Source organism: Bos indicus x Bos taurus, chromosome 19, assembly GCF_003369695.1.
Source record: "Bos indicus x Bos taurus breed Angus x Brahman F1 hybrid chromosome 19, Bos_hybrid_MaternalHap_v2.0, whole genome shotgun sequence".
NCBI lineage: Eukaryota > Metazoa > Chordata > Mammalia > Artiodactyla > Bovidae > Bos > Bos indicus x Bos taurus.
In genome coordinates this window covers 25110366-25354158 of record NC_040094.1, presented here as the reverse complement: position 1 = coordinate 25354158, position 243793 = coordinate 25110366, and the positions used below count along the sequence as shown (strand labels likewise).

The 243793-nt window shown below is 44.0% G+C and overlaps 15 protein-coding genes, 1 non-coding gene and 1 pseudogene across 18 annotated transcripts; 13 read left to right on the top strand and 4 right to left on the bottom strand.

Annotated features, from left to right (window-relative positions):
• Window positions 1-1012: 1012 nt before the first annotated feature.
• TRPV1 (transient receptor potential cation channel subfamily V member 1) lies at window positions 1013-29977 on the top strand. Its single transcript, XM_027519104.1, has 16 exons — window positions 1013-1106; window positions 7083-7402; window positions 8146-8303; window positions 8379-8531; window positions 8923-9063; window positions 9201-9499; window positions 10703-10882; window positions 12358-12516; window positions 13898-13993; window positions 15553-15623; window positions 17048-17213; window positions 17606-17672; window positions 19248-19567; window positions 20828-20955; window positions 22180-22295; window positions 28981-29977. Exons 2-16 carry the CDS (start codon window positions 7098-7100, stop codon window positions 29151-29153), a joined length of 2532 nt encoding a protein of 843 aa, XP_027374905.1. The 5' UTR covers window positions 1013-1106; window positions 7083-7097; the 3' UTR covers window positions 29154-29977.
• A 4709-nt stretch (window positions 29978-34686) lies between these two features.
• TRPV3 (transient receptor potential cation channel subfamily V member 3) lies at window positions 34687-69440 on the top strand. The gene is made up of 18 exons (XM_027518058.1): window positions 34687-34850; window positions 38594-38714; window positions 43419-43523; window positions 43649-43735; window positions 44524-44678; window positions 45466-45642; window positions 48366-48506; window positions 50819-51099; window positions 54369-54545; window positions 55472-55630; window positions 56349-56450; window positions 57479-57552; window positions 59428-59593; window positions 61486-61552; window positions 63081-63355; window positions 64555-64667; window positions 65217-65296; window positions 65533-69440. Exons 1-18 carry the CDS (start codon window positions 34832-34834, stop codon window positions 65628-65630), a joined length of 2397 nt encoding a protein of 798 aa, XP_027373859.1. The 5' UTR covers window positions 34687-34831; the 3' UTR covers window positions 65631-69440.
• Window positions 69441-73039: 3599 nt separating this feature from the next.
• On the bottom strand, window positions 73040-94317 carry ASPA (aspartoacylase). 2 transcript variants are annotated; one of them, XM_027518057.1, is made up of 7 exons: window positions 94223-94317; window positions 89764-90018; window positions 85726-85921; window positions 84251-84344; window positions 81314-81421; window positions 76630-76739; window positions 73040-73876 (listed from the first exon to the last, which is right to left on the bottom strand). In XM_027518057.1, exons 2-7 carry the CDS (start codon window positions 89997-89999, stop codon window positions 73679-73681), a joined length of 942 nt encoding a protein of 313 aa, XP_027373858.1. In that variant the 5' UTR covers window positions 90000-90018; window positions 94223-94317; the 3' UTR covers window positions 73040-73678. The 2 variants fall into 2 exon arrangements, with proteins under 2 accessions (XP_027373858.1, XP_027373857.1); XM_027518056.1 differs by lacking the exon at window positions 94223-94317 and having other exon boundaries at window positions 89764-90174.
• Window positions 94318-95826: 1509 nt separating this feature from the next.
• Window positions 95827-112640, top strand: SPATA22 (spermatogenesis associated 22). Of its 2 annotated transcripts, XM_027519409.1 has the most exons (9): window positions 95827-95940; window positions 97297-97414; window positions 98479-98607; window positions 102099-102159; window positions 102292-102387; window positions 103796-104138; window positions 105139-105271; window positions 107642-107739; window positions 112316-112640. In XM_027519409.1, the coding sequence occupies exons 2-9, from the start codon at window positions 97372-97374 to the stop codon at window positions 112505-112507; spliced, it is 1095 nt and encodes a 364-aa protein (XP_027375210.1). In that variant the 5' UTR covers window positions 95827-95940; window positions 97297-97371; the 3' UTR covers window positions 112508-112640. The 2 variants fall into 2 exon arrangements, with proteins under 2 accessions (XP_027375210.1, XP_027375211.1); XM_027519410.1 differs by lacking the exons at window positions 103796-104138; window positions 107642-107739; window positions 112316-112640 and having other exon boundaries at window positions 95874-95940; window positions 105139-105225.
• LOC113878662 lies at window positions 108623-108756 on the top strand. The gene has a single exon (XR_003507083.1). It is a non-coding gene; the product is annotated as a small nucleolar RNA SNORA43 (small nucleolar RNA).
• A 7841-nt stretch (window positions 112641-120481) lies between the features above and the next one.
• LOC113877994 (olfactory receptor-like protein DTMT) lies at window positions 120482-121490 on the top strand. The gene has a single exon (XM_027518764.1). It carries the CDS (start codon window positions 120482-120484, stop codon window positions 121424-121426), a length of 945 nt encoding a protein of 314 aa, XP_027374565.1. The 3' UTR covers window positions 121427-121490.
• An 18406-nt stretch (window positions 121491-139896) lies between these two features.
• LOC113877894 (olfactory receptor-like protein DTMT) lies at window positions 139897-141000 on the top strand. The gene has a single exon (XM_027518538.1). The coding sequence runs from the start codon at window positions 139897-139899 to the stop codon at window positions 140839-140841; it is 945 nt and encodes a 314-aa protein (XP_027374339.1). The 3' UTR covers window positions 140842-141000.
• Window positions 141001-146489: 5489 nt separating this feature from the next.
• Window positions 146490-147434, top strand: LOC113877977 (olfactory receptor-like protein DTMT). The gene has a single exon (XM_027518721.1). The coding sequence runs from the start codon at window positions 146490-146492 to the stop codon at window positions 147432-147434; it is 945 nt and encodes a 314-aa protein (XP_027374522.1).
• A 5543-nt stretch (window positions 147435-152977) lies between these two features.
• On the top strand, window positions 152978-153922 carry LOC113877984 (olfactory receptor 1E2-like). The gene has a single exon (XM_027518738.1). The coding sequence runs from the start codon at window positions 152978-152980 to the stop codon at window positions 153920-153922; it is 945 nt and encodes a 314-aa protein (XP_027374539.1).
• An 8318-nt stretch (window positions 153923-162240) lies between these two features.
• On the top strand, window positions 162241-163185 carry LOC113877862 (olfactory receptor 1E2-like). The gene has a single exon (XM_027518471.1). The coding sequence runs from the start codon at window positions 162241-162243 to the stop codon at window positions 163183-163185; it is 945 nt and encodes a 314-aa protein (XP_027374272.1).
• Window positions 163186-171329: 8144 nt separating this feature from the next.
• On the top strand, window positions 171330-172693 carry LOC113877602 (olfactory receptor 1E2-like). Its single transcript, XM_027517841.1, has one exon. It carries the CDS (start codon window positions 171387-171389, stop codon window positions 172329-172331), a length of 945 nt encoding a protein of 314 aa, XP_027373642.1. The 5' UTR covers window positions 171330-171386; the 3' UTR covers window positions 172332-172693.
• A 6182-nt stretch (window positions 172694-178875) lies between these two features.
• Window positions 178876-179820, top strand: LOC113877902 (olfactory receptor-like protein DTMT). The gene has a single exon (XM_027518547.1). It carries the CDS (start codon window positions 178876-178878, stop codon window positions 179818-179820), a length of 945 nt encoding a protein of 314 aa, XP_027374348.1.
• Window positions 179821-190832: 11012 nt separating this feature from the next.
• On the top strand, window positions 190833-191793 carry LOC113878307 (olfactory receptor-like protein DTMT). Its single transcript, XM_027519331.1, has one exon. The coding sequence runs from the start codon at window positions 190843-190845 to the stop codon at window positions 191791-191793; it is 951 nt and encodes a 316-aa protein (XP_027375132.1). The 5' UTR covers window positions 190833-190842.
• Window positions 191794-194618: 2825 nt separating this feature from the next.
• Window positions 194619-195596, bottom strand: LOC113878306 (olfactory receptor 1L6-like). Its single transcript, XM_027519330.1, has one exon. It carries the CDS (start codon window positions 195594-195596, stop codon window positions 194619-194621), a length of 978 nt encoding a protein of 325 aa, XP_027375131.1.
• Window positions 195597-210808: 15212 nt separating this feature from the next.
• On the top strand, window positions 210809-211715 carry LOC113878305 (annotated as a pseudogene).
• A 13467-nt stretch (window positions 211716-225182) lies between these two features.
• On the bottom strand, window positions 225183-226142 carry LOC113878303 (olfactory receptor 139). The gene has a single exon (XM_027519329.1). The coding sequence runs from the start codon at window positions 226128-226130 to the stop codon at window positions 225183-225185; it is 948 nt and encodes a 315-aa protein (XP_027375130.1). The 5' UTR covers window positions 226131-226142.
• A 7627-nt stretch (window positions 226143-233769) lies between these two features.
• Window positions 233770-234720, bottom strand: LOC113878390 (putative olfactory receptor 3A4). The gene has a single exon (XM_027519406.1). The coding sequence runs from the start codon at window positions 234715-234717 to the stop codon at window positions 233770-233772; it is 948 nt and encodes a 315-aa protein (XP_027375207.1). The 5' UTR covers window positions 234718-234720.
• Between the last annotated feature and the right edge of the window lie 9073 nt (window positions 234721-243793).

The following is a 243793-nucleotide window of genomic DNA, read 5'->3' as shown; positions in this document are numbered from 1 at the left end:
TCTTTACGACCCGATAGACTATAGCCCTCCAGGCTCTTCTGTCCATGGGATTCTCCAGGCAAGAATACTGGAGTGGGTTGCCATTTCCTACTCCAGGGGATCTTGCCAGCCCAGGAACTGAACCCACGTCTCCTGCGTTGGCAGGCAGATTCTTTACCACTGAGCCACCTGGGAAGCCCTAGTGAGCCTTATACAACCTTATAAGGTATGCACACTGGGAAAAACTTTGAGGTTTTCCTCAGGCAGTTTCTGGAAGGGAATTAAGCCCTATTGGACCTGATGAATTTTTTCCTGTTCCTTTAGGGTCATACTAGGAAACAGAAAATAAACCCTCATCGTTTTCTGTGTTCCGTGGTTCCGGGAGGAACTCCAGTCGAGAAAGAAAGGCTGGACCCAAAAGTGTTCCCGCTGCCGTTCCTACCTCAAATTTGGACACACGGGGAATGAGAGGTCCTTGAGAGGCAGGGACTGGCTCTGGGTCACTCAGTGTTGGTGGCAAAGGCAGCACCCAAAACCAGGAGATCCCTGATTGCCAGGTCAGGATTGTGTGATGGGTGACACGACCCTTTCCTTTCCTTCCGCATTTGGGAAATGGAGCAGTGTTAGAGCCCTGGCTTTGAGATCTCTGGTCATGCTGTTTGTCGAGCTGTTACCCCAGACCACCCTGTCTGCCAGGCTAGTAGATCTGGGAGGCCTGAGCACCTCCCTCCTTCCTTGAGAGCTGAAGTCACCAGCTCTAGCTGGTGCTGGGCTGTGTGTGGCTGAGTGCACTGTGGCCCTGGCACGGCTGGAGGAGGGGCAGCAGCTAAGTGGTTTCTGAACAAAGGGCAAAAATGATGGGAAAGGCTTTGGGGTCCTCTGGGAATCGGAGCCTCGGCAACTGCAGCTGCTGCTGTTGCTGGAAACATTTTCTTTGATTGCCAGAGCATACCCACAGCCCGTCCCTGCCAGTCAGAGCAGCCGTGGCCTGGGGAGGGGCCAAGGACCCTCACGGAGGCAGGGCAGGGGCGGCTCTTCTCGCCACACCAGCTCAGCTCTCCCTTGGAGCACAACAGCCTTCAAGCTCGCTGCACCCGCAGGGTCTGGGGTGTGCCTGCGTCCAGCTGGTGAGTCCCTTTTGTAGTGGGATGGCCAATGCAGACGTTTGCTTTCAGAAATGGCACAGTGAGCTGTCTAAAGCTGGGCTGTGCCTTTTCTAGTTGTGTGACTATGGGTCATTCAATGAGCCTCTCGGCACCTCATCTGAAAATTGGGGGTAATAACAGTGGCTTCCTCAAAGGCCGTGGCACAGTAGGGCACTTGGCTTGCCTAGTCGTGAACACTTGGTAAGTGACAATGGAGGCTGCTATTGTCTGTGCCAGGGGCATCCTGGGGCCAAGAGGCTTTGGCTGCAGCAGAGGCTGGCAGTTGGTTTGTGGCTGGAGAATTCAGTGTGTAGTCCTCTCTGAAGTGAAGGAATTCTGGGCCAGGAGGAAGGAGTCCTGGATTCTTGTCTAACCTGTTTTTGGTTGGGTTCCTCTGGCTCTTCATCCATGGGTGCAAAGTCCTCAGCCCTGCATTCCTTCTTAGGAAATGCCTAGGTAGTATGCTGGGATGAGCATGATCAGGGTTGGGCCCTGGACCGGCTCCCAAGAGCCTGCAGGGAGGCCAGATGCAGAGGGATGCTTTGGGCAGAGAGGTGACGGGGAGACCTGTATCCCAGGATGTCTCACCTAGACTGGGTAGAGAGGAAGGGAGGCTTGTCCCAGCTGGTGGGCAGTGTCCTTCCTGGCTCTGGAGTTGAGAAAGACCCTGAAGCCAAACCAGATCTTTGCTGGGAGGGTCATTTTCTCAAGACCACTCTTCAGTCCTGATTGGTGAGTTTGTGAATCTTGTGTTAAACAGAACCACCATCTCCATCAAACACCCTTAAATATGGAAATTCCCCCATCTCTGTAGCATGTTTGACTCTGACAGGTGCATGGCTCTGGGGATCCGTGCTGGGCACACCCCAGTCCTGGCAGTGCAAAGTATTTTGTCCCTGTTCACTTTCTTAAGTGTTGTGTTAGCCACTCAGTCATGTCTGACTCTTTGTGACCCCATGGACTGTAGCCTGCCAGGCTCTTCTGTCCATGGGATTCTCCAGGCAAGAATACTATAGTGGGTTGCCATTTCCTATTCAAGGGGATCTTCTTGACCCAGGGATCAAATCCATGTCTCCTGAATGGTAGGTGGATTATTTACCATCTGAGCCACCAGAGAAGCCTATTCACCCTCCTAGTCTAGAGCAATTGACCTTTTAGTTCCTGTCCTGCCCTCTGTCTAGGGAGAAGGTTGGTTTCCAGTAGGGAATCAGGTGGAGTACCTGCAGGGCAGATTCAGAGTCTGTTGACTGACTGACTGGAAGCACTGTGTGGGCTGCTTCACGCTTACTACATTTGGTTAGATATGGACCAGTCAGAGAAACAGGCAAAGGTGTATAAAAGAACATCATTGAAAGGTTTGTGGTGGCTCCTGCTAACGAGTGCTCTCGTTAAAGAGCTGTTAAAGCTGCTAGTTGGGAAGCAGGTCTATTCCTGGTTCTATAGCCAGCCTTGTCCAAGGGGAAACATTCCTGGGAGACCCAGGCCTGGCATATGGCCTGAGGCTTATTTGTATTGTTTTGAGGTTTTCAGCTTTGTAGGATGCTTGTTTTGAGGAGGAGGGTGCTACAGAATTGGGGCTGCTGAGTGGAAGAGCATTGTTCCCACCTGCCTGGCCCCAGGGCTGGGAGGACCAGGTTTGATTGGCCTCTGGGTCTTAGTGTGAGGTCTGGGGCTGAGTTAAATGTCTGAGAAAGCGTCCTGAGCCTTTGGGAAGGGTGGTAGAGTGCTGGAGAGGCTCTGGGGCCAGGGATCAAATCCAGGTTCCACATTTTCCTAACTGTGGGTACCTCGGGTGAGTCATATAATTGCTCTGTGCCTCAGTTCCCTCATCTGTAAAGCATTTACCTCTTAGAGATGTGAGAATAAAGTGAGTGAGTGCATGTGAAGGGTTAGAGCAGTGCTTTCCTTTGCAGAGCATGCACTCAAATCATCAACTGCTCTTATTCTCATTAGCCTCCTGTGCCCTTTAATTGCCAATAGGCTCCCCCATACTACGAACAGGTCTCGATGGGAAGTTGTCTCCTGGGAGCACAGATAGTGCCTTGTGTCCCTGCTTCTGAAGCTTCTCATGGCTTCCTGCCATCTGAGCGATAACGTCCACATCCTGCACCTTGGCATTCAAGGCCGACAGCCATCTGGTTCTGACCCCGCTGACTTCTTCTTCATCACTTACTCTGTGGCTCCTCACCCTCTCCCCTAGTCCCAGCCCAGCCTCGTTTCACTTCCAGGCCCAGCTCATCTGTCACCTCCTCCACAATGCTGTCTTCTGCACTCTGGGCCCTCCTGTGGTTCCCCTTGCCCCAGCCAGCCCCTGGATTCTGTCTCTGATGGGGTCTTGGTCCTTTCTGTGCCCCCAGCACTGGGCTGGCCACCCGGTAGGGTCAGTGGATGGAGGCTGACTGATGGGATGCATGCGTAGGTGTTGGTTGGAAGTGCGGTTGTGTGTGGCCGGGCATACTTCTTGCAGCAAGGTTTCTACCTGATGGATGAATCAGAGAAAGACTCAGGCCCTCCTGTACGCAGAACAACAGGCAGGAGGGGAAAGGAGCCAACAGTCAGTGCCTGTCCTGCTTGCAGGTGAGGCTGCCTTTTTTTTTTCTGCGTGAATCTGTGCATCAGATCATAGCTGATCTATCGGCACAGTCCAGCCACGTGCTCTGAGTTTTCACTGCCTGAACTTTCACTTGACCATGCAGGCTGAAGAAGCCTTCCATTCCTTCAGTGGCTGTTTTTCCAGAATCCAGCCGCTGCTGGAACATAAATTTCTCTAACTCCCTTTGGAAATGGGAGCTAGAAGGGTCTGTATCTGATCTTGCTCATTTCCCAGCACAGCTTTTTTACATAAAGAGATGGATCAGGCAAGCTTGCTGCCCAGGAGTTCACAGGGCAGGGGGGAGAGCCACAGGTAGAAATCGCTAGACTGCAGGTATGTGGTGCTTTAGGGGGTCATGAGGATGGATGAACGGAGCTGGGCCACCCTGGAGGGGGAGGGGAGCATCATCAATGCAGAGTTAGGGGCGTGAGGAAGTGGCATCAGTGGGGAGGTGGCATCTGAGAGATGACAGGGTTTGGAAAAGAGAAGGAGGAAAAAGCTTTCATGTGGAGGCACCGTGGAGGTCAAGGCCCCTAAGATGTGGGACATCACTGGGTACTAGGGAGTGACGATGCCCAGCTGGGAGGGGAAGAGTAGGAGAAGAGGTTAGGGAGTAGAAACAGTATCAACACAAGTTTACAGCCATAGATGCTGGCACCAGCTCCCACTTTAACTCCAGGGGTTCAGATGTCCAAGGCCCACCAGCCCCGAATCACTTAAAGTCTAAACGTTCAGCCCCAGTTCAGTTCAGTTCAGTCGCTCAGTCATGTCCAACTCTTTGTGACCCTATGGACTGCCGCAAGCCAGGCTTTCCTATCCATCACCATCTTCCGGAGCTCGCTCAAACTTATGTCCATCAAGTCAGTGATGCCATCCAACCATCTCATCCTCTGTCATTCCCTTCTCCTCTTGCCCTCAATCTTTCCCAGCATCAGGGTCTTTTCCAATGAGTCAGTTCTTCACATCAGGTGGCCAAAGTATTGGAGTTTCAACTTCAGCATCAGTCCTTCCAATGAATATTCAGGACTGATTTCCTTTAGAATGGACTGGTTGGATCTCCTTACTGTCCAAGGGACTCTCAAGAGTCTTCTCCAATACCACAGTTCGAAAGCATCAGTTCTTTGGTGCTCAGCTTTCTTTATAGTCCAACTCTCACATCCATGCATGACTACTGGAAAAACCATAGCTTTGACTAGACAGAGCTCTGTTGGCAAAGTAATGTCTCTGCTTTTTAATATGATGTTTAGGTTGGTCATAGCTTTTCTTTCAAGGAGCAAGCGTCTTTTAATTGCATGGCTGCAATCACCATCTGCAGTGATTTTGAAGCCCAAGAAAATAAAGTCTGTCACTGGTTTCCCCATCTATTTGCCATGAAGCGATGGGACCAGATGCCATGATCTTAGTTTTTTGAATGTTGAGTTTTAAGCCAGCTGTTTCACTCTCCTCTTTCACTTTCATCAAGATGCTCTTTAGTTTCTCTTCGCTTTCTGCCATAAGGCATCTGCGTATACGAGGTTATGATATTTCTCCTGGCAATCTTGATTCCAGCTTTTGCTTCATCCAGCCTGGCATTTCACATGATGTACTCTGCATATAAGTTAAATAAGCAGGGTGGCAATATATAGCCTTGATGTACTCCTTTCCCAGTTTGGAACCAGTTTGTTATTCCATGTCCGGTTTTAACTGTTGCTTCCTGACCTGCATACAGATTTCTCAGGAGGCAGGTAAGATAATCTGGCATTCCCATCTCTAAGAATTTTCAAGTTTGTTGTGATCTATACAGTCAAAGGGTTTGGCATAATCAATAAAGCAGAAGTAGATGTTTTTCTGGAACTCTCTTGCTTTTTCTATGATTCAACAGATGTTGGCAATTTGATCTCTGGTTCCTCTGCCTTCTCTAAATTCAGTTTGAACATCTGGAAGTTCTTGGTTCGTGTACTGTTGAAGTCTAGCTTGGAGAATTTTGAGCATTCATTACTTTGCTAGCATGTGAGATGAGTGCAATTGTGGGGCAGTTTGAAAATTCTTTGGCATTACCCTTTTTTAGGATTGGAATGAAAACTGACCATTTCCAGTCCTGTGGTCACTGCTGAGTTTCCCAAATTTGCTGGCATATTGAATGCAACACTTTAACAGCATCATCTTTTAGGATTTGAAATAGCTCAACTGGAATTCCATCACCTCCACTAGCTTTGTTCATAGTGATGCTTCCTAAGGCCCACTTGACTTTGCATTCTAGGATGTCTGGCTCTAGGTGAGTGATCACACCATCATGATTATCTGGGTTGTGAAGCTCTTTTTTGTACAGTTCTTCTGTGTATTCTTGCCACCTCTTCTTAATATCTTCTGCTTCTGTTAGGTCCATACCATTTCTGTCCTTTATTGTGCCCATCTTTGCATGAAATGTTCCCTTGGTGTCTCTAATTTTCTTGAAGAGATCTCTAGTCTTTCCCATTCTATTGTTTTCCTCTATTTCTTTGTACTGATCACTGAGGAAGGCTTTCTTATCTCTCCTTGCTATTCTTTGAAACTCTGCATTCAAATGGATATATCTTTCCTTTTCTCCTTTGCCTTTAGCTTCTCTTCTTTTCTCAGCTATGTGTAAGGACTCCTCAGACAACCATTTTGCCTTTTTGCATTTCTTTTTCTTGGGGATGGTCTTGATCCTTGCCTCCTGTACAATGTCACGAACCTCTGTCCATAGTTCAGCCCCAGGATGCTTCAAATATACTAATTTTACAAAATAACAAAAAGTGCAAAAAACTCCCTATAAACTCTACAGTTACAGCAGCCAGGTCAAACAGCAAAGGCAGGCAAGTGCCTAACTGGTGGCAGGGACACACGGCACCCGAGGGACCATGCAGTGTGGACACTGTGGAGTATGAGTGTTGGTCTCCGCCAGCCACCTTGTTCCTGGGAATGCAGACTACTTGGCTCTTTGGGGCTAAGCCATCTTCATCGCTGAGTTCCTTCCCAAATGCATAGCCAGCAATAAACTCTCCTTCCGGTTTCCCCTATTCTGATCTTGGGGGAGTCAGGGCAGTGGTTAGCACCCCCATTCTACAGATGAGGCAACTGAGGCCCAGAGAAGGTGAGTGATCCACCCATCCTGGTGGATCCAAGCTGGGGGCTCTTGCATCTCTGGAGGCTGATGGACAGGGGTCTGCTAGGTTTGCTCCCCACTGGGGCCTCTGGGGTGCGAGTTACTACACCCTGAAAGCTTTCTTTCTGGAAGGCTGGGAGCAGCAGCTGTTGGACTTCTGGGGGTTCCTGCTTCACAGCGGCCTTTGCAACAAGTACAGTGGGGGCCAGGGTCATGCAGTCCTCCAGCTGGGAACAAGCCTGATCTTGGTGGCTGCCCACAGGCTGCCTCCTGGGCCATGGAGAATCTGGCACGGATGAAGAAATGGGGGAGCTCAGAATCACGGGAATCTCAGGACCTGCCTCAAGAGGACTCCTGCCCAGATCCCCTAGATGGAGACCCTAACTACAGGCCAGCTCCAACCAAGCCCCACAGCTTCCCCACAGCCAAGAGTCGCAGCCGACTCTTTGGCAAGGGTGACTCGGAGGACACATCCCTCATGGACTGCTCTTATGAGGAAGGCCAGCTGGCATCCTGCCCAGCCATCACCATCAGCCCTGTAGTCATCATCCAGAGGTCTGGGGATGGCCCCACCTGTGTCAGGTAAGCTGCATGTGAAGCCCCCTCCTCCCTTTTCACTGGGAGCCTAACTGGCCCAGCTGGCTGAGATACTAGCCATGGTGACTCCATGTGATACTTGAGTTTATGGGCAGAAGGTCATAGAGCTGGGGAGTTGAGGGGGCCTCCAGAGGTCACCTGGTCCAGCATCTGTACTCACAGAAGCTACAGGACATGTGGCCACACGTGCTGGCATGTATGCTGATCCTAGCTGTTGGCTGATCTCTGGGTCCAGGCTTTGAAGGCACACCAGCCTCAATCATGTAGACTTCAAGTTGGAAAGCTCAAGGGCAAGATGCTTTTAAGCAGAGTACAAGACTGCTCCAGTGAGTGTTCAGAAACCTCCCACCACCTCCAAGGCAGGACAGGGGATCCCCTGGTCTGGCTGACTCCTGGGGCCCTATGAGGATGCTCTTTCCCTTAGCTGAACCCCTGTCCCCAACCCCCTCCAGGCTACCCCAGTCTCCAAGCGGGCAGAGAAGTGAGTGGCCTGGGTGTTGCAGGAAGTAGTGGCTGCAGAGATTTTCTAGCTGATGCCTACAGACAGAATGGGGGTACATGTGTCCCACTGTTCCCTGTTACAACCTGGACTGAAGGGTGGCTTTCTTATCACATTTTTCCCCCTTTCGGTTTGCCTCGGGATTTAGTTGTTCTCCCTGACCAGCTCTGAAGGTCTCAAGGCCGAGGGGAGACCAGAATATGAGACAAAGGTGTTCTCTGGTCCACAGGCAGCTGTCCCAGGACTCTGCTGCCACTGAGAACCTCAAGCTCTACGATCGCAGGAAGATCTTCGAAGCAGTTGCTCAGAATAACTGTGAGGAGCTGGAGAGCCTGCTGCTCTTCCTGCAGAAGAGCAAGAAGCATCTCATGGACAGCGAGTTCAAAGGTGGCCCCGAGGCCGTCGGGTTCCTGGGAGGCGCCTCTCCGCAGCGCCTGCTCTGACCCCTGCTTTGTCTTGCAGACCCAGAGACAGGGAAGACCTGCCTGCTGAAAGCCATGCTCAACCTTCACAACGGGCAGAACGACACCATCCCCCTGCTCCTGGAGATAGCCCGGCAGACGGACAGCCTGAAGGAGCTTGTCAACGCCAGCTACACGGACAGCTACTATAAGGGTGAGGCGGCCAGGGCCAGCACAGCTCTGCCCACATGCTCTCCTGGAGCGAGGGGGCACCCTCACACCCCGACAAGCCTCTGAGCCCCTAACTCCCTTTCCCAGCCACTGAATCAGGATCTCCTGGTCCTGGGGGTTCCCTACCTCTCCCACCTCTGGCTTGCTGCTCCTTGCTCTTGGGAAATTGTAAGTCCTTCAGCTCCCAGTCTGGTGTTCCCTGTTCGTGGGAGGCTCTACTCCTGTTCAGGGACTCCTTAAGCATCTTTAGGGGATCCTGGATTGCTCTGTTGGGGGAATCATCCCACACATTCTGTCCAGGCCCTCCCTCAGCACCTGGCCAGTCACCCCCTCAGGACTACCAGCCCCAAGCCAAGAGCATGCATCCTCCACAGGCCAGACAGCACTGCACATAGCCATCGAGAGGCGGAACATGGCGCTGGTGACCCTGCTGGTGGAGAATGGGGCCAATGTCCAGGCTGCAGCCAACGGGGACTTCTTTAAGAAAACCAAAGGGCGACCTGGCTTCTATTTTGGTAGGGAGACCATGTGGTAGACACTTAGCATCTTGGAAGTTTGGGGTGGAGACAGAGGGAGTTGGAGGCTGGGTGGTGCAAGGGCCAAGCCAGTCTCTTTCCAGGGAGGCCCACCGTGTGCCTGTGGTTGGCTGCAGGTGAGCTGCCCCTCTCCCTGGCTGCGTGTACCAACCAGCTGGGCATCGTGAAGTTCCTGCTGCAGAACTCCTGGCAGCCAGCCGACATCAGTGCCAGGGACTCAGTGGGCAACACGGTTCTGCATGCGCTGGTGGAGGTGGCCGACAACACGGCTGACAACACCAAGTTCGTGACGAGCATGTACAATGAGATTCTGATCCTGGGGGCCAAAATTCACCCTACGCTGAAGCTGGAGGAGCTCACCAACAAGAAGGGGCTGACGCCGCTGGCTCTGGCCGCCCGGAGTGGGAAGATCGGGGTAGGGAGGGGGAGTCATGCCTGAGATGAGGTGGGAGGGGGTCTGCCTGCCTTTCTGAACTTCTGGCATCAGATGAAGCTTCCACATCAGCCTGTAGGGGGTTAGAAGGGTGGGGGCGTTAAAGTAAGCCAGAGGAATTGTGAGGCGCTGAACAGAAGCCAGCAGCACACATATGGCCAGTTCTTTTCTCTTTCCTATACTATTTTTTTTTAAACTTTTTATTTTGTGTTGGAGTATAGCCAATTAGGGCTTCCCAGGTGGTGCTAGCAGTAAAGAAGCTGTCTGCCAATGCAGGAAACAAGAGACATGGGTTCGATCCTTGAGTTGGGAAGATCCCTTGGAGGAGGGCACGGCAACCCACTCCAGTATTCCTGCCTGGAGAATCCCATGGACAGGGGAACCTGGCGAGCTATAGTCCATGGGGTCAAGAAGAGTCGGACATGACTGAAGCAACTGAGCACACAAGCATGCACAGCCAATTAATAAGCAGTGATAGTTCCAGGTGAACAGTGAAGAGACTCAGCTGTGCTGAGTACATATACATGTATGCCTTATCCCCCAAACTCCCCTCCCGTCCAGGCTGCCCACATGTGGCCGTTTCTGATTTTCAACTCTGAGCATCACCAACAAACCATGGGGTGAGGGTGGGCTGAGCCAAGAGTGAAATGGAAAAAGAAACTGTTGGTGCTTTTTCATGCAAGACAGGACTTTTAGGTGATAGGGAGTCCTAATGGGGTAGGACAGGCTTCCAAGTCTGTGGATGATGTCAGGCCACGGAAGGCTGAAGATGGGGCTGGGCAGCTGGGAATTGGGGGTGGGGTGGGAGTTTCTCAGTACCAGGGGATTCTGGGAGCTGGTCCCTGCCCATACTGAGTCTCTTAGGACGAGAAACCTAGCTTTATAACTTTGGTTGTATTTCTCGAATTTTCTTTATTTCCTTTTGGCTTGAGGTTTTCTAGAGGGGACCACTGCAGTCCTTCACTGAGAACTGGGGGGCCAGGTATGATCAGGTGATAGGTCTGAGGCATTGGGCAGCTTGATCTAGAAGGCAGTTAAGAGATTGCTGAATGTGGGTGGGGACCCTCCTGGGCCTTGGGCAGGGTCTTCAATGGACTCAGAAGCAGAATTATTCTTGGAACAGAGCTAGTGGCCTGTTCAGGGCCTCAGGCTGGCCTCTAACAGGTTCTTGTGTCCCTGGGGCAGGTCTTGGCTTATATTCTCCAGAGGGAGATCCAGGAACCTGAGTGCAGGCACGTGTCCAGAAAGTTCACCGAGTGGGCTTACGGGCCTGTGCACTCCTCACTCTACGACCTGTCCTGTATCGACACCTGTGAGAAGAACTCGGTGCTGGAGGTGATCGCCTACAGTAGCAGCGAGACCCCTGTGAGTGGACTGGGGTGGGACCCAGCTTGCGGTCTCACCGCAACCCCAGCCCCCTCTCTAGCCCATGGTCTGACTCTGCCGGTCCTCCCATCACCTGCTACCTGGGGCTTGTACCCTGCCCCCTCACCACCCCATGTATTCCCACTGAATGTCTTCCTGTATCATACACTCTATACATGATAATATTACAATAAAACTTTAGCATTTCAAAAGTACATAGACAAGAATCCTCCATTTATACCACATGAAAACATGTAGCTTCATTTTGTTTATATAAATGGGATCATACTATATATAGTACAGAACAACCATTTTTTTTTCACTTAGTGGCATGTCTTATAGATAGTTTTACATCAGCACATATGGGTCTACTTTATTTTTAAAAAATGACTGCAAATACGGGGCTCCCCAGATGGCTCAGTGGTAAAGAATCTGCCTGCCAATGCAGGAGACATGGGTTCAATCCCTGGGTTGGGAAGATTCCTTGGACAAGGAAATGGCAACCCACTCTAATATTCTTTCTTGTCTGAGAAATCCATAGACTAAGGAGTCTGGTGGGCTACAGTCCATGGGGTCACAAAAAAGTTGGGTACAACTTAGCGACTGAAGAGCAACAGCATCACTGTAAGTGTTCCACGGTAGCTGGTGCTGCTGCTGTTGCAGTCAGTAGGGATGGGGGTGAATATCCATAGGAGGCCTTCCGAGTTATTTCCAGTTTTTTCCTACTACATGCTGCAGGTTGTTTGGCATGGGCTTGAGAATTTTTCTATGAAGGACATCTGGAATTGGAATTGCTAAATCAGAATGAACGTCCTCCAAAAAGATTGCATGAGTGCACTTGCCTACCATCAGTAGGTACACGTCTACCCAAGTCCTTGCCAACCTGGGTGTTACCTTTCTTTTTTTTTTTTTTTTCCAAAACTAGTTTAAGTCCATGGAGCCCAAACAGCTATTTCATTGATGTCTTAATTCTTGTTTTCTTGATTGCTGTCAGGTTGAGAATTTTTTCATAGGTTTTCAACCATTTGTATTTCTTTGGCAGAATAGCAACATTCATTATCCTTTGCCATCTTTTCTACTGGATCATTTGCCTCATCCTTTTAGTACATAGAGGCTCCTGTTATAAAATGAATTGCTCCTTTCTCTACTGCACATGTTTCAGATGTTTGATTTTCTCCTAGTCCCCTAGACTCTTACAAAATTCATTTGCATCATTTGGGTCCATCTTAGAGTCACTAGTCCAATCATACCTCTTCTTCACTGCTTCACTGCTTCACTGCACCGTAGGGGTTACACAGCTAGAGGGAGGACCATTCAAGCAGCCTGCTGGTCCAGACCTGTGACCCTCTGCTGCTGCTCAGGCCAAGGGCGTGGTCATTCAGAAAGTGGGTATGAAGAGTCCCTGGGGCTGAAGGGGGCCTGAAAGGCAGATCTTACTGGGAGGAGTGGGCCTCACCTCTCTTTGCTTCCCTTAGAATCGCCATGACATGCTCTTGGTGGAGCCGCTGAACCGCCTCCTGCAGGACAAGTGGGACAGATTTGTCAAGCGCATCTTCTACTTCAACTTCTTCGTCTACTGCTTGTATATGATCATCTTCACCACGGTCGCCTACTACAGACCTGCGGGAGGCCGGGTGCGCCTGAGGCTTGGGCCTCAAGGGGGAAGAGGGCAGGGGATGGGCGTTCCTAGAAGACCCCAAGACCCTGGACCCAGGCGGGGCCCAGGAGACATGGAAGGGTCGCCTGGAGATCTTACATTCCTGTTCTCAGTCTTCCTTCTCCTGGTTGTCCTGCACCTGCTTCGTGTTCTCAGCCCCTTCTTCGGCCTCCTGGTTCTGAGAGGCTGAGCCTGTGGTCGCTGAGGTACCTGATTGTAGGGGCGGGGGTGGGGGGGACTAGGTTGGAAAGGATGCAGGAATTAGGGGGCTGGAAGCAGCTCTCTGCTATGCTGGGTGTCTTCAGGGTCGTGGGTGGTGCAAGCCCTGAGCACATTGCCAACTCTCTCTTCTGCCCGCTTTTGTTCACTCATTCACACATGATTCATTCCCTGGACACAGACTTTGAGTACTGCAAGGCCCTGGACCATGCATCAGATCAACCTAAGATCAGATTTTTCCTGCTATCAGAAGCCATAGGCTACCTCAAGTTTCTTAACTGAGTCCTTCATTCAATATCCCAGCACTTAACTTGCTGCCTTTATTTCCAGAGTGCCTTGCTTATAAATTTGGTTGAAAAATTCAACTTCCTAGTTAGGTGGAATCTGATTTCTATACATCTATTAAGGCCATCTAACGAGTTTACTTTATTTATTTATATTTTTGGCCTTGCTGAATGCATATGAGATCTTAGTTTCCCAATCAGGGATTGGACCTTCGTTCCCTATAGTGGAAGCACAGGGTCTTAATCACTGGGCTTCCAGGGCTGACTTTAAGAGAAAAGAGAAATGTGCTAATGAAATGAGCTAGTGAGAGTTGGACACAACTGAAGTGACTTAGCAGCAGCAGCAGCAGTGAACCAGTGCTTATGAAATATGGATGGTAGGCTGAAAGGAAACCCACTCTAGAACACTGTGACTGAAACACAAGGACAACACACACATTCCTTTCATCATCTGAGGGAAACCTTGACAGTCCTGGGAGATCAGGGGTTCACCATAGGCTGTGGGAACAGCAGGAAGCACATGGCATGTGTCTGTAAGGGTGTTTCCACCTATGCCACCACTGTCCTCCCAGCCAAGCAGACCTCTAGACTAGGGCATCATCCAAGAGACAGCACAGTACATCAGGGATGCTCCTCTTACCACCTGGAGGCTTTCCTCTTACCACTTGGGAATCAGGTCCCGTCTCCTTGCAGGTGTCCCCATAGTAATGCATTGTCTTTGGGTCTCTCCTGATGGAGACTAAGCCTCTCCAGAAGGGGCTGGGTCTTAATCACAAGGCTTTGCACCTGGTAAATGTTTGTTGAATGAATGAATGAGTGAGTGAGTGGAATCATTAATCTCTTTGTCCTTTGCAGCCTCCCTTTAAGCCGAAACACACGGTAGGGGACTATTTCCGAATCACTGGAGAGATTATTTCTGTGGCAGGTGGTATCTACTTTTTTTCCCGAGGGGTAAGCATTCCTTCCCACGTTGTGAGTTTCCATTATCACCTAAACAAAAAACCAAGAGACTCATTCAGTGCTCACCACTGTTTTAAAAAACCTTTTTATATTGTATTGGGGTATATCTGATTAACAACGTGAGAGTTTCAGGTGAACAGCGAAGAGATTCAGCCATACATATACCTGTATCCATTCTCCCCCGAACTCCCCTCCCATCCAGGCTGCCGCATAACATTGAGAAGAGTTCCCTGTGCTATACAGTAGGTCCCTATTGGCTATCCATTTTAAATATAGCAGTGGCTCCCCCACTTTTTAATGCATCAACCGTGTAATGGCCCTGCTTGAGAAACTTAGGGATGCATGTGTTAAGATGAGAGCCCTCAGGCATTCACGGCTAGGGAGGGGGTACTGGTTTGCGCAGTGTGTTCCCCTGCAGGCCCAGGTCAGTCACATTTGAAGACAGGCAGTCAGGGCTGTCCACTGAATGTAATACTTAATTACAGAGGTAGAGTGCAAGTCTCTTAAGAGACGGGATCATGACTGGTAGCTGTTTAATTAATTGAAACAGTTCAGTAAAGCTCAGAAGAATGAAATATGTATATACTGGAACCATTTTATTATTTGTTTATTTTTAAAAGACCCCCCCCCTTTTTTTGGCCATGCCATGTGGCTTGTGGGATCTTAGTTCCCTGACCAGGGATCAAACCTGTGCCCCTTGCAGTGGAAGCATAAAGTCCTAACCACTGAACCACCAGGGAAGTCCCTGGAATCATTTTAACTAAAATCCCCAAATATGCATATTCCTGCGCCATTCCTCTAATTCATGTGGGACCACTGTTTCATGCACAAAAGATTCTGAATGCAGAATTTGAGATTATGATGATTTTTCCCCCTTAATCTTTTTGATCTAAGCCACACTCTGTTTTTTAGTAGCTCATCTTTAAGGAGTCTTTCCTAATCATTGGACTCTGTCTTCACAGAAATAACCGTCTTTATTTTCACACTCATGGTTTATATTACCGTAAAGTACGAAACTGGAGTAGTAAGTGCAGTGGGCAAAAAGGCCACTTTTTGCAAAGGCCACTTTCTTGGCAAACAGGATTAACCACTGGGAGGGCACAGAGCATGTGAGTGTCCTGGAGAGGAGCATTCACCATCGGCATCAGGCAAAATGTTTTCAGAGTGAAGAGCACTGGTTTATCCAATGAGCTAGTTCAGGAGGCTGGTTAAAGAACTTTTACTTCAATTCAAACTTAGAAAAAGCACAAATTAGAAAGGAGGGGGAAAAATCGCCCAATCCCATCATTCAAGCATAGCGATTGATACTATTTTGGTGGTTTTCCTTCCCATCTTTACTTCTAGATACAGTTGTAATTTCACTCTATTTAAAAAAATTCTCCTGACCGAGTCATACAACATTACCCCATTAGTCTGACCCAGGCTGCTCCACTGTCTTCATTATCTTTGCTTCGCTGCACTTCTGTGGTACATCATGGTGCTGTTTAGAAAACATTCTAGTTGCTCAGTGTTTAATCTTTCCTGAGATCTTGTTCTCTGTTTACCTGCAGATTCAGTATTTCCTGCAAAGGCGGCCGTCGCTGAAGACCTTGTTTGTGGACAGCTATAGTGAGATGCTTTTGTAAGTGATACTGACTCTTATGCCTCTGTAGCAAATGGCATCTTTTGGCCATGAGACCTGGGATGACAGCAGTCAGCTCATTCTCACTCATTCTCCCACATACACTGGGCCTGGAGCCTAGTAGGGCTTCACAAACATGTTGAATGAATGATGGAAGGCACCCAGTAAACCTTTGCTGGGGGAGTGAATACTGAGGGTCCACTCCGCCCCAGGTATGTTCCAGGTACTAGGGGATGACCAACCTGTTCCCCAGGCTCCCGCGGTCTACAGTCAGACTTAGATGTACCCTTGTTCCTTTTTCCCATCCTTTTATCCATCCATCTGGGAAGGCACCACTGAGCAGACCCTGTCATGGGATTGCCCAGATGTCCTCTAAGCCTGTCCAGGCCTCTGATGGGCAGCCCCCACCAGACTGAGGAGCAGAAAGGACACCTTCCCTGGCTCTGCTCCTGAGTTTGAGGAGGTGACCAGCAGACTCTTACCTGTGGTTTTTTGGGAGCGCACAGCCTGTTCTCCTCATGGGCCTAGGCCTTCTAGATTATCTGCTGACAGTGAGGCTATTGTTCCCAGGAACTGGGTAGGGAGGTTGTTGGAGCTAAAGCCCTGTTTTTCAGCCTGTTTACATTGTTGCCTTTAGATTCCTTTTCTTTTTTCCTAATTGCTCCTCCCATGAACTGTCTTACCACAGATACGCTGTGTATCTGTTTATGTACTATATTTATTTATTTAAAGATTTTATTTATTTACTTTCGGCTGTGCTGGGTCCTGCTACGTTCAGGCTTTCTCTAGTTACAGTGAGCAGGGGCTACTCTCTAATTGTGGTGCCCCGTGGCATCTGGGATCTAGTTCCCTGACCAGCAATTGAACCCCTGAGCCTGCACTGGCAGGTGGATTCTTAACTACTGGACCACCAGGGAGGTACCATCTTTATATCTGTGCATTGTGTGTAAAGAGAATAAGATTTTGCACATGCACCCCTCCTCCTATCCCCCAACCAGCACCCGGAACTGATTTTTGCCTCTTTGGGACAATATCGCTCCTACTGAGACTCATGGGCTAAAGGAGGTAGGATGGCCATCCCCTCTCCCACCTTCCTCTATGGCCTTTGAGGGGAGGTCCTGGCATCTTGGGGCTTCCCAGGTGGCGCTAGTGGTAAAGAACCCACCTGCCAACGCAGGAGACATAAGAGATGCGGGTTTGATCCCTGGATTGGGAAGACCCCCTGGAGGAGGGCGTGGCAACCCACTCCAGTATTCTTGCCTGGAGAATCCCCATGGACAGAAGAGCCTGCTGGGCTACAGAGCTGAATGTGTTCTCAAAGAGCTGAACACGACGGAAGGGACTTAACACGCATGCACGCCGGGCATCTGGGGTCTTGTCTGTGAGGGTGCCTGTGGACAGGGCCTGCTGTCCCTCCTCCTCAGCTTCATGCAGTCGCTGTTCATGCTGGCGACCGTGGTGTTGTACTTCTGCCACCGCAAGGAGTACGTGGCCTCCATGGTGTTCTCCCTGGCCATGGGCTGGACCAACATGCTCTACTACACCCGCGGCTTCCAGCAGATGGGCATCTACGCCGTCATGATCGAGAAGGTGGGTGCCGGTGCCCCAGGCTCCTCCGCAGAGCCTGACTACCTCCTGGGGGTGTGGGACCCAGCCCCACAAACTCCATCCCTCCTCTCTGCATCGTCTGGGAAGGTCCTGCTTTAAGACCCACTTTCCCAGAGAATTCCCCAACAATCAGGCAATCTGGCCTTGACCCAGGGTTGGGGGCGCCCTTGAAACTTGACCCCCACCCCCACCTGCCAGGCTCCCTCTCTCACCAGAAGTAAGTCCCTCATGACTCCTGAGCTGAAAACCACCGAACCACACCTAGCTGTCTGCCCTCTGATTTCACATGGGCTCAAGGAAGACCCCCAGGCTGACACAGCCTTGGCCCCTCCTGGGCCTGGAGGAAGGTCTGACAAGCCCACTCTCTCCTGCAGATGATCCTCAGAGACCTGTGTCGCTTCATGTTTGTGTACCTCGTGTTCCTGTTCGGGTTTTCCACAGGTAACGGGTATGGTCGGGGCTGGTGGGAGGCCGGGGCTCCCGCTGACCTCGGCTTCCTGAGGACTCTGCAGGGTCGCGTGGGGAGAGGCCCACTGGGGTGTGTCTGCAGGTGACAGAGCAGATGGACAAGGAGCACACTAATAGTAGGCGGAGAACCTGGAAATTGATTCATAAAAGATTTTAGGTCATTTTAGAGGTATAAAGTGCTGTTTGCTTGTGGTATAGTTGCATCTTGACTCAAAAAAAATTTTTTTAATTGATTTATTTTAATTGGAGGAGAATTACTTTACAGTATTGTGATGGTTTTTGCCATATATCAGTATGAATTAGCCATAGATGTACATGTGTCCCTGCCCTCCTGAACCTCCCTCCCCACCCTAGGCGCAAAATGTCTATACTCTTTGCCCAGATTCCCCTGGTTGTTGTACCACATTTAAAAAATCGCTTTCTCTTCCACTACATACACATACACACACCACACACACATACATAGTGTGTGCTTAGTTGCTTAGTCGTGTCTGATTCTTTGCGACCCCATGGACTGTAGCCCACCAGGCTCCTCGGTTCACGGGGATTCTTCAGGCAAGAATACTGGAGTGGGTTGCCATGGCCTCTTCCAGATAATCTTCCCAACCCAGGGATCGAACCCAGGTGTCCTGCATTGCAGGCAGATTCTTTACCATCTGAGCCACCAGGAAAGCCCAAGAACAATGAACTGGGTAGCTTATCCCTTCTCCAGGGGATCTTCCCAACCCAGGAATCAAACCGGGGTCTCCTGTGTTGCAGGCGGATACACACTACACCATACTTAAAAAAAAAAAAAAAAAAAACAGAACTGCCGATATGATCAGTCCTTTACCACTAAATACTTCAGTGTGTATTTCCTGAAAATGAGAACATTCTCTTACATAAACACAGCATAATGATCAAAATCAGGAAATTAACATCAATACTGGACTATTAGCTAATCTTCCAGCCTTCTTCAAATTTCACCAATTGTCCTAATAATGTCTTTTATAGAAAGGAAAATCCCAGATAACACATTACAATCACTTGTCAAGCCTGTTTAGTCTCCTTCAGTCTGGAGCAGTTTCCTCAATCTTTCCTTCTCTTTTGTGACCTTCACATTTTTATTGAGTAAAGGGCAGTTTTTTTAGTGTCTCTTGGTTTGGGTCTGGCTGATGTTTCCTCACAGTTAGATTCAGGTGTGCATTTTTGGTCAAAATATCAAGGAAGGAATGTGTGTTTTCCTTATATCAGGTATCCCATGATGTCTGTCTATCCCTTTCTAGTGATGCTAACTTTGTGGTTTTTTAAATCAATTCATCTATTTTTGGCTGTGCTGGGTCTTCGTTGCCGCACGCAGGCTCTCTCTAGTTGCAACGAGCAGATTATGACAAACTGATAGTTCTGAAGAAGGCAGTACCTTTTTTTCTCCCCCTTTAAATTCACACAAAAACCACATGGCCAAGCCAGAGTTCCTGCTGTGGACCCATCCTGGGGCAGTGGGTGTGCGGGTTGGGGACCCTGGGGTCTTCGGCTTCCATCCGGCCACATGTTCCCTGTGCCCTCCAGCGGTGGTGACACTGATTGAGGATGAAAAGAATGACTCTGTGTCGGTCGAGTTGTCGCAACACAGGTGGCGAGGGCACGGCTGCCGGTCGGCCGACAGCTACAACAGCCTGTACTCCACGTGTCTGGAGCTGTTCAAGTTCACCATTGGCATGGGGGACCTGGAATTCACCGAGAACTATGACTTCAAGGCTGTCTTTGTCATCCTATTGCTGGCCTATGTGATTCTCACGTACATCCTCCTGCTCAACATGCTGATCGCCCTCATGGGCGAGACGGTCAACAAAATTGCGCAGGAGAGCAAGAACATCTGGAAGCTGCAGGTGAGTTGCAGCACCAGGGGGTCAGCTGCTCTGGCTGCTGCTCAACACAGCTGGGTGCACGGGGGACTCTTTGGGGAGGGGGCAGACAGCCCAGCCAGACCGGGGGCTCAGGCAGCAGCCTCCCCTCAGTTGTCTCCCCTCTGGCTCCTCTGCCCAGGGTCACCAGCTGGTGTTCATGGACTCCATATCTACTGTGGGCTGGGCAGTCCCTGGGAGGAGGAGACAGAGGGTTTAGCCCCAAGGGGTGCCTGTCGCAGAGGATCTCGGTCTCGATTGGGCACCAGAAGCCAGACTCTGGGAGCAGCTAAGATGGGATGGGCCCTGAGAGCTGTATATATATATATATATATTTTTTTTTTTTTTTTTGACTGTGCCGGGTCTTAGTTGCTGCACACGGCATGCAGGCTGTTAGTTGCGGCATGTGGGATCTAGTTCCCTGACCAGGGATCGAACCTGGACTACCTGTATTGAGAGCGCAGAGTCTTAGCCACTGGACCACTAAGGACGTCCCCTGACAAGTGCATTTTTGAGCTTCCTAGGCCACCTCTGCCTTCCCAACTAATAATAAAAGCACCATTCTTACTAAGTAGCGCTGGCTCTACACCAGGTACTGTTCTAAGTGTCTCACTTACATGCTGTCTTTAATCCTATAACACTGCTACCAAGAGGGCACTCTCACTATTCCCGATTTTGGATGAAGGCACTGGTTTCCCAGGTGGTGCAGTGGTAAAGAATCCGTCTGCCAGTGCAGGAGATGTGGGTTCGATCCCTGGGTCGGGAAGATCTCCTGGAGTAGGAAATGGCAACCCACTCCAGCATTCTTGCCTGGAGAATCCCATGGACAGAGGAATCTGGCGGGCTACAGTCCATGCGGGTTGCAAAACGTGTCAGACATGACTTAGTGAGTAAACAACAACAGCGGCACAGAGAAGTTAGCTATCTGTCTCCAAGGCAACCAGTAAGTAGCCCAGCCAGGACTCAGCCCTGGGAAGTCTCACCCTCAGGCTCTGTTCTTAACTGCTACATTATGTTGCCCCTCCTTGAGCTCCTCGGGGAAAGGGTCTGGGGCTGGCTGTGCCTGTGCAGGTCTGAGCTCCATCCACGGAGTGTGCGCTTGCTGGGCTAAGACTGGAAGTCCATCCTGGAGGTACAGGGACAGGAGAGCCCCTGAAGACACTGATCTTGGCAGGCGGCACTGGCAGCCGGGGTGGCCCCTGGATGAGCCCTCTGCCCTCTGCTTTTCGTGTCTCCTTCCTGCAGAGAGCCATCACCATCCTAGACACGGAGAAGAGCTTCCTCAAGTGTATGAGGAAGGCCTTTCGCTCAGGCAAGCTGCTGCAGGTGGGGTACACGCCTGATGGCAAGGACGACTACAGGTGGTGTTTCAGGTAATTTCTGAGGCAGGGGTCAAAGCTTGGGGATACGGACATGGGGACCCACCCAGAGCTAGCTGTGAGGACAGAGATCGGCCTCAGGGCTCACCTGTGGGCATGGGGACCCACCCAGAACCAGCCGTAGGTACAGGGGGCCATTCTGGGGCTTAGTATGAACCTGAGGAACCACCTAGAGTCACCTGTGGGAACAGAAGCCTTTCTTAGGGTCTCTTGGGACCAGTCATGAGCATAGGGGGCTCTCCCAAGGCCAGCTATAGGTATAGGGGCTCCCCTGGGGTTGGCTGTGGGTACAGGGGACCCATCATAGATCCCAGACTGTGGGACCCAGACGTGAAATACTGGAAAACAGGGTGTCCAGAAGGGGTCACCTAGCCATCAGAGTCAGAACTAGGAATCCAGTCTTTAAAGTCCCTGGGCCCCAAGGTGTAGTCAGAGGACACATCTTCAGAGATGGTGTCCAAAAGGCAGGTCCCCTCCTCCCTGGAATTCCCTGGGAGTCCAAGTGGTTGGGACTCTGTGTTCTCACTGCCGCAGGCCCAGATTCGATCCCTAGTCAGGAAATTAAGATCCTGTAAGCTGCTTGGTCGGAGAAGGCAATGGCAACCCACTCCAGTACTCTTGCCTGGAAAATCCCATGGATGGAGGAGCCTGGTAGGCTGCAGCCCATGGGATGGCGAAGAGTCGGACACAACTGAGCGACTTCACTTTCACTTTTCACTTTCATGCATTGGAGAAGGAAATGGCAACCCACTCCAGTGTTCTTGCCTGGAGAATCCCAGGGACGGGGGAGCCAGGTGGGCTGCCGTCTATGGGGTCGCACAGAGTCGGACGCGACTGAAGCGACTTAGCAGCAGCAGAAGCAGCAAGCTGATTGGTGTGGCAGGCTTCTTGCCTACCAAGGCAGGAAACACCAGAGACCCGGGTTTGACCCCTGGGTCTGGAGGATCTCCCGGAGGAGGGTGGGGCAACCCGCTCCAGTATTCTTGCCTGGAGAATCCCCATGGACAGAGGAGCCTGGTGGGGACAGTCCATGAGGTCAAGAAGAGTCCGACATGACTGAGATGACTTAGCATGGATGCGCTTGGCAAAAGCAAACACCAAAGGCAGGCCTCTCCGGGCCCTCCTCTTACCAGCTGTGTCTCCCCGTCCTGGTCTACGGGGGCGCTGGGACTGCGGGGCTGTGGACCACCAGCTCCCTGCTGCCCCATCTCCTCGCAGGGTGGACGAGGTGAACTGGACCACCTGGAACACCAACGTGGGCATCATCAACGAAGACCCGGGCAACTGCGAGGGCATCAAGCGCACCCTGAGCTTCTCCTTGCGGTCAAGCCGAGGTGAGGTGCGAGGGGAAGCGGGGCAGGTGAAGCCTTGGGGTCCCCCACCCCCTGGAGCAGCCTCGGGGGTCAGCCACCCGCACACTCAGTCACAGGGGCTCACGCATGCCCGCACAACCCACAGCTCCATGGCCCCGTACCTGCTGGCTCTGCCAGGGTCCCTGGTCATCCGTGCCCCAGAGGAAGCTGTCAGCCCACATCCAGCCTCGGGTGGGCTGCCCTGTCTCCGCCCTCCCGGTCCTCACACCCAGCGTCTGCACTCAGCGACGTGAGGCTTACGGACGCAAACAGGGACTCTCACCTGGCTCTTCACACGCAGGCAGGCAGAGGAGGGAAGAGTGGGAGCAGAGGAGCCCTGCGGAGAACCACTACCAGAAACCAGGTCTTTAAACCGTTAATGGCAAACATTTTAAGAGTAGACTTGAAATGAAAGGTCCAGGGGAAGACATTCACCTAATAGTGAGGCACACCTAGTCTCTTATATTGAACACATGTTGAGTTATAATTACAACCCTGCATTAATTCTTTTATTTTTTTTTAAATTGTGGTAAAATATATATAACATGAAATTTGCCATGTTAACCATTTTTTTTTCAAAGCGTATGGTTTGGTGGTATTAATTATATCCACCATGTTGGGTAAGCATCACCCTTATCTATTTCCAAAACGTTTTCAAGATTCCAAACAGACATTCTGTACCATTCAACAATTAATCCCATTTCCCCCTCCTCCCAGTTCCTAGTAATCTCTGACCTACTTTTTGTCTCTAGGAGTTTTCCTATTCTGAGTACTTCATGTAAGAGGAATTACTCAACGCTTGTCCTTTTGTGTCTGACTCAATAGTGCTCCATTGTATGTATATAATGTATTTTATTTATCCATTCATCTGTTCACTGACAGTAGAATTGTTTCCATCTTTTTGACTGGTGTGAATAATGCTGTGAACGGGCTAGGGTACAAGATTCTTTTTGATTCTCTGCTTCCCAGTCTTTGGGATGGTAGTGGAATTGCGGGATATATGTTAATTTTATGTTTAACGTTTTTGAGGAACTGCCAAACTGTTTTCCAAAGCGGCTGAGTCATTTCACCTTCCCACCAGCAATGTACCAGGGTTCCACATCCTCACCTGCAACTCGTTATTTCCTGTTTTCGTTTTGATTCTAGCCATCCTAACGTGTATGAAGTAGTGTCTCACTGATTTGCATTTCCATAATGACTAATGATTTTGAACATCTTTTCAAGTACTTCAGTTCAGTCGCTTATTTGCCATTTATACATATTCCTTGGAGAAATGCCTATTCAAGCTCTTTGCCCATTAAAAAAATTTTTTTTAAATTGTTGAGTTATAGGAGTTCTTTGTATCTGCCAAATGTAATTATTTATCAGATATATAATTTTCCAATATCTTTTCTATGCTGTGAATTGCCCTTTGATGTACAAAAGCTTTTATTTTGATGAAGCCCAATTTATCTATATTTAAAAATTAACTAACTGGAGGATAATCGCTTTACAATATTGTATTAGTTTCTGCCGTACAACGATGTGAATCAGCTATCAGTATACATACCAATTTATCTATTAGTTTCTTTGGTTACTTGTTCTTTTGATGTCATGTCCAAGAAATCACTGTCAAATCCAGTCCAATGTCAGGAAGATTATTCCCTCTGGTTTGTTTTTTTCTTTTAGAGAGTTTTCTAATTTTAGCTCCTTACCATTTTTTCTATATCTTTTCTTTTTTAAAAATTAATTTTTTAATTTTAATTTTTTATTTTTAATTGGAGGATGATTGCTTTCCAATGTGGTGTTGGTTTGTGCCATACAACACCACCAATCAGCCATAAGTATACATATATTCTCTCCCTCTTGAGCCTTCTTCCTAAGTGGCTCCCTACTTAGGCTCCCTCAAGTGGGTAACTCCCTACCATTTTTAAGTTGCCTTTTTCTTGAGTCAGCATGTTCTTGGTTTCTGAAAACCTTGGGCTGTTTCCCAGAGTTCTGACTATGTTGCTTCTAAAGTTTCTGCCTTTAGAAAAATGTTTTTGTGGCAGCATGCATGTTTGGAGCTGTCTACTTTGCCATTTTGCTGATGTTGCTAATTTTGTTTTTATTGTTGCTAATTCTTAAATGAACAAAGAATGAATCAAATGTTCATAGATTTTTTTTTCTTGTTTTGGTTCATTGGGGGAAAGGCATGATTTTTCAGGCAAACTTGCCTGATAGCACGATACTGCAGGTTTTAGATTTGCTATTGCTTCATAGAGAAGCTCATTTTTTTCCATTTTACAAACTTTTAAAAAATATCTTTTATTGAGATGCAATTTGCATCCAGTAAAATGCACATATTTTATGTGTACACTTTGATAAGTTTTGACAATTCCCTGGAGAAAGAAATGGCACCCCACTCCAGTATTCTTGCCTGGGAAATCCCATGGACAGAGAAGCTTGGTGGGCTACAGTCCATGGGGTCGAAAAGAATTGGACAGGATGTGGCAATTAAGCCACCACCACACACTCAGGCAACCACCACCTCATTCAAGATGTAGACTGTTTCCATCATCCTGGAAAGGCCCTCATGCCCCTTTGTGGTCAACTCCACCCTCCTCATCCCAGGTAACTATCTAATTTCTATCTCTATTGATCAGTTTTACATAAGCTTTTGTTTACCTGAAAATGTTAATTCCCTCTTCATGTTTGAAGGATATTTTCCCAGATACAGAATTCTAGGTTAATAGGTTTTTGTTGCTTTTTAATTGTGTATCTTAATTTAATTTTTAAAAAATTATTTTTTGGCTGTGCCCCAGGGTGTATGGGATCTTAGTTCCTCAAAAAGGGATTGATCCTATACCCCCTGCGGCGGAAGCCCAGAGTCTTAACGACTGCACCTCCAGGGAAGTCCCCTTTTGTTGGTTTTAATTTCAGTACTTAAACTATGATTCTCTGCTGTCTTCTGGCCTCTGTTGTTTCTGATGAAAAATCACCTGTAATTTGCACTGCTGTTCTCCTTTCTGTAGTGTGTCTCCCCTCAACTGCTTTCAAAATATTCTCTTCATCTTTTTGGTTTTCAGCATTTTGACTAAAACGTGCTTAGGTATACTTTTCTTTGGTTTTATCTTGCTTGTGGTTTGTTGAGATTCTTGGATCTGTACATCAATATGTTTCATCAAATTTTGGAGACTATATACACTTCGCTTTATTTTCCCTATGTTCTTTGTTTTACAGGCACGTTGGGCCGTTTGATATTGTCCTGTAGGCTTCTGAGGCTTTGTTCATTTTCCCTCAAATTTGATAATTTCTACTGATCTGTCTCCAAGTTCATTGACCCTTTCCTCAGTCATCACCAAACTGCTATTAAGCCCGTTCAGTGAATGGACTATTTGGTTCTGGAATTTCTATTTGGTTCTTTAAAAAAATAGTTTCCGCTTCTCTCCTGAGATTCCTTAGCTGTTCCTTCATTAAGATTGTTTTCTTGGGACTTCCTAGGTGGTCCAGTGGTTAAAACTTCATTCTTCCAATGCAAGAGACACGGGCTTGATCCCTGGTTAGGAACTAGGATCCCAAATGTTGTGTGGTGTGGCCAAAAAAAAAAAAAAGATTGCTTTCATCTGGTTCTTTGAATGTATTTATAATAGCTGCTTTTGATTCTCCACCTACTAAATCTGCTAAATCCAACATTTGGGCCATCTTGGGGTTAGTTTCTACTGACTGGTTTTTTCTTGACTGTGAGTCACATTTCCCTGTTTCTTGTATGTCTGGTAACTTTTAATTGTATACTGGGCATTGTAATAATATGTTGTAGAGACTTTTGATTGAATTTTCATTCTAGCTGGCAGTTCAGTTACTGATGAATCACTTTGAACTTGTATATGCTTAGCTTTAGCATTTAATTATGGTAGATCTGTGGAAATGTCAAGATGTTTACCAATCCCATCAAACTTGTGGGACTCAACCTCCAGACTCTCTCCACTGTGGATCTTGTCAGCACTTGACTTTAGGTTTTTTAAGGTGGGTCTCTCTCTCTCTTTTTTTTGTTCTTGGCTGAGCTTCTGGGCAGGTAGGATCTTAGTTCCATGATCAGGAATCAAACCCATGCCCCCTGCATTGGAAGCAAGGAGTCTTAACCACTAGACCTCGGAATTAGGGTGGGTCTTGAGTAGACCTTATTCTAGTGTGTATAGAGTAAGCAGGGCATTTCTGGTATTTTAGCTTGATCCTCAGAGTAGAAAAAGGGTGTAAGGAGGCCTGTCCCCTGGTTGGACTGGATCTCCAATATCGCTCAGTACTGCTCAGATTCTGATGTTTCTGTCCCACTTTCAACCCCACAACAGCCACTCTCTGATAAGATTTTCCAAGTATACTAACTCTGAGCCAAGTACTTGAGGGGAACCCCATCCCAAAGACTTCTGGACCTCTACCCCCACAGCTCCCTTCTTCTTCTCCTGCACCCTGTCCCAGGGATTCTAGCAGCTTCGGCTGCTCAAAACTCTGCTCTCTTCTTCCTTAGCTCAGAGGCACTTCCACACTCTGCTGAGACTCCAACTCACGGCACTACAGTCTGAAAACTAGTCCCTAAAGAGTACTTCAGGGCGATCACAGGGCTCACCTTGTGAATTTCACTTCTCTCAGCAATTGCCGCTTCTCAGTCTGTGGTCTTACGCCTGAAGACATTTGCTGCATGTATTTTGTCCTGTTTTACAGCTGTTTACAGCAGGATGGCTGGCCATCAGAGCTAGAAGTGGAAATCTATTTTATTAAGAGGCTTACTTTTGGAAAACTACTTAAGGACTTCATCGGTTTTCCCAAGGGCCTCCTTCAGGCCTCTATACTTCCCCCTGCCCACCCCGAGTTTCATTAGAAGCATCCCCTGTGTCATGTCAGAGTACTTATTGATGCTCTCTTTTTCAATTGTTAACTGGTCCAAGTTCACCACAGAGCCATTCAGAGATGGCTTTGCATGTGATATGAACAGTTTTCTGACATTGCTCTTTTTGATTCCACAAAACTACGCACCTTTGGCAAGATTTGCTGTTTCACTTTGCAGTTATGTCTGCATGACATTGTTCATTGCTCATTCACTGTGCTATTAATAAAGCCATTGACCCAGTGGCAGGGATACACACACAACTCATGTTACTTGGGGTGCGGCTAGGAGATGGTTAGAGGTTCCCTGGTTTCACACATGTGATTAATTAGGAAGCATTTCCTGAAGATTTTGCTTTCCTAATCAACTTTGTAACAGTGGAAACTCCCGTAATGAGTAGTGAGATCATTTAATAATGAGGAACTCTCCCCACCCACTTAGCCCATGTGATTGTCAAGGGGTGGGGGAATGCATCAGAGAAAGGGCAGGGGAGATGGTGGTCAGTGGCTGAGCCAGGGAGAGCATGTGAGGGCGTCTCGGCATCAAGACTGAGGGAAGTGGGCCCTGGGAGCCCCACGCCTTCTTTGAGGGCCCAGGAACTGGAGCTGGGCCAAGCAGTCTCTGAGGTTGGGTTTCCCCACCAATCAGCCAGCCAGGCAGGAAGGAGATGGTGTCTCAACGAGCACTTGGCCTGTCTCCCCATGGAGCCCCCCTGCTTCTATGCCTTTCCTAAAACCTCCTCCAGCCATCTACTTGGTATCAGCCGGGGCTTGGGGAGCAGGCCAGGGTCAGCTTGTGGGCCCAGGGGAAACCCAGGACCTGGAGAATTCAGCTGGGCCCAGCTTCCCATGATCCTGATGCCTTTGAGATGTGGCCAGGACAGGACACCAGCGGAGGGGAATGAACTGTGGCCTAAGGGCAGAAGGTATGATTTAGGCTGGCTTTCTAGAGAGATCAGACCCGAGAGGGCCAGCCAGAGGCCTTGGCTGACCGGGGCTCTGGCAAGTGGGAGGAAAGCTTGTACAGCTGTCCCTCTTGGCTGTCACTTCTCTGAGGGTCACCCTGTGGCGGGGGTGGGGGGAGCGGCTGGAGATCCTAATGAGGGTGACAATGGGGTCTTCCTCAGGGCTTTCCTGGGATTTCAGGCCATGCATGAGAGCCCACGTCAAGACCCAATGTCATTATGGTCCCCTTGGCATTGTTCCCAATCCGCTGTGCACCGGTGGGGTCTGGGCTCCAGATCCTGATTCTCTGGCTGGCGTTCATCCCCCTGCAGCTGATCTGGTGTGGAGCCGCTCTCGGGGCAGCCCCAGTGCCTCTTTCCCTCCCACTTGGGCAGGGAAGAAACAGAGGCTGAGAGTAGCAAGCCCTGGACTCTCCTGGGGCCACAAGCAAGTCAGGGTGGAGTCGAGGAGGGGAATTTAGGAGCTGCCTGAGCAGATGAGGCTCCTGGAGCAGCTGAGGGAAGAGGAAACGGCCCCCATCCCTGTGTCTCGGAAGCACTGAGGTGCCTACACCCCACTTAATCTAGAGGGTGGTAATGCCAAACAACTCTTTGGTATCATTTTGCTGCCTCCAAGGCAGTATTAGGCTTCCCTAATGGCTCAGCGGTAAAGAATCCGCCTGCAATGCCGGAGATGCAGGTTCCATCCCTGGGTCGGGTAGATCCCCTGGAGAAGGAAATGGCAACCCACTCCAGTGTTTTTGCCTGGGAAGTCCCATGGACAGAGGAGCTTTGCGGGCTACACTCCCTGGGGTCGTAAAGAGTCAGATACAACCGAAGCTGTTAAACAATGAGGGCAGTAATAGTGTTTCGTCATCGTTCAGTTGCAGGGAGGAACTGGAAGAACTTTGCCCTGGTTCCCCTCTTAAGAGACGCAAGTACTCGAGAAAGGCACCCTGCCCAGCCTGAAGAAGTTCACCTGAGGCACTTCACAGGGTCCCTCAAGCCCGAAGATGCTGAGATCATCAACGATTCTGTGGCTTTAGGGGAGAAGTGAGGGATTGCACAGGGTGCTCTCCGCCCTGTGGGCCTTGGGGACCCCACTGCCCCTGGTGATGGCGTGTAGGGGCCTCTAGGAATGTCTCAGCAGCCTGGCCCCACCAGCGTTGCCTCCCAGCCTTTACTGGACCGCACGGGACAAGCTGTGGGAGGTGTTGCTGGATGCCCAGGAAGAGTCATCCAACCTTCGCTGTCCCCAGCTGCATCTCCTAAGACAAAAGGATCTCGCTTTCTGGGGTTTACTGACTTTATCAAACATGCGAATGAGAAGTCTCCACATGCACGTATGCAATGCCTCTTTGATTTTCTATTCCTAGGAGTGAAAGGCAGCGAAGCCCAGGGAAACACCTCTGAGAACAAAACGCTGCCTTTGAGATAAAATGCCGAAGCACCTGTCTGTTTCGTGCTTAGTATCTCCCCTGTCCATAGTGGTCTGGGATGGTGATGGTTGCTCAATTGGAGAAGGTGGGGGAACCTGGCCCCCTTCCCAGCTCTGCCAGAACCGGGTGTTTCTGGAGTGACTCCCTCCTTCTATGTGATGCATCATAGTTCCAAAAATATCAGCTCTGCTGCTGCTGCTAAGTCGCTTCAGTCGTGTCCGACTCTGTGTGACCCCATAGATGGCAGCCCACCAGGCTCCCCCGTCCCTGCTGTTCAAATAAAATTATGGCACCATGTCCCAAAACCATGTGGCAAGAATTTTTTTTAATAATCTTCCATCTATAACGGCCATAGTCCCTGCTTGCCTGCAGTGGTACCTATTTCCATCTCCACTCAACTTGCCATCCATCAAATAAATATAGAAATAAACATATATGTCATATCAAGTGTGAACTTCGTGTCAGTCATTGGGCCAGGGTAGCTCTTTGGTTCCATGTGGTCTGTGTGTGCATGTATGTGGAACCCTATGTGGCTAGGGGCCTCTGGTCATGCTTTAGTTGTTACCTGTGGGTGAGGGCACTCCTCCTACCGTAGTTAGCAAACTGTGGGCCGTGGACCAAATTGGGTCTGCCACCTGTTTTAGTAAACTTAAAAAAATTTTTTTTGGCCAGTGCCCTGCAGCATGTGGGAGCCTAGTTCCCTGACCGGGGATCAAACACACATCCCTTGCTTTGAAAACATGGAGTCTTAACCACTGGAGTACTGGAGAAGTTCTTAAACAAACTTTTATTAGCAAACAATGTAGCTATTCATTTATATACCATCTCTGGCCACTGTCCTGCCACCATGCAGAGCTGAGCGGTTGCAAGAGATTGAATAGCCTGCAAATAGCTGCAAAGCTGGGCCTTTCTGGAAAATTTTGAGGACCCCTATATTATGGACTAGAATTTAAGAAGGAATGATCTAGAAAAGCACTTTGTCCCAGACACCAATGGGTTTTGTTGTCTGTGGAGTGTGGAATGAGCTATCCAGTCATTAACTTGTTGGGTGTTGGTCCATAAGATGAAGGGTGACATTAGCTGAGGCCAGGCTTCAGTCCTTTTGTGACAGGTCTACCCAGAGGGAACACTGGGTCACCCTCCTCCAAATTCTGCGGCAGCACGTCCACCTCCACACACAAGTCCAGCAGAGGAGTCTGGATCTGGTTGATGAAGGGGCTGGGCGTGAAGTGAGCCTTGGCCAGACCACAGCAAAAGAGCTCAGTGGAGGAATACTGCTGACTCGAACTCGTGGAGTATTTATATAAAGTGCTCAATGTTCATTATCCTTTAAGCCTCCTAACAGCCCATGAAGATTTATTATTACTTCCATTTTATAGATGAGAAAACTGAGACTGGGACTGTTAGTAAGGTTACATAGCCAGTAAACAGCAATGCCTGGGTCTGACCCCCAGGCAAATTGGACTCCAAAGCTCAAACTTGACTGTGATGCTAGGCTGAGTGGCAGAGAACCAGCTGGGGCATGCCAGCCTATCCCCGGGTAAGAAGGGAGACGTGCGGCGTTCTGCTTCCTGGTTCGGTTTGGGAATCCTTGCTTTACTTGTAGGCCTTCCTCAGAAAACACGTAGATGTCAGATGTTTTTAAATTTCTGCAAATTGGATCAACTTTCAGACTTAGTTCTAGAGGGATATTGTGGGTGCTCTTTTGTAAAAGGAATGATTACAACCTTTTGTGTGAACCTGCATTGTTTAAAGGAGGACACAGCTGCAACCAGCCTGATCTTTTTGTGTCTGTTTCTGTCTCTTGATCTCTCTCTATTCCCATGTCCCCTGCTCTCTATCACTCAGAGGTAGCATGAATCACCGCCACCCAGAATCCCCCACGGGCAGGCTGCTCAGCTCTGCTAGCCCAGAGACAGTTGTGGCCATCAGGACGTAGACAGACCCTCCACTGACCTTCAGGTGGGTCCACTCAGGCCTGAGGCTGTTGATGGAGGTCTGCTTGGCTCCTGGTCCCCACCCCCTCCCCTCACTGCACCCAGTGGGGCATTTCCCAGAACAGGCTAAGAGGTCTGTCCCTCCCTGGCTGCACCCACCCCACAGAGATCCCCTTCTCCCTTCTCCTTCCTGGAGAAGGGGATACTTGCGAGCCCACAACCTGGGTCTGATGTCTGCAGGGCTTGGAAGATGTGGGGAAGAGACCTGCTCAAGGGGTCAGGCCTGACTCAGTGCCCTGGGGCCACTCAGTGGCTAAAGCCAGACTTGGCAGAGCATCTCTGATGCCCCCTGAGTTTAGACGTTCCCCAGGGTTGTCACCACTCCTTCAACGTGCCCGAGTCTCTTGCCTCCAAGTCTCTACTCCGTGACTCCATCTGTTTAGACTGTCGTCCAGAAACCATTAGGTGTCATTTCAGTACCATGGTCCTTTACGTCTCTGCACAGAAAAGAATTTGGCTAGAGGCAAAGTGATCGATAAGAAGTGATTTATTAGCATAGGAGGCTTCTGAGGTTTACAAATTGGCAGGCGAGAGACACCATGCCCCAAGAATTTAGTGGGCTACAGTTTAATAATCAAAGGAAAAGTAGGGAGGAAAACTTCTTTGTCTTTCTTGAGTAGACATCATGCTTCCATCATCAGCTCCTTCTCCAGGTTGAGCAAGGGAATTTTCTTGTTCCTTGTCAAGCTAGGCCCACAGATTACTGTGTTTTATGTATACAGAGAGCATGTCCTAGGAATCACGAACTTACTAAGCACACTGGGCAGGATGTGGGGCTCATGCCACCTTTGTTAATTGTCTGGGGGCACGTCTCATGCTTCTGTTGCATGGTTTTGTTGCTAAGCAAGCCTGCTTGGTTTTGTGGTTAAGCAAACCTTTCTTGAGTAATCACTCATTTACAGGGGTCTCCCATATTTTTTCTACCTACTGTCCCCCAGTGGGATTCACTATTTAATCAGCTGTGTGTGCGCAGTTGCGGTTGTGTCCAGCTCTTTGCAAACCCATGAACTGTAGTCCACCAGGCTCCTTTGTCCACGGAATTTTCCAGGCAAGAATACTGGAGGGGAATGCCATGTCCTCCTCCAGGGGATCTTCCCAACCCAGGGATTGAACCCACATCTCTCGAGTCTCCTGCATTGGCAGGCAGAGTCTTTACCACTGTGCCACCAGGGAGGTGCTTTAATCACCTACTTTGTCCTTTTACTCTGTCCCTATCACTCCCTCTTTCCAAGTCCAACCCCAAAATTCTTCACTGAATCCCTCCCCCATCCCCCATTAGAGGCGCTTCCTCCTCCTGGGTAGCCCGAGTCCTCTTTGTCCTCTAACCTGTTTGGTGGGGTTAGATTTTCTACCTGAGCCTGGATCCCTTGTGGCTCACAGCTCCTTGAGGGTGGAGACCACTTTCCCCAGTTCTGAACCCTACATTGAGCCCTGGCTTCCTGCCTGACCTCCCAGTGTGGGCTCCCATGATGTGTTGGATTAAATGGAATTGAATGCAGACCAGCCCCTACTCCACACACAGCAGAGGGGGGCTCCCCTTTCTCCATGCTGGGCATACTGCTTGCCTTTGGGAGGGAGACAGGGGCCATTTTAGCCAGTCTGGCCTTTGAGAAAATGTGCTAACACACACGGGAAAATGCAAATACTCAAGTTGGGCAACAGCTCCACCCTTAGGCTCAGAGGCAGTCAGGGAGGAGCAAGCTGGAAGGGGTGGGGGCTGAGTCAGGAGGGGCAATTACTGGAGTAATAGAGGACAGACTATGTTTGATCTAAGATGGGGCTTTAATGGGGTTTCAGGGAGTGATGAAGCTGGGATGTGTGCTTGGGTCGTGTGCGCGCGTGTGCGTGTACGCATGTGCTCAGTTGTGCTGACTCCTTGTAACCCCTTAGACTGTAGCTCACCAGGTCCTCTGTCCTTGGAATTTTCCAGGCAAGAATACTGGAGTTAATTGCCATTTCCTACTCTGGGGGAATTTCCTGACCCAGGAATCAAACCCGTGTCTTTTGTGTGTCCTGCATTAGTAGGCAGATTCTTGACCACTGGATCACCTGGGAAGCTTTGGGGCCCCCTCTTCACCCACACCTGAAGCTTGTCAGCCACGGATCCAGCTTTTCTGCCCCTTACTGGCCACAGGTCCTGCTGTCCATGGTCAGAAGCTTGGCCTGCCTCCTGCCTCGGCCCAGGCCTGGCAGGTTGTGTTGATGAGAGACGGAGGGCCCTGTCCCCATGGCACCCGAGGAAGTCCCTGCCACATGGCTCACCGGCGCTGTCCCTGTCAGCAGAGACTTCCTGCTCCATCCCAGTCCTGTCTTGCCTGCGGGAACAGGTGTGTAATTCCTGAGTGATGCAGAGACCGTCAGGGCTGCCCCAGCCCTGCTCCACCCTCCTCACAGCTGTGGCCTGGGCGAGGAGGGAGGGCTCAGAGTCTCCCCTGATGCTCCGGCCTTGGAAGCAGGTGGCCTGGCAGTTGAATGCAGGATAAAACAATAACAATTCATAGCTGTCATTGTTTATAGAGTTCTTTCTGTGCTCTGGTCCTTGTTCTAGCCCTTTCTACGTATTGTTGCATGTAAGCTGTGTGGTACCTCTGCAAGGTGGGTTTATTATGCACATTTCACAATGAAGAAATGGAGTTTCATGAGAAATGACTTGCCCAAGGTCATAGTGTCTAGGGGTGAAGCTGTCTGACACCCAGGTCTGTGGTGCATAATTTCTGCTGGGAAGCATTGAATGGAGACTTCTGTCTCCAAGGGGACTTGATCCCAGGTTTTGAAGAATGGAAACCAAGCCTTGGAGATGGCCACTATGGGGTCAGTGGGCCAACCCTTGGTGGTGGCCTTGCCTCCCAGTGTTGGCCCTGAGCACTCAGTTCATTTGGCCTTCCTACCAGCAGGATCTCTGACTTCTCACAGCATCCTTGGGAAGTAAATGTGATGAGGGTCATGATGTGAGGCATCAAATACCAGAGAAGAGTTGGACCAGACCCTTAGTCTTGGTACCTGCCATCTCCCCGTCTTCTCCTGGGTTGGGGTGAGGCTGCCCTGTGGGCGTGGGTGACTCAGGCAGCACACGTGGGCGGTGGGCTGGAGCTGGAGCTGTGGCTGGTGGGCGTGGCCTGCCTGGCACCAAGGGCAGGTGACCCAGCCAGTTCTGCCTCTGACACTTCATTCCAGCCATCCCTCTGACTACGATGAGAGCCTCTCGCCGCCTTGGCTGTAGTCCCGCCGGGGGGCCCTGGGCCCCGGACATGCGGTGATCTGAGAGGAAGGCAGCCACTGCCACACCTGGACTTCACCAGATGAGTCTTTGCCGCACAGGTATCGAGTGTTCTTCAAGGTCCCAGGGGGCCCAGAGCGAGGACCTCAGGGGTCCCTCTGGGCCTTGCCTGCCCTTTGCTGATTGGTCTCAGCTGGGACTGGGAGAAAGCTTGGGCCCCCAGCAGGGGAGGCAAAGTTGGATGTGAGCTCTTGGCCACTGGGAGTGTGTGAGAGCACAGGCTCTGATGGAAGTGGGCACCTTCCACCGAGGTTTGGGGGTCTCAGGGAGGGCGGACACTCATAGCTGCCCAGGGCAGAGGTGACGCTCCTGACGCCTCTAGCAGGCCCTGGGGACATGAACTCCAGGGCAGCAGTGTGATGGGGGCTCAGGATGGGATGAGAAGGCCCCAGAGCCTGAGAGGGATGGGGCCCAGGTGTCTCACAGGGGCTGAGCCAGCAAGCCCTGGATGGGGGTGGGCCTTGTGGCCCCAGGCCAGCACCATCTCCCAGGAAAGGCCATTCCAGTCAGTGCCGGGGCTTGGGAGGCACTTCCCAGGGGAGGAAGCCGAATCCCTGAGAGAGGGAGGGCCAGGCCTGTGAGAGAGTCCAGCAGGTGAGAACACAGGTTTACGAGGTGACTCAGGCAGCTAATTATAGCTGCTGCAGTCTCTCCAGCCACAGTTCTCCTGACCCTCTCCTGCTCAGGCAGGGACTGCCCTATACTCACTGGCCAGGGCAGAGAAGATGGAGCAGCCAAAGGTCATAGGTGAGAGATATAAAAGATCCTTTAGCCCATTTCTCTGAAGGGAAAACTGAGTCTCAGGGAGGGATAAGGGACTTGCCCTCCATTCCTCTCTTCCAGTGTTGGCCCAGCCCAGCCTTTAACCCCATCTGTCTACAGGCCGCTTTGGGCTGATGGAGGTGGTATGACTGGGGATATGGCCAGGGACCTGGTGCTGATGGGTCTTTCTTAATGGAATGCCTGAGGCCCCCCCTCGGAGCTCCCTGCCTCAGGGTGCCTGCACTCCAGGGCTGATGCTCCCTGCCCCCACCCCCTTCTCTTCCCCTCTTCCAGGGCTGCTCATGTTTAGTTGGTGGTGGGGTGGGGCGGGGGGGAGTGGAGTTGGTAATGAGGCTCTCTCATTTCTAAACCTCACTACAGTCTCAACCAGGTTACTGCTGTGATGCACAGCACTTTCAGATAATAACTAGAATTATGACTGAACGCTTTACCAAGACACATCAGAATTCCATATAATCTAGAATATCTGCATCAGCAGTAACCTGGTTGCTTTAAACGTGCCTTCTTAAGTCTTTTTGTCACTTTAGATAGCTATGGTTTCACTCTGATGCCTCTGCAAAAATGCCTCCCCTTCAAGAAGAGTTATAAAAGGGACTTTTGGAGCAGTGCAAATAATTTTAATGGGAAACCTGATGGCTTCATAAAGCTGTTAACAGAAAGAATGAGGTATAGAGGACTAAGTGAACTGGTAGATGTGATTATAATCTTATGGTTTCTATCTTTAAAAATACTGGTTTAAATCTGTTTTCCAGGGCTAAGGAAAATCTTCCCCTGAAACTGGTTAATCGCTGTTTCAATTTGTTTTCAAATTTGTCTGTGCTTTGTGCCTCTGTGTCTGCTCTATGTCTTTGTCAGTGTCGCTAGATCCATTACTTACATCTTGTCTAATTTATAGGATTGTGGTCTCTTACAATACCCAGTCTGTAACCAGGCCTCCAACAAAATGTATATGGCTAAAAATACAACATAAAATCATTGTAATAGTGTAATTCTACATATCAGGCTTCATTGGTGGCTCAGATGGTAAAGAATCTGCCTACAATGCAGGAAACCTGGGTTCCATCCCTGGGTTGGGAAGATCCCCTGGAGAAGGGAATGGCAACCCATTCCAGTATTCTTTTTTTTTTTTAAACTTTACATAATTGTATTAGTTTTGCCAAATATCAAAATGAATCCGCCACAGGTATACATGTGTTCCCCATCCTGAACCCTCCTCCCTCCTCCCTCCCCATACCATCCCTCTGGGTCGTTCCAGTGCACTAGTCCCAAGCATCCATTCCAGTATTCTTGCCTGGAGAATTCCATGAGCAGAGGAGCCTGGTGGGCTACAGTTCATGGGGTTGCAAAGAGTCGGATATGACTGAGCGACTAACACTAATACACACAGTCAGAACACAGCACAATCCAGACACCTCCTCCAGAGAGCTCTCCTATGTGGGTCAGGATCACCAATGGCCTCCCTCCACCCAGCTGGGCTCTTCTTATAGAAATCACCCCCTCTGGCCTCTCCGTGTCTCCAAGGGTGGCTCAAGCTAACTGCAGAGTCAGCTCCTATCCACACAACCCTTTCCCCTGTCCGCCCCTTCCTCTAGGGCCAGCCCACCATCCCAGCTGGCTGGCCCCGGCGGCAGCCTCCTCCTGGCCTCTGGTCTCCTCCATCTCCCTCCTATCCACACAGCCCTTTCCCCTGTCCGCCCCTTCCTCTAGGGCCAGCCCACCATCCCAGCTGGCTGGCCCCGGCGGCAGCCTCCTCCTGGCCTCTGGTCTCCTCCATCTCCCTCCTATCCACACAGCCCTTTCCCCTGTCCGCCCCTTCCTCTAGGGCCAGCCCACCACCCCAGCTTGCTGGCCCCGGCGGCAGCCTCCTCCTGGCCTCTGGTCTCCTCCCTCTCCCTCGTGCTGTCTCCTATAGGACCCAGATCCCTCTCATGTCCCCCCTGCCCTCAGGCTCAGCCAACTCCTGCTGCTGTTCCAGGCCCAACATGCTCTTGAGCCTCTTACTGCCCAGGGATCCAGTCACACCAGCTCCTTGTTCCTTGCTGAACTTTCTTGACCCCTGGTCTTTGCTCAGGCTATCCCCTCTGCCTGGACAGGCCTCCCCATCCACACAGAAACCTCTAAGTTCCTTTCAGTTTTCTTGGAAGACGTAGCAGTTCCTCTTTCCTGTACTCCCTCCAGCCCAACATAGGGTCCAGCCCATATGAGCATCAGTGAGACAGGTCTGTGCTGAGCGGGGTGAGGCTCAGCTGCTCCCTCCAATGGGCAGATAGCCACTAGGCTGGTTACACTCAGCTTTGGGGAGGGGAGAAAGATGACCTGTGTGTTAGCAGGAGAGCACCGGGGGTGTGAGAAATTAAAAAACCAGAGAGAGCTGGGCTGTATTACTAGGAGCATAGTGTCTAGAACAAAGGAGGTGACAGTCCTGCTCTGTCAAGGAGCATTCTGAACACAGATCCTGAGACACTTAAAAAGCAGAGTTAATTCTCAGGAATCTACCTGGAGATGGGTGGGGCTGGGGCAGATGACTGGAGAGAAGTCAAGGGCATGGTGGTCTCTACCTGGAAGCGCTGATGGGCTCTCCTAGGACTCCCAGGAGCAGGGGTGCTGAAGCAGGGATCAAGAGAAACTGCAGGGACCATCTATACACAGTTGTGTTAGTCACTCAGTCGTGTCTGACTGTTTGTGACCCCATGGACTGTAGCCCACCAGGCTCCTCCGTCTATGGGATTTCCCAGGCAAGAATACTAGATTGGGTTGCCATGCCCTTCTCCAGGGCACCTTCCTGACCCAGGGATCGAACCCAGGTCTCCTGCACTGCAGGCAGACTCTTTACCATCTGAGCCACCAGGGATGTCAACCTTATGCAGGGTTGGCAGCCTGGAAAGATAGAAGGAGAATTCCATCCTAGGGAGTATGAGCAGGGGCCACATGGTCTGAAAACCCCCCTGAAGCTCCTCCGTGTCCCCTCAACCTGAGCATCTGCACTGCAATTGTGTTCCAGCCATGAAAGCCCACCCCAAGGAGATGGTGCCCCTCACGGGCAGAAGAGCCACCATCCCCTTTGTGAACCCTGCCATCATGCAGGAGAAGAGGCCATCTGAGATCACCCCCACCAAAAAGAGGTAGGGCCAGTAGATGTGGGCCTGGGTGCTGCGGTGAGAGGCATGGGAGGGGCCTGGCGCCCACTTTCAGGGAGCACTTGCTGGGGGTGGACCTGAGACGCCATTCTTATCTCACCTTGGGTGGCCCGGTGCCCAGCCAGGTATAAGTGGGGATGTATGTGTGTGGAGCGGGGAGCCCTGCATACTCTGGGGCTGAGCTGGAGAGGTCAGTACGACTGGAGGGACTGGGGCACTGAGGCAGAAACATTCAGAAAGGTTTCTGGGGAGGCAGGGAGTTGCTGGAAGTCATCTTGAGACAAGGCGCTGAAAAGTGGGTGGAAATTCCAGGTTAGCAGGGGCTCCCTCCTGGGTACACTTTCCATGTCCCCTGGGGGGATTTCATAGCCACTGGGTGCCCAGCCAGGTAATTCAAGCTCTCCAACTCCACCTGTGTAAGGGGGGCACCAGTCCATAGAGTGATGGTTAATTGCAGTTGTGCCAACAAGGTGCTTGGCACCAAACTTGTTGGCCCCGATGGTGTTTTATTGCCTTGAACTTTGTCTTTCTTGTTGTTATTGTCATTGTCACTCCCCAGGGCCCCTGGGAATGGGGCAGGGCCGGGACAGTTATGACCACTCCCAGGTGAGGACGCGGGGGAGGTGGGAGCAGAGAAAGTACTTCTCTGGGGTCACAGCTGGCCCTGGAGCTGACCCCATTGCAGTCCCCCTGCCCCCTCAGCTGATTTGGTGCCCTTCAGCCTGAGTAGTGGCTCTAGTAAAGAATCTGCTTGCAATGGGGGAGACCTGGGTTTGATCCCGGGGTTAGGAAGATCCCCTGGAGGAGGGCATGGCAACCCACTCCAGTATTTTTGCCTGGAGAATCCCATGGGCAGAGGAGCCTGGTGGGTTACAGTCCATGGGGTTGCAGAGTCAGACACGACTGAGTGACTGACTCTCTCACTTTCAACCTGAGCGCCCTCCCTCACCCCAGCTGTGCTTCCCTTGGCCCCGGGTGGGCCCTGGTCTAGCTTGGCCCGTTTGCCCCGCCTCCTTTACTCCGTCCCAGGCCTGTTTTAGGCCGAGGTGAGCTTGGTGCTTTCCCTTCTGTTGGTTCGAGTGATAATTGCTGAGGTCTTTCGAGCACCAGGCCCAGGGCTGGGCCCAGGCTGGGGAGATTGGGACACGAGAGAAAGAACACCCACCTCTGCTCACAGTCTGGATGGTGAGGGGGCCCCCAGGGAGAATTCGGGGAGTGGCCTGGAGAGAGGGTGGTCTGGGCCTGAGGAGGGGAGGGTTGTTCTGATTCTGTGGGTACTTTGTAGAAGAGCTGGTATTACTGTGGATGATGGCAGGTAGACAGGAAGGGAAAGAGCATTCCAGGCAGGGCTTGGGGCAGGAACCAGTGAGGAGTCCCATGTGGCTAAAATGTTGGGTGGGTGGGGGAGATGAACCCCTCTGAGGCTGGGTCTTGGCTGTCAGTTGAGATTGGATATCTTGGGGGAAGTGGGGAGCTATGGAGGGCTTTTGTGTGAGAGGGAGGGCATGGCGAGGTTTGCATTGTGGAAATGATACTCTTGGAGAAGGAAATGGCAACCCACTCCAGTATTCTTGCCTAGAGAATCCTGTGGACGGAGGAGCCTGGTGGGCTGCTGTCCGTAGGGTCACACAGAGTCGGACACAACTGAAGCGATTTAGCATGCATGCATGCGTTAGAGAAGGAAATGGCAACCCACTTCAGTATTCTTGCCTGGAGAATCCCAGGGAGAGAGGAGCCTGGTGGGCTGCCATCTATGGGGTCGCACAGAGTCAGACGTGACTGAAGCAACTTAGCAGCAGCAGCAATGATACTCTGGGTGATCTGTGTGGATGATGGATCAGAGGGGAGTCTGTTGTGATTGTTGCCCCAGTGATAGGTGGTTAGCCTGGTGGTGAGGCATGGAGAAGCAGGCAGGGATCAAAGAGGTATTAGCATCATGGAGTCTGAAGTATCGACTATAGGAGGGGAGGGCAAAGGAGGACGGAGAGACATTTTCAGTTCTGATGGGGGGATCCGGATGGATGACAGGGCTGTCTCTGACATCAGCACTTCAGAGGAGCAGGAGCAAGGTCAGGAGGAAAGAGCCAAGTTCAGGTGTGAAATGCTGGCTGAGAGGTACTAGAGGCACACACAGGTGGAAGCTCCAATCTGGAGCATAAGAGAGAAGACTGGGTGGACATGGAGATCAGACAGGTGTCAGAGGCCTGTGGGGGAAGCCTGTTTCTGGAGAGGCTTGCCTGAGTAGGAGCAGAGATACCTGCGTGGTTTTTTTTTTTCCTCATGGCAAGTGGGATCTTAGTACCCCCATCAGGGATCAAACACCCATTCCCTGCATTAAGCATAGTCTTAACCCCTGGTCCTCCAGGCCAGTCCTAGAGCAGCGATAACTTTGAAGCTTCCTGCCTCCCGTCCCCCTTCCCTCCCCTCTCACTTTCCCAGGGGAGGTTTGGACCTCAGAAGGACTGAGGACAGCGTTCTAGGAAAATCCCAGGTTCTTCGTGCAGTCAGGCTGCCCTTCTGGGCCCAGCCTGGCTCATGAACTTAGTTCCAGGCTCAGCTCTGCCCATGACCCCTGCCCAGCCAAGGGCCTGGGGTGAGGTGTGACCTTGGTCTTCCAAATAGGTGATCCCTTCTCCTTCCCAAGGCTTTTTGAGGGCCCTCACGTGCCTACTTCTCCCCAGACCCCAAAGATTTAGGCATCTCCCTCAGAACTGAGTATAGGACTCAGGTTTACAAAGAAAAAGAAAATTAAATATTATACATAAATAAAGATGGCAGCTCTGACTGCTAAGGAAATATGTACTAACAGTTAAATTGGAGGCACCAAAAACTCCAGATTTGAGAGAAATTTTTGGACCTGGAGCTTTTCCTGAAGCATCATGCCCCTCTCTGTGAGAGGCTGCTGGGGTTCCTGTCCCCTGGGCCTTGCCTTACCCAGGGACACAGGCACAGGACAAAGGCTATAGAGGGCCCTGAAGCTCAGAGCCCTTGGGCTCTCCATGGGACAAAGTAACAGAGAGTCCTCCCCAGCCCAGGGGTTGCCTAGGGATCGTTCTCTGCCTTCAGAGGAATAGAAATGCAGGAGAAATGATGCAGGGCTGTCTGCCTGCCTGTGTTAACGGCATGTGGGTGGTGGCTCCTTTTGGGCTGGGTCAAAGATAGGAGTAAACAAAGAGCAGCTGCTGCGGGTCAGGAGCCAGGATGTCACCTGGCCAAGACCTTGACGTCTGCTCATGCTGGTGGGTGAGATACGGCATGTGCAGCGGCAGGCAGGGCAGGTGTGGGACAGGCCGTCCCAGGAGTTAGCTCCTGACCCACAACTGGGTCCTTTGCAGCTCAACTCTCGTTACCCTCCTTCCCGACACTGAAGACCTTTCTCAGTCACAGCCTTCAGCTTCCTGTTGAGGGAAGCAACCTCCCACAGTTTACAGTTTAGGGTTATGTTGGTTTGTTTCCTTATTGGTCTCTCCATCTGTCCACCTGTTTACCAGCCAAGTATTCATTCCTCATCCATCCATCCATCCATCCATCCATTCATCCTTCCAAACTATCCATCATCTACCTACCTATTCAACCATCCACTCATCTGTCCAACCAGTCATTTTTTTTTTCAACTCATTTATCTTTCACCTATCCATCCTTACACTCATCCATTGTTAGGTCTTCTGAGTATCACGATCAGGGTTGTGTTCTAGAGACTTAGGATGCTGCAACTGTAGTTCCCGCCACTGAAGAACTTACAGATGAAAGACAGTGTGTTGTTGTCTAGAGCAAGGAAAGCAATGGCTTCCCTGTGCTATAACCTGGTCTCTTCTTACCAGCCCACTGCGACAGGAGCTTTGCAAGGGGAGGCATTTTTGTCTACTTGTTCACCACAGTGTTCCCCAGCTCCTAAAATAGTGCTTGGCAGATTGTATGTGTAAATGTTTGTTAGTAAATGCACTACTGAGCCCAGAGAGGTAGGGTGGGATGGAGGAAGGGCAGGGGTTGGACCAACTGGGGAAAGAGCTGCTGGTGTGAGAGTCGTCCGGCTCTGCCTGGAGACAGTCAGCACATCTCAGCCAGGATGTTTTGGGGCTGAGCTGCTAGCAGATGTGTCTTCAGTCGCTGGGTCAGAGCTGCCGTAGTGGCATGGGGACAACTTTGGGATGATAGTTCTGGGGGACTGCAGGGGTGCAGAGGAAGGTGATCGATCGCACAGGGTGATCGCTGATGCCCATTTCAGCTGGACGGTCCATAAGGAGACAGCTCTGGAGCAGCGTTGCTCCTGAGTCCAGGCCTTAGGGAGCATCTAGCCCAGTATCTCTAGGGGAGGACACTTGACCCAGAGAAAGTGAGTGACTACCTGGGGCCACACAATAGGAGAGGCAGAGGAAGCCTAGAAGCCTGGCCTTAGGCTCTCAACTAGGGGTTTGCTCCTCTCTTTTGGAAGAATGATTTGATTTTAGGTCAAGTCGGAGGGGCTTTTGATGGGCAGGAGACAGGAAGGTGGGGCCCAATGTATGAGTGAGCCCTGCCCTCACCTCGCTTATGCCTCATTTCTGGACTAGCTCTGGGCCTTCCAGGCTTGTCTGGGCCTAACCGGGAGTGAGCACTCAGCGAGGTGGGCACCCTTGCAGCGGGGCTGCAGGACACACAGGTGAACAAGCCCTGCCCAGCTCTAATGGGCTTGTTTGGGTGTCCCTCCAGTGCACACTTCTTCCTGGAGATAGAAGGGTTTGAGCCCAACCCCACGGTTGCCAAGACCTCTCCCCCCATCTTCTCTAAGCCCATGGACTCCAACATCCGGCAATGGTGAGTACTCCAGCCCTTGGCCTCAGAGGGTAGGCAGGGACTTGCCCTGGGCCACACAGCCGGGCCTGGCTGTGGCATGCTACCATTGTCCATTTAAAAACTTGTCCCTCCCCACTCCTCTCCAGTGTCTCTGGCAACTGTGATGACATGGATTCCCCACAATCTCCTCAGGATGATGTGACAGAGACCCCGTCCAATCCCAACAGTCCCAGGTGAGCCGGGGCCTCCCCTCCTCCCACTGTGCCCCCAGGCAGTGCTAGAGGGGCCAGGCACCAGGACCCTGCAGAAGAGAGAAAGAGGCCGCTACTGCTGGGCCCAATGTCTGGGCCCAATGTCTGGGCCCAATGTCTGGGCCCATGGCAGTGGCCTGTAGGTCATTTTTGGGGGGAAGGGAAGGAGTATTACATTTTATAAAAGTAATATCCATTCATCATAAAACACCGGAATAACAGCACGCAATAGAATGAGAACTTAATGCAATGCCATATACTTAAACTAAAAATACATGCATGCAACCATCAAACATCAGTGTGTGTTTTACAAGAACACACACACAGAGAAGGATTATGCAGCAGTGTGTTACTACAGCTGCCTATTTCGAGTGTGGGGGTGGGGAGAGAGATATTTGAATATATTAAAAATATTCAAACAACACAAAATATGAAGGTGCAGTTTCTCTTCCTGTGATCTCGTGCTTTCGAGGTCTTCACGATGAACGGTTAGGTACGAATCTTTCCTGATCATTACAATGTGGAACCAGAGATATAGTTTGCTAAAACGTGATTGCCTTTGGATTAGAAGCGGAGCAGCACACGAATCCCCCCACCCCCTCCCCCAGCACTAAGGGAGGGGACGTCAGGCATTGTGAAGGGCAGATGTAAATACTGGTGCAGCGCCCTGTGGGCAGAGCCTGTGGGCACAGTGGCTCTGTTGGAGGAAGGTGAGACCCTGGGGAGGGGCGATGCACACGTTGTGAGCTGGAAACATTTTCTGGCCTCAGTGCAAACCTGGCCAAGGAAGAGCAAAGGCGCAAAAAGAAGCGGCTGAAGAAACGCATCTTTACGGCGGTGTCGGAGGGCTGCGTGGAGGAGCTGCTGGAGCTGCTGGGGGAGCTGCAGGAGCTTTGCAAGCGGCGCCACAGCCTGGACGTGCCTGGTCAGTGCCCGCCCGTGGCCCAGGGCTTAGGGCTGGGGCTCCTGCTCAGCCCCTGCCGTCCACCTCCCTCTCTCCCCCACCACTTGCCCTGACTTCCAGCCTTAAATGCTGGGCTGGCGACTTCGAACCTAATTCTGAGGGCAGTGGGGAGCCACGGAAGGGCTTAGACAGGTTGTGATCATGGTCTGGCTACTCGGCGGAGGATGGGGGTAAATCTGGAGAAGGCCGCTGTTCAGGCAGAGCTGGAACCCCAGCAGCAGGCCTGGGAGACAGAGAACAGCTCTTCGTGGACTCCAAGACCTGAGGAGTGAATCCAGGGTGGTGCCACTTGGACTTGGGAGACTTGGTGGCTGATGGGGCCTGAGCCATCTTGAGGACCAGGGAAGTAGCGAGTTAAAGGCAGGTGGCTAGCTCCATGTGTAAGCAACCAGGGTGAGGGGTGGTGGGCTTGAGATTTCTGAGGTGGACAATGGGAAGTCAGGCAGTGGGTGGGACTGCCCCCTGCCAGGGAGATGGTACAGAAGGCCATGAGCAAAAGGTCTCTGATAAGACTTTGGGTAACTCACCTGGGAGGAAGGGCCAGCCAGGGTGCTGGAGGAGGAAGAACTGGACAGGAAAGAGGGAGGGGAGGAGCTTGGGGCAGGGAGCTTGGCGGAGGGACTGGGCAGGGTCTTGCGGTCTGGGGCTGCAGCCCCCACAATCCAGTCTCCCCTCCTCCGGGCTGGGCGGTCCCAGGGCAGCCGGGGCCCCACTGTACTGTGGCTCCATCCTGCCCTCCTGCCTGCAGACTTCCTCATGCACAAGCTGACAGCCTTGGACACGGGGAAGACCTGCCTGATGAAGGCCTTGTTAAACATCAACCCCAACACCAAGGAGATCGTGCGGATCCTTCTCGCCTTTGCTGAGGAAAATGACATCCTAGACAGGTTCATCAATGCCGAGTACACGGAGGAGGCCTATGAAGGTACTTGCCTGTGGGGGGCAGGGGAGCGGGAATCATGCCACACACAAGCAGTGCTGTCTCTGAAGCCCAAAGCACTTAACATGGTGCCCAGCACCTTCCTTCATTCTACAAACAATCTGAAGCACTGACCATGTGCCAGGCAGTGCTTTTGGCCCCAGAACACAGGATTGAATAAGACCAGATTGAAGCTTCTTGGCTCTAAATAAGGTAATTTCAAAACTGATGGAAATCTCTATGAAAAGGAAAGTTTAAAAAAAAAAAAAAAAACCAGAAAAGATAATGTCATCAAGAGTGATTGGGCATGGGCAACTTTAGTGTGGGTGGTCAGAGGGCACCCGAAGCTGGCATGATAAGGCTCCAGGACAAGGCAAGAGCGAAAGCCCAAGACAGGACTGAACTTGACACAGCTGAGTGATGGCAAGAAGGCTGGAGATGAGGTTAGAGAACTGGGCAGGGCTAGCACATGGCAACTGGTAGTATTGTCATCATCATTATTTTTTTCAAAAAAATATGTCATAGGCACCATGTCTAAAATATAAGACACTCCATTTAAAAAAATATTTATTTTTATTGTTCCTGGTCTTAGTTGCAGCACATGGGAAATTTAGTTGTGGCATGTGAGATCTTTAGTTGTGGTCTATGTGGGATCTAGTTCCCCCACCAAGGATTGAACCCAGGCCCCCCTGCACTGGGAGCATGAAGTCTTAGCCACTGGACTACTGGGGAAGTCAAATCACCATTAGCATTATTACAGCCCCATGTGGGTCTTGGTTTTATGGCTTCTGTCTGAGGTGGGCTGGAGAGGGGGCAGTGAGACCAAACGTGGGATGTTTCCTGCTCAGGAAATCCATTGTGGATTATCAGTAAGGTGTGTCTTTGATTTTTTGGAGTCAATAAACATCCTGTTAGGATCTTATGATATGCTTGTGACACAAATGACTGGCCCAAGAATAACTTGATGTCATTTTGCTGATATGTCATGAGTGCTAAACATGTCAGCTTTTTGCAGGTGGGAATCTTGCTTGGGAATTTATTTTTCTCATGGGATAAAGTAAGTTTATTTATGTGTATCTATTTATGTATATATATATTATTACTATTATTGGTTTTGGCCAGTCTGGTGGGTGAAAAGTGTTAAATCATTAAGTTCAAAATTTCCTCTTCCTGATTACCACTGATTCCAAATATCTTTCATTTTCTGTATTGGCTGTGTGTGTTTTCTTCCCTGTGAGGTGCTTGTTAATAATCTTTTCTCAGTTTTCTTTTAGGCTTCTTGTCTTTTTATTGATTTGTAGCAGCTCTTAATCCATTATGGACTCTTAAAAACACATTGCCTCTTTTATTCATCTCAAATATTTCCTGCAGTCTATCACTTGTTTCAGTTTCTTTAAGATGTCTTTTGAAACACAGAAATGTGTTTAATTTTTATGCAAGCAAGTGTGTTTAATTTTTATGTAAGCAAATATATTGTTTTTTTTCTTTATGGTTTCTGCATTTTGGATTTTGCTTAAGGTTTTCCCTGCAAAAAGTCGCAATATTGTAAATTGTCTTCCAATTAAAATAAATAAATTAAAAGTTTAGTTTACAAACAATTTACTGGTTTTTTAAAACTCTTAGTTTTTTAATCCACCAGGCTTAATTTTTATGTATGGCATGATTACAGCTCTTTGGAAAATGCTATTTCTGGTAGAAAGTTCTGAGACCTCCCTACCCCCCAGGCTTCCAGTCCCCTCTGTCTGGAGGTTCTCTAGGCTCCACCAACAAGGTCAATGTCCCCCTGCTCCCTCCCTGCTTCTTCTCCCCTGTTCTCTTTCTTAGTCATCAGGGCACTGTGCACCCAGCACCCAGGCTAGAGGCACGCCTCCTCCAAACCCCACAGACCATCCTGAGGACTCTTCCTCCTAAGGATCTTTGGGTGCACTGGATGGACAGCTCTTCACATGTCTGGGCTCCTTTTTACACATCTTCCAATTTTGCAGCCAGAGTGATCTGAAACACATATGTACAAACCCCCAAACTTCGGTCATGTCACTTCTCTGCTTCAGTGCCTTTATGCCTTCCTGTAGCCTTTAAGATAAAGTTCTGATCTCTTTTTTTTAAAAAAAAATATGTAATATTTACCTATTTGACTGCCCCAGGTCTTAGTTGTAGCATTTGGGATCTAGTCCCTTGACCAGGGGTTAAACCCAGGCCCCCTGCACTGGTAGCATGGAGTCAGCCACCAGACCACTGGTGAAGTCCCTGAAGTTCTAACCTCTTATCCTGAGTTAGGAGGCTTTGAGTTGGCCCCATCCAGCCTGGCTACACTTTCATGATCCCAGCTGAGAGGCCACTTCTGGGAAGCACCCCAGTCCTCCAGGTTGTGTTAAGAGCACCTCTGGGTACCACAGCCCCTGTACTTCCCCCATCGTAGCACTAAATTCTCAGGGAGACTGTGAGCTTCCAGAGGACCAGAATTAAAACTGTAGCCCTGTCCCGTTGTGTTCCCGTTGGAGCACAGAACAGATGCTCCAAGGATAATCCTTGCTTCCAGGCAAGACAGAATGAAGCAAAGAATGAAGTTGGGACTCTTGGTAGCTGGGCGACGCCGACCAGACAGGCAGCTAGTATTTCTCAATGATCCATGGAGGGTACAGAGGCTAGAGAAAGGAACGGCCACAGAGCGCGTGGTACCCCGGGTCCCAGCAGCTGAGCGCCCCTCACCCACCCCGACCGGTCCACAGGGCAGACGGCGCTCAACATCGCCATAGAGCGGCGGCAAGGAGATATCACCGCGGCGCTCATCGCGGCTGGGGCGGACGTCAACGCCCACGCCAAGGGGGTCTTCTTCAACCCCAAGTACCAGCACGAAGGCTTCTACTTCGGTGGGTGCGCCCCCGCCCGGGTTGGGGTCCAGGGTCTTGGGTCCGGGATCCGGGGTTCGGGATGGGGCAGAGGGCGGGGCGGGGCTCCTTCCCTGAGAAAGGCGCTAGCAGACTGAGCGCTGGAGACCCCACTGCCAGCCTCTGCCTGCTGGGTTGTGTGGGAGAACCCTGGAGGACAGAGCTGTGACCAGGGAGGCGGCAGGGGCTGATGTATCCGAATGGGACCACCAGGCTGGACCAGAGAGGAAGCAGCGGAGTAGTGGGGAAGATGGGGGAGCCTGCATTCCAGAAGTGTCCCCTGGGGGTCTTAGAGGGGACATAGGCATTCACCTGAGCAGCCCTCTGCAGGGAACCAGGACCCGGAGGGAGGGCAAGAAGAGAACCCAGTTTAAACCCTAGTTGATGGGAGAGGAGACAGGTTCTGAGAAAGGAAATGACTTGTCCCTGTGTAGCAAGGAGCTAATGTAGGCGTTCAGGCTGCCAGCTCTTGCCTCTGTTCCCTATATCTAGTGCCTCTCAGGACTGCAACAGGGAGGAAAAAGTGAGAAGATGAAAATTCCCTGGCTAACACTCTAGGGAGTCCAAAAACAATTGGGGTTAGGCTGTGTTGCGTTAAGTCCTTCAGTCGTGTCCAACCCTCTGTGACCCATGGACCATAGCCCGCCAGGCTCCTCTGTCCATGGAATTCTCTAGGCAAAAATACTGGAGTGAGTAGCCATTCCCTTCTCCAAGGGATCTTCCCAACCCAGGGATGGAACCTGGGTCTCCAGCATTGCAGGCAGATTCTCTACCATCTGAGCCATCAGGGAAGCCTTATCCCAGATGAAAAATAAAAATTTTAATATATGTAATTTAGATGCAATGAAGTTACTCATTTTAATGTAGAGTTCTGTTCATTTCCACAAATGCATACAGTTATGTAACCACCACTATGATCAGGACAGGGAACAAAGAGCTTCATCCCACCAAAAAATTTCCAAGTACAACTTTGTAGTTAACGCCTCTTCCTAGAAGGCCCTGATTGATGGCCATGGATCCGTTTTCTCTTCTGGGTGTTTTTTGTTATTATTACTGTTTTTAACCTGCAGGACTAGTTAGCCTACAGGACTAGATGGGTCTGGGCAGCCTCTGGTCTGACCTGGCTGGGAAACCTTCGTCCGGTGGGGTGAGGAGAGGGGACAGGATGGAGACTGGCAGGGAAACAGCATAAGACTCGATGTCCAGCCCTGATTCTGTCCCCCCCTTTGATGTGTGACCATCTGTAAGTCACTTGCCTTCTCTTTTCTCAGTAAATATTTGTCATTTACTATATACACCAGGCATTGTTCTAGGTATTTGAAATATATCTGTGAACAGAACCAAGATCTCTACCCTCATGAAACTTCCATTCTAGATGGAAGAGAGCCCATCAATAATAAACATGATAACTAAGAATGTTATGTAATAGGTTAGAAAATAATAAGTGCTGTTGAAAAAAAAGTAAAGCAAGGGGAGGGCTTCCCAGGTGGCTCAGTGGTAAAGAATCCACCTGCCAATGCAGGAGATGCAGGTTCAATCCCTGGAGAAGATCCCCTGGAGGAGGACATGGCAACCCATTCCAGTATTCTTGCCTGGAGAATCCTATGGACAGAGGAGCCTGGCGGGCTACAGTCCATGCTGTCTAGAAGAGTCGGACATGACTGAGCACGGCATAGCAAAGCAAAGCAAGGGAAGGCGATCAGGAGTTCTGGGGCAGGAAGGCAGTGGGTTTCAATTTTAACAGGGCAGTTAGGGTGATTCTTTGAACAGGTGATGTTTGAGCAAAGACTCAGAGGTAGTGAGGGAGGAAGTGATGCAGCAGAAGGAACAGCACACCTGGCAGAGGGAACAGAATGTGCAAAGGCCCTGAAGTAGAAAAACACCTGTGTGTGCTGGGGAGGGGGCGGGGAAAGGAAGAAGCCTTTGTGGCTGGAGGGGAGTGAGTAAGGAGGGAGTGGAGGAGATGATGTCAGAAGGTGTAGAGCCTTGTAAGCTGTTGTTGGAACCTGAACTTTAGCTCTGGGTGAGGCAAGCCTTTTGTGTTAACAGGATCAGTCTGGCTGCTGTGCTGAGGATAGGATTGGAGGGCCAGGGTGGTAGCAGGGAGACCCATTAGGAGGTTGAAGCAATGATCCAACTTCAGTCTCCCACTCCCACTGAGATGGTCAGGAGAAGGCCCAGTCCTAGACCTTGGCGATCACCGTGATCGAAGGTCTGGATCTGAGATCTTGACTAAGATCCAAGTCAAGATCTGGCCCAGGAGAGAACCGAGCCCCTGTGCCCCGCTCCCCTAGGCGAGACACCCCTGGCCCTGGCAGCCTGTACCAACCAGCCCGAGATTGTGCAGATGCTGATGGAGAACGAGCAGACGGACATCACCTCGCAGGACTCACGGGGAAACAACATCCTCCATGCCCTGGTGACCGTGGCCGAGGACTTCAAGACGCAGAACGACTTCGTCAAGCGCATGTACGACATGATCCTGCTGAGGAGCCGCACCTGGGAGCTGGAGACCACACGCAACAATGACGGCCTCACGCCCCTGCAGCTGGCCGCCAAGATGGGCAAGGCCGAGGTGGGTGAGGTGGGGGCAGGCGGGAGGGCACCAGGCACAGCCCCCCGGGGGCCCTTCTGTGGCTAAGCACACAGAGCCTTGCTTGGCCAGGCAGCTCGTGGGCCCACCCTCAGGACTTCAGGCCCTGACACTCTGGGTTTCTGTCTCCTGTCCTGGGACCCTGTTGCCTGGGCCAGGGTGGAGGAGCCTTAGGGCTGCAGTGATGTAAGCTCTGTGGCCGAGGATTCCTGTGTGGCAAGGTACTCAGCGGAGGCTGAGTGTCTGACCCTCAGAGCCTTCAGTCTCTTGTGAGGACAGGAGGCCCAGAATGTCTGCTCTGGATATAGAGCCAATGTGCTGCTTCTCCCCAACTCTGGGGAGATCCCAGGCTGTCTGTCAGGTTGAAACATGGAGCCAAGTCCCCAGTGGAGGATGCGGTGGCTGGTGGCCATTTGCGCCCTTGAGATGTGGGCCAAGAAACTCAGGTTAACTGGGAGCCTTGGTGAAGACTCAGCTGGGGAGGGCTTTCATCTCTCCAAGTGGCTGGAGCCGTGGCTTGGTCTGATTTCAAGGGCAGGACTCAGGTTGGGGCTGGGGTCATAGCAGAGCCTCTTCTGCCTTCATATCTTGAGCCCTGGGAGGGGACCAAGGCTCTGAGGAGGCTGCAAGGGGGTGCTGCTTGGGGGTGGGAGTGAGGTGGGGGAGAAGCTGTTGAGCAGCCCTGGTGGCACAGCTGTGCCAGCCTCAGGGCCGCTGCTGAGGGAGGCGCTGCCCTGAGGGCCTTGGGTCCCGTCCCAGTGCTCAGGGCTGGTGCCCACAAGGGACCTTTTCATTCTCTGCGGGAGCAGGGGGGAGGAAGAACAGCTTGGATAAAGGAGCAATTGTGTGTGTGCCTGCCTCCCCGGTCTCCTGCCCACCCCAAGGACACAGCTTCCTGGGGGCTTTGAGGAGGGTCACATTGTGGTTGCCAAGTTGGAACTTTCTCCAAGGACCGCTGTGGCATATGAGGTCCCTGGGGAGCCCAAGATGAAGCTTCCTGCATGCAGTCTGGCTCCATGACCCCCTGGTTCCCTGAAGGAAAATATGCCCTCCCCGTACCCCAACCACGCCTTGTCAGTCTTGGGGAATCCCCCGCACCCTTCCCACTTCCCTTCTCTCCTTCACTCACTGTTCTTTGGACGTCTTTCTGGATGCTGCTCAAGTTGGTCACTGCTGGGAATAGAGATGCCTAGGACATGCTTAGGACACAGTCCCTGTCCTTGGATTCTTCTAGGCTGGGGTGCAGGAAGGGGAGATGTGCCCTGGCCCCAGAAGCTCCCTGCCTGGTCTGTAGAGATGTGAGAGATGTGGGATGACATGGGAATCCCATTAGGTCACGTGAGATCAGGGCCCTGACATTGTCTTCCCCATCAGGACTCTCTTCCTGGGCCTTGGGTTGGTGCCCCAGGAAGTCCTGCCACATCTTACGGTTCCCAGGGCTCATTTTGGGGAACTAGTAAACTCTCCATCTTGCCTGGACTTTGGGACCATCCAGGAAGCTTTACAACATGCAGATGACTGGGTGTCCCCACCCTTAGAGATCTGGATTGAATTAGTCAGTGGTGTGGGAATTTTAAATTGACCTAGTAACTCTAACATTCAGCAGAGAGCGAGGCTAGCTGACCTAGGTTTCACGAATCTCTCTGAAAAAGCCTGGTGGTTTCTTGTGTGTTAGTTGCTCAGTCATATCTGACTCTGCAACCCTGTGGACTGTAGCCCACCAGGCTCTCTGTCCATGGAATTCTCCAGGCAAGAATACTGGAGTGGGTAGCCATACCCTTCTTTGGGTATACCCTTTAGCCATACCCTTTTCCCGATCCAGGGATCGAATCTCCTGGATTGCAGGCAGATTCTTTTACTGTCACACCACTTCCACTGGTGGCTCAGAGGTTAAAGCGTCTGCCTCCAATGTGGGAGACCTGGGTTCGATCCCTGGGTTAGATCCCTGGGTCGGGAAGATTCCCTGGAGAAGGAAATGGCAACCCACTCCAGTATTCTTGCCTGGAGAATCCCATGGTCGGAGGAGCCAGGTAGGCTACAGTCCATGGGGTTGCAAAGAGTCGGACATGACTGAGCGACTTCACTTTCACTTTCTTTTACTGTCTGAGCCACCAGGGAAGCCCTGGTGCTTCTTAATTTTTCAAAAAAATTTAATATTTTAATCTTCTTTTGACTGTGCCATGTGGTATGTGGGATCTTAGTTCCCTGACCAGGGATCAAACTGTCATGAGAGTGCACGTTCCTTGGTTCTTTGTCTTGTCACAACAAAAATTTGGAGTGATGGACATTATAGCCCCCTTGGCATGTCACAGCTCTTGGGTCTTGGATAGACTGTGTTATAGCTCTCAGGTCTCGAAAGGACCATGTTATAGCTTTTGTTAGACAAATCAGTGCTACAGCTCAGTGTTACAGCTCTATTTTATTTAGAAGATAGCAGGAAAATCCGTCTCTGAGGCACGAGGGCACGTCGATCCAAAGATGCGAGGAGAAGAGCGCCCCAGCGCACGGGAGAGAGAGAGAGCTAGCTTTGGTTCCTCTTTTTATATGTTTATCTCTCCCTGGGCCTGTTGTATGTAAATTGGGCCAGCCAAGAGTGTTGTTTGTTTTACCTGAGGTCCTCACTCCGGTCCTCGGACCTTCTTTTGTTCTGTTTTCACGGGCTTTTCCCTTCTTTGTCTTTTAGCCACCGCCATTTTGGACTCCTTTTTCCTATTCTACCTGCCTAGCAAAACCCATGCCCCTGTGTTGGAAGCTCAGAGTCTTAAACACTAGATTGCCCAGGAATTCCCAAGGCTGGTGTCTTGCACCAGTCCCTGACTGGCCAGGGCAGTGAGCCTCAATTGGCAGGGTCTTGACTGAGAGTGGGATGTGAAAGCTGGAGAAACTTCTAACTCAAGCTCAGGTCAAACAGAAATTACTTCTCAAAATGGTCAGTTCCTAGATTCTTCCCTGAACAGACTCCCCAGCCGGTGGAAGGATCTGTGAGCTGATTGTGCAACTCTCTAAAGTGTGCAAAGGGCCTTCACCCCTTTGTCTCTGGTATTCACAGTCTCTGGTGCAATGCACAGGTCAGCAAGCTTTGTACTCATTCCACAGATAAAGCGGGGCCCAGGGGTCACAGTAACAGGCGCTCGGCCAGGCTCTCGTGGGAGACTCTTCCCAGGCCCTGTCTGTTGTGGGGGTGGAGGGCCAAGCTGTGCTGGCCCGAGCCCTGTCCACTGGCTGACAGTTGTTCCTCTTCCTGTCCCCAGATCCTGAAGTACATTCTCAGCCGTGAGATCAAGGACAAGCGGCTTCGGAGCCTGTCCAGGAAGTTCACCGACTGGGCGTACGGGCCTGTGTCATCCTCGCTGTACGACCTCACCAACGTGGACACCACGACCGACAACTCCGTGCTGGAGATCATCGTCTACAACACCAACATTGACGTGGGTCTCCCAGCTGGGCTGGGGGGAGACAGGAGGCGGCAGGCTGGGCCTTAGGCCAGGGGCCCTGGGAGACCCCGTTCTACTTGCTGGATGTGTCTGCCACCCCTGTTCCTTAGCCTCAGTGGGTGGGGCAGGTGCTGGGGACACCTGTTCCCAGCTGACCCTGTGGAAGGGTCTCCTGGCCCCATAATCCTGGATGGGGTGGGGGTGGGGGTGTAGATCTTCTCCATCTTGTTTCCCCCCAACTCCTCTTATTGGTTCCTTATGGCTGAGCTTAGAATCCCCTCATCCCCAAACCCGGCCTCAAATGGGGGTCAGGGAGTGTACCGTTGGAGCAGTCAGGGAGGTCTTTCTGGAGGAGGCAAGGCAGGGAGGTCAGTGAAGCTGAAGAAGAAAAGAAAGGATCAGCTCAGGGGGAAGTTTTTGGCTCTTGGGGGAACAGAGGCAACACATCTTTTATATTTTACCAGGACTCGTGCCTCCCAGAGCATGCCTTGCTTGGGGTCTCCCTGGCCTCTCACAGCAGCCTGACTGGTAGGGCAGGGATTGAAATCAGTTTTTATGGAAGAGGACAGTGAGGCCCAGAAAGGGTCAAGGGTTTTCCAAGGGTCACACAGTGAAGGGGGGCCCAGGCGGGGCCAGAACCCCAGTCGTGGCCCTGGCCCCACTTCTGGCCCTCACTCCCCACTGTGCATCTGATCCTCTTGCCAAAAGCACCAGGCTCCTGTGGTGTTTGGCTATGCCTGGTTGCACTGGGGCCTCAGGAGCTGGAAATTACCCTCCCAACACTTCCAGCCAAACCAGTTCATTGGCCCCTTCTGCCGGGGGCACTGCTGACTCAGAGTTCCCTTTGAAATGAGGGCCCTTTGAAAATGGTCCCTCCCTCCCTCTCATCTCCATGGTGACCGGTGCTGTTCTATCCCCAGAACCGGCACGAGATGTTGACCCTGGAGCCCCTGCACACGCTGCTGCATATGAAGTGGAAGAAGTTCGCCAAGTACATGTTCTTCCTGTCCTTCTGCTTCTATTTCTTCTACAACATCACCCTGACCCTCGTCTCTTACTACCGCCCCCGCGAGGAGGAGGTACGTTGGGCCCCTTGAAGTGGGGGATGAGGTGGTTAGAGCTGCAGGAGATGGGATCCACCCCACGTGCATATGGGGAAACTGAGGCCCAGAGAAGCCAAGAGATTTGCGTGGGGTCCCCTGATTGTCACGCTTTACAGTGTCTTGGACATGGAATACGTCTCTAGCCCTGAGTGGAGCTCAACCCCAGGTGCTTAGTCCCAGGCGGACCCCTGCGGAGGAGCGCTCAGGGAATTAGGAGCCCCAGGCCTGGCCCAGGCTCCAGGTCTCAATCTGGAGCCGATTGGGTGTTTCGGCTGTGGGAGGAAACGCGAGGAGGTGGAGGTCACTTGGAGAAGCTTTCCCACCAATCTGGGACTCAGTTTCCTGTCCAGTCACATGAGGCACAGAGTCTTGGCTTTGACTGTGTGGTGGGGCTCTGTGAGTGTCTGGATACAGATGGGACAGACAAATGCCAAGAGGTATGAGGAAGTTGTTAGCATGGATTGAATCATGCTTCTCACCGTAGAATCCTGGGTTCCTACCGCAGGTGGGGTAGGCAGGGGCTGGGGGCTGCCCTTCCTGCACTGGCTCTTACAGAGAACGGGCTTCATGCTGGCCTCTGGTCCAGCTCGAGGGCCCGGCATGCGTATGTGCACGGTCGCCCCAGGGTGGATGCTACCCCTGCCTTCCTCACTCCGCACCCCGCACCTATCCATTCCTCTCCCTTCCTCCGTAGGCCCTGCCACACCCCTTGGCCCTCACGCACAAGATGGGGTGGCTGCAGCTCTTAGGAAGGATGTTTGTGCTCATCTGGGCCATGTTCATTTCTGTGAAAGAGGTGAGTGGGTCACTGAACCCTCCTGGTCTGGCCTGCGAGGCAGGCGGGGGGCAGCAAGCTCTGTCTGCTACTGCTGCTGGGGGACTGTGGGACCCGTTTCCTGTTTAATTTTAGATTTACATAAATAAGCAGGCTTATCCTACCTACTTCATGTATCCATCCCTCCATCCATCTGTCCATCTCTCTGCCATTTATCTACACTCCCAGCCACTCAGTGTCCCTCCCGTCTTCCCCTCCCCTCCATCCATCCACCCAATCACCTGCCATCTCTCATCCACCCAACTGCTCATCCATCCATTCAGACACCCACTTATTGTCCTTCAGTCCTTCATCCAACTGTCTTTCCATCTGTTTGTCAGTTGATCCATTCATCCATCCAGGTGATGAATCAGCAGGTGTATTCTGAACACCTTCAACCTGTGGGGCCCTGGGGGGAGCTAATAGGGATGAGGGAGTCTGCCCTCTTTGAGGTCATAGTCTGGTAGGAATTTGAGATGGACACAGATATCAAGACTGTAAGATAGACTGTGAAAAGGGCCTGATGTTGGGGTCAGACCCATGTTCAGAAGACAGGTGACTTTTATTTGGGGATGGGGGAGGTTAGGAAGGCTGGAAGGTAGAGATGTTACCAGCTGTGGTAGGGTGGGGTTGGCATGAGGACTCTGGGGAGAAGGCATTACAGGGCAGATGTGGGGAGCAGTGTACAAAGGCTCAGAGGCTGGGAGGCCAGGCCATATTTGGGGAATGGCAGGCAACTGTGTGGCCCTGCTGCTTTGTGGGTTCTGGAGTGATGATGGGGATGACAGTAAGAGACGCAAGAAGACTGGGGGGAGCATCCACTCTTACCCTGAGGTTGTCTCTGTCCCCCGGGCACCAGTCCCTTTCCATATCCCTCACTTGGGCTCTGACTGGGCCTTCACACATTCCCCTGGTTCCTGAGTCTCAGTCCTGGGGAGACGCCCCCTTCCCCAGGTCTTCCAGTGAGGGGCACGAAGAGGGGGCAGCTTTTCTTTCCTTTCTGGCCGCAGGGCATCGCGATCTTCCTGCTGAGACCGTCAGATCTGCAGTCCATTCTCTCTGATGCCTGGTTTCACTTTGTCTTGTAAGTAGGTCTGTCGCCTTGGTTACCACCTCACAGTCAGGGCCGAAGTCCTGTATGAGGACTGCTATGTCCCTCTGCAATGGCCACCCTACTCTGTCACCCTGTCCCAGTCCTTACGCCAAGGCATGTGGCCAGGGACCTCCTCCTCCCTTCTGTTGAGAGAGGCACAGAGGGGAGGGCCAGAAAACACTGGGACAGTGCCCACCCTCTGGTCACAGGGAGAGCTGACTACACCCTGCCCCAGAGCCCTGGGGGGCAGGCAGCATAGAGAAAGCATGTTTATGTTTTATTGAAGGGACATTCCAAGCCAGTTCCTCCCAGCTGCTGTCTTGGACGCTGGCAGATCAGGGCTGGAAGGGACTTGAGAGATCACCGTGTCTGATCTCATGAAACTGAGGCACAGAGGAGGGAAGTGAATCACTGAGTCACGTGGAGCTTCGGGCATGTCGAAGCCAGCCCAGTGTCCCAGTCATCCTCACCCCAAGCTAGTCTGGGGTCAACTACTGTAGGCCTCAGTCAGAAAGCCCAGCTCAGCAGCTTCTCTGAATGAGGTCATGTGCAGCCGATGTCAGAGGATTACGTAACCCTGTCTCTAAACAACAGAAGGCTGATTCAGCATCATGGCTGCATGAAAAGGAACAGGATCTGCGGCTTGGGGTGAAGCACGTTGGGCTCCAGGGTTCTGTGGACCCCACCAAAGTCCCTTTTCTGAGCCTTTGGGTGGGTCTATAGCACCTTGAATACCTATTTATTAACAGCTGTCTTATTAAGTAGGCATGTGCCTTCCAGAAGTATGAACCGAGTTCTCCATCCCTGTGGGCGGGTGGGGCACCCTGACACTGCAGTGAATGAATAGGCCAGGTGCAGTCCTACCCACAGTGCAAGTCACATGTGAGCCTGACACCTTCAACAAAGTGTGACGATCCCAGAGAAAAATCCATTTGTACCGCCACTGGCTTTGGTGCGGATGAAAGGCCTTGTTCTCCTTCTCTGTTGTTTTCTTTGTGTGGAGGAAGGTGTTTAAAATGCTTCCTCACTTCAGTGCCAAATACACCGATCACCCAAATGTTTGCTTTTCACTGCACAAAATCGAGATTGACTGTGTCCCAACTTTAACTAGTTAGGTATTTCATAATCGCGGAGACTGCCTGATGCTATAAGCAAGAGAGGGTTTCTGTCCAGATGTCTGCCTAACTGATGACAATGTTTAGGAGTAGGTTTTGATCTTGTATGTTTGGTGGATATTGTACTTTAAATTTTTAAAATTGTGGTTTAATGCATGTAACATGAAAGTTAAACCATCTTAACCGTTTTTAAGTTCAGTGCTGTTAGGTACGTTTGCATTGGTGTGCAATCTCCTTTTAGCGTATCTATTACATGGCATGTCTTGTAGTTTTTTAAAAGACTTCTCAAAGTAGATTATGGGGGACTTTTGTTATGACTGACGTTTGAGTATACGTGTTGTCAGCTTTGTCATTTTGATTAAAAATGGAATCTTTCACTGCATCCTTCGTCTACTCCAGAGTGCCTCAATCTCTGTGGGAATCACAAGTCACATGGGTGATTCAAAAAACATCCAGCCTCCTGGCAACCACCCTGGGCCATCTGAACCAAAATCTACTGGGCCCTGGGGAACTCTATCTTTAAAAAGTCCTTGTCAACTGCAACCAGCCCTGACTTGCATCTGGCAATGCAGTCTGCAAAGCTGGGTTTTAGACGTGGTCCAGCATGTCTGGGGCAGCCTCGGCTGTCTCTTCGGTACCACCTACCAGGGTCATTGTTCAGGGTTTACGGGAGGTTGGAGGGTTTGGACATCTCTGCCCTGATGCCGAGGAGAAGTAAGTAAGGCCCTTGTTTCCTGTGTCTCCTGAACAGTTTTGCCCAAGCTGTGCTTGTGATACTGTCTGTCTTCTTGTACTTGTTTGCCTACAAAGAGTACCTTGCCTGCCTTGTGCTGGCCATGGCCCTGGGCTGGGCGAACATGCTCTACTACACGCGGGGGTTCCAGTCCATGGGCATGTACAGCGTCATGATCCAGAAGGTGCGTTGGGGATGCTGAGCATCAGAGATGGGCAGGGAGGGGCCCCTCAGAGAAGGCCCACTCTTCAGATGGGGAAACTGAGGTCTGGAGAGGAAAAGAGACTCACCCAAGGGACAGGCCACTGCTCTTTCTCTCAGTGTCATGGTCTTCCTTTGCCTTTGCTCATGGTCTTGGAGGAAAAATATGCATGTATAATATATATATATATATGTAGGTATGTTTATTATAGATGTTTACCATATAGAGGATGGTGTAGCATGCAAGTTACAAATAATAATAAAATATGCAATACTTTTTTGTTGTAAATTCCACATGGCTAGTTGAATCTCACCAAATAATTTGTTGATTTTGGTTTAACTCGTATCTGTTGCCAACCTATGGTTGCAATTGACATGTGAACATTGTGCCAATATAAATGTTGCCTGGAATTTTCGTTTGCTTTTTAAAAATAAATAATTAATTAAAATATTTTTTGGGGGGCTACCCTGGGTCTTTGTTGCTGTGCATGGACTTTCTCTAGTTGCAGCGAGCGGGAGCTAGTCTCTAGTTTGGTGTGAGGGTTCCTCATTGCGGTGGCTTTTCTTGTGGAGTACCAACTCTAGGGCACGCAAGCTTCAGTGGTTTCGGTATGTGGGCTCAGCAGTTGTGGCTTGTGGGCTCTAGAGTGTGGGCTCAGTAGTTCTGTCACACGGGCTTAATTGTTCCACGGCATGTGGGATCTTCCAGGATCAGGGATCCAACCTGTGTCTTCTGCATTGGCGGGTGGATTCCTATCCACTGTACCACCAGGGAAGTCCTTTCCTTTGCTTTAAGGAGGAAGATGAAAAGGAAACAATGAAGACGTGTTGAAATTGAATTTGTTTGTCAGTGATGCTGAGACACTTATTTGCTGAATTGAATAATAGTTTTCAAATACTAGAAGAATATTTCATCAATGTTTTTGTACTATTCACAATATAACAGCCACGGATAGTATATATTTTTAAAGTTTTATCTGCCTTAACATTTTTTCCATCATTGTCTTAGGTCCAGATCTAGACAATCAACAATCTTTGACTTGTAGCTTTCACCAGTTTCTATGACATAAATCACCCACCATGGCTGATTTCCAGTTACCAACATGAGTACAGAATCGGGCAAGGATGCACAGTAAAGCATCATTATATAGTGTTTTCAACATATAGCTACAATAGATGTAAATAGCCTTAAAATTCTAGGTAATTGTTAGGACTTCCCTGGCAGTCCAGTGGTTAGGACTCTGGGCTTTCACTATGGAGGACATGATTTCAATCTCTGATCCAGAAACTAAGATCCTGCAAGCCACATGGAGTGGCCAAAAAAGAAAAAAAAAAAAAAAGCCTAAATAATTGTAAAATGTAGTAAAGTCATTTGGAAGTGATGTGTTGACTACTTATTATCTTTGTTTCTAATGTAATTTATTTAATTATGTTTACACAATCCAATTCTTAGTCATGGCTTGTTTAGCAACCAGCTCAGGAAATTCACGAGAGTGTGACAGTCAGCTCTTGTGAACTGGTGTGAGCAGTCCCCAGCACACAGCCACTTCCAGAAAGTGTGAGGATTCTCGATGTGAGATTCTATGAGGAGAGGTGCTGATGTGCAGCCTGTATTAGCAAGGACAGAAACAGACTGTGTTGTATGAGGGAGGAGGGTGGAGAGGATGAATAGAAGAGTCTTTCTGGAACAGGTGGGCCCAGTGCTGAGCTGTGGAGGGAGCGTCAGGAGGATCCGGGGAGGGTCACGGAAGAGTGGCCCAAGTGAATGAGGGCATGGTTGGAGTGCAGATCCGGGAGACAGTGGGAAGCAGGAGATCAATCTATAGCGAATATGTACTCAAACCTTACCCTTGAATCATGTTTCTTTCTTTGTAGGTCATTTTGCATGATGTTCTGAAGTTCTTGTTTGTATATATCGTGTTCTTACTTGGATTTGGAGTAGGTAAATGATTTACAAATAATAGCAACTGCCACATTTGTAAAGCCCTTTATATAGACATTAGCATGACAGAGCATGCGGGAGCCTCAGCAACAATTATATCGGTCACCAGTGAAATGCTCACCGTGATCAGCATTTCCCAATGATTATCTGTGTGAAGAGCCGGCTCACTGGAAAAGACCCTGGTGCTAGGAAAGATTGAGGGCAAGAGGAGAAGTGGGTGGCAGAGGATGAGATGCTTAGATAACATCACTGACTCAATGGACATGAGTTTGAACAAACTCCAGGAGTTAGTGAAGGACAGGGAAGCCTGGCATGCTGCAGTTCATGGGGTCACAAAGAGTCAGACACAACTTAGCAACTGAGCAGCAATAACACTGATTATCTCTTTACTTCTCACAATGTATTGACCAAGGCAGGAGTCATCATCATCTCTGATCATAAGAGAACTGAGGCTTAGAGATGCCAGGATTTGACGAGGTCGCTTTTATCCGACCACACTGTGTGGTCTGCCTCCCACCTTCACATCATCATATGTGTCCCTCTCAGCTTCAGATAGGTTTGGCAGGTGTTTTTGGCTCAAACTGACAGATAGGGAAGCTAAAGTTTGCAGAAATGTGATTGACAGTCTTTGAAAAATAGGAGGAGAGTAATGTATCGAGGTAACCTCCTTTGGCCCTCCACGTCATGTTACTGTCGTGGATCACTTCAGATATATCTGTGAGAGCCTCTGGTCTGCTGGGGACCAGGGATGGGAAACCCTCTTAAAAACCTGTCTGTTTATGACAGAGGGTAAAGCACAACCTGATTTTGCTTCTAACCTCTGCCTAAAGAGATATGATTTTGTTTTCCCAAGCCAGTTCTTTTCCCCAGTTATCACAGGCATTTGAAACTAGGCAGCTGATTCCATCTGTCTGGTACCTTTTCTGGGTCACAGTTTGCTTATTCATTTGCTCCTTCACTTGCTTGTTTATTCATCCACCCATTTCCTCACTGATTAATTTGATCATCCATCCATCCATCCATTCATTAAGTAATGAGCCACTGCTGTAGTGCATTGGAAAGAAAAGCAGAAAGAGCCTCAGGCTGTGACCAGAGATCGTGCCACACAGCATTAGAAGGAGACTCAGGACCTGCCAGTCTTGGGAGAGACAACCCAGGCTACTGGAAGCTGGGAGCTCCAAGCCTGGTTGAGGAGCCAGGGACACACAGATTATAGATTATAATTTTCAACTCTGCAAACCCTTGATTGGTCAAGGGCTGAACGGTGGGGTAGCGAAGGGAGAGAAGAGTTTGGGCTTTGTTAGGCAGAAAGGTCTTTCTGCAGTCAGTCAAGGCAGAACACCAGCCTGATGAGGCTTCTGGAGAAACTGGAGGCTGGAGATGCGATTTCAATAACCAGAGAGAGGAAGACAGCAGTGTGTGTGTGCCTGTAGGTCCGCGTGTGCATGTGTGCACGTGCAGGTATGCACGAGTTCACTGAGTAACCGGACAGAAAGGCTGCAGAGAACACCCTGTTATGTCCTCACAGCTCTGGCCTCGCTGATCGAGAAGTGCCCCAAGAGCCATGAGAACTGCAGCTCCTACGGCAGCTTCAGCGACGCGGTGCTGGAACTCTTCAAGCTCACCATAGGCCTGGGTGACCTGAACATCCAGCAGAACTCCAAGTACCCCATCCTCTTCCTGTTCCTGCTCATCACCTACGTCATCCTCACCTTCGTCCTCCTCCTCAACATGCTCATAGCCCTGATGGGGGAGACGGTGGAGAATGTCTCCAAGGAGAGCGAGCGCATCTGGCGCCTACAGGTGAGCCTGGCAGAGTCCCCTCTGTGTGTGTGTGTGTGGGGGTCCTGTCATGGGGACTCAGTTCAGCACATGGAACCCGTGGATCTAGGCTGGGGCCTGGAAACCTGCATAAGCTCCCTGTGCTTGGCCAGGTTCAAGGAAGGTAGGTTCCTGGAGTAAAGGGTCCAGGGAGTGTGGCTGGACAATGGCATGTGTGAGAGGTACTCAGGCTTATGGCTGTGCTCTGCTTAGAGTCAATGGTGTGATATGTGGGTGTTGAGGGTATAGGACAATGGAGGTGACAATTCTGCTTGCCTCCAATACTCCTTATATGCTGTGGGCCTTACACACTGGGGATACTAACCCACAGAATGGCCCGGGCATGCGAGAGGCCTGGCAACCATGCCTCACAACAGACGGTGTTGAAACCGGGTTGAAGATGGTGAGAATTCCTTCTTGCAGAGCTACTTGGGAAAGAGGGAGCAGCTTTCTTCTGTGATCCCAGAGGCAGAAATGGGACATATGGGGAACAAGAGGGAGAAAAGCTTTGATCTGATACAAGGAAGTTACTAATTGTTAGGGCCTTCTTAATGGATTATCAATAATATTCAGGGGAGATTAGACAAGTTATGGTTGGGAAAATTGCTGAGGGGATTCCCAGCCTGAGATGGAATAGGACTGTGTGATGTCTGAACCTCCTTTCACCACAGGAGCTCAGAATCCTACCTTTCAGTTAGGAAACTCTGGACTCTCATAAACATAGTTTATGTGATGTTTAAAATAATTTTAACACCTTTCCCAAACTTACTGGGCTTTCTTTTCTTTCATTTTTTTAAAGTCTTTGTTGAATTTGTTACAGTATTGCTTCTGTATTATGTGGTTTTTTTTTGGCCTTGAGGCCTGTGGGATCTTAACTCCCCAGCCAGGGATCGAACCCACACCCTCTGCATTGGAAGGTGAAGTCTTAACCACTGGACCATCGGGGAAGACCCTGGGTTTTTGAATTCTGTAGGTGAGCCAGATCCTCAGGATCTGTGCATTAAGTAAGCATTCTGTGCAGGTGGAGTGGGCCGTTTGGTGGTGTGTGTGTGTGTGTGTGTGTGTGTTCCTGTGTGTGCGAGTTCTTGTTTGTGTGTGTACGTGTGTGGGCACACCCACACTCAGGCGGCGCCCCGGCGCTGGCTCCTCGGTGACACACTTAGGCTCCTTTGTGTTCCCAGAGAGCCAGGACCATCTTGGAGTTCGAGAAAATATTACCAGAATGGCTGAGGAGCAGATTCCGCATGGGGGAGCTGTGTAAAGTGGCAGAGGATGATTTCCGGCTGTGTTTGCGGTAACAGAGGGAGGGGGGCACTTTGCTGGTGCTCTGTGGGTGGGTGAAGAGACATGCGGTGTGAACGTTAGCCAAGCCGTGATGCCATTTGCTTGTCGGACCATGGCCATGGTCTGTTCCGCCTCCTCAGAAGATGGAGTTTGCTTGTTTGGGGTCGCTGGCCCTGGGACAGGCTTCCTGAGCCTCAGAAGGGAGAGCGGGGAGACTCTGCCCTTCTGGAGGTGCCTCTGTGGCTTCTCCCCGCCCAGTGCCTACCTTAGAAGAGATCTGCCAGCCTGGCACCCTTTTTCCTTCTGTCTCCCCTGTGTGGGTTCACAGGGGACCCCTTATGTCTCTCTGAGTCCCATATCCTGGGAGGAGACTGATCCTGGAGGCCTGGGAAGATGTGTACTTGGGCAGGCTTCAAGCCCCAGTAACACTGATATGGACACATGAGTCAGGGGTGTTCCCAATCCCCGTGGGGGACACCCCAAATGTGGTGCTAGTGTATTTGTTTGTATTTCATGAAGTGCGCTTGGGAAATAGTGAGAATGATTATCACACCCTCAGGATCAACGAGGTGAAGTGGACTGAATGGAAAACTCATGTCTCCTTCCTCAATGAAGATCCGGGGCCCGGCAGACGGACAGGTACCGCTGCTGTCAGGAAGCATGATGCCCACTCCTGCCTGACCATGTGACCCCGGGGGACCCTGATTTTCCCCATCTGTAAAGTGGGGGAGGAGGGTTGAACTAATCCCTTCCAGCTCTATCATTTTATAACCTGAGTTGGAAACATTTCTGAAAGTCAAGTGGTGGGCCAAGACCTACCTGGAGGCACAACTTGCAGAGTGCTGTATTTGTAAAATAGTGTTTTGTCTTTAAAGCAGATTCCAACAAAATCCAAGATTCTTCCAGAAGCAACAGCAAAACCACCCTCAATGCATTTGAGGAAATAGATGAATTTCCGGAAACTTCAGTGTAAAAGCAGGACCCAGAGCTCACGTGCGTGTGGGCCATCTGATGCTGGAGCCTGGGTGCTGGACGTGGCGCTGCATGCTTTGCAGAGCGATGGAGCCTGGCTCCACCTGCAGAGACGAGGAACGCACCCTCACGCTGAGCGGGTAGCTGAACCAAGGGGCAGTTGTCAGTTTGTCTGAGTGGGCAACACCCTGGAGTTTGTTATTTGGCAGAGCTTGTAAAAACCTATGGCCAGCAGTCCTGAGCCTGGGAGTTCCAGGAGCCCTGAATCCTGGGTGAAGCTCCTGTGTTCACCAACTGCAGGTCGACTTGGCTGGGAGAGAGGATGGCAGGGCAGGGACAGGGGCCCAAGGAGCACAGAGAGGAGTTTTTCTTCTCCCGATGTCTTGACAATGTCTTGACAGCCCCTAGCCCCAGCCCTAATATTCTACCATCTCCCCTACTGTGATTGGATCTCCTGAATTTAAGGGCCTCTTGATCCCATCCTAGAATGTACAGGGGACTGAGCTGAGCCTGGTATCCTGGGGTCAGAGAGGAATGAGCTTCTGGAATCTTCAGGGAGCAGGAAAACACCCTTGGAATAAGTGGCCTTGGTACTCAAGGCTCAGACTGTCTCCAATGGAGAGACAATTCTAGAAGCATAATTAACACAGGGTTTTTCTTTTCAGTAGAGAAAGGACATTTCCATTTTAAATGAAAATTACTTCAAATGAAGTGTGTGATTTTAAAAGCTGAGAAATAGTTTTTAGGATTTGGGGGTTGGATGTAAGTATTATATACTTGGCCTCAAGGTGGCCAGAACAAGGACAAAAAGCTTTTCTTTACATACTTAAAACTACATGAGAAATGCCAGGCAGGTCCTGTGATCTGGGTGAAAGATCTTGGCTGGTTTCCTTGTCCCAGCCCTGGCACAGTGCAGGCTTCCAAGCTGGGATAGTGGCTTCGTCTGAAACAGAAATAGCAGCTGCTCTATTTATATGGTCTTGAATCTCAGAGGTTACTCTTACACATCAGTATTTTTCATTGGAGGAATTTTACAGAATATCTGAAATGCTCTGGTATTCAATATTTTTTTTTAACTGTGAATTTTGAAGCAGAGGAGAAGGCATCTGAGGAGGAGCCAAGATATGGGGCTTATTTTTAGATTCTCATCCTCTGATTTTCTTCCCTGAAATTACTCAGTTTGGGGACAGAGATGAAGTGGAGAGAGTAGAAATGTTCCAGATGACTCAAGTGTGTTAGTCCATCAGTCATGTCCGTATCTTTGTGACCCCACAGACTGTAGCCCTCCAGGCTCCTTTGTTCATGGGATTCTCTAGGCAAGAATATTGGGGTGGGTAGCCATTCGCTTCTCCAGAGGATCTTCCTGATCCAGAGAATGAACCTGGGTCTCCTGCATTGCAGGGGGATTCTTTACCATCTGAGCCAGTAGAGAAGTCCTATTGGAACCTAAACAACCAGAAAATCCACTCTGACTCAGTTGTCTGGTGAAAGATTTGTGTGGGAATTTTTTTTTTTTAGTATAGTTGCCTTACAATGTCGTGTTAGTTTCTGCTGTGCAACAATGTGAATCAGCCATGAATATACATATATCCCCTCCCTTTTGAACCTCCTTCCTGCCCCCCACGCCCACATCCCACCCCTTTAGGTCATCTCAGTCCTGTGGGATTTTCAAGGTGAAATTGTAACGATATTAACCATGAAATTTAATTTTAAATGGCACAAAATCATTCAGCTTTTAGATAACTTGGCTGTTGGTTAGTTAATCTGACTAGAAGCAAACTAAGGAGTGTGGGCCACCCAGTCCACTCCTGGCTCATTTCTCTGCTCTGGGCTCTCTGTGCACCAGCTTACTTGTTTGGGCAGAATCTTAGCCCTTGTGTCCCTGATGGGCTGGGTCAGGGACAGATGAGTCGAGGATGCAGCCTTGCAATCTGCAGTAGCCCCTGTACTCTCAGATGACCCAGGGAACTGCCCAGTGCTCCAAGCGTAGTGGTCAGACCAGGTTCAAGTGTGAGCAGAGGAGGAAGGGGCTAGGCATGTTTCTTGCAGAAGGGAAGATTTAGGGGGATTATCACAGAGGCAGGAGGACCAGATGTGTTGCAGATGAACAGAACTAGGGCCCAAAAGCTGGAAGCTTCAGGGAAAACGATTATGGTTCAATGTAGTCCAACAACTTCTTCAGATGTTACGTTTGGTTTTTTTTTGGCCACACCCCCAAGAGCATTTGCCATCTTCACTCCCAACCAGGGATTGAACCCATACTCCCTGCATTGGAAGCGTGAAGTTTTAAACACTGGACCTCCAGGGAAGTTGTGATACTGGGGATAGTTAGGCAGAAGCTGGTTGAGCATATATGAGGGATATTGTTAAAGATCATCATCAGATGAACTTGAAGCTCCTTTTAGCCTGGAGAGTAGCATCCTGTATCTGGAATTAACTTCTTGCCTTTATCCTGAACAGATAGATGTCTTGGTTTGAAGGGCAGCAACTCGGATACATGGCTCCGTGCTCTACTCTGTGCAGCTGGGAATTCAGAATTGTTTTGGTCTGGATATGCATGGATAAAACTGTATAACTCTTCACTTCCCACTTGAACAAAAGCTGGGAGGTTAGACAGAAGTCAATAACTGGATCTTTGTCTTCGTATGCATATGGAGACCTGTCTATGGATCTGGATCGAATTTGTTGGCAGGACCATTTTCTATACTGAATCTTCCTCCTGACAGTGGTGTCCCCCAAAGGCTTTTATCCTAGACAGTCTCAACCTAGGCAGGTTTTCCAAGGAAGGTGATGAGTCAAAGAGCATTGGTTTAAAAGGACCATTTCTCTTACTTGACACCTGGAGACCAAAGCTCCAAGAGGAAAGTGGACTTGTTCAAAGTCATGCGGGAGATTGTATCAGAGCTGTTAAAGCTGGAGTGTTCTGATTCTGGACCACAGATCACAGATGTCCTCCTGTGCGATTTTATTTTTTTGGCACAGTTCTTTGGTAAATTTGAGTCTGCTTTTGTGGTTGGCATGTGTCAGGGGATTAGGTTTTTTGCTCAGATGATTCATGCTGGCGGTCTGCATTGTCCCTGTGATCCCTGTGGGTTTTTAAATTCAAGTGTGTGCATACAGATGTGCACAAAACCACACACACATACACACACACCGCACACACTAAATCCACAGGTGTATAAGGATATCTTAAGTGATTCACATTTCACTAATTTCAGGGGAAAGCATTTTCCAGGAATGGAATCTCACATGCTCAGATAATAGTTGTGGCTAGAAATTTTCCTTTAGCTAAATTCTGCCTCAGGAAGAATCTATTATTCTAGAAATTAAGTTATATATCTGTTTGGAGTAAAAAAGGTACTTACCTTCCTCCCTGGGTGGGGAATGGGAGAAGGAGTTCCAGGCTGTACTGTGAAGTCACTAAGCTCTTAGAGGGCTCCTGCCCTGGAGCCCAGTGTTACTGACCTTCTTTTCCTTCTACAAGGCCTGGTGGACTAAGTCCTTTGGCTCTGGGTAGGGGCCAGATAGATGGACCGTCATGTGGGCCTGTAAGCCATACTTGATCTCTGCATCGATTTACTTTTTTTTTTTTTTTTTACTGTGATCTTGGTCCCAAACATAAAATTGTTACCTTGTTCTCACTGAATGTGCCTCATGTTTGCGAGTTCCATTTACATCTTTGTTTTTAGTGTTGTGTGTGTGTGAAACTCTATGTGCAAGAGAGAAGTCATAAGTGGAGTAAGAACATTTTAGTGTCATTGAAGAAATGCTTTAATGATTTCTAATAAATATTTATTTTGCCTTGTTGTGATCATGTTTTATCTTTGTCTCAGGAGGGCCACTATGATGACTGAAATCTTAGGGTGTTGCTTAACATGAGTGGATAAAGGGAAGGTCACTTTTTGGACTTAAAGAATCAATTATTGGTCCCAGCTCGGCGTGCTAAGACATACCACCTTTGTACATCCCAAAGTACATCACATCCAGTACCCCATCTAAACCACTCAATAACTGGGAGGAATTTGAGTAAAAGGAGACCTAGAGATTTGAAGCGACATGCGCAAGGAGTCACAGCCTGAAAATGTTACAGGTTCGGGTCATATGACCTCAAGCAGGGGGTCCATCCATCATGCTCGCTGGCTCTCCACTTTGCATGCGTATGAACTCATGGCTCCACTTGGAGACCAGGAAGTAGAAATCCCTCCTGTTTACCTCACAAACTTTTATAAGGAGGCAATAAGGGAATGGATAGGAAAGAACTGATATTATTACTATCATTATTGCCCAATGTATATGTATATGCATTTTTTTCATTCTTTTGTGTTATTTTGAAAGAATGGTAGTTCTCAACTTGAATGCCAAGATGCTGCTGTGTCTTGAAGGGTTGTAGAACTTGCAAACAATTTGTTAATAAGCAATATGCTGCATTTGGTCCATTACGTCATCCAAACGATTCCCGGAATAACACCCTTCACTAGGCTATGTTTTCTTGACTGGCAAGGAAATGGGACTTGTACATAATCCACATGCTAGTTCAAACAGGCTTCAGGCTATAATCTAGGAATGTGCCATCCATGGGAACATTCTTGATAGAGAAAGAGTGGGCGCCCCATCATAGGATGTATTCTGAAAGTGGGATTCCTAGGTCAGGAGGATGAACAGTTTTATGACTTTTGATATTATTAAAAATTACCTTCCAAAAGATATTTTGCAATTTTTCAGCCTTTGAGATTGTACAATTCCCTATTTATAAAGTGCTTTCACTCATATTGGTTATCTTAATCCACAATTCTGTAGACAGTTTGATGAGTATTCTATTGCCATTCAATAGAACAGAGAAAATGGAGACTTGGGGAATTTGAGACTTAGAAAGATGGAATGACAGGTTGAGGTGGCAGTGCTTTTTCCTGGGCCAAGGATCCAGGTTTTCTGGGTGTGCTGGCGTGTGCTGGTCCGGCAGTGTCAATGAGCTTGTGTAACAGAGTGGGTCAGCCTAGCCCGACTCACCCTAAAACAGACTTTTCTGGCCGCACTGGGTCTTAGTTGTGGTACACGTGGATCTTTTAGATGTAGCATGTGGGATCTAGTTCCTAGATCAGGGATCAAACTGGGGTCCCCTGCATTGGGAGTGTGGAGTCTTAGCCCCTGGACCACTAGGGAAGTCCTTGAATCACACTTAAGAATAAGTGTCGGGACTTCCCTGCTGGTCCAGTGGCTGAGGACCTGCCTTCTGGTGCAGGGGATGCAGATTTGACCCCTGGTCAGGGAACTAAGATCCCACATGCCCTGGGGCAGCTGAACCTGCGCACCATAGATGGAGAGAAGCAAAGACCCCAAGGTAGTAGGGTGAATTTGAGGATGGAGAAGTCTGCGAGGCCAAATTGCTAGGAACAGGGCTGGAGAGGCAGGCAGAGGCCAGAGCACACAGAACTCCAGCTGTGGGGAAGGCTTTGAGATTTCATACTGAGGGTTAGGGGAACCATTAAAAGGTTTCACACAAAGGTATTATTGGATATGAACACTTCCTTTCCCCCTCATAGGGTTGCAGACTTAAAAGGGTGTATTGTTCCATCTGCCAACATTTGGGACATAGTAACAGGCTAGAGCGTGGAATGGAGAGATTTCCACCTGACAGTGAAGGAGATACTCGGGAAGTGACTGGGAAAGAAGGGAAGAAGGCAAAGAGAAGGCAGAGACGCTGGTGGAACATGATGACGTTTCAGTAGAGAAGGAATGTCTGAGCACACTCATTTACTCAGCTAAACTCACAGGGCACTTACCAGATTGCAGGTACTGAAAAAGACACGGGTAATATCCTTGAGATGGGACAGAAGCAGAGAGGGGCAGAGGGCTGAGTCAAGAGAGGTTTTACAGGTGAAATGAGAATTGAGTTGCATTTTGAAGAAAAAATAGGAATTCGATAAGGTGAGGTCTGGTGTGGGTGTCAAGGATGGAGGAAGAGAAGGGAAGGAAAAAAAATTCTAGGTGGAAGGGCCAAACTCTGTAAAGACACACAGGAATAGAACAACGCAAAGCCGACTGGAACAGAGAAGAGCTAAAGGCAGATGAGTCTAGAGAGGTTGTGGGGAGCGTGGGACAGATCATAAAGGGCTTTTTGTGTTAGAAATTTCAACTTGAATAATTTATTATTCTGTGCTAGGCACTGTGGTAAGTACTTGTATGCATTAGCCCACTTAATCCTCACAACAATCTCATGAAAGGGACACTATTATTATGAATATCCCTATTTTATAAATGGGAAAACCAAATCTGTAGACTGTTAGAAATAATAAAAATGAAACTGAAAGTGGCTAAAGTCACACAGCAAGCAATATGTTATAGATTAAAAAAAAATAACATCTAATTAGAAACTCTAAAGACTATAAATATTGAGTCAGAGAAAATTAGACTTGATAGAAAGAATCAATACAAAAACTGAAACCACAGTGGCCTAAACTGCACATTGTAAATTTTGGAACTAACTAAAATTTGATGGGAAAATATTTTCCCCAAAGTATATATATGGAAAAATTGACCTAGAAAAATTGAACTTGCGCATAGGACACAAAGAAACATTCACAGTGGGAGAAGGAAGCTTGGTAAAGCTTGTTCTATACAAAAGCCAATTGATAAAAAAATTTTTTTTTACTAAAGAATTTAGAAGGAAGAGAGTCTATTCCAAAGAAAATAATTTTGGTAAAGTACAAAAATAAATGCTGAACGTTTCAAAGCAGTTTAATTGTGTGCTATAGAGCACTGAATATGGAATGAAATTGGCTTAATGGGATTTGTTTTGCAAGAATGAAATTATATATATAGACATATACATGTTACAGATAATGACAATATTAGTATGATTTTGTAAATATATTTGAAACTGTAAACATGGGTTTCCTTGGGGTCCAAATCATGGGATAAAATGTTCTTTACTTGGCTGCCATGGCCTAAGAGAGAGGGGAGGAGAGGCTCTTGCAAGGATTGGAGAGGGAGGGAGGTGTAAAATTAGACCAAGGACCTTTAAGAAGGATCTTGAGAGTGGGGGATTTGGGCATTTAGGACAGGAGGGAATGTCTTAAAAGAATGCATTTGTGAACCAGAGACGGATTTGGGTCACATTTCTACTAGCGTCCACTGCCCTCAGCTCTGTCTTTACCACCTACACGGCTGGAGCCCAGAGACTTTCTTATACATTGGTCAGGAAGAAGGACAAATGAGTTCTTTCAGAGTAGAAGGGACAGCTGGGAAGGACATGCCTTCCAAGTTGGGAAAGAACATGAGCTTCTGGGGGGGCGTGTGAGAGGTCTGAAGGAGGCTCCTGGCTTCCTGGGGTCAGCGCAGAACAAGTGGGCGTACCGGAGCGCGAAGCTTTGTGATGCTTTGTGTGGGTGACTCTCAGTGGACAAAGGACCATTCAGAGTTTCTTGATTTATTCATAATGTCACCTTTACAATCAGCCCTCATTTCTCATTCACATTTCATCGTCATAAGAGCATTTTAAAATCTACAGATATCACAACTGCTGCTGATTGACTTTAATACTTTAGCATTAATTCAAACGTGAAAAAATTTAAAATAGTGAGCCTGTGCTATTAGTTTCTAGGAGTATTTCTATATTACTTAAAAGCATACAGTATTTAACTCTATGCTCAAGTTAATAGTTTTTTGTATACAGTATCTGTGCTGCGCTGTACTGAGTCGCTCAGTTGTGTCCAACCCTGCAATCCCATGGACTGTTTCAATGTTAAAATTTCAATTCTAAGGCTGTTTACTAAGAACGTTAAACTATCAAAGTATAAGGTATATAAAGCTATAGAGAAATAAGAAATGCACTTCTTTGAATAGGCTACATACATAAAGTATGATATCTGTGAAAGGCATTCATTAACACATTCATTCATTCAACAAATTTACCTGAATGTCCACTGTGTTCAAGGCACCACTAGGAGCTGTGGAAATGATGATGAGTAAGGCACACTCCTGCTCTTCAAGAGCTTATAAACTGGCAGAATTTTTCAAGGCGCTCTCTAACAAGTGAGCCACAAGTGATTTCTAATGTAGAGAGGAGCGAATACTGTTTGCATTGAGTGTTAGTTTAGTCGTCTTTGCAAAAGCTTCTTTCTTCTCATAATATGCGGCCTCATTTACAAACACTGGGTACACGGTTTGGTCTCCACCCAATGAAATAGTCTTTCCATCAAGAGTTAAAAACACAGGATCCTCAGGGTGCAAGGGTTTCCAATCTTGATCCTTTCAGGAAACAACATACATAAATTACATTTGGTTTCTCTCCTACTTTACAAATTGTATAATGGAAAAGAATATGAGAAAGGATGTATATGTGTATATCTATCTCTATATATTCATATATGTGACGGAATCATTCGCTGTACACCAGAAACTAACACAACATTGTAAATCAACTATACATAGAAGTAGTGTTAGTTGCTTAGTCGTGTCTGACTCTTTGCGACCCCATGGACTGTAGCCCCCCAGGCTCCTCTGTCCATGGGATTTTCCAGGCAAGAATACTGGAGTGGGTTGCCATTCCCTTCTCCAGAGGATCTTCCCGGCCCAGGAATCAAACCAGGTCTCCTGCATTGCAGGCAGATTCTTTACAGTATGAGCTACAGGGAAGTCCCGTCAAAAAATCAACTATACTTCAATAAAAAATAAATTAAAACATTCTTATGTCAGGCTCTAGACAACCAAAATGACAGCACTATCTTCTTTTAAAAGAGACAAGTTAGAGGTATGTGACTAAACTGAGATTGAGCAGTTTGTTTTGGCAGCAGTTTTAAGAGTTCCCCTTTTTATTTTTATAACTGCCACATGATCAGAGTCTGCTTTGGTATCAAGTTCACCTTGAATGTTGCTGAAGAGGTTTATAATATCAAAAACCAAACTACATGCACATATTCTTAAGTGCAAATTATATCTCTTGCTAGCTGAAGTTAAATTCCTCTCAGCAAAATTTAGGAAATATTCATTAAGAGTCTTCTGTATATAAGGCATTCTACTGTTGGGGATAAAAAATGAGTGACCTTGTGCCTGCATGCTAGAAGGCTCTATTCTGGTGGGGATTGGTGGGAGAAGGTGGGGATAGGCTGGGAAAAGCCTGGGAAAAGCACAAGATAGATGAATATTTCCTATACGTGTTCCCACATTATGATAACAACTGAATCATTTAAGAGGTTCACAATCTTTATCTTTCTATCCTTTAAAACACTGCCTCAGGCTCCTTCAAGTTTCCACCTGGATCTCACAAGGCACAAAGCTGGATCTGCTCCACTAGTCTGTGTTTTGGGGCAGGCTGCTTTATTAAGTCAGAGAAGGCAATGGCACCCCACTCCAGTACTCTTGCCTGGAAAATCCCATGGATGGAGGAGCCTGGTGGGCTGCAGTCCATGGGGTCGCTAAGAGTCAGACGACTGAGTGACTTCTCTTTAACTTTTCACTTTCACGCATTGGAGAAGGAAATGGCAACCCACTCCAGTGTTCTTGCCTGGAGAAACCCAGGGTCGGGGAGCCTGGTGGGCTGCAGTCTACGGGGTCGCACAGAGTCGGATACAACTGAAGTGACTTAGCAGCAGCAGCAGCAGCTTTATTAAGTTGTAAGTCCGAATGACTATCATTAGGGTCATTAAATAGCAGTCTGAACTGGATCAGTGGTTTCCTACTCTAATTACACAGGCCAATAAGATCAGATTATCCCAGAGCAGGGACAGGCGCTGTTATTTTCTAAAAGGCACTGTAGGCGATGTGCCTCCAGGGCTGACTGCACCAGGCTAGACAATCCATTGGTTCTCTTCCATTTCTGACGTCTGCTAGTGTGTGGGGAGATGGATGTTTTAGCTTTTTAGAATCTTTGCTCTTCTCTGCTTTTACCTCTGCCTCTTCCAGATTTAAACTTCTATTCTTTCCTACGAGCCTTTTCTTCCCCTTCATTACACCATTATTGATCAAACCAGACAAACAGCAGATACATACTGGGGTCTTGAGGGGTCAGGGAAAAAAGGCAGAAAACATCCCAAAGGAGGAGGCTCTGATTGGTTTGCTCTTTTACAGTAGTGATGACAGGGAGGTGGTAGCAACGTGGCCAACTGCAAAGAACCTTCGTTCTGGATCTGCCATCAATAACTACAGGACTATGGGAAGGATCTAATTTCTGAGCCTCCATTTTCTTATATTAAAGTAGATGTAATAATTCTTACCCATTGCACTTGACACAGGAATTTCATGTTCTCTGACCCCCATCCACATCTCATTATTCTGTTATAGCATCTGGTTATCTTCATTTGAAGACCACAGTTTAGACTTTAGTATATCTAGACTATAAGTTCCACATGAATATAAACCATATTCGTTGATGTACCTCCAGAGCCAGCACAGGATTTATTCCATAAATATTTACTCAGCGATGATCTGAATACCTTATCTAGACTGCAGTGTTTTTGAGAACATCTATTGAGGCACTCACATATGTAAAATGCTTAATGGGCTGTTAAATGTTAGTCGCTCAGTCATGTCCGACTCTTTGCAACCCCATGGACTATAGCCAGCCAGGGTCTGAGGTCCATGGGATTCTACAGGCAAGAAAACTGGAGGTGGTAGCCATTTCCTTCTCCAGGGCATCTTCCCGACCCAGGGACTGAACCAGGGTCTCCTGCATTGCAAGCAGATTCTTTACTGTCTGAGTCACCACGGACTATAAAGGTCTACTCAAAGCTGCGAGCATGCTCAGTTGTGTCTGACTCTTTGCAAACCCATGGACTGTATAGCCTGCCAGGCTTCCCTGTCCATGAGATTTCCATGGCAAGAATACTAGAGTGGGTTGCCATTTCCTCTTCCAGGGGATCTTCCCAACCCAGAGATTGAACCCATGTTTCCTGTGTCTCCTGCATTGGCAGGTGGATTCTCTACCACTGAGCCACCTGGGAATCCCTCCCCTGAAAGGTAGGGCATCATTATTTTGAATATTTAAAAGAAATAGTAACCATTACCTGCAGTTTAGGATGGATGATAGCAGAAATTTCTCCACTTTCATTCCTGGGATAATCAACTTTCTCCATTATTTTATAGACTTCAATAGCACAGGGAGGAAATTCTTTTCCTGTGGCAAAATAAATAAATAAATAAATATAAATGGCAACTAAAAAATAAAAAACACTCCTGATAAAAGGGAAGTTTATACTTCAAAAAAGGAACCAAAAACTGCAAACAGACAGCTATAGGGAGAACACAGTATCTTTTTTGCTTTTAAATCATTTTTCATTGTGAAATATAATACTCAGAAAGTACATAAAACACAATTTCACCCAGAAGTGGGATTGCTGGGATCATATGGGAATCCTATTTTTAATTTTTTGAGGAACCTCTATGCTGTTTTCCATAGCAGCTGCACCGACTTAGATTCCCACCAGTAGTGCATAAGGGTTCCCTTTTCTCCATATCTTCAGCATAACTTATTTCTTGTTTCTTGATAATAGCCATTCTAAAAGGAGCGAGCTGATATCTTCTTATTTTTTTTTATACTTTATATTTTAATTTAATTTTTTACTGGGGTACAGTTGCTTTTCAATGTTGTGTTTCTGCTGCACAATGAAGTGAATCAGCTCTACATATACAAACAGCCCTGGTCTCCTAGCTCCCTCTCCCATCCCGCTGCCCCATCTCGCCCATCTAGGTCACCGGGGAGCACTGAGCTGAGCTCCCTGAGCTACACCATAGGTTCCCACTAGCTATCTGTTTTACACATGGTAGTGTACACACATCAATCCTGATCTCCCATTCCATCCTACCTCCTTCCCCTCTCATTACGGTTTTGATTTTAATTTCCCTGGTGACTAATGATGTAGAACATTTTTTCATGTGTCTGTTGGCCATCTGTATGTCTTCTCTGGCAAAATGTCTATTCAGATCTTCCTCTCATTTTTAAATCAGTATTTTTTTTTTTTTTTTACTATTGAGTTGTATGAGTTCTCTATATATTTTGAATATTAGTGCATTATCAGATATATAATTTGCAAATATTTTCTCCCATTCAGTAGATTGTATTTTCACTCTGTTGATGGTTTCCTTTGCTGTGCAGAAGATTTTAGTCTGACGTAGTCTCATTTATTTTTGCCTTTGTTGCTTCTAATTTTGGTGTCAGATTCAAAAAATTGCCAAGACCTATACCTATTTCAGGAAGCTCACTGCCCATGTTTTATTTTATGTTTTATAGTTTCAGTTCTTATGTTCATGTCTTTAATCCATTTTGAGTTAATTTTTGTGTATGGTCTTTAAGATAGTGGTCATTCCATTCCTTTGCACCTAGCTGTCCAATCTCCCCAATGCCCCTTATTGAAGAGACTGCCCCTTCTCCACTGTAGATTCTTTGCTCCTTTGATGTATATTAATTGACCATATATACATAGGTTTGGAGAAGGCAATGGCACCCCACTCCAGTACTCTTGCCTGGAAAATCCCATGGACTGAGGAGCCTGGTAGGTTTGGAGAAGGCAATGGCACCCCACTCCGGTACTCTTGCCTGGAAAATCCCATGGATGGAGGAGCCTGGTAGGCTGCAGTCCATGGGGTCGCTAAGAGTCGGACACGACTGAGCGACTTTCACTTTTCACTTTGATGCATTGGAGAAGGAAATGGCAACCCATTCCAGTGTTCTTGCCTGGAGAATCCCAGGGACTGGGGAGCCTGGTGGGTTGCCGTCTATGGGGTCGCACAGAGTCGGACACGACTGAAGCGACTTAGCAGCAGCAGCACATAGGTTTATTTCTGGGCTCTCCACTCCATTCCATTGATCTGTGTGTCTGTTTTTATGCCAACACTATATGGCTTAATTATAACAGCTTTGTAATATGAAGTTGGGGGCTTCCCTGGTGGCTCAGCTGGTAAAGAATCCACCTGCAATGTGGGAGACCTGGGTTCAATCCCTGGGTTGGGATGATTCCCTGGAGAAGGGAACAGTTACCCACTCCAGTATTCTGGCCTGGAGAATTCCATGGATTGTATAGTCCAAGGGATTGCAAAGAGACAGACACGACTGAGTGACTTTCACTTTCACTTTGAAGTCAGGAAGTGTGATGCCTCCAGCTTTGCTCCTCTGTCTCAAGATTGCTTTGGCTATTTGGGGTCTTATATTGCTCCGTAAAATTTTAGTTAAGGATGTTCACAACAACACTAAACCAAAGGATGTTCTCGAATGATTCCTACCAGCACTGGGTCCACAAGTACACAGAGGTTGGACAGAGGTGGAAAGCAGAACTTAAAAAGTCAGTGCAGGGGAGAGAGAGGCTAGGAATGAGAGTCAGGCAGGACACCTGTGCTCTAATCTCCCAGCCGTGTCAACTTGAGCAACATGCTTAACTTCTCGATGCTCACTTTCTTTACCTGTCAGATGAAGATTTCACATCAATTCATCTTGGAGGGCCCCTTCCAGCTCTGACATCCTGTGATTGTGTAACTTCAGGAGGACGTTCAGCAGGTTAGATGACTTCACCATTGTGCTTCTCCTCTTAACTAAGTATGTTAAACATCTGGGCAGCTCTTGAACAGTGAGATATTGGGATATAGCCAGTCTGCCCATAGTGGAGTGAAACTTACAATGCTGCAGCAACGTTAAACAACCCAGTGCCCAGAAACTTGGAAAAGGGGTAGTTTACGTTTGTACCTGGCTACCTCTGAATAAACAGGATGAACTTTCATCCAGCATAGAGCCCACACTATGCCATGGTTGCAATCCAAAGGAAAATCTTCCTTTCCCCTTAGTGCAGAAAGTGCAGCCAGGGTGGAATTCAGATATCCTGCCATCACTTCTGTACCAGTTTGCTTCCGCTGCATAATATGTGATGCCAGAACTCTGTGGCATAAAACAACCCTCTAGTTTAGCTCATGATTCTGTGGCTTGGTTGGGCAGTCCCTCTGGTCTAGGCTGGAACGGCTGATTTCTAATTGGCTTGCTCATGCATTTGCGGTGAGCTGGCAGGTCAGCAGGAGGTGGATAATCTAAGATGGCTTTGCTGTCATATCTGGGCATTTGATGGGTCCTCAGCTGGAGCTGCAGAACTACTGACTGGGAGGTCTCAGTCTTCAGCCTCATGGTCTTGTATCATCCAGCAGGCTAGGTGAGCTGATTCACAAATGACAGTGCAAGGCTCCTTAGAGCAGCGAGACAGCAAGCCCAGATGTGCAAGTTCTTTTCTAATCTCTTCTGTGGTATAAAACATGCCACATGGCCAAGCCAGATCCAGGTGGTAGGAAAACAGACTTTATCTCTAGCTAGGACATGGAAGCAGGGAAGAGAAGAATTTGTGGCCATTTTTATAATTTACCAAATCTTCCAAGATGAAGACAGAAATATCAGATGTCATTTCTTTAAACCAGAAGGTCCACTGGGAGAAAAGAAGAAAGTGGTAGAACACGAAGGAACATGTTTTTGCTCCTTAGAATCTCAGAGCTGGAGTGACTCTCAAATGCTTAACTTCCATTGATGCTTGAATATTCTCTGTATCTTTCTGGCTAAGTGGTCATCTTGCTCCTGCTTGAACAGCCTCACAAAGTGTGGTCTGTTCCATTGTTGGTCAGCTTTGTTAATCAAAAGTTTCTGTCCTTAGATAACATTATCCCACAGATTCTATTCTGCCCTCTGAGTCACAGAAAACTTGTCTAATTCCTTTCCAGTATAACACTTCTGAAACTCTAAAATAAAATTGGCTTTAAGACTCCTTTTCTGCCAGTCTAAGTGCCTTTAATTTTATCAACCAGCACTCAAATATTGTCACATACATGAGGATACATGTGAAGGTATTCTGTAAACTGAACTTCTATGTGCATCCTTGGGATTATTTTTATTATGGTTTTCAAACTCTTCAACATTCTCAATCATCTCCTTAGCTGCTGCTGCTGCTAAGTCACTTCAGTTGGGTCTGACTCTGTGTGACTCCATAGATGGAAGCCCACCAGGCTCCCCCGTCCCTGGGATTCTCCAGGCAAGAACACTGGAGTGGGTTGCCATTTCCTTCTCCAATGCATGAAAGTGAAAAGTGAAAGTGAATTCGCTCAGTGGTGTCTGACTGTTAGTGACCCCACAGACTACAGCCTACCAGGTTCCTCTGTCCATGGGATTCTCCAGGCAAGAGTACCGGAGTGGGGTGCCATTGCCTTCTCCCCATTTCCTTAGCTAACCTCTACTATAAGATGTTTCTCCTGAAGTATGCATTCAGAATTTATTCACAGGTCTCCCCAAGTGTTTATGTAAGGCAGAAAAGAGATTATTTCCTCAATCTAATGGGATAAAATGGTTTTGTATTTTAATTTGCATTTCTAACTACTAGTGATATTGGACATCTTTTCATCTGTTTATTGGACATCTATATTTCTTGGTATTTCTTTGCTTTTTAAAATGGACATTAATAGGAAAATGAGGATTTCATTTGTGAGACTTTATTTGGTAGCTGTTCTTCTTGAATGTGTCTACACTGGTCATTGAAGAATGGCTGAGATGATTACATTTAAAAAAAAAAAACAATTAATAGCACAAACGTGGCAAATTTGACCTGGGGTCCATTGTTATTTCAGTGTTGAGTGGTTTAGTCATCATGTGCGCTCCATCTCGTCTTCCTGTCCTGATTTATTTGCACACACACAAGCTAACAGTGAAAGAAACAATTTCGGCCTCCTACTTACCTTCATTGAAATTATGTATAAAATCAAGAGCATGCTGAATCATTTTTCTCATTTGATCTAGAATATCAGCTCTCAGAACCCCCTGAGGCTGGGGACCGACTTCTATACCTAGGTACAGAAGGGGAGATAGTCACATTTCATGTGTTAGAATACAAGATGGAGCATTTTCATACATCAAGATCTAGAATCGCATCATTAAAACTGATTAAAAAGGCAGACCATGTAGCATAATGGAAAATATGTGAGACATAATATTAGGCAATAAATAAAGCAGAGCATTTACAAGGTATATGCATAGTAAATAAAGACTGGGAGAGAACATAAGAAAATCAAAGAGTTGTGCTATAGTAGTAAGGTCTTGTGGGTCTTTTTTCTCTAAATTTCCTTCAATGTTGACAAAATATTTAAAAATTATAATACAGTAAAAGGAGCAGACAACTTTATATTGACAAAATAGTAAGTGACCACAAAGAGAAACTGTCATAGACACAGCTTGTAGGAGAAAACACATCTATTTAGTAATAGAAAGCTAAACTAAACAAGCCATGGATTTAAGTCAAACGACAATCTGTGTGACCCTGGAGCAATATTCTTGCCTTTAACATAACAACCCAACCTGCCATGATAGTCAATGGTTTTAATTTTCTGTGGAAAAAACCTGTATTCATTTCTTCTCATTGCAATAAAATTAATTCCCATACCATCAGGTCTACTTCCTGTGGCTGTCAAGCATTCTTCCATAAACCTATAAAATATTTTTCTCTAAACCACTTATCTAGTCCTTTCCCTCCTGTCCAAGTCTCCCACTCTGTTATCATTACAATCATCACCTGATTCATTTATAAAACTATTTACCAATATAACATCATCCAATCCTTTCCATCTATTCATATACATTCTTTTCCACCTATCCTGTTTTCACCCACTTCTGTTATTTCCCCATTCACAAAATCTTACTGTATTCTCTTTTATCTTCATTTTTCACTTCTGTGTTTAGCTTTTCTGGCTATATGTTTGGGCATATATTTAAGAATATGGTATAAGTGTGGCTAAGGTATGCATCGATGCATAGATGTTGTAAATGTGTGAAAATGTGTTTGTGGATATGTCTGTCTGCGTTCTGTACAAGGTGTTATTGCTTTCCTACCCAAAATTCATTCCATCTACTCCTTGCTGACAGAGTCCTGATTTTGGCTGGGATTCCAACTCAGGGGTAAACACAGAACAGTTTTGCTCAATCACAGTACTCCATCAGCCCTAGTAATTAATTGAAGAATGCATATATGACTCAGTTCTGAATAACTGGCCACAATGGAAGGTCCACAGGGGAGTTCCTGGGACTCTCCTTTCTCCCACCAGATACTGCCATGTTGGCATATGATGCTTGAAATTACAGTGCACATCTTGTGCCACCTAAAGTCACGTCATTGTTGTTTAGTCGCTAAGTCATGTCCGACTCTTTTGAGACCCCAGAAAACTATGGCCTGCCAGGAGATTTCTCAGGCAAGAATACTGGAGTGGATTGCTATTTCCTTCTCCAGAGGATCTTCCTCACCCGGGGATTGAACTTGTGACTCCGACATTGGCAGGTGGATTCTTTACTGCTGAGCCACCAGGGATGCCCATCTAAAGTCATAGAAGTATTACAAAATACTGAGCTGGAGACAGTGTCTCTCTGATCTTAAGTGTCCCCTCTGCCCATGACTGGATGATATAAAAATATTCCAAATAATATAGTAAAGTAGGTATAATATTTCTAATTATTTATAATGATCTTAATATTCCCCCACACTGAAACGTTTGAAAGATTTGGCTCTATTTTCAAAGGAGTGGGATTTTTTTTTTTTTTTTTGCCACACTACATGCAGGATCTTAATTCCCCAACCAGGGATCAAACCCAGGCACCCTGTGGTAGAGGGGCAGAGTCTCAACCACTGAACCACCAGGGAAGTCCCTGGATCTATTTTTAAGAGACAGATATATCAATAGATATTCATTCTAGCTAAGAGCAACATTTCCCATAAATGTAATAAACCAAGGCCTGTAAATCTTATGCTTTATTTGGTGTCATAGATCTCTATCCTTTATTTTTAAGCACTTGGTTTGTTTCAAATAGTTACCTACACTTGGTCATTTAGCTTGCCTCAACGGACCCCTTGATTATGCACCAAAATGATCAAAAACCAAATAACCAAAATAACTTTAAATCTACTTCTAAGTTGTGTTGCTGTTGTTCAGTCTCTAAGTCGTGTCCAACTCTTTATGACCCCATGGACTGCAAGACAACAGCAATTTTAAGGATTACAGTGCGGTCTGCAAACAATGATGCTAGTACGTCACTCAGGAAGGAGAACGGGATGTAGAAAAAAGAGACTGTCGGAGAGGGTGTATGAGAATGCAAGCCTGTGTGCTGGAAGTTACCAGAAGGCAAAGACAAATCCACAGCTCAGTAACTGACAGGGCACACAAGTGAATGGATAATAAACACAGGTTATCAGAGACTCTACTTCGAAGCAGATGCTAAGAGGGATGCTGGGAGAGAATTTTCCATGGGTCTTCTGTATTTCTGCACGTCTTGCCAGCAAGATACTGACTGCCTTGGCTCCAGATTATTGTTTTAAGAGTTTTGTACAGTGGATACCCTTGGAAGATAGGGCTGGTGTCTTGCTTGAGCAAAAAGCAGGTTGCTTACTACCCATTATAAAAGACTCAAATTCCTCTAGCTCAGTGCTTCTTTCTGGAATGTAGAAAGTTGGTCAATGAAAGTGAGGAAATCTGATATAGCTAGAGACAGCCTGGGGATAGTTTGCTTATTACTTGACAATTACAAGCCATAATGATAAGCAAAGTAGCTGCAAATAGTCTTTAAATTAGTTTTCTTAGAGTTTCGTCTCAGACATATTTTGTTTAGCTGTGACAGTGGGAAATGTGACTTACCAACAGGATACTTGGCTATAGAACGAGTAGTTGCATATTTGAGAGAAGGATGCTCAATAAGGTAAACATAGCAGGGTAATGGAGCCAAAGACGTCTGAAAAGAATTTAAAACATGTTCTTATTATGTAAAGACCATATGCCTTGTTCTCTTTACTGTCAGTCAATAATGCCTTCAGTATGTTTAACTTCATCCACTAAGATTAGTAAGACAACTTTAGGAAACACATTCTAAACTCCAACTACATATAAAATTAGATTATATGTAACTTTCTGGATAAAATGTATATTAAACAATTCTCCAGAACCACGAACAAAGTATATGAATAAATTCTTCTGAATGGCTTTTGTTATTTTTGTTTTCATCACTCGTTACACTGAGTATTTAGCTTACTATGGGTTTCTTAAAGATTTCTATTTCTACCCTTGTGGGCCAGGTCTCTAGAGATGGCAAGTAACTCCCCCACTTATCTGAATAATTCAGCCTCTTGGTTTTGATGACAATGCAGCATACAAAGTATTCAGCTCTCCCTTCAATGAGCAGCAAAGATACTGCATCATGATCTCCTACCAGAACTACTATCTAGTCAATGTCACTAATTCAAGGAAACAAAAATAATAGTTAATCCTTACTGCTCAAAGCACTCAGCTAAATGCATTAAGAATTTTTTTTCTTATGTAAGGCTTATTATGGTCATATCAGGTAGCTGTTGTTATTATGCCAATTTTATAAAACAAGGAAAGCAAGGAAGTTGATTACCTTGTTCAAGGTTAGCAAGTGAGAAAATCAGGATTTGAACCCAGGTACTGGCTATATGGGTCACATACTTTTCATTAAATCATACTAGCTCATGCTAGCTCTCTGGAAGGAAGGCTATCCATTACATAGAAATAACCATACAGTTCATTATTTGTGTTTTGCTCAACAGTTATTTTCTAGCAGTTTTTCTTATTATAGGCACTGGACTGCTGATTTTTTCATCTTGTAGATTTCTGAGCCTTAAGATGATTAGCTATATGAAGTACCGAAAGATCAGATGTATGTTGGGGTATATGAACCAAACGGAGACAAAGACAGGGCTAAAGACAGTCTTTTTATCATTGGTCTTTAGTCAACATTAAATGACTATCTTTTAAGCTTCTTAAAACTGTAATTGAGCCACTTCAACCACTTCAAAATTTTGGTATTAATTTTACTGAAAAACCCATGATTACTGTCATAGTCTTAATAAAAGATCTAAAATTTTATAGACACAGTGACTCATATGCTCTATTATTTTTTCATTATATTTATTATTTTGCTCATCCCTTCTCCTTTTCTTCTGCCTGTCACTGCTGCTTCTGTTCTGGTGCTCCCCTCAGTCTCCCATTTCTCTTGGACCCTCCCTCCTCACCCTTTTCTGGTTGTTTCAACATCTATAATCAACTTAAAATTACAGGTCCTAGGCTAACTTGTAAATTAATAACATTGACATTACCTTAATATAATGAAACATCTGAATTAAAAAGTCATTCCTGGAATCTTCGAGAATAAGAGTGCACCCCATGTTAGAAGTAGTGTTGTGAAGGTCAAAAATAATGTCATAGGAATCTTCACTATCTTTTGGACCAAATAAATGATTGATTTCTTGAGCCCTTCTCACTTCATATGGCAAATCCTCTGACTTTTTTTTGCTGTTATTAGCAGAAAGAAAAAGATTAACAACACCTGGAGCTAAGATAACATACATATACAATGAGAACACAGTATATTAGAAACCTGGCACCAAACCTTTAATATGAAAAACCTCTGAGGGAAGGGGAACTTTATTTGAAAATTTTACAAATTAAAAATTACATTTCCCCCCTCTGTTTGATTCCAAGTAATGTTGCATTGTCACACTTGCAAATAATAGTTCATTTATGTGGCTGGTCACAGGAAGGACATTTCAAACACTTTATCATTTGACTTCAACTCTGAATGAAATTCGCCCATTAATTTAATCAAGAGTCCCTTAGTAGTTAAGTGCACTGGGCTATAATGAAGCTAGACCATCAAATGCACCTATTATTTTTTTACACCCTAGCTAATTCTAGTGCACAAGAATAGTCAAACTTAGGAGCTCACATCATCTTATTAGGGATTCTTAAGTGATTCTAGGACCCACTAGTGGTCCAGGGTCAAGGTTTACAGAGAAGAGTCTGGGTACACTGTGAAAATGCAAAACATTGCAGGAGTATGCATATATGCATTTTTCTAGGATGAGGGTTGATATTTTTTATTGAATTCTCAAATGAGTCTCTACCTGCTACCCCCCACCTCCAACCTCAATGGTTAGGATACATTTTTTCTTAATGTACATGATAATTTAAATTTATTTTTCTCATGAAAGCATTCAACATTTCCCTATAATTCCATTTATTTCTATTCTCTGACTATTTTTGTTAGCATCTTCAAAAGACCTACAGTTTGTACCTGAGTAATTCTTGCCTGGAATGCAATCAAGAAATTGGAGCAGCAGTTTTTCAACTATGAAGAAAAGCTGCATACTAAGGCTAGTGCAGTGGGAAGACTGGGGCTTCCCTGGTAGTTCAGCTGTTAAAGAATCCACCTGCAATGAAGGAGACCCCAGTTCGATTCCTAGGTCGGGTCCCCTGGAGAAAGGATAGGCTACCCACGCCAGTATTCTTGGGCTTCCCTGATAGCTCAGATGGTAAAGAATCTGCCTGCAATGTGGGAGACCTGGGTTTGATCTCTGGATTGGGAAGATTCTCTGGAGGAGGGCATGGCAACCCACTCCAGTATTCTTGCCTGGAGAAGCCCCATGGACAGAGGAGCCTGAAGGGCTACAGTCTGTGGGATCGCAGAGTCGGACACTGGGCGACTAGCACAGCACAGTGGGAAGACAGAAGTTTGTGGCCTTTATAATATCACTGAGCTATCCAGTCCTGCCTGGACTGCCTACCTCTGGACTTGTTATTTGTGGAAAGAAACCCTTATTTGTTTAAGTCATTGTTTTCAGATTTCTATTATAAGCAACCAGATAGTTCCTAAAGGCTACATGTGTATGTGTGTGCAGGCTAAGTTGCTTCAGACATGTTCTTTGTGACCCTATGGACTGTAGCCCTCCAGGCTCCTCTGTCCATAGGATTCTTCAAGCAAGAATACTGGAGTAGGTTGCCATGCCCTCCTCCAGGGGATCTTCCCGACCCAGGGATCAAACCTGCATCTCTTATGTCTCCTGTACTCACAGGTGAGTTCTTTACCACTGATCCCCTGGTGGCTCAGTCAGAAGAGTCTGCCTGCAATGCAGGAGACCTGGGTTCAATCCCTGGATCGGGAAGATCCCCTGGAGGAGGAAATGGCTATCCTCTCCAGTATTCTTGCCTGGAGAATTCCATGGACAGAGGAGCCTGGTGGGCTGCAGTCCATGGGGTCACAAAGAGTCGGACGTGACTGAGTGACTAACACTTTCTTTACCACGAGTGCCACCTGGGAAGCCCAAAGGCTACAAATGCACTTTAAAAGCTAATTAACGCCACAACTGCATAAGTTCCTCCCTCCTTGCCACAACTGATTTGCTTCTCCCTCTCCCCCATGTGAGTAAATGACACCACCAGCTACTCAGGTGCTCAGAGTCAAGACATGATGTCCTGAAAGGTAATAAACATCTAGTCAGTATTTGAATAATTGAAAGATTTAGTAACCCACTAGATGTAAGGAATAAAGAATGTGGAAGGTTCTAAGATGATTTCCATAAGTGATTTAGTGGGTAATGGTGACATCACTGAGATGAGGAATACAGGGAAAGTAGCACAGTTTAGGAGAAGGAGGATGGGAGAAGGTAATTGACTAATCTAGCTCATAAGTTTCCATGAACACCCTGAAAAAACACTGTCCAGCCTCTGATAAGTGTTAAATATAAGAAGTAGAAAGTGAGTTTAATTTAAAAGACTACTCTCATTGAAATGCAAGCCACTGAGTGGTCATAATAAGAAAACTCAATCTAGTTCATTTCAGAGTTATTTGGCAAGTTAACATGCCAACTAAAAGTTATTCTTCAAGAAATCTTTAGTGGTAATGTAAGAGTTAGTTAATAGGTATTATAGGTGAATAGATAAACCTTAATCGTGTTGACATAACCTCAGTCGTGAATATAAAGCATGTTTGAATTTAAAATTTATGTTAGTAAAAATATGGTTTGATATGTAAGCTATGCTGCTGCTGCTGCTAAGTCGCTTCAGTCATGTCCGACTCTGTGCGACCCCATAGACGGCAGCCCACCAGGCTCCCCGTCCCTGGGATTCTCCAGGCAAGAACACTGGAGTGGGTTGCCATTTCCTTCTCCAATGCATAAAAGTGAAGAGTGAAAGTGAAGTCACTCAGTCATGTCCAACTCTTAGCGACCCCATGGACGGCCTACCAGGCTCCTCTGTTCATGGGATTTTCCAGGCAAGAGTACTGGAGTGGGGTGCCATTGCCTTCTCTGATGTAAGCTATGACTAATGTATAATTGCCCCAGAGATTGTATTCCATAAAGTGAGGCAAATTTGTATAAATATAGTAGCCATCTTTTGATCTATGATGAGATTAAAGTAACTCTTTAAACTCAAAACAGGATTTAATAGAAAATGAGTATATAAAAGTGTTATATTAGTTGTTGCTGGGCATTACTTATATCTTAGCTTGTCGACTGTTAGCTCATTGAGAGCAGAAATCATTTTGTACATAACTTTGTATTCCCATAGTATCTGGCACAGTGCCCCATGAAGAGTAGGTGTTTAATAATATTTTTATGTAAATGAAAGAAGTGGTAAAAAGCTTAGAGGCCTAAATATCTACAGGAGTAGCTACAATGATGTAAACAAAGGCAAAAATAATAAGGACATAGAGCATTATGATTGTATATACTATATGTAATGTATCATCAGCTATAATTTAAATTCAGAAAATTCAGGTCTCAAGGACCCACTACTGAAGGTAGTACATGTACTCCTCAGATCACAGAGCAGTCTAATGTTTTCTGATGATGGTCATTTATTCACTCTTTCATTAAACAAACATTAACTGAAATATTACACTTTTCTTAACTAGAACTTCATGCGCTACCAAAATATAGTTGCAAAAAGTGTAGTAGTGAATCACCTAGAAAGCTAAAAAATATGTATCTAAGTGTAGCGGTCAAATATTAATTTAATGCAAAAGACTTATTAAATCTGTTTCTTTAAAGACATAATTTAAAAATAAAAACCTCTGTTATTTGTTGTCCCAGTCTAGATAGAATATATTTAAAAAAATCAGTTAAGAAGTATTTGATGTTTAAAAAAATTTATAAAAGAGTACATGAATGTCCAGTTTAGGTAATTAATTCATCACGTAGTATGACTAAAAGTGAAAGTGATCTTATTCACAATAGCGATTCTGTGTATGAACATGAATATCATATGTATACACATGTGCTTTCACACATACTACTTTTCACACACACACACACAAACACACATGTGCACACATACAACACAAAATATAGTCTTACCCAAGATTTTCAGGGTCAAAAACTCGATTCAGGTCACAGTCAATATATCTGGTGCACTTCTTCACTGCTCTTGGGTTGGTAATAAATGGTTTTACCTCCAGCCCTGTTCTTTGAATCTCAGTGCTGTTCTCCAGCCAGTGCTTAACTAGAAATACTCCTGTTAGTTCATTCCCATGAGTTCCTCCAAAGATAGCCACCTTTTTTATAGGGTCTTCAGCAACATGACAAGAAGTCATTTTTGTGAAGTAGGTTTATCTGATTTCGGCAATTCAGAAGAGAGGAGATCAAAGAAAACTTAATTTCTTAGGCAAAGTTTAGAAACTTAAATCTAAATGAGACTTTAACCTAAGTGCAAAGTACAGACTTCTCTTGAGTGGAGTATATTTTAATTTTCTGTTACAAGTTCTGAGCTCTGTTTATTATAGGGATACTCCCTTCTTTAGCCCTGCCCTTTACCATATTTGGGTTAAAATATGCAGAGATCAACTAGAGATGCAGCTGTTTACTTTAACTTCTAACTCCCTCAAATGGTCGGTAGACCTAAATGCAATAAGTTAGCATCTCACACTTAAGCGAAACTTCTGCTTTCTCTTTAGCCAGAATGTTTTCTAACAGTGTTTTCATGATTATTTGTGGTAGTAAAAATAGATTACACTTTTCTTATCCTCAAAAATATAAAATAAAAGACTGGCCTATAGTATGCATCTTATTATTCAATATTTATATTTCTGCTTAAAACCATTTCTTCTCTGAAATGAGTTCAGGCCCTATTTATCTTCTGAGGGCATCTGAATTTCAGCTCTATAAACAGCCAACGGCAGATCCTCAGAGAACTCCTCTGGAACCACTATCCTTTCTTTTTTTTATTTTCAGTACATTAAATTTATTCATAAAAAATCCTTAAAAATGTACACTTTTTCCTTTTTAACCTAGTAAAACACAAAACCCTCAATTGAACTGGCATTTATAATTCAAAATCAAATTAGCAGAATATTAAATACTTAAGAATCTTTTAAAAATATAAAGTTACATGCAATTTTGTAGAACTGACATAAAAGAATGGATCAAAAATGGGAGAATATTCCTTCATTCCTAAAAAGAAACTACATCCAGTAGAAGCTGTGAAGATGCTTGGGTACACACTTTCTTCAGTTGCACTACCAAAGCCTGTCTTTGTGTATCTAAGAACTTTGTGCATGTGAACGGCTTCTTACAACAGCACGATGGACTGGCTGGCGCTCCCCTCCCTCCAATTACAGTGTAGTATTATAACACTGACCTTTGGCCTCCAACCAGCATAGTACATAGTTTTTGAGTGTTGATTAAAGATACTTACTTTGATTTAGAACCTCAGGACTTTTCAGTAAGTGAGCCTCTTCAGAACCCATGACTGTAAATGTCACCTGCCTCATTTTTGGGGCATCGTCTGTGCTTTGGAAAGTACGGCCAACCCACTCAGGTGCCACAGGCCCATCTGCTGGATGAGTGGTCAAGCTGAGCAGGGTCATGGTTTCCCTTACAACATTTAAGACACTTCAACACATCAGCTATCAGTGTGTAGAACTAGTAAGGCATCAAATAAGCCACCACAAAAGTAGGAAGAGTGATAATGACAGGGAGTGAGGAGTGTGCAATCACAGTGCCTACTTGGCAAGTGCTCACTGGCAACACTGGAGTGAGTGGACAGATGCAAGCCTTGGTCAGCCTGTGCTCAGACTGGAACTTGTTACCACCATATAACTTTAGGCAAAGTTACCACCGGCTCTGCACCTCCATACACAGTGTGCAGTATAAACTATGTGGACTTCTTGTGACAAAGGACCTAGAATTCTAAATAGTGAATTAAAATACTGAACCTACTACCATATTTTATTGACTATGCCAAAGCCTTTGACTGTGTGGATCACAATAAACTGTGGAAAATTCTGAAAGAGATGGGAATACCAGACCACCTAATCTGCCTCTTGAGAAACCTGTATGCAGGTTAGGAAGCAACAGTTAGAACTGGACATGAAACAACAGACTGGTTCCAAATAGGAAAAGGAGTACGTCAAGACTGTATATTGTCACCCTGCTTATTTAACTTATATGCAGAGTACATCATGAGAAACGCTGGGCTGGAAGAAGCACAAGCTGGAATCAAGATTGCCGGGAGAAATTATCAATAACCTCAGATGTGCAGATGACACCACCCTTATGGCAGAAAGTGAAGAGGAACTAAAGAGCCTCTTGATGAAAGTGAAAGAGGAGAGTGAAAAAGTTGGCTTAAAGCTCAACATTCAGAAAACGAAGATCATGGCATCCAGTCCCATCACTTCATGGCAAGTAGATGGGGAAACAGTGGAAACAGTGTCAGAGTTTATTTTTTTGGGCTCCAAAATCACTGCAGATGGTGATTGCAGCCATGAAATTAAAAGACGCTTACTCTTTAGAAGGAAAGTTATGACCAACCTAGACAGCATATTAAAAAGCAGAGACATTACTTTGTCAACAAAGGTCCGTCTAGTCAAGGCTATGGTTTTTCCAGTGGTCACGTATGGATGTGAGAGTTGGACTATAAAGAAAGCTGAGTGCCGAAGAATTGATGCTTTTGAACTGTGGTGTTGGAGAAGACTTTTGAGAGTCCCTTGGACTGTAAGGAGATCCACCCAGTCCATCCTAAAGGAGATCAGTCCTGGGTATTCATTGGAAGGACTGATGCCAAAGCTGAAACTCCAATACTTCGGCCATCTGATGTGAAGAGCTGACTCATTTGAAAAGACCCTGATGCTGGGAAAGATTGACAGCAAGAGGAGAAGGGAATGACAGAGGATGAGATGGTTGGATGGCATCACCGACTTGATGGACATGGGTTTGGGTGGATTCTGGGAATTGGTGATGGACAGGGAGGCCTGGCGTACTGCGGTTCATGGGGTCACAAAGAGTCGGACACGACTGAGCGACTGAACTGAACTGAACTGAACTGAACTACCATATTATTAAGCTGACTCATGTAATTTTTTGGAGATTATAAATCACACTGGGTTTTTTTTATCCATTCTTTCAGAAAGCTTTCTCATGGTTAGAGACACAAGAACCAAATTAAAGATGACTGGGTCTTAAGTTACTTTGAAACAAGACTTTTTGGAAACACACTTTAATTTCTTTCTCATGAAGTTATTAGTAATTCTGTGTCAACTTTCTTAGGGATCTTCCTCACTTTTTGCCTCTATACTAAAAGACAAACAACTATTAGTAATTTTCAAGACATTGTAATGCCTGAAAATGTCTTGAGACATGCTCTATATACTAACCAGATTATATGAGTTTATACCGACACAGCCTAATTTACTGGCAGCAGAGACTCTCCACTGGAATGTGTTACTCATGAAGGGGTCTTATTAGGGGAAACTATGCAGAATACTGTACTAAGATGATTACATTCTTTTGGAGAAATGAGTCTGAGCCATATCCGATTTGATTTCATGCTCAATCACCCAGAAAGTCAAATATGTTCAAGTACTGAAAACATTATGTACTAGGGATGGGAGATCGTTCAGAAGGAGTACCACAAGAGTGATTCCTCACAACTACAGAGTAGTTTAATTTAAAAGGTTTTAGCCATCTGTTTTCTCAGTTTATTCACATATCCACTTTAGGTGATAGGAAGGGTTAGCAGTTGACATCCCCAGTGCAGTGGTAAGAGGAAAAAAAAGACTAATTTGGTTAAGTTGCTGAGTTTCTAGGAGAAAACCAGGCCTTGGATCCAAGTTTTCTGAATCCAAGTCGAGTGTTTTTCACAGAACAATAGGGTGTTCCCTGTTATTTTTGGCTTTCCCCAAAATTCTAATTTTGCTCTTTCCAAATTCACATAAACAGTGACAACAGTGCTCAGGAAACAAACAAGCTTACAAACAAAACACATGATGGAAATAGAAAATGTGAATGATTCAAAATAGTTAATAAACCAATACCTGTTTTCTTCCTTTAAGAGATTATAATCCAGAGACAGAAAAAGCATAACAATAAAATTAACATGCACACATTGAAATTACTGTTCTAATTTCAGATAAAAAACCCCTGCAGCTTTTGATTTTCTGTCCACATCCATGTACACTGAACACTTCAGTGCAGAGATGCAGAAAACAAGCATAAATGTAAACAGATGACGATCGTATTATTTAGTTACTTTGGTTTCAAGAGCAGTAACTGGTAAATTATTAACACTCGATTATGTTTTGTTTCTCTTCTGCCAATTTCTGGTTAGTTCTGTCCTTTGCCCCAGTCTCTCTGGAAATGCTGCTTCAGCTATGTACTTGTAGCTGGCACAAATGACTTGCATTTTGAGGCTTGTTTTATGGAATTTTAACAGATCAACACTCTGAAGCACATCTAACATTCATAAAGTTTCCTTTACATGTCAAAATGAATAACTTTTTTTGAGAGTTAACGAATTGTAGTAATTCTGTCCTATGCTTACCTTGTTTATTGTGTACAGAGTTTGTCTTCTGTGGAAAGCTTTATTAGAAAAAAAAGGAGAGCATTTCCTTAGAACTAGAGCAACAGAGGCTTTTCGTACTCTTATACCAAGTTAACTTCCGAAAGATTTTTAACTCCCTGTTTCCCAAAGCACTCTAAATATCTGAACCCTACAAAAACTACAAATTTTTATTAGTCTAGTTCTTTTTGAGAAATTCAGAGAACTGATAGTATACAAACTGAGACTCTTTTTAGCTGTCACTATCTCACAATAAGGTTGAATATTTATCATTTGGTCTCAATCTACCTCTAATCCTATCTCCTAATATTTTCTTTGACCTAATCTTCAAAGAAACTACTAATATATCTCATGGTCTCATACTCTTGTGAAGTGAAAGTCACTCAGTCTGGAAGTCTTTCCTGATAGCTCAATCGGTAAAGAATCCACCTGCAACGTGGGAGACCCTGTTTCGATCCCTGGGTTGGGAAGATCCCCTGGAGAAGGGAACGGCTACCCACTCCAGTATTCTGGCCTAGAGAATTCCATGGACTGTATATACAGTCCACGGGGTCTCAAAGAGTCGGACAGGACTGAGTGACTTTCACTCATACTCTTAGGACTTTACTAACAACCTTCCCTTCATCTCTGGGTGCCTCTGCACTCCTTCCCTTCATCTCCCTTAGTATCCAAATGGTCAGAAGACAGGGTAACAGCAAAACATGGTCTTTGAACCCAGACAGAAGTAGAATTATTATTCCTGGTCTCCAGTAAGTACTCAATAAATGGCAGCCACTGTTATTAAAAAGGGCTAACATTTACTGATCATTTACTGTGTGCCAGAACTGTGCATTTATTTTCTCTTTTAATATCTTCAGGGCAATTAAGTAAGTACTATCATTACTATTTTACTGAGGCAGGAAATGTAGGTTTAGAGGGGGTAACTTGTCCAAGATAAAAGGACCAGAGAGGGGCAGTCCAATAGCTGAGGGCCAGAGCCTGGGTCACTGCACCTGCCCTTTGTTCTCTGGGGTCCTGGATCTCTAAGGCATGTGCTGTTTCCCTTCCCAAGCTTGTGCAGCACTGGCCCTGCCTTCCTGAGCTGGGCTGTCTTCAAACCAGGCCTCAGCTCTCACAGCCTCCTGGCGATTCTAATGTCCCATCTGCTTGACCTTACTCTGAAACTCTGCCAGACCAAGCAAGACCCCTCTAACCCGGCTTTGAGGTCTATGGCCCTTGAGTTATTCTATTCTAGGCACACTTCAGGGAGCCACCAGCATCTCACAAACTGATATCTAGAACTTAAAAAATGACCTCGGGGTGTGGGAACGGGGTTGGGTGACCAGCCCTGGGCCCAACTTCCAGACGAAGCTGGGGTGAAGACTGGCTGAACACCACAGGCAACTAGAAAAGGCTTGTCCCTCTATGGGTGAAAATCTAAAGAGGCAGAGCCTTCCCTATGCCGTGTACCCCACAGTATGAGAACGCAAGGAGGGGCGCGTTCATGTTTCCTTGCTCGTGTTTTTCCCTCCTTGTCCACCGACGTGATGACGCCACGTTACCGCGCAACCAGCTGATAGCTTCTGCGCCTGCGCCGAAGGGGGCGTGGCGAAGTGCGCATGCGCACAGAGCGAGTTCCGAGGCTTTTTGGAGGCGGAAGGGAGGCTGCTGGTTGTTGACTGGAGGCTGGGCGACGGTTGACGGAGGCCAGGAACCTGAAGGTTTAAGTTACGCGTCGTGTTGGCAGTAAGGCCAAGCAGAGAAAGCCCTAGTTACCAAACAGACCCCCTCCCGAGTCAGGAGAGATTGTTGGAAGAGAACATGAGCCCTGACTGGAGCTTTGTGTTCTTCTCCACGAGGCGCCCGAGTAGGCCCGATGGCCTCGATCTGAGGCAGCGGTTTTTGGGGCGGGTGTGTACTTGGGTGTTTGCGCATTGAGCAAACTTTCTGCCCATCTATGTCACCACCTGCCAGAATATAATTAGGGTCCTGTTGTAAGCAGGGGTAGAGAATCCCTCAGGGTCTTCTGCCCCCGGGGCCGGTAGTCTACGGGAGGATGTGGCGCTTTTGTTTGCCTAAGTCTCAGTAACCGTAATAGTCCTTGCTGCCCCTTTTAGTTTTCAGGTGTGTTGCGTTGGTATTTCTGGGCTAGGAAAAGGTCGCTTAACTTCTATTTTGTTTCCTAGAATGGCGTCAGGAATATTCTCTAAAGGGCCTGCTATATCCAGGTTCAAGGCTAAGCTGTGGAAACAAAGCCGAGGCAGTCCCTAACCTCATGTTTCACAAATTTTATTTCTAAAAATGATAATTGATGCTATTTACCCCAGTATGATTTGCATTATTTCTCAGTAGTGTTCATGTCTCTCTGTCTCATGGGGTGGTCCTTGCGAGTGGAAGTGATCTTACTTAGGTTTAAATCTTAATTTTTCACAAAATAGGTGTGTATTAAAGTGAGATTGAAATATATGAGGCTGGACATGGAAAAAATTACAAAAGAAATCCTGTGGTAAAAGGTAAAAAACAGACCTTGTTTGACTTGGAATTACAGAAACAGAGTTGAAACTTATCATTACAATTATTCTGGATATTAAGTGAAGCCTTAGTCTTTGATATTGTATAATCCAGAGATCTCAAACTAATGACTAAAGCACATGATCTGCATGGTGTTTTAAAGTGAGACAACACATTCTCACATGGCTAGTTCAGTTGTGTATGTTTCCTCCCTGGCCTTGTAAGCATGTTTGCCAATATTGTGGTCCATTTTCCTCTATGTACATCTCATTCAGAATTGTTCTCACGTTGGGTCCTTGATTCTGAAGTAAATTACGTAGACTCTGTGAAAATTCACATATGTTTAGGAAACAAGATTATAGCCACCCTAGTTTTAACTTCAAAACTAATTTGAAAAAATGTGTCATGTTTTAAATTCTTACCTGGAAAGGGAAAGACTCTGTAGATTGTTTATCAGGTTTGAAGTCATAGCTTTAAACCATAATTTCAGTAATTACTAGGCTGAGCACTTAATTTTGTTGTTGATACAATATGAGGTATCTGACTAAAACCTTCTTTCTTTGAAGGTTTTGTCAGACAACTTCATGTTTTAAGGTTGGAGTGCTGGAGAATAAAAATTAGAGACTTTGATATTGAAAGAAATGAAGAGAAACCTAAATGAAAATTCAACTCGAAGTACAGCAGGTATTGACTGACTTTTATTTTTAAAATTTCTGTAGTTTGTATGTAGCGTATATACATTGTGTATATATATATAGCCTATATAGATACAACTTTGTGTGTGTGTGTATATATATATATATATATATATATAGTTTGTATAACATATAGATAGAACACTTTGGAAGGAACTTTTAAAAATAATGAACATATAGTCTAGCCTCTTTTTAGGTCGAAGGAAATAACTTAAGACAAAACACTTATTGGCTTAGGTGTAAGTAAAATCAGGTGTTTCTGGATTTGCTCTTGGATTTTCTCTTTCCTGGATTTGCTCTGGATTTTTTCTTGGATTTGCTCTTTAAAACCCTGTGTGATTGATTTGTTTTGTGCTTATTTGAAATATTTATGTGCCAGGGAGATTGTGTATATTACCATCACTCTAAGTCATTCTCAAGAATGATCCATAGAAAATATATATTACAGACCCCTGGAGTTCTTGGTGAAATTGCAGAGTTTTGACTTCCAAAGCAAATCTACTGAAATAAAATTTATGAGAGTGGGGTCTAGGAACTGGCATGCTAAGCATAATTACAGATAAATCTTAGTCAAACTAAAGTGAAAGAACCATGGCCTTAAAGGGTCTGCTACTATAGTCAGAGAGTGATTAGGATTTTGGAAAGCATAGGTCAAATTTTGGTTCTCCTTTACCTCTATTGTACTCAAAGGGTTCCTTCCAGTTGATATGATGATAAGCAAGCACAGGAGAGAAGTAAACAGCAAAAAGTGGGTTTGGAAAGGGTTGGGGGATGAGGAAGGAGATGCGAATTACTGCCAAATAAGAGGAATTAAGGTGATGGTAACATAGAACAAGAAGGGATTTTTTAGAGAGACAGATAAGGCTATTTTGGATCTTTAAAAGAGTATAAAAAGAAATCCAAATCTATATAAATATATCTGTAATGAATATAAAAGTAACATATAGAAATAGACAAATTCAAATAGTATACTATTATATACTAATAATTATTCTATAACTAGGTCTGATTGTTTGCCTATTGTGTACTAATTTTTTGGTACTTTGAATTTAGGCTGTTTGCCTGTACCATTATTCAATCAGAAAAAGAGGAATAGACAGCCATTAACATCCAATCCATGTACAAATGATCCAGGTATCAGTAATGCTTCTGACAATTATGATTTCCCTCCTCTACCATCAGGTAAGAAAATAAAGTGAAAATTCTCAGTAAATAAGAGGATTATAGAAAATGGCAATTTCTACTGTATTATAATGGAAACAGAAAGAAAGTGTATTTTTTTCTTCTTTCCACTATCCAGTTATAGGGATTACTTGGCTCTTTCTGAGCATTCCAGCACAACAGTTAGAGTTTCCTTGTTTACAAGGGTGACTTAGCATTTAAATGGGGTATCTTAAATCTGGAGCCTTTGTTCTAGTGAAGTAGTAACTTATACTGGAAAGAGTTTTTTTTTCCTATTACAAAACACATACAGATATTATGACTTAAACATTTGGTGGTAAAGAATGGAGAAACTCAAGTTGCTTCAGGAATAAGGATATGAATGGGAACACAGGAAAAATGGAAGAAAATAGAACTTAAGAAGGTAGAAGCCAAGGAATTTCTTGTGCTTGACCCTAGTCTTTTTTTCTCTTCTTACGTAATTTTTGCTTTGTTTCATTTGTTGACTTTTCACTGTTTCATCCAACTGGCTTCCTTTTAGTGTCCACTGGTATGTGAACTAAGTTGCCTTTTCTGGGTGTTAACATAGCCTTTTAGTTCTAGTTCTCAGAGCCCATGGTTGGCTGCCCTCTGTTTCTCTTGATTCAAATTCTAGAGACTGTGAGCCTTGCTTCAACTCATGTTTTTAAAAGGTCACTGAAATCATTTTTTTAAAATTAATTTTAATTGGAGGCTAATTACTTTACAATATTGTAGTGGTTTTTGCCATACATTGACATGAATCAGCCACGTACATGTGTTCCCCATCCTGAACCCCCCTCCCACCTCCCTCCCCATCCCATCCCTCAGGGTCATCCAGTGCACCAGCCCTGAGCACCCTGTGTCATGCATCAAACCTGGACTGGTGATCTATTTCACATATGGTAGTATACATGTTTCAATGCTATTCTCTCAAATCATCCCACCCCCACCTCCCACATAGTCCAAAAGTCTGTTATTTACATCTGTGTCTCTTTAGCTGTCTCGCATATAGGTTCATTGTTACCATCTTTCTAGATTCCATATATATGTGTTAATATACTGTGTTGGTGTTTTTCTTTCTGACTTCACTCTGTATAATAGGGTCCAGTTTCATCCACCTTATTAGAACTGATTCAAATGCATTCTTTTTGATAGCCAAGTAATATTCCATTGTGTATATGTACCACAGCTTTCTTATCCATTCATCTGCCAACGGACATCTAGGTTGCTTCCATGTCCTGGCTGTTGTAAACAGTGCTGCAATGAACATTGAGCTACACGAGTCTCTTTCATTTCTGGTTTCCTCAGTGTGTATGACCAGCAGTGGGATTGCTGGGTCATATGGCAGTTCTGTTTCCAGTTTTTTAAGGAATCTTCACACTGTTCTCCTTAGTGGTTGTACTAGTTTGCATTCCTACCAACAGTGTAAGAGGGTTCCCTTTTCTCCACACCCTCTCCAGCATTTATTGTTTGTAGACTTTTGGATAGCAGCCATTCTGACCAGCATGAGATGGTACCTCATTGTGGTTATGATTTGCATTTCTCCGATAATGAGTGATGTTGAGCATTTTTTCATGTGTTTGTTAGCCATCTGTATGTCTTCTTTGGAGAAATGTCTGTTTAGTTCTTTGGCCCATTTTTTGATTGGTCGTTTATTTTTCTGTAATTGAGCTGCAGGAGCTGCTTGTATATTTTTGAGATTAATTCTTTGTCAGTTGCTTCATTTGCTATTGTTTTCTCCCATTCTGAAGGCTGTCTTTTCACCTTGCTTATAGTTCATTGTGCAAAAGCTTTTAAGTTTAATTAGATCCCATTTTGGAGAAGGCAGTGGCACCCCACTCCAGTACTCTTGCCTGGAAAATCCCATGGACGGAGGAGCCTGGTAGGCTGCAGTCCATGGGGTGGCTAAGAGTCGGACACGACTTCACTTTCACTTTCACTTTTCACTTTCATGCATTGGAGAAGGAAATGGCAACCCACTCCAGTGTTCTTGCCTGGAGAATCCCAGGGACGGGGGAGCCTGGTGGGCTGTCATCTCTGGGGTCGCACAGAGTCGGACATGACTGAAGCGACTTAGCAGCAGCAGATCCCATTTGTTTATTTTTGCTTTTATTTCTATTACTCTGGGAGGTGGATCATAGAGGATCTTGCTGTGACTTATGTCAGAGAGTGTTTTGCCTATGTTTTCCTCTAGGAGTTTTATAGTTTCTGGTCTTACATTTAGATCTTTAATCCATTTTGAGTTTATTTTTGTGTATGGTGTTAGAGTGTTCTAGTTTCATTCTTTAATTTAACCTTATGGTTAGGCCTCTCATCTCTGAAATAATTAGCTGTGGTGGTTTGTCCTGGGAGATCTTAATGTTTACTTACTTTTTACTTCTGTTTGGAAGAAGGCATGGACAGTCAGATATTCTGAAATATACTTGGTACCTGCTGGTTATATACATTTACATTTTGCGGCAGCACATTTAAAATGCTTTAACAGGATTTTCTGCAACTAGAATTTAAAAATCCTTTAATATATATATGTCAGTACTTATTAATTTCATCCAGTGTGCAACAGTAGACCTTAGTCTAATTTTAAATCTATAGTTATTTTGTTTTCTTCCACATTTGAGGAATTGAAAGTATGAATTTCATATTATTCTCATTTTTATAGATAAAAGGTTAAAAAATTCTTGTGGATATGTGAAAGTGGGCATTTATCTGGTAATCTGCTGCTATTTAAAAAAATTCTCCTCTATTTAAAATATTTTATAAGTAGCATGAATGACAGATGATCTTGAAAAATAACCATTTGAGTTGCTCCATAGGTAAATGTACATAATCCTGAAGTACTGAACTTTTCAAGCTCTGACCAGGATTACTATCTGTCAGAGATGCAACAAAATATCTTATCATGGGTAAGAGAGAGGACTAGATCAATGTTTTTCAATTTTTCTTCTTGATCCATTAGTAGTTTAGGAAATAACCAATCTTTAAAAAAAATAAATAGAATGGAATAGAGTAAAATGGAAAATGTCAGGGTGTATATACATAATAAGTAAGAAAAAGAATAGATGGTAAATTTGCTATATTCTCTCTCAAATACACACAGGCACTCACATACACACACACACACATGCTATGTGTGTATATTTTCTGGGTTTTGATGTATTTCTTGCTGTTGGGTTGGGATTAAGAAACACTGATTACACTGAAATTTATGTTACAAAGTGTAAGATACTTTACTAGGATTGACTGTGGAAGATATACAAATTAAATACCTTGCTTGGAATACAGTGGGAAAGGGAGATATCTAAAAAAATTAGTAAGACACACTGTGACTAATTCCACAACAAAGTACTTTTAAAGAACATGTCCACATATTCAAGTTTTTTTCTCCTTCAGGCTTTCGGTTGCCTCCCCCACATACTAATTAAATATGAAACAATTATTTCCCCCAAACACTACCTAACTTACCCTTACCTGTGTTACTTATATCTTTTGAGATTGGGCCTGGGAAGCTGTGAATCCGGAGTTGCCTCCTTTAACAAAAACAGTGAACATGGGGTATGTGAAAAAAATGTGTACCAATAAATGCATGTGTCTGTTACTGATTGATGTTAGTCTTCTGTGTATATTTTATATTTCTCAATTGGGGAACAAATTATTAGTAGTTAATAAGATATATTTCCTTGAAAGGCAAATACCACATTCAGTTTCTAATTCCCTGAGAAGTCAAGATTCTCTATCTAAACCTATTCAATCAAATGCTGGGAGCAGCAAGAGTGATTGGAGGTGAGTCTACTTAAGATTTTTCTTATTCTGTTTCTTCTTCTCCATCCCATCTCCTCCTTTACTCCCTTCTCTCCTCCTCTATCTTTTCTTCCTTTCTTAAACAGAATTGACATTTAGGAAATTTCTATACTTAATAACTAACTATAGTGATACTAGCTATGTTTTATGAAAGAAGAGAACATGCCATATAAAACTTTAAAAATAGGCAAATTTGGCATTGATTATATTTCCAAAGAATACTTCATGTTATAATGAAATTTCTTTAAATATTTATCACCATGAATTTATGATTTTGTCATTAATGTCTAATTGACAATAGGTAAAGAGTCAAGACTAACTGTATCTAAATGTTGGATATATTTAGAAATTGAGAACCAAATAGAATGCTCAATCTTACCCTAGTAAGATAGTCAGCTTCAAGGTAAATAGGATGGAATTAAGAAAGAAAGATGGAGCATGAAATGCATAAGCATCTGTTAAGATGGTGAGGGCCCTTGTCAAAGGTATCCAAGTTTAATGTCTAAATAATGTGAAAAAATGAATAGATAGAAAAAGGACATGGATTGTTTTTCAGATTGGACTTTAGTATTCTTGGTTAAGTGGTAACTACTGAAATCGTTTTGGATTATTTTCCTTAACAAGGTTGGGTTGCATTGTTTGCCCTCTTGTAGTACTTGTGCTATTTTTAGGAAAATTACTCAGAAATAGATATTTGTGACTTAGGTTAGTTTTTTCCCTGTGGAACTTTTACCTAGCCTGCTCTGAAATTATACTTTTAATTTTAGCCTCATTAGCATCACGTTCTGATTGGCAGGTACAACTCACTTAAGTTAATGTAGCTAGTAAAATGCTGAAATAAATTCGTAAGACTTCTAAGCTATTAAGTAAAAGTACAAAATTTCTAATCAGACGGCAATCCACCCTGCCTATGTCTATTTTCTTTGTGATTTAAAATCACTGACAAGCCATAGTTTAACTTTTGAAAAATTTATTTTGTAGAAAATTTAAAAATAAATGTACAAAAAAGGAAGCAAACATACTCAAAATCTTACTGCACTGAAAAAAAATCTTTCTACTTACATATTCTTGTATAGTTTAAAAATAAATTCTTTGGCACTTGACTTTGAGTTGGGTTCTCTGGGTTTTGGATTGTCAGTAACTTGCTATGTGACTTTGGCAAATTACTTCCTCCTTAAGATTCTGTTTGCTCACCTGAAAAGAGAGGCTTAATATATTTTAGGGTTGCTGTGATGATGTGTTTAGAATATCTAACTGGTCAGTAGTTGCAAAGTAGTTACAAAGTAGTACAAATTACCATATAAATGCAAATTAAATAATAATTTTCTTTTAGTTAAGAAAAAGTATATAGAAACAAAACTGATACCAATTTTTAAAAATACTATTACAGCTACAGAGATGGCAACACAAATACCAGTTTAAAAACTTGGGATAAAAATGATTTTAGGCCTCAGTGCAAAAGAAGAAATCTAATGACAAATAATGGAATAAATTCAGGTCCAATTAATTTGGGAGCTCAACAGCAGAAACAATTAAGAGTATCTGAATCTACTAACTTACCTAACCAAAGAGAAAGTGAAGCACTCAGACAAACAAAGTCATCAGAAATACCTGGCTCCACAATGAGAAGTCTAGACAAAAACAGCACATTGCAGGCATTTAAGCCCAATTTTCAACAAAATCAATTTAAGAAAAAAATGTTGGATGGTTTTCAAGAAGTAAACACCCTCAAGGTAAACTTGTCAATATTACTTGCATTTTTGTATTTCAATTAAAAAATGTGAGATAAATATTTAGAAAGTTACAGAGATAAGAGCATTTGAAATCACTCCCATGTCATACATTACTGGATTAGCACAAATAGCCAGTTCTACTGGAGGAGATGATGTTTTTATCCAGTATATTTTCTTAAAGGTTGTGAATGGCTGCTCTATAAATAAATGTAATTTTGTTGTGCCCATGAGAGGATGTGAGCTCAGGGTCTTCCTATTCCACAATCTTGGCCATCCTGCTCTTAATTGATTTTTTAAAATGCCAAAACATTCCTATCTCAAGGCCTTTACACTCACTATTCCCTTATTCCTCTGTCAACAGCCTGTTTAAAATAATAATCCCTGTCTCTTGTTATCCTTTTATCCTGTTTTTTAAAAATGCACAGAATATATCAATTTCTGACATTCTATTATATCCTTATTAATCTTCTGAATCCCCTATTAGACTGTAAAATCTGTGAAGGTAGATAGGTTGTCTATCTTCAGTATTGTTTCCTCATTAGCTATGTCTGGCACATGGTAGGTGCCAATAATTGCTTTTGGAATGAATGAATAAACGTGTCTGGATTCCCTCAGTGTGAGCACGTTAGGGAGAGAAATTGTATTTGACTTACCTGTGTTTGTCACAGAATTGGCACAAGATACTTTAAAAATATTTAAAGAATCAACAAACGAATGAGTAAATGAATGCTCATGTAAAATAAGAGGTAAAAAGAAAAAATCTTCTTAAGTATCTCCAAATGTATTCTAGTTTCTTCTCCTTTATAAAGTACTAATGATGCTTTTAATTTAGGGGAGTAACTGTACTAAAATCTTCAGTAGTTCTTTTTTACATATTTTACATAGTATATTAACATATTTTGCACTTTTGCCTGTTATATGGACCTAGAATCTTTACATAGAAAGTGAATGAATATGATGAAAAAAATGACGGGTTTTTCTACTGCTGTGTTTTTTTCAGAAGGAAGCCTCATCGTATCAGTTAAAGCTTAGGGAAAAAGATAATTCTTTAAGAATTATATCTGCAGTTATTGAAAGCATGAAGTACTGGCGTGAACATGTACAGAAAACTGTACTTCTTTTTGAAATATTAGGTAGGTGTACTACTTCAAAAATACTTCAGTTATATCATTTGGACAATCATTTTGAATGATTACTAGGAATACCTAGGGGTTCTTAAAGAAAAATAAAACTTTACAAAAGGAGATGATGGTTTTTTAGGATTTTCTTCAGTTCTGGTGTCTTCATTGATTTGTGTGACTTAAGATGAACTTGGTTATTCATGCTAGTATTATTCTAATTTGTAATGTTAAAACTGGAAAGAGTCTTACAAGTAATCTAGCTCAACCCTTGAAGTAGGTGAGGAAATGAGGCAAATAATTAAAATAGACTTGACTAAAAATTACTAAGTTAGCAGCAAAAATAAATGTAGGGACCAAGTCTCCTTATTCTCAAAGTATTCTTTCTACTGTATTACCCTAAATCCAGTAGCAATTTCTGTGTAAGTTAAATTATAAATTACATATCCTAAAAGAACATTTGCGAAGAATCCTTGATTGATATGAGTAAACACCCAACAATTAACTTATCCCTACGGTTTTCTGAATTAATATTCAAAAGGGAGGAGAGTTTTATAGAATGTTTCTGGAATTTAATTTTACTTAGAATAAAGAGATAAACAACAAGTAGAGATTCAAAACATTTCTTTCCATAGTTTAAATAAAATATTCAATTTAATTTAAATTATGAAATATTTTAAGCATACAGAAAAGTACAGAGACTATAATAAATATCCACATATCTTATCTTATAGATATGTTTGAACACCCCATCTGTTTTTATTCTTCTCTAGATACAGTCACTATGGTATCTTGCCTTTCCATGCTTTTATAATTTTGCTCTGTACATCTGATTTCATAAATTTATATGTATTTATTTACTGTTTTTGTGTGTTTTAAACTGTAGAGTTTACATTTTCATCTGGCATTATGTTTTTGAGATTTAACCATCTTTCTGTCCTGTCACAGTGTTAGCTTCATTCTGAGGCTCCAGTTATGGTCTTTCCAGCAGCTTCTGACTCTTCCCTTATGATATTAAGAGGATTATCAAAGTTCTCTATACCATACATTCTTCTTTACACCACATCGTCACATTCTTTGATAGTTTCTTCTGGTTGCTCTTTTCCAGAAACTAGCAAATGACCCTTTGCATATCAACGTTTCTGACTGGGCAGCAAGACTCTCACTGTCACTCTGAACTCTGTAGCTGGGGAAGGGGATACCCAGACTGGCTTACATTAGTCTCAGGTCACTCCTGGGTCTGGAGGTGGGGACACATCTAATCCAAATCATATAGCTAAGAATGGCATAGGGGAAATTTCCTAAAGGAAAATCTGGGTATTACTAGGGGAAGTGGAGATTGACCTCAAAACAACAAGTGTTTACTATCAGTACCCAATAGATGGCTATTAAAGAAATGAATAGTGGTCTCACTTGATAGAGACTAGGAAATGGCAGCCCACTCCAGTACTCTTGCCTGGAGAATCCCATGGATGGAGGAGCCTGGTGGGCTACAGTCCATGGGGTTGCAAAGAGTCGGACATGACTGAGCGACTTCACTCACTCACTCTTAAGATTAAGCTTGAATTATCATTTGAATTTTATAAATGAAACAAATTTGAAAGAGGTTTAGGTTTTTTCAGTTTAGTAAGTTGAAGAGCTGAGACTCAATTGCATGACTTCTGATTCTAATTCAGTGTTTTTTCTTCATTAAATCATGATGTTTATGTATTATATGTGTGTATTTAATATGTGGACTTCCCTGGTGACTCAGACAGTAAAGAATCTGCCTGCAGTGCAGGAGACCTGGGTTCAATCCTTGGATCGGAAATATCCCCCGGAGAGGGAAATGGCAATCCACTCCAGTATTCTTGCCTGGAGAATTCTATGGACAGAAGAGCCTGGCAGGCTACAACACTGTATGTGTGTTATGTAGTATGTAGTAGATTAGTCTGAGGATGTATCCACTGCATCAAACACATTGACAAAACTTCAGGGATTTCCTGGTGGTCCAGTGGTTAAGACACCGTTCTTCCGCTGTATGGGCACAGGTTTGATCCCTGGTCAAGAAACTAGGATCCCGCATGCTACACAGCGTGGCCAAAAAACTAGAAATATAAAAACACACAGAAACAATAAAGGAGAAAATTTCAGATGGCCAATTATTGTCAGTTATATTTTTGTTATATAGTCAGTTCCCGACTTGGAGAGAGTCAGAAATTTTGTTTTCCTTAGAATAAAATGGTTTCAGAATATCTTTCCCTTTTAAAATGTTTTCTTATTATTGTATAAATAAAACTATGAGAGATTGGTATGGGAATGGTTAAATATCAACTTCTCTTTGTTAAATTTTATTTGTGTTTTACCAGCACTAATTTTTTCCCCCTCTATTTCAATGTTGCTTAGCTGTTCTCGACTCAGCTGTTAGACCTGGCCCATACTGTTCAAAGACTTTTCTTATGAGAGATGGGAAACATACTCTGCCATGTGTATTTTATGAAATAGTGAGTATTTGTTTTAAGTATTCTTTGCAAAGCCTATGCCAACAAAACTTAGAAATGCAGGCTATAATTTCACTGTAGTAGAAATTCTGTTAACTAGTAGTGCTTTTGACATTTTGTTTGGTTCAATTCTGATGTTAAAATTGCTTATTTGCTCAACTGATACAGAGAGCTTACTATGTTATAGGGGCTATGCTAGATGCAGGGGTGCAAAGTGGAATATAAGTGGTAAATGGCCCTTTCTCTCAGAGTTTATAATCTCAGGTGGAGAGACAGACACATAAATATTACACTTACATAATAAGTGGTATGACAGAGATGTGTGCATGGTTCTATAGAACTAGATAGGGAGGATAGGTGAGATCAGCAAAAGCTTTTTGAAGAATGTAGTAACCTATTTGACCTTAGATATATAAGGTCTAATAAATTAAGCCAAAGTGTTGGAAAGTAGGGGAAGAAGTGAGAGGAATGCATTCTAAACTGAGGGAGCAGCTCCTGTAAAGACATGAAGCACTGACAAAGCCTAGATTGTTCAGGAAACTGCAAACAGTTTACAATTACCAGGGTGTATGGTTAGTAAGTGACAGGGTAAGTTAAGGGTAGTCGTTCTGGGGGAAGACAGAAACAGTGGGCTGGGATGTAGGGAAGAGGCTTGGTAACAAAGGAGAATGGAAACCTTATACGACTTACATACTTTGTAAAAGAGTTTGGTATTAGATCTGAAATTGAGCTTAATTCTGAAATCTCACTTGGATTCCAGTTTGTACCCCACCATTCACTAGCTTTATGACCTTGAGTGAGTTGGTTACACTTCCTGTGCATCAGTTTTCTAATCAGTAAATTGAGACTAATTCCCACTTTGAAAAGTTGTTTTGACTGCCCTGCAGATGCCGGATTTGCCGGCACCACAGGTGTGGCCGCCCTGCTGCGCCTGTGCCGTTGGGGCAGAGAGGAAGCGGCTATTTCTACGCTCAGTGCTCAGAACCGTGGGCACTAAGAATGGTTTGTAGCCGCACATCAGTGGGAAAAAAAAAAAAAAAGAAAAGTTGTTTTGGATATTAGGTTATAGAATATATGAATGCATAGCATCTAACACATAGCAGATGACAAGAAATAGTAATTGAATGTTATTTTTAGAATATCTTTGATGCTCATTATTTTTCTCTAGTCTAAAAAGATTTTTGTTAAAGCATATCATATACAGAAAAGCTGTACAATTCTATCAAGTTAGCACAGAAGTGAACATAACCAAAGTTAAGAAATAGAACATTGCTTTCACCCTGTTTCCTTGTGCCTGTTCTCATTCACTACCTCTGTTTTCTTTTTTTTTTAAATTTTATTTTATTTTTAAACTTTACATAATTGTATTAGTTTTGCCAAATATCAAAATGAATCCATCACAGGTATACATGTGCTCCCCATCCTGAACCCTCCTCCCTCCTCCCTCCCCATACCATCCCTCTGGGTCATCCCAGCGCACCAGCCCCAAGCATCCAGTATCGTGCATCGAACCTGGACTGGCATCTCGTTTCATACATGATATTTTACATGTTTCAATGCCATTCTCCAAAATCTTCCCACCCTCTCCCTCTCCCACAGAGTCCATAAGACTGTTCCATACATCATTGTCTCTTTTGCTGTCTCGTACACAGGGTTATTGTTACCATCTTTCTAAATTCCATATATATGTGTTAGTATACTGTATTGGTGTTTTTCCTTCTGGCTTACTTCACTCTGTATAATAGGCTCCAGTTTTATCCACCTCATTAGAACTGATTCAAATGAATTCTTTTTAATGGCTGAGTAATACTCCATTGTGTATATGTACCATAGCTTTGTTATCCATTCATCTGCTGATGGACATCTAGGTTGCTTCCATGTCCTGGCTATTATAAACAGTGCTGCGATGAACATTGGGGTACACGTGTCTCTTTCCCTTCTGGTTTCCTCAGTGTGTATGCCCAGCAGTAGGATTGCTGGATCATAAGGCAGTTCTGTTTCCAGTTTTTTAAGGAATCTCCACACTGTTCTCCATAGTGGCTGTACTAGTTTGCATTCCCACCAACAGTGTAAGAGGGTTCCCTTTTCTCCACACCCTCTCCAACATTTATTATTTGTAGACTTTTGGATCGCAGTCATTCTGACTGGTGTGAAATGGTACCTCATAGTGGTCTTGATTTGCATTTCTCTGATAATGAGTGATGTTGAGCATCTTTTCATGTGTTTGTTAGCCATCTGTATGTCTTCTTTGGAGAAATGTCTATTTAGTTCTTTGGCCCATTTTTTGATTGGGTCATTTATTTTTCTGGAGTTGAGCTGTAGGAGTTGCTTGTATATTTTTGAGATTAGTTGTTAGTTGCTTCATTTGCTATTATTTTCTCCCATTCTGAAGGCTGCCTTTTCACCTTGCTGATAGTTTCCTTTGATGTGCAGAAGCTTTTAAGGTTAATTAGGTCCCATTTGTTTATTTTTGCTTTTATTTCCAATATTCTGGGAGGTGGGTCATAGAGGATCCTGCTGTGATGTATGTCAGAGAGTGTTTTGCCTATGTTCTCCTCTAGGAGTTTTATAGTTTCTGGTCTTATGTTTAGATCTTTAATCCATTTTGAGTTTATTTTTGTGTATGGTGTTAGAACGTGTTCTAGTTTCATTCTTTTACAAGTGGTTGACCAGATTTCCCAGCACCACTTGTTAAAGAGATTGTTTTTAATCCATTGTATATTCTTGCCTCCTTTGTCAAAGATAAGGTGTCCATATGTGCGTGGATTTATCTCTGGGCTTTCTATTTTGTTCCATTGATCTATATTTCTGTCTTTGTGCCAGTACCATACTGTCTTGATAACTGTGGCTTTGTAGTAGAGCCTGAAGTCAGGTAGGGTGATTCCTCCAGTTCCATTCTTCTTTCTCAAGATCGCTTTGGCTACTCGAGGTTTTTTGTATTTCCATACAAATTGTGAAATTATTTGTTCTAGCTCTGTGAAGAATACTGTTGGTAGCTTGATAGGGATTGCATTGAATCTATAAATTGCTTTGGGTAGTATACTCATTTTCACTCTATTGATTCTTCCAATCCATTGTTTTCTGCATTAAAGTAACAACTATTGTGACTTTTAATATCATAAGTTAATTCTGCTTGTTTTTGAACTTTCTATAAATAGTATCATATGATATGTCTGATTTTATGTCTGATCTCTTTCACTCAGTGAAATGTTGTAAGATTCAGCTATATTGTTGCATGTAGCTAAAGTTCATTTATTTATGTTTCTATGTGATACAAATATAGCACAATTTGATTTTCTATTCTACTGTTCATGGATGTCTTTTGGTGATTTCCAGTTTCTTTTGTTATTATGAGTAATACCCTGTGAACATTCTTGGTGTGCACATGCATGCCTTTCTATTGTGTATATACCTAGAAATAAAATTGCTGAATTGTAGTGCATGTATATGTTCTACATGGAGTTGTTGCCAAAGAAATTTCTAGAGGGTTATAAGAGTTTATGAACTCAATCAGCATAGGAGAGTTGTAGTTTTTCTTCATTCTTATCAACATTTAGTACTGTCAGTCTTTTTTAATTTAGCCATTCCAGTGGGTCAGTTTAGTGCTATCTCATTTCTCTCTAATTCCCTGGTGACTAATTGAGGTTCAGCACTTTTGTTGTTTACTGGCCAGTGAGATACATTCTTCTGACAAGTCTGTTCAGGCCTTTTATAATTTTTTTTCTAATAAATTATTTGTCTATTGATTTGTAGGAGTTTTTGAAAAATCTATTCTGAGTACAAGTTCTTTGTCTATTATGTGTATCGCAAATCTTCTCATACTCTGTGGTTTGACTGAGAGGTTTTGGAGCTGGCTTGTCTTTTCCTGGCTTATGAGTTCTATTAGGACATAGCTCTTTTGAATCTCCCAACCCTAAGCCTGGGGTGGGGGTGGTATGGTTCCAGAATCTCTTTTCTTTGGGGAACCTTGGACTCCATTTTTTCTCCTAGCCCTATAAACCCACAGAAGCTCTGCTCAGTTTATTAGACTCTTAAACTGCCTTGATTGTGATCAGCAGTTACCTCAGAGGGGGAAGGTATCCCCAGATATCAGGCCCATTCTGGACTTCTATCCTCCCCCTAGTTAGGGTCTCTGCAGTTCCTCACTGCCGTTGGTATCTCTCTGATGTCTGGGAGGATATTTTAAAATAATTATTCCATCCAGCTATTCTAATTGGTTTTAGTGGGAAAGTTGGTCTGAACTAGCTTGTCTGCCATCTACTGAAAGAGGAACTCTGGCAGTCTAATAGAAGTGAGTATTCATGTGCTGATATATTGGGAATTATTCAGTTGTTTAAGAAGAAGCAGCTCACTTGCTTGTAAGAAGCCCTACCCAAATGAAGGTCTTTCTTCTGTAACAGGGCATCCATTTATGCCTAGCTATTATGGTCTCATCAGCAGGGGGGCCCTAAATGACATAAGGGAAGTAACAGTATTTTGTAGTGATTTGTATTTAGTTGATCATATTATTAGTTTAAAAAAATTTAAATTCAAACGGAGTAATAATTAACTTTATCGATATTTATTTTTTGAAAAACAGGATCGTGAACTTCCCAGACTGATTAGAGGCCGAGTTCATAGATGTGTTGGAAACTACGACCAGAAAAAGAATATTTTTAAATGTGTTTCTGTCAGACCAGCATCTGCTTCTGAACAAAAAACTTTCCAAGCATTTGTTAAAATTGTAGATGCTGAAATGAGATATTATACTAGTGTAATGAATGAAGTTTAAGTAGTGATGAAGGAAGTTTAAATAGTATAAATTAAGCATTTTTCTGTTATTGTTTAAATTATCATCTCCATGGTTTTTTGGCTACTGTTTTTGTGTTTCACTTGTTGAATTAAAATATTTAAATCCTTTTAAATGTGGGAAGAATTTTTGAAAAATAATTTTACTGTTTTTACAGAAGTGGTGGATTTGCTAAAGTTAAAAAACCATTTCAGATAAAAATGCTCAAAAGAATAGGAATAGGTAGATACTAACAATATGAGAAAATAATACATTTGAGTCAGACATTCCCACTGAAGTTAAGAACAAGACCAGGTGCCCACTGTCAGTACTGTTACTGAGCATTATACTGGAGTTGCTAGACTATGCAGTTCATTTAATTCAAATATTTAGTGGGCAAATACTTTATGCCAAGCACTATTTCATGTCCTTGTTTGTAACAAAGCAGTTAACAAAGTAACAAAAGTCTCTGAATTTATGGGATTTATATTCTGGGACCCATAGAATATGGTTAGATAAAAGAGAAATAATTGGGAAATAAAAGAGAAATAATAAATGTTGCTATTGGTAGATGATACTATTGTATATATGGAAAACCTAAGAAAATCAACTAAGGAACTACTATAAAATGACATAATTTGGTAAGGCACCGGAATAGAAAACTTAATATGCAGAAATCATTAGTAGATGTTATGTATATGATCTGAACCATTATTAGAGTGTAAACTGGATAATGATACCATTTAAAAAATATCTAAGACTAACCAATACTAAGTAATAAATGTGGAAAAATATGAACAAAACTTTAGAATACCTTCTAATGAGGGACACAAAAGACTTTGACAAATGGAAAAATAACATCATTTTCTTGGATAGAAAGACAAAGATGTTGATTTTTCTAAGATTAATTTGTAACATGTAATTTCTTTCTTTCTGTATACAAAACCAAACACACACATATTAGCCAAATGAATAATAAAAGTTATGTATATAAGAAAATGAGACTAGTCAGGAATACTCTGAAAAAGAATAGTAGAAGATAGTTTTATCAAATATTATAAAGCCTTAAACATGTATTAGTTATCTATTGTTGCATAACCAATTGCCCACCAGATCAGTGGCTTTAAACAACAAGCATCTCACAGTTTCAGCAGGCCAAGATTTATGAAGTGGCTTGGTTGGGCAGCTCTGGCTTGGGTTTCTTAGGAGGATTCATTTCCAAGGTGGCTCATGCACATGATTGCCAGGTGGGTTCTTGCTGTTGGAAAGAGGATGCACCTTACCGTGGGGGCCTTCCAAAGGGCTGCTTAAGAGTCCTCATGACATGGTAGTTAGCTTCCCCTAGAGCGAGTAATCGGAGAAGGCGATGGCACCCCACTCCAGTACTCTTGCCTGGAAAATCCCATGGATGGAGGAGCCTGGTAGGCTGCAGTCCATGGGGTCTCTAAGAGTCAGACACGACTGAGCGACTTCACTTTCACTTTTCATTTTCATGCACTGGAAAACGAAGTGGCAACCCACTCCAGTGTTCTTGCCTGGAGAATCCCGGGGACGGGGAGCCTGGTGGGCTGCCGTCTCTGGGGTCGCACAGAGTCGGACACGACTGAAGCGACTTAGCAGCAGTAGCAGCAGAACGAGTAATTCAGCAGCAAGTTAACTAGGTGGCGTTATTCTTTATATGACCTAGCCTTGGAAGTCACAAAGCATCACTTTCACTACATTCTATTTGTTGGAATGGACCATTAAGTATGGAACACTTTTAGGAGGATGGAAATTAGGCTCCACCACATGAAGGAAAGAGTGTCAGAAATGGCAGACATTAAGCCTGTTTATTCATGCGGAATATGGTACTAACTCATGAATAGACAGGACAGTATAACAATTTATAAAAATAAACCCATGTGTATAGAAAACTTAGGACCTGAAATCAGTAGAGAAGAGAGACTACTCAATAAATGTTGTTGGGACCACTGGGAAGCTTCTGGAAAAAAATAGACTTAATTTTGAACTAAGATATTTTTTATGTCTTTTTATTTTGTCACCCTGGGAATCTTTGCAAAGTATGTGTTTCATGGTGGTATTCTACTGGCTTCTTTTTGTCTACAGGATAAAGCCTAAACTCCTAGCTGCTACTCCTTATGGTTTAGTTGCTAAGTCGTGCCTGCCTCTTTGCAATTCCATGGACTGTAGCCCACCAGGCTTCTCTGTCCCTGGGATTTCCTAGACTCCTAAGCTATTTGGGATATTTGCATCCTGGTCCCTGCTTTTTATGGCATCTCCATCTTTTTTCCCTGCTGAAAATGTAGGCTCCCCAGGACTACTATCCATTCTTTAAATAAGCAGTGATTAAGCTTTCATATTGGAGAAGGCAATGGCACCCCACTCCAGTACTCTTGCCTGAAAAATCCCATGGATGGAGGAGCCTGGTAGGCTGCAGTCCATGGGGTTGCTAAGAGTCAGGCACGACTGAGCGACTTCACTTTCACTTTTCACTTTCATGCATTGGAGAAGGAAATGGCAACCCATTCCAGTGTTCTTGCCTGGAGAATCCCAGGGATGGGGGAACCTGGTGGGCTGCCATCTATGGGGTCGCACAGAGTTGGACACGACTGAAGCGACTTAGCAGCAGCAAGCTTTCATATAGGAGCTTTTCTTCATTCCAATCTTCCCCAAAGTATAGTCAGGTGTGATCAGTGATTGTAATCAGTCACTACTCCTGGACCCTGAGAGCATTTGTCCTAGAGAGGTCCTGGGTAATTGCTTTCTCTTTAATGAGTTCCTCCAGGATCCAGACTCCTCTGGGATCCAGGGCCCCTTAGGCCCAAGGATGTGCAGAATGGGAGATGTGAGAAGGGAGGTTTCAGACACAGGTGATGACTACAGAGGCAGATAGTGCCCCTTAGTGAATAAAGGGGAGCAGGATCTCAGGTCAGGGTCCTGCAGTCACCCTCACACACTGGGTAAGTTGGACAGATTGTGAATGAGCTAGTCACTTAAGGTCCTTCCAACCTGAGGGTCTTGATTTCCCAGGTTATGTGATGTTCTCCAGCAGAGTTTTTCAGGTATGATAATCCTCCTGTTTACCTCTCAACTTAGCATGATTTCTCCACATTCTAGAAATGATTTGACTGCTGTTAACCAGTTTCATTAGTTTTTTTTACTAATGATAGAGTGTATAAATATTACTATGTATTATAACTCATAAGATTGGGTTATTTCAAAAGAAGACCTCTCTGCAGGTCAGGCATTTAATGCAATGGTCAGTAACCCTTGACTACCTATTGGAATTATTTAAGGAACTTTAGGTGTCCCAGATGGTATTAGTGGTAAACAACCCACCTGCCCATGTAGGAGACAAGAGACACGGGTTTGGTCCTTGGGTGGGGAAGATCCCCTGGAGAAGGGCATGGCAACCCACTCCAGGATTCTTCCCTGGAGAATCCCATTGACAGAGGAACCTGGCGGGCTACAATCCATAGGGTCGCAAAGAGTCAGACTGAAGTGACTTAGCATGATGCAAGCAAGGAGTTTTAGATAGCAAACCCCTCTCCCCAGAGGTTCTGATTTATATTTACTGGGGGAGGGTGCAGTAATCTATGCTTTTAAATACATCATGGTCCACAGACCAACAGAATTGGGAATCACTAGCCCCTTGGACTGCAAGGAGATCCAACCAGTCCATTCTGAAGGAGATCAGCCCTGGGATTTCTTTGGAAGGAATGATGCTAAAGCTGAAACTCCAGTACTTTGGCCACCTCATGCGAAGATTTGACTCATTGGAAAAGACTCTGATGCTGGGAGGGATTGGGGGCAGGAGGAGAAGGGGATGACAGAGGATGAGATGGCTGGATGGCATCACTGACTCGATGGACATGAGTCTCAGTGAACTCTGGGAGTTGGTGTTGGACAGGGAGGCCTGGCGTGCTGCGATTCATGGGGTCGCAAAGAGTCGGACACGACTGAGTGACTGATCTGATCTGAAGGTAAAATTTGTGCTCAAAATACAGAATTTTAGGCACCACAGCAAACCTGCTAAATCAAAATAAGCATTTAACAGGACCCCTGTGTAATTCATGTGTAAATTAATTTTTAGAAGCACTGCCCTTTGTGATTCTTACGGGCACCAAGGACTGAGAACCAATTCACCCGCCGAAGATGAGAGTCATTGCTTGTTAATGGAGCCACTGGTGCTCTTATCCTAGATCTCTAGCAGCATCTGCAAGTGCCAGCTCTCTGGTTTGTGATTTCTAATAAAAACTCTTGACACCAGAGATGAGCAGCACTGGTTTTCCAGGGAAGCAAAATTCTGGAAAATCAGGTGCATGAAGCCTAACTCGATGCTTTCCCCTACTGCCACACCAGCTAGCACATTAAGTCCACAAATAAAAAATTATTAATGTGGCTCAATTAAACAGCATCAGCAGGGTGAAATCCCAGCATCTGGAATTGATCTCTTTGAGGGATGGAACTTAACCATATTCCTAGCACTCCTTAGTTTTCTCAGCTCTGAGGCACAATCGTATCTGGAAAAAAATTGGAAGAAGGTCTCAGGGGTAGAAATTATCTTTATTCCTTCCTTTTCTCCCCAAATTACTTAACATATCTGTCACATTTAATTTTTTTTTCATTATCGATTTCCCTGAATCCTGTGGATATCAATAGAAGGAATACAGTGTGGGTGTAGATTCTGATTGTTCAGGCTGTCAGGGAATGGCTGTCAGGGAACTCTGCTCAGTGGTAGCCTGAATGGGAAGGGGACTTGGGGGAGAATGGATACATAGATATGTATGGATTAATCCCTTTGCTCTTCACCTAAAACTATCACAACATTGGTTGTTAATTGGTTATGTGCTGTGCTGTGCTTAGTTGCTTAGTCGTGTCCGACTTTGCAACCCCGTGGACTGTTGCCTGCCAGGCTCCTCTGCCCATGGGAATTCCCCAGGCAAGAATACTGAGGTGGGTTGCCATGCCCTCCTCCAGGGGATCTTCACAACCCAGGGATTGAACCCAGGTCTCCCACATTGCAGGCGGATTCTTTACCATCTGAGCCATCAGGGAAGCTGAATCAATCAGTTATAAAACCAAAACAAAATAAAAAGTTTAAAAGAAAAAAAGAGTAGTGTGGTTGAGATAGTCTAATACTTCCATGAGTTTGAGGTTACATCCAGGCATTCTGTAAAAAAAAAAGTAAAAAACTAGTGAGCTCTTGTTCTGAGAGGATTAAGTAGGAGTAGATACTCTAAAATAACAGGAGTTTTCTGTCTTGAAAGTTGGAGGAATGCATGTCCCATCCTGAAGTACGGCCAATAAATATTTCAAAAAATGAAACATTGGCTGCAGTCAGGCATTATTCCAGATGCCGGCACTGCTGCAGTCGTGGAGGCATATATATGGCCTTGCCTGCATGGGATTTACAATCTGGTGGGGAAAGACTGCTGCTGCTAAGTCTCTTCAGTCGTGTCTGACTCTGTGTGACCCAAAAGACGGCAGCTCACCAGGCTCCCCCGTCCCTGGGATTTTCCAGGCAAAAACACTGGAGTGGGTTGCCATTTCCTTGTCCAATGCATGAAAGTGAAAAGTGAAAGTGAAGTCGCTCAGTCGTGTCCAACTCTTAGCGACCCCATGGACTGCAGCATACCAGGCTCCTCCATCCATAGGAGTTTCCAGACAAGAGTACTGGAGTGGGGTGCCATTTTCTTCTCCGGTGGGGAAAGACAGCTGTAAACAAATAATACCCCCGGGCGTCGTGTGCTATGGAACAAGCACAGGATGCTGTGGAAACAAAGCACTCGGTTCTTACCTGGTCTAGGCTGACAGGAGGGTTTAGCTGAGTAAACGGTGTTGACTTAAAAATAGTCACAACCTAAAAATTGAATTATGTTTTGTTCGGTGGGAATTTTTAGGGCTTTAGGCCCAGGAGACAGTATCTTAAGCGACCCTGAGAGAACTGCTCCGAGGAGGCGGGGATTGGGAGAAAGAATCAGGTTATATAGAAGTTTGCAACAAAGGGCAGGTAGTCTGAGCATTAAAGCATTTTTGTAGGGCTTCTCTGGTGGCTCAATAATAAAGAATCTGCCTGCCAACACTGGAGACACAGTCTCTGTCTCTGATCCGGGAAGATCCCACATGTCGCAGAGCAACTAAGATGGTGTGCCACAACTACTGAGCCTGTGCTCTAGAGCCCGGGAGCCGAGACTACTGGGTCCACAGGCTGCGATGACTGAAGCCAGTGCTCCTAGGGTCTGTGCTCCGCAACAAGAGAAGCCACCGCAGCGAGAAACTCATGCACCACGGCTAGAAAGTAGCCCCTGTTCCCCGCAACTAGAGAAAAGCCTATGCAGCAACGAAGACTCAGCACAGCCAAAAGTAATTTTTAAATAAAAAAGTATTTTTGTGAATTAAAGTTGGACACGACTGAGCGACTTCACTTTCACTTTTCACTTTCATGCATTGGAGAAGGAAAAGGCAACCCACTCCAGTGTTCTTGCCTGGAGAATGCCAGGGATGGGGGAGCCTGGTGGGCTGCCGTCTATGGGGTCGCATTGAGTTGGACATGACTGAAGCGATGCAGCAGCAGCAGCTATCTCAAGGAATTTAGAACTATGTATGGGAAGATGCAAGAATCTGGGCTCACTGAAATCGTTCCTTTCTTATGCATCTTAGTTATCTGGATACACAGTGTCCTGTGATTTTTTCACATCTTGAGTTCTTCAGTGCTCACCATAGGGAGTAGCTGAAGCCTGATGGCTGCCAGGGCACAGGTATTGTTCTCCTTCCCGAGTGCCCTGGGGTGCTGGGATTACTAATGACTGTGACATCCTTGTTTACTGATATGGCAGGAAATATTCCATTTCCCAGGGGCATGTAATATGCCTGATGGATAAATACAGGCAAACCAGGTGACGAGGGAGCCAAGGGAGGAAGGTGCTAGGTAGGAGGACAGCAAGTGCAAAAGGATGGAGCAAGAAACTGACTTTTAAATGCAGCCTTGGTGAGAGTGGGGTGTGTGTGTCATAATGGGATGAAGATGTGGAGGCAAGGGTCAGATCATGAAGCACCTTTTGGCCTCTGAAAGAGCAGTGAGAATCCATGGAACTTATGAGGATAATGGTCAGATTTTTATCTTAGAATGCCACAGTGTAAAGAGATTGAAGGGGAGTAAGTATGGAAGCAGGGAGATAAAGAGGCTGTTAAGTAATACAGACAAGTTCTAATGTTAGCCTGGTCCAGGGTAGTGAGGGTTGGGACAGTAGTGGATGAATTAGAGAATTGAGTGGGAGAATCTTATAGCACTTGATAGAGTGGGTCCTGATAGTGACAGAAAGGAGAGACTGAAAGAAAACTCCTAGGTTTCTATCTTGGGCCTGGATTTCTTTTACTGAAGTATCATAGACCTGAAGGAGTGGGTCGGGAGAAGGGCAGAGTGGGCTCATGAATTTCATATGGGATCTGTGGATGGCTGAAGAGCCTTGTGGTATTCCATGGGGAACATGATCACTAAGCCAATGATGAAGGTGATAAAAGTCTACCCATGAGCTTTAGATGGTAATGGATGCCAAAGGAATATGTGCGTTCTTCCAGGACTGTAGATATAAAAGTATGAGAACGGTATTTAGGAAAAAACCCAAGAAAACACCAATATATGAGAATGGAGAAGAAACCAATCAAAGTGACTGAGAATGAATGGTAAGGAAACAATCAGGAGAGCCAATGTGAGCACATAGAATATAGAAGATGAGAGTGTTTTAGAAGGGAAATTAGAGTTAATATTCTTTTACATGCTAATTGATGAGGAATGAAGGAAAAGTCTTAAAAGTGGCTTGGATTTGGAGACGTAGTGTATTTTTGGTTACAAAATGTTACAGATAATGACGGTGAAATCAATCATTGACCACCAACTAACAGACATAATGTTAATTTTTATTCAGGTGTTTAATGGACACCATCATTTTCTCCTAAAGATACTGAACACAGAGCATGACAGGAAGAAATCAAACTGTTGTCTCAGAGTTCCTCCTCCTGGGCCTGCCCATTAGACCTAATCAGCAAGACCTGTTCTACACTCTGTTCCTGGCCATGTATGTTACCACTGTCCTGGGGAACCTCCTCATAATGTTCCTGATTCGACTGGACCCTCACCTCCACACACCCATGTATTTGTTTCTCAGTAACCTGTCCTTCTCTGACCTCTGCTTCTCCTCTGTCACAATGCCCAAATTGTTACAGGACATGCAGAACCATGTCCCATCCATCTCTTATGCTGGCTGCCTGACACAAATGTACTTCTTCCTGTTTTTTGCAGACCTGGAGAGTTTCCTCCTTGTGGCCATGGCCTATGACCGCTACGTGGCCATCTGCTTCCCCCTGCACTACACCACCATCATGAGCCCCAGGCTCTGTCTCTTCCTGGTGGTGCTGTCCTGGATACTGACCACGTTCCATGCCATGTTGCACACCCTGCTCATGGCCAGGCTGCATTTTTGTGAAGACAACGTGATCCCCCACTTTTTCTGTGACATGTCTGCTCTGCTGAAGCTGTCCTGCTGTGACACTCGAGTTAATGAACTGGTGATACTTATCACTGGAGGGCTCATTCTTGTGATCCCCTTTCTGCTCATCATCATGTCCTATGCTCGAATCGTGTCCTCCATCCTCAAGGTCTCTTCTGCCAAGGGCATCTGCAAAGCCTTCTCCACCTGTGGCTCCCACCTCACTGTGGTGTCCCTGTTTTATGGGACAGTTATTGGTCTCTACTTATGCCCATCAGCTAATAATTCTACTGTTAAGGAGACTGTAATGGCTATGATGTACACTGTGGTGGCCCCCATGCTGAACCCCTTCATCTACAGCCTGAGGAACAGAGACATGAAGGGAGCCCTGGGAAGAGTTTTTTACAAAAAGAAAACTCCTTTTTCTCTGTAATGGTAGAGCTGAGATTTCTACACAATTGTATTCAGTAGGTATATTGACATTAAAATTGGGATATTAACCCAGACTTATGTTTTCCCCAAAGGTCTTTTGGTTAAGTTACATAGCTAGAAATTGCCAAAGTAAAAGCTAAAGTGGAGATATGTAGCTGCGAAGGAGGAAACAGACAGAACAGGCTCTGTTTTGAAAGCAGGACTCCATCTTGGGCTAGACTGTGGACTTTGAGCTATATGCCCAGTGTCTATGAAAATGACATACCAACTGGAAAACTGGACCCCTGGAAGGAAGAGCCCCAGGGCTCCTACCTAGACCCTCTGAAGAATGCCCTAAATATCTGTGTAACTGAATAGAATCATGCATTCTATTATGCTTATTGGAGTATGACTACAGACCTATTGATAATTGTCCATTGTCAACTACCTAGACTTAAGGCATATGGATCACAGGTTAACTTTGATTGTATCTTTCTTTTCCTTTGTTCAGACTAGTTTCAGGGAATTTGAGGAGGTGGGTTTGAGCACGTACACATAGGGTATATAGGGTTTTCAGAAAAACTGGTCAGGCTCCTTGGCTAAGAGGAGACTCTGCCTTAGGCCCGCAGGTGTAATAAACTGCACTCCACTATCTGCATTGTCCTTCTGAATTTGATTTCCGGAACGCGAGGCTTCAACAGCTGGACTCAAAAAGGGGATGTCAGTGACCTGCAGGCAAGGGCTTCCTCTTCGTTTTCCCCAAGTAATTCTAAGAAGCATCATTTAAAAAGTTTTACTTGATCTTTGTCTTAAGTTACTAAACAACTATTTATGATAGGGCCCTCGAGGGGTCTTATTGATAAGATGGCTCCTTATGTCAACCTTGCAAACGAATAAAATCACAGTGATCTGCAGGACTGACCAAATTGCCCTAATGGCATCCTGTTGTCTCACTGGCGCCTATCTTCTCAAAGCTGCAAGACCACCAGATTCCAGACCTCTGGCTACGTGACCATCCTTTCAGAGAATTTTTCGTTGGTAGGGTATAAGAAGGACTCCGTCAGAAAGGGAGGACAATGGTTCTCCTTAAGAGCCAGTCACCCTCTCTTTTCCCTCTATTAAATTTCCTTTTCTTGCCTGATTGCCTGGCTCGCTCTCTTTTTCTCCTCATTTGCCTTACAATTTGTTTTTTTTTTTTTAACCCAAACCCTGCTTTAAATAATACCCTGTCCTCTCAAGTCAAAACTCAAAATTCTCACTCTGCTAAAAGAAGCTTTGCATTATTGAATACAGATTCTTCCTTACATCTTCTTCTGCAAAGGTTCACATTATTCTCTCTTAGCCTTTTCTCCTCTCATTTATTTTCACGACTCCATTGTCTTTTTGACCTGACCTGAACCTCAAGTGAACTTTCTATTTTCTTTGCTACTATAAGTTTGTCTTTACCTGAGAACTAACTCACAGCTGGTGTCCTAAAAGTTATTCCCTCAGGTATGGGGAAGGAAGCCAGAGTCTAGTTACCAGCCTCACTCTTCAAGGGTGTCTCTCTCTACTTACTTATTTGGAATTGATCAACACACCTTATGGGCTTCCCCAATGACTCAGCAGGTTCACTTACCATAAAGTCCTCTAGGTTCATCCATGGCTTCACAAATGGCAGAATTACTTTCTTGTTTTAAGTGCTGAATAATAGTCCACTGTATGTGTATACGCGTTTAAAAAGTCCATTCATCTGTTGATGGACCTTTGGGTTGATTCGAAATCTTGGCTATTGTGAATAATACTGCAACAAATATGGGAATGCAGATATCACTTTGAGGTCCTGAATTCACTTCCTTTGGATATATAGCTAACAGTATATAATGTTTCCAATTTCTCCACATCTTCTCCAACATTTGTTAGCACTTGAAAAGTTTTTTTTTTTTTTTAAGTCTCTCACTGTTTCCATTGTTTCCCCATCTATTTGCCACAAAGTGGTGGGACTGCATGCCATGATCTTAGTTTTTTGAATGTTGTTTTTTTTTTTTTTTATGTTATCTTTTTTAAAAACGAGCATCCATCTCAACCCATCTGTGGTTTTATCTCAGTATAGTTCAATCTGCATTTCCTTGGTGATTAGTGATGTTGAGCACCTTTTCATATATGCTGCAGCCATTTGCATGTCTTCTTTGGAGAAATATCTCTTCAAGTCCTTTGCCCATTTTTTAGTAGGATTATTTGTTTTTTAAATATTTGACTGTGCCAGGTCTTAGTTGCGGGTCCTTTCAGCTGTGGCACGCGAATTCAGTGGCTGCATGTGGGGGCTTGACCAGGTGTCCAACACAGACCCCCCTGCATTGGGAGCATGAAGCCTTAGCCCCTGGACCACCAGGGAAGTCCAGGATTATTCATTTTTTGATTTTGAGTTGTAGAAGAGTCTTATACATTTTGTACATTTACTCCTAGTAAAGATGATGATTTGCACACATTTTCTCCTTTCCCACATGATGCCTTTGTACTCTATTGATTGTTTTACTTCCTGTGCAGAAGCTTTAGTTTGAGATAAAATCAGAATGAATAAACCAGGGGTTATTTCCACTTAATCACATTATATGATCTTTTAATTGAATGCAGTTTGCTAATATTTTGTTGACAGTTTTGCATCTATATTTATCAGGGATGTTAGCATTCAGTTTTCTTTCTTGTAGTGTCCTTCTCTGGTCTTGAAATCAGGGTAATGCTAGCCTCGTGAAAGGAGTTTTGAAGTGCTTCACCTCTTCAGTTTTTCAGAAGGATAGGTGTTCTTCTTTATTAAGTTTTGGTGGAATTCACCAGTGAAACCATCTAGTTTTTCTTGTGTGAGTTTTCGCCAATTGTGTCTTTCAAGAAATTAGTCCTATTCACTGAGGTTATTAAATTTGTGGGCATAGAGTTATTCATAGCATTCTGTTATTATCCTTTTAATGTCCAGGGGATCTGTAATGATATTTCTCTCAATTAGTAAATCATGTCCTCTCTTTTTTTTTTCTTAGTTAGCTTGCCTAGGGGCTTACCATTTTTATTGATCTCTTTAATAAAGTCAGTTTTTATTTCATCTATTTTTCTCTTGATTTCCTATTTTCAATTTCATTGACTTCTAAGTTTTCTTATTTATTTTTTTCTGCATATGTTGAACTTAGCTTGCCCTTCTTTCTCTAGTTTTCTACGGTGAAAGCTTAGATTATTGATTTTAAATCTTCTTTTCCAACATAAGCATTCAGTGCTTTAAGCTTCTCTTAAAGTTCTGTTTTTGATGCATTGTACTTTATTTAGTTCAAAATACTTTAAAATTTATCTTGAGCTATCTTCTTTGCTGCTAAGTCGCTTTAATTGTGTCTGACTCCCTGTGACCACATGGACAGCAGCCCACCAGGCTCCTCTGTCCACGGGATTCTCCAGGCAAGAATACTGGAGTGGGTTGCCATTTCTTTCTCCATATCTTCTTTGACTCCTGTGTTATCTAGAAATGTGTGTTTAATTGCCAAATATTTGGGGATTTTCTAGCTATCTTTTGGTTGTTGATTTCTAGTTTAATTCCTCTGTAGTCCATGAACAGACATTGTGGGATACATATCCTTTAAAAAATTTTTGAAGTGTGTTTTGTGGCTTAGAATATGGTAAACCTTGGTAAATATTCCGTATGAACTTAAGAAAAATGTATAATCTGCTGTTGTTGGATGAAGTAGTCTTTAGATGCCTATTGTATCCAGCTGGTCAATGGTGGTTTTGATCAAGTTCAGCTGTATTCCTACTGATCTTATGCCTGCTGGATCTGTCCATTTCTGGAGGGATGTTGAAAGAGCGATCTTGAAGTTTCCAGTTATGAGTGGATTCATCTACTGTTCCTGGCAGCTTTTTGCCTCACACATTTTGATGCCCTTTTGTTGGGTACATACATATTAAGATTGTTATGACCCTTTACCATTATGTAATGCCTCTCTTTATCCCAGAAAACTTTCCTTGCTCAGAACCTCATGTATTTTGAAGATAATTTTTGTTGAAAGAGAAGTTTACATACAATAAAATGAACCCTTTTAAGGGTGTTGCTCAAAGAGTTTTGACAAATGTGAGCACTCAGGGGACCTCAATTCTGGTCCAAATCTAGTGTTTGTCACCCCGCCATTCCCTTCTGATCCTTAGCAATCAGTCATCCATCCTCTGGCCCAGTCATCTACTGATCTGTTTTCTATCACTATAGATTAGATTGTCTGTTTTTGAATTTCATATAAGTGAAAGTCATATAGTATATCCTCCCTTGTATTTTTTTGTGGTCTTTTGATCAGTATACTGTTTTGAGATACATCCATACAGTTGTGTTGGTAATGTATTCTTTTTGATTTCTGAGTAACTCTTACAAATAATGCTACTATGAATATTTTTGTATATGTCTTTTCTTGCATATGTGTACATATTTCTTTTGGGTTCCCTGGTAGCTCAGTTGATAAAGAATTTGCTGCAATACAGGAGACCTGGTTTGATTGGGTCAGGAAGATCCACTGGAGAAGGGAACAGCTACCCACTCCAGTATTCTGGCCTGGAGAATTCCATGGACTCTATAGTCCATGGGGTTGCAAAGAGTCAGACATGACTTTCACTTTACTTCTTTTGGGTAAATACCTATGAACAGGCAAAATGTTAGGATACTGAAAGAGGAACTCCCCAGGTTGTTGAGTGCCCAATATGCTACTGGAGATCAGTGGAGAAATAACTCCAGAAAGAATGAAGGGATGGGGCCAAAGCAAAAACAATACCCAGCTGTGGATGTGACTGGTGATAAAAGCAAGGTCTGATGCTGTAAAGAGCAATATTGCATAGGAACCTGGAATGTTAGGTCCATGAATCAAGACAAATTGGAAGTGGTCAAACTGGAGATGGCAAGAGTGAATGTTGACATTATAGGAATCAGCGAACTAAAATGGACTGGAATGGGTGAATTTAACTCCATTGACCATTATATCTACTACTGTGGGCAGGAATCCCTTAGAAGAAATGGAGGAGCCATCATGGTCAACAAGAGAGTCCAAAACGCAGTACTTGGATGCAATCTCAAAAACGACAGAATGGTCTCTGTTCATTTCCAAGGCAAACCATTCAATAGCATGGTAATCCAAGCCTATACCCCAACCAGTAACATGGAAGAAGCTGAAGTTGAACGGTTCTATGAAGACCTACAAGACCTTTTAAAACTAACACCCCAAAAAGATGTCCTTTTCCTTATAGGGGAGTGGAATACAAAAGTAGGAAGTCAAGAAACACCTGGAGTAACAGGCAAATTTGGCCTTGGAGTATGGAATGAAGCAGGGCAAAGGCTAATAGAGTTTTGCCAAGAGAACACACTGGTCATAGCAAACACCCTCTTCCAACAACACATGAGAAGACTCTACACATGGACATCACCAGATGGTCAACACCGAAATCAGATTGATTATATTCTTTGCAGCCAAAGATGGAGAAGCTCTATACAGTCAGCAAAAACAAGACCGGGAGCTGACTGTAGCTCAGATCATGAACTCCTTATTGCCAAATTCAGACTTAAATTGAAGAAAGTAGGGAAAACCACTAGACCATTCAGGTATGACCTAAATCAAGTCCTTTATGACTATACAGGGGAAGTGAGAAATAGATTTAAAGGACTAGATCTGATAGACAGAGTGCCTGATGAACTATGGACAGAGGTTCATGGCACTGTACAGGAGACAGGGATCAAGACCATCCCCAAGAAAAAGAAATGCAAAAAAGCAAAATGGCTGTTTGAGGAGGCCTTACAAATAGCTGTGAAAAGAAGAGAAGTGAAAAGCAAAGGAGAAAAGGAAAGATATAAGCATCTGAATGCAGAGTTCCAAAGAATAGCAATGAGAGATAAGAAAGCCTTCCTCAGCAATCAATGCAAAGAAATAGAGGAAAACAACAGAATGGGAAAGACTAGGGATCTCTTCAAGAAAATTAGAGACACCAAGGGAACATTTCATGCAAAGATGGGCTCGATAAAGGACAGAAATGGTATGGACCTAAAAGAAGCAGAAGATATTAAGAAGAGGTGGCAAGAATACACAGAAGAACTGTACAAAAAAGATCTTCATGATCCAGATAATCACGATGGTGTGATCACTCATCTAGAGCCAGACATCCTGGAATATGAAGTCAAGTGGGCCTTAGGAAGCATCACTATGAACAAAGCTAGTGGAGGTGATGGAATTCCAGTTGAGCTATTTCAAATCCTGAAAGATGATGCTGTGAAAGTGCTGCACTCAATATGCCAGCAAATTTGGAAAACTCAGCAGTGGCCACAGGACTGGAAAAGGTCAGTATTCATTCCAATCTCAAAGAAAGGCAATGCCAAAGAATGCTCAGACTACCGCACAATTGCACTCACACGCTAGTAAAGTAATGCTCAAAATTCTCCAAGCCAGGCTTCAGCAATATGTGAACCGTGAACTTCCAGATGTTCAACATGGTTTTAGAAAAGGCAGAGGAATCAGAGATCAAATTGCCAACATCCACTGGTTCATCGAAAAAGCAAGAGAGTTCCAGAAAAACATCTATTTCTGCTTTATTGACTATGCTAAAGCCTTTGACTGTGTGGATCACAATAAACTGTGGAAAATTCTAAAAAAGATGGGAATGCCAGACCACCTGACCTGCCTCTTGAGAAACCTATATGCAGGTCAGGAAGCAACAGTTAGAACTGGACATGGAACAACAGACTGGTTCCTTATAGGAGAAGGAGTACGTCAAGGCTGTATATTGTCACCCTGCTTATTTAACTTATATGCAGACTACATCATGAGAAACGCTGGGCTGGAAGAAGCACAAGCTGGAATCAAGATTGCTGGGAGAAATATAAATCACCTCAGATATGCAGATGACACCACCCTTATGGCAGAAAGTGAAGAGGAACTAAAGAGCCTCTTGATGAAAATGAAAGAGGAGAGTGAAAAAGTTGGCTTAAAGCTCAACATTCAGAAAACGAAGATCATGGCATCTGGTCCCATCACTTCATGGCAAATAGATGGGGAAACAGTGGAAACAGTGTCAGAGTTTATTTTTTTGGGGCTCCAAAATCACTGCAGATGGTAATTGCAGCCATGAAATTAAAAGACGCTTACTCCTTGGAAGGAAAGTTATGACCAACCTAGATAGCATATTAAAAAGCAGAGACAGTACTTTGCCAACAAAGGTCCATCTAATCAAGGCTATGGTTTTTCCTCTGGTCATGTATGGATGTGAGAGTTGGACTGTGAAGAAAGCTGAGTGCCAAAGAATTGATGCTTTTGAACTGTGATGTTGGAGGAGACTCTTGATAGTCCCTTGGACTGCAGTCCATCTTAAAGGAGGTCAGTCCTGGGTGTTTGTTGGAAGGACTGATGCCAAAGCTGAAACTCCAATACTTTGGCCACCTGATGCGAAGAGCTGACTCATTGGAAAAGACCCTGATGCTGGGAGGGATTGGGGGCAGGAGGAGAAGGGGCCGACAGAGGATGAGAAGGCTGGATGACATCACCAACTCGATGGACATGAGTTTGGGTGAACTCCGGGAGTTGGTGATGGACAGGGAGGCCTGGCGTGCTGTGATTCATGGGGTCACAAAGAGTCGGACACAACTGAGCGACTGAACCGACTGATCTGACTGAAAATCGTTCATAGGTTTAGTATCTCAGTCGTGTCTGACTCTTGCAACCCCATGGACTGTAGCCTGCCAAGCTCCTCTCTCCATGGGATTCTCCAAGCAAGAATACTGGAGTGGGTTGCAGTTTCCTCCTCCAGGGGATCTTCCCAACCTAGGGATCAAACCTGGGTCTTCTGCATTGCAGGCAGACTCTTTACCAACTGAGCCACCAGGGAACCTACGTTCTAATAGTAGATATTACCAAAGGTATTTCCAAAGTAATCATACCAAATACACACTTACAAGCAGTGTCTGAGAGTTTAGTATCTTCACATCTTTACCAACAATAATATCGACAATATTTTTTGATTAGTTACTATGGTGAGTGCTTAGTGGTGTATTTTTTCTGTAGTTCTCTGATATTTAATGAAGTTGAGTATCTTTTCATATGCTTACTGGTCATTCAGATATTCTCTTTTGTAAAACATCTGTTCAAACCTTTTATTAATATTTCTGTTCAGTTCAGTTCAGTTCAGTCACTCAGTCATGTCCAATTCTTTGTGACATGGACTGCAGCATGCCAAGCTTCCCTGTACATCACCAACTGCCAGAGCTTGCTCAAACTTATATCCATTGAGTCAGTGATTGAATCCAACTGTCTCATCCTCTGTTGTCCCCTTCTCCTCCTGCCTTCAATCTTCAGTCTTTCAAAAGCGTCAGGGTCTTTTCCAAGTTTTTCACATCAGATGGCCAAAATATTGGAGTTTCAGCTTTAGCATCAGTACTTCCAATGAATATACAGGACTGATTTCCTTTAGGATGGACTGGTTGGATCTCCTTGCAGTCCAAGGGACTCTCAAGAGTCTTCTCCAACACCACAGTTCTAAAGCATCAATTCGTTGGCATTCAGTTTTCTTTATACTCCAACTCTCATATCCATACATGACTACTGGAAAAACCATAGCTTTGACTATGTGGACCTTTGTTAGCAAAGTAATGTCTTTGCTTTCCAATATGCTACAGTCCATGGGTCGCAAACAGTGGGACACAACTGAGTGACTTCACTTCACTATGCTGTCTAGATTGGTCATAGCTTTTCTTCCAAGGAGCAAGCGTCTTTTAATTTCATGGCTGCAGTCACCATCTGCAATGATTTTGATGCCCCCCCAAATAAAGTCTGTCACTGTTTCCATTGCTTCCCCATCTATTTGCCATGAAGTGATGGGACCAGATGCCATGATTTTAGTTTTCTGAATGTTGAGTTTTAAGCCAACTTTTTCACTTTCCTCTTTCACTTTCATCAAGAGGCTCTTTACTTCTTCACTTTCTGCCATAAAAGTGGTGTCATCTGAGTATCTGAGGTTATTGATATTTCTCCCGGCAATCTTGATTCCAGCTTGTGCTTCATCCAACCTGGCATTTTGCATGATGTACTCTGCATATAAATTATATAAGCTGGGTGACAATATACAGTCTTGATGTACTCTTTTCCCGATTTGGAACTGGTCTGTTGTTCCATGGGGTTCTCAGTGGAAAAGAACTGACTCATTGGAAAAGACCCTGATGTTTTTGAAAGATTGAAGGCAGGAGGAGAAGGAGACAACAGAGGATGAGATGGTTGGATGGCATCACCAACTTGATAGACTTGAGTTTGAGCAAGCTCCGGGAGTTGGTGATGGACAGGGAAGCCTGGCATGCTACAGTCCATGGGGTTGCAAAGAGTTGGACATGACTGAGTGACTGAACTGAACTGAACTGAACTGTTGTTCCATGTCCAGTTCTAACTGTTCTAATGTCCAGAACCAGTCTGTTTCATCTCCAGTTCTAATATTTCTGTTAAACTTTCCTTTTCTTATTGATTTATAGGAGTTTTTTAAATTCTGGATGCTGCTGTAGATTACCATGTATGTTATATGTGTTGTAAATATATTGTTGCATTTTCACTCTTATGGTATTTTTGATGACAGAATTTAAAAAATTAAATTGAAAGAGACAAGTGTACCCCAATGTTCATCGCAGCACTGTTTATAATAGCCAGGACATGGAAGCAACCTAGATGTCCATCAGCAGATGAATGGATAAGAAAGCTGTGGTACATATACACAATGGAGTATTACTCAGCCATTAAAAAGAATACATTTGAATCAGTTCTAATGAGGTGGATGAAACTGGAGCCTATTATACAGAGTGAAGTAAGCCAGAAAGAAAAACACCAATACAGTATACTAACGCATATATATGGAATTTAGAAAGATGGTAACAATAACCCTGTGTATGAGACAGCAAAAGAGACACTGATGTATAGAACAGTCTTTTGGACTCTGTGGGAGAGGGAGAGGGTGGGATGATTTGGGAGAATGGCATTGAAATACGTATAATATCATATATGGAACGAGTTGCCAGTCCAAGTTCGATGCATGATACTGGTTGCTTGGGGCTGGTGCACTGGGATGACCCAGAGGAATGGTACAGGGAGGGAGGTGGGAGGGGGGGTTCGGGATGGGGAACATGTGTATGCCTGTGGCGGATTCATGTTGATGTATGGCAAAACCAATACAATATTGTAAAGTAATTAGCCTCCAATTAAAGTAAATAAATTTATATTAAAAACAAAACAAAATATAGATTCCACAAAGAAAAAAAATTAAATGCAATTCTTTTTAAAACAATATATCCCTTTGTATTGCTAGTGTCATAGTGTTTTTAATTACTTTGTAATAAAATTTTTTCTTTTTCCCAGTCCTGATGATATTCTATGTTATATATTAGCTTTATTGTTCTACTGTGAAATTCTTATTTTAGATCCACAGTTTGCCTACAAATGGTTTTTCTGTTTGGTATGAAGTAGTTATATCCCAAATATTTGGAAAGTAAGCAATACATTTCTAAATAACCTATAGTTCAAATAGGAAATCATAAGGACAATTAGAAAGTATGCTGAACTAAGATGAAAGGACAGTATATCAAAATTAGTAGGCTGCAGCTAAAGCAGTGTTGAAGGAAAATTTATAAAACTTCTCAGCAAATTGGGAATAGAAGAAAATGTCCTCAACTTGATGGAAGAGTGACTTCTAAAAAAACTATAGCTAACATCATAGTTAAGGTAAAACATTGAGTCCTTTTCTCCTTAAGATCAGGAACAAAGTAAAAATGTTTACTCTCACTACTCTTACTCAGTATTTTACCAGAAGTCCTAGGAAGTGAGAAAGGGCAAGAAAAAGAAGTAAAAAGTATGCAAAATGGAAAGTAAGAAAAGAAACCGTCTCTTTTTGTAGAGAACGTGATTATGTGTGTAGAAAATCCCAAAGAATGTAATAAAAGTTTCCAGTAACTAATTTAACTTATTAAACTAGTTTAAATTATTAAACTAAGTGAGTTTAATAATATCATAGGTACAAAGTCAATATATTTAAAAATTATATTTTTGCATATTAGTATATGGGGCTTCCCTGGTGGCTCAACGATAAAGTATCTGCCTACCAATGTAAGACATGCGGTTGCCTGGGTGCATATAAAATAGTATTAACATATTTATATTTATATCAACTAGCAATGAACGTGTATAAAATGAAAAGAAAAACCTTTAAAGTGCCCTTTATGATAGTATCCAACTATTAAATACTTGTGTTCAGTCAGTCAGTCATGTCTGACTCTTTGTGACCCCATGAACTATAGGCTGCCAGGCTCCTCTATCCATGGAATTTTCCAGGCAAGAATACTGGAGTGGGTTGCCATTTCCTCCTCCAGTGGTTAGATGCTTAGGTATGAATCTTACATAATATATACAAGACCTATGTGGAAAATCACAAAATACTGATTGAAGAAATAATAAAGGTCTAAAGAAGTGAATAGACAGAATGTGTTCGTGAATTTGAAGGCTTAATATTCTTAAGAAATTGACTGTTTCAAAACTCAGCCAAGTTTAGACACAATTCAAATCAACACACCAACAGGATCTTGGGGGTACAAATTGACAATCCTGTTGTAAAATGTATAAAGACAAAGTAATTAAAAAGCAAATTTGACTTTGGAAACAAAGAACAAATGGAATCATGTTGTTTGATTTCTAGACTTACTATTAAGATAAATAATCAGGAAAGTGTGGTATTAGTGAAAATGTAGAAATATGGATCAGTATAGAGAATGTAGAATAGCATATAGAGTCCAAAAGGAGATCTACTCATGTATCATCCATTGGTTTTTTTAAATTGAGGTACAGTCGTACAATATTACTCAAGTTTCAGGTGTACAATGTATTGATTTGCAATTTTCAATCGTCCATTGATTTCTGACAAATATGTAAAGACAATTCAGTGGAAAATAGTCTTTTCAACCAACGGTGCTGAAAAAGTTGGATTTCCATATGAAAAATAAAATGCCTCAATCCATACCTCACATTCTCAACAACAAATCACTCCAGACAGATCATCCATCTAAATATCTCGTATGAGTACTGAGAAAATTCCCATGACAGTGTTTCGTGAAGTCACAGAAGTCCCAGAGCAGGGAGCTTGGAGGAGAAGGTGAGGGGCCATCAGGTTGCCTCTGTTAAGTTAGCTGAAGCCGGTGCAGAGTTGGTTACTGTAACTGTGGCTGGAATAGGGGATGAGGCTGAGAGAACTAAAAATGTGCACAAGAAGTGTCTCATGTAGGTCTCTAGGGAAGAAGAGTCCTTCTACCAGGGGATGAACAGTGGTTTCTCATTGAATTGAAAATTCAGCCAACCACCTGGACATTTAAAAAAATGATTATTCTTATTTCTTTTTTAAAAACTGAGGTGCAATTAACATAATATTGTATTAGTTTCTAGTATATAACAACTGTGGTTGTTACATGAACTGACAGGGTTGCCATTCTGCTTGGGGTGGCATTATTAATTACCAAGGGAAAACTAGGCTGCTCTACACAATTGCAGCAGACAGGCCCATGTTTGAAATTCTGGAAAATTCTTTGAGAACCACTTTGTATTTTCATGTACCATAATAAACGTGAATGAAACTATAACAATTCAATAAAGCAAGACCAACGAAGAGGCAGGTTCCCTAGGAATGAAGGTTTGTGTTATACCAGCTTGTAAAGGGCCCCATAAGGCTTCAGTGCTGGCTCAGTGGTAAAGAAACTGCCTGCTGATGCAGGAAATGTGGGTTCGACCCATTGGTCAGGAAGATTCCCTGGAGAAGGAATTGGCTACCCAATCCAGTATTGTCTGGGAAGTCCCATGGACAGACGAGCCTGGAGGGCTACAGTCCATGGGGTTGCAAAGAGTCAGACACAACTCAGCAACTAAACAACTAAGGACTCCGTACAGCTGAGATGACGGCTGAGTAGAAAATGCAATCAGCAGTGAAAAAAGGAGTTATAAATGTTTTATGGCCTTGTTGTCAATTTCAGGGTAAGGAAGTGCTAGAGACCCGAGATAATCAGACACATGGAGATTACCAGAGACAATGGTGGGCAGGGTGCTATTAAGTTTTTCCTAGGGAGGTGAGGAGCTAGACATAACTCAGTGGAATGAAAACCTAGGTTTCTTTTCTATTTTCAAGAGAAGAAGAATTGAACATATTCTGGGAGAGTTTAACTTTTCTCTTATTCTTGTAATTATATATGCATATGTTTGGCTCATAGAAGTCTAATCTTTTTTAACTCTCCTCTGTCGTGTGTTTATAGGGAAGTGGATGGTAGTGAAAGATTTACTACCCTGAAAATCTTTCCAAAAATATGCATCACATTGCTCAAAGACCACCAAATACTTCCTTTTGCCATGGAATAAGCCTCCTAAATTCCTAAGCTATTTTAGGATATTCACAGTCTAGTTCCTGCCTGTTTTAATGGTTTCTCCAGTCATTCTTCTTCATCTCCAAAATGTAAGCTCCAACCCCACATACTACTGTCTGTTCCCATTAAGCATCCATATGTGAGCTTCTCACCATCTCTACATTCCCTGAAGTATAGACAGGTGTGCTCAGTGATTGTAATCAGCCACTGCTCCTGCACCCTGAGAACTTTTGTCCCAAAGTGTGAAAGTCGTTCAGTTGTGTCTGACTCTTTGCGACCCCATGGACTATACAGTCTGTGGAATTCTCCAGGCCAGAATACTGGAGTGGGTAGCCTTTCCCTTCTCCTGGGGATCTTCCCAACCCAGGGAACACACCCAGGTCTCCCACATTGCAGGCGGATTCTTTACCAGCTGAGCCACAAGGGAAGCCCTTTGTCCCAAAGAGGTCCTGGGTAATTACGTTGTCTTTAATGAGTTCCTCCAGGATCCAGACTCCTCTGGGATCCAGGGCCCCTTAGGCCCAAGGATAAAGAATGGGAGATGTGAGAGGAGGTTTAAGACACAGGTCATGACTACAGAGGCTGATATCTCACATGCCTTAGTGAATAGAGGGGAGCAGGATCTCAGGTCAGGGTCCTGGAGTCACCCTCACACGCTGGGTAAGTTGGGCAGAAGGTGAATGAACTAATCCCTTCGAGTCTTTCCAACCTGAGGGTCTTGATTTCCCAGGTCGTGTGATGTTCTGCAGGAGAGTTTTTCAGGTACAATAATCCTCCTCTTTTCCAACTCTCTCCCTCCCCAAACTATTCCACATCCTAGAAATACTTTTATTAATATTTACTGGTTAGAGGGCTTCCCCAGTGGTGCTAGTGGTAAAGATCCCACTGCCAATGCAGGAGATGTATGAGATCTGAGTTCAATCCCTGGGTCAGGAAGATCCCTTGGAGGAGGGCTTGGCAAGCCACTTTAGTATTCCTGCCTGGAGAATCCCATGGACAGAGGAGCCTGGTGGGCTACAGTCCATAGGGTCACAAAGAGTTGGACATGGCTAAAGCGACTTAGCACACATGCACCAGTTAGAATCTAGTTTTTCATTAATGATAGCATTTATAAATATTACTTACTGCGTAATGTACTTTCACAAGATTGCACAATTTCAACATAATAATAGCTCTGGAGTAGGCATTGATACAAAAGTTCTGAGCATCTTATTTTATTTCCTAAAAATTGATTTTTATTTACTTTTTTTGGCCATGTTGCAAGGCATGTGGGATCCCAGTTCCCTGACCAGAGACTGAGTCCATGCCCCCTGAAGTGGAAGCGTGGAGTCTTAACCACTGGACAGCCAGAGATATCCCCTTGTTTTATTTTAGAATCACCTGGGAGCTTTAAAAAACTGCACAGTCTTGCTCTCAGAAGTTTTGATTAAATTTTTCTGAGACTGCCTAGTAACCTTATTTATTAAAGCTTCATCTATTCTTATTACTTATTGTGTAGTCCATGGACCACAGCATGGGCATTATCTGCTAACTAAAAATGTAGAAATGGTCTACAGAATCAGATCAGGGCTTCCAAGGTCGTGTGGTGTTGCAGAGGAGAGTTTTCCAAGTATGCTGCGCTTAGTCACTCAGTTGTGTCCAAAAGTGTAACCCCATGGACTGTAGCCTGCCAGGCTTCTCTGTCCACAGGGATTCTCCAGGCAGGAATACCAGAGTGGCTCGCCATGCCCTCCTCCAGGGGGTCTTCTCAATCCAGGGATTAAAACCAGGTTTCCCACACTACAGGCAGATTCTTTACCATCTGAGCCACCAGGGAAGCCCTTCAAGTATGGTAACACTCCTCTTTTCCCCCTCTCTGCACCCATCCCTCCACCAAACTTTGAGAATTTTTTATTAATGTTTACCCATTTGATCTGTTTTCATTAATGATAACATTCTTATGTATTACCATATCATTGATTCCCACAATATTGTGTAATTTCAGCACACTAACAACTCTTGTTAACAAGACAACTCTTGTAACAACAATTGTGCTCAAACTACCACACAATTGCACTCATCTCACACGCTATAAAGTAATGCTTAAAATTCTCCAAGCCAGGCTTCAGCAATACATGAATCGTAAACTTCCAGATGTTCAATCTGGTTTTATAAAAGGCAGAGGAACCAGAGATCAAATTGCCAAGATCCGCTGGATCATCGAAAAAGCAAGAGAGTTCCAGAAAAACATCTATTTCTGCTTTATTGACTATGCTAAAGCCTTTGACTGTGTGGATCACAATAAACTGTGGAAAATTCTGAAAGAGATGGGAATACCAGACCACCTGACCTGCCTCTTGAGAAATCTGTATGCAGGTCAGGAAGCAACAGTTAGAACTGGACATGGAACAACAGACTGGTTCCAAATAGGAAAAGGAATACGTCAAGGCTGTATATTGTCACCCTGCTTATTTAACTTATATGCAGACTACATCATGAGAAATGCTGGGCTGAAAGAAGCAGAAGCAGCTGGAATCAAGATTGCCGGGAGAAATATCAATCACCTCAGATATGCAGATGACACCACCCTTATGGCAGAAAGTGAAGAGGAACTAAAGAGCCTCTTGAAAGTGAAAGAGGAGAGTGAAAAAGTTGGCTTAAAGCTCAACATTCAGAAAGCTAAGATCATGGCATCTGGTCCCATCACTTCATGGGAAATAGATGGGGAAACAGTGTCAGAGTTTATTTTTTTGGGTTCCAAAATCACTGCAGATGGTAATTGCAGCCATGAAATTAAAAGACTCTTACACTCCTTGGAAGGAAAATTATGACTAACCTAGATAGCATATTAAAAAGCAGAGACATTACTTTGCCAACAAAGGTCCATCTAGTCAAGGCTGTGGTTTTTCCAGTGGTCATGTATGGATGTGAGAGTTGGACTGTGAAGAAAGCTGAGCACCGAAGAATTGATGCTTTTGAACTGTGGTGTTGGAGAACTCTTGAGAGTCCCTTGGACTGCAAGGAGATCCACCCAGTCTATTCTAAAGGAGATCAGTCCTGGGTGTTCATTTGAAGGACTGATGTTGAAGCTGAAACTCCAATACTTTGGCCCCCTGATGCGAAGAGCTGACTCATTGGAAAAGACCCTGATGCTGGGAAAGATTGATGGCAGGAGGAGAAGGGGATGACAAAGGATAAGATGGTTGGATGGCATCACTGACTCGATGGACATGGGTTTGGGTGGATTCCGGGAGTTGATGATGGACAGGGAGGCCTGGCGTGCTGCGATTCAGGGGGTCGCAAAGAGTCAGACACGACTGAGCGACTGAACTGAACTGAACTGAACAAACTCTTGAGGTAGGAATTGATGCCATACTTCTGAACCCTTGCTTTATTTTAGAATCACCTTGGAGCTTTAAAAGCTTTGTATGTGCTTCCTCTCAAAGATTGTGGTTACATTTTTCTGAAGCGTCTAGTAATCTTAATTTTTAAAGCATCATGTATTCTTGCTACTTACTATGTAGTCCATGGACTGAGAAATGGGCATTCATTTCAGTTCAGTTCAGTCAGTCAGTCGTGTCTGACTCTTTGGGACCCCATGGACTGCAGCACGCCAGGCTTCCCTGTCCATCACCAACTCCCGGAGCTTGCTCAAACTCATGTCCATTGAGTCAGTGATGCCATCCAATCATCTCATCCTCTGTCATCCCCTTCTCCTCCTGCCTTCAATCTTTCCCAGCATCAGGGTCTTTTCCAATGAGTCAGTTCTTCGCATCAGGTGGTCAAAGTATTGGAGTTTCAGCTTCAGCATCAGTCCTTCCAATGAATACTCAGGATTGATCTCCTTTAAGATGGACTAAGAAAAAAATGCAAAAAGAAAAAGAAATGGAAAAAGGCAAAATGGTTGTCCGAGGAGGCCTTACAAATAGCTGTGAAAAGAAGAGAAGCGAAAGACAAAGGAGAAAAGGAAAGATATACCCATTTGAATGCAGAGTTCCAAAGGATAGCAAGGAGAGATAAGAAAGCCTTCTTCAATGATCAGTGCAAAGAAATAGAGGAAAAAATAGCTTGGGAAAGACTAGAGATCTCTTTACCACTGAGCCACCAGGAAAGTCTGCCAGTACCAATGTCCTGGTGTAAAACCTGTTGACACGGCTAGATCAACCAGCCCCAAAGGGATAAAGAATGGATGAGTGAGAAAGGAAATTAATATACAGGATGTGTTGACAGATTGGATGTTGAGGATAAAAGAAAGGAGGGAATAAGAGACAACTCTCATGTTTTCATCTGGAGCTCCTGAAACTCTTTTCTGGGGATATGGGAGACTAGAGGTGGAGGGAATTTGGAGTGGGGCAGGGGTCTGGTCATGAATTTCTTCAATGAAATGTTGATCTGCAAATGTATATATTTGTTGTTGCTGTTGTTTAGCTGCTAAGTTGTGTCTGACTCTTTTGTGACTCCATGGACTGTAGACTGCCAGGCTTTACTGTCTGTGGGATTCACCAGGCAAGAATGCTGGAGTGGATTGCCATGTCCTCCTCCAGGGGATCTTCCTGATCCAGGGATTGAACCTGTGTCTCTTGCGTTTCCTGTATTGGCAGGCAGATTCTTTACCACTGAGCCACCTGGGAAGCCCTGAGAAATCTACACGCGAGTCTTAAATGGTAAGCAAAGCCATTCAGTAGAAGAATTTTTCTTGGTGGTATATGTACCACCGTTATAAGAGAACAGCATTCACGAAAAAGTCCCAGAACATCGACATGTAAGATACTGACAAAGCAAGAGCCAATTGCAGTTTGTGAGGATGTCCAGCTAGGCAGGTATGATGAAAACCACCACATTTTCTGTCTCAGAAATTAATGGACAAAAGTATATTAGAAAATTTGAAATATTGTTGTGCATTAAAAAGAAGTGAAGAAAGTCATTTCTGATCATAGATTCTGATTATAGAGATTTTCAGTCCTGTTGAGATTATTATGACTACAATGAGAATGATATAAAATATTTTTTTGCAGAACACCTAACACATATTTCTGTCATAGAAATGTGTTTATTTTGAAATTCAGGTTTTTGTGAACTCTGTTATTCCTTCCTAAATATACTAGAGACGGATCATGACACGAAGAAATCAAACTATTGTCTCAGAGTTCCTCCTGCTGGGACTGCCCATCGAGTCAGAGCATCAAAACCTGTTCTACGCCCTGTTCCTGGCCATGTACGTTACAACTGTCCTGGGGAACCTTCTCATCCTCGTCCTCATTTGCCTGGACCCCCACCTCCACACACCCATGTATTTGTTTCTCAGTAACCTGTCTTTCTCTGACCTCTGCTTCTCCTCTGTCACAATGCCCAAATTGCTGCAGAATATGCAGAGTCAAGACCTGTCCATCCCCTATGCTGGCTGCCTGACACAAATGTACTTCTTCCTGTTCTTTGGAGACCTGGAGAGCTTCCTCCTTGTGGTCATGGCCTATGACCGCTACGTGGCCATCTGCTTCCCTCTGCACTACACCACCATCATGAGCCCCAGGCTCTGTCTCTTCCTGGTGGTGCTGCCCTGGGTGCTGACCACGTTCCATGCCATGTTGCACACCCTGCTCATGGCCAGGCTGCATTTTTGTGAAGACAATGTGATCCCCCACTTTTTCTGTGACATGTCTGCTCTGCTGAAGCTGTCCTGCTCTGACACTCGAGTGAATGAGCTGGTGATATTTATCACTGGAGGGCTCATTCTTGTGATCCCCTTTCTACTCATCATCACGTCCTACGCTCGAATCGTGTCCTCCACCCTCAAGGTCCCTTCTGCGAGGGGTATCCGCAAGGCCTTCTCCACCTGTGGCTCCCACCTCACTGTGGTGTCTCTCTTCTATGGGACAATTATTGGTCTCTACTTATGCCCATCAGCTCATAATTCCACTGTTAAGGAGACTGTCATGTCTATGATGTACACTGTGGTGGCCCCCATGCTGAACCCCTTCATCTACAGCCTGAGGAACAGAGACATGAAGGGAGCTCTGGGAAGAGTCTTTTGGAGAAAGAAAACTCCCTTCTCTCTGTGATGCTAAAGGTGGGATTTCTACACAATTTTATGCAGCAAGTATATTGGCATTAATATTGGGATATTAACCCAGACTTCTTTTTTCAATGATCTTTTTGTTAAAATTCCGTAGTAAGATATTGTCCAATAAGTAACAGAGATATGGTGGAGGTATGTAGTAGGACTTGGAAAGGGGATGTCAGTGACCTACTAGCAGAATCTTGCTTGTTTTTTCTCTCCAGGTTACTCTAAGAAGCATTATTTTTAAACTTCCAACTAATCTTTGTATCCCCACCCCACCTTTTTTCTTTACTGTTTCCAGTGTTTTATTTACTGATGAAATAAACTCTACTGCTTACTGAACGTTTACTCATTTACTGTGGGGACACCCTGTCCCTTCTGCCCTTGACCCCACCACCTTGGACAGACATTCCTTGAATGAAGAGACTGAAACTACAGAACCCGGGCCCACAGCAGCCTACTAATATTTACTGAACCAGACACCCCCAAGGTCCCATTTGAAAATATGGAAGTGAAGAAAGTGTTAGTTGCTCAGTTGTGTCCAGCTGTTTGCGACTCCATGGACTATAGCCACCAGGTTTCTCTGTCCGTGGAATTCTCCAGCAAGAATACTGGAGTGGGCTGCTGCCATTTCTTCCTCCAGGGGATCTTTTTGACCCAGGGATCGAACCTGGATCTCTTGTGTCTCCTGCATTGCAGGGGGATTCTTTACCATCGGAGCCACCAGGGAAGCCCTGAAAATATGGAGGAGACTAAAAGAAACAGCACAGCTGTGATAGCTTGTACAGTCACATTAATTTGGGATGCACTGCCTCCTTGGCCGACTGTGTGCCACTATGGCAGCAAATTCTTGGGCCAGTGGTCCCTTCCTAAAGCTGGCCCTTCTGGCTGTGTGAGGCCACCATCCTGACCATGCTGTGCTCCCAGAAAGGCCACTTAGAACCCAGGTCTGCCACATAAAGAGGTGGAGAGGAGAGCCCTTTCTTCAGTATCTGTGTCTCTTTCTGTAACAGTTAATTTATCATGTTTTTTTTTAAAAACATAACCAAAACCATGCTTTAAATAATACTCTGTTCTTGAGGTCAGGCTGGTCCAAGTACAGTGGTGCTCACAATTAACTGAGCACAGCCAGTTACAGGTTTCTTTATTGAGGAGGAAATGGCAACCCACTCCAGTATTTTTGCCTAGAGAATCCCATGGAGAGAAGAGCCTGGCTGGCTACAGTCCACGGGGTCGCAAAAAGTCAGACACGAGTGAGTGATTAATACTAATACTATACTCGAGCTCAATACTACTTAAAATTCAAAATTCTCACTCCTCTGGTTACCTCTGCTAAACTGGACTTTTAATTGTTGAATATAGATATTTACTTATCTCTTCTTGAGCAAGGGTTTGCATTATCCTGTCTCTTAACCGTCTCTCCTCTGATATATTTTCATGTCTCCAGTGTCTTCTTGACCTGCCCTGAACTCAAGTGCGCTTTCTATCTCCTTTGCTACAATAGTTTAGTTTGTCTTTGTTGTTCTTGTTTAGTTGCTAAATCATGTCCAACTCTTTTGCTACCCCGTGGACTTTAGTTCACCAGGCTCCTCTGTCATGCCTTAGGGCAACTAAGCCCGTGAGCCACCAAGAGCCTGTGCTCTGCAACAAGAGAGGCCACCGCAACGAGAAGCCCACACCCCACGACTACAGAGTAGTTCCTGTTCGCGGCAACTACAGAAAAGCCCACACACAGCGACAAAGACCCAGCACAGCCACAAAAATGTTAATTATGGCTTTGTGGCCATAGATAACTGCAGTAGCAGGAAGAGCTGGAATCTAGGAGGTATTCTGACACATCTGGGGAGTATTAGAGACAATGCAGGTCAGGTGCCGGTATCGTTTTCCCACAGAGGTAAGAAGGCAGAAGTACTTCAGTGGAATTCAAACTGGGTTTTCTTTTCTATCTTGGCTTGAGGAAGAATTGAATATAATCAGGGAGTGTTTCTTTTGTCTCTTACTCTAGTACTTTCTATATATGTGCATATGGTTGTGTCACATAGGTAACGACTCCTAGTTAGCTACAGGTCATTTATGGGAAATGGTGTTTTACTGAGAGATTCTTCCACCTTGAGAATCTTCCCAAAATATGTGTCTTGGAACTTCCCTGGCAGTTCAGTGGTTAAGATTCTGAGTTTCCGCTTAAAGGGGTGCAGGTTAGACCCCCTGGTCCAGGAACTAAGATCCCACATGCTGCCCAGCATGGCCAAAAACCAAAATGTCTTTCTTGGCACTTTACTAAACTCACTGAAGGCTTCTTGTTGCCACAGAAAGCAGCCTGCTACACTCAGATATTTTAGGATATTCACAGTATGGCCTCACCAGCCATCCTCTTTTACTTTCCACCTGGGGCTCCAACCACAAAGGTCTGCTGTCCATTCCCTAAACAGGCAGTGGTTAGGCTTTCCTGCATGAGCTCTGCATCCTCAATTTCCCTCAAGGTATAGTCAGGTGTGATCAGTGATTATAATCAGTCACTGCTCCTGGACCCTGAGAGCTTTGGTCCTAGAGAGGTCCTGGGTAATTGCTTTGTCTTTAATAAATCCCTCCAGGATCCAGACTCCTCTGGGATCCAGGGCCCCTTAGGCCCGAGGATGTGCAGAATGGGAGATGGAGAAGGGAGTTTTCAGACACAGGTGATGACTACAGAGGGTAATATTTTACATGCTTTAGTGAATAAAGGGGAGCAGGATCTCAGGTCACGGTCCTGGAGTCACCCTCAAACACTAGGTAAGTTGGGCAGAGGGTGAATGAGCTGGTCACTTATGGTCCTTCCAACCTAAGGGTCTTGATTTCCCAGGTTGTATGATGTTCTGCAGGAGAGTTTTTCAGATATGGTAATGAAGAATTGATGCCTTTGAACTGTGGTGTTGGAGAAGACTCTTAAGAGTCCATTGGACTGCAAGGAGATCCAACCAGTCCATTCTAAAGGAGATCAGTCCTGGGTGTTCTTTGGAAGGACTGATGTTGAAGCTGAAACTCCAATACTTTGGCCACCTCATGCAAAGAGTTGACTCACTGGAAAAGACTCTGATGCTGGGAGGGATTGGGGGCAGGAGGAGAAGGGGACAACAGAGGATGAGATGGCTGGATGGCATCACCGACTCGATAGATGTGAGTTAGAGTGAACTCCGGGAGTTGGTGATGGACAGGGAGGCCTGGCGTGCTGCGATTCAGGGGGTCACAAAGAGTCGGACACGACTGAGCAACTGAACTGAACTGAACTGAATGCTCCTCTTTTCCACCTCTCTCCCTCCTAAAATTTCACTGTGTTTGAGAAATGCTTGTTAATATTACACCAGTTATAATCTATTTTTATCAGTGCCTGCATTTTTGTGTATTACTCATCATATTATTTATTCCAATGATATTGAATCATTTCAGCATACTGACAACTCAATGTAAGCACTAATGTCATAGTTCTGAACTCTAATGTTACGTTAGAATCACTTTGGAGCTTTAGAAAATTTTGTATGGATGTTGCACAGCAGAAACTGACACAATATTGGGAAGCACTTATTTTGTTGTTCAGCCGCCAAGTCGTGTCCGACTCCTCTTGATGCCATGGACTGAAGCAATGATATTCCAATAAAAAACTGTGGTTAAATATATCTGAGGGCTTCAGTAATTTTTATTTTTAAAATGTATGAAATATCCTTGCTACTCACTGTGTAGTCCATGGACTGCGGCATGGGCATTAACTGGGTGCTAATTGAAGTACAGAGGCATTATGCCATAATAAAGTTACTAGTACTTAGCAAAAAATGCAGGAGCAGACCTACTGTGTCAAAATCAGGGTTTTCCAGAACTCCCAGGGAATTTTCACGGTTTTCCTGAACTCCCAGAGAATTTTCATGGATTATTATTATTATATTCATGGAAATTTTAGAACCACTGCATTATGTTGCCTTATGTGAAGTCCAGGCTGAGAACTACTGACTTAATGGGTGTAGAATGTGAGAGGCTCATGGCATCATCAGTGATAACATCCCCAAGTCCTGTCTCTGGTTTGTGATCCACAGTCACACTCTTGGCACAAGAGTTGGGACCTGCTCACTTGCCAGGGAAAAAGTTTCTGAGAAAATCATGATTTTCTTCAATGATTCTTCTCACTGTGATATCAGTACCTTTGTCCATGTGTAAAACCTGTTCACGTGGCTGGATCAACCCACATCAAGGAGTGAAATCCCAGATGTTGGATTCCATTCTGTCTTTCATGAAGGAGCGTCCTACATCTAATGATGCTTCTCCTTTGCTTTTTTTGGTCAGCTTTGAGGCACGCTGAGGTGGATAAATCAGGATTCTTGAAAGAATATGAACCAGTTGGAGAGTACATCTATACCTATATTTATTTTATCTATATAGATAAATATCCCTATTTATATCCTCTGTGATGGTGAATAGAATAGTGTATCTGGTGTGGGGACATTTTCCATGGGGACAAATTACATCCATAAATTCGGTAATACAGTGTCAAATTCAGTGCCAAAGTGCTAGCACTAGGAGTTGAGTCTAGTACTTCTTCTGGGAGGATTTAGTAGGCGCAGACAGCAAACTCCTAATTTAGAAGGAGTTTGCGGTCTTTCAAGTTGGAAGAATGCAAGTCTCAGCTGGAAGCACAGCCAATTAGTGTTGTGATATGTCAAATATGTCCAGACACTCTGCCAGCTGCAAGCACTGCTGCAGTCGTGACGGCAGACATGGCCTTTCCTACAGGTAGCCTACCATTCTGTAGGGAAGAAAGCTATAAACAGTGTGATCAAAGGATACCGAAGGAGAAGGGTTCAGTCATGGAATCAGGGAGACGAGTTAAGAGGCCATCCCAGTGGTAGAGAAATGACATGATGTCAGTCAGATCAAGGGTACTGAGAGTGGCTATGGCAGTGTCTGAAAGGGTAGGAGAATCTGTAGGACTTGCCCACAGATAGGAAGCTGATAATGACCAAAGGAGGGAATGAAAGAATACTTTCAGGTTGTGGAGCACCTGGATTCCCTTTTGCTGAGAAATATGATAAATTAGAGGAGGAGGGAATTGGCGGAAGGGCAGCAAAGAGACATCATGAGTTTCTTTGCTGCAAATGAGGGTGTAATGTCCAAGGGAAGATAACAATCAGGCAACTGAGTATACTGTTTGATAGGTTAAAGAGACATTTACAACTAAAGCTTAAATAATCATCAAAGCCATTGGAGTAGATGTCTTTCTTCTTGGTATATATAGAATTACAAGGGAACCATGTTTAGGGAAAAGCCCAGGAGCACCAATCAACTTGAAGATATTGACAAAACAGAAGCCAATTACAGTTAGTGGAGGGTAAGAAGAAAAACCCATACATCTTGTGTCTCAGGACCTAGAGGATAAGAGTGTGTTTTAAAAAATCTGGAATATTGCTATATTTTAAGCAAAGTGAAGAAAATAAATGATTTCCAATCATAGAGACTCTGATTATAGAGAATTTGAGTCCTGTAAAGATTGTAATTATTGTGATGAGAATGATATAAAGTATTTTTGCAAAGCATCTAGTGGCCCATATATCATAGAAATATGTTCATTTAGAAATTTAAATTTTAATGGACATTGTAATTTCTTCCTAAAGATACTGGAGACAGAGCATGACAGGAAGGAATCAAACTATTGTCTCAGAGTTCCTCCTGCTGGGACTGCCCATCAAGTCAGAGCATCAAAACCTGTTCTACGCCCTGTTCCTGGCCATGTACGTTACAACTGTCCTGGGGAACCTTCTCATCATCGTCCTCATTTGCCTGGAGCCCCACCTCCACACACCCATGTATTTGTTTCTCAGTAACCTGTCTTTCTCTGACCTCTGCTTCTCCTCTGTCACAATGCCCAAGTTGCTGCAGAACATGCAGAGCCAAGACCTGTCCATCCCCTATGCTGGCTGCCTGACACAAATGTACTTCTTCCTGTTCTTTGGAGACCTGGAGGACTTCCTCCTTGTGGCCATGGCCTATGACCGCTACGTGGCCATCTGCTTCCCCCTGCACTACACCACCATCATGAGCCCCAGGCTCTGTCTCTTCCTGGTGGTGCTGCCCTGGGTGCTGACCACGTTCCATGCCATGTTGCACACCCTGCTCATGGCCAGGCTGCACTTTTGTGAAGACAATGTGATCCCCCACTTTTTCTGTGACATGTCTGCTCTGCTGAAGCTGTCCTGCTGTGACACTCGAGTGAATGAGCTGGTGATATTTATCACTGGAGGGCTCATTCTTGTGATCCCCTTTCTACTCATCATCACATCCTACGCTCAAATTGTGTCCTCCACCCTCAAGATCCCTTCTGCGAGGGGTATCCGCAAGGCCTTCTCCACCTGTGGCTCCCACCTCACTGTGGTGTCCCTGTTTTATGGGACAGTTATTGGTCTCTACTTATGCCCATCAGCTAATAATTCTACTGTTAAGGAGACTGTGATGGCTACGATGTACACTGTGGTGACCCCCATGCTGAACCCCTTCATCTACAGCCTGAGGAACAGAGACATGAAAGGAGCTCTAGGAAGAGTCTTTTGGAGAAAAAAAGCTCCCTTTTCTCTGTGATGGTCAAGTTTGGATTTTTGCATAATTTTATGTGGTTGGTATATTGGTATTAATATGGGGATATTAACCCAGACTTCTTTTTTCAATGATGTTTTTGTTAAAATTCCATAATAACATATTATCCAATAAGTAACAGAGATATGGCAGAGGTATGTAGTAGGAGTTGGAAAGGGGATGTCAGTGACCTACTAGCAGAATCTTGCTTGTTTTTTCTCTCCAGGTTACTCTAAGAAGCATTATTTTTAAACTTCCAATGAATTTTTCTATCCCCCCCCCCCATTTTTTTCTTTACTGTTTCCAGTGTTTTATTTACTGATGAAATAAACTCTACTGCTTACTGAGCATTTACTCATTTACTGTGGGGACACCCTGTCCCTTCTGCCCTTGACCCCACCACCTTGGACAGACATTCCTTGAATGAAGAGACTGAAACTACAGAACCCGGGCCCACAGCAGCCTACTAATATTTACTGAACCAGACAACCCCTGAGGTCCCATTTGGAAATATGGAAGTGAAGAAAGTGCTAGTTGCTCAGTCGTGTCCAACTCTTTGCGACCCCATGGACTGTAGCCACCAGGCTCCTCTGCCCGTGGAATTCTCCAGCAAGAATTCTGGACTGGGTTGCCATTTCTTCCTCTAGGAGGTCTTTTCGACCCAGGGATTGAACCTGGATCTCTTGTGTCTCCTGCGTTGCAGGGGGATTCTTTACCATCGGAGCCACCAGGGAAGCCCTGAAAATATGGAGGAGACCAAAAGAAACAGCACAGGTGTGATAGCTTGTAAAATCACATTAATTTGGGATGCACTGCCTCCTTGGCTGACTGTGTGCCGCTATGGCAGCAAATTCTTGGGCCAGTGGTCCCTTCCTAAAGCTGGCGTTCCAGATTTGTGAGGCCACCATCCAGGCCATGCCGTACTCCTAGAAAGGCCACTTAGGACCCAGGTCTGCCACATAAAGAGGTGGAGAGGAGAGCCGTTTCTTCCTGTGTCCCCTTTTTAAACAATTTATCTTTTTTTTTTTTTTTGTAAAAAATAACCAAAACCATGCTTTAAATAATACCCTGTCCTTGAGGTCAATACTTTAAAATTCAAAATTCTCACTCCCCTGCTTACCTCTGCTAAACTAGACTTTTCATTGCTGAATATAGATATTTACTTATCTCTTCATGAGGAAAGGGTTCCATTATTCTGTCATTAACCTTGTCTCCTCTGATTTATTTTCATGTCTCCAGTGCCTTCTTGACCTGCCCTGAACCTCAAGTGCTTTCTATCTCCTTTGCTGCAATAGTTTAGTTCGTCTCTGTTGTTGTTTAGTTGCTAAGTTATGTCTGACTCTTCTGGGACCCCATGGACTTTAGCTCTCCATGCACCTCTGTCATGACCATGTGCCACGGTTACTTAAGCTTGTGTGCCAAGGGCCTGTGCTCTGCAACAAGAGAGACCACCGCAACGAGAAGAGACCGCACCGCCACTACAGAGTAGCCCCCGTTCACCGCAACTATAGAAAAGGCGACACAGAGCAACGAAGACAGAGCACAGCCAAAAAATAGCTAATTATGGCTTTGTGGCCATAGATAACTGCAGCAGCAGGAAGAGCTGGAGACTAGGAGGTATTCTACACATTTGGGGAGTATTAGAGACAATGGAAGTGGCAGGTGTCAGTAATGTTTTCCCACAGAGGTAAGAAGGCTGAAGTACTTCAGTGTGATTCAAACTGGGTTTTCTTTTTCATCTTGGTTTGAGGAAGAATGGAATATGATCAAGGAGAGTTTCTCTTGTCTCTTATTCTAGTACTTTCTATATATCTGCATATAGTTGTGTCATAGAGATCTACCCCTTGTTAGCGTCAGGTGGTTTATGGGAAATGGTGTTTTACTGAGAGATTTTGCCACCCTGAGAATCTTTCCAAAATATGTCTTGGGGACTTCCCGGGTGTTCATGTGGTTAAGACTCTCTGCTTCCACATCACAGGGCATGGGTTTGATCACTGGTCAAGGGACTAAGATCCCACATGCTGCCCAACATGGCCCCAAAACCAAAACAAAATGTGTATCTTTCTTGACACTTTACTCAAACCACTGAAGGCTTCTTGTTGCCCACAGAAAACATCCTGTTACACTCCGTGGATTTTTAGAATATTCCTAGTATGGCTTCACCAACCATCCTCTTTTACTTTCCACCTGTGGCTCCAACCACAAAGGTCTGCTGTCCATTCCCTAAACAGGCAGTGGTTAGGCTTTCCTGCATGAGTTCTGCATCCTCCATTTCCCTCCAAGTATAGTCAGGTGTGATCAGTGATTGTAATCAGTCGCTGCTCCTGGACCCTGAGAGCTTTGGTCCTAAAGAGGTCTTGTGTAATTGTTTTGTCTTTAATAAATCCCTCCAGGATTCAGACTCCTCTGGGATCCAGGGCCCCTGAGGCCTGAGGATGTGCAGAATGGGAGATGGAGAAGGGAGTTTTCAGACACAGGTGATGACTACAGAGGGTGATATTTTACATGCGTTAGTGAATAAAGGGGAGCAGGATCACAGGTCAGGGTCCTGAGTCAGCCTCACACACTGGGCAAGTTAGGCAGAGGGTGAGTGAGCTGGTCCCTTAGAAACCTTCCCACCTGAGGTCTTGGATTCCCAGGTTGTGTGATCTTCTGCAGGAGAGCTTTTCAGGTATGGTAATGCTCCTCTTTCCCACCTCTCTCACTCCTAAAATTTCACTACATTTGAGAAATGTTTATTGATATTCCACCAGTTATAATCTGCTTTCATTAATGACAGCATTCTTGTGTATTACTCACTGTATTATTTGTTCCCATGATATTGACTAATTTCAGCATACTGACAGCTCATTCTAGGCATTAATATCATAGTTCTGAACCCCTATTTTATATTAGAATCACTTTGGAGCTTTAGAAAATTTTGTATGGATGCTTCACAGCAGAAACGGACACAATATTGTGAAGCAATAATATTGTGGTTCAGTCTCCAAGTCGTATCTGACTCCTCACAATGCCATGGACTGTAGCAATTATATTCCAGTAAAAAATTGCGGTTAAATTTATCTGAGGGCTTCAGTAATCTTTATTTTAAACTGTATCAGGTATCCTTGCTACTCACTGTGCAGTCCATGGACTGCGGCATGGGCATGGGCATTAGCTGGGTGCTGATTAAATTGCAGAAGCATGAGGCCATAGTAAAGTTACTAGTACTTCCCAAAAAAATGCAGGCACAGAGTTACTATATCAAAATCAGGGTTTACCAGAACTCCCAGGGGATTTTAATGGGTTATCAAATTTTAGAATCACTGAACTATGTTGCCTTAAATGAAGTCCAGTCTGAGAACTACTGACTTAATGAGTGAAGAAAGTAAGAGGCTCATGGCATCATCAGTGACAACATCCCACTCTGATGCTGGTACCTATATCCACATGTAAAACCTGTTGACGTGGCTGGATCAACCTGCATCAAGGAGTGAAATCCCAGATGTTGGATTCGGTTACGTCTTTCATGAAGGAGCTTCCCACATCTAATGATGTTTCTCCTTTGCTTTTTTTTTTTTTTTTGCCAGCTTTTGGCATGCTGAGATGGATTAATCAGGATTCTTGAAAGAAAATGAACCAGTTGGAGAGTACATCTATATTTATTTTATCTATATAGATAAATATCTCTCTTTATATCCTCTGTAATGGTGGAAAAAAATAGTGTATCTGGTGTGGAGACATTTTCCAAGAGGACAAATTACATCCACAAATTCGGTAATACAGTGTCAAATTCAGTGCCAAAGTGCTAGCACTAGGAGTTGAGTCTAGTACTTTTGGTTCTGGGAGGATTTAGTAGGAGCAGACAGCAAACTCCTAATTTAGAAAGAGTTTGCGGTCTTTCAAGTTGGAAGAATGCATGTTTCAGCTGGAAGTACAACCAACGACTGTTGATACATCAACCACGTCCAGACACTCTGCCAGCTGCAAGCACTGCTGCAGTCGTGACGGCAGACATGGCCTTTCCTATGGGTAGCCTACCATTCTGTAGGGAAGAAAGCTATAAACAGTGTAATCAAAGGATACCAAAGGAGAAGGGTTCAATCTTGGAAGCAGGGAGACGAGTTAAGAGGCTGTTCCAATGGTAGAGAAAGGACATGATGTCAGCCTGATCAAGGGTATTGAGAGTGGCTAATGGGAGTATCTGTAAGGGTAGGAGAATCAAGTGGTGGGATCTATAGGACATACCCACAGGAAGCTGATAATGACCAAAGGAGGGAATGAAAGAAAACTTTCAGGTTGTGGAGTACCTGGATTCCCTTTTACTGAAATATGAGAAGCCAAAGGAGAAGGGAATTGAGGAAGTGGCAAGGAGACATTGGAGGATGGGCAAGGGCTTCCCTGGTGGCTCAGATGGTAAAGTATCTGTCTGCAGTGCAGGAGAACTGGGTTCGATCCCTGGGTTGGGAAGATCCTCTGGAGAAGGAAATGGCAGCCCACTCCAGTTCTCTTACCTAGAAAATCCTATGGATGAAGGAGCCTAGTAGATTGCAGTCCATGGGGCTGCAAAGAGTTGGACTGAGTGACTTAAGGAGATATCATGAGTTTCTTTGCTGAAAATTAGGGTGTAATGTCCAAGGGAAGACAGCAGTTAGGCAACTCAGTATCTTCTTTCATAGGTCAAAGAGACATTTGCAACTAAAGCTCAAATAATCATCAAAGCCGTTGGAGTAGATAAGTTTTCCTTCATGGTATATATAGAATTACAGGTAGTTTATCTTTTCCAAATGAAAAGGTAAAAAGGAAAAGCCCTGGAGCATCAATCATCTTGAAGACATTGACAAAACAGAAGCCAATTACAGTTAGTGGAGGGTAAGAAGAAAAACCTATACATCGTGTGTCTCAGGACCTAGAGAATAAGAGTGTGCTTTAAAAAATCTGGAATATTGCTATATTTTAAAGCAATGTGAAGACAATAAATCATTCCCAATCATGGAGATTCTGATTATAGAGATTTGGAGTCCTGTAAAGATTGTAATTATTGTGATGAGAATGATATAAAGTATTTTTGCAAAAGCATCTCAGTTCAGTTCCGTTCAGTTCAGTTGCTCAGTCATGTCTGACTCTTTGCGACCCCATGAATCTCAGCACGCCAGGCCTCCCTGTCCATTACCATATCCCAGAATTCACTCAAACTCAGGTCCATCGAGTCGGTGATGCCATCCAGCCATCTCATCCTCTGTCGTCCTCTTCTCCTCCTGCCCTCAATCCCTCCCAGCATCAGAGTCTTTTCCAATGAGTCAACTCCTTGCATGAGGTGGCCAAAGTACTGGAGTTTCAGCTTTAGCATCATTCCTTCCAAAGAACACCCAGGACTGATCTCCTTTAGAATGGACTGGTTGGATCTCCTTGCAGTCCAAGGGACTCTCAAGAGTCTTCTCCAACACCACAGTTCAAAAGCATCAATTCTTCAGCATCTAGCGACCCATATATCATAGAAATATGTTCATTTTGAAATTCAAGTTTTCATGGGCATTGTTATTTCTTCCTAAAGGTACTGGAGACAGAGCATGACAGGAAGGAATCAAAATGTTGTCTCAGAGTTCCTTCTACTGGGACTTCCCATTGAGTCAGAACATCAAAACCTGTTCTTTGTCCTGTTCCTGGCCATGTACGTTACCACCATCCTGGGGAACCTTCTCATCATTGTCCTCATTTGCCTGGACCCCCACCTCCACACACCCATGTATTTGTTTCTCAGTAACCTGTCTTTCTCTGACCTCTGCTTCTCCTCTGTCACAATGCCCAAGTTGCTACAGGACATGCAGAGCCAAGACCCGTCCATCTCTTATGCTAGCTGCCTGACACAAATGTACTTCTTCCTGTTCTTTGCAGACCTGGAGGACTTCCTCCTTGTGGCCATGGCCTATGACCGCTACGTGGCCATCTGCTTCCCCCTGCACTACACCACCATCATGAGCCCCAGGCTGTGTTCCTTCCTGGTGGTGCTGTCCTGGGTGCTGACCACGGTCCCTGCCATGTTATACACCTTGCTCATGGCCAGACTGTGTTTTTGTGAAGACAACGTGATCACCCACTTTTTCTGTGACATGTCTGCTCTGCTGAAGCTGTCCTGCTCTGACACTCGAGTTAATGAGCTGGTGATATTTGTCGTTGGAGGACTCATTATTGTCCTGCCATTCCTAGTCATCATCATGTCTTATGCACGAATTATTTTCTCTATCCTTAAGGTCCCTTCTGTCAAGGGCATCTGCAAAGCCTTCTCCACCTGTGGCTCCCACCTCACTGTGGTGTCCCTGTTTTATGGGACAATTATTGGTCTCTACTTATGTCCATCAGCTAATAATTCCACTGTTAAGGAGACTGTGATGGCTATGATGTACACTGTGGTGACCCCCATGCTGAACCCCTTCATCTACAGCCTGAGGAACAGAGACATGAAGGGAGCTCTGGGAAGAGTCTTTTGTAAAAAGAAATTTCATTTCTTTCTATGATGGTAAACTTGGTAAAATTTATGATGGTAAATTTCTACATAATTTTATCCAGTAGATGTGTTGATATTAATGTTGGGATATTAACCCTGACACTTTTTTCCATAATCTTTTTGTTACAATTTCATAATAAGATATTGTCCAATAAGTAAAAGAGATAAAGTGGAGGTTTGTAGTGGGGCTCGGAAAGGGGATGTCTGTGACCTACAAGTCTTCCTCTTTTTTTCTCTTCAGGTGACCCTAAGAATTATTTTTAAACTTCCAGTTAATCATTGTGTCATCCCCCCTGCCTTTTTTAAACTGCTTCCAGTGTTTAATTTACTGATAAAATAAATACCACTTTTTTTGAGCATGACTTCTCTCCTCTGCATGTGTTTTAGCGTGTACAGCAGCATATTGTTAACTGCGGGTACTATCTTATATTTTACTGCTTACTCATTTTATATAACAGAAATTTCATGCCCATAAAAAATCAGCTTTCCATCTTCTGCTCATTCCAGCTCCTGACAACCACCATTCTGTCCTCTCTTCTATGAATATAACTACATTGATAACTCACATCTAACATGGAATCAGTCAGTGTTTGTCCTTCTGTTCGTGGGTTATTTCACTTAGTGCCATGCCCTGTAGGTTCATCCACACAGTCAGCCAATTCGAATATTTCTTTTTTTAAAGACTGAGTGATATTCCATTATATGCATATACCACATTCTCTGTATCCATTTATTGGTTAATAGACATTTGAATTGTTTCCATATCTTGGCTATTGTGAATATTGTTGACGTGAATGATGAAGAGTGGGTATCTCTTCATATTCCTCATGTCATTTCCTTTGGGTGTACACCCAGAATTGGGATTGCTGGATCATGTGCTAGTTTTTTTTTTTTTTTTGGAGAATTGTCACAGTGGCCCTGATAGTTACACCAGATGAACATTATATGAAAAGTGCAGATCAATATCCCACTAGTTTCTTGTCTATATCTGTGAGTCTGTTTCTGTTTTGTTTATGTATTGAATGTCACATGTAAGTGACATTATAGAGTATTGGTCTTTGTCTGACTTATTTCAATAGGCATAATATGCTTTAGGTCCATCCACATTGTTGCAAATGGCAGAATTTTGTTCTTTTTAATGCTGAATAATGTTCCGTTGCATATACATGTCATAGCTTCTTTATCCATTTATCTGTTGATGGACATTTGTGTTTCTTCCACATCATGGCTATTGTAAACAGTGCTGCTATGAACCTGGGGTGCATGTATTTTTTGAATTAGTATTTTTTTTTCCCGGATATATATCCAGGAGTGGAATTGCTTGATTGTATGGAAGTTCTATTTTTATTTTTTAATGAACCTTCATACTGTTTTCCACAGTGGCTGCACCAATTTACATTCCACCAACAGTGTAAAAGGGTTCCCTTTCTCCACATCTTCTCCAACATTTTAATTTGTGTTCTTTTTGATGACAGCCCAATCTGATAGGTGTGAGGTGATATCTCATTGCAGTTTGACTTGCTTATCACTAATAATTAGCAATGTGGAACATCTTTTCATGTGCCTGTTGGCCATCTGTATGTCTTCTTTGCAAAACTGTCCCTATCCTCTGAACATTTTTAATGAGATTTTTTTTTTTTGCTTTGAGTTATATGAGTTTTATAAAAATATATTTTGGATATTAACCCTTTATCAGGTATATGACTTGAAAATATTTGCTCCCATTAGGTGTGTTGCCTTTGCATTTTGTTGGTGTTTTTTTTTTTTTTTCTATGCAGAAGTCTTTTAGTTTGATGTAGTTCCCATTTACTTCTGTTTTTGTTGCTTATGTCTTTGGTGTCATATTCAAAGAATAGCCACCAAGACCTATGTAAAAACTTTACTGCCTATGTTTCTTCTAGGAGTATTTTTAGTTTTAGGTCTTAGTTCAAGCATTGACACATTTGAGTTAAATTCTTTTGCATTTCCAGTTCCCCAGTGCCATTTATTGAAGAGACTGTCCTTCCTTATTGTATTTTTAAAGTACCATCTTATTAATATAATAGCACCAGAACTGTAAATGCTTGGATATAAATCATACACAATATATACAAGGTCTATATCTTGAAATCACAAAACTCTGATTAAGAACTCATTGAGAACTAAAGAAATTGATAGGTACAACATGTTCATGGGATGAAAGACTTGACATTGTTAAGATGTTCTTCTGAAACTGATCTAGAGATTCAACACATTTCAGTTAAATTCCAGAGGATTTTTTGGTAGTATAAATGAACAATAAGATTACAAAATACACATGTAAAGTCAAAGAAACTAAAAAAGTAAATTTACTATAGCTAAAAGATTAAAAATGGTGGCATTGGAGAAATATGGATCAATATAGAGAGTATAGAATACCTTATAGAATCCAAAAACTAGATTCAATCATGTACCATCCATTGATCACTGACAAATGTGCAAAGACAATTTAGTAGGAAATAGTCTTGTCGACCAATGATGCCGGAGAACTTGGATTTCCATGTGAAAAAAACAAACTTCAATCCACACCTCATGTTAACAAAAACAATTCACTCTTGATGGATCATTTGCTTAAATATTAGTATGAATACTGAGATGGTTTCCCATGACACTATGTTTCATGGAGCCAGAGAAATCCCAGAGCAGGAAGCTTGAACCATGTGGAACAGAATGGAGGTGAGGTGCCATCAGGTTTCAGTACTAAAGCTTGCTGAAGCCAGTGCAGAGCTGGTTACTAAGCCATGGCTGGAACAGGAGATGAAGCTGTGAGAATTGAAAATGCACAAGAAGTGTCTCATGTAGGTCTCAGGGGAGGAGTGCTTCAACCAAGGGATGTAACAGTGGTTTCATTAAATTGGAAGTTGAGCAAATCACCTGAACATTTTGTTGTCCTTATACGAAAGAAAAAAAGTGAAGTTGCTCAGTCGTGTCCGACTCTTTGCGACCCCATGGACTGCAGTCTATCAGGCTCCTCCATCGATGGGATTTTCCAGGCAAGAGTACTGGAGTGGGTTGCTATTTCCTTTTCCAGGGGCTCTTCCTGACCCGGGGATCAAACCTGGTCTCCTGCATTGTAGGCAGATGCTTTACCATCTGCCCACCAGGGAAGTCACTTATGTGAACCCATATGCAAAGATGAACATTACATGAGCCTGGGTTGGTGATATAGATTAGAAAGGGAAAACTGGGTTTCTCCACACAACTGGGTCAGAGAGGACCATGTTTGCAATTCTAGGGAATTCTCTGAGTGCCTCTTAGTATTTTCTATTTAAAAATAAATATCAATAAAACTATAACAAGTCGATAAGGCAAGACCATTGAAGATGCTGATTCACTAGGAATGAAGATTTGCATTATGTGAGAACTCCATACAGCTGAGATGGTAGCCGAGGAGAACACGGAATGGGTAGTGAAAGAAGGTGTTATGGCTTTGTGGCCATAGTTAACTGGTGCATAAGGAAAAGCTGGAAACTAGGAGATATTCTGACACATTTGGGGAGTATTAGAGATGATGGTGGGCTAGACAGGTGGTGCAATGATTAAAAAAAAACACCTGCCAATGTAGGAGATGTGGGTTCAATCCCTGGGTCAGAAAGATCCCCTAGAGTAGGAAATGGCAACTCACTCCAGTATTCTTGCCTGGAAGATTCCTTAGACAGAGCAGGCTGGCAGACTATGGTCCATGGCGTCACAAAGTGTCAGACATGACTGAGCGACTGACCATGTACACACGTGCAGAGATGATGGTGGTTGCAGGTGCCAATCATGTTTTCTCACAGAGGCAAGAAGGCAGAAGTACCTCAACAGGATTCAAACTGGATTTTCTTTTATGTCTTGGCTTGAGAAAGAATTGAACATGGCCAGGGAGAGTTTATCTTTCTTCTTATTCTAGTACTTTCTATTTATCTGCATATAGATGTAGATATATATAGATATATATCTATATCAGAGATATCTACTTATTGTTAGCTGCAGGTGATTCTTGGAAAATGGTGTTATATTGAGAGATTCTGCCACCTTGAGAATCTTTCCAAAATATGTCTTTTTTGACACTTTGCCCTAACCACCGATGGCTTCTTGTTGCCCACAGAAAACCATCTCCTCAGATATTTTAGGATACTCACAGTAGGGTTCCTGCTTGTTTTATGACTTCACAAACCATCCTCTTTTACCTCCCAAAGTGTAGGCTCCAACCACAAGTGTCCCATGTCCATTCCCTAAACAGGCAGTGATTAAGCTTTCATGTATGAGCTTCTCTCCATCTTCACCTTCCCCCAAAGAGTAGTCAGGTGTGATCAGTGATTGTAATCAGTTGCTGATCCATGACCCTGAGAGTATTTGTCCTAGAGAAAGTGATAGTGTTAGTTGCGAAGTCATGTCTGACTCTTTGTGACCCCATGGATGATAGCCCACCAGGTTCCTCTGTCCATGGGATTTTTCCAGGCAAGAATACCGGAGTGCATTGCCATTCCCTTCTCCAGGGATTAAACCTGCGTCTCCTGCATTGCAGGCAGATTCTTTACCATCTGAGCCACCATGGGAGGTGGTGTCCTAGAGAGGCCTTGGGTAATTACTTTGACTTTAATGAGTTCCTCCAGGATCCAGACTCCTCTGGGATCCAGGGCCCCTTAGGCCCAAGGATGTACTGAATGGGAGATGTGAGAAGGGCGGTTTCAGACACAGGTGATGACTACAGAGGCTGATATCTCACATGCTTTAGTGAATAAACTAGAGTAGGATCTCAGGTCAGGATCCTGGAGTCACCCTCACACACTGGGTAAGTTGGGCAGAAGGTGAATGAGCTGGTCATTTAGGGTCCTTCCAACCTGAGGGTCTTGATTTCCCAGGTTGAATTGTGTTCAGTAGGAGAGTTTTTCAAGTATGGTGATGCTTTCTTTTCCACCTCTCTACTTCCCCAAATTTCACTACATTGGAGAATTTTTTTACTAATGTTCACTCATTTAATCTATTTTTTAATTAATGATAGCATTCTTATGTGTTACTTACCATATCATTTATTCCTACAGCATTGTGTAGTTTCAGTGTACTAACAACTTTTAAGTACGCATTCATGCCACACTTCTGAACCCTTGTTTTATTTTAGAATCACCTTGGAGCTTTAAAAAAAACTCTGTATGAACTTCCTCTCAAAGATTGTGATTATATTTATCTGAGGGGGTCCAGTGATTTTTGCTTTTAAAAGCATCAGGTGTTCTTCCTACTCACTGTGAAGCCCATGGACTACTACCTGGGAGCTGATTAAAATGCAGAAGCAGGCCTATTATATCAAAATCAGTGTTTTACTAGCACTCCCAGGAGATACTTCAGGGATATTAAATTTTAGAAGCATTGCCCTAGATTTATTTAAGTGCAGTTCTGGCTGAGAACTACTGACTGAAGAAGGTGAGAGGCTCATGGCACGATCAGAGACAACATCCCCAAGTCCTGTCTCTGGTTTGTGATCGCTAGTCACACTCTTAATACAAATGTAATCCCCAGTCACACAAATGGGGTCCTGCTCATTTGCCAGGGAAACAAAATTCTGAGAAACCAAGTGTTTCTTCCCAGTGTTATGTCTTATTGTAATATCCACGTATAAAACCTATTGACGTGGCTGGATCAGCCAGCATCAAGGGGTGAAGCCAGCTGTTGGATTCAGTTATGTCTTTAATGAAGGAGCTTCCCACATCTAATGGGTGCCATTTTTTCTACCTTGAGGTGCACTGAGAAGTGTTAGGCTTCTCCAGAGAAACAGATCCAAGAGAGAATTTTATCTATATCTCTCCATATATATGCATATATCTCTATTACCTATATCATCTGTATTAGTGTAATACTCTCCATATATATGCATATATCTCTATTACCTATATCATCTGTATTAGTGTAATAGTAGTGTGTTTGAAAGGGCTTCTTAGGTAGCTCAGTGGTAAAGAATTTGCCTGCCAGTGCAAGAGATGCAGGAAATACGGGTTCAATCCCCGGGTTGGAAACATTCCCCTGGAGAAGGAAATGGCAACCCACTCCAGTATTCTTGCCTGGGAAATCCCATGGACAGAGGAGCCTTGTGGGCTACAGTCCATGGGATCACAAAGAATTGGATACAACTGAGGGACTGAGGGCTCACTGTGTTTGAGAACATATGAGAACAAATAGTATGGGGACAACATTACTCCATACATTTTGTAATACAGGGTCAAATTTAGTGCTAAATGGTTGAGGGTAGTGAGTTTCTGTCCTGGGAGGAGTTAGTAAGAGTAGTGATTCTAACTTAAAAGGAGTTTTGCTGGCTTTAAAGTTGGAGGAATGCACATCTCAACCTGAAGCACGACCAGTGGATATTTATGAAACACCTCCTGTATCCAGGCACTGGGCCGGGTGCTGCCTCTGTGGCAGCTGTAAAGGCAGATGTGATCCTTCCCTACGTGGAGTTTATAATCCGGTGAAGAAGGCAGCTATAGAGAAATGATCCCATTGTCATGGAGTGCTGTGGGGACAAGAAGGATGCTTGGAAACATAACAGAGCATTCTCCTCTGGGCTGGGGGAGATAGGGAGGCTTTGCAGGGCAAATGACATGAAACATATGTGAAGGACGAATACGGGAAGCCATGGGAAAAGATGGAGCAGAAGGGAGAGAACTCTAGGGAAGAGGAACAGTGAGTGCAAAGTGCTGGAGCAGAGTGTTGTGTTTAGTCCAGCTTTGCTGGAGAGTGAAATGTGAGCACAGTTGTGGGGCCAGATGGAGTTTCGGAGTTAGGCAAGGGTCAGGTCATGAGTCATCTTTTGAAGGGAATTTGCCTTTAAGGAATTTGCCTTTATGTTAAGAGCAATGAGAATCCACAAAGACTTTATGGAGAATGGTTACCTGTTCTTCATCTTCAAATGCCTACTATGATGAAGGATACTGATGGATTTCAAGTATGGAAGCAGGGAGATGAATTAAGAGGTTGTTCCAAAGATTAAGATTGACATATATACCCTACTATATATAAAATAGATAACTAATAAGAACCTACTGTAAAGCCCAGGGAACTATACTCAATACTCTGTAATGGCCTATCTGGGAAAAGAATAAAAAAAAGAGTGGATGTATGTATAGATATAACTGATTCTGCCTGCCAGTGCAGGGGACGCAAGATATGTGGGTTTGATCCCTGAGTTGGGAAGATCCCCAGGAGTAGGAAATGGCAACCCACTCCAGTATTCTTGCTTGGAAATTTCCATGGTCAAAAGAGTCTGCCAGGCTGCAGACTGTCCATGGGGTTGCGAAGAGTTGGAAACACACACACACACACGTAAGTGATTCACTTTGCTGCACACCTGAAACTAGCACAACATTGTAAATCAACTATATTCCAATAGCATTTTTTAAGGTGGTTCCAATAGTGTAAATAAGATGTGATGTCAAACTGATCTAAGGTGGTGAGAGTGTGGATAAGGAGTGAATGAAGGAGAAAGAATTTCTAGATCTTGTTGACAGATGTTGGGTATTGATAACAGAAAGGAGGAAATGAAAGAAGCCTTTCATGTTTTAATCTGGATAACCCGAAAGTCTTTTTCTGGGATGTGGAAGACCTGAGGAGGAGGGAATTGGGAGAGGAACAAAGGGATATTGTGTGTTTCTTTTGGAATCTGTTTAACTGAAGATGCCTGTAATATATCCAAGGAGAGAGAATATTCAAGCAATTGAGTATCTTCTTCTATGAGTTAGAAAGACTTCTACAACTGAAGTTTAAATGGTAATCAAGCCATTGAAGTAGATGAGTTTTTCTTGGTGCATGTGTGCTAAGTCGCTTCAATCTTGTCCAAATCTGCAACCCCATGGACTGTAACCCTCCAGGCTCCACTGTCTCTGCATTGGCAGGCAGGTTCCTTACCACTAGCACCACCTGGAAAGCCCTTTTCTGATGGTATATAAAATTATAAGAGAACAGGTTTTAGGAAAAAACCCTGGAACATCAATCAAGTTGAATATAGAGACAAAACAGAAGCCAGTAGAGTATTGAGGATGTCTGACCAGGCAAGTATGGGAAAAACCAATGTATTATGTGTCTCAGAAGCTGAGGGATAAAAATGTTTTAGGAAAGTTGGAATATTGTTTTGTGTTAAAGAGAAATGAAGAAAATAAGTCATTTCCAATGATAGAGATTCTGATTATAGAGAATTGGGGTCCTGTAAATATTGTAATTATTGTGATGAGAATTTTGCAAAGCATCTAAGAGCCAGTTTATCATAGAAATAAGTGCACTCTGAAATTCAGGTTTTCAAGGACACTATTAACTTCTTCCTAAAGACACTGGAGACAGAACATGACAGGAAGGAATCAAACTACTATCTCAGAGTTCCTTCTGCTGGGACTGCCCATCAAGTCAGAGCATCAGAACCTGTTCTACACCCTGTTCCTGGCCATGTATGTTACCACCGTCCTGGGGAACCTTCTCATCCTCGTCCTCATTTGCCTGGATCCCCACCTCCACACACCCATGTATTTGTTTCTCAGTAACCTGTCTTTCTCTGACCTCTGCTTCTCCTCTGTCACAATGCCCAAGTTGCTGCAGAACATGCAGAGCCAAGACCTGTCCATCCCCTATGCTGGCTGCCTGACACAAATGTACTTCTTCCTGTTCTTTGCAGACTTGGAGGACTTCCTCCTTGTGGCCATGGCCTATGACCGCTACGTGGCCATCTGCTTCCCCCTGCACTACACCACCATCATGAGCCCCAGGCTCTGTCTCTTCCTGGTTTTGCTGCCCTGGATACTGACCACGTTCCATGCCATGTTGCACACCCTGCTCATGGCCAGGCTGCATTTTTGTGAAGACAATGTGATCCCCCACTTTTTCTGTGATTCATCTGCTCTGCTGAAGCTGTCCTGCTCTGACACTCGAGTGAATGAGCTGGTGATATTTTTCGTCGGAGGGCTCATTATCATCATCCCATTCCTACTCATCATCATGTCTTATGCACAAATCGTGTCCTCCATCCTCAAGGTCCCTTCTGCCAAGGGCATCTGCAAAGCCTTCTCCACCTGTGGCTCCCACCTCACCGTGGTGTCTCTCTTCTATGGGACAATTATAGGTCTCTATTTATGCCCATCAGCTCATAATTCCACTGTTAAGGAGACTGTCATGTCTATGATGTACACTGTGGTGGCCCCCATGCTGAACCCCTTCATCTACAGCCTGAGGAACAGAGACATGAAGGGAGCTCTGAGAAGAGTCTTTTGCAAAAAGAAAAATGCCTTCTCTCTATGACTATAAAATTCAGATGATGATAAAGATGGGATTTCTACAGAATTTTATTTAGTAGGTATATTGATATCAATATTGGGATATTAACCCAGATTTCTGTTTTCAATGATCTTTTTTTTTTTTACAATGACTTAGTAGGATATTGTCCAATAAGTAAAAGAGATACAGTGGAGGTATGTAGTAGGACTTGGAAAAGGGATGTCAGTGACCTCCTAGCTGGATCTTTCTCATTTTTCTCTCCAGGTTACTCAAAGAAGCTTCATTTTTAAATTTCCAATTAATCTTTGTGCCCTCCTTCCACCTTTTTTTCCATTAGTGTTTACAATGTTTGATTTACTGCTGAAATAAACACTATTGCTTACTGAGCGTTTACTCATTTACTTGTTGACACACCCTCTCCCCTCTGCCCTTGATCCACCACCTTGGACAGACCCTCCATGAATGAAGAGACTGAAACTGCAGAACCTGGGCCCACAGTAGGATACGAATATTTAGTGAACCAGACAATTCCCAATGCAGTTACTTTTATCATCCTCCCATTTGAAAATACGGAGGAGACTAAAGGAAACAGCACAGCTGTGATAGCTTGTAAACTGCATTAATTTGGGATGTGCTGCCTCCTTGCCCACTGCGTGCGGCTGTGGCAGCAAATTCCTGGGCCAGTGGTCCCTTCCTAAACCTGGCCCGTTTGGATGTGTGAGGCCGCCATCCGGGCCATGCCATGCTCCCAGGAAGGCCACTTCGAACCCAGGTCTGCCACATAAAGGTGGAGAGGAGAGCCTTTTCTTCAGTGTCTGTGTCCCTTTTTTAAACAATTAACTTATCATGTTTTTTGAAAAAGTAACAAAAAATATGCATCATATAATACTGTGTCCTCGAGGTCAACACTATTTAAAATTCAAAATTCTCCCCTGCTTACCTCCTGTAACCTGGACTTTTAATTGTTGAATATAGATATTTACTTATCTCTTCTTGAGCAAGGGTTTGCATTATTCTGTTTCTTAACCTTCTCTCCTCTGATTTTTTTTTGTGTGTGTGTGTAATAAAGTTTTATTAAAGTATAAAGGAGATAGAGAAAGCTTCTGACGTAGGCATCAGAAGGGGGCAGAAAGAGTACACGCTTGCTAGTGTTAACAATGAAGTTATATACTCTCCAGTGAATCCAAAGAATGTCTGGAGGACCTCATCAGACCTACTCCATAATTTACATTTTAAAATAACAGAAGGTTTAATCCAGAGACTGTCCTTAGGCGAGATACATTATTGTTATATAATCCTAAGGAATGTGGGGAAAGAAAAAAAGTTTGTCCTTTCTTCCTTCTTGAGAATTCCAGACCCCTCTCTCCTTGGGAACCCCTAGACTCCTTATCAACCTGCCTAGGAACTGACTCTCTCATTCCCCCCTTTTCTTTTAGGAGAATTATGTTGCCTAGGGAAAAGGGGCATCGTTCTCGTTCCATAACTGCCTCCGAGCTGACAAGGGGGGTTGTCCCTAAATTGGTGAGGCAACGTATTCTCCTAATCCTCATATTGAGGATATCTGATCCAGGGGCCCCAAATAGTAGCTGGAGGAAGTTGCAACAGTAGCAGGAATTTGAGCAATCATTTGTAACTTAAAAGCTTTCATGCGGCTAGGAACAAATCCAGTTATACAATTACAGATGCAGGCAACATAGTCATTAAACCAAGTTAAAATCGAAATTAAAAGTCACATTATGTCCATAGTTAAAGTACAAAGTGTTGCACCAGTCCATTTTAGGGTTGGTAAATGTCATCAGATGAAGAAGAGGCATCGCATGTGATTGTTGTCCAAGGTATTCACAGACTTGGAGAAAGTCTTTTCCTTGAAGTGGGGCTGTCCACCACCGGGAAGCCTTCCACTGATGAAAAGGGGAGCGCTCTGCAGACCCAGCAGTTAGACCAATTGTGGAATGCAGCATAGGAATGAGCCCAGGACAGGAAGACATTGTCTTGAGGATCCAACAGCAGACTCAGGATATTTGGAGTCAGCAGAAGTAGACTCACATAGAGTATCAGGCCCATCCGCTGCCCTTTGCTTAACTCTAGAGCTCGGGTCAGGGCCACAAGCTCCGCTAACTGAGCACTGGTTCCCTGGGGGAGAGATTTTGCTTCCAAATCCTGTTCAGCAGTCACTACAGCGTAACCTGCTTTACGCTTTCCATCCCGAACAAAAGAACTGCCATCTGTAAATATTTCTGTTACGCGAGTGTATGTTCCTCGGTTCTTTGTCTCGTCACAACAAAGACTTGGAGCGACGGACATTAAAGCCCTCGGCACGTCACAGCTCTTGGGTCTTGGACAAACCGTGCTACAGCTCTTAGGCAAATCAGTGTTACAGCTCCATTTTTATTTATAAGATAGCAGGAGAATGGGAGAAAGAGAGAGAGAAAGAAAAGAGCGCACGCACGCGGGAGAGAGAGTCCGAGAGAAAGCGCTTTGGCTCCTCCTTTTATATGTTTTTTCCTCCACCTGGGCCTGCCCTACGCAAATTGGGCTTAGCCAGGAGTGCTGTTTGTTCTGCCCGAAGTCTTCACTCTGGTCCTTGGACCTCCCTTTGACCTTCCTTGTCTTTTAGCCACCACCATTTTGGACTCCTTTTCCCTATTCTACCTACCTAACATTTCCATGTCAGGATTGTCTAATGGGGTATCCTTTAGATCCTCCCGAGCTGCATGGTTTAAAGTTAGGAATTGAGAACAATCGTGATCAGGTGTTTCATTTTCCTTCTCAGGAAGGAAAGTGGCAGGATTTACATTTCCACAAACTTTAAGCTTAGTTACTGGTCCTTCTAACAACGATGACTGATACTTAAAAAGCCTACTGTCTGTCATCCAAATATTAACCTTAGAATTTAATATTCCACTCACATCATGAGAAGTCAGTACAAGAAGGTTTCGAAAATTAATTATTTTTAAAGCCTCAGGTGCTAATAAAGCCGCTGCCCCAATTACTCTTAGGCAGTGGGGCCACCCACATGAAACTATATCTAATTCTCTGCTTTCTCCAGTGTCTTCTAGACCTACCCTGAACCTCAGGTGAACTTTCTATCTCCTTTGATAGTTCAGTTCATCTTTGTTGTTGTTTAGTCATTAAGTCGTGTTTACTCTTTTTTGACCCCGTGGACTTTAGCTCACCAGGCTCCTCTGTCATGCCTTAGGGCAACTAAGCCCGTGAGCCACAACTACTTAGGCCTGTGCACAAAGAGCCTGTGCTCTGCAACGAGAGAGGCCACCAAACGAGAAGCCCACACCCCAGAGCTGGAGGGTAACTCCTGTTCCCGGCAACTACAGAAAAGCCCACACACAGCGACGAAGACCCAGCACAGCCACAAAAAAGTTAATTATGGCTTTGTGGCCATAGATAACTGCAGCAGCAGGAAGAGCTGGAAACTAGGAGGTATTCTGACACATCTGGGGAGTATTAGAGACGATGGAGGTGGCAGGTGCCAGTATGTTTTCCCACAGAGGTAAGAAGGCAGAAGTACTTCAGTGGGATTCACACTGGGTTTCCTTTTCTATCTTGATTTGAGGAAGAATTGAATATGATCAGGGAGTGTTTCTCTTGTCTCTTACTCTAGTACTTCCTATATATCTGCATATGGTTGTGTCATGTAGGTAACTACTCCTAGTTAGCTACAGGTCATTTATGGGAAATGGTGTTTTACTGAGAGATTCTTCCACCTTGAGAATCTTTCCAAAATATGTGTCTTGGGACTTCCCTGGCAGTCCAGTGGTCAGACACTGAGTTTTCACTTCAGGGAGTGCTGGACTGATCCCTGGTCAGGGAACTAAGATCTCACATGCAGCCCAGAATGGTCAGAAAACAAAAACAGAAAACCCAAGAAACCAATGTCTTTCTTGGCACTTTACTCAAACCACTGAGGCTTTCTTGTTGCTCACAGAAAACTGCCTGTTACACTCCTCAGAATTTTTAGGGTACTACTAGATGGTTCCTGCTTGTTTTATGACTTCACAAACCATCCTCTTTTACCTCTGGAAATGTAGGCTCCAACCACAGGTGTCCCATGTCCATTCCCTAAACAGTCAGTGATTAAGCTTTCATGTATGAGCTTCTCTCCATCCTCACCTTCCCCCAAAGAGTAGTCAGGTGTGATCAGTGATTGTAATCAGTCATTGCTCCAGGACCCTGAGAGCATTTGTCCTAGAGAAAGTGAAAGTGTTAATCGCTCAGTCGTGCATGATTCTTTGTCACCCCATGGACTGTAGCCCACGAGGTTCCTCTGTCCATGGGATTCTCCAGGCAAGAATACTGGAGTGTGTTGCCATTCCCTTCTCCAGGGGATCTTCCTGACCCAGGGATCGAACCTGGGTCTCCTGCATTGCAAGCCGATTTTTACCATCTGAGCCACCATGGGAAGTGGTGTCCTAGAGAGGCCTTGAGTAATTACTTTGTCTTTAATGAGCTCCTCCAGGACCCAGACTCCTCTGGGATCCAGGGCCCGTTTGGCCCAAGGATGAGCAGAATGGGAGAGGTGGATAGGATTTTCCAGATGCCAGAGATGACTTTACAGGCTGTTATCTCACATGCCTTAGTGAATAAAGGGGAGCAGGATCTCGGGTCACAGTCCTCTCACACTGGGTAAGCTGGGCAGAGAGTAAATAAGCAGGTCTGTTAGGGTTTTTCTGCCCTGAGAGCCTTGATTTTTCAGGTTGTGTGGTGTTCTCCAGGAGAGTTTTTCAAGTATGGTAATGCTTTCCTTTTCCACCCCTCTGCTTCCCAAAACTTCACTACATTTGAGAAGTTTTTATTAAGGTTCACATGTTGTAATCTATTTTTATTAATGACAATATTTTTATGTATTCCTTACCGGGTCATTTATTCCCAGAACATTGTGTAATTTCAGTGTACTAACAACTCTTGAGGTAAGTATTAATGCCATACTTCTGAACCCTTGTTTTATTTTAGAATTACCTTGGAGCTTTAAGAACTGTGTATGGGCTTCCTCTCAAAGACTGTGATTATATTTATCTCAGAGGTCCAGTGATCTTTATTTTTAACAGTGTCATATAGAATTGCTACTCATTGTGAAGCCCATGGACTGAGGAGGGGCATTACCTGGGTGCTGATTAGAATGCAGAAGCAAGCCTACTGTATCGAAATCAGTGTTTTACAAGCACTCCTAGGAGATTTTTCAGGGATATTAAATTTAAGAAGCGTTGCCCTAGATCCTTAAGTGCAGTTCTGGCTGAAAACTACTGACTTAACTGGTGAAGAAGGTGAGAGGCTCATGGCACCTTCAGTGACAACATCCCCAAGTCCTGGTTTGGGATCGCTAGTCACACTCTTAATACAGATGTGATCCCTAGTCACACAAATGGGGTCCAGCTCTTTTGCCAGGGAAACAAAACTCTGAGAATCCAGGTGTCTCTTCCCAGTGTTTTGCCTCTATGTAATATCCAGGTGAAAACCTGCTGACGTAGCTGGATCAGCCAGCATCAAGGGGTGAAATCCCAGCTGTTGGATTCAGTTATGTCTTTAATGAAAGAGCTTCCCACAAGTAATGATGCTCCTCCTCTGCTTTTTTGTCCACTTTGAGGTGCACTATGGAGTGTTAGGTTTCTCCAGAGAAACAGATTCAGTAGCGAATTTTATCTATATCTATCCATATACATGCATATGTCTCTTTTATCTATATCATCTGTATCCGTGTAATAGTAGTGTGTTTGAAAGGGCTTCTCAGGTAGCTTAGTGGTAAAGAATCTGCCTGCCAGTGCGGGGGATGCAGGAGATTCGGGTTCGATCCCTGGGTTGGGAAGATTCCCTTGGAGAAGGAAATGGCAATCCGCTCCAGTATTCTTGCCTGGGAAATCCCACGGGCAGAGGAGTCTGACGAGTTACAGTCCATGGGATCAAAAAGAGTTGGACACGAACAAGAAACTGAGCATTCATACAGTGTGTCTGAGGTACAAGAATAAATACCATGGGGACAACATTACTCCATACATTTTGTATACAGGGTCAAATTTAGTGCTAAATGGTTGAAGGTGGTGAGTTTCTGTCCTGGGAGGAGTTAGTAAGAGTAGTGATTTTACCTGTGGTGGATTCATGTTGATATATGGCAAAACCAATACAATATAGTAAAGTTAAAAAAAAAAAAAAAAAGGCGTTTTGCTGGCTTAAATTTGGAGGAAAGCACAGCGCAACCTGAAGCAGAACCAATGGATATTTATGAAACTCCACCTGTATACAGGCACTGGGCCGGGTGCTGCCTCTGGGGCAGCTGTGACATGACATGACCTTTTCCTACGTGGAGTTTATAATCCGGTGAAGAAGGCAGCTATAGAGAAATGATCCCATTGTCCTGGAGTGCCGTGGGGACAAGAAGGATGCTTGGAAACATAGCAGTGCATTCTCCTCTGGTCTGGGGGAGCTAGGGAGGGTTTGCAGGGCAAATGACATGAAATGTATGTGAAGGACAAATCCGGGAACTCATGGGAAAAGAGGGAGCAGAAGGGAGAGAACTCTAGGGAAGAGGAACAGTGAGTACAAAGTGCTGGAGCAGAGTGTTGTGTTTAAGTCCAGCTTTGCTGGAGAATGAAACGTGAGTACAGTTGTGGGGCCAGATGGAGTTTCGGAGTTAGGCAAGGGTCGGGTCATGAGTCACTTTTTGAAGGGAATTTGCCTTTAAGGAATTTGCCTTTATGTTAAAAGCAATGGGAATCCACAAAGACTTTATGGAGAATGGTTACCCGTTCTTCATCTTCAAATGTCTACTATGATAAAGGATACTGATGGATTTCAAGTATGGAAGCAGGGAGATGAATTAAGAGGTTGTTCCAAAGATTAAGATTGACATTAAGATTAAGGTTGTTCCAATGATTAAGGTGATATATATCCTACTATATATAAAATAGATAACTAATAAGAACCTACTGTAAAGCCCAGGGAACTATACTCAAGACTCTGTAATGGCCTATCTGGGAAAAGAATAAAAAAAAGAGTGGATGTATGTATAGATGTAACTGATTCTGCCTGCCAGTGCAGGGGACGCAAGATATGTGGGTTTGATGCATGAGTCGGGAAGATCCCCAGGAGTAGGAAATGGCAACCCACTCCAGTATTCTTGCTTGGAAAATACCATGGTCAGAGGAGTCTGCCAGGCCGCAGTCCATGGGGTTGCGAAGAGTTGGAAACAGACACACACGTAAGTGATTCACTTTGCTGCACACCTGAAACTAGCACAATAACATTTTTTAAAGGAGGTTCCAATAGTGTAAATAAGATGTGATGTCAAACTGATCTAAGGTGGTGAAGTGTGGATAAGGAGTGAAGGAAGGAGAAAGAATTTCTAGATCTTGTTGACAGATGTTGGGTATTGATAACAGAAAGGAGGAAATGAAAGAAGACTTTCATGTTTTAATCTGGATAACCTGGAAGTCTTTTTCTGGGATGTGGAAGACCTGAGGAGGAGGGAATCACGAGAGGCACAAAGGGATATCGTGTTTCTTTTGGAATCTGTATTACAGGCAGGGAGATATAATACATCCTGTATTATCCTATAATACATCCAAGCAGAGAGAATATTCAAGCAATTGAGTATATTATTTTATGGTTTAGAGAGACTTCTACAACTGAAGTTTAAATGGTAATCAAGCCATTGAAGTAGATGAGTTTTTCTTGGTGCATGTGTGCTAAGTCGCTTCAATCTCGTCCAAATCTGCAACCCCATGGACTGTAACCCTCCAGGCTCCACTGTCTCTGCATTGGCAGGCAGGTTCCTTACCACTAGCACCACCTGGGAAGCCCTTTTCTGATGGTATATAAAATTATAAGAGAACAGGTTTTAGGAAAAAACCCTGGAACATCAATCAAGTTGAAGATAGAAACAAAACAGAAGCCAGTAGAGTATTGAGGATGTCTGACCAGGCAAGTATGGGAAAAACCAATGTATTATGTGTCTCAGAAGCTAAGGGATAAAAATGTTTTAGGAAAGTTGGAATGTTGTTTTGTGTTAAAGAGAAATGAATAAGTCATATCCAATGATAGAGATTCTGATTATAGAGAATTGGGGTCCTGTAAATATTGTAATTATTGTGATGAGAAAAATATAAAATAATTTTACAAAGCATTTAAGAGCCAGTTTATCATAGAAATAAGTTCATTGTGAAATTCAGGTTTTCAAGGACACTATTACTTCTTCCTAAAGATACTGAAGACAGAGCATGACAGGAAGGAATCAAACTACTATCTTAGAGTTCCTCCTTCTGGGACTGCCCATCAAGTCAGAGCATCAGAACCTGTTCTACGCCCTGTTCCTGGCCATGTACATTACCACCATCCTGGGGAACCTTCTCATCCTCGTCCTCATTTGCCTGGACCCCCACCTCCACACACCCATGTATTTGTTTCTCAGTAACCTGTCTTTCTCTGACCTCTGCTTCTCCTCTGTCACAATGCCCAAGTTGCTGCAGAACATGCAGAGCCAAGACCTGTCCATCCCCTATGCTGGCTGCCTGACACAAATGTACTTCTTCCTGTTCTTTGCAGACCTGGGGGACTTCCTCCTTGTGGCCATGGCCTATGACCGCTACGTGGCCATCTGCTTCCCCCTGCACTACACCACCATCATGAGCCCCAGGCTCTGTCTCTTCCTGGTTTTGCTGCCCTGGATGCTGACCACGTTCCATGCCATGTTGCACACCCTGCTCATGGCCAGGCTGCATTTTTGTGAAGACAACGTGATCCCCCACTTTTTCTGTGATTTGTCTGCTCTGCTGAAGCTGTCCTGCTCTGACACTCAAATTAATGAGCTGGTGATATTTTTCGTCGGAGGGCTCATTATCATCATCCCATTCCTACTCATCATCATGTCTTATGCACGAATTGTGTCCTCCATCCTCAAGGTCCCTTCTGCCAAGGGCATCTGCAAAGCCTTCTCCACCTGTGGCTCCCACCTCACTGTGGTGTCTCTCTTCTATGGGACAATTATTGGTCTCTATTTATGCCCATCAGCTCATAATTCCACTGTTAAGGAGACTGTCATGTCTATGATGTACACTGTGGTGGCCCCCATGCTGAACCCCTTCATCTACAGCCTGAGGAACAGAGACATGAAGGGAGCTCTGGGAAGAGTCTTTTGCAAAAAGAAAAATGCCTTCTCTCTATGACTATAAAGTTCAGATGATGATAAAGATGGGATTTCTACACAATTTTATTTAGTAGGTATATTGATATCAATATTGGGATATTAACCCAGATTTCTGTTTTCAATGGTCTTTTTTTTTTACAATGACTTAGTAGGATATTGTCCAATAAGTAAAAGAGGTACAGCGGAGGTGTGTAGTAGGACTTGGAAAGGGGATGTCAGTGACCTCCTTCCCGGATCTTTCTCCTTTTTTCTCTCCAGGTTACTCAAAGAAGCTTCATTTTTAAATTTCCAATTAATCTTTGTGCCCTCCTTCCACCTTTTTTCCCATTAGTGTTTACAATGTTTGATTTACTGCTGAAATAAACACTATTATTTACTGAGCGTTTACTCATTTACTTGTTGACACACCCTCTCCCCTCTGCCCTTGATCCACCACCTTGGACAGACCCTCCATGAATGAAGAGACTGAAACTGCAGAACCTGGGCCCACAGTAGGATACAAATATTTACTGAGCCAGACAACTCCCAATTAGTTACTTTTATCATCCTCCCATTTGAAAATACGGAGGAGACTAAAGGAAACAGCACAGCTGTGATAGCTTGTAAACTGCATTAATTTGGGATGTGCTGCCTCCTTGCCCACTGCGTGCCGCTGTGGCAGCAAATTCCTGGGCCAGCGGTCCCTTCCTAAACCTGGCCCTTTTGGATGTGTGAGGCCGCCATCCGGGCCATGCCATGCTCCCAGGAAGGCCACTTTGAACCCAGGTCTGCCACATAAAGGTGGAGAGGAGAACCTTTTCTTCAGTGTCTGTGTCCCTTTTTTAAACAATTAACTTATCATGTTTTTTGAAAAAGTAACAAAAAACATGCATTATATAATACTGTGTTCTCGAGGTCAATATCTACTATTTAAAATTCAAAATTCTCCCCTGCTTACCTCCTGTAACCTGGACTTTTAATTGTTGAATATAGATATTTATTTATCTGTTCTTGATCAAGGCTTTGCATTATTCTGTCTCTTAACCTTCTTTCCTCTGATCTTATGTCTCCAGTGTCTTCTTGACCTGCCCTGAACCTCAACTGAGCTTTCTATCTCTTTGCTACTTTACTATCTCCTTTGATAGTTTAGTTCATCTTTGTTGTTGCGGTTTAGCCTTTAGGTCATCTTTACTCTTTTTTGACCCCGTGGACTTTAGCTCACCAGGCTCCTCTGTCATGCCCTAGGGCAGCTAAGCCCATGAGCCACAACTACTAAGGCCTGTGCACCAAGAGCCTGTGCTCTGCAACAAGAGAGGCCACCGCAATGAGAAGCCCAACCCCACAACGAGAGAGTAGCCTAGACACAGCCATGAAGACCCAGCACAGGCAAAAAGAAGTTAATTATGGCTTTGTGGCCATAGATAACTGTAGCAGCAGGAAGAACTGGAATCTAGGAGGTATTCTGACACATCTGGGGAGTATTAGAGACGATGGAGGTGGCAGGTGCCAGTATGTGTTCCCACAGAGGTAAGAAGGCAGAAGTACTTCAGTGGGATTCACACTGGGTTTTCTTTTCTATCTTGATTTGAGGAAGAATTGAATATGATCAGGGAGTGCTTCTCTTGTCTCTTACTCTAGTACTTCCTATATATCTGCATATGGTTGTGTCATGTAGGTAACTACTCCTAGTTAGCTACAGGTCATTTATGGGAAATGGTGTTTTACTGAGAGATTCTTCCACCTTGAGAATCTTTCCAAAATATGTGTCTTGGGACTTCCCTGGCAGTCTAGCGCTTAAGACACTGAGTTTTCACTTCAGGGAGTGCTGGATTGATCCCTGGTCAGGGAACTAAGATCTCACATGCTGCCCAGAATGGTCAGAAAACAAAAACAGAAAACCCAAGAAACCAATGTCTTTCTTGGCACTTTACTCAAACCACTGAAGCTTTCTTGTTGCCCACAGAAAACAGCCTGTTGCACTCCTCAGAATTTTTAGGGTACTATCTCATTGGAAAATACTCTGATGCTGGGAGGGATTGGGGGCAGAAGGAGAAGGGGACGACAGAGGATGAGATGGCTGGATGGCATCACTGACTTGATGAATGTGAGTCTCAGTGAACTTCAGGAGTTGGTGATGGACAGAGAGGCCTGGCGTGCTGCGATTCATGGGGTTGCAAAGAGTCGGACATGACTGAGCGACAGATCTGATCTGATCTGATCAGATGGTTCCTGCTTGTTTTATGACTTTACAAACCATCCTCTTTTACCTCTGGAAATGTAGGCTCCAACCACAAGTGTCCCATGTCCATTCCCTAAACAGGTAGTGATTAAGCTTTCATGTATGAGCTTCTCTCCATCCTCACCTTCCCCCAAAGTATAGTCAGGTGTGATCAGTGATTGTAATCAGTCATTGCTCCAGGACCCTGAGAGCATTTGTCCTAGAGAAAGTGTCCCATGTCCATTCCCTAAACAGGTAGTGATTAAGCTTTCGTGTATGAGCTTCTCTCCATCCTCACCTTCCCCCAAAGTATAGTCAGGTGTGATCAGTGATTGTAATCAGTCATTGCTCCAGGACCCTGAGAGCATTTGTCCTAGAGAAAGTGAAAGTGTTAATCGCTCAGTCATGCCTGATTCTTTGTCACCCCACGGACTGTAGCCCACCAGGTTCCTCTGTCCATGGGATTCTCCAGGCAAGAATACTGGAGTGTGTTGCCATTCCCTTCTCCAGGGGATCTTCCTGACCCAGGGATCGAACCTGGGTCTCCTGCATTGCAAGCCGATTTTTATCATCTGAGCCACCATGGGAAGTGGTGTCCTAGAGAGGCCTTGAGTAATTACTTTGTCTTTAATGAGCTCCTCCAGGACCCAGACTCCTCTGGGATCCAGGGCCCATTTGGCCCAAGAATGTGCAGAATGGGAGAGGTGGATAGGATTTTCTAGATGCCAGAGATGATTTTACAGGCTGTTATCTCACATGCCTTAGTGAATAAGGAGAAGCAGGATCTCGGGTCACAGTCCTCTCACACTGGGTAAGCTGGGCAGAGAGTAAATAAGCTGGTCTGTTAGGGTTTTTCCAACCTGAAAGTCTTGATTTTTCAGGTTGTTCAGTACTCTCCAGGAGTTTTTCAAGTATGGTAATGCTTTCCTTTTCCACCCCTCTGCTTCCCAAAACTTCACTACATTTGAGAAGTTTTTATTAAGGTTCACATGTTATAATCTATTTTTATTAATGACAACATTCTTATGTATTTCTTACCACGTCATTTATTCCCACAATGTTGTGTAATTTCAGTGTACTAACAACTCTTGAGGTAAGTATTAATGCCATACTTCTGAACCCATGTTTTATTTTAGAATTATCTTGGAGCTTTAAGAACTGTGTATGGGGTTCCTCTCAAAGATTGTGATTATATTTATCTCAGGGGTCCAGTGATCTTTATTTTTAACAGTGTCATATAGTCTTGCTACTCATTGTGAAGCCCATGGACTGAGGAGGGGCATTACCTGGGTGCTGATTAGAATGCAGAAGCAAGCCTACTGTATTGAAATCAGTGTTTTACAAGCACTCCTAGGAGATTTTTCAGGGATATTAAATTTAAGAAGTGTTACCCTAGATTTCCTTAAGTGCAGTTCTGGCTGAAAACTACTGACTTAACTGGTGAAGAAGGTGAGAGGCTCATGGTACCATCGGTGACAACATCTCCAAGTCCTGTCTCTGGTTTGTGATCGCTAGTCACACTCTTAATACAGATGTGATCCCTAGTCACACAAATGAGGTCCTGCTCATTTACCAAGGAGACAAACTCTGAGAAACCAGGTGTCTCTTCCCAGTGTTTTGCCTCTATGTAATATCTAGGTGAAAACCTGCTGACGTAGCTGGATCAGCCAGCATCAAGGGGTGAAATCCCAGCTGTTGGATTCAGTTATGTCTTTAATGAAAGAGCTTCCCACAAGTAATGATGCTCCTCCTCTGCTTTTTTGTCCACTTTGAGGTGCACTATGGAGTGTTAGGTTTCTCCAGAGAAACAGATTCAGTAGCGAATTTTATCTATATCTATCCATATACATGCATATGTCTCTTTTATCTATATCATCTGTATCCGTGTAATAGTAGTGTGTTTGAAAGGGCTTCTCAGGTAGCTTAGTGGTAAAGAATCTGCCTGCCATCACAGGGGATGCAGGAGATTCGGGTTCGATCCCTGGGTTGGGAAGATTCCCTTGGAGAAGGAAATGGCAATCCGCTCCAGTATTCTTGCCTGGGAAATCCCACGGGCAGAGGAGTCTGACGAGTTACAGTCCATGGGATCAAAAAGAGTTGGACACGAACAAGAGACTGAGCATTCATACAGTGTGTCTGAGGTACAAGAATAAATACCATGGGGGCAACATTGCTCCATACATTTTGTAACACATGGTCAAATTTAGTGCTAAATGGTTGAAGGTGGTGAGTTTCTGTCCTGGGAGGAGTTAGTAAGAGTAGTGATTCTAACTTAAAAGGAGTTTTGCTGGCTTTAAAGCTGGAGGAATGCACATCACAACCTGAAACACGACCAATGGATATTTATGAAACACCATCTGTATCCAGGCACTGGGCTGGGTGCTGCCTCTGTGGCGGCTGTGAAGGCAGACGTGACCCTTTCCTATGTGTAGTTTATAATCCGGTGAAGAAGGCAGCCATAGAGAAATGATCCCATTGTCCTGGAGTGCTGTGGGGACAAGAAGGATGCTTGGGAACATAGCAGTGCATTCTCCTCTGGCCTGTGGGAGATAGGGAGGGTTTGCAGGGCAAATGACATGAAACATATGTGAAAGGCGAATACGGGAAGCCATGGGAAAAGAGGGAGCAGAAGGGAGAGAACTCTAGGGAAGAGGAACAGTGAGTGCAAAGTGTTGGAGCAGAGTGTTGTGTTTAGTCCAGCTTTGCTGGAGAGTGAAATGTGAGCACAGTTGTGGGGCCAGATGGAGTTTCGGAGTTAGGCAAGGGTCAGGTCATGAGTCACTTTTTGAAGGGAATTTGCCTTTGAGGAATTTGCCTTTATGTTAAAAGCAACGGGAATCCACAAAGACTTTATGGAGAATGGTCATCCATTTTTCATCTTAGAATGCTCACTATGATGAAAGATACCGATGTAGATGGTTTCAAGTATGGAAGCAGGGAGATAAATTAAGAGGTTGTTCCAAAGATTGAGATTGACATATACACCCTACTACATATAATATATATTATATATATATAATAGATAACTAATAAGAACCTAAGGTATAGCACAGGGAACTATACTCAATACTCTGTAATGGCCTATCTGGGAAAAGAATCTAAAAAAGAGTGGATATATATATATATATATATATATATATATATATATCCAGAGACAAGGGTTTGATCCCTGGGTCAGGAAGGTCCCCAGGAATAGGAAATGGCAACCCACTGCAGTATTCTTGCTTAGGAAATTCCATGGACAGAGAAGCCTTCTGGGCTACAGTCCATGAAGTTGCAGAGTTGGACATGACTGAGTATGTGTGCGCACACGCACACGCATACACACACACACACCTGATTCACTTTGCTATACACCTGAAACTAACACAACATTGTAAATCAACTATATTCCAGTAGCATTTTTTTTTCCACAAAACAGATTTTTCCAATAGTACAAACAAGATGTGGTGTCAGGCTGATCTAAGGTGGTGACAGTGTGGATAAGGAGTGGTTGAAGGAGAAAGAATTTCTAGATCTTTTTGACAGATGTTGGGTATTGATAACAGAAGGAGGAAATGAAAGAAGACTCTCAAGCTTTATCTGGATAACCTGGAAGTCTTCTTCTGGGATATGGAAGTTTAGAGGGGGAGGGAATTGGGTGAGGCACAAAGGGAGATCTTGTGTTTCTTTTGGAATCTGTTTAACTGAAGATGTAGATGTACTATCCAAGTAGAGATATTACCCAAGCAATTGAGTATATTATTATATGGTTTAGAGAGACATCTACAACTGAAGTTTAAATGGTAATCAAGCCATTGAAGTAGATGAGTTCTTCTTGGTGCATGTGTGTTAAGTCGCTTCAATCTTGTCCAAATCTGCAACCCCATGGACTGTAACCCTCCAGGCTCCACTGTCTCTGCATTGGCAGGCAGGTTCCTTACCACTAGCACCACCTGGGAAGCCTTTTTCTGATGGTATATAAACTTATAAGAGAACAGTGTTTAGGAAAAAACCCTGCAACATCAATCAAGTTGAAGATAGAGACAAAACAGAAGCCAGTAGAGTATTGAGGATGTCTGACCAGGCAAGTATGGGAAAAACCAATGTATTATGTGTCTCAGAAGCTAAGGGATAAGAATGTTTTAGGTAAGGTGGAATATTGTTTCATGTTAAAGAGAAATGAAGAAAATAAGTCATTTCCAATGATAGAGATTCTAATTATAGAGAATTTGGGTCCTGTAAAGATTGTAATTATTGTGATGAGAAAAATATAAAATAGTTTTACAAAGCACCTATGAGCCGTTTATCATAGAAATAAGTTCATTCTGAAATTCAGGTTTTCAAGGACAGTATTACTTCTTCCTAAAGATACTGGAGACAGAACATGACAGGAAGGAATCAAACTACTATCTCAGAGTTCCTCCTGCTGGGACTGCCCATCAAGTCAGAGCATCAGAACCTGTTCTACGCCCTGTTCCTGGCCATGTATGTTACCACCGTCCTGGGGAACCTTCTCATCCTCGTCCTCATTTGCCTGGACCCCCACCTCCACACACCCATGTATTTGTTTCTCAGTAACCTGTCTTTCTCTGACCTCTGCTTCTCCTCTGTCACAATGCCCAAGTTGCTGCAGAACATGCAGAGCCAAGACCTGTCCATCCCCTATGCTGGCTGCCTGACACAAATGTACTTCTTCCTGTTCTTTGGAGACCTGGAGGACTTCCTCCTTGTGGCCATGGCCTATGACCGTTACGTGGCCATCTGCTTCCCCCTGCACTACACCACCATCATGAGCCCCAGGCTCTGTCTCTTCCTGGTGGTGCTGCCCTGGGTGCTGACCACGTTCCATGCCATGTTGCACACCCTGCTCATGGCCAGGCTGCATTTTTGTGAAGACAATGTGATCCCCCATTTTTTCTGTGATTTGTCTGCTCTGCTGAAGCTGTCCTGCTCTGACACTCGAGTGAATGAGTTGGTGATATTTTTCGTCGGAGGGCTCATTATCGTCATCCCATTCCTACTAATCATCATGTCTTATGCACAAATCGTGTCCTCCATCCTCAAGGTCCCTTCTGCCAAGGGCATCTGCAAAGCCTTCTCCACCTGTGGCTCCCACCTCACCGTGGTGTGTCTCTTCTATGGGACAATTATTGGTCTCTATTTATGCCCATTAGCTAATAATTCCATTGTTAAGGAGACTGTCATGTCTATGATGTACACTGTGGTGGCCCCCATGCTGAACCCCTTCATCTACAGCCTGAGGAACAGAGACATGAAGGGAGCTCTCAGAAGAGTCATTTGTAGAAAGAAAATTCACTTCTCTCTTTGATGATAAGGTTGGTATTTCCACACAATTTTATGTAGGAGATATATTAATACTGAAATATTATTTCAGACTTTTTTGTCACTATGTAAACTTTTGTTAAAATGGCATAGAACATAATCATTCAATAGGTAAAGTGTAGTTGCTTAGTTGAACTAGGGAAAGAGGTCTTGATGATCTTGTAGCAAGGTCTTCCTCTTTTTCTTCCTTATGGGACCCTCTAAAAGCACATTGTAAGATTAGCTTTTTAAATGAAACTCACACTTTGCATGCTTACACTAATATAATGCAGGAGTTTTTTTTTTTTTAAGTTATAACTTTGCTTTGATTCTGGTATTATTTTAAAATAATTATGCTCTTAGATCAGTGTGAAATAAGATCCACACTTCACAACCTCCCAGCCTCCCCTAAATGTGTCCTATTCACTTTCCTGTGCACATTTTTTACATCATTGTATATCTTAGCTTTTTCTCTCCCTCTGATTTATTTTTGTGTCTACCTTATGTTTTTTTGACCTTGTTACCAAACTCAAGTTCAGCTCCTCATTGCTCAAGAATCCAATGCTGATAGACAAGTGTTGGGTAAAAGGAAAGCTTCCTTTATTGAGGAAGTTCGCAATCCTGGGGAGAATGTGAAATCATGTCCCAAAGAACCAACTCCCACTTGCCAAGTCTTACTCAGAGATTATATTGGGAAAAGAAGAAGGGATTACTTGCTGGGGACAGGGTTATGGGGTCCATGATCACTCATGGTCAGTTTTCTGATTTGTTGATGATGATGTAACCAAGAGTCAATGTCATCAACCATCTGGTTCCAACCCATCTGGGGTCATCATATCTGTTAATTCCAAATTCCTAAGGCATCCCTCTCCTTCTGACCCCTTTGGTAACCATCAGTTTTTTTTCTGTGTCTACGAGTCTGTGTCTGTTTTATAAATAAGTTCATTTTTATCATTTTTTAAGATTCTACATGTAAGTGATATTATATGATATTTGTCTTTCTCTGTCTGACTTATTTCATTTAGAATGATAATCTCTAGGCTCATCTGTGTATTTCATTCCTTTTCATGGCCAAGTAATATTCTAGTGTGTGTGTGTGTGTGTTTGTATCACATCTTCTTATCTATCCATCTGCTGATGGACATTTAGGTTGGTTCCATGTCTTGGCTATTGTAAATAGTGCTGCTGTGAGCATTGTGGAGTATGTATCTTTTAAAATTATAGTTTTCATTTTTTCTAGGTATATGCCCAGGAGTGGGACTGCAGGGTTATATGGTAACTCTATTTTTAGTTTTTTAAGGAAACTGCATACTGTTTTCCATAGTGCTGCACCAATTTACATTCCCACCAAGAGTGTAGGAGGGGCTCCTGTTTCTCCACACCCTCTCCAGCATTTATTATTTATAGACTTTTTAATGATAGCCATTCTAACTGCAGTGAGATGATACCTTATTCTAGTTTTGATTTACATTTGAAGAGTCAATTTTGTATAGTAAAATGAATCCATTTGACAAGTTCATTTTGACAGTTCATTTTGACAAACTTTGAAATCTCAAATTTTAACATTGGTTTTCCTCAGAAACATTCAATGCAATCAAATCAAATTCTCAATGAAATTATTTTTTGGAAACTGACAAACTTATTTTGATATAGAGAAGTTTGACATATTTCACTGCATAAACATGAAAATAGTATGAAAAAATAAGAAAGAGAACAGACAGACTATAACATGTCTAATAGACACAAGATTAAAATTCAAAATATCCAGAGAACTCCTACAAATAGCATTAGAGTAAAATGATAGCCGAACAGAAAAAAATGTATAAAGAACATTAAGAGAAAATTCATCAAGAATAAACAATATGTCCAAAAGACTGTTCTATACATCTGTATCTCTTTTGCTGTCTTGCATACAGGGTTATTGTTACCATCTTTCTAAATTCCATATATATGCATAAGTATACTGTATTGGTGTTTTTCTTTCTGGCTTACTTCACTCTGTATAATCGGCTCCAGTTTCATCTACCTCATTAGAACTGATTCAAATGTACTCTTTTTAATGGCTGAGTAATATTCCATTGTGTATATGTACCACTGCTTTCTTATCCATTCATCTGCTGATGGACATCTAGGTTGCTTCCATGTCCTGGCTATTATAAACAGTGCTGTGATGAACATTGGGGTACACGTGTTTCTTTCAATTCTGGTTTCCTTGGTGTGTATGCCCAGCAGTGGGATTGCTGGGTCATATGGCAGTTCTATTTCCAGTTTTTTAAGGAATTTCCACACTCTTCTCCATAGTGGCTGTACTAGTTTGCATTCCCACCAACAGTGTAAGAGGGTTCCCTTTTCTCCACATCCTCTCCAGCATTTATTGCTTGTAGACTTTTGGATCACAGCCATTCTGACCGGCGTGAAATGGTACCTCATTGTGGTTTTGATTTGCATTTCTCTGATAATGATGTTGAGCATCTTTTCAGGTGTTTGTTAGCCATCTGTATGTCTTCTTTGGAGAAATGTCTGCTTAGTTCTTTGGCTCATTTTTTTGATTGGGTCATTTATTTTTCTGGAATTGAGCTGCAGGAGTTGCTTGTATATTTTTGAGATTAGTTGTTTGTCAGTTGCTTCATTTGCTATTATTTTCTCCCATTCTGAAGGCTGTCTTTTCACCTTGCTTATCGTTTCCTTTGTTGTGGAGAAGCTTTTAAAGGGCAAGGCTGGGATGATTTGGGAGAATGGCATTGGAACATGTATATTATCATATGTGAAATGAATCACCAGTCCAGGTTCCATGCATGATACAGGATGCTCGGGCCTGGTACACTGGGATGACCCAGAGGGATGGTATGGGGAGAGAGGTGGGAGGGGGGTTCAGGATGGGGAACACATGTACACCCGTGGTGGATTCATGTCAATGTATGGCAAAACCAATACAATATTGTAAAGTAGTTAGCCTCCAATTAAAATAAATAAATTTATATTAAAAAATGAATAAACAATATGAAAAGATGCTCAAGTCAATGTTAACCAGGGAAAAGCAAATGGAAAAAACATGAAGTGGTAATTGAATGACCACAAAATTGACAATTTAAGAAAATTTGGAAAACTCAGCAGTGGTCACAGTACTGGAAAAGGTCAGTTTTCATTCCAATCCCAAAGAAAGGCAAAGCCAAAGAATGCTCAAACTACCACACAATTGCACTCATCTCACAGGCTAGCAAAGTAATGCTCAAAATTCTCCAAGCCAGGCTTCAACAGTATGTGAACCGTGAACTTCCAGATGTTCAAGTTGGATTTAGAAAAGGCAGAGGAACTAGATATCAAATTGCCAACATCTGCTGGATCATCAAAATAGCAAGTGAGTTCCAGAAAAACATCTACTTCTGCTTTATTGACTATGCCAAAGTCTTTGACTGTGTGGATCACAACAAACTGTGGAAAATTCTTAGAGATGGGAATACCAGACCACCTGACCTGCCTCCTGAGAAACCTGGATGAGGTCAAGAAGCAACAGTTAGAACTGGACATGGAACAACAGACTGGTTTCAAATTGGGAAAGGAGTACATCAAGGCTATATGTTGTCACCATGCTTACTTAACTTATATGCAGAGTACATCATGAGAAATGCTGGACTGGATGAAGCACAAACTGTAATTAAGATTGCTGGGAGAAATATCAATAACCTCAGATATGCAGATGACACCACACTTAAGGCAGAAAGTGAAGAAGAACTAAAGAGCCTCTTGATGAAAGTGAAAGAGGAGAGTGAAAAAGTTGGCTTAAAACTCAACATTCAGAAAACTAAGATCATGGCATCTGGTCCCATCACTTCATGGCAAATGGATGGGGAAACAGTGGAAATAGTGTCAGACTTTATTTTGGGGGGCTCCAAAATCACTGCAGATGGTTACTGCAGCCATGAAATTAAAAGATCCTTCCTCCTTGGAAGAAAAGCTATAATCAACCTAGATAGCATATTAAAAAGCAGAGACATTACTTTGCTAACAAATGTCCATTTAGTCAAAGCTATGGTTTTTCTGGTAGTCATGTATGGATGTGAGAGCTGGACTATAAAGAAAGCTGAGCACTGAAAAATTGATGCTTTCTAACTGTGGTATTGGAGAAGACTCTTGAGAGTCCCTTGGACAGCAAGGAGATCCAACCAGTCCATCTTAAAGGAAATCAGTCCTGAATATTCATTGGAAGGACTGATGATGAAGCTGAAACTCCAGTACTTAGGCCACCTGATGTGAAGAACTGACTCATTTAAAAAGACCCTGATGCTGGGAAAGATTGAAGGCAGGAGGAGAAAGGGGTGACAGAGGAAGAGACAGTTGGATGGCATCACCGACTCAATGGACACGAGTTTGAGTAAACTCTGGGAGCTGGTGATGGACAGGGAAGTCTGGCATGCTGCAGTCCATGGGGTCGCAAAGAGTTGGATATGACTGAGCCACTGAACTGAATTGATAATTGACAAATTTATAAATAATTGACCTTCTATGATAAGAACAAGGATATGGGAATAAGAGGACACACACATGTATATTTCAATTTTCTTGATGTATAGTTTACATACAAGACAATATACCCATGTAAAATGTACAGCTCAATGAACTTTGATAAGTATAAGCATTCATATAGCCTCTATCCCAATCCAAAGCTGTAATAATTCCACCACTTCAAAATTTGCTGTGACCCTTTGAAATCAAAATCCCATACCTGACCACCAATCTGATTTCTATTTATTTGATCTCTATAGTTATAGATTAGGCTTGCCTGATTTTGAAGTTCATACAAATGGAATCATTTATACGTACTCTTTTGTATCTGATATATTTAGCACTACACAATGTTTTGTAGATTTAGCTATATAATTCTATGCCTCAGTGGTTTCTTTTTATTATGGAGTAGTATTCCACTGTATAAATATGGCACAGTTTGTTCATTCATTCACCTTTTGAGGGACATTTTCATTGTACCCAGTTTTTTAATTGTTGAAGGACACTGTCCCTTTCCCCACTGAATTACCAGGTCACCTGTGTGTGAAGTCAATTGACTTCGTATGGGTGTATCTATTTCTGGACTCTCTTCTCTTCTGTTGATCTATGTACCTTTTACTTATCTGTCTTTACTCACATATTCATATCATTTTACTCTTACCTCATTTTTCCATAGTGTATTCTCCTATCTACAGCATCTCTTCTAACCTGATTCCAAAAGGAACTTTTAATCTTTTTTATTATAGCAATGCATTTTGGTCTGTTTAATGTCATTTGCCTTAAATTCAACTTTGCTGTTAAAAGATATGGAGAAGGCAATGGCACCCCACTCCAGTACTCTTGCCTGGAAAATCCCATGGATGGAGGAGCCTGGTAGGCTGCAGTCCATGGGGTTGTGAAGAGTCGGACACGACTGAGCGACTTCACTTTGACTTTTCACTTTGATGCATTGGAGAAGGAAATGGCAACCCACTCCAGTGTTCTTGCCTGGAGAATCCCAGGGACAGGGGAGCCTGGTGGGCTGCTGTCTATGGGGTCGCACAGAGTCGGACACGACTGAAGCGACTTAGCAGCAGCAGTAGCATTAAAAGATAAACCATGTTGTTTGCATTTATTATCATAACATACTTTTCTTATTTTATTGGTAGTAAAGTTAAACAGAATTCTTCCCATAATGCTATTTTAATATTATGGCTTTTAAATTTTTGAGCTGTTTATTTTAATTAATTCCTTGATTGGTTGGGTTACATACTCTAGTCATTTTAAAAGTTAAAAAATGGTACATGAATGCTATTTTATTGAATTTTTATGTATTTTAGATTTTCCTTTTGTATGTATGCTTATATCTGAAGGGTAAATTAGTTAGGTGTAGAATTTTGTGAACATTTGTTTTCCCATTTTTCAAAATTTCTCTGGAGAAATCTGAGGTAAGGCTGACTACTCCTTTTCCCTCCACCCCTCATATGACCATTTTCTCCCCCATTGAAGCTCATGGGATTATTTCTCTAAACTTAAATTTCATCAGATTGTTTTTGTATTAGATGACTTTTGCTACAATTTTTTTTCATAACACAAGTCCCTTTCATTTTTAAGTCTGCCTCTTTCTCCATTTCAAGAGAGTCTTTTACCATTACATCTCAGAACATTGTTCCTTTTTCCCCCTCTACTTTAGTAAGATCAATCTTTTTTTTTTTTTTTATAGCGACAGAATTGAAACACATAAAATGTAGGCAAAAATGGTGACTTGTGTGTTCTACAAATTAAGGAAAAAACAGACGAGATCGGGTGCGTTCAGGGTGGTAATATAATTATGTAAAGTTTAAAAATAAAATAAAATTAGAAAAAAAATTATGCATAAAAAAAAGAAAAAAACAATTTGCAATATTGTGGTCTATAAATATTATCATTACAGAAGCAGGATATATTGTTGGACTCATGGATTTAAAAAATGAAACACAATGTCATTTGTTTATATCACATGCCAATCTCTCTTCCTTTCCTCCCTGTTTTGATTATTCTCTATTTCTTTCTTCTTTCCTTTCTCATTTTTCATATATTATAGTGTTTGAAATAATTTTCAAACATCAGGACATTTAACCACAGAATTTAGCATTCAGGAGCTCCTAGAAACAAGAACAGTCTCATATATGACTGTAATACTATTATCACGTCTTAGAAATTTAACATTAATACATATATATTTAATATACAATCTATATACAAATTCCACCAATGATAAAGGCTTGTTCTTTGAGATTTGTTAACATAATTATTTGTATTAACTATATATCATTTTTTGTTTTAGTCCCAAAGTCATGTCCAACTCTTTTGTAACCCCATGGAAGGACCCCCAGGCTCCTATGTCCATGGAATTTCCCAGGCAAGAATACTGCAAAGGGTTTCCATTCCCTTCTCCAGAGCATCTTCCCAGCCCAGGGATCAAATCCATGTTTCCTGCCCTGCAGGCAGACACTTTACCGCTGAGCCACTGGGAAAGCCCACTTATATACTATAATATCCACTCACTTAAAGTATAAAATTAAATATTGTTATATATTCAGAGTTGTGCAACCATCACCACAATTTTAAAACATTTTTATTACCCCCAAAGAAATCCCATGCCCACTAACAATCACTACCCATTTTCCCTTAGCAATTGCCAATATCCTTTATTTCTCTATGGATTTGCCTATTCTGATATTTCATGTGAATAGAATTATACAATATGTGACTTTTGTGACTGGCATAATGTTTCCAAGGTTCATCCATCTTGTAGTGTTTATCAGTACTTCATTTATTTTTTATTGCTGAATAATATCCCATTGTATGGATACACCACATTTATTTACCTAGCTATCAATGAATGCTTGTTTCCACTTGGGGGCTATTGTGAATAGTGCCAGTATGACCATTCATATACATATATTTGTATTTCAATATTTTTCAGGTATATACCCAGGAGTGGAATGTCTGGGTCATTCAGTAATTCTATACATGACTTTTTGAGGAATTTCCAAATTACATCACTCACATTTATCCTCTCCCAGTGACCCCCATCCTCTGCTCTCCTTCAAACCCATGCACTGTATTTCAGCCACAATGAAACTCTTTCATTTCGTCAGAAGCTCCAGGTTCTCTCACCCCTGGGTTTTTCCATTTACCATTTTCTCTCTCTGGATACTTTCATCTCCTTTTCCTGGAAGACTCCTCAGCTACCACTTAAAATTCATTAAAAAGAAAAGTCTTCTCTGACCCACTGGTTAAGGTTAGGTGCTTTGCTATATACCCTTATCACATCCTGTATCCCCCCATGATAACATTTGTAACACTCAATAGTGGCTTGTTTCGTTGGGATGTCTGCCAGCTAGACAATAAGCTTCCAGAGGGCAGGGACCATGTCTTCCTTGGCCACTGCTTTCCCTGTATCACATGGCTCAGTGTTTGGTGGATGGCAGTTACCCAGTAAATATTTCTTGAAGGAATGCATTAATGATTTAATAGATTATTTCTTGGGTGAATCTGTCTACACATGACTTGCCATCATGGAGCTTAAAGTCCACTGGAGGAGAGAAGATTGGTATATTTGGAAGCAATCTGTGGATGACATAAAATAATGGTGATGAAATGCTACAGTACTTGACTCTGATACCCGTTGTAGGAGCCCAGAAGATAGAGAAGGTAGATATTATTGTGGGCTGTGATGATCAAGGAATGCTTCCTGGAGAAGCTCAGACTTGGGGTGAACCCAGAATTCTGTCCCTAGACATGACTTACTCAGCAATGTGGCTCAGAACTATGGCTCAGTAAGGGGGATCAAGTACTAGGTTTGTTATTAATGAGTTTCTTTGGGACCCAGGGATCCCAGGGGTCAGGGCATCATAGGAGAGAGGAGTCAGAAGACAACGGCAGAGCCTCTGGCTAGAAATGTACGACACGGAAGTAGCAGACAGGAAGCAGGCTCTGGAGCCACACTCAGACAAGCTGGATAAGCTGGAAGTGATTCTAAAATCTCCTTTAACAGGTAACAGGACACCCTAATTCTATAGTGCAGCTCCTGCTGGATGATTCAGAAGTTATCATTCTCATTGTTTTCCATCCTCAATAGTGATTCCCATCTCCAAATGTAGTTGAGAATCACCAAAGCTGTTATTGGGAACTAATAAGCTATATATTTGGAGAGTATGTTATACTTTGCATACAACCATCACTCTAAACCCACAATTCTTCAAGGTGTATGAGACTCACCGATGGTGGAGCATAAGGTTGGAAAAGTTCAGCAACTTGCCAAGATTGACTACGAATGTTTTTCACTGTTTAGTCTCTAAGTTGTGTCTGACTCTTGCGACCCCATGAACTGTAGGCTCCTCTGTCCATGGGATTTACCAGGCAAGAATACTGGAGTGGGTTGCCATTTCCTTCTCCAGGGGATCTTCCTGACCCAGGGATCAAACCTTCATCTCTTGCTTGGCAGGAGGATTCTTTACCACTGAGCCACCTGGGTCAGTAAATGATGGAATCTGACTCCTCTGGGCTCCGGAATATTTTGCTTGTGGGTGAGCTAAACAGAAAGAGACCATCTTGATAGCCCCTTTCTGTGAAGCCAGTCTTCCTCACCCTCCATCAAACTGCCCTGATATTAATATCTTTAACTCGGGATAAATTCAGTTCATAAGTGAGAGGAAATCCGCACTATCTGGGCTACCAGATGTGCCCTGTCCTTTGGGTCCACTGAGCATCCTCCCACTCTTCCTCTGCCCCAAACTCAAGGCAATCTCTTTCTGATTTGCTGGGACAAAACTTCACTTCATCTCCTAATTCTGGCCAAATCATTTTATCTTTGCCAGAAAATTCTGTTCTCATTCTGGGGCTCAGGCTTTTGGAAATAAAAGTCAGGAAAAGGTGTGGACTTTTTCTGCTTTCCTCCCACATCTCTATCCTGAGGCAATGAATACAGACCTGACTACCTACCTGAATGGGGGGAAGTGAATGTGAGATGCAAGGAAATAAATCTTTCAAAGATCAATGTCTCACAATTATTCCAGACACAATTTTTGAGATATTCACAGACTGAGAGAGTTCAAGGATCATTTAATTATCCACTCCTTGAATTGATTTATTTGCCTCTCACTTTTCCTGGTTTCTGCTGCTTTTGTTCGTGTCCACCAAGGCGAGATTTTTGTTTGCCCTCCTGCTCTGTTCTCTGACCAAAAGGAAAAGGTGGTTGTATTTATGGGTACTCTGAAGTTGACTGCAACTATCTCTCTTTAATGTTCAGATGTATGAATAAAAACATTTCCTGAATTCCCTGGCTGTCCCGTGGTTAGGACTCTATGCTTTCACTGCCTAGGGCCAGGGCTTGATTCCTGGTCAGGGAACTAAGATCCCACAAGCTACCCAGCACTGCCAAAATACAACTACAACAAAACCCCACATATTTCCCACTCCCTCTTGCAGAATAATTTACTCTCAGAACTCATTCTTCCTGTGCTCTCTTCCATAAGACTTTTTCTCAATAATATATATTCATCTACAATGTGTAACTAGTTCTGGAAACCCTCCTGGCTAAAAGTTAAGCTCTGAAGTTAGACTGTTGGATTTAAGTCCCATATCTGTTGCTTAATAGGTATGTGACCTTCAGCAAGTTATTTATTTTCTATCTAAAAAATGAAAATAGTAGTACCTATCTCAGGGGCTTCCTTGGTAGCTCAGATGGTAAAGAATCTGCTTTCAATGCAGGAGACTCAGGTTTGAACCCTGGGTCAGGAAGATTCCCTGGAGAAGGAAATGGCAAACCACTACAGTATTCTTGCCTGGAGAATTACATGGACAGAGGAGCCTGGTGGGCTACTGTCCATGGAGTCGCAAAGAGTTGGACACGACTGAGCTACTAACACACACACACACACATGCACACACACACACACACACACACACACACACAGTACCTATCTCATAGGGTTGCTGTGAAGAGTAAATGAGTCAGTACATATTATGCTTTGATCCCAGTGTTTAGCAAGAGCAAGCACTGACAAATGTTTTCATGCTCTTCTTACCACTGTCATCAGTCATCATCATCACCATCACCATCATCATCACTACCACAAGCGCCATCATCTTACTCACCATCAGCATCATTCCTGAGTGGTGAAGATGGTGACTAATTTTCTGGTTGACATTATACTGTTTGTATCCCTAAGTGAGAGGCATACAGACTTATTCTACTTCCTGTCTACTTTCAGATCATGTTGCTCTGACCCCATCCACGGTTCTGTTATGGAACATTCATAGAGAATTTTGAAATTTGATTGAATTTGACCCATAATTTCATATGTGTTTGTTGTTTCCTTTACATAAATATTTATTTACATACTTGGGAGATTTCAAATAAAGTAGTAAACAACTGCTATGACTTATGGGCATTTAATGAAAATATTTTTGAAAGTTCTGCAACAAATATATATATATATTTAGGCTTATAGTTTCATACAGATTGTTCTTAATTTTCAAAAGGTAAACCAAAAGCAGCATGAAAATGGGAAACCAAACAGTCGTCTCAGATTTCCTCCTCCTGGGCCTGCCCATTAGACCTGATCAGCAAGACCTGTTCTACACTCTGTTCCTGGCCATGTATGTTACCACCATCCTGGGGAACCTTCTCATCCTCGTCCTCATTTGCCTGGACCCCCACCTCCACACACCCATGTATTTGTTTCTCAGTAACCTGTCCTTCTCTGACCTCTGCTTCTCCTCTGTCACAATGCCCAAATTGTTACAGGACATGCAGAGCCACATCCCGTCCATCTCTTATGCTGGCTGCCTGACACAAATGTACTTCTTCCTGCTTTTTGCAGACCTGGAGAGCTTCCTCCTTGTGGCCATGGCCTATGACCGCTACGTGGCCATCTGCTTCCCCCTGCACTACACCACCATCATGAGCCCCAGGCTCTGTCTCGCCCTGCTGGTGCTGTCCTGGGTGCTGACCATCTGCGTTTCTTTGTTGCACACCGTGCTCATGGCTCGGCTGTCTTTCTGTGCTGATAACGTGATCCCCCACTTCTTCTGTGACATGTCAGCTCTGCTAAAGTTGGCCTGCTCTGACATTCAGATAAATGAAACGGTGATTTTTATCTTGGGAGGGCTTGTCATTATTGTTCCATTCCTGTTGATATTTTCATCCTATGCACGAATCATGTCCTCCATCCTCAAGGTCCGCTCTGCCAGGGGTATCCACAAAGCTTTCTCCACCTGTGGCTCCCACCTCTCCGTGGTATCTCTCTTCTATGGGACAATCATTGGCCTCTACCTTTGCCCTTCATCTAACAATTCTACTGTTAAAGAGACTGTCATGGCTGTGATGTACACTGTGGTGACCCCCATGCTGAACCCCTTCATCTACAGCCTGAGGAATCAAGACATAAAGGGAGCCCTGAGAAGAGTCTTTTCAAAATGGACAATTAGCTTTTTTTTCAACCAGTGACTTTAAAGATTAAAGGATGTTTTCAAACAGTAGGTGTAATACTGTTTAGTAGTAGTCTAAACAGCCTAGGTAGCACCCAAGCTTGGTGCTGCTGGTGCAGCGTCCATAGCACCCCCAAGAGAGTGTCCCCCAAATGTCATTACAGGCAGGTTACATTGTGCCTCTTGGTTTTGTCACTGAATCTTGATTGTGATGCATCGTGATGTGTAGTGGACACTCAATGACTATTATTCAATTTTGAATAAATACCACTGTATTTTGGTGTTCATTGCACTCAAGGAATATATTGTTGTTGTTTAGTTGTTAAGCTGTGTCTGACTCTGCAAGCCTGTGGACTGTAGCCCACCAGGCTCCTCTGTCCAGTATAGTAGTTCCTAATTCTCTAAGAAACAAATCCAAATTTCTCAAACATTTCTGTACTTTACTTCTGCCAAACATGTCTACTCCATGAAGAATATCTTCCAATTTATTATGTATTACTCTTGTAACTTTATTCTCCAGGAGCATCATTTCCCCCCTTGCTATTCAGTTTTTAATTTTATTTTCAGGTGTTGATTGATTCATCCATTTAATGACCACATTCTAAAATTATCTCTGTTTCCTTTAACTGTACCAATCATTTGTCAGTTAATGGCAAGTTAATTACTTCTGACGTGTGCTGTGCTAAGTCACTTCAGTTGTGTCCTACACTTTGCAACGCCAGGGACTGTAACCCTCTAGGCTTCTCTGTCCAAAGGATTCTTGGGGCAAAAATACTGAAGTGGATCTTGCAACCATGCCCTTCTCCAGGGGATCTTCCCAACCCAAGGACCAAACCTGAGTCTCTCAAGTCTCCTGCATTGGCAGGCAGGTTCTTTACCACTAGCACCACCTGGGAAGCCCTACTTCTTTTGGTACTATCTATATTTTTATTTTACTTTTAATTAAAAATTTTAGAGTCTTTACTGAATTTGTTTCGATGTTGCTTCTTTTTTATATGTTTTTTTTTTTTTTTTTCCTGGCCATGAGTCATGTGGGATGTTAGCTCCCTGACTAGGCATTGAACCCATACTCCCTGCATTGGAAGGCGAAGTCTTAACCATTGGACTGTCAGGGAAGTCCAAGGTAGTATCTATGTTTTAGATGAGAATTCGTCTTTTGAATTAAAATCATATGGATTGAGCCACAGAGTTCTGTTATGAATTGTTTAATTTATAGACATTAAAGTGGTGGCTCACCTATTGCCCAAGGTAACACAAATAGAGACAGAAAGACTGAAGTCTATTTATGACTCTGAGGTAGATTTTTTCCTTTGGAATATTATGCTGAAATTATCTGGTGCTTTCTTTGTTTACTTCTTTTCTTACCAAGTATATTACGAGTGTCTGGTGCCTAACTCAGTGCCTTGAATCTGCTAGATATAGAGAATATATATCTATTGATTTGATTTGCATGCATTGATGTGTTTCTTGAAAAGAATTTATGTCTTAAAAGATCTCACCTTTAAAAAAGTGTTCCTAATAATGCCAACTTTTACTTCATTTCTTCTTAAAAAATTTTATTGATTTTGAAAATAATACATTCTTACCATGAAATAGCCAAACAAAGAAATAAGTAATAAAGTGGAATATGTGGGTCCTCCATTGTTCTTCACCCCCTCCATGATGGCAGTTAAAAGCTGGGGCATACTCTTCCAGTTATTTTCTATGCACAGACTAACTGTATATATTATAAATAAATAGGACTAAATTGTAGCTGCCATTTTCTCATTATCACTTAAAATATGTTCTGAATTCATCATTTCACGTAAGGACATGTAACTCTTCTAGAAGCTATGTAATGTTTTGTTAAATTGATGTTATTTACCATAATTTATTTAAATAATCTATTCTTGGTGGACATTTGGGTTGTTTTCAGTTTTTTTATTATTTTGAATAATGCTTCGATTTTATTTACTGGTTCACATGCTTTTTGTGGACTTATGCTGTGTTTCTGTGGACATATTTTCAGAAATGGGTATACTCAGTCAGAGGATATGAACATTTTTAATTGGATAGAAACTGTCAAACCACCTCCAAGGAATTCTTCTCAAGTAAACTCCTTCCAAAATTAAACGAGAGTGGTCATTTCTTTTTGATATTCTCAATGCTGACTATTTTGCCTTCAGAATATTTGTTGTTATTGTTCAATCACTCAGTTGTGTCCGACTCTGCGACCCCAAGGACTTACAGTCCATGGGATTCTCCAGGTCAGAATACTGGAGTGGGTAGCCTTTCCCTTCTCCAGGGGATCTTCCCAACCCAGGGATCGAACCCAGGTCTCCAACCCAGGTCTCCCACATTGCAGGCGGATTCTTTACCAGCTGAGCCACAAGGGAAGCCCCTCAGAATATTTATCTCTTTAAATTACTAGTTCTTTCCCAAAGTTTCTAGAAAAGGAGTCTGTAGGGATGTGGACTACATTGCAAGGCATCTTTAAAAAACCACTTAAAAAACCTTAAACCTTCTCTGTTTTCTCTGATTTCTTCTCCACCCACAGGGTTGCTGCTGGTCACTCTCCCCTGCCCCCCACCCTCTCCACAAGATTCATTTCCTCCTCAGCTGCTTGTTCCCCTTCCATTTTCCCAAAATTTAGAAGTAGACTCTATTTTAGACATTCAGGCAATACAGAAATGAATTTGGCTTATTGCTCTATCCCCATCCCCTTGAATAAACATCTTGTCCCGTTGGCTTCAGATCTAATTTTTAATGTAACAAGAAATAAGACATTGCGGGATTAAACGTTGCTCGGATTTTGGAAAGCTATAAAAAGGAGGGGGATGGGAGAGTGGAGTTCTGTAATCATTATTATTGAGATGCCAGTGAGTCCAGACCTGCCCTCACACCTCTTGGGGGTGCAGCCCTCCATCGGAGCCCCCTTTTTAGGGCGCCCTTGACTTCTTTGTTGCGCAGGCTGTAGATGAAAGGGTTCAGGGTCGGGGTAACCACCGCATAGACCACGCTGGCCAGGCGGTCGTAGCGGGCCGAGTAGGCAGACGACGGCCGGAAGTAGACGGAGAGGATGGAGCCGAAGAAGAGCGACACCGCCACCAGGTGGGCCCCGCAGGTGGAGAAGGCGCGGCGCCGGCCCCCTGCCGACCGCACCCCCAGCACCGCGACGAGGATGCGCGCGTAGGACAGGGCCACCAGGAGCAGCGGGGTCAGCACCACGGCCAGGCCCTCGGAGAAGATGGCCGTCTCCGCGGCCGACGTGTCCGAGGTGGCCAAGCTCAGCATCACCGTCATGTCGCAGAAGAAGTGGCGCACGGGGGTGGCGCGCGGGTAGGAGAGCTTGGAGATGAGCAGCGTGTGCAGCAGCGAGTGCAGGTGCGCCACGGCCCAGGACGCCCCCACCAGCGCCATGCAGCGCCCGGGGGTCATGACCGCCGCGTAGTGCAGGGGCCGGCACACGGCCGCCGCGCGGTCGTAGGACATGGCCGCCAGCAGGTAGCTCTCGGTGATGCCCAGAGCCACGAAGAAGTACATCTGGGCAAAGCAGCCCCGGAAGGACACGGCCTGGCCCGGGTGGAGCAGGCCGGCCAGCAGCCTGGGGACAGTGACGGTGGTGAAGCAGACATCCACGAGGCTCAAGTGACCCAAGAAGTAATACATGGGGGAGCGGAGGGCCCCGTCGGACCTCACCAGCACCACCATGCTCAGGTTGCCCAGGGCATTGACCAGGTAGACGCCAAGGAAGAGGAGGAACAACAGCGGGTGGATGTCTGTGCCGTCCATCAGGCCGAGGAGGAGGAACTCTGGGCGGGAGGTGAGGTTGGCCAGAGCCATGGAGTGGCCGCCACGGTGGGGGCCCTGAGAGGAGAGAGGAGACAGCCCAACGTAAATTCTGGCATCCCTAGGTAGATTTCTGCATGTTTTAAAATATGAATATTTTTTAAAACTTCTTCTTGCTAAAATGGTGTAGGGACCACACTGCTCATCCGATAATCCTAGTTTTGTGAAGAAATTTAGTCTCAGAAGGGTGTTCTGGGCACTGGGGGGGGTCTCAAGATTTGGAGTAGATCTGACCTGATTTTGAGTCCTCGGTCTATCATTTAGGGCTCTCTGAGCCTCAGTTTCTTCTTCTTTAAGTGAGAAAAATATTAGTTGCTACTCCTACAGTTGTGAGGATGTACTTAATCACTCAGTCGTGTCCCACTTTTTGTCAGCCCCATGGACTGTAGCCCACCAGGCTCCTCTGTCCAAGGACTTTTCCAGGCAAGAATACTGAAGTGGGCTGCCATTTCCTTCTCCACAGTTGTGAGGATAGGGTGGGTAATAAATCTAAAATACTTGGCACAGTGCCCAGCACATGATAGGCATTAAAGACTGTCATCTATCATCTATCAAGTATCTATCTATCTACCATCTATCTATCCAGGCTTCCCAGGTGGCTCAGTGGTAAAGAACCCGCCTGCCAATGCAGAAGATGTGGATTCTGTCCCTGGGTCAGGAAGATCCCTTGGAGAAGGAAATTGGCAATCCACTCTAGTATTCTTGCCTGGGAAATCCCTTGGACAGAGGGGCCTGGAGGACTACATATAGTCCGTGGGGTCACAAAAGGGTCGGACATGAATCAGTGACTAAACAACAACAATCTATCCATCTATATCTTCAACGACATCCTCATCATTTGTTTAGTGAAACCAGTAGTTAGGGGCAGAATTGAGACCCAGTTTCTCACAAGACACCTTACTATGTTTGCCTTTCATGAATTCACCACATATTATTTGGCAGCTCAGGGAGGCTTTAGTTATTTAAGTATGTTTTTTCTTAATCTCATCTGAAACCTGCTTCCCTGTAACTTCCACAAGTGGCCCCGGTTTTGGCCGCTGGGGGCCATACACCAAATCTGCTTTCTCTGCAGCTTTTCACATTGTGTTCGAAGAAATCTGTTCGAGGTCCGCTGAGTCTTCTTTTCTCCAGTCCAAACACCCTGGTGCCGTGGATCCTTCCTTATAGGACTCCGTTTCCAGGTCTTTTTCCATTCTGGTTACCCTCTACATCGTCAGTGTTTTTGGACACAGTGCTCTAAGCCGGAGTTGGGCTGTGTGGCACTCAACAGTTCAATAGTCCACCTCACGTGAGTTTATCAAGTGCTTGCTTTGGGTCAGGTGCTGTGTTGGTCTCTCGGACTATGAAGGTAGGTCAGTCTTTGTCCTTGACCTCCAGCCATGCACCATGTAAGAAGCAGTACTAACTATGAACAAAGTAGGAATGATTTCCTCTGCTTGGCTGATTCAAGGAAGATTCCAAAGTGAAGGGTTGAACTGGGGTTGGGAGAGTGAGTAGGAGATCATCAGACAGAGACTTGGGAATAGGAAGAGAATTTCAGGTAAGGGGAAGAGTGAACATGTGGCTTCTTCCCTGGAAGGCAGAGTGGAGTCGGGTGGGGAGGAAAATAGAACCCACGGTGAGAAGGCAGCAGGGGAGCGTTGGGTTTGTCACCTGGAGGGCAGTGTGCCAGGTCTCAGGGCTGTCTGCAGAGTCTGTGGGCTGGTCCCCCTCCTGGCCAGAGGTCACTGGTCTTAGGGACAGATACACCGTTACCCATCTCTGCCCAGAGACTTCAGCGTGTTTCCTGTGGGCTGGAACAGCAGCCTTAGAGAGAGAGAAAGAGAGAGAAAGCCAGACCTATAAGGGCCCCAGGAATTCCTGGGCATGCTGTTTCCACCCATCTCTGCTGCCCTGCCAGTCTCCCCATTGCCCACTAGATACGGTGTGAACCACTCAGCCTGGCACCCAAAGCCTTCCAGCTTGGCTCCCAGGATTCCTCTCCAACCTCAGCTCTGGCTGCTTCCACATTATTCCCTTTCCCAACCCCAGCCAGGATGGTCTTGTCACTGTCTCTCTCTCTATTTTTTTTTTTTTTAACAAATATATTTGCCACTTCCATCATTAAAAAAAATTATTTATTTACTTTTGGCTGTGCTGGGTCTTTGTAGCTGCATGGATTTTTCTCTGGTTGTGGCGGTGCACGGGCTTCTCATTGTGGTGGCTTCTCTTGTCATGGAGCACAGGCTCAGTAGTTGTGGCCCAGGGGTTAGTTGCCCCACAGCATGTGGGATCTTCCCAAATTAGGGATCAAACCCATGGCTCCTGCATGGGCAGGCGGATTCTTTACCACCGCACCACCAGGGAAGCCCTTGTCGCTGTCTCTGGCTTACACCTTTCTCGCATGCCTTTCCTGCCATGGCTCCCTACCTGCTGCGCTCTTCCTACCCCACCCCAATACCCAGCCCCAGGTTCACCTCCTCCAGGAAGCCCTGCTTTCTTCCTTTTTTTTTTTAAAATATGTATTTATTTCTTTTTGAAGTATAATTGCTTTACAATGTTTTAATTTCTGCTGTACAACAATGTGAATCAGCTATGTGTATACATATATCTCCTCCCTCTTGGGCCTGCCTCTCATCACCCCCATCCCACCCCCCGAGGTCATCACAGAGCACCAAGTTGAGCTCCCTGTGCTATAGGGAAGCTTCCCATTAGCTGTCTATTTCACACGTGCTGGTGTGTATATGCCAGTGCTCCTCTCTCAGCTCCCACCTCCTTTCTTGACTTCTTCAGCCCACATGAATTTCTCTCTCCTCCATCTCTTGTAACCTTCATTTGGAACACGGCCCTCATTTGCTGCTATTACAGTGACTTTTGCTGCTGTGATGCTCGTCTTCCCACTAGATGACAAGTTCTCTGAGGACAGATGTTTAGTTGTCTGCTATGCCTAATAGGAACAGACAACTAAATATCTGCCCTCAGAGAACTTGTTTGAACTGTCCCGGCAGCCAGGGAAGGCTACAGTGAGGAGGTGGCATTTGAGTAGGACAGACAAGTGTTCATCAAGAGAGGCAGAGATAGTGAAGATCTAAGAATGGGAATGCCAGCTCCCAGGTAGCTTGCAGCCCTAAATCTTATACGGAAAAGGTCACCTTTGTAGGAAATACTCAGATGCACCAAGACACAGAAGCACAAGGGGATGTGAGTCTGATAAATCCAGACACACAGACATGCCAGAGACATACTCACCCCCACTAGGACATGTGAACACTCACATACATGTGTTTACAGGTAGGACAGACCCACACAGATGCACACACGGACCCATCCATAGATGTACATGCCACATACACCTGAAGAGTCAGACCCAGATACATACCTCCTCCAACTCCCACCAACGCCAGAGAAGCAAAGAGACCTCCATGGATCTTCCTGGGCACACTGAGACCCATGCAGGAATCTGCACACAAAACCAACAGCTTCTTCCTTCCTTTCTCTTGTCTCAGGTCTCCATCTGCCTTAACAGAGTGGGGAATGGTCGGTGGGCCCTAGGTCTCTCAGTTTGGGGAGTGTCTGTCTAATTCCTTGACCCTGGTCTCTTGCTGGTCAACCCAGATTCTTCTTTGGATGGCATCCCAAATAGCTTTCTCTGCAACTCCTGTTTTAACCCAAGATGTAGTCTTTCTAGGGCTTCCCAGGTGGCTCAGGCGTAAAGAATCTGCCCGCTAATTCAGGAGCTATAGGAGATGCAGGTTCAATCCCTGTGTCGGGAAGATCCCCTGGAGGAGAAAATGGCAACCCACTCCAGTATTCTTGTCTGGAGAATCCCATGGACAGAGGAGTCTGGTGGGCTATAGTCCACAGGGTTGCAAAGAGTTGGACACAGCCAAGCACAACAACACGAACCCTTTCTATTCCAAGGTCTTCCTCTCCTCCTTTGCTTTCCTCCCCCAACTTCTCATTCATTCTTCTTTAATAATTTACATGGCAGTCTTACCTGCTGTACCTACTCTACACCAGGCAGTAAGCATTGAGAGCTAAGACATTCTCAAAGAGTTCAGGGATTTCCCTGATGGTCCAGTGGTTAGGAATCTGCCTTGCAAATGCAGGGGACATGGGTTCAATCCCTGGTTGGGGAACTAGGATCCCACATACTGCAGGGAAACTAAACTTGCCTGCTGCAACTACTGAAGCCTGTTCTCTCTGGAGCCTGAGCGCCACAAATACTGAGTCCACACACCACAACTAGAGAGTCCATCTACCACAATGAAAGATCCTGCATGATGCGATGAAGATTCTGCGAGCTACAACTAAGACCCGAGGCAGCTAAATAAATAAATAAATATATTCTTAAAAAGAGTTCACCTTCCTTCCTACCTCTGTATCAGCCAACTGGCAGTGATTCTAAGATATCATCTCCCCCAACACCCATGTCACAAATGGGAAGCAGGACCCAGAGAACACTGACTTCATTCAGCAATTTGGTGACAAAGCCAGGATGTGAATCTGGGGTTCGGAGCCTACCCAAGTTTTCATGCACTTTCCCATCCTGTCTGCCACACATTGGAGGCTATTTCTCATTTCCCTGTCACTCAGGCGTTCGGTTTACCCATTCGCCTTCCTGCCTTTGATTATTCCACTCTCTGCTAGCAAGTCTCCTGCCTGACCGCTCACCTGTGAACACATGTGGGCTCCACCCTTCACACCATATACCGGATGCTGCTCGGCTTCCAGCCGCGGAGATAAGGCAGGTATGCCCTGGAGAGGAAGAGCTACCTCAACAGCCTAAGGCCATGCAGGCTGGGAACAGAGGGGTCACTAAGTAGTTAACCAGGCAACTCCATGGAGAGCTATGCCCTCTGCACCCACAGGCCCCAGGAGGACCCTCTGTTCTCAGCCAGCATGGTGCCTTCTCTCCTGTCCTAGAGAGACTGAATGGTAGAGAGGGGATGCAAGGGTCTGAGAGCCCAGAACTGGGAAGACACCCCTCCATGTGGTAACACCTGTGTTGCCCCCGTGTCCCCAAAGGATACTATCGCTCCTCTACCTCCTCCTGAGGGGGTCCTGAGAGGGGCAGGGCTTGTCGACAACCACACAGCCAGAAGACCCTGGTCTCTTCTTTCTGGAAGTACCTATGCCGAGCTGCAACCATCACCCCTAAACCTGCCACCTCACTGTGATTCCTTTGCTCAGAAAAGAGTTCTTTCTTCTGATGCCATTGTGAGGAGAGTGGTGAAGTGGAGCTGAGGACTCTGATGCCCAGTGGCCCAGCATGGACCCTAGAACCTCTTCCCCAAGGCCCAGGGAGCAGCCCTAAAGGTCCCATCTAACCTGGAAGCCCAGGGAAGCAGGAAGGGCTGGAGGTGATGGCAGATTCACCCCAGGAAAGCAGATCATGGGACACTCGTGGAGCTGCTCCTGATGGACTGCAAGGATGCTGCTCTCTGTAAGCCCACAGCCCGGGTCAGAGATGCCAGGATCTCAGCCCTGACCGGCCGGTGCTGGGGCAAGATGATTCCCACTGCTTGTTCCAAAGCCCTTTGACTGTCTTGTCCTTCTCACTGGCCTGGCAAAGCAGCCCTCCTGCATCTGGAGGGCCCAGACTAATTCCCAGGCTCATCAATTTCTCTCGAGGACAGTCTCTATCTTTATCTCTCTCTCACCTGCCCTTCCTCCACCTGGTGTACCTTTTAACACTTGGGGACTGATAGCCACATCTCAGGGGATGAGCCTCTTTAGCTTGATCATTCATTTGAAAACATTGCTTGGGGACCATGGGGTGCCGGCCCTGCTGGGCTCTGAAGAGAGTCAGAGAAGTCTTGGAGTGAGTGAGAAGCCCCCAGTGAGTCTCTTCTCCTCTCTTCATCTGTTTCCTCTTTGGTAAATGGAGAGAGATGAACTGGTAGAGTCTGATTTTCCCTTTCGTGTTGGAAGGTGGGACATTCTGAGATTGCACCCTGAATGGTTAACAGGCAGATCAGAGAGAGATTTAGGCACAGGGGTAAAGAACGTGCCTGCCAATGCCAGAGATGCAAGGGATGCAGGTTCGATTCCTGGCTCCAGAAGATCCCCTGGAGAAGGGAATGGCTCCCACTCTTGTATTCTTGCCTGGAGAATCCCATGGACAGAGGAGCCTGCTGGGTCACAGTCCAAGGGGTTGCAAAGAGTCAGACACTGAACGACTCACATTTTCACTTTCATGCTAATGACTGCATGTTTCATACAGTGGACATGCCACAAGTTATTTAATCATTATGGTAATTTGGAACAAAAAGTAAGGGAGGTATGTCAATTTAAGTGTTACTTTCTTCCACGAAGCTTTCCTAAGATCCCAGAGAAAAAAATCCAGGGTCAAAAAGGTGAATATTTCTGTGGCTGCTGACAAATGTGGAGAAGAAATTCATCAAGCAAGCTTTTTTACTACTTACACAAGCCATCACCAATGGCTGAGTGTGTCTTCTCCTCACTGTGAAATGCTATTATGATTTTTAGTATTAGTTTTTATTTTCTTGATTTTAGCTTCTGTGGAAAACAGAACTTTGTTTTCATTTCCTTTGGCTGTTAAATCCATGAGCTGTAATCATGGCTTTACCTGTTTCTGGTAGAGTGTAGCCAACTCTGAATCAGGGTCTTGGCCTCTCTTGGGCCTTGCATCTGAAAAGCAATAAGCTGCACAACAATACATCTAGGACAGGAGGGGAGTTTAGAAACATGTCTATGTATTGCTGAGTCCCTTTGCTATGTACCTGAAACTATCACCATATTGTTAATCTGTTAAACTCCAATACAAAATAAAAAGTTAAAAAAGAGACATCTAATATTTGCATTTTTTCTTTAGTGTAAACCATTTAAAATAAGTTTTATTTTATATTCAGATCAGATCAGTCACTCAGTCATGTCCGACTCTTTTCGACCCCATGAATCACAGCATGCCAGGCCTCCCTGTCCATCACCAACTCCTGGAGTTCACTCAAACTCACGTCCATTGAGTCAGTGATGCCATCCATCCATCTCATCCTCTGTCATCCCCTTCTCCTCCTGTCCCCAATCCCTCCCAGCATCAGAGTCTTTTCCAATGAGTCAACTCTTTGCATGAGGTGGCCAAAGTACTGGAGTTTCAGCTTTAGCATCATTCCTTCCAAAGAAATCCCAAGACTGATCTTCAGGATGGACTGGTTGGATCTCCTTGCAGTCCAAGGGACTCTCAAGAGTCTTCTCCAACACCACAGTTCAAAAGCATCAATTCTTTGGCGCTCAGCCTTCTTCACAGTCCAACTCTCACATCCATACATGACCACAGGAAAAACCATAGTCTTGACTAGACAAACCTTTGTTGGCAAAGTAATGTCTCTGCTTTTGAATATGCTGTCTAGGTTGGTCATAACTTTCCTTCCAAGGAGTAAACGTCTTTTAATTTCATGGCTGCAGTCACCATCTGCAGTGATTTTGGAGCCCAGAAAAATAAAGTCTGACACTGTTTCCACTGTTTCCCCATCTATTTCCCATGAAGTGGTGGGACCGGATGCCATGATCTTCGTTTTCTGAATGTTGAGCTTTAAGCCAACTTTTTCACTCTCCACTTTCACTTTCATCAAGAGGCTTTTGAGTTCCTCTTCACTTTCTGCCATAAGGGTGGTGTCATCTGCATATCTGAGGTTATTGATATTTCTCCTGGCAATCTTGATTCCAGCTTGTGTTTCTTCCAGTCTAGCATTTCTCATGATGTACTCTGCATAGAAGTTAAATAAACAGGGTGACAATATACAGCCTTGATGAACTCCTTTTCCTATTTGGAACCAGTCTGTTGGTCCAGTTATTTTATATTAGCATAGTTATAATTCTCAGACAAATGAATAAATACAAGATGAATATCATTAAGTTTTGTATTGGTTAGAATTGACTTGTGTACTGATTTCAAAATATATACCATGCTACATGAACACAGAAAGAAATATATATATAATATTTAAAATATTTATATTAATTTATTAAATAAATTAATTTGTTTAATAAATAAATATTAATTAATGTAATAATCAACAATCTAAATATATGTAAATGTTTTGTTTAAAAATATTTATATACTAGTTTTATGTTATAACAATATAAATATATTTATATTTTATAAAAATAAATATTTTTTCATATTTCCTTCCACTTTCTCACTCAAGTGAGAAATTATACTCTATGAACAATTATTAGTATTGTTATTATTTTGTAAAGAGGATATCACATTAATTTGTGTTAATCTTATTTGGGTAAATGGAAAGAAGCTGATATTGTAAATGATCTTTATTAAGGATCAGAGAACAAACTGAACTTAATCGTGTTTAGGAAGAGTATAAATTCAGAATCTAGAGGAAAAACCTCAGATGCTAGGTCATGACTTTCCATACAACTGGACATTTGATTCCAGCTTGTGAAGTATGTCAGAGTCGCCTCCCAGGAGTCATGGACTTAGGTTGTTGAATTTTCTCTGTGGATTCTTTTTAAAGACCTTTCATTTTCTGAGGAGTTTACATGCAACTGTAAATGCTTCAGGGCAAGAATTTATATTGAATATTTTCTTGTCTTAGAATGTGCTTTAGTGAAAATGGAATTAGTAGTGTTGGTTGGATATTGTAATATATTGCTAAATTAAGAACATAGTTTATTATGAATAAACCTAGAAGACTTTGTTAAATAATAAAATATGCATTATGGTTCTGAGCTATAAGAATGCTGTAATTTGTAAACGTGCCCTGGGTGAAAATTTTGCATCGGGTTGAACTGCCTTCTGAGGGCAATCTTTATGTTTTCCAGCTCACATCATTCTAAATAAGTTAAATCTGACATTTTAGAATATGTGGACCTGCTTCCCAAACTGCTATTTTAAGAGTTGAGTCACCCATAACAGTAGAGTAAAGAACACGTGTTAGTATCTCTGAAACACATACACAGAGTGTACTATCAGATGTAGAAAACTTGCAATACAGAAATCAAGACTTCTTGGAAGGCAGACCCTACAGAAATAATACCAGTTTCCCAAAATTCTGAGGGTCTTCCTAACAGAAACAACTTGTTGATTTTTGTTGTCAATCAAAACATTTGAAAATATAATCCCACAGCAAAGGATAAAATGACAGGTCACCTGGAAAAGACATATTAAGAAACAGGTAGGATTAAACTTTGAAGAAGGCAATGGCACCCCACTCCAGTACTCTTGCCTGGAAAATCCCATGGATGGAGGAGCCTGGTAGGCTGCAGTCCATGGGGTTGCTAAGAGTCGGACACGACTGAGCGACTTCACTTTCACTTTTCACTTTCATGCATTGGAGAAGGAAATGGCAACCCACTCCAGTGTTCTTGCCTGGAGAATCCCAGGGACGGGGGAGCCTGGTGGGCTGCAGTCCATGGGGTCGCACAGAGTAGGACACGACTGAAGTGACTTAGCAGCAGCAGCAGCAGAATTAAACTTGGTTTTAAGAACTCACATTGCTTTACAATTTAAAATTTGAAGGAGAAGGCAACATGGGAACTAGAATACTTTAAAATCACACATCTGAACAATGTCAGGTCTTCATAAACGTACTTGGGATGGGGGACTCTTTGGCATGCTCTTTTATATAGAACTGATAGAGAAGCATATGTTTGAAACCACAAACATGAAAGGTGTAAAATGGAGAAGGAAAACATATTACTTCAGAAAGAATATATCTAAAAGAAAGTGGCATTCAACCCAAAGAAGTTGACAAGCGGCGGATGTGAACAACTGGATCCTCAAATATATAACTTAAGTAGTTCAGTTCAGTTCAGATCAGTCGCTCAGTCGTGTCCGACTCTGTGACCCCATGAATCGCAGCACGCCAGGCCTCCCTGTCCATCACCAACTCCCGGAGTTCACTCAGACTCACGTCCATAGAGTCAGTGATGCCATCAAGCCATCTCATCCTCTGTCGTCCCCTTCTCCTCCTGCCCCCAATCCCTCCCAGCATCAGAGTCTTTTCCAATGAATCAACTCTTTGCATAAGTAGTTAAGTACAGTGAAAAAGTTTACTAGATGATTAAAGACATCTTAAGACAGAGAAGTTGGGTTGAGTTCTGCCTCTGGGAATTGTCTGAGAAACCAGTTCAGCTCCTTATCCACCTCTCTGCATGTGATCACACACACCCCATTCTAGCGCCCTCGAGACTTTACTTATAGAGGCTCTTAGGCTTTGTACCACCGTATGTTCTTGGAATGAGATCTTCCTCACACTTGGGAGAAGAGAGAGGAAAGAATAGGAGATCAGGAAAAAGTATAAGAAAAATAAGAAGAAGGAAAAATAAGAACATCAACTGCAGGAATGATGAAACAGATCTGAATCTGAATAATTTGAGATACTTTTGAGGTGATTGAATTGAGAATGTGAATTCAAAGGAGGCGTCTATTTCAGGTCTGGGTTGAGGGGATGCAGCAGGAAGTCTGCCTCTCTGTGAGCAGAAGAACCCCAGAGGAAGTCAAGATTTTGTAAGATTTTCCAGGAAGCCTCAGAAGTCTTGTGGCAGACTTGGAATTTTCCCCAGGTGTGATCTTTGAAAGTTTGAAAGTCCAAGGCAGTTCAGGAGGGCCCCAGTTGACATCTGAGTCAAGCAACTTTTTAAAATTATTATATAAAAAAAGAATGTATAGGTCAATTGTATCTCAATAACACTGGGGAGAAAATGGAAGGTAGTATAGTAAAATGACAATAGTAGGATTATAAGTATTTTCTTCTTTGTATTTTTTTTTTTTTTTACTTTGCAATATTGTATTGGTTTTGCCATACATCAGCATGAATCCACCACGGGTGTACACGTGTTCCCCAGCCAGAACCCCCCTCCCACCTCCCCCCCATACCATCCCTCTGGGTCATCCCAGTGCACTAGCCCCAAGCATCCTGTATCCTGCATCAAACCTGGACTGGCGATTCGTTTCGTATATGACATTATACATGTTTCAATGCCATTCTCCCAAATCATCCCACCCTCTCCCTCTCCCACAGAGTCCAAAAGACTGTTATATACATCAGTGTCTCTTTTGCTGTCTCGTATACAGGGTTATTGTTGCCATCTTTCTAAATTCCATATATATGCGTTAGTATACTGTATTGATGTTTTTCTTTCTGGCTTACTTCACTCTGTATAATAGGCTCCAGTTTCATCCACCTCATTAGAACTGATTCAAATGAATTCTTTTTAATGGCTGAGTAATACTCCATTGTGTATATGTACCACAGCTTTCTTATCCATTCATCTGCTGATGGACATCTAGGTTGCTTCCATGTCCTGGCTATTATAAACAGTGCTGCGATGAACATTGGGGTACACATGTCTCTTTCCCTTCTGGTTTCCTCAGTGTGTATGCCCAGCAGTGGGATTGCTGGGTCATATGGCAGTTCTATTTCCAGATTTTTAAGGAATCTCCACACTGTTCTCCATAGTGGCTGTACTAGTTTGCATTCCCACCAACAGTGTAAGAGGGTTCCCTTTTCTCCACACCCTCTCCAGCATTTATTGCTTGTAGACTTTTGGATTGCAGCCATTCTGACTGGTGTGAAATGGTACCTCATTGTGGTTTTGATTTGCATTTCTCTGATAATGAGTGATGTTGAGCATCTTTTCATGTGTTTGATAGCCATCTGTATGTCTTCTTTGGAGAAAATGTCTATTTAGTTCTTTGGCCCATTTTTTGATTGGGTCGTTTATTTTTCTGGAATTGAGCTGCAGGAGTTGCTTGTCTATTTTTGAGATTAGTTGTTTGTCAGTTGCTTCATTTGCTATTATTTTCTCCCATTCTGAAGGCTGTCTTTTCACCTTGCTGATAGTTCCTTTGTTGTGCAGAAGCTTTTAATTTTAATTAGATCCCATTTGTTTATTTTTGCTTTTATTTCCAATATTCCTGGAGGTGGGTCATAGAGGATTCTGTTGTGATTTATGTCAGAGAGTGTTTTGCCTATGTTCTCCTCTAGGAGTTTTATAGTTTCTGGTCTTACATTTAGATCTTTAATCCATTTTGAGTTTCCTCTTTGATTTCTTTCACCAGTGTTTTATAGTTTTCTATATATAGGTCTTTAGTTTCTTTAGGTAGATATATTCCTAAGTATTTTATTCTTTTCATTGCAATGGTGAATGGAATTGTTTCCTTCAGTTCAGTTCAGTTCAGTCGCTCAGTCATGTCTGACTCTTTGTGACCCCATGAATCACAGCACACCAGGCCACCCTGTCCATCACCAACTCCTGGAGTTCACTCAGACTCACATCCATTGAGTCAGTGATGCCATCCAGCCATCTCATCCTTTGTTGTCCCCTTCTCCTCCTGCCCCCAATCCCTCCCAGCATCAGAGTCTTTTCCAATGAGTCAAGTCTTCTCATGAGGTGGCCAAAGTACTGGAGTTTCAGCTTTAGCATCATTCCTTCCAAAGAAATCCCAGGGCTGATCTCCTTCAGAATGGACTGGTTGGATCTCCTTGCAGTTCAAGGGACTCTCAAGAGTCTTCTCCAACACCACAGTTCAAAAGCATCAATTCTTCGGCACTCAGCCTTCTTCACAGTCCAACTCTTACATCCATACATGACCACAGGAAAAACCGTAGCCTTGACTAGACGGACCTTCATTGGCAAAGTAATGTCTCTGCTTTTGAATATGCTATCTAGGTTGGTCATAACTTTCCTTCCAAGGAGTAAGCGTCTTTTAATTTCATAATTTCTCTATTTTCTCATTATTAGTATATAGGAATGCAAGGGATTTCTGTGTGTTGATTTTATATCCTGCAACTTTACTATATTCATTAATTAGCTCTAGTAATTTTCTGGTGGAGTCTTTAGGGTTTTCTATGTAGAGGATCATGTCATCTGCAAACAGTGAGAGAGTTACTTCTTTTCCAATTTGGATTCCTTTTATTCCTTTTTCTGCTCTGATTGCTGTGGCCAAAACTTCCAAAACTATGTTGAATAGTAGTGGTGAAAGTAGGCACCCTTGTCTTGTTCCTGACTTTAGGGGAAATGCTTTCAATTTTTCACCATTGAGGATAATGTTTGCTGTGGGTTTGTCATGTAGCTTTTATTATGTTAAGGTATGTTCCTTCTATTCCTGCTTTCTGGAGAGTTTTTATCATAAATGGATGTTGAATTTTGTCAAAGGCTTTCTCTGCATCTATTGAGGTAATCATATGGCTTTTATTTTTCAATTTGTTAATGTGGTGTATTTTAAAAATAATAGGTGGTTCCAGTTCAAGATGGTGATGAAGGAGGTTCCTGAACTCTTTCCTCCCACAGACACACTGAACCTACAGCTTCAGATGGAACAATTTCCTCTAAAAATAATAGCCCTTATTTCCTGCAATGGCTTTTACCTAAAGAATTAAAATAATCTATGGACATTTTAAATTCTTATATTATTATAATATATATATAATATTATATTACATAAATATTATATATAATTAACATAGAATTATAATTAATTATATAATATAATTTATTATATAATATATAATATTACATTCTATAATGTATTATATAATTTTAATATAATTATATATAATATAATTATATACATTATATAATTACAATAGAATATTATATAATATATTATATAATTTATATATTATATATTATTATATAATAATATATTGTTATATATTTAATTATTATATATCAGTTCAGTTCAGTTCAGTCACTCAGTCATGTCCGACTCTCTGCGATCCCATGAATTACAGCACGCCAGGCCTCCCTGTCCATCACCAACTCCCAGGGTTCACTCAGACTCACGTCCATCGAGTCAGTGATGCCATCCAGCCATCTCATCCTCTGTCGTCCCCTTTTCCTCTTGCCCCCAATCCCTCCCAGCATCAGAGTTTTTCCAATGAGTCAACTCTTTGCATGAGGTGGCCAAAGTACTGGAGTTTCAGCTTTAGCATCATCCCTTCCAAAGAACACCCAGGACTGATCTCCTTTAGAATGGTCTGGTTGGATCTCCTTGCAGTCCAAGGGACTCTCAAGAGTCTTCTCCAACATCACAGTTCAAAAGCATCAATTCTTCAGCACTCAGCTTTCTTCACAGTCCAACTCTCACATCCGTACATGACCACTGGAAAAACCATAGCCTTGACTAGATGGACCTTTGTTGGCAAAGTAATGTCTCTGCTTTTCAATATGCTGTCTAGGTTGGTCATAACTTTCCTTCCAAGGAGTAAACGTCTTTTAATTTCATGGCTGCAGTCACCATCTGTAGTGATTTTGGAGCCCCCAAAAATAAAGTCTGACACTGTTTCCACTGTTTCCCCATCTATTTCCCATGAAGTGGTGGGACCAGATGCCATGATCTTCGTTTTCTGAATGTTGAGCTTTAAGCCAACTTTTTCACTCTCCACTTTCACTTTCATCAAGAGGCTTTTGAGTTCCTTTTCACTTTCTGCCAAGTAAAATAATCTGTGGACATTTGGGCTTCCCTGGTAGCTCATCTGGTAAAGAATCCACCTGCAATGCAGGAGACCCTGGTTTGATTCCTGGGTTGGGAAGATCCGCTGGAGAGGGGATAGGCTACCCACTCCAGTATTCTTGGGCTTCCCTTGTGGCTCAGCTGGCAAGGAATCTGGCTGGAATGTGGGAGACCTGGGTTCAATCCCTGAGTTGGGAAGATCCTTTGGAGAATGGAAAGGCTACCCACTCCAGTATTCTGGACTGGAGAATTCTATGCACTGTATATTCCATGGGGTTGCAAAGAGTTGGACATGACTGAGCAACTTTCACTCACATGGACATTTAATGAGATGAGGGCAGAAACTTCGGAACACAGTGTGTGTTCCTATTATCCAGTGGTTGATACCAGTAGAACCAATAAAAGATTTACAGTTAGTGTGACAAAATTCACTAATGGGAATTTAAACCTGGTGGCAGAACTCAGTGATATCCATCCGCAAAATGGACTCACCCACAAGAGACGTGTACTAGACCCAGAAATTCCTGCCTCTATGATATCTTGGGAACATTCAAGATCAAAGTTTTAAAATCATGGGACAGGGAAAATAAAGAGGCTCTGAAAGAATAACTCTATCTCATAGGGTTTACAAAAGAGGGTCACAAAAGAGATGGAGGGTGGGTGTAAATGCATGTGAAGTCTCAAACAGAGATGCTGTCACTCCTTTTTATCCCTCTTAGTGCTCGGCGGCAACTGCCTGTGCTTCCCTTTTCCTCCGCTGCCACCCAGTTCTCTGTCAGTTGTCATCATGGGTTTTGAAAACCTGAAAAGCCCTGCCCACCTCTGGGTGCTGAATGACTCCTTGGAAGACACGAGCTACATCTGGGGGTCTGTGTCATCACAAGCAAACATGGCAGAATTTGAAGCCGTCTCGGGCCCACCACCTCCTGACTTGTGTCATGCCATATGTTGGTATATGAAGTGAAAGTCACTCAGTCTCGACCCCATGGACTGAAGCCCACCAGGCTCTTCTGTCCATGGAATTCTCCAGGCAGGAATACTGAAGTGGGTTGCCATTCCCTTCTCCAAGGGATCTTCCCAATCCAGGGGCTGAACCTGGGTCTCCTGCATTGGCAGGTGGACTCTTTACTGTCTGAACCACCAGGGAAGCCCAAGGTATAATCACATCCAATCTTACAAAAATACCAGTCTGCCAGGGGTGAAGAAAGCTTTGGGCAAATACGGCCCTGCTAATGTGCAAGGCACCACAGAAAGTGGAGCTACAGATAATGAAGATGATGAGGACATTGATCCCTTTGGATCTGATGAGGAGGAGGAAAGTGAAGAAGCCAAGAGGCTAAGAGAAGAACCCCTTGCATAGTATGAGTCAAAGAAAGCCAAACAACCATCACTTGTTGCCAAGTCTTCTGTCTTACTAGACATGAACCCTGGGGATGATGAGACAAGTATGGCAAAACTGGAGAAGTGCATCAGAAGCATTTAAGCAGAAGGCTTAGTCTGGGCCTCTTCTAAACTAGTTCCAGTGGGGTATGGAATTAAAAAACTTCAAATACGTACGTGTAGTTGAAGATGATGAAGTTGGAACAGATATACTGGAGGAGAAGATCACTGCTTTTGATGAAAATGTGCAGCCTATGGTCATGGCTGCGTTCAACAAGATCCAAAATCCATTGTGGATCAGTGCCCTTAAATAACAGCTTAAAAGACAAAGAAAGAGAGAGAGAGAGAGACGCTATCATAGAGCAGGTCCTCCCATTCTCATACTTTCCCAAGAGCCATGTTCCCCTCCCCAGGGTTATGCAAAGCCCACAGACACAGTTTAAGTTTGTGCTGTGTGTGCTGAGTTGCTTCCATAGTGTCCAACTCTTTGCAACCCTATGGACTGTAGCCCACCAGGCTCCTCTGTCCATGGGATTCTCCAGGCAAGAATACTAGAATGGGTTGCCATGCCCTTCTCCAGGGGATCTTCCTGACCCAGGGATTGAACCCTCATCTCTTTGGTCTCCTGCATTGGCAGACAGATTCTTCATCACTAGCGCCACTTGGGAAGCCCAGAGTTGAGGTTTGGACCTGATGGTAACCCAGAGAACACAGAGGGCTTTCCCACACTGCTCTTTGAAGGCACTGTCAGCCCATTAGCTGACATCTTACCACCACCCCACTCCACCCAGGACTCTGTGAAGCTGGACCAGCACAGAAGCTTAAGGAATTCATATTTGCTTCCAGTGCTCTAAATCTGGACTCCTGCAGGCAAGGATCAACAAAGGAAGGTTAGTAGATGGCTAGGAGGGAGAGCCAAGCTGAATATTCTGAATACATGGTTCTCATTGGGGCAGACTTAATGGAGGACACAGGAGAATGCTTAAAAGCTCTAAGGCATGTTCTCAGTGATCCTGAAAGATCTTATTAAACCAAGAAAAGCTTGCAAAAGGGTTCAGCAGAAAAGTTCTTGGGAAAATCATCTCCTCAAAAAATTTTTTGGAGGGCCATGCTGGATCTTCATTGCAGTGTGTGGGCTTTGTTTTGTGGCAGCTTATGGCTCCTCTTTTTGCAGAGCATGGACTCTAGAGCATGTGGGCTCAGTATTTAGGGTGGGCAGGCTCTCTAGTTGAGCATGGGCTTAGTTGCACCATGGCATGTGGGATCTTAGTTCCCCGACCAGGGATCGAACCCATGTCTCCTGCATTGGAAAACAGATTTTTAACCACTGGACCACCATGGAAGACCCATCCTTCTCATTTTTTAAAGTAAAGAATTAGGGTTATCACTGCAGAAAACTGAATTAAGACTCTAGAACCAATTTCAAGAACTTTACCATGTTTAACTTTACCAACGTTACTGTTGTTGACCAAGAAATAGAGAAGGCTGCAAATAAGAAAGAGTTTGTTTGAGGTCTTAGGAGCTGCAATTCTGGAGACACAGATTTGGGTAAAACGAGTGTTTCAGGGAAGAGAAAGGGGCAGGGGAATTAGAAAGGCAAAAGCCACAATGTTGTTAAAGTTGTCTGGCAAGAATTAGGATTAACTTGGATGTAGTTCAGTTGATAAAGAATCTTCCCACAATGCAGGACACCCAAGTTCGATCTCTGGGTAGGGGAGATCCCCTGGAGAAGGAAATGGCAACCCACTCCAGTATTCTTGCCTGGAGAATCCCATGGACAGAGGAGCCTGGCGGGCTACAGTCCAAGGGGTCAAAAAGAGGTGGACACGACTGAAGTGACTAAAGCACGCACTGATGCAAGAAAGTATTTGTCTGTAAGAGAGAGAGTTTGTTAGGAGTTATTTAGGGCATAGGTCCAATAAACACTTTGAGTTTCTGAAATATTGGGCAAATCTTCTGGTTGTCTGCAGTAAGACAAAAGAGTATGTCTGAGATCCATTCTGAGAGTGTGTTTGTAAGTCCAACAAAGTCAGCCTAGGGACCCAACTAACACAGTAGGCTGTATAGACTGTACTGTAATACGTTTATAATACTTTTCACACAATACATAAAAAAACACAAAAAGTAAAGAAAACCTTTTTAATCTTACAATACAATGAAAAGTAAGGTAGTACGGTACAACAGCTGGCTTCAGGGGCTGGAATCGAGTCAACAGGCAGGAAGAGTTACTGGTTGGAGGAGGGAGAGGGGGTGGGAGATGAAAGATCGTCAGCAATGGGAGACGGAAGGCAAGATGCAGTTTCACTCCCGCCCGATGGGATGGAACACATGTTCACATTTTTGAAAGTTCAAAGCGTGAAGGTCTGCATGTAGGGGACTTACTGTAAATGGTCAAAGTTCAGACTCCATCTGGGTTGCGACATTCATCGTCACACTTCTTCAATGGCCTCCTGGCTCCATTTGAGAGAGCTCTCTTAGCTATATAACTCCATTCTGATTTTCCTTCCACACTGTGCATATGTATTATGTGGATATCTTGTTTAAATGCAGATTTTGATGTAGAAGGTTTGAGGAAAGCCTGGTTTTGAATTTCCAACAAACTTTCACATAACACAGATGCTGCCGGGTAGCTGACCACACTTTGAGTAGAAAAGTCTAGAGGATTTACAGAAAGGGTTACAGAAAAATGAAGAGAAAAAAAATTAGAAATGATGAGTTAAAAGATAAGGAAAAGGCTATAATAGATATTTATTTTTCTAATAGCACTCATTCTGTCTTAATTACCTGCCCTGTTTCCTGTAGTGTCGTTTTTCTTTCTTCCATGTGGATAGCTTTGAAGAGACTCTCACAGTCAGGTTCTCCCCTGGCTTAAGGAATGGGCTTATGATCCAAGACAGACCAGCTGGACACACTTTTCTGGGGCATATATATGATATGTGTGTGCATGCATGCTAAATCACTTCAGTCATATCTGACTCTTTGTGACCCTATGGACTGTAGCCCACCAGGCTCCTTTGTCCCTGGGATTCTCCAAGCAAGAATACTGGAGTGGGTTTCCCTGCCCTCCTCCAGGGGATCTTCCCAGGGATTGAACTTGCGCCTCATGTCTCCTGCATTGGAAAGCAGGTTCTTTACCACTAGCACCACCTGGAAAGCATATATATATATATATATATATATATATATATATATATATATACACACACACATATAATTCATATAATACATATTCTCTCTTCCTTAATATGCTTCCAAGATTCTTCCAAGTATTCAGGTATGGGTTTAGTTTGTTGACCTAAAACAAATAGACTGCTAGACATTTCTCCAGCAAAGATGGGTTAATTCAGGATCAGCAGAGAGTTGCAGTTCAGAGTCTGCAACCATGGAGAGCCAAGTGCAAGTCCCCCTAAGGCAGGGGAAGGAGAATAATATCATGGGGGCTAAAGGAAGTTGGGAGGGCTGTGGCAAACAAAGAATTCATAGCTTTTCATTGGCTGAGTCGCTGCTAGAACAGGAGTCTTTCTGTTGGGCTCTGGATCCACACAGGGCTGGAGAGCTCCCCCTTCTGGTCTCCTGACTTTATCAATAGATGAGTTTTCTGTTCATAAATTTTTAACAAGTTCATGTTCATGACTGTATTCCCCCTATTGTATTAATGTACAACAGAATATTTTTCTATTATATTGATGATGGACATTTGGGTTTTCAATGGACTATTATGAATAATGCTTCTGTGGACATTCTTATATGCGTGCCCATGGGTGCTCTTGTCTTGAGTATAAACCTAAGAGGCTGCTGGGTTATAGGGTGTGTACATTTTCATCTTTATTAGATACTGGCAAAATGATCTTCAAAGATGTTGCAACAACTTGCATTCTCATCGTAAATTAAGCACTATAAATCAGTGAGGATGGGGCAGGGAATGGATTATTCCCTCTTGTTGAGGCTATGGGTTGCTCATTTGAAAAATAAAGACCTCCTGGATGTATATATTACATTACACGATGTGCCAAAATAAATGCAGGATGGATTTAAGAGTTAAATACAAAGCTCCAAATTTTAAAAACCCAAGTGAACAAATAAGTGACTATTTATATAACTGTCATTGATAGCAGGCATTCTAGGCATGTAAGCAATGGAAGAAGGCATGAAGGAAAAGATCAGTAGATCTGACTACATAAACATTTTTTAAATATATGTAAAAATTACCGAAATTAAAAGACAAGCAACAAATTTGGGGAAATATTTGCAGAAAATATGAAAATGTTAATATGCTAATGCTAAGTCGCTTCAGTCGTGTCCGACTCTGTGCGACCCCATAGACGGCAGCCCACCAGGCTCCCCCGTCCCTGGGATCCTCCAGGCAAGAGTACTGGAGTGGGTTGCCATTTCCCTCTCCAATGCATGAAAGTGAAAAGTGAAAGTGAAGTCACTCAGTAGTGTCTGACTCCTAGTGACCCCATGGACTGCAGCCTACCAGGCCCCTCTGTCCATGGTATTTGCCAGGCAAGAGTACTGGAGTGGGGTGCCATAACCTGTAACGATCTAACAGAAATCTGGAGCAAACTAAAAAATAAAAATATTGAAGTGAAAATGCTGACATCTCACTGAATAAATAAGCAAGAACATAAAAGACAATTTACAAAAGAAAAAAATACCATGTTTAGTAGAAGAAAATACTCAGCTTCACTATGAAACAGAAAATGCAAAGTAAATTTTTAATATATTTTTGCCTCTCAAATTTGAAATGATTAAAAATAATATTTGTGACGATGTGGTAAAGTGGATATGGACAACTTCTAAATGGCGATTAAGGCATCACCTTTCTGTTAGTAGATAGTTTAACAACACAGATTAAGAGTCTTAAAATATTCATATCTCATATTAAATATCCACTTCATGAGAGTAAAAATATTACATATCTCGAAATAAATTTAATAAAAGCAGGGAAACTCATTTTTTAAAAAACCTTCAAAACTTTTCTTTAGAAACAATGGATAGACCATACCATGCAAAGATCCAGTACTGTAAAGCTTCCAACCCCAAATTATAAATTCAATGAATTCTAAGTAAGACCCCAATGGTAGAAGATTTCAGTGGGAAAAATGATTCTATAGCTAAACTGGAAGAGAGAACATGTGATACTTTTCAACTATTAATACATTTGGGAGGAAAGAGTATGAGAATGCAACGTGAATATGAGATTTTCAGACCTGCGGATCCGTTCCACGGCTACAGTGGTTGAAACACTGTGACACAAGCACAGAATGGTGTGACAGAGTATAAAGCTGTTCAGAAGCAGAGATACGTGTACAAAAACATTTAATATTTAATGAAAGCATTCTTCAAGTCATTGGGAGCTGTCTTGGGAGCACAGGCTATAGAGTTAAAAAACATACCATTGTATCCCTATGTCAAATTGTGTACTAAAATTTTGGATGGAAAAATGGAAAACGTAAAAAATAAAGTTATAAAATACATAGTAGAAAAACAGATGAGTATTTACACAAACTTGAGATGGGGAAAATAATTTCAAGTATGGCAACAAAGAAAGATGTCATAAAGTAAAATATTTATATACTTGACTACAGAAGATAAAAGTTTGTATGTCAAAAACACAATTCGCATTAATGAGAGGCAAATATAAATAAGGAAAATAGTTGCAGCTAAGAGTTAATACTTGCACTCGAAGAAGAAAAAGAACCTTTACAATAAAATGCAACGTAGAACAGTAATGGGAAACAGGGATTATCACATTGTAAAGATTTCAGCTCCCCAACCTTTTTGGCACCAGAGACCAATTTCATGGAAGACAGTTTTTTCCACAGGCAAGGGGAGTGTGCAGTGGTTCACGTGGCAATGCAAGCAGTGGTGGGGAGAGTTCAGGTCGCAGTGGAAGTGATGGGGATGCTAGATGAAGCTTTGCTCGCTTACCTGCCCACCACTCACCTCCAGTTCTGTGGGCTGGTTCCTGGGGGTTGGGGGATCCCTGGTTTAAATGATAATACCTGAAGTTGCTTAAGGTCTGGAAAGGGGCCCTCTTGCATTGAATTGGCAGAACATTCAAATGTTGCAATACATCTAGTTGATAATTTGTCAATATTCATAAGTTTTGAAGATATATACGTGCATATGGTCCGATCAAGGAAACAGCTGTGCAGAGATATATAAAACTTTGCATTTAATAATGGAAAACTGAAAACAGTCTAAAGGGTTAGGATAGGGTTGATTAAGGAAATCCTGATGCAGGTATAAAATGATACAGCCAATATATACAACAGAGTAGGCACATTTATTTAATATGGGATTGAAGAAAACCAGGCTGTGATGGAGGAGGGGTGGGTGGACAGGAGAGTTTTGGGGTGTGACGGGGGTGGAAGCACAAATGCCGAAAGTCAGAAAAAAGTGAAGAAATGGCGGCAAGTGTTTGCAGAGAGGCTGACTCACACCCGGGCAACCTTGTTTTGAACACATCTTCCCTCTATCGGCAACTTTGCTAATGAATCTTGTTAAGGACACTACTGAAACCATCCATCACTAATTGGCCTCCTCCACCCTCCTCTCTAAGGTCTGATTTCTTTCTAAAGGACACAAATGAAAGCAAAATCTTTTCTGGGTGTCCCTTCCCTCTGGCCTTGTTAGCAGAGATGCAGAAGACAATCAGCAAATCCCCAGCCACCTCTCAGCCAAGTTATCCTGAGCTCTCATTTGGGAGCTAATTAGAGAATTCTGTTTGTGGAATGTTCGAGGACTTCATTCCCATCCCCATCACCGCTGTCTCAGTGGGAAACTTTGTGAGAAAGATGGATGGATGGGTGAACATCCATGAAGATGGGTGAATCTCTTGAGGCTCCGCTGAGCTTGAGAAGTCAGCAAAGTGTTTTGGGACCCAGGGAATTAATCATGCCCTCTTCCAAGTGTCCACGGCAGGGCAGAAGCTTCTATTGTTCTGAGTCTTTCACTAGTTCATTCAAGGGAAGTGAGGGCCACGGTGATACAAAGGACATTAACACTGATCGGGCAAGGCTGGAGTTTGGGGCAGTAAGTTCCTCTTCTGGTGCTTTCTAGCATGAGGCCACAAACTCTAGAAAGACACAACTCAAAACCCCATGGATTTTTAACACCTTCTACATTATACTTGTGGTGCTGGTTTAGTCTCTAAGTCTCTTGTGACCCCATGGACTGTAGCCCACCAGGCTCCTCTATCCATGGGATTCTCTAGGCAACAAAACTGGAGTGGGTTGCCATTTCCTTCCCCAGGGGATCTTCCCAACCCAAGGATTGAACCTGGGTCTTCTGCATTGCAAGTAGATTCTTTACTAAGTAAGCCACCAGAGAAGGGCCACCAGGAAAGAGCCACCAGGGAACATTATACTTATCAACACACTGATTCTGTATTTCAATTTATTTAATTCTCAGAATAATCATTTGAATTGTGTGCTATGATTCCTGTTTCATAAATGAGAAACTGGGGCCCATGGAGGGTAACTGATCTGTCCAGTGTCACATAGCTAATAAATAGCAGTGTCTGCCCAGAAGCCAGGTCTCCCAACTTCTGGGTCCAATGCTGACCTTGCTTGATCACAGCTAGTTTAATGCAACAAGGAGCATGGGTTGCTCAGCTTGCTGCCCGGCACATGGAGGAAGCTTGATTCATATTTGCTTTTCCATATATCCTGGCCTGGGCAACTATTTGTAAATACCAAATAAAGGTCTGAAGTCTTTTAGGGCCTTAATATCCTAATCTCTTCAGATCCTACAAACATAAACTCTGAAATCAAGGCTAGATATTTTCTGGCTGATGTTCCAGGATTCCTTCCCAAGCTCACTTCTTTCAGTTTCAGTGACCACTGCCTCTCGGGCTGTCACATCTCTGCCTGGACCACTGCTACCGCCTCCAGTCTGGGCATCTCTCCAGTTGCCAGCCCAAGAACCAGCCGTTATTCATCAGAGCTCCACTGTGCATGAGTTATTCCTGGTCATATCCTCCTGCTCTCAACCTTATCACCTGTCCATTTAATTTAATTACCTAAGGCCCCCTTTTCCCCCAGAGCTTTTGGTATCCTGTGGGAGGAGGGGGTCTGAGTATTTATCATAGAACAGATGAATGAACAAAGGTGCAAGATATGTGGAAGGAAGGAATGGCTTCGAAAGCTCATGTGGCCTTAAGTAGAAGAGGCTGGGTTGGAAAGCAAGGCTCTCTTCTCTCAACTGTCGTACCTTTCCCATTTCCAAGACTCATTATGCCGAGAGTCAGCATCACTCTGTTTAGTTCAGAAGTCTTTGGTGATTTATTAGAGGCAATCATGGAGGAAGGCAAAAATACTGGGCTGTGAGTCAGCACTTGCAGGCTGCCCTACTAACTAACCCTATATGCATGCGTGCTTAGTCACTCAGTTGATCTGACTCTTTGTGACCCCCATGGACTGTAGCCCGCCAGGCTTCTCTGTCCATGGTATTTCCTAGGCAAGAATACTGGAGTGGGTTGCCATTTCCTTCTCCAGGGGATCTTCCCCACCCAGGAATCGAACTGGCGTCTCTTGTGTCTCCTGCATTGACAGGAAGATTCTTTACCACTGGACCATCTAGGAAGCCCTACTAACCCCATGGCCTTTGGAAAATCGCTTAGCTTCTGTTTTTTTTGTTTTTTTTTTTTTAAATTTGCCAAGTGAAGATAATAAAAACTGGCCTTCTTACTGATATTTTCTAATCCTGGTCCTCATTGTGGATGAGACTCAACTGTGCAGATGCAAAATTCTAATGAGAACACAGATTTCAAAGTGCTCTGTGAATATTGTCATGTGCCAGAAGTATAATGAGGAATCATACTCCTTTCATAATTTTCTTGGGTTCTAACAGTGCCTTTATCTTTGTGACACACATGGTGGGCCTCTAGATACTGACATGGGTGTGGGAGAAAGAAGCAATGTGAAAATGTTTCTGAGAACTTGTCCAAGTAGGCATATGTGTCATAGATGCTTATGGTTTATAAAATGACATTAGCTGAGCTTAGCAGATGGATCTGGCTGTCCTCAATAAGCTCACATTTGTGTTGAAGGCCAAGAACATTTGGAACAAGTTTCTTTGGATGTGAGTTTTCTGAAGTCAGGGTGGTTGGACCAAAATATCTCTAGAGGTTTCTTTAAGCTCCCAGAGGCCATGACTCTATATCTGTGGCACAAGGAATCACGAAAATCTACATGAGTCACCACCAAAATGAGTCACTACCTTTGACTGGAATTGCATAAAAAGATTCAAAACTAGGCAGTGGTGCCAGGGTCTCGGGGGAGAAGGTGTGCTGGTGCTGGTGTAAGATAGGCATTCGTGTGGAATGGAGGGTGAAATTTGAATTTTCAGGGCCAGGAGATGGGATGAGGGGAAAGATCCCCTGGGAGTATTTTCCTAGGCTAGAGATGCTTGGGTTTGGCTCTCATCTCAGAAGAGGCAGCATGGCTAAGATGACCAATAACTACTTTATGTCTCTCTGGAGCCTGTGAGTCTACATCAAGTGAAGCCAGTGGCCTTATATTGGATGGATAAGCAACTTACTATTTTTTTTTCCTCAAAGATGAGGATGACAGAGGACACTTTGAAGGCTGGAGAGAAAATGTTGCAGTCAATTCATTTTACTCCTCCCACTCCTGTATCCACCAATAGCATTTATTAAAAAAAATTTTTTTTTTATATTACAGAATTCAGTGAATGTGTGCTCCGTCTCTCAGTTGTGTCTGACTCTTTGTGACCCTGTGGACTGCAGCCTGCCAGACTCCCCTGTCCATGGGATTTTCCCGGCAAGGATACTGGAGTGGGTTGCCATTTCGTCCTCCAGGAGACAGTCTTGACCCAGAGATGAAACCCAAGTCTCCTGCGGTGATTCCATTGGCAAGCGGATTCTTTACCACTGAGCCACCTGGCAAGCCACAGAATTCAGTGAGAAACTTCAAATAAGAGTAAACAGAGGGACTTCCCTGGTGGTCCAGTGGGTAAGACTCTACGCTTCTACTTCTGGGGGCATTGTTCAATCCCTGGAATGCTCCCCCCCCACCAAAAAAATATCCTCTTTCATCCCAGTAGGTCATTCTATAGGATTGCAAGTAAAATAATAAACAATATGAAAAAAAAAAGAGTAAATGGAGTAGAAACTGAAAGTCCTTCTGCATTTCCCACCCCCCTGCCCAGTCCAATTCTCCTCTGCAGTGGAAATCACCACCTAAAACTTGGGGGTTGTTCCCCAGCACTTTTTTGCCCGATACACATTACATGTCACATCATCACCACTTTCTAAATTCAGCAATATGTGCTGTACATCTTTTCATGTCAATATATTCATTCTTCTTTTTAAGCAAAAATATACTTTTCATTAAAATTATTTATACCACATATGAATTGCTCATATTTGCAGAGCAGAGTTAAAAACTATTCACTTCAGGACATCACTTAAAGAAAGACACTTTGTCATACTGATTAGCACTCATTTATTATTATCATCCCACCTGCTTAATGTGCTCCAAGTTGGATGGATCCCAGTCTTGGATGTTGCAGGATTTCAGAACCCTGGGGCTCCAAGCTCCAATTAGCTTTTGCTAATTAAAAGTTCTCTTCCATTCCTTTGCAAGAGGGAGACACTTCTAGCTCTAACTTCAGGCACTTTCTCTTAGTTCTGGGAGAGAAATGACATTGCAGTTCACACATAAAATCCAGAAAGTTTCTTCCTGTTAGGGCGAGCTCAATGACTATGTCCTCAGAAGAAAGCTTCTCTTTCTTTTTTTCTTATCCCTTCATATCTTAAGGTTTTTTTTTTTTTCCTGGGGTAAATGGACATTTTATTTTCTCTGCTAAGTAAAATACAACTGTTTCAAAAGTCAACAAACTTGAATTTTACAATATACAGAACAAAAGGAACTAAACTAACACAAAAACAACTTACATAGCATGTAAATTTTGAGAGGATGAAAAGAACTTTAAATAGAATGCACCCATGAAAATTAACTTCAGAAATAAAATCCCAAGATGTTTTAACCACAGCTAACCACATATAATATCACTGGACCTGCATGATGACTATGTAAATATTAAATGCAATGGCAGATTCATGTTGATGTATGGCAAAACCAATACAATATTGTAATTAGTCTCCAATTAAAATAAATCAATTTATAATAATAAATTAATTAATTAAAGAAACATTAAAAAAAAAAAAGGAAATGAGGAGGAGTCAGAGCTATTAATCTGATTGCACTGTCCCTCAGACCACCTCTGTACCCTGAGAGTGAAATTCAAACAAAATTAACAAAAGAAGTATTAGTTAAATGTAAGAAGTCATATGAAGAAAGCAAATACAGAATTGCATTTAATATTTACATATCTTAAGATCTTGGGTTTCGGGCATTTAGAAAACATCTGGTCAGTTCACTGACCTCCCACATAGAACACACATTTCCTGTCACAGGTCAGGAATACCAGTTGATGGTTATCAGTTCCTAATAGCAGTTGACGGATCCATGAGATGGCTTTATGTGCTCAGCACGTGCTGTGAATTTGAAGACATGTGTAATAGAAAGCATGGTCCTTGTCGTTAAGGAGCTTACAATCTAGTCAGGGAGAGCCAAAAAAAGCTGCAAGGAATACAGAAATGATGATGATGTCTTTCTTGCTGAGCAGGGCACACTCTTTCGGAGGAGATTACAAACGTGCAATAAAAGTGAAGAGATGCATGAGTCTCCTGACAAAGAAAAGCCCTTGCTCAGCCAGAGGCTGTGGCTGAGAAAGACGGAGGGGAGAGGCTGGGAAGAAATGAGTGACAGAGAGACATGACATCCCAGGCGAAGGTCTGGATGTGATACATCAGAAAGAAATCGGATGACATGGAGTGGGATAGACACTGCCCCAAGGGCTTAATCAGGCATCGTGGGTGGCCAGAGTGCCGGAGGGGCCCAGGCCCAGAGGCTGCAGGGCCCACCACCAACCACTGCCCCTGGCAGGGGCACTGGACCTGATGTGGGAGACAGCTGTCTTCAGGAAAAATAGAGTGATGGTGGGAACCTTCATTTGACTGGGGAATATTCTCAGACACCTTGAGGGGGCCAAGCTGCCCTCCTCACCAATTAATAAGCATGTTAGGTAAGGTCCCTCTTCTCAGACTTCCAACTTGTTGACCAGGAAGTGTCTGAAAGATTCACGGAAAAAAATTCTAGAAACAGTCACAACTGCATGTGAAATCAACTCTCATTCTAGTCACTGTTCTTCCATGGGTTCCCTTAGTTTCGTTCTTTTGGTAAAATCTTGGTTTCCAGTACTCATTCAGTGGTAACTTGCAAACTTCTATTTCCCTTCGTTTTTCACCTTTACTGATTTTCTATACATATTAGATAGAATGCCCTTTTATAAATTGGTGTACTTTGCCATGAAAAATAAACACTAAACTAACTATTCTGAATGCTGCTTCTCAGGAAATTAAGGATGACCCACTCTAGAGTTTTCAGTGGAGAGGCTGGGGTAGAGAGTTCACGCAGTGACGTGAAAATGTGTTGTTCCCACTCACGGTTAGTCGGGATGGGGACCCTGGTTTTAGGAAGAGGTATTTGATAGTGTTGCTCTAAAGATGCTGGAAGGTACTCTGACAGGTCCCCACATCCTGCTCCCAGGCTATGCCAAACCTTAATTCCACAATCATGGGCTTATTTCCTGAAGAAGAATCTTTTAAAAAAACAGGCTCCATGCATGAGTGTGTACTCAGTCGCTTTAGTCGTGTCCAACTCTTTGTGATCCCATGGATTGTAGCCCTCCAGGTTCCTCTGTCCATTGGATTCTCCAGGCAAGAATACTGGAGTGGGTTGCCATACCCTCCTCCAGAGGATCTTCCCAATCCAGGGATCAAACCTGAGTCTTCTCCATCTCCTGCATTGCAGGTGGATTCTTTACCACTGAGCCATCAGGGAAGTCCCCAGACCCAATACTCTGATACAAATATGTTAGTTGCTCAATGTGTCTGACTCTTTAAGAGCCCATGGACTGTAGCCTACCAGGTTCCTCTGTCCATGGGATTTCCAGGCAAGAATACTGGAGTGGGTTGCCATTCCCTTCTCCAGGGGATCTTCCCAACCCAGGAATTGAAACTGGGTCTCCTGCATTGCAGCCAGAGCCACCATCTGAGCCACTTTATCATCTGAGCCACTAGGGAAGCCCTAAGATACAAATATATCTTATCTTTAATGGGTGAGGGCAAACATTTTAATTAATATTTTTAATGTATTTCAACTGAACAGTCATTGAATTTTAAAAATACAACATAATTTATTTGTGTCCCACTTCCTGACCCATAGTATAATTTTCTCCCATTTGTCCTTTAAAAAAATATTGATATATTTATTTGGATGTGCTAGCTCTTACTTGCAGGATCTTTGATCATCATTGCAGCAGGCAGGATCTTCAGTTGGGACTTGTGAACTCTTATTTGCAGCATGTGGGATCTAGTTCTCTGACGAGGGATTGAACCCAGGCCTCTTGCACTGGGTACATGGAGTCTTAGCCACTGGGCCACCAGGAAAGTCCCTTCTCCCATCTGTCTCTAATCCATCTTTCATCAGTTATTTAGATACTCTCCTCTCTAAGCTTTAGCCTTTCTCCCCAGTTCAAGGCAAACCACATTCTACCCTGGCCTGAATTATCTACTTTCCTTCTTAGTCCACCCTTGAATATCCTCCTGCCCACAACTAAGCCTTCAGCACAAGAAAGCGGGGGGTTGCTCAAGGAGAGAGAGGCATCTCGACACCCCTGCCTTCTCACTCCGGGGGCCGCTTCCCTGTCAGCAACCTCTTCAGGGCGCCCTGCACATCAGGGTTCCGGAGGCTGTAGATGAGTGGGTTCAGCATGGGGCTGATGACAGTGTTGAGGATGCCAATGCCCTTGTCCTTGTCTGAGGCGGACACGGAGCCCAGGCGCATGTAGCTGAAGAAGCCGGTTCCATAAAAGATGCAGACCACGGTGAGGTGGGAGCTACACGTGGAGAAGGCTTTCTTCCTGCCCTCTGCCGAGCAGATCCGCAGGACTGCGGCTGCCACGTGGGCGTAGGATACCGAGATGAAGACCATGGGGACCACCCCCATGAAGGTGGCCCCCACGAAAAGTAGCTGCCCGTTGAGGTGGATGCTGGAGCAGGAGAGCTGGAAAAGGGGCGGGAGGTCACAGTAGAAGTGGTTGACCACGTTAGGGCCGCAGAAGTCCAGCACAGACACAGCCACTGTGTGGGTCAGAGCATTGATGAAGGAGATGGAGCAGCAGACGGCCACCAGGGCTCCCTGGACGTCACGGCTCATGCGGATGCTATAGGTGAGGGGCTGGCAAATGGCCAGGTAGCGGTCGTAGGCCATGGCTGTCAGGAGGTGACAGTCCACTCCAGCCAGGAGGTGGAAAAAGAAGAGCTGTGAGATGCAGGCTGCATAGGGAACCCGGCATTGGTGGGTCAGGAGACAGGCCAGCATGGGAGGAATGGTGACAGTGATGCACCCAATGTCCAGCAGAGAAAGGTTCCTCAGGAAGTAGTACATGGGGGTGTGGAGTTTGGGCTCCACAAAGATGGCGGCCAGGATACTCAAGTTGCCCCCGACTGTGATCACATAGGCAAAGAGGAAGATGGCAAAAAGGATGGATTGCAGTTCTATGTTCTCTGTTAGACCAAGAAGGATGAATTCAGTGACCACAGTCTTGTTGCCCCAGGCACCTGGCTCCATAGGCCACTTCTGAGCGATGTAGAGTGAGAAAATGTGGACCTGCTGAAAGGGGAAGAGAGGTACTTAATCTGTGTCTGCTGGATGCTGGGGATAACAGGGCACGTACATTTATTGATGGAATGGATACTGGATTAGAGCTTGAGCAGGATCCCCAAGGCCCTTACAATGCTAGACATTAACTCTTGAATTTCCAGCTCAGGTTGAGATCCAGAGGATCCCAAGAAAGGGGCTGGGACAGAGGAAACTGCTCTGAGGACCCAGGATGGTGGCTGTTGATCAAAACGAGATGGAAGGATTTCACTATTTTGACAGCTATGAAGGTTGTATCAGTGTAGAGTGACTGACCTTAGGAAATATCATCACAGATGGATTTTTCTAAGTTAACATTAAGGCATGCCCAATCTGGGTATGAATCGACAGCAGTGACACAGTACAGTGTCTCATGACACAGTGACAAGAGTTCAGCCTTGCTCTGAGCAGAGGTTCATCTCTCTCCTGAATGCATCTGTCTACTTCTACTTCTCCAGTCATCCCCACTCTGCCTGGTCATGCAAGGTTCCATGTGCCTCGGGTCCTGTGGTCCAATTTGCCTTAAGTAGTTCTTTCTCTACACAAAGACGTTCACAGTCTCTCTCTCTTTCTCCCTCACTCCCTTCCTCCCCCCTTCCCTCCTTCCTTCTGTCTCTCTCTCTCCCTTTCTTTCTCCTGGTATATAAGGACAACTCAGCACAGTGGAAAGAGCTGTGGAGTTAAGAGTCCAGATGCTTGTGTTATAAACAAGCTTCTACTACTAACTAGCATCAGGACTTTGGAAAAAGGATAACAGAAGGGGAAAAGACGATGAAAGGAAGGGAGGAAGTAGAGAAAGAAGGGAGGAAAAAATAGGAAGCCAACATTTACTTGAATATAAACTTTTTGTCAAATATTTTACTCCACTGAAATTTCACAGAAATTCTTGAAGATAGCTAATCATTTTAAAATGAGAAAAGGGAAGCCCAAAAAAGATATCCTGTTTTAAGTTCACATAAATAAGAGTTTGTTCTGGAAAACTTGTATTTTGTGCTTTTATTTTTGCCAACCCCTTTGCCAGTATCTCAGTATCTATTGTCTATCGGTATGTCCATCCATTTTCCCTTCTGCAATATGAAAGGCTGTGTTGTATTATCTCTAGGTTTACTTAGAGGTATTTGTTGTTCAGTCGTTAAGTCATGTCCAACTCTTTGTGACCTCATGAACTGCAATACGCCAGGCTTCTCTGTCTTTCACTATCTCCCATAGTTTGGTCAAACCCATGACCATTGAATCAGTGATGCCATCTAACCATCTCATCCTCTGTTGCCCTCTTCTCCTCCTGCCTTCAATCTTTCCCAGCATCAAGGTCTTTTCCAATGAGTCAGCTCGTCGCCAAAGTATTGGAGCTTCAGCTTTAGCATCAGTCCCTCCAATGAATATTCAGGATTGATTTCCGTTAGGATTGACTGGTTTGACCTCCTTCCTGTCCAAAGGACTCTCAAGTGTCCTCTCAAGCATCATAATTTAAAACCATCAATTCTTTGGTGCACAGCCTTCTTAATGGTCCAGCTCTCACATTCATACAAGTACTGGAAAAACCATAGCTTTGACTAGACAGACTTTTGCCGGCAAAGTGATGTCTCTGTTTTTTTAATATGCTGTAATACACTATAAATATTGATTTATCTGCCCCAATCAACGTAAATACCCACCTTGGCTCTCCACAGACTTTTCATTTCCCCATTCTTGACCCTAATCTCTTCCCTTCTGACTTCCTCTACTTGCCAGCTCTGACCTTCGTTCTTCTTGTCACTAAGAGTAGAGAATGCCACCGTTGCATTTCACTGCCACCCCCTGAATCCGCTGATGGCTCAGTCCTTTATTCTCTAGCACCAAGGGAAAAGCTACCTGAAGATCAGGTGGGATCTTCATCCACACTTACTCACGAAGGAAGGAAATGAGCAGTCCTGGCACAGAGACAGTTACCTTTCTACTCCGAGTTCCCAGATGGCAGTTCTCGTAGAGAGGGTAGTGAGTGCTGAGCTGACCCAAAGTGGCCCGTCTCCAGAAGCCTTATAAAGGAAGTGACGCATGGGCTGACAGAGTGTGTCTTGGTGCTCTCTCTGTATTTGGGAGCTAACAAGCCCTTAGGGGCCCTAAAAAGGACACACTCCCCAGGGATTGCACAAGAAACCAGAGGCAGACAAACAACCTCAGTCCTTCAGTCCTTAAGGGTTTCTCTCATCTGCCTAGTATTTTGGACTTTATTAAAGGAACATTAGAGTCACAACTTCATTCCAGGCTCCTAATGGTCCTGAGAAAAGATACAGTTTCCATATTATTGATGGGAAAAATAAGAACCAGAGGGCTTAGTTGACTAGGCAAAGCCAGAGAGGATGTCCCTAGTGGAGCTCACTAATTCTGATACTGTTTCTCTCATTTATTTTCTACACCGGGTTTTTTAAGGTATGGCTTTTAAAAGTTTGGGCTCAATATGTACACACTGCTTATTTAAAATAGATAACCAACAAGGAGCTACTGTACAACACAAGGAACTCTGGTCAATGTCGTGTGGCAGGCTAGATGGGAGGCGAGTTTGAGGGGAGAATGGATACATGTTTGGGCCACTTTGCTGTGCAGCTGAAACTATCACAACATTTTTAATCGGCTATATTCCAATACAAAATAAAAAGTAGAAAAAAATAAGGCAAGCATAAAAAGCAATTACAAAATTACAGAGCTGAAAAAAATAAAAGTTACCTAAAGTATGATTTTAATTGTGAAGTCTGATGAGCTTTGATAAAATATCTAGTCATGTATCGACCACCTCCATCAATATATGGAACACTTCAACTGCTCCCAAAACTTCCCTTCTGCACCTTTGCAGGAAATCCCCTCTCCAGGCCATAGCGATGGCAACCTCTGATCTGATTTCTTTCCCTATGGTGTTGGTTTTTTCATAGTGTCACATAAATGGAACCACACATTATGTAGACTTTTTAAATAATCGGATTCATTCTATTAGCATGATTCTTCAGAGATTCGTGCATGTTGGTTGTAGGAGTACATTTCTGCAAGTCATATTCCATCTATTGCAATTTGCTAGGCCATTTATCAGTTAATGAACATTTGGATTGTTTCCAGATTTTAGCCATTACAAATAAAGATATAACTATGTTCAGACAATTCTTTGTGTGGAGACATGTTTTCATTTCTCCTTGGAAATACCTTGGAGTATAACTGCTGAAACCTATCTAAGTGGATGTTTAATTTTAAAAGCAACTGTCAAACTGTTTTCCAAAGTGGCTGTATCATTTTGAATTCCTCCCAGCAATGAATGAGATTGTCAGTTGTTCATCAACACTAATATCATCAGTCTTTTTAATATTAATCCTCACTATTAGGTGTGCAATAGTATCTCATTGTGGTTTAACTTTGTATTTCCTTAATGATATTGAGCATCTTTTCATGTGCTTATTTACCATCTGTATGTCATTGATCAAATATTTATTTAAATAATTCTCTCCCCCTCAATAAAAATTAGTTGTTTTTCTACCTCTCATTGAGTTATTTTTAAAAATATATTTTATTAAATATAAAGGATACTAGCCTTTAATCCATGTTTTGCAAATAGTTCCCTAGTCTGTGATTTATATTTTCATAAACAGTGTCCTTTGAATAACTGACATTTAAATTTTTGATGATATCCAATTCATCATTTTTTTCTTTTGTGATTCATGACTTTTGTATCTTATCTAAGGAATTTTTGTGTTGGTTTGCAAACTGGCCCCACACAGAGAAGGCAAGGAGAGATCAAAGAAAGAGGCAGACCACTCCAGATTGGCAGGTAGTGTTTTTCCTGCTACATTTTAGGTGACTGTGAAGAAAGCTGAGCGCCGAAGAATTGATGCTTTTGAACTGTGGTGTTGGAGAAGACTCTTGAGAGTCCCTTGGACTACAAGGAGATCCAACCAGTCCATTCTAAAGGAGATCAGTCCTGGGTGTTCTTTGGAAGGAATGATGCTGGAGCTGAAACTCCAGTACTTTGGCCACCTCATGCGAAGAGTTGACTCATTGGAAAAGACTCTGATGCTGGGAGGGATTGGGGGCAGGAGGAGAAGGGGACAGCATAGGAGGAGATGGCTGGATGGCATCACCGACTCGATGGACGTGAGTCTGAGTGAACTCTGGGAGTTGGTGATGGACAGGGAGGCCTGGCGTGCTGTGATTCATGGGGTCTCAAAGAGTCAGACACGACTGAGCGACTGAACTGAACTGAATGAAAGTTTTTGGAATCAATTAATACTTTAACAAAATTATACTTTTATGGACATAGGTCAGGTTTTCTTTAGTGTCAGGTCCAATTTAGTGACAAGTCTTACCTCTTTTCTTCTCCCTAGATAGTGCCTAACTGTTGAGACCATCTTCCCTAAAATAAGACAGTGTGTGTGTGTGTGTGTGTGTGTGTGTGTGTGTGTGTACTCAGTCGCTCAGTCATGTCTGGCTCTTTGTGACCCCATGGACTGTAGTGTAGCCCATCAGGCTCCTCTGTCCATGGGATTTTCCAGGCAGGAATACTGGAGTGGGTTGCCATTTCCTTCTTCAGGGGATCTTCCCAACCCAGAGATCAAATCCACTTCTCTTGTGTCTCCTGCATTGGCAGGCAGATTCTTTACCACTGAGCCACCTGGGAACCCCAAAAATTAGACAATAATTCATCCTATTGATATTACTTGAGTGCCTTATGTGCTAGTAGAATTTCCTATAAGTTGAGGATTCAGAAAGAATCAGAAAATTCTAGGAAACACACATACATTACAGATCAAAACTTTTTTCAAGAGTGACGAAAGCTAGACCATCAAATGTCTGGATCAGGGATAACAAACTGCTGTGCCTACAAGGGCAAGGCAAAGGGTGTGGAGAGTTGGAAGCCTGGCAAATTGGAGGGTACTGGCCCTCTCTAGTGAGGTCTATAGAAATTTAGTCCTAGATGATTGCTGACAAAGAAGGATGTGGGCCCACTGTTGACAAATTTCATTCTATAAGAGCTGAAAACCAAGTGTGCTTAGTCGCTCAGTCGTGTCCGACCTTTGTGACCCCGTGGACTGTAGCCCGCCAGGCTCCTCTGTCCCTGGGGATTCTCCAGGCAAGAATACTGGAGTGGGTTGCCATGCCCTCCTCCAGGGGATCTTCCGAACCCAGGGATTGAATCCAGGTCTCCCTTATTGCAGGCGGCTTCTTTACTACCTCAGCCCCCAGGAAAGCCTCCTGATTACTTTCAAGTCTTATAAACTACATGTCTGTGCTCCAGGTACAGCTGGGGGTTTAAAAACCGGTGAACTCAATAAAGCACACAAAAATGTTTCCTTTCCATTACTTTTCTAAGTGTAAATATTCCTGACTATCAGAATAATAAATTCACATAGAACCTTTTTCCCAAGGTTCCAAGTGCTGTGTTTAAGTATCAGAGACTCTCCAGAGCCAGTTGCAGCAATTTGAGCATATACTCACTAACCCCTATCTGTGGGACATACCTTCTTGGCCTCCTGAATCACTCTGGATAAATCTGCCTCCTGGCAAGGGAAATTGGCTTTCTGTTTCACACAATTCTATTAAAAAAAAAAACAAAAAACAACTCTTAAGCTATAAAATAAGACTTTAGTAATTAAAGCGATATACCTTGTTCCAGATTGGGAAAATCAGTAATACAAAGGTGTCTGTTCTTCCTAAATTTATACATTGACACTCTGTTAGTAGAAATGTACAGATTTTTTAAAATTAATTCGAAGGATGATTATAAGTAGTTGCAGGAATGAGTATGGCAAAGACAGACCAACGCCAGGGAAATGAAAGTAATAAAAAATACCTGAACAACTACATATTAACTTGTGTTTTAATACCATAATGATTAAGAAGAGCAAAAGAGAGTCCAACAACAGACCCCAAACTAGAAGGATATTTAGTCGATAGTGAAAGGGTGATTTTATATCAGTGGGGAAAGAATCAACGAATCTATTCCTTTGAAAATTAAATAAAGGTTATTTCTAGGTTCATTGCAGCACTCCATCCAATGAGATTATTTCAACCAAAGCACGTTCACTAAGAGAAAGTTGTAAAATCCATTTTATTCTATCCATTCAAAGGAATGCTATGCAATCTAGAAAAAAATGAGTAAGATCTCTATTGAATGTCATGGAAAGATATCCATCTATGTTATTCTTTTATTACTATGTTATCACTATATTATTAAGTGAAAAAAGCAGGTTTTTCTATTTTTACAAATATATGTTAGGTACACGCTTTTTAAACAATTATAGACTAAATATCAAAATGATTATCTCTGAAATGAACTTATGAGTAATTTTATTATTTTCATACTAATTTTTTAATAATATGCATTTTTATTGCATTATGTAAAAAGATGTTTAAAGCTATAAATGGAATAAATGAAGTGGTTTTCTCCTTTTAGCAATGCAGAAGTAGAGTTCGGTTCAGGTTTATGTCCAAGAAGGCAAAGATCTCCAGTCAGTCAGTCAGGGAGACTTTCTCAGGTGAGCTGAAACTCTTTAATTACTGTTATTACACATATTTTTTGTTATTGTCAGCCCTATATTCTACTTCATCTCTATGGTTTTTCTAAACAATGCCTTGCCCCTTGGATTTTGGTTTTAAACTTTGTTCTCTTTTTGTCGGTTTATTTGCTAAAGTCAGTCTTCAGCAATTCCTCTATCAGCCTCTTCCAGCTGCTCTGGAACAAGCTGTAAATGTATTAAAGAATGGTAACCCTGTATGCAAGACAGCAAAAGAGACACAGATATACAGAACAGTCTTCTGGACTCTGGGAGAGGGAGAGGGTGGGATGATTTGGGAGAATGGCATTGAAACATGTATAATATATATGAAACGAATTGCTAGTCCAGGTTCAATGCATGATACAGGATGCTTGGGGCTGGTGCACTGGGATGACCCAGAGGGATGGTACAGGGAGGGAGGTGGGAGGGGGGGTTCAGGATGGGGAACACGTGTATACCCATGGTGGATTCATGTTGATGTATGGCAAAACCAATACAATATTGTAAAATAATTAACCTCCAATTAAAATAAATAAATTTATTTTAAAAACTTCTTACTCCCTTTTAAAAAATATTTTTCCTGTAACACTGGCCTTCCTTTTCTTTTATACCCTCTTTCTTGTCTGTCCCATCCATCCCACTTTACAGATACCCTTCTTCTTTGGAATGATGTATTACTTTTAAGAGGCAGCAGAGACAGTGCCCACCTAGATTTAAATCACAGCTCTGACACTCTTTAGCTGTGTGACTTTGGGCAAGTTATTTAACCTCTCTGAGGTTGGGTTTCCTAATCTGTAATTTCTAAATCTGTGCCTGCTTCATAGGTTTGTTCTGAGGGTTAAATGAGTTAATAGCTGTCAGTCACTTAGAAGAGTGGCCTGGCACATGGTAATCATGATATAAGTAACAGCTACTGTTGTTTTTATTGTACTTTCCTTCCTAAGCCAGTTTCTGATTTGATTTCACCATGTTCACATTCCATTTGCACTAATCGCAGTACCTCTTGGAAGCAGTTAGTGGAGCCCTGATATTCTTCAAAGCCAGAGCAAGAAATCTCACGTGGGGGGCTGTCTCCCTGTGAACACCCGTCTCAGGGCACCCTGCACATCGGGGTTTCGGAGGCTGTAGATGACGGGGTTCAGCATGGGGCTGATGACTGTGTTGAGGATGCCAATGCCCTTGTCCTTGTCTGAAGCCTCCCCTGAGCCCAGCCGCATGTAGCTGAAGACGCCTGTGCCATAGAAGATGCCCACCACGGTGAGGTGGGAGCCACACGTGGAGAAGGCTTTCTTCCTGCCCTCCGCTGAGCGGATCCGCAGGACTTCGGCTGCCACGTGTCCATAGGACACAGTGATGAGGACTAAGGGGGCCACACCCATGAAGGCTGCTGCTACAAAGAGCAACTGCTCGTTGAGCTGGATGCTGGAGCAGGAGAGCTGGAAGAGCTGTGGGAGGTCACAGTAGAAGTGGTTGATCACATTGGGACCGCAGAAGTTCAGAGTAGATACAGCAACAGTTTGAGTCAGCGCGTTGGTGAAGGAAAAGACACAAGACATGCCGGCCAGGGCTCGCTGGATTCCCCAGCTCATGTGGGTGCTGTAGGTGAGGGGCTGGCAGATGGCCAGGTAGCGGTCGTAGGCCATGACGGTCAGCAGGAAGCAGTCCACCCCGGCCAGGAGGTGGAAGAAGAAGAGCTGGGAGAGGCAGGACCGATAGAGGATGCTTCTGTTACTGGACATGAAATGCCCCAGCATGGCAGGGACAGTGACACTGATGCATCCAACATCCAGCAGGGACAAGTTCCCCAGGAAGAAGTACATGGGGGTGTGGAGTTTGGGTTCAGCGAGGATGGCAGCCAGGATGCTGAAATTGCCCCCCACAGTAGCTACATAAGCGAGGAGGAAGATGACGAAGAGGATGGGCTGTAGAGCTGGGGTCTTCGTGAGCCCCAGCAGGACAAACTCAGTGACAACTGAATCATTTCCTGAGGCTCCCGGATCCATGACTCTCTCCCACCGGCAGTAGAACAAGTAAAGCTAGAAGGTGCCGATGGTGACAAGTGGAGAATCAGACTTTTTTTTTTAACTGGAGTGTAATTGCTTTACAATGTTGCGTTAGCTTCTGCTGCACAACAAAGTGAATCAGCTCTATGTATACATATATCCCCTCCCTCTGGAGTCTCCCTCCCACTCCACCCACCATCCACCCCTCTAGGTCATCAAAGAACACCAAGTTTGGGCTCCAAAGTATTGACCTTCTACTGAATAAGAAAAGTGTACAAGGAGCTTTTGAGCAGCACAAGTTTCCAGGCTTCAGATCCAGGTGGGGTGAGTGGATACCCAACTCAGCCGCCTCCCTGGATGCCCAGTTGAGCTCTCTCACAGGCCAGAGAAGCAGACACCAAGACTCGGAATTCTCTTCTCCAACTCCACCGCCACTTGGCTTCTTGCTCTTCTGTCTCCTGGTTCTAACTGCATATCATCCAACACACACACTATCATGGACCTGGTGGCCACATGAGGCTAAAGACTTTTGTGGTGCTGTGTCCTGCCCACATGCTTGATCACTTAGATAATGTCCTCCTTTTCCCACCCCTGGGTGGTCACACTAATAAAACACACAGTGATCCACCGCAACCTCTGGCTGAAGGATGGATATTGAAGTCACTCACATGGAGTCTACTTCAAATGGGAAGAGGCTGGAGTTGGAGCTTCCTGGGCTGGGGGTGGGGAGGGGAGGGTGGGGGTGGGAGGTGGGCAAAAGGCATAAGGCATGAGCAGAGGAAAATGTTTTCTAATGATTAATGTTGAGAATAAAGTCAAGTCCACCATGGATAAACCTCCATCTAATGGTCTGACCTTTTCTGCATGGACGTGTTCTGACCATCAGCTCCATCTCTCCGGATAGAACTGGTTTTCATTCTAAATCTGCTCTGGACTTAACTATCTGGTAACAGCCTTGCTCCCCTCCAAGTTAATGAGGCTTTAAACTTTGGTTCAAACTGACTTCTCCCTGTCTCTAACCTTTACATTCAAGGGACTGAGTCCCACTGGTTTTTTCAGAAGGGAGAAGCCATTATTTGGCTTGTATGAAATCCAAGTTGGGAGCATGCAGTGAGGGGTCTTGGCACCCACCCAGTCAAGGGGCTGAACACATCTTGGGCAAACAGCAGGGGACAGTCATGCTGGCCCAAAGACCTCCAAGTGGGGATAGCTTATGAAGGACACAGAGACAAGGAGATAAACAACTCATGTGACATCACCCTCACAGTGGGATTTTTCTCCTCCCAATTGTTACCCTGGAGGCATCAGAAATTAGACTTTCCAGGGGGAGCCAAAGCTGGATAAACAGACATAATGATCTCTAGTATCTTCAAAACATTTTGAACTTTTCTGAAAATGTTTCCAAGTATGACCTTCATGGACATGGCAATATTCATTCATTTAACAAAAATATTTTTGAGCAATTACTATGAACTGACATTCTTTTTAAGTCTCCCTTTTTTGGTAAATTTTAAACTTTTTATTTTATATTGGAGCATAGCCAATTGACAATGTTGTGATAGTTTCAGGTTCACAGCAAAGTGACCCAGCCATATCCATTCTCCCCCAAACTCCCCTCCCATCCAGCTTGCCACATGACATTGAGCAGAGTTCCCGGTGCTATATAGTAGGCCCTTGTTTTGTTACCATTTTAAATATAGTAGTGGGTACGTGTTGATCCCAAACTTCTGCCTATCCCTTCCCCCCATCCTTCTCCCCCTCGTAACCATCTCAGCACTTCATGGAGTTAAAATAAATCTCAGAGAGTCTTAAAAGGCAGTTAAGCTTACACTGCGTTGGAGGTGGAGTTGGGACTTTGGATTTCTGATTTAGTCCAGCCTACCATCTTGGGAGAGGAGCAGCAGTGACTTGTGACATCCTAGCCTTGTGGGGCTGGGGGCCGGGGGATTTGCTCCTATGTCGCCCCCTCCATCACTTCACAAGGTCGCCTCACACAGCCTGTCACTACTGCCATCCTCAAACCCAGCTCTTCCTCTAGTCTCAAACAAATATCTTGCCCTTCCTCCATCCTGTACCTTACTCCAGACCCTCCACTGTCCTGACCCTAAATGTTTTCTAGCTTTGTACTCTCAACTTCATGAGTGAAGATAAAGGTTTGGAGTATCTTCTAGACCAGGACCACTCTACTTTTGCTCCTAAAGTGGCTTGAGGCATTTAAAAAAATATTAATGACTCCTAGTTAGTGTCAGAGTCACTTCTTTCTTGGTGAGCTATTGGAGATACTTAACTTCCCGAGAAGCACTCTGGTGTGGTGGACCAGCCCTCTTCTTGCTATGTCTCAGCAGTTTAGGATATCGTTTTCACTTCAGTTACTTCTAATCCCAGCTGGCTGTTGAGTCTGACTTCACTAGGCCACTTTGGGGATGAAATAAAGTGATCTGGATCTCAATTTTGACTCCAAAAAAAAAAAAAAAAAGAAAGAAAGAAAAAAAAGAGAATGCTTTCCCACTGGCTCTCATTAGCGAGTTTGAGAGAAGTTCTTTGCAGGATCAGTGGAAGAGCGTCACAGAGACTCAGGACTGCCAGCGGCCAAGGAGACATTGACAGGGAATTAGAATGAGTTGAATCTCTACTGACAGCTGTCCACAGAAGGGAACTTCTAGGTTCCAGGACCCAAACTGAACCTTTTACTACCCATTACTACCTTGCTACAAGTCCCAACTAGATAAAAAAATGCTAAACGTCTCTCTTTCTGATTATTTTTTATTTCATTAATAATGCTTTGGGCATTCATTTTTATTTTGAACATGTTTCATAAATAAAACACTTATATAACAATGTTGCATAAGCAGTGGTATTCTCAGTTTGAGAATGAGTTACTTCACCTTAGAAGTTAGACAAATATGGCAGTGACGGAAGGTCTTACTGAGGTCAGTTTGCATGAAGGGTGGAAGAGCCTCCCAGAAGAGGGTGCAGGGCATTGACATGCCCAAGTCCAAGCATAATGGGGAGGATATCAATGCAAGTCTGTGTGTACTCAGTTGTGTCCAACTCTGCGACCCCATGAGCTGTACCCCACCAGGCTCTTCTGTGCCTAGAAGTTTCCAGGCAAAAATACTGCAGTGAGTAGTCATTTCTTACTCCAGGGCATCTTCCTGACTAAGATCGAACCCTCATCTCCTATGTCTACTGCTTTGGCAGGTGTATTCTTTACGTGCCACCTGGGAAGCCCCTTAGAATATCAGAGGGAACCTCATCTCCTGATGCCATTTCCTCCCTAGTGTCACCTCCAGATTCACACTGAGTCAAGGAAGAGTGTTTCAATAAAGGGATGGTGAATATAAAACTTTCTTGATTATTCCCTTATTGGTAGATAAGTTAAAATGTCCCCTTATTATGCCTCTTCTACATTTAGAACAGATTCCTAGAAGTAGTTTGAAAGGTAATAAAAACTGGTATATTTGATAGCAAGATATTTAGCCAGGTCTTCTCTTTAATGACAGATTGGGACTTCCCTCGTGGTCCAGGGGTTAAAACTCCACCTTCCAGTGCAGGGGGTGAGGGTTCAGTCCCTGACTGGGGAGCTAAGATCCCACATGCCTTTCGGCCAAAAAGCCAGAACAAAAACAGAAGCCATTTTGTAACAAATGCAATTAAGACTTTGAAAATGGTCCACATTAAAAAAAAAAAAATCTTTAAAAAATGAAAGACTGTTTTCCCCTAATATTTTATTGTAAAAATTTTAGAGCACATTGTAAAGTTTAAAACTTGTGCAGTGAACACCCATATACCTATCATCTAGACTTTACCATTATATTTGGTCTTTATATAAATGGGGTCTTTCAATAGTTATTCTTCTTTGACTTGTTTATTTCATTATTATGTTTGTATGATTCTCATATGAGTGTCTACAACTATTGTTCGTTTATTTTTTTAAGGCTGTATAGCATTGCAGGCTATTAATACACCAAAGTTTATCATTTCTTTCCTATTTCAAGATATTTTGCTTCTGTGAACACTGTTGTATATATTTCTTGGTACACATGCAAGAACTTCTCTATGATTGCTAATTAGAAATAGAGTTTGTGCGTCTTCAGATTTAAAGGATAAATTCAAATTGTTTCCCAAAGGACTTATACCACGTTAGGGTCTTAGCAGTTGTGTATAAGATTTTTAAAAATTCTATATTCTCATTAAAACTTGCCATTTATCTCATTTCTTATTTAGACCGATACAGTGTGAAATGGTGTCTCAACTGTGATTTTAATTTGCATTTGGTAGATCACAAATAAGGCTGAACTTCCTTTCACTGGCCATTTGTGTTTCCTCTTTTGTTCATATCCTTTGTTTTCTATTGGATCTATTATATTTTTTTTTTATTGAGTGTAGAAGTCTGGAAATATGTTGGATACTCTAGGAGAGCTATATACATATTGTAAGTCTTTTACTTTTTAAAACATTTTTATGTACGTATTTATATTTGGCTGTGCTGGGTCTTTGTTGCTGTGTGGGCTTTTCTTTGGTTTCAGCTAGCGGGGCTACTCTCAGTAGCTTCTCACTGTGGTGGCTTCTCTTGTTGCAGAGCTTGGGCTCTAGGGCACCTGGGCTTTAGTAGTTGGTGTGTATGGGCTTAGTTGCCCTGAGGCATGTGGAATATTCCCAGACCAGGGATCGAACCCACGTCCCCTGAATTGGCAGCCGAATTCTTAACCTCTGGGCCACCAGGGAAGTCCACAAGTCTCTTTTAATTTGTAACTGTATTTAAACATTATCCTGTGGTGTGTAGGGATTTTGACATTTTAATGCAGGCAAATCTCTCAGTCTTTTAAAAATGACTAACGTTTTTTGTACTTCTCTTTTTTTAATCTTCTTTTTTAAAATTATTTTTTGGCCATACCATGCAGCATTTGGGATCTTAGTTCCCAGACCAGGGATTGAACTTGCATCCCCTGCATTGGAAGTGTGGAGTCTTAACCACTAGACTGCCATGGGAGTCCCTTTTTGAACTTCTTTAAGAATGACTGAACTCCTAGAAGAGCATGAAGGTATTCCATTGACTATTTTTACAGTTTGAACATCTTTAATTTTCAATATAAGTATTTCATCCTCCTGAAACTAATTTTTGTGCATGCAGAAAGACAGTAATGTCATATTTCCTATGGCTATCTTATTACCCCAGAATCATTTATTGAAAGGCATGTCCTCTTCCTACTGCTCTGCTGGATGCCCATGTCACATACCAAATTCCCGCATATTATTTTCAGACTCTCTAATTTGTTCTTTTGCTTCATTTCTCTGATGTGCTCAGTTGGCTCAGTCATGTCTGACTCTTTTGTGATTCTTTGGACCATAGCCCGCCAGGGTCCTCTGTCCATGGAATTTCCCAAACAAGAATATTGGAGTGGGTTACCATTTCCTTCTCCAGGAGATCTTCCCGACCCAAGGAACAAATCTGTGTTCGTCTCCTGCCTTGTAGGCAGATTCTTTACCTACTGAGCCATCAGGGAAGCCAGTTCTCTTGTTTTGCTCAGATACAGCACAATCTTAATTACTATACCTTAAAAAACATGTTGTGATGCCTCGTAAGGCAGGCATGAGCAGTTTAGTGCGACAGTAAGAGAGTCATACCATGGCTGGCCGCAGCTTTTAGCTAGAATTAGAGCCCAGAGTTGAGAACTGGGCTTGGATAAAATGAGCACAGCTTGGACAGAAAGCCTCAAGCTCATCCATGGCATGACAAGTACCAGGCAATTATGAGATGGACAGCAAGCATCGGAAAATGAAACACACCCACGAACACTTTTGCAAATGGCTAATATCCTGTAAGCAGAGGCATCATGTACAGTTGACCATGAAGGAGCTGAAAAAGGTTGGCACCAATATAGGAGTCCATCTAGGCAGCAGAGACAGAGTCAACGGGGCATATGACATGGCGGTAGGTGCTTTTTGAAGAAGTTGGAAGAAGAGAGGGCTTCCCTGGTAGCTCAGCTGGTAAAGAACCTTCCTGCCAATGCAGGCAATGCAGAGACATGGTTCGATCCCTGGGTCAGGAAGATCCCCTGAAGGAGGAAATGGCAACCCACTCCAGTAAGGATGGAAAGTTTTCTAGAAAGTTGTTAAAACCATATTATGGGGTTTGAGATCCAGCTCTGTTACATCCTAGTTGTGCAGCATCAAGCAAATTACTAAACCTCACTGAGCCTCAGTTTCCTCCTCTGCACTGTGAGGCAAACAACAAAGCTACATCAGAGTTATTGGGAGGATTAAGGAAGATAACACATTAAAATGTAGAAAATATTAGTGATTGCTATTATTATTATTACTTGTTGATCCCCAGATTCCCCAGGGACTTTAAGTATGTTAAATTTCATTTAATTCTCAGACCAGCCCTCCCTCAGTGGTCAAGATATTGTTCTCATTTTACAGATGAGGAAACTTCAGAGTTCTTCAGCAGCTAGTCCTAAGTCATACCATTAAGAACTGGAGAAGCGAGTCCATAGATCACATCCACGGAGAAGGCAATGGCACCCCACTCCAGTACTCCTGCCTGGAAAATCCCATGGCTGGAGGAGCCTGGTAGGCTGCAGTCCATGGGGTTGCTAAGAGTTGGACACGACTGAGCGACTTCACTTTCACTTTTCACTTTCATGACTTGGAGAAGGAAATGGCAACCCACTCCAGTGTTCTTGCCTGGAGAATCCCAGGGACGGGGGAACCTGGTGGGCTGCCGTCTATGGGGTCGCACAGAGTCGGACATGACTGAAGTGACTTAGCAGCAGCAGCAGACCACATCCATGCTTTTCATGCTGCATCAGGTTGCCCTGGGAAAGCATGAGGACCAGGGGTTCTACAGTTAAGCCAGTGCAAGTTCTCCATTATGGTGGGCATGAAAGAAAAAAAGTGAAAGTGTTAGTTGCTCAGTCATGTCTGACTCTTTGTAACCCCATAGACTGTAGCCCACGAGGCTCCTCTGTCCATGGATTTCCCTTCTCTGGTGGATCTTCCCAGCCCAGGGATCAAGCCTGGGTCTCCCACATTGCAGGGAGATTCTTTACTGTCTGAGTCAAGGGTGGGCATAATACAACCCAGTTTTTCTATTGCTAGCTACTTCCAGAATCATTACGGGACCCTCCAAAATGCAATCCCAGTGGCCTCCACTAACAAGTCTCGAGGGAGAAGGCACTGCATTCCTGTGGACTCCTTAGGAAACTTGAGTTTGCAGAAGGCTTCTCCCCTTTGCCTCCTTTCTTGTGCTTCTTCTCTTCCCCAAGTCAAGGCAAGCCTAGGAAGTAGGCTGCACTCTGCTCAAAGCTGTCCTTCTAGGAGAGCAAATCTCTCAGTCTGGACTCTGGTTTCATCCCAGCTCTACCGTTAGCTCCATGGGTGACTTTGGAAACCTCTTTGGACTTCACTGCCCTTGAGTGATAAATGGGATTAATAACATTCCCCAATCACCTCATGGAAGCCACATGAGAGGTGGAGCAAGGAGTCAGATGGGAGATCATTTTGAGGAAATCAGAAGCATCACAAAGTTGTGAAGCATCATTACTGGGCTCAGCAGAGACTTGGGTTGCTTATTGGTCTGTGGCTCCCCAAACCCCAACCCTTCCTGGGAGGGCTAATTTCTGAGGGCCCCAGGGGTGACACTGCAGTGGGTAGTGCCTCACAACACAGGTGATCTCATCTCTCCTTCACCCGTTTTCTTATATATGGCCCCTTCCTTGCTCTCCGGGGCCAGGGCCTGCACAGTGCTGCACCCTCTTCACCAGGAACCTCCCTGGCTTCTGTACCTGTAACAGGGTAAGTGTTCTCCAGGGTTCCCCTCTGCTCCCTAGTAATGGAGAAGGCACTTGAGTTGTTATCAAGCAAGTCAGATCTCTTTCACAGAGGATTCAGTAGAGAAAGAGTCTTAACTCTGGGTAACACATCAAGTGAAGGGAAGAGCTGACACTTCCCATTCCAGGCCACTTTACCAATGCTTGTCATTCTTGGATGAAGCCAGCTTTCTGCTTTCATTGGAGTGAGCAGGAGGGCATTCATCAAATCCAGTTTTCCTGGACCCATTCCTCAGGCAACCATGGACCAGACCCCTCCATCAGAGGGCCTGATTGAGCCTTCTTTATCAGATGCATAAAGGGTTTAGTTGGAACATCATAGCAGGGAGCCGTAAATACTCAGTATGGACAGCCTGGGGCTCACTTTGAACACCCAAGAGTCATAATCTAGGAGAACCTCTTCAGTTAAGGTTATCATGGTGATCTTGTTTAAGATGGACTTCTTAGATGAACAGCCCAGTGATCATCCTGGAATCTTGGTAGCAGTAAGTAAGCTTCACCACTAAGAGTGAGGATTCCGTGGCATCTCTGTGAGGTGTACTGTACTCCTCCTCCAGGGGATCTTCCTGACCCAGGGATCGAACCTGCGTATCTTACATCTCCTGCACTGGCAGGCAGGTTCTTTATCACTAGTGCCACCTGGGGAGCACGCTTTTTGCCTAGCCTTATTTATTCACAGGGTCTGACCCTCCTGATTTTGGGGCTATTTCAAGAAAAAAAATGTGTCAGTGACCAGGATTGTTTTAACTACTGCTTAACTGACTTCCCTGGTGGCTCAGATGGTAAAGTGTCTGCCTACCATGCAGGAAACCCAGATTCGATCCCTGGGTTAGGAAGATCCTCTGGAGAAGGTCTGACGTGACTGAGCGATTTTACTTTCACTTTAATTGTTCCTGATGTCCAATCTAGCTAAAGAATCGGCAATTCCCACAGCAGTATTGCTCTGCCTTTCACTAAAATCCATATCTCTTTCAAATCATATCAACCTTTCATTTTCTTGCATAAATTCCAGCTCATTCAGAAATCCTTTCCCAACTCCTTGTTCTTGGTTGCCGAATTCATTTATTTACTTATTTCAGAAATGTTAAGTACCTACTGTATGCAAAGTGTGATGATAGGCACTGAGAATACAAAGCTGAGTCAGGCCTGAATCTGTCCTGAAGCCATTTATAGTGAATAGAAGAATAGTGGAACGCTCTGTAGAGAAATGACCATGCAGGAGGATAACAGAGTTAACCTCC

Bases quoted from the DNA above. Each gene is read 5' to 3' on its own strand.
- TRPV1 (XM_027519104.1), top strand. From the start codon at position 7,098: ATGGAGAATCTGGCACGGATGAAGAAATGGGGGAGCTCAGAATCACGG. The intron at 10,883-12,357 runs GTGAGTGGACTG...TGCTTCCCTTAG, and splicing joins ACAGTAGCAGCGAGACCCCT to AATCGCCATGACATGCTCTT. The intron at 19,568-20,827 runs GTGAGTTGCAGC...TCCTTCCTGCAG, and splicing joins AGAACATCTGGAAGCTGCAG to AGAGCCATCACCATCCTAGA.
- TRPV3 (XM_027518058.1), top strand. The intron at 38,715-43,418 runs GTAGGGCCAGTA...GTGTCCCTCCAG, and splicing joins ATCACCCCCACCAAAAAGAG to TGCACACTTCTTCCTGGAGA. The intron at 63,356-64,554 runs GTGAGCCTGGCA...TTGTGTTCCCAG, and splicing joins AGCGCATCTGGCGCCTACAG to AGAGCCAGGACCATCTTGGA.
- ASPA (XM_027518057.1), bottom strand. From the start codon at position 89,999: ATGACTTCTTGTCATGTTGCTGAAGACCCTATAAAAAAGGTGGCTATC. The intron at 85,922-89,763 runs GTAAGACTATAT...TGCTAATAACAG, and splicing joins TTTGACCCTGAAAATCTTGG to CAAAAAAAAGTCAGAGGATT. The intron at 84,345-85,725 runs GTAATGTCAATG...AATTCTTTTCAG, and splicing joins AGATGTTTCATTATATTAAG to ACGTCTTTGGCTCCATTACC.
- SPATA22 (XM_027519409.1), top strand. From the start codon at position 97,372: ATGAAGAGAAACCTAAATGAAAATTCAACTCGAAGTACAGCAG. The intron at 104,139-105,138 runs GTAAACTTGTCA...TGTTTTTTTCAG, and splicing joins AAGAAGTAAACACCCTCAAG to AAGGAAGCCTCATCGTATCA. The intron at 105,272-107,641 runs GTAGGTGTACTA...AATGTTGCTTAG, and splicing joins ACTTCTTTTTGAAATATTAG to CTGTTCTCGACTCAGCTGTT.
- LOC113877994 (XM_027518764.1), top strand. From the start codon at position 120,482: ATGACAGGAAGAAATCAAACTGTTGTCTCAGAGTTCCTCCTCCTGGGC.
- LOC113877894 (XM_027518538.1), top strand. From the start codon at position 139,897: ATGACACGAAGAAATCAAACTATTGTCTCAGAGTTCCTCCTGCTGGGA.
- LOC113877977 (XM_027518721.1), top strand. From the start codon at position 146,490: ATGACAGGAAGGAATCAAACTATTGTCTCAGAGTTCCTCCTGCTGGGA.
- LOC113877984 (XM_027518738.1), top strand. From the start codon at position 152,978: ATGACAGGAAGGAATCAAAATGTTGTCTCAGAGTTCCTTCTACTGGGA.
- LOC113877862 (XM_027518471.1), top strand. From the start codon at position 162,241: ATGACAGGAAGGAATCAAACTACTATCTCAGAGTTCCTTCTGCTGGGA.
- LOC113877602 (XM_027517841.1), top strand. From the start codon at position 171,387: ATGACAGGAAGGAATCAAACTACTATCTTAGAGTTCCTCCTTCTGGGA.
- LOC113877902 (XM_027518547.1), top strand. From the start codon at position 178,876: ATGACAGGAAGGAATCAAACTACTATCTCAGAGTTCCTCCTGCTGGGA.
- LOC113878307 (XM_027519331.1), top strand. From the start codon at position 190,843: ATGAAAATGGGAAACCAAACAGTCGTCTCAGATTTCCTCCTCCTGGGC.
- LOC113878306 (XM_027519330.1), bottom strand. From the start codon at position 195,596: ATGGCTCTGGCCAACCTCACCTCCCGCCCAGAGTTCCTCCTCCTCGGC.
- LOC113878303 (XM_027519329.1), bottom strand. From the start codon at position 226,130: ATGGAGCCAGGTGCCTGGGGCAACAAGACTGTGGTCACTGAATTCATC.
- LOC113878390 (XM_027519406.1), bottom strand. From the start codon at position 234,717: ATGGATCCGGGAGCCTCAGGAAATGATTCAGTTGTCACTGAGTTTGTC.